At 48.4% G+C, this 288,358-nt stretch overlaps 2 protein-coding genes, 4 long non-coding RNA genes and 1 other non-coding gene across 35 annotated transcripts; 3 read left to right on the top strand and 4 right to left on the bottom strand.

Annotated features, from left to right (window-relative positions):
* Positions 1–3,842: 3,842 nt before the first annotated feature.
* Positions 3,843–5,562, top strand: LOC129138302 (uncharacterized). Its single transcript, XR_008541500.2, has 2 exons — positions 3,843–5,100; positions 5,202–5,562. It is a non-coding gene; the product is annotated as an uncharacterized LOC129138302 (long non-coding RNA).
* Positions 5,563–15,650: 10,088 nt separating this feature from the next.
* LOC104004943 (putative uncharacterized protein encoded by LINC00205) lies at positions 15,651–16,991 on the top strand. Its single transcript, XR_008541499.2, has 2 exons — positions 15,651–15,830; positions 16,394–16,991. It is a non-coding gene; the product is annotated as a putative uncharacterized protein encoded by LINC00205 (long non-coding RNA).
* A 1,680-nt stretch (positions 16,992–18,671) lies between these two features.
* LOC134809233 (uncharacterized) lies at positions 18,672–23,488 on the bottom strand. 2 transcript variants are annotated; one of them, XR_010154433.1, is made up of 4 exons: positions 23,327–23,488; positions 22,054–22,141; positions 20,507–21,014; positions 18,672–19,078 (listed from the first exon to the last, which is right to left on the bottom strand). It is a non-coding gene; the product is annotated as an uncharacterized LOC134809233 (long non-coding RNA). The 2 variants fall into 2 exon arrangements; XR_010154434.1 differs by having other exon boundaries at positions 23,310–23,446.
* An 88-nt stretch (positions 23,489–23,576) lies between these two features.
* POFUT2 (protein O-fucosyltransferase 2) lies at positions 23,577–45,824 on the top strand. 6 transcript variants are annotated; one of them, XR_010154381.1, is made up of 10 exons: positions 23,577–23,751; positions 25,581–25,831; positions 26,177–26,236; positions 28,173–28,317; positions 29,277–29,387; positions 33,497–33,563; positions 34,530–34,655; positions 41,658–41,838; positions 42,110–43,555; positions 44,072–45,824. XR_010154381.1 is itself a non-coding variant. In XM_063803341.1 (10 exons), the coding sequence occupies exons 1-10, from the start codon at positions 23,621–23,623 to the stop codon at positions 44,223–44,225; spliced, it is 1,350 nt and encodes a 449-aa protein (XP_063659411.1). In that variant the 5' UTR covers positions 23,577–23,620; the 3' UTR covers positions 44,226–45,824.
* Positions 45,825–63,027: 17,203 nt separating this feature from the next.
* Positions 63,028–65,582, bottom strand: LOC112206637 (uncharacterized). The gene is made up of 3 exons (XR_010154415.1): positions 65,421–65,582; positions 64,797–64,935; positions 63,028–63,287 (listed from the first exon to the last, which is right to left on the bottom strand). It is a non-coding gene; the product is annotated as an uncharacterized LOC112206637 (long non-coding RNA).
* Positions 65,583–67,728: 2,146 nt separating this feature from the next.
* Positions 67,729–67,914, bottom strand: LOC112206665 (U2 spliceosomal RNA). The gene has a single exon (XR_002941102.1). It is a non-coding gene; the product is annotated as a U2 spliceosomal RNA (small nuclear RNA).
* Positions 67,915–85,388: 17,474 nt separating this feature from the next.
* On the bottom strand, positions 85,389–242,340 carry ADARB1 (adenosine deaminase RNA specific B1). 23 transcript variants are annotated; one of them, XM_063803350.1, is made up of 16 exons: positions 242,130–242,326; positions 198,429–198,484; positions 196,540–196,636; positions 189,558–189,729; positions 183,413–183,530; positions 175,120–175,209; positions 145,159–145,233; positions 140,123–141,057; positions 136,344–136,458; positions 134,033–134,201; positions 133,276–133,424; positions 132,192–132,311; positions 131,694–131,862; positions 111,101–111,282; positions 91,510–91,688; positions 89,920–90,506 (listed from the first exon to the last, which is right to left on the bottom strand). In XM_063803350.1, exons 5-16 carry the CDS (start codon positions 183,447–183,449, stop codon positions 90,327–90,329), a joined length of 2,400 nt encoding a protein of 799 aa, XP_063659420.1. In that variant the 5' UTR covers positions 183,450–183,530; positions 189,558–189,729; positions 196,540–196,636; positions 198,429–198,484; positions 242,130–242,326; the 3' UTR covers positions 89,920–90,326.
* Positions 242,341–288,358: the final 46,018 nt, after the last annotated feature.

Genomic DNA, 288,358 nt, shown 5'->3' with positions numbered 1-288,358 from the left:
TTTCACCATATTGGTCAGGCTGGTCTCGAACACCTGACCTCAGATGATCCGCCCGCCTCAGCCTCCCAAACTGCTGGGATTACAGGCATGAGCCACTGCTCTGTGATGGGCTGGTGGGCAAAGGCCTATCTCGCATCTTCAGGAGACTCTAAGCCTCTAAGGGTGCCTCTGAAGCCCTGGAGGAGCCTTCTCAGAGCCATCTGAGGCTTCCTAAGTCCAAGGGCCAGGGAGCTGACTCATCCCTGCTCCCTGGGAGGAGAGGCAGGTGCCAGGGGGCCAACCAACGGTGACAAGCCTCCCACAACCTCTGCCAGGTGGCGGGTCTGTCTCCCGGAACTGCAAGCCTCTGCCTCCAGAGCAGACCGGGCAGCTGGTGCACACGGATTTACCTGGGCTGACCTGGGCTGAAAGTCATCTTGGGACAGCAGAAGTGGATGAGTCTGTCTAGGCTTCCATCTTTCTGCAGGCTCTGGGACAGGCCAGAGTGCCCAGCCATGCATCGGGGTCTATGGGTCAGCTAAGGAGCAGCCCGGTTCTCCGATGTCCTCACCTGGCTTCTAGGGATTTGGTCCTTAGGGCGGCACCCAGGAAGCAGAGGCCGGGCTGAGCTCGGGCACCGCCATCCTAGAGCTGCCCCCACCCGCCCAGCTCCCCCAGAACACCCTCCCCACCCACCTCCACCTGTGGACATGCTGAGTGTGTGGGGGCTTGTATGTGTGTATATGTGTGTGCACGTGTGGGCACATGACTGCGTGTGCATGTTTTGCATGTGTGTACACGTGTGTGGATTGTGTGCACATGGCTGTGTGCATGTGTGACTGCAGGTGTGTGCACCTGTGTATGGATGTGTGTGGATGTGTGTTCATGTGTATGGATGTGTGTATGGATGTGTGTGTGCACATGGCTGTGTGTGCATGTGTAATTGCATGTGTGTGCATGTGTGTGTAAGCGTGTGCATGTGCACATACGTGTTCCCAGAGTGTCTCCATTACCCAGGATGGTGCCTGGCAGGGAGTGCAGTCCCATCTCTAGCCAGGGCCACCCCTTGCAGTCCAGGCCTAAGGCCAGCGTCACTCACAGGCCCTGCACCTTTCGTCGACAGTATCTGGGGATCCCGGGCTCTCCAGGGCGGGCAGGCTGCCTTGGGGTTGAGAAGCGGCTGGTTTCCCGGGGGCAGCCCTTTGACCTTAGTTTGGTCACTGCCCCCTTCTGGGATTCCGTCTTCTCTCCCATTTAAGGACAAATAGGTCTTTCCCATGTGAGATGAGGTGCCTGGCCAGGGCAGGGATGCAGATATTGACCCTAACTTTGTTCAGAGGCTGGGCTTCCCCGGCCCTGAGCCAAGAGGAAGCCCCGTCCAGAAGCCAGGAAGCAGCAGCAGGGCCAGCCCTGGCACTGCCCAGGTCTCCCCACCTCGGCTCTGCTCAGCGCTGGCCTGGAGAAAACAGAACGGCAGCTGTCGGGGCTGGTCCATGAAGTGTTGTTGTTTTGTTTTTAATTTTCTGATCAGGGTAGAGAGAACTAAAAGTTCAGGAAAAAACAGGTATTTTTGGAAACTGTAAAAGCCGTGACTCATTACTGGTAACTCATCTTCCTACAGATGAGTCAGATGAGCTTTTCTCTGAGCAGCTGGAATGTCCCCTCGTCCTCAGTTTTGTGAAATTTGAATAAAATATGCTCCTTTGGGTCAAGGTGAGAGTCTGCATGTGTCCTGGGGCTGCGGTAACAAAGTGTCATGAGCTTGGTGCTTTCAGCATCAGAAATGTGCTCTCCAGGTCCAAGGCCAGAGTCTGAAAGGAAAGTGTCACGGGGCCACCTCCCTCCAGGGGCACCAGGGGCTGCCGGGCGGATCCTTCCTGCCTCCTCCAGCTCTGGGAAGCCCCGGAGTCCCTTGGTTGGATCATGCCCCGTTCTCTTTTCTCTCCTAAGGACCCTTGAGATGTCATCTAGGCCCCCCTCCAATAGACCAGACCCTCTCCTTGCCTCAAGAGCCTGACCTCGCCTCACCCACAAGACTCCCTCTTAGACAGGGTCCCACCCACAGGCTCCAGAGGTCAAACACGATGTAGGGGCGGCTAGGCTGGAGGAGGGCCAAGGCTGCTGGGGGGCACCAGTGCTGTGGACTTCAGGAAAAGGGTCCCTTGCGGGAAGAGGGATCAGCCGCCACCCTGCCCACGGTGCCACAGGACCCTTTCTGCCCCCCAGCGGCACGAGACAGCAGGCAGGCAGCAGTGGTCTGCAGATGGCAGCCTGGGCTCAGGAAGAACAGAGCGCCAGGCCCAGCCCAGCCTGCCAGGCACTGCCCCAGGTACTCTGGCCCCACCAGAGGCCCCAGCCTACAACTGAACTTCGGCTCCACATTTCAGACCCACGATTTTGCAATCTCCTCCAGTGTTTATCAGAGCCTCTTCCCACTGCCCCAGCACACTGTAAACTCCCAGGGCCCACCCGGCTCTCAACTGTGGTTTTGAGGGCAGTTTCAACAATGCTCCCAGTGCGGGTTTGGGGCCAGGCAGTTCATGGAGCTCCCACCAGCTGCCATTCCTCACACACCAGGACATTCCCTCCTGCTGTGCCCAAATGCATCTTGGGTCCCACTGTGCGAGAAGGACGAGAGTAGGGCACGGGCAGCCTGTGAGTGGGGCAGGTGAGAGATAGACCCTGAAGTCCCACTGCACTGCAAGCCCCTGCTGTCATGAGGCCACAGCTCTGCTGGGGCCGGCCGGCTGGGCTGTGGGCGTGAACATGTGAGTAAATGTCCTTAGGGAATGGGTTGTGTGTCTTCACTGTTCCAAACAGAGCATTTCGTCTTTCTGTGCATTTCTACGTGTGCATTCCTGGTGTGTATTTGCACATCTGCCATCTGTGTGTGTTCTGGAGTGTGTCTGTACACGTATGTTCCTGGTGTATTGTTCATGCATATTCCTGGAGCGTGTCTGTGTATGTGTGTTCCCGGTGTGTATTTGCACATGCATGCATATTCCTGGAGTGTGTCTGTGCACGTGTTACTGGTGTGTATTTGCACAAGTATGCATATTCCTGGAGTGTGTCTGTGCACGTGTGTTCCTGGTGTGTATTTGCACATGCATGCACATTCCTGGAGTGTCTGTGCACATGTGTTCCTGGTGTGTATTTGCACATGCATGCATATTCCTGGAGTGTGTCTGTGCACGTGTGTTCCTGGTGTGTATTTGCACATGCATGCATATTCCTGGAGTGTGTCTGTGCACGTGTGTTCCTGGTGTGTATTTGCACATGCATGCATATTCCTGGAGTGTGTCTGTGCACGTGTTCCTGGTGTGTATTTGCACATGCATGCATGTTCCTGGAGCGTGTCTGTGCATGTGTGTTCCTGATGTGTATTTGCACGTGCACGCATGTGTGTGCCTGTGCACCCCGGCTCCGTCTTCCTCTCGTCCTCTCTGCCCGCCGCCCTCCTGGGCCAGACTCTCCTGCTCTGAGTGGAAGGCAACGAAGGCCGGGGTTGCACAGGCCCGTCTGGGGTCACAGGCATGTCAGGGCCGCCTGCTCCTAAACCTCCTGCACTGAGATGGGAACGGGAGGGGAGGCTGGCGAGGGCTCCTTCGGTTCAGAAGCCTCCTCCCAAATGAACGGCAAATGTCAAATGCAGCCCCAAGGAAAATAGTTCCCACACCTAATCATGTCCGGGAGAGGTCGGTGGGGGGGCGCCGGGAGCACATGCTGGGTGGGAACAAGGGCCCTTTGTGTGCCGTGGGCAGCTGTGGCTGCAGTAGCGAAGCTAAGAGGACCGGCTGTCTGGCCGCCTGGCTGCCCGGAGACAAGCGCTCTCCTTGTTGCGTCAGCGCCCGAGCCCAGCCCCTGCCTGGGCTGCGGGGGAGTCTGGGTCACTGGCTGCAGGGAGGGGCACGTTCTCACTCGTGGAACATTCTCAGGCCAACACAGTCACAAATGGGGTCACTTCTGATGGTGCTCGGCTGCCGCAGCTGCAAGCCATGAATCGCCCACGCTAGCTTTGGTTGGGGCAGAGTCCTAGGGCCTGAGTGAGAGATGAAGCAGGAGGGACAGTGGACCAGCCAGGCTCCCTGCGAGGTCCTCCCAATGGCACCTGAGGATGGGGAAGCAAGGGTGGCCTGAGGGACCCTGCAGCCTCTGTAGGCACCCCTTCCTCTGTTGCCTGGCCTGAGCACAGCTGCCCTAGGACCAGCAGAGCCTACACCTCACCGCTCCCTCCCGCAGAGGGTGCGGCAGAGCGAGGGCCCACCTTCCACCAGAGACTCCACCCTCACTTCGGAGAAAGCTGAATTCAGAAAGACCCACTCCTTCCCACGCAGGCAGGGAGGGTGCCCGGTGGGGGTCTGGGCTCCATGGAGGAGGTATTGGAGCAGGACAGCGGGCAGCTTTAGGGGACGCAGCCTCTAGGCCGGTCTGAGCCCCAAGGGTCAGGAGATCGGTTACGCACAGGAGACCGAGCACGTGAGCGCATGCAGGGAGGCCGGCGGGGCTGACAGGAGGTGCGATGTAGAGAGGACGGCAGCCACAGCGGCGCACACGGTATTAGATTCACCTCGGAAGCACCGGAATGCAGGGTTCCCAATACAAATAGGTAGAAGAATCTGCAGATGAAATGTGTGTGTGCGTGCGTCTGCAAAGTAAGAAAATGCCAGGAAACATGGATGGAAAAGGCACAGATGCCAGCCTGAAGGGTCCCCCGCTGAGACAAACTTAACAACAAAATAAACTAAAGAAGGACAGGAACAGATGATGGCCCATGCATAAAATGAGACTCTGTGGTTCTATATAGATGTCAATATACTTAATTAATAAATGGGGGAAAAAGAAAGCTCACCCACCCCGGTAGAATTCCAGTTGATAAGTGACCGCATGAGGAATTCCCCCCGGCAGCCGTTGCTGTCACAATTAATTCAGGCAACAAGAACATCAGTCAGTGCCAAACCTGGTGGCGAACGTGGAGTGAAGAATGGGGTTTTACATCACCTCTGAGTGTCCCCACGAAATGTGCATGAATGACAGAGAAGGAAGGAATTTCCAGTGGAGACCCCTGCAGACGCCACGTTCCCCAGATGGTCAAGGTCAATGCCCCCTGGAGTGGACACATTGGTACGCCCACCTCCCAATCCAGATGAACCAGCTCCCTCCACCGACAACCTGCGTCTAACCATGAAATAAACCGAAACTGACAGTATTTCTCTTTTCCACAGAGTCAAGGTCTTAGAAGTCAAGGAGAGACTGAGGACTGTTCCAGGTTGAAGATGAGCATGAAGTCTTATAATCCCTGTAATCCCAGCACTTTGGGAGGCCGAGGTGGGCAGATCACCTGAGGTCAGGAGTTCGACACCAGCCTGGCCAACCAACATGGTGAAACCACGTCTCTACTACAAATACAAAAATTAGCCAGATGTGGTGGCACATGTCTGTAGTACCAGTTACTCGAGAGGCTGAGGCAGGAGAATCGCTTGAACCTGGGAGACGGAGCTTGCAGTGAGCCGAGATCGCACCACTGCACTCCAGCCTGGGCGACAGAGTGAGATTCCTTCTCAAAAAAAAAAAAAAAGAAAGAAAGAAAGAAAGAAAGAAAGAAAGAAAGAAAGAAAGAAAGAAGGCATTATTGGGACAGTTGGTAAAACCCAAATAGGTCTCTAGGTGAAGAATACGTACTCTTTGTACTATTCTTGCAACTTTTTGGTGTATTTGAAATTGTTTTGAAATAAAAAGTAAAATTAAAAGCGAGAAGCACCCTGTGTGGCTGGCACCCTGGCTGCTCGCATCTGCAGGAAGCATGGTGGGGCTGGGAGGTCCCAGGCTGCCACGGCCCCTTTGTGCTGCTGTAAGAAGGTACCTGTGACTGGGTGACTCATAAGGAGCAGAAATGTACTGCTCACAGCTCTGGAGTCTGGGAAGTCTAAAACCAGGGCCCCGGCAGGTTTGGTGTTTGGCGAGGACTGCTCTCTGCTTCCAAGATGCCCCTTGTTACCGTGTCCTCTCATAGCAGAAGGCGGGAGGGCAAAAGGGGCCTGGCCAGTCAGACAGCCCTTTTGTAAGGCTCTAATCCTACCCTTGACGGTGGAACCCTCACGGCCTAACCCTCCCGAAGGCCTCACCTCTGAACACTGTTGCACTGGGGATTAAGTTGCAACATGGATTTCGGAGGAACAGACATTGGAACCACAGCAGTGTCATCGCTCCCAGGCTGAGACCCCACCTTGGCTCTCTGCCCCTGGCATCTCCTCCCTGGCCCCTGGAGAGACACAGGAGGAGAGAAGGGCTGTTCTGTCGGAATCACAAGGCCGAGTGGACGCTCACCTGAGGGAGGGCACCTGCAGCCTGGCTGGCCCCAGGGATCTGTGGGCACGGAGCATGTGGCTGGGTGCCTATCACCTTCTTCCCCACTTTACCCTGGGCATCCAGCCCCTGGACCACGACTGCCAGGCACGGAGCAGGTGTGGAGGAGTGTCAGCACGATGAAATTCACCCACACCACGGCTGCCACAGATGGACAGCCTCATGGAGAGGTGTGGCCAGGGGAGCAGGGGAGGGGCCTGTGGGGTCAGGTGGTCCAGAGGAGAGCCTTCTGGCAGGGGGGCTTGTGAGAGCGTTCCAAGAAGGTGGGCAAGCTCAGCCAGGAGGGTGGAAGGGTGAGACGGTCCAGGCCAGAGGACGGCAGCCGCAGTGGGAGGGAAGGTGAGAGGCCCTGTGGTCTGGCTGGAACTGAACAGATGACAGCAGCAGGGGTAAACATGGTGGGAAGGTGGGGGCCCAAGCCGGTCCTTGGAGCTCAGAGAGCGTCTGGCTTTGGTCTGGGCTATGTTTGGTGTGATGGCTGGGGGAGTTGCTGAGGTGGGAACGCCCTTGAGGGCTCTACCTTGAAGGGTGGGATTATGCCTTAGGAAAGGGCTGTCCGAGGGTCCCTGTTTACAGGGAGATGGTTGATGTGGGAGGGAGTTCTGGCTGAACTCACAGTGCCCAAGGGCTGACCAATAACGAGCCCAGCCCAGTGTGGCCCAAACCTTGCTCGGCAGCTGGGACGGAGGACCATGAACGGGGGCTTGGCGTCCCACATCGATTCTCCCACAGTCCTGCAGGGTGGGGCCCACTGTCCAGGTGCTGCAGGGCCAGGGCCTCCGGGACCCCCCTGGCTGGCAGTCAACGGCTCCTCCCACCCTCCCAGGGCCCCTCTGTGCGCTCTGGGTCCTCAACTCCTTCTTGGGAGTCAGACTGGACAGGGCCACCCCAGTGACTCCCTTTTACTGTAATCACCTCCTTAAAGGCCCCACCTCCAAATCCAGTCCCACTCTGAGGTCCTGGGAGTTGAGGATCCAGTATATGGATTTTGGGGGCCCCACTCAGCCCTGACACTGCGCTGGACAGAGCATGCCTCAAATTCCAAGGGTGATGAATTCGCTGTGACCACACTTCTGTCGTTAAACATCATCAATAACCAGGTGCTGACATTTGCTGGACAGGTGCCGCCCACAGCCCCTCGCTGCCCTGGGTCCAGCTGATGCTCAGCTCCATGGTCCGGCCGCTGCTGGTGGCGGTGTTGGCCCAAGGGTGATGCTCTTCTCCCTCTGCCGGGAACACCCCTGGCAAGGACGCTGCCCACCCATCCCCGCACATGGAAAGGAGGTGAGGCAGCTGCGGCATCTTCACAGAACACGTACCCCCGACACGCACCAGGACATGGCTCGAGGCCCGGGCTTCCCACACACCCATGGGCTTCCAGCACGTCCTTCCCACATCAGACACCAGACAGAGCCGGTGCAGGTGGCTTCCGGGTGGCATGTCCCTTCGGATGGGCTCTGCCGTCCCTGTCATGTGCACCAGCTGCTGCGTCCACCTTTAGTGCCAGCTCTGGGGGCCTAAGCAGGAGCTCAGGGACATGGAGACCGTGGAGAGGAGGCATTCACTGTGGGGTGTCCCAGGGCTGGGCACCAAGGCAGGACCTCCGTGTGCCCCGAATGCCGGCTTCCCTGGAGACTGCAGCCAGCCGGGATCTCTCACATCAGCCTCCCAAGACCACCGTGAGGGGGGCGCTTAGGAGCAGAAACACCCAGGCCGAGCAGGATGAGCAGGTGAAGCTGCCCAACGCAGGGGACAGGACACAGAGGCGACTCACGAGCCTGGGGCTCCAGCAGCAGCCAGGCGGATCCCGCCACACCTTTCGCTCTCAGCTACCAGTCTGCCTGCCACCATCACCTTCCCGCGTGTGACTGGGGCCCTGGCTCCCCAAGCAGCCGCTGACTCCCGGACGCCTGCTGGCCAGGCCCCGGTCATGAGTGCATCCGGGGAAGGCTTCGGGCTTACAGGAACGGAAGGAAAAGCCATCCAGCCTCCCCGACCCTCCACACGGAAGCTGAGGGGTTCCCCACACACCGGCTGCCGGGGACTGCCTCAACTCTGGTTTTGGCACAGACAGGCCCTGCTGTGTCCGTCATCTCTGATGGAAGTGACAGCCGTTTCCCCTGCAGACAGGCCAGAGCGGCCCATCCACGCTCCACGGTGTGAGGCCAGTGGTGGCGTCCCCAGGGCCACAGCCCAGTGAGGGTGAGGTGGGGGAGCGTCCTGGCTGAGGGCTGGGCTGCCTCCCGCGTGCTCTGGGGAGCAATGCTTCCGCACCACCCCCGCCCCTTCCTGGCTTCTGTGAAACTGAACATCTCCAAGTAAATATTTTAACTGCTAAGCACAGGCCGTGCTTCGAGGCTTCGTGACGAAGACGTGGAAACCGCAACCCTGACCTCGCCGTCAGAGCCGGGCCTGCATTTCCCAGTCAGCACGTGTGTCCCTTCTCCTCAGCAACCGCCAGCCCTGGGACAAGCCCCACCCCACCCTGGTTACCCTCAGCTGCGAGACGGGAGGTGCCGGGCACAGCCAGGACTGCATCTGGTCCGTGCTGCGGGGATGCGGCCCCGCGTGGGGCCGGGGCTCAGATCAGCCTCCTGTCGGGTTGAGCGGGGAGGCACACACCTGCCCCAGACTGCAGCTCAGAAGAGGCAGAGGCGAGGGTCAAGCGTTCCACACCCCGAGGTCCCCGGGGGCCCCGTCAGAGAAGGTGGGGGTCTCAGGGAGCTTTGGGCTTTGCTCTGCCTCCTGGGCCTGACCCTGGCCAGAGCTGAACCTTCTAGAAGCCAGGAAAAGTCGGGACCAATTCCTGGACTAGACTCCCTGCCGAGCCTGCCCCTGAGTGCCCTGTGGCCTGGGTGTGGGAACCCAGAGGGAGACTGTGCTGGTATCACCGGGGGCCTTCTGGCGGTCAGGATGGCTCACAGGGAGGCACTGGGGGGCTGTGGCCAACCTGTGGGACCTGTCCACCCCCAGGGCTGCTGTGAGGCCTAAACGTGGCAGGGGCTCCCCGATGTGAGTCCTACAACGCTCAGTGTCGGACGGGGGGCAGGACCCACAGGCCCCTCTCAATGAAACCTACAGAGGCCCCTGCAGGTGACCTCGAGGGAGGCCACAGAGAGCACGACCCACGTGGGGGAAGAGAGCACCTGCCCCACAAAAGACAAATCAAGTTGCTGCCAAGGAGCCGGCGAGTTTGGGGCGGATGAAGTCACAGGATCACCCACAGCGAAAACAGGGAGGCGGCCACACCCCCCCCACCTGGGGAGCCTCAGGGGCGGCCGGGGCCACGGGGGTGGCACGAGGCGGGCGACACCGGGCAGCAGGCGGGGGCGGCGCTCCGGGAAGCAGGGTCCGACCGGAGACGTGGGGATCTCGGGGCGGTTTCGGGTTTTACTCTGCTTTGCCTGCGGCTGAGCACTGCTGAAGGGTGGTGTTGAGCTAACGGGATGCTGAGGCGGAGGAGGAGGGAGGAGCAAGTCCTGGGGGAGGCAGCAGGGGAAGAGCAGAGGCCCCCGGAGGGGAGTGGACGGCTGCGGGTGTGGGGGGCTTCTGGGACAGGTGAGGGTGTAGGGCGGCCCTCTGACCCGAGAGCCACCCGAGAGGCCCGAGCGACGGTCCTGGCGTCTTCACCTCCTGCAGGCGGCGCCCAGGACTCACTGGAAGTCAGGAGCTGCCTGAGACCCCGCAGGGGCACCCACTGCGTGCCTTGGGGTGGGACGTTCTGGGTAGGGGGGCTCCGAAAAAGAGCCACAGAAGGGGATGAACCGCATGAGGGTCTGAAGGACGGGCTACGTGGGGCCGAGATCCTCAGCAGAGACAGTTCCCAGGCTCGTCCCCCTCCCCCAGCGCTGTGCAGCGCCTGCCGGTGTTCAAAGCCATTTCCTGACTTTCTCATGGTCTGGGATTCCCAGTTTCATGAGATTAAGATAGAAAGTTGTGGTTTGCGAAACATTGTGCAGTTAGAGGATGAACATTCCATCAATGGGAGCCTCAAGTGGTCTGAAGGGAAGGCCAGCTGTGGGAAACCTCTCCCAGACGACTGTCATTGTGCAGAGGGGCGGGGCCCCAGGGACCCCGGGGTATGGAATGCTTGACCCTCACCTCTCACCTCTCACCTCTGCAGGTCCTGGGCGCAGACTTCACCTTCTGGACCTTCTCCTATCCGGAAAGTACGTGGCCCACACAGTGGTGCGAGGAGCCTTGGGCTGGGCAGCTGCTGGCCTGGATCCGAGTCCTGCCCTGGCGAAAGTGCTGATTACTTTACATACTTCTACATCTGCAGAACCAGGTGATTGATCCTCAAAGCCCAGCCAGCTCCAGCAAGCTCTGGTACCTGCAACCACGGGCCGCCCTGTGCCCGGCCCACCTTCCTTGAACCATGTTCCGCTCACCTGTGGCGCGGCCGCCCCCGGAGCAGCGCGTGCCGTGTGCCGAGGACAGAGGCAGACCCGGACAGAGTATGTGGAAGGGTAGCCAGTATCAGGGGCACCCCCGCTTGTGCCCACTGCCCCACCCACCTGCTTTTGCCTCTGACGTCCAGACATTCTTCTCTTAACCCCAAAGCCCCTGGGGTTCAGTTCCTGCTGTTGCAGCCCAAGGGCTCCACCAAGAGCTGGGGGCAGTGTCCACCTCCTGGGGGTCTCGAGGGGCTCCATAAGAGCCCCTCGTCCTGAGCCCCCACCCAGGCTGAGCACTGGCAGCTGTTCAGTCCCGGCTGGCTTTAATTGTTGTCGTTTAATATTCAATATTTGACATAAACTCTATTTTGATTGCGAAACCACTCAGCATTCCATGTTCTTATTCCTGGATTTTGATTCTAAGCCCCTTTAGGAAATGTCTGCCCCGAAGTGACCGTCTTGTCTGGAAGGTTCCCACAGAGCAGGGTATGATGATAGCCCGACGGGCTTCCTCCCAGTGCAGACACCGCCCCGGTGGCTCCGGCAGGAGCACGTTATCATCCGCAGAGGACAGACGCCGAAACGTGCAGGGGCCTGTAAGCCTGCGCAGTGTCACACACACTCAGCCCCAGCGAGCTGCACGCACACATTACCGTGTTTGAGATTACAGTTTTACAGTGTGTTGATTGTTGATGTCCCCTACTTTTCTGGATTTTCCTCCAGTTTTGTTTTTTGTGGGTTTTTTTTTTTTTTTTTGAGATAGGGTCTTGCTCTGTCATCCAGGCTGGACACTATCTCAAACAAACAAGCAAACAAAAAAAAATTAAAAGTGCAGCCCTCGCCTCCTCGGCTCAAGCCATCCTCCCACTTCAGCCTCCTGAGTAGCTGGGACTACAGTTGTCTGCCACCACCCCTGGCTAATTTAAAAAAATTTTTTTTTGTAAAGACGAGGTCTTGCCATCCTGCCCAGGCTGGTCTCGAACTCCTGGGCTCGAGCAATCCTCCCGCCTTCGCCTCCCAAAGTGCTTGGCTTACAGGCATAAGCCACCACGCCCAGCCATTCCCCAATTTTGAATTGGTATTAGTAGCTGTAATTCTGTTCTGTTTCTCTTACAATAAGCACCTTTCTCAACACATTTCCATCCATTGACAAAATAGGGAGAAAGGGGCATTTCCAGTGATTTAGACGGGTTACTTTAAAAAACATCTGTGTCATCTCTTTAAACTGTTCAGGAACTTCGTGTTGACAGTGTTTTCCTCTGTGCCATCAGACACATTCTCTACTGGTTTATAGAAATCAAGTTAAGAGCCATCTCTGGAATCAAGGTAACCTGGGTAAATGTTGAGACCTGAAGGGATTTGGTGATAGCAACTCTCCTTTCAAATTCTGCAGGAGGAGTGGATGTTAATCTGAGATAGCCACAGAGCTGAGGGTTCCTACAGGGAACGGTAACATGAGGCGTGTTTGTGGACTGGCCCCTGCTCCCCAGTCTCCACACAGAAGTCCTCGGGAAAGACACAGGCAGACACCTGGGACACACAGAGTCCCCGGGTCACAGGGAGAGAGGAACAAAGAACAAACAGGGCAGGTTTTTTCAATGATAAAACCACCATGTTCTGGCTTATACTGACACATTTTAAAAGCCAGGTTAAACAGATGATTTTCTTAGAAAATATAAAGTATGGCTGGGCACAGTAGCTCATGCCTGTAATCTCTGCACTTCGGGAGGCCGAGGCGGGTGGATCACTTGAGGTCAGGAGTTCAAGACCAGCCTGGCCAACATGGTAAAACCCCATCTCTACTAAAAATACAAAAATTAGCTGGGTGTGGTGACACACACCTGTAATCTCAGCTACTCAGAAGGCTGAAGCAGGAGAATTGCTTGAGCCTGAGAGGCTGAGGTTGCAATGAGCAGAGATCACTCCAGCCTGGGCAACAGAGCGAGACTCCATCTCAAAACATAATGTAAAATTTAAAATCAACAACAAAAATGAAAATATAAAGTATAACATTGACTCAGGTAGAAATAGAAAATCTGATTAGCCCTATGGGACATGGGCAGGAAACAGAAAAAAAAAAAAAGTAGTCAAATGATATCCTTTAAAAAAGCACCAAGCTCAGGCAGTTTTTTACAGGAATATGCAGGACTGATCTCTGCAACAGAGAGACAGAATGACCGTTTAGGAACCTGTCCTCTGAAGGCCAACGGCTCAGTTCAAATTCCATCTTCGCCCCCATGGTTGGTGACCTTAGGCAGACTACTTAAACTCTCAGCCTCTTCATCTGTCAGATGGACATGAAAGCAATACCTAGTTCACAGGGATGGCTTCCAGGTTAAAGACTTAACTCATGTAAAATACATAGAATTGTGTTTGTTGCAATAGGAAGAACTTGATACAGGTGAATTTTTACTAAGAATTACTATTATTTCCAGGCACAGACAAAGACAAAAGTATCACAATTCATTCTGTAATATATAGTTGTATGAGTCTATTCTCACATTGCTATAGAGAAATACCTGAGACTGGGTAATTTATAAGGAAAAGAGGTTAAATTGGCTCATGGTTCTGCAGGCTGTATGGGAACCTTCGGGGCGGCCTCAGGAAACCTTCAATCGTGGCAGAAGGTGAAAGGGGAGCTGGTGCGTCTTACATGGCCAGAGCAAAAGCAGGAGGGTCAGGGAGGTGCCACACACATTTAAACGGCCAGATCTCGCGAGAACTCACTATTGCGAGAACAGTACCAAGAGGAAGGTACTAAACCATTCATGAGAAATTCACTCCCATGATCCAACCACCTCCCACCAGGCCACACCTCCAACACTGGGGATTACAATTCAACATCGGATTTGGGTGGGGACACAGATCCAAACCATATCAATAGTTAACCAAAAACCTGAGAAACTAATGGCAAGAATAACACACACACATCTACACACAATGATGCTGACATATTATTTATAATAGGGATGTAATTACCCAAAAATAAAAGTATTAACAAACAGAATCCAATCCATCAGGAGCAAGTAAAGTCTATCTCCAGAAAGCAAAGACGGTTCAACATTAGAGAATCTGTTAGTACAACTCACTACATGAAGAGACTAAAAAAGGGAAACTTCGGGCATCTCAAAAGATAGGCCCCTAACAAGCATCTGGTAAATTTAATATTTAGTCCTAATTTTAAAGCACACACAACCACAAGATATTCAGAAAGCTAAAAATAGTCAGAAACTTCCTTAACCTGTAACAAACATTGTATTTAATGCATGAGAACAGATATTAGCAAACTTTCCCGTAAAAGCTCAGATGGTGAATATTCTAGGTTTTTCAGGCAATACCGCCTCTGTCTGGACTATTTAACACCACTGCTGTGGCGTGACAGTAGCCATCAGACAATATGTAGAAGAAAGGGTGTAACTGTGTTCCAATAAAACTTTATTTACAAGAAGAGACCATTGGCTGGATTTGGCCCCCCGGCCACCAGTTTGGAAACCCCTGCATTAGAATCATTCGCATTAGTCAGAAACAAGAGAAAGACGCTTGAGTCCTGGCCAACATGATAATATATACAAAGTATAAATATTAGAAAGGCAGAGACACAACTATAATTATTTGCATAATTATATGACTGTTTACCTAAAAAGTTCAAAATAATGAACGGACAAACTATTACAAAAGTGACCAAGTGTAACATCAATATACATCAATCAACAGTGTTTACTAAAACAGCAATACAGAATTACAACATTTTATGGGAAAGTGTCCCATTCATTATAACAAAAACTTTGTGGATTTCATAAAAATCCATAAAATACTCAAGAACAAACCAAGAAATGAGCACATCGGACATCAAAGAAATCTTAAAAATTTTGCCAAAGCTCTAAATTCGTTGAGAGCTGGAATCCATTTTCAAGTAGTAGGACTCTAAGTCACATGAATGTCAATTTTCCAAACTGTCCCCATAAACTCCGTGCATCCCTTAAAACTCCCGCAGGACTGCTGTGGGTCTTGACACTGCTTCTAAACTTGACATGGGAGAGGAAACGTGTAGGACCCGCTGAGGAATGCTTCTGAACGGCCTCGGGGAGGGAGCCTGCTGTAAAGCTGTCACAGTTAATGCCAGTGCTACTGTGCAGAAAGAGAACTCAGCCTGTGAGTCAGGACTGAGACAGGAGAGACAGCAAGTATTTACGGGAATTTTATTTACGATGATGGTAGCATTTCATGCCAGTCGGTGGAGAAAAGATTCCTTTTTCAATAAATGATGTGACAACCGGCTATGTATTTGAAAAAGAAAACGTCAGACCCGTATCTCACATAACCCCAAACAAAATTCCCGCAGATTAAAGGGCTAACCATTTGTGATGGAGTGAATGCTGAAGTGTCCCCCCCAAATTCCTGTGTTGAAGCCTCACCCCCAGTGACACGGTATCAGGAGAGGGAGCCTTGGTTATGTTAGCCAGGAATCCCACCCTCACCAGGAACCTGACCGTGCGACACGGTGATCCAAGACTCCCAACCTCCAGAACCGTGGGAAGTAAGTTTCTGCTGTTTAAGCCCCACAGTCTATGTTATTTTGTTCTCAGCCCCGGCTGACGAGAACACCATTAGAACATCAGAAGCCACAGCCATAGAAGGACAGACGAGACGCTGAAGTTTGTTTTAACCGTCTTGCCATAAGAAATACCCTACAAGTCACACCTGAGACTCAGGCGTCCTAAGAAATAGGGGTGTGGACACTGCCCCCAGCACCTCTCGTGGCCGGGCTGGGTGACAGGCACACAGGAACTCATGGCACTCACCTCATAACTATTGTTCACATTAAACATGCACCAAAATTTACAATAGAACACCATCGACAAAGCTAAAAGGCAGGCAATGGATGGAAGAAACCATTTCCAAACTACCAACATGGTGTCCCAACAGGAAAAGACTAACTACTGGGCAAAAGATGCGGTTAAACAAGTCACAGAAGAACCCACAGGTACCGCTCCTGCAGAAGCTGGCGACTCTGCCGACACCGTCAGCATGACGCAGAGGGGTCTCCTCCCCACACCCACAGCTCCGTGCATCCTCCCCTGTGGGCCCGAGGTGGGCGTGTACTGATTCATCCCCACCTCTGTCTGCTCCTGAGAGCAGCGCCCTTCACGTCTGCGTCCTAGGCCCCACTAAACGCCGGACACCGAGGCCCTCGCAAATTTCTCGAATGAATGAACGAATGAAGGTCGTTTTCAAGACCTCTGGCCCTTCCCCTCTTAGAATCTCTAAATCTCACACTTGCACTTGCTCTGGAGGGGATGAAACAGACACTGCCAGGGCCAGGAGGTTTACGATGTTTATGCTGAGGCCCAGGGAGCTATGCGGGCTCAGGATCCATGTGGATTTGTTACCCTGAACTCAGCGGTCAGGGCCTGCGCGTGAATCAGCAAAACCTCCCGCTGTGCTTCATTCCAGGGAGGAAACCCAGCAGCCCCGTCCCCGTCTGCATTTCCGCTGACGCTATCATTGGAGAGGGAGACGAGGAGTCCTTGAAACCAACCCTCCGAACATAAATAAGCAGCCGGGTTCAGTGAAGCACATGACGCCGGCTTCACCTCTGCCAGCGTTTCCATCCCAGAAAGTCCTGCGGGACAGATTCTCACAGTCCCCAGTGAGCCCCATCCGTGACCCCTGCTCGCCCCCCACGTTTCCCAGATGACGGCAGCTGGAGAGCCTTCCTCCGACAGCGGCCCCAGGCCACGGAGAGGCGGCCCCGCAGAGAGCGGATGTTTGTGAAGCTCCTCTTGGAGGGAAAGCTGCCCCCAACGCTGAACACTCCCGTCTCAAGGCACAGACAGGGGAGCGGTCACGAGCCGGCCAGTCCCTTTTACAGCCAAAATCGGGGGCTCAGAACATTCTTTAATGATTTCCGAGCCACCGAGTGCATTGGGCGGCCCCGTCTCTGTTTTCATTCCCTGAGATGTGGTGCTTTCTCTCCTGGAGCCCCGTGTTGGGGACGCTTCAACCGCAGGCCTTGCCTCCCTCCCACAGTGCTGAGGAAGGACAGGCCCTCCCTTCCCCAGGAAAGGTCAGGCTGGAGAAGCCCAGGTGTGGGGGGAAGTTCTGAGCTGGCATTGTCACCCCCGGGTCTAGTATCCCCACAGAGTGGACCCTGGCCCTGAGCCCAGGCTGTGCCTCCCCCATGTGCAGCCACTGGGATGTGTCCAGGGCAGCACACGAGGCAGGTGCCCAGGTGCTCCCCTAGGCAGAAGGCTCGGGTTCTGTTCCAGGGCAGGTAGGCTGGCGTGGCCCTCGGGAGCACAGAGCCCTGACTGCAGCCCCCCAGATCCCCACAGGCGCCGGCCAGTCTCACCCAGGAGGGCAGGCCCTGCTGTGCTGCAGGCCCCCCGGGGCGCTGGTCCCCTCCCCCATGCTGACCACACGTGGCTTCCTTGGGATCAGCGCACCCCCAGGAAACCCTGGGTGCCTTCACGACTTGATCACTTGGTGACCTGGGACCCTCGGGCGCCTGCTCCGTGCACAGAGCTGGCCAGGCTGTCCGTAGGGAAGTGTTGACTGGGGGCCCCAAAGCTCCTGCTAAGAAATCCTTCTGAGCACGGCCTCTGGCTCTGGAGAACCAGAACTCCCTGCCCTGCCACTGACTCACAAAGTTGTCCCCTCCCTGTGCACTTCCAGGCACAAAAGCCAGGATTTGATTACTGGGGAACACGTGAACCTGGTAACTCACCTCGCAAACGGAGGAGCAGGCCTGCACGGGGTCCCTGGCGTTCGCGCTCTCGTCTCCTGGAAGAGTCCTCCTTGGGTCCTGAGCTCAGCGGTCCTCGGCCAGTCCACTCTCTGTCCTTCCCGCTGGCCAGCCCCTTCCGTGAAGGGACAGCTCCCTCGTCTCCATGGCAGGGTGGTCTCGGGGGACAGCGGCAACATCCCCAACTGCCTTTCTCTGCTCTTCACTGCCGACCCTGCTCCCAGGGCCGCCCCCACGGGGCCAGGAGGCTCCGAGGTGGTGACAGGTAGATGCTCCAGCTGTGCTGAGACCTGCCCAGCCTCTCCCCATCTGCACGTCTCTCAGGAGAGGACCCACATCCGGTCCCCACACATCTACCCGCTGTGGGTGTTCTGGCCGGGGGGCCTGTGACCCACAACTACCTCGGGCCCAGGGCTCACTCGGGGGGCTGGCGGCCTGGAGTGCCCAGACCTGACCCTGCTGAGTTCTGTGGGGACGGAGGATACTCAGGGCCCAGCAGGGGTAGAAGGATGGGCTCTAACAGGTGTGGCCCCAGGACCACAAGCTGCACCTGCTGCGTTTGAGCCCAAACAGGGCCTCCTTCCCCTCAGGTGAGGTTTTGCAGGGAGCTGGGCGGGGCACAGAAGATCTGGGAGCAGGTCAGCAGTTGAGGAGTGGCTCCGGGAGGGGCCGCAGAGGCCCAGGGCCTGCTCTCAGGGGTCGCTGGGGACAGGAGAGGCTCCGACAGGGGCCGCCCAGTGTGCTCTTCTCTCATGTGCTGGGGCCTCTCTCTTCATTCCCTGCTGGAAACATCCATGCTGTGCTTGGCGGAGCTGCGTTTTCCCGTGGCACAGAGCTCCAGGGAAGGGCTCTCCTGCCCTCTCGTGGCGGCCTCGGGGCAGTGGCCTGTGGGGGCCGCCAGCCCTTCCTTCGCTGTGTGAGCCGCTGGTCACAGAAGACTGCGGTGCAGGGAACGGGGCCACTTCCTGATACTCAGGGACAGATTTTCTTCTCTTGAGGAAAGGCTCATAAGACCTCTTCCGGGTCATTCCTGATTAGGACTTCCATCCAGGGGTCAACAAAAGACTCCCCAACCTGAAGGAGGCTGCCCAGGCGGGGAGAAGAAAGGTCAGAGCCCACGGAGAGGCAGAGGGGCGCCAGCCTGGAGTGCCCCCTGCTGCGGCGCCCGGCACGTGGCTCACCTGCTCTCCCGCCTCTGTCACCTGGGAAGAAACAGTGGGCAGGAGGAGCGCGCCCGGGGCCTGAAGCAAGGCCGGGCCTTCGCCATGGACAAGTGACTTGGGCCTGCTGGAGACGGGGCATGGACCGTGGCCTCTAGGTGAGCACAGTACTGCCCGTAGGGCCCGGGTCTGTGGGCCCCGGCTGTGAAGGCCACTGAGCCCAGCAGAGCTCCACCCTGAGTCCTCACAATAGAGCCAGTGGGGTCAGGGAGGCCTGGCCCTGAGCGGCCCAGAGGCAGAGGCGTGGCCCGCTCGGTTCCGCTGTGGCCTTGGCTGTTCTGTGGATTTCTGGTTCGGGGTGACCTGTGGCCCCTTCATGAAGAGGGTCGGCTTCTGCTTGGGCGGTCACCTCCCCATCCATTAACCATTGACATCTGCAAGGAGAAGTATCTGTTCACAGAAACAGCAGCAGGCCTGTGTTCGGAGGCGGTGGCCTGGGCGTGGCTGCAGTGCTGTGGGACCCTGGGGGGGGGGCGAGGGCTGCAGTGCTGTGGGTCCCCGGTGGGGGGGGGGCTGCAGTGTTGTGGGTCCCCGGTGGGGGGGGGGCTGCAGTGCTGTGGGTCCCCGGTGGGGGGGCGGGGCTGCAGTGCTGTGGGTCCCTGGGGGGGGGGCTGCAGTGCTGTGGGTCCCCGGTGGGAGGGGGCTGCAGTGTTGTGGGTCCCTGGTGGGGGGCGAGGGCTGCAGTGCTGTGGGTCAACGGTGGGGGGCGAGGGCTGCAGTGCTGTGGGTCAGTGGTGGGGGGCGGGGGGGCTGCAGTGCCGTGGGTCCCTGGAGGGGGGCGAGGGCTGCAGTGCTGTGGGTCCCCGGTGGGGGGGGTCTGCAGTGTTGTGGGTCCCTGGAGGGGGGCGAGGGCTGCAGTGCTGTGGGTCAACGGTGGGGGGCGAGGGCTGCAGTGCTGTGGGTCAGTGGTGGGGGGCGGGGGGGCTGCAGTGCCGTGGGTCCCTGGAGGGGGGCGAGGGCTGCAGTGCTGTGGGTCCCCGGTGGGGGGGGTCTGCAGTGTTGTGGGTCCCTAGAGGGGGGGTGAGGGCTGCAGTGCCGTGGGTCCCCAGTGGGGGGTGGGGGGCTGCATAGGGAAACCCATCTCAAGGGGCTCTGTGCCCACAGGGCCCAGGCAAACCCCTTGGCCTGTCCGTGGGAGTGTCAGGGTCCCCAAGGCTGCACGAGGTCACAGCACCTGTCCAGGAGGACTCATGGGTGTGTAAGAAGTTATGTTCAGCCAAGTGGTGCCATTTCTCCCAGGTAAAGGCGAATGGCTGGATCATACAGCAGGTGTGTCCCCAGCTTCTGGCTTTCTGTGCCCTGACCACTCTGTGGCCCGGCCAGTTGCAGGTTTTCCCTGCAGGCCTGAACTCAAGCTGGGCCTTGAGCATTCCCAGGCACTGATAAAGGTGTTTAGGTCATTGCCCAAAACCCTGAAACAAAGCAGCCCTGGTCCAAATTCCTTAAACTCTCATATCAACTTGCTGCAGACAGACCTGGGTGGAATCCCCGTCTTGCCGTCTGTCCCAAAGATACACTATCTGTCCTATCTGTCCTGAGGATACACTGCAGCCCTCCTTATGCCAGATCCCCTAGTAAGTGCTCTGGACGGATCACCCTGGCAACGAGCGCCTCTCCCTGGAATCCCAACCAGCCCCATCTAGGAATGGTTTGAGGCACTCCCTGGTGGAAACTCCACTGTCACTGTTTTTGGACAGACTCCAGCTGTGGGTTTGGCCAGGACGGAGCACAAACTGTGAAATGATTTCCAAAGGGTGCAGCTCCCATCGACCGTGTATGTGGGTTCCCGCCATTCCACTCACCCACCAATACTTGGTGTCCGTGTTTTTGACTATCCAGTGGTGATAACGGCATCCCCAATGAGATGTTCACGTTCACTTCCCTTCCTGTCCATCGGCCACACGGGTTCCCTTCCTGTCCATCGGCCATACGGGTTCCCTTCCTGTCCATTGGCCATTCGGGTTCCTTTGTGTGTCAGGCTGGCTACCATCTTTATGTCAAATTACTGGATTTTAAAATATCTTTATATATTCTAGATACAGCCCTCCGTCAGATCCATTATTCTGAGTATTTTCCCCATCGATGGCTTGCCTTTTCATTTTAAGTGTCTTTCAAAGACCAGAAACGCTTATTTTTTGGTGAAGTTCAACTTATCTCTTATTTTTTCTTTTAAAGCTCCTGCTTTTGTGTCCGACTGAGGTCTCCTTTTTTTTTTTCCCCCAAGCGTTTGTCCATCACGTGGCATTTCTGGGAGCTCGGGACTCCACTCTGACGGAGGAGAGAGGCCATTTCTTTTACTGTCTCCTGTCTCTGAAGAGAAGGATGAAGTAAAAGTTGAAAAACAACAGGAATGAAGTCAGCGGCAAGACCAGCCGGTGCCACCGATGACCAGGCCTGAGGTTAAAAGATTACCCCCCCCCCCACTCTAACCACATGTGATCTCAATCTATCACGACCCTTTCACGTGGACCCCTTAGAGGTGTAAGCCCTTAAAAGGGCCAGGAACTCTGTTTTCGGGGAGCTCGGTTCTTGAGACGCGAGTCTGCCGAAGCTCCCGGCCAAATAAAGCCAAATCCTTCCTTAACCTGGTGTCTGAGGGGTTTTGTCCGCAGCTCGTCCTGCTACGTGACCTGCCTGTCTATCCTCTTACCCACGGCAACCTGCCTTGATTCCTGCAGCTTTAAAATAACCCTATCAGGGTTACAGTATTTTAATTTCTGCTTCACATAGTGTAAATCAAAAATAAAACTCTAAGCTTCCCCAACCCACTGAATGGACCCCCTCATCTCCACCAGGGGGATTCTGAAGAACCTGAAAAATGAGCTCAGGCCACGAAGGGACGGGGATTGGACATGGCTCATTATACCCACCTCCCTTTGGAGTTCAGGTGCAGCTGACCAGACGGACAGAGCAGACACCATAGCAGCAAGACACCAAGTTCCAATCTGACACTGGTATAGCATCACGTGACAACAGGCCCTCAAAGTATCAGTGTATTTTACCCCAAAATATATCTCTTTGACAAATTTTGAAATGGCCCCGCAAAGCTGTGTCTTGTGGGGAAATTCATATTCTGTAGACTCCCCTTCCCTTTCCAGCTCTTTTTCTGATCCTGAGGAGACTGGCTGAGAGTCTAGTGCCTTGTGAAGGTCTGAATAGGAAACATTTGCCATGTATTGCCTCTGAGGGCGGACACCTATGAGATTTCATCCACATAATAAGGACCTCGGTCTCCACAGCCCCTTCTCTTAACCCAGACACTCCTTTCTATTGATTCCAAGCCTTCAGATAGTAACTTAATTCTTTCAACCAACTGCCAATCAGAAACATCTTTGAATCCACCTATTACCTGGAGACCTTTCCGCTTGGAGTCGTCCTGACTTTCTGGATCAATCCAATGCACACCTCACATGTACTGACTGATGTCTTATGTCTCCCTGAAATGAATAAAACCAAGCAGTAAAACAACCGCCTTGGGCCAAGTTCTCAGGACGTCCTGAGGCTGTGTCATGGGTCATATTTGGCTGAGAATAAATCTCTTCAAGTATTTTACAAAGTTTGGCTTTTTTTGTAAACAATAGACAGATATAAATTCCATTTGCTAATTTTTTTAAATGCTGTGTCTTGGTTCATGAAAGACATTGGTCTGTGGTTCTACTGTCTGGTGATGTCTGACTTTGCTATCAAGGCAATGCTGGCCCATACATCGAGCAGGGAAGTGCCCCTCCTCGTTCATCGTCTGAGTGGCTGGATTCCTATTATTTCTTCTCTAAGTAGGATTCACCAGCTTGGCCCTCTGGGCCTGGAATTTTCTTTGTGAGAAAATTTGATAACAAATTGATCTCAAATTTAACAGATAATAAGCATTAGTATTTTCTTTTTTGGTAACTGGCATCCTTCAAGAAATTCGTCCAATTATACCGTTTTGGGGGCTGCCTGCACTAGAGTCAGCGTGGCGTCCCCTCAGAAGGCCGGGTTTGCCAGCGCCGCGCCCCAAGCCAGGTCGGTCGGCCAGTGCTGGTGCCCTCGGGGAACAGCGGGAGCTGCCTGGAGGCTGCGGGGAGCGGCGGCGGCGGGCACGCACCTGGCTCCCGAAACCAGACCTTTAATAACGCCTCGCAGAAGGGGCGGGGTGGGAGGTTGGCAGCGCAGGGGCGGCAGCCCCGGATCCCCACGGGTCTCCAGATCACCCCATCGAGCCCCGCGCCCTAGCAGCACAGTCCCTCCAGGGCTCCTTGGAGGGCCAGGCCTCAGCCCGGGTGCCCCCTCGCCGGGGCTCCAGGGTTGGGGGCACCCAGGAGGCCGCAGGTGTGGAGCTCGACGGCGCCCCCCGACTAGAAACCCAGGCTCTCATGCGCGGCTCCCGCCCCGACCCCAGCTCCAGAGGGGCGAGAGCACCCGGCGCCGACCCCGTCTACGGACCCCCTCCTCCGCCCCGCCCCCGCCGTCCAGCCCTCCCGCCCCTACCAGCCCCGGGCCTCCTCCCCACGGACCCGCCCCGCGCCACCAGCCGTCAGCCCTCCCGGCCCCCAGTCTCGCGCCCCCTCCCCACTGGCCTGCAGGGTCCACCGACTTCCCGACCCCAGGACCTCCCGACCCCCGGACCTCCCGGCCTCGCGGACCCTCAGGAGCCCCTGCGTGGGCTGCGCCAGGGCGCCCGCGACAGCACCGCCGCGAACCACAGCCACGGCCTCCGGGTCTGCAATGGAACCTCTAGCCGCGGCGGTCAGGAGGGCGGAGACTCTGCGCACGCGCAGTTCCCCTTCCCGCCCCTGCTTGCCGGTGATGGCGCATAACGCATGCGCGGGGAGGGCGGAGCTGGGCGTTGCCGTGGCTACTGGGAACGCATTTCACGGGGGCGGGGCGTGGTTCCGGGGCGGGGCGCGGCCGCCGGAAGTGCGTGGCCGCCCGGGGCCATGGCGACACTCAGCTTCGTCTTCCTGCTGCTGGGGGCAGTGTCCTGGCCTCCGGCTTCTGCCTCCGGCCAGGAGTTCTGGCCCGGACAGTCGGCGGCCGATATTCTGTCGGGGGCGGCTTCCCGCAGACGGTAAACGCGCGTCCACGGTGCCAACGCTGGGGTTCCAGGGCCGGGCAGGGTCAGAGGATGGGATGGGGGCGGGGCGGGGTCAGGGGCCAGGGAGATGGGATGGGGTCAGGGGCAGGCCCACGGGATGGAGGGTGGTCCGGGGCCAGGGAGATGGAATGGAGCGGAGTTATGGGGCAGGGGCCAGGGGGATGGGATGGAGCGGGGTCAGGGGGCAGGGGCCAGGGGAATGGGATGGGGTCAGGGTTTTGGGGCAAGGAATGTGGCGGAGTAAGGGGCCAGGGTGATGGTCTAGGAGCAGGGGGCAGGGGCCAGGAGGGATGGGATGGGGGCGGGGCAGGGATCAGGGCGATGGGATGGGATGGGGGCGGGGCAGGGGCCAGGGTGATGGGATGGGATGGGGGCGGGGCAGGGGCTAGGGCCAGGAGGGGTGGGATGGGATGGGGGCAGGAACGGGGGCCCGAGGGATGGGATGGGGGCGGGGCGGGAGCCGGGGCCAGGAAGGATGGGACGGGGACGGGACAGGGACAGGGGCAGGGGCGGGACAGGGACAGGGGCAGGGGCCGGGGCCGGGCTGGAGTCTGGGGGATGGGATGGGGCGGGGGCTGGGGGCAGGGTCGGGCCAGCGGGTTGGCTGTAGTCGAGGCTGCGTCACTGCGGCCCGGGTCTGCAGGCGGGGTCGTCTGCGAGGCCGGGGGCGCAGCCTCGGGAGCCCAGGAAGGGGGCCGGGTTGCTCAGGCTGAGCGTGGGCGGGCTCCGGAGGCCCCTGCAAGTGACACGGGTCCAGGCCTGGGTGTGCGGAGCCGGGAGTCAGTGCCGGGCGGGCGCTCCGCAGTGAATTCTCAGGGCCAAGACGAGCTTCGCGGCCGCCCTGTGGCTGTGGGGTCTCCAAGCGGACCCCAGGAGGGGCCTGGACGCAGAGGTATGCACGGCCCCTCGTGGCGTTCGCAGGCCTGGGCGCTGCACGCAGCTTCACTCGCGACGATGGGAGTATGGAAAACCAGCGCAGAGCAGGGAAAGGAGAGCGCCAGGGACAGGGTTTCTGTAGCCCTTGGGGACTTGTCTGTGCCTTGGGGACTTGTCTGTGCCTTGGGGCGCTTTGTGTCCTTCCTCTAGGGCAGTGATCTTAAAGTGTGTCCTGGATCTCTGAGCTTTTGTAGCCGTTTTAATAGTAGTACCAGAGTATTATACGCCTTTTTCACTTCTCATGAGTGCACTGTGGAGTTTTCCTAGTTTTCCTTGATCCGTGATGTCACAACAGATTGAATGCAGAAACGGGTATGGGAATCCAGCTGTCACCAGACCCAAAAGAGATTTGCAAAAATTAAGAACATCATCACAGTTCTTCTCACTAATTCATTTTTTAAAATACACTTATTTTTTATTTAAATATGTGGTTTTTGTTAACATGTAATGGCTTCTTATTTTTAGCTGAATTAAATACTTGTAGCTTTAACGTCTAACAGAGGACCTATTAATAGACTTAGTGCACATAACCAGCTGTCAGTCATTGTTTCCAGTGTAAAGGGGTCTTTACACCAAACAGTTTGAGAACCATGTGGGTACTGATTCTTGGGTTCCAGTCACTGGGATTCCTCTGCCTTAGTGTTGAACTATTGCTAATTGTTAAAAGGATGTTAGCATGTCTGCTGCTTCTGCTTACAGGCTCCGTAAGTAACTGGTCATAGAGAAACAGGCCACTCACTGCCTTCACAAACTAGGAACCATTGTAAGTGCCGAGTCGGGCGACGCGCTGAGACTTGTGAGCAGTCGGGTTTTCCGTGCGGAAACCTCAGCATTTGAGACCTGTGGTCCTCCTTCTCCCTGCTCAGGTATCTTCTGTATGACGTCAACCCCCCGGAAGGCTTCAACCTGCGCAGGGATGTCTATATCCGAATCGCCTCTCTCCTGAAGACTCTGCTGAAGACGGAGGAGTGGGTGCTTGTCCTGCCTCCATGGGGCCGCCTCTATCACTGGCAGAGTCCTGACATCCACCAGGTCCGGATTCCCTGGTCTGAGTTTTTTGATCTTCCAAGTCTCAATAAAAACATCCCCGTCATCGAGTATGAGCAGTTCATCGCAGGTGAGGCCGAGCGGCACGCTGGGAGGCCGTGGTTGCTTAACTGGGGCCAGGCAGTCATTTCTAAGGTAGACATCAGGTTGGGCTTACGATTGCATCCAGCCTCACCAGCATCCTCCAGTGCCCAGTGCTGCTGCCTGAGGCCTGTGGCAGCACCTTCTCCGCTCAGGAGCACAGTCCCTTTCCCACGCTGCAGTGAGCTTCCCAAAATGTTTCTCGGAAATGGACCTGAAGTGGATAAGCTTTGTGCCCCCTCAGAGCCGCCCTTACACCCTAAGAAAGCGGCCACCCCTGGGTGTTGTAGTGACAGGACTCGGCTCCCTGTGCGAAAGGCTGTTTTACGTTCAGGAAGACGCACTGCGTGTGGAGTACGCTTCGTGGTGTCTCAGTGCAGCGCCAGGGATAAAGGTCTGTCTTGTTTAATTTTGTGTTGCTTAATCTTTTCATTTAATTTTAAGAGAAGAATTAAAGCTCTTCTTAGAATGAAGGTATTTAGAGCTTTTTGTGTTGCGTTGTTTGGAAGAGATAAAGGTAAGTGATGCTTTGCTGCTGCACTTGAGAGGCCTTAAAGACGAATGAGTTAGTTTTGAGTCAGGCTCCTGCTTTCTAGCATCTGTTGAGTTCTTACTCGACAGCCACTCTCAGGGCTTAGAGACCTTTGCTCCCTGCCAAGGAGTGTGGCTCCCGTGTCATCATTTTTCAAGGATATGGTTCTCGTTGCACCCTAGATCTTGTCACTCTGAAATGTTTTCTGTGTCAGGGTCAGTCTTGTGAGTGCTAGGGGCATGCAACAACAGGGGGTAACCTCCGACATCCTTGTTGATACCAAGTCAGAAAGTCTGCTGCTTGTAAAAAGCATTCCTAGAGTGCGTCCTTTCCTGAGTTGACTTTAAAATTTGCTTGTGAGTCCTGGAAGATGAAAGCTGTGGTTGGGTATTTGGTCTAACTAGCAGCCAGCCCTTGGTCTGAACATTGGGTTATAGGAACCCAGAGATGCTATCCTTACCTCCCTTTGGTACCAGTGGGTTTCCTGACAGGGAAGCGGACAGGTCTGGGCCTTGGGCATCCGAGTGCTTGGGAAGGTCTGGGAAGACAGACGCTGTGTAATGAGCTTCTGAGGCAGATATGCTGGTCTCACGCTTACCTGCCATCCACCAGCCTGGGGCTTTGCTGAGCTGTTTCCTCGCCTGTGAGGTGGGGAAGGAACTGGGTGCCTGTCCTAGGGCGAGGCTGCCAAGAGACTGCACATGGTGAGCTCCTGATGTGGCTGACACAGCGCCCAGCGTGCAGGATCTTCACCACCTCCCACTAGCGTAAAAGGAGTCCCCGCAGCTGTGGCCTCGGGCCCTTAGGCCACGCAGCCCTTAGCCCCCAGTCATGAGTGAGCAAAAAGGATACCAGAACTTCACCTGCGCGATGCTCCCTCCCGCTTTGTTCCTGCCCCAGAACTTCACCTGCGCGGTGCTCCCTCCCGCTTTGTTCCTGCCCCCAGAACTTCACCTGCGCGGTGCTCCCTCCCGCTTTGTTCCTGCCCCCAGAACTTCACCTGCGCGGTGCTCCCTCCCGCTTTGTTCCTGCCCCAGAACTTCACCTGCGCGGTGCTCCCTCCCGCTTTGTTCCTGCCCCAGAACTTCACCTGCGCGGTGCTCCCTCCCGCTTTGTTCCTGCCCCAGAATTTCACCTGCGCGGTGCTCCCTCCCGCTTTGTTCCTGCCCCAGAATTTCACCTGCGCAGTGCTCCCTCCCGCTTTATTCCTGCTGCCTTTGAGCAGATCTTAATTGCTGACCTCTTGGGCGTCACAATGGCACCTTCTTGGTGCGGGTTGGGCCGTGAGTAAGAGGCACGACTCCTGCTCACCTGAGCTTCTGTCCCTGAGGGAGGCAGGACACCAGTGCAGTAGATGGTGGCCGAGGTGGTGAGGAGCGCTGTGGAAAACCAGGGGGATAGGGGACAGTGGCCTCACAGAGGGCCGGAGGGCGAGCCCCCAAGGGGAGTGGTCCTGGCAGGGAACAGCCTGGACCAGAGCGTGAGGGCCGGATGGGCTCATACGGGCCCTTGTGAGGATGGGGCCTGCTGCAGCCAGGCAGGGGTGGGGCCGGGGAATTGGGGACCAGCTCCACACCAGCCCCCGCCGGCTGCTGTTGCCGGCTGCTGTTGCGCGCTGACGGCCATGTGCCCTCAAGGCATGTGCTCTGCCCTGTCTCTGCTTTTGTGAGCCGCCTACAGCCCCTTTGGGAATAGGGTGGTGTACGGTAGTAAGAGTCAGCTGCTGGTGACTGATGCGTGCCCGTAAGTGAGCTTCCGATCGCTGTCACACTGCCTGGCTTTTCTTGGTGTCTTTCAGAGTCTGGTGGGCCCTTTATTGACCAGGTTTACGTCCTACAAAGTTACGCAGAGGGGTGGAAAGAAGGGACCTGGGAAGAGAAGGTGGACGAGCGGCCGTGTATTGATCAGCTCCTGTACTCCCAGGATAAGCACGAGTACTACAGGTGCCTGCTGAGGCTGCTCCCCCTGCCGCAGGTGCCCCCGCCTCCCCCTGCCGCATGCGCCCCCCCCCGCCGCAGGCACCCCCCCCACCCCCTGCCGCAGGCGCTCCCCCTCCGCCTCAGGCGCCCCCCGCCCACTCCTCCCCACCACTGCGGGTGCCCCCCGCCCCCCCTGCAGCACCCCGCCTCCCCCCGCCACGGTGTCCTCACCCCCCACTCCCCCGGCCGCAACCACCTCCCCCGCAGTGCCCTCGCTGCCCATGCTGGTTGCTGATGCAGGGTTCTGGGTGTCCCCTCCTGGGCATCCTGACAGTGTTGCGGCGGCCCTTGTGGTGGTAGCGCTTGTGGCTGCCCACACCGTTCCTCGTCCTTGACAGGCGGGTCCCCTTTGTGCTGAGGCCTGGAGAATGGGCCGTGAGGAACACCTGGCTGAGACCCCGTGCCTTTTTCCCTGTGTCTTTTCATGCATTTGGATGCTGCCACAGGGATGGAGGTCTTGTCAGTCCCAAGTGTCGATTGCCATTAAAGGCTCTGACACTGCCAGGCCTCCTGTGGAAAAGCTGTCAGTTAACAGCCTCCATGTGTCCAGTGCCAGGGCAGCTGGCTCTAAAGCATGGCAGGTGAGCTCTTGGGAAGGGCGCGGTTGACTTGGCTGACGGTCACAGCCAGGCTGGCCCTGAAGGTGCACAGGGCTGCCTCTGTCCGGCTCCCTCTGCCTCCCCGGCCATCCCGCCAGCCCCTATCATGGGGAAAGCCTCAGTGGTCCATCAGCCTGAGAGACACTCGTGGGCCTTTTAAAATTTTACTAGAATGTCACGATCTGCAGTCACAATCAGTAAGTTTTCCTAAAGCAGCCGCGTTTCATCAGGAGCAAGCCACAGTGTGTGCGTGTCTGGACTTGATTTGTTTTCCTCATGAAAGCAAAATAAACTGATAGAGCTGCTGTGGGTTTTGTTTTCCAGAGGATGGTTTTGGGGTTATGAGGAGACCAGGGGTCTAAACGTCTCCTGTCTGTCCGTCCAGGGCTCAGCCTCCATCGTGGCGCCCCTGCTGCTGAGGAACACATCAGCCCGGTGAGTGCCCCGGTCCCCTCGGGAGCAGCCTGGAGGCTGTGGCGTCTGCTCCGTGCGTGCTGGGCTGGGGGCTCTCCGCCCATACTCCCGCATCCCTGGCCCACCCACCTCACAGACAGCGGACCCTGGGGGCCCTGGGGGGTGGTGGTTAGGGAAGTGCTTGCATGTGTCTCTGCGAAACAGCCCAGTGGGTGCAGTGGGTGACGTGGACAGCGGGTGAGGGGCACAGAGGTGAGGGCTCGGCCCGGCCAGGTGCACGGGGAGGGGCTGAGCTGGGCTGGGCTGGGGGCGGTGGGGAGCTCACCATGAGACTGTTCTCGATTTGTAGCACTTGGGCAGCTTTTACCAGTACCTTCCCCCTCCCCACACCCAACACCCACTGTTTGATCTGTTTTCTGCCTCACGGGTCTGGGGAGGATCATGCAGCCACCTTTGGCCATGCGTCTGCCGTAAGTGGCCGCCGGCCTGGTGAGCTGGGCCTCGAGGGTCCACCCAGGAGGCTGGGGTTGCAGACAAGTCAGTACCTGATGATGTCGTAAACTCTGGAGGTAATTGTTGATGGCCACGTTCTTAGAACTTGCTGCAGACTGGGACCCTCTCCGTCACCTCCCTTGGGTCTTCTGAATCCCCCAGCAGGCGCTGTGAACGTCTCCCATAGAGCAGGCATAGCAGGGCATGGGTGCCCCTCGCACTTGCCCACGTTGAGGCTGCCTTGTCTGCTGTCGTGCCCTGTGTGTGCCTCTAGAGGCCATCAGCCACGATCCTGTTGCACATCACAGCTGGCTCGGTATCACCCTGGTCAGTAACAGCTGCCGCTGGCCCCAGCGGGCCGGGACCACATGGTCTCAGCTGCTCTGGGCCTTTGTGAAGGCAGGTGGCTCCAGCACAGGCCCGCGTGTCTGCTGCTCAGCCAGCCCGGCTGTTGCAGACAGAACTCAGAGGTTGTGGAGGGAGCTAGGCTGAATTGTTTTGGTTGTTGAGATGCAGCTTTAATGTTGTCCTGGGACTGGGTTCATTTCATGACAACATCCGGGTTTCGGAAGCCAGTCTGCCTACGTTTGGGGCCTGTGGAACAGTCTTGCCAGTCAGTTTTTTTGACTCACATTTACAGGTTAGAATGGAGCTGAGCCCAGAGGGGGCTTCCAACTAGATGGTCCTGATTTAGGAGAAACGCTTCTGCCGGGGAGCAGGGGGAAAAGGCGCAGTGGAAAAGGAGGCTGATGATGGGCGGTGAGGTCATCTGCCCCCAGCACCCAGGGAAAGTCTCTTCTGGGGGTTAAAGCCCTAATGGGAAGGTGAAGCTATCAAGCCGTCAGGAGAGGAGCCTCACCACCGTGGGGCAGAAAGCTTTCTTCAACAAGATGGGAAAAGCATGCACCAAAAAAGAAAGATTGGTAAAGCCAGTTACTTTAAAATCAAGAACTTTTGTCCATTAGAAAAATGGAGACAGGCCTCAGAGAGGGAGGTCCTGCAGCACATTTGATGAACTAAGGACTCTCTGGGATACAGGAGACGAAACCCAGCGAGTGAGGGACAGGCAGTCTGGGGTGAGGCGAGTCCAAGACGGGATCCGTGCAATTGAGACGAAACTCAGCGAGTGAGGGACAGGCAGCCTGGGGTGAGGTGAGTCCAACACAGGATCCATGCGATTCAGGAGTAAGGACAGCTGCTGTTAATGCGAGCAGGTGCCCCCATTGCTGTCATGCTCGGGAAACCAACCGCCATCGGGAGGACAGGCCCGCAGGGGCTCAAAGCCTGCTCCTGGAGCAAGAATCTGGTAAAACCCTGGGAACCTAGTGCACCCTGAATGCGGGACATGCACCCGCAGACCCCTGCCCAGGAACCTTCATAGCCTCCCCAGACCAGGAAAACACGTGCACCCCTCAGCCACGCACTGGATAGAGTGTGGTAGATCCACAGCTGAAGATGGGCAAACTGCTGCCGTGTTCAACAAAGAGAAATCAAGATATAATGCCCAGTAAAAAAAAGAAAAAGATAAATGTAGTCATGTTCCATGTGCATGAAGGTCAAAGACAGTCCCATGCATCGGAGGGAGAGATGGGAGGATGCCGGGGAGGCCCCTGAGGACGGGGCAGAGCAAGTGTGTGAAGCGCTTTCTTCCTCCTTGTTCCTCCACCCGGGTGGGGGCTGCACCGTGTTCATTTTGGAGCAGTTTGTCTACCTGCGCCCGTGCGGAATGTCCTCTACCCGCGCCCGTGTGGAATGTGCGTCTTGAAGTGCAGTATTGCATTTCATAAAAAGCCCTTAAAACGGCATTAGAAGCAGGGCCGGAGGCACCCACTGAATCCAGCTACGCCCCTCTCTCCAGAAATCGCCTCACATCACCGCCTGTGCATGGGGCCGTCTTTTGAAACACACGTGGAATCACCACACGTGCCCTCTCCATGCGGTTTTCAGTTTGCCCTTTCTTCCCACCCAGCCATTCACCTGGGTATTACGACACATGGACATCACCTCGTTCTTTTGCAGTTGTCTGTGTACAGATGGAAGAAAATGTGGCTTTTGGTTGTTTCCAGGTTTCTGTAGAAGAGTCTTTGTGTGAACCATGAGGGTGTAAAACTGTAGGATGCCACCCAGAAGAGGATGGCTGGGTGTGCCCTTGGTGCAGTCCTCAGAGTCCCCGCAGTGGCCGTGCACGGCTGGTTCCCAGGCAGCCACGAGGGCCGAGAGCTTCCATCTGTGTGGATCCAGTAGCAAAATGTGGAATCCTTGCTCTGTTCGTTTGTGTTTCTTTGATTTCAGAGTAAAACTACACTTTAAAAGCCTTTTGAAATGTTATTCTATAAAATGCCAACTTAGATATGTTGCTCATTTTTTCTCTGTAGAGATTAAATTTTTTTGTTTGTTTGTTTTTTGTTTTTTTTTGAGACTGAGTTTTGCTCTGTTGCCCAGGCTGGAGTGCAGTGGCGCGATCTCGGCTCACTGCAACCTCAGTCTCCTGGGTTCAAGCGATTCTCCTGTCTCAGCCTCCCAAGCAGCTGGGGCTACTTGTGGCATGCACCACCGCGCCCGGCTAATTTTTTTGTATTTTTAGTAGAGACGGGGTTTCACCGTGTTAGCCAGGATGCTCAATTGCCTGACCTCGTGATCCACCCACCTTGGCCTCCCAAAGTGCTGGGATTAGAGGCCTGAGCCACTGCGCCTGGCCAAAATTAAAATTTTTATTTTTCCTTAAAAATTTCTGCGTTTTTGTATTCCAGCCTTTACCACCCCAATATTCAGGTCTATTTGCTCACGGTCCATTTTGTGTGTTTCGTTTTTATTTTGCATCAAGAGCCCTGGGGGGAGTTTGGTGAGACGGTTGGCTCAATGGCTGGAATAGGAGAGGCACTTCCCACGTGGAATTAGGTAACGTGACAGTCACAGGCACCAGGATGACTTGTCAGACCCAAACTGGAGCAAGGAAGGCACTGAGGAGGAGGCACCTGCCTGCGAGTCTGAGATAAAGGCCAGCTGGAGGGCTCTCTGAAATAACCCCAGGACGTTCCTCACGTGCTTCACGCACCTCAACTTTCACAGCCGCTGCTTCAGTCGTATGCCCGTATTCCTGGGACTAGGTTTGCCACCGGACAAGGGTTGCAGTAATTCGGACGAGACGCTGTGGAAAGAATGCCTGCCCAGGAATGGCGTCTCTACCACGGAACAGATGCAGCTCCGGCTTGGAGCTCGAGTCAGTGAATTTGTTTCCAGGCAGCTTATGTGAACCTCTCCTTTTTGTCAAAGAAAACCTTCCCCCACCCTCCCCTCCTCAGGCACGCCTGCAGCTTGCCATAGCCGTCGGTGGATCCTGGATTCCAAGCCTTTTGCCCACTGTCAAATACACTCCTCAAATTAGGAGATACTTTTCTCTGATGTCATTCTCTTAGTTGACAGTAGGCATTAAAGCCCCCTCAGAACCGTGGTGTGGCGGCCAGACGGCAGCCTGCCTGTGTCTCAGCCATAACCACCCAACGCGCCCTGGTTAGTGTCCCTCGGAGACTTGGTCTCTGCTTCCTCGGCCCGGGGTTCTCCCAGTTTGTGCTCTGAGAGTGTGAATGTCATCATCCTTAACTCTTATAACTGTTTATTCTTCTGTTGTTTAAAAACAGGTCCGTGATGTTAGACAGAGCCGAGAACCTACTTCACGACCACTATGGAGGGAAAGAATACTGGGATGTGAGTGTTTCCTCGGGAGCGTTTTTCTCAATTAGTGTATGTTGCCCATTATTTCGCTTTTGAAAATTTAAAACAGTCGACAGCTCTTTTTGAACCTTGCTGATTAAAACCATCATTTTAAGCCATGGATTTGGGCAACTGCGGTGACTCTGCGCCACCCCCAAGCCTCACATGGCTGCAGAGCCAGGTCCTCGGGAGCCCACAGGGCCACCCAGCTCTCCCCTCTGATGCCACAGGCCTTGAAGGCGGTGGCAGCGCCCTGGAGTCAGCCCCCGAGTCAGTGACTCCGTCAGTGGCTGGAACGTAGACCCCTCCTTTCTCCTCTCTTTAGCTTTGAAAGGTGGGACTATTCTCTGCAGCGGGTCTTTTCTGTTGGCGTTGATTTCCGCATTGATGGGGTGACTTTCCATAGCCACCCCTGGTTCTGTGAGTGAGTGGGAGCAGAGGGCGGGAAGCGGCTGCCCCCTCCCGTGGACACAGCAGGCCTGCTGACGTGTTCACCAGGGCAGCAGCTTGTAAAGCCGGAACCTGCCTGCAGGAGACACAGTCCCTGCTCACGTGGGACTTTGTGCAGGTCAGTCCCACCCCGTTTGGCAAAGCAGGATGTGCTAACCGCCTAAGCTAGAAGTCGAGTTGGGGAGAGACTGAGGGGAAGGAGCTGCACACAGTTGTGCCAGCCAGGGGCAACGGCCAGCTGAGCCCAGTGTGTGCCTCAGCTTCCCACGGCAGGGGCTGGCAGAGCCGGCAGGGGTGGGCGGCTTGCCCTGCGTTGGCTTCATGCAGGAGACCCTCCAAGAGCCTCCACCGTGGATGGCGCTGCTTCTCAGGCGACCGTGGATGGAGGACGTGTCTGAGGGGCTTGTTCCAGCTGCGGGGGTGGGTGGTGGCAGCGACAGGAGAACCCGCTCCGGGAGGGCTGCGTGGCGGGCGGGCGTGTTCTCAGCCGAGCCGTCGCCGTTTCCACAGACCCGTCGCAGCATGGTGTTTGCCAGGCACCTGCGGGAGGTGGGAGACGAGTTCAGGAGCAGACACCTCAACTCCACGGACGACGCAGACGGGATCCCCTTCCAGGAGGACTGGACGAAGATGAAGGTAGCCCCCCTCCCTTTTGTTAATTAGAGAAAAGGTAAAGTCTCTCTGGAGATGCCCTACACTCAGGCCTTCCATGTAAAGTCACAGCAGGGTTGGCGTGTCTGTGGGCGTGGATGCCTCGGCGCCTCTCTGGAATGTGAGTCACAGTAATGACCTGCTCTCGGGAGGCGCCGGGACCCTGGGGCCCTCGTCATGTGCAGACTCAGGGAGTCACTCGGACTGGCTTTACCTTTAGTAACACGGGCAGTCATGGCAGGCCCAGCAGACTCAAAGGTGTTCTCAGAGCGCGGCGAGGCCAGGAGCGCGGAAGCAGGAGCTCGAGGTGGTCAGAGGCACGTTCGGCCTTTTTCCATCTTGACTTGATTGATAAAGAGAAAAAAGCAGCGTTCACCTGGACTCACCCAAAAGCACCATCAGTGCTGTTTTGGTCTAGAATCATCCTTTTTTTATTCTTTGTATATATTTTTAAGTGTTTTCTGAAAGTTTGGGTTTTTCTGTGATGTAATTTCAACAAATGTGTTGCTTTTTCAACTTGATACTGTTTTTAAGCATTTTCAGTGTCTGTTTTTAGCGTTTTTTAAACAAAACTTTCATAGAAGTGCCATTTTACTCGCTTGTTCTTTATGGGGTATTTGAGCTATTTCCAAATGGAATAGCATTCATTGTTCCAGCAATAATTAAGTTACTTGGACAGTTTTTACTGGGGAAAAAATATAGAAGATTTTTTTCATTTTTATCCCACTTGTGTTTCTTTTAAGTGTTTTTTATTTTTTTATTCTTTTTAATTTTATTTTTAATTTTATTTAATTAATTTGTTTTTGTTTTTGTTTTGAGACAGAGTCTCACTCTGTCGCCCAGGCCGGAGTGCAGTGACACGATCTCAGCTCACTGCAACCTCTGCCTCCCGGGTTCAAGCAATTCGCCTGCCTCAGCCTCCCGAGTAGCTGGGATCACAGGCGCGTGCCACCGCACCCGGCTAATTTTTGTATTTTGAGTACAGACAGGATTTTCCCATGTTGGCCAGGCTGGTCTCAAACTCCTGACCTCAAGTAATCCACCCGCCTTGGCCTCCCAGAGTGCTGGGATTACAGGCGTGAGCCACTGTGCCTGGCTTATTTTATCATTTTTTTTTTTAGCCTTGATCATTTTTGGGGAGCAGGTGGTGTTTGGTTACATGGATAAAGTGGTAGTTTCTGAGATTTTGGTACACCCATCACCCGAGCAGTGTACACTGTCCCCAATGTGTAGTCTTTTATCCCTCACGCCCTCCACTCTTCCCCTCGAGTCCCCAAAGTCCATTGTGTCATTCTTATGCCTTTACATCCTCATAGCTTAGTTCCCGTGAGAACATACAATATTTGGTTTTCCATTCCTGAGTTACTTCACTTAGAATAATGGTCTCCAGCTCCATCCAGGTTGCTGCAAATGCATTCATTTCGTTCCTCGTTATGGCTAATATACCACATTTTCTTTATCCACTCATTGGTCAGTGGGCATTCAGGCCGGTTCCATGTTTTTGCAGCTGTGGATTGTGCTGCTATAAACATGCATATGCAAGTGTCTTTTTCATATAGTGGCATCTTTTTCTCTGGGTAGATACCCGGCAGTGGGACTGCTGGATCAAATGGTAGTTCTACTTTTAGTTCTTTAAGGAATCTCCACACTGTTTTCCACAGTGGTTGTACTAGTTGACATTCCCACCAGGAGTGTCGCAGTATCCCTTTCACTGCATCCGTGCCGACATCCATTATTTTTGGGTTTTTAAATTATGGCCATTCTTGCAGGAGTAAGGTAGTATCCTGTTGTGGTTTTCATTTGCATTTCCCTGATCATTAGTGAGGTTAAGCATTTTTTCATACGTTTGTTGGCCATTTGTGTATCTTGAGAATTGTCTATTCCTGTCCCTAGCCTATGTTTTGATGGGATTATTTGTTTTTTCATGCTGATTTGTTTCATTTCCTTGTAGATTCTGGATATTAGTCCTTGGTCGGATGCAAAGTGTGCAAGTATTTCCTCCCACTCTGGGAGCTGTTCGCTGATTGTTTCTTTTGCCGTGCAGAAGCTTTTTAGTTTAATTATGCCCTATCTATTAATGTTTGTTTTTGTTGCATTTGCTTTGGGTTCTTGGTCAGGAACTCTTTGCCTAAGCCAATGTCTAGAAGAGTTTTTCTGATGTTATCGTCTAGAATTTTTATGATTTCAGGTCTTAGATTTAAGTCTTTAATCCACCTTGAGTTGATGATCCAGTTTCATTCTTCTACATGTGGGCTGCCAATTATCCCCACACCGTTTTTGAATAGAATGTCCTTTCCCCACTTTATGTTTTTGTTTGCTTTGTCGAAGATCAGTTGGCTGTAAGTATTTGGCTTTATTTCTGGGTTCTCTTCTGCTCCACTGGTCTAGGTACCTATTTTTATAGCAGTACCTTGCTGTTTTGGTAACTATAGCCTTGTAGGATAGTTTGAAGTTGAGTATTGTGTACTTCCAGATTTGTACTTTTTGCTTAGTAGTTTTGCTTTGGCTATGTAGGCACTGTTTTGGTTCCATATGAATTTTAGGTTTTTGTATTTTCTAGTTCTGTGAAGAATGATGATGGCATTTTGATGGGAATTGCACTGATAGATTGCTTTTGTAGTATGGTCATTTTCACAATATTGATTCTACCCATCCATGAGCATGGGATGTATTTCCATTAGTTTTTGTTGTCTATGAATTCTTTCAGCAGTGTTTTGTAATTTTCCTTGTAGAGATCAAGTTTTGTGGGTTTTTTTGGTTGTTTTTGTTTGTTTGTTTGTTTGTTTGCAGCTGTTGTAAAAGGAGTTGAGTTCTTGGTTTGATTCTCAGCTTGGTTGTTGTTGGTGTATAGCAGTGCTACTGAGTTGTGTACATTGATTTTGTGTCCTGAAACTTTACTGATTCATTTATCAAATCTGGGAGCTTTTTGGATGAGTCTTTAGGGTTTCCTAGGTATACAATTATATCATCAGTGAACAGTGACAGTTTGACTTCCTCTTTACTGATTTGGATGCCGTTTCTTTCTTTCTCTTGTCTGATTGCCCTGACTAGGACTTCTAGTACTATGTTGAATAGAAGTGGTGAGAGTGGGCATCCTTGTCTTGCTCCAGTTCTCAGGGTGAATGCTTTCAACTTTTCCCCCTTCAGTATAATGTTGGCTTTGGATTTGTCAGAGATGACTTTTATTATCTTGAGGTATGTCCCTTCTATGCCACCTTTGCTGAGGGTTTTAATCTTAAAGCAATGCCGGATTTTGTCAAATGCCTCTTCTGCATCTATTGAAATGATCATATGATTTTTTTTTTAGTGCTGTTTAGGTGGTGTGTCACATTTGTTGACTTGGATATGTTAAACCATCCCTGCATCCCTGGTATGATACCCATTTGATCATGTTGTGTTATCTTTTTGATATGTTGTTGGATTCGGTTAGCTAGTATTTTGTTAAGGATTTTTGCATCTATGTTCATCAGGGATATTGGTCTGTTGATTTATGGAGGATTCCCTCTTTCTCTGTCTTTTGGAATAGTTTCAGTAGAATTGATACCACTTCTTCTTTCAGTGTCTGATTTCAGCTGTGAATTCATTGGGTCCTGGACTTTTTTTGTTGGCAATTTTTAAATTACTGTCTCAATCTCACTACTTGTTATTGGTCTGTTCAGAGTTTATATTTCTTCCTGGTCTATATCTAGAAGGGTTGTGTATTTCCAGGAATTTATCCTCTTGATTTTCCAGTTTGTGCGCATAAAAGTGTTCATAGTAGCCTTGGATGATTATTTGTGTTTCTATGGTATCGATTGTAATATCTCCCGTTTTGTTTCTAATTGACCTTATTTGGATCTTCTCTCTTCTTCGTTAATCTCACTAATGGTCCATCAATGTTGTTTATCTTTTCAGAGAACCAGCTTATTGTTTCATTTAACTTTTGTATTTTTTTGTCTGTTCATTTCAATTTCATTTAGTTCTGCTCTCATCTTGGTTGTTTTCTTCTGCTGGGTTTGGGTTTGTTCTTGTTTCTCTCATTCCTTGAGGTATGACCTTAGATTGTCTGTGCTCTTTCAGATTTTTTGATGTAAGCATTTAATGCTGTGAATTTTCCTCTTGGCACCACTTTTGCTGTGTCCCAGGGGTTTTGATAAGTTATGTCAGTGTTATTGTTCAGTTCAAAGAATTTTTAAATTTCCGTCTTAATTTCATTGTTGACCCAAAGATCAGGAGCAGATTATTTAATTTCCATGTGTTTGTATAGTTTTGAGGGTTCCTTTTGGATTTAATTTCCAGTTTTACTCCACTGTGGTCTGAGAGGGTACTTGACATAATTTTGATTTTCTTAAATTTATTGAGGCTTGTTTTGTGGCCAATCATATGGTTTATCTTGGATAACGTTCCATATGCTTATGAACAGAATGTATATTCTGCAGCTGTTGCGTAGAATGTTCTGTAAATATTTTAGTCCACTTGTTCCAGGGTATAGTTTGAGTCTATTGTTTCTTTGTTGGCTTTCTGTCTTGATGACCTGTCCAGTGCTGTCAGTGGAGTATTGAAGTCCCCACTTATGTTGTATTGCTGTCTATCTCATTTTTTAGGTCTAGTAGTAATTGTTTTATAAATTTGGTAGCTCCAGTGTTAGGTGCATGTATAATTAGGATTGTGGCATTCTCCCGTTGGACTGATCCTTTTATCATTATATAATGTTCCTCCATCTTTTTTAACTGTTGTTGCTTTAAAGTCTGTTTTGTCTGATATAAGAATACTACTCTACTCGCTTTTGGTGTCCATTTGCATGGAGTATCTTTTTCCACCCCTTTCCCTTAAGTTTGTGTGAGTCCTTATGTGTTAGGTCAGTCTCTTGAAGACTTTTGCCTCACAGCTTTCAGGTGGATTTTTTTCCATTCTGCCATTCTGTTTCTCTTAAGTGGAGTCTCTAAGCCATTTACATTCAACTTTGGTATTGAGGTGTGAGGTACTGTATTCTATTCATCATACTAGTTGCTGCCTGAATACTCTGTTTTCTTTCTTTTTCATTGCGTTGTTTTATATACCCTGTGAGATTTATGCTTTAAGAAGGTTCTATTTTGGCGTATTTTGAGGTTTTGTTTCAAGATTTAGAACTTCTTTAACATTTCTTGTAGAGCTGGCTTTGGGAGTGGTGAATTCTCTCAGCATTTGTTTGTCTGAAAAAGATGATCTCTCCTTCATTTATGAAGCTTAGTTTTGCTGGATATAAAATTCTTGGCTGATAATTACTTTGTTTGTGGAAGCTGAAGATAGGACCCCAGTCCCTTGTAGCTTGTAGGTTTCTGCTGAGAAATCTGCTGTGAATCTGATAGGTTTTCCTTTATAGGTTACCTGGTGCTTTTGGCTCACAGCTCTTAAGATTCTTTCCTTCATCTTGACTTTAGATAACCTGATGACTGTGTGCCTAGGAGATGATCTTTTTGTGATGAATTGCCCAGGTATTCTTTGAGCTTCCTGTATTTGGATGTCTAGATCTCTAGCAAGACCAGGTAAGTTTTCCTCAATTATTCCCTCAAATAAGTTTTCCAAACTTTTAGATTATTCTTCTTCCTCAGGAACACCAATTATCCTTAGGTTTGGTTGTTTAACATAATTCCAAATTTCTTGGAGGCTTTGTTCATTTTTTTTACTATTCTTTTTTCTTGTTTGTTGGAGTGGGCTAATTTGAAAACCTTGTCTTCGAGCTCTGAAGCTCTTTCTTCTCCTGTTCTAGTCTATTATTGAAACTTTCCAGTGTATTTCGTTTCTTTAAGTGTGTCTTTCATTTCCAGAAGTTGCAATTGTTTTTCCTTTATGATACCTATTTATCTGGAGCATTTTTCATCCATATTGTTGTTGTTGTTGTTGTTTTAATTTCTTTAAGTTGGTTTTCACCTTTGTCTGGTATGTCCTTGAGTAGCTTAATAATGAACCTTCGGAATTCTTTATCTGGCAATTCAGAGATTTCTTCCTGGTTTGGATCCATTGCTGGGGAGCTACTATGATCTTTTGGGGGTACTATAGAACCTTGTTTTGTCATATTATCCACAATTCCTTTTCTGCCTGCTTCTCATTTGGGCAGACTACTTCAGTGGAAAGATCTGGAACTCATGGGCTGCTGTTCAGATTCTTTTATCCCACGGGGTTCTCTGTGGCGCTCTTCGCCTTCCCCTAGGGATGGGGCTCCCTGAGAGCTGGGCTGCAGTGATTGTTATTGCTCTTCTGGGTCTAGCCACCCAGTGGGGCTACCAGGCCCTGGGATGCTGCTGGGGAATGTCTGTGGAGAGTCCTGTGATGTGATCCGTCTTCAGGTCTCCCAGCCGTGGGTTCCAGCACCTGCTCTGCTGGAGGTGGCGGGGGAGTGAAGTGGACTCTGCGGGGGTCCTTGGTTGTAGTTTTGTTGAGTGCACTGGCTTTCTCGAATGCTGGTTATGCTGCAGTGAAGTTGTCACGTGGACAGACTCGGGACCTGTGGACAGCCAGGAGGTTGCAGGTGGTGGGATTAGCTGTTGCTTTCTCCTTCCTTGGAGCAGTGTTGTTGGTTAGAATTTGCTGTAGCCGTTTGCGTTGGTGGCCTCCAGCCAGGAGGTGGCACTGTCAAGAGGGCAGCAGAGCATTCTGGCTCCCAGGGAGTTTGCGGCTGTGAGCTGCTTTGTCCACAGGATCCGTGAACTCTTTGTGGCACGTCCCTGCGGTGGTTCTCGGAGCAAAAGTTCACAGCGTGAGCCTCCACATGCTGTTCTCTTTTTAAATATTTTTCTTTACCTCAGATAAAATGATTTCTGGTAATTAATACTGCTTCACTGTCTTCTTAGAAAGACATCTGGTCGCCCCCGAGATTCCACCTGAATCCCTTAGACAGCCCTGGAGCCACCCCGTGGAGGAGGCCACATGGAAAGGGTCATCCCTCTGCGTCTCGAGTCCCACCCGGTGCCCAGGATGAGCCCCGAGCCCACCTGTCAGCTTCTGCATTTCCTTGTGGTTCTTTGCTAGGTCAAGCTGGGCTCCGCGCTAGGGGGCCCCTACCTGGGAGTCCACCTGAGAAGAAAAGATTTCATCTGGGGTCACAGACAGGATGTACCCAGTCTGGAAGGGGCCGTGAGGAAGATCCGCAGCCTCATGAAGACCCACCGGCTGGACAAGGTGTTTGTGGCCACAGATGCCGTCAGAAAGGGTATGGAGCTTCAATGCTCTTGTTTCTTTCCTTTCTTCTTGATCCCTGGTTCCGTTCTGGGTAGACCTGGAACTACCAGATCCATGAAGATCTGCATGATCTTCAACTGTAACTCCTGGGAGGGTAAAGCTGAGTTGTGTGTCTGCACCTTTGGCGCCAGTTCCTAACGAATTAACCAGAAGCCAAGTACGCATGTCTGTCTGCTAAAGAGACACGTATCTGTCCTTACTGGAGGATCCCGGTTCAAAGGGTCTCTCCTTCTACTTTGCAGAATATGAAGAGCTAAAAAAGCTGTTACCCGAGATGGTGAGGTTTGAACCCACGTGGGAGGAGCTGGAGCTCTACAAGGACGGAGGCGTTGCGATTATTGACCAGTGGATCTGCGCACACGCCAGGTGCCTGCCCACGTCACTGTCGGCCGAGAGCGGGTCGGGTGGCTTTCAAAGGTTCTTCTGTCCCAAGTACTCGGTGTCAGAGCAGATGGTTGCCTGTGTTCACAGTGGTCATTTCCATACTGTTTGCCTCCTCGTCTGAGTCTCCTGTAGCATCTGGTTCGGTGTTTCCCTGGGCTGAAGTTAATTGTTCATCTTGCCCCTTTAGTTCTCACGCACAGAATTCCTCCATAGCAGGCTGTTGGCATAGCTGGCCTCGTCTCAGAACCTCTTCTTGTGTCTCATTTTCCCATCATTCCCAGTTTCTGCCCCTGTCTGCCCCCTGCCCTGAGAGTTGCCTGTGCCCTGGACTTGGGCGTGTCCTTGTTGCTATGTGTGTTGTTGAGCATCCGTGAGCGTCCCCGAGGCCAGGAGCGTAGGCCCTCGTGTGATCGTTCTCGTGGGGCTGCCGTGAGCGTCCCAGAGGCCGGGAGCATGGGCCCTGCGTGCAGTCATTCCTCTGGGGTTGCTGTGGGAGGTACGCCTGGGCCTCTGTTCCTCCAAAGACCTGCCTGCCCATCTGCATAGGAGATGAAGGCTGGGGTTAGGGTGAAACAGTTTGAGTTAAATGGAAAATGAAAGTAGAGGGAATGATCTTCCCTGTGGTTAGCACTGTGCCTGCGCGTGCGTCTCTGTGGGTTAGTCTGTCTCTCTCCTGCCCGAGGAATACTGAGCGCCCTGAGCCGGTGCCTCTTCACACCTCTGCTATTTCCTGTGGTGTTCTGGGCATGGTGTATAAGACCCACAGAGGCTCCGGGTGATGCTGTCTGCTGGGTGTGGGTCCCTTTCCCTGTTAAGCAGACAGGATGCAGCGCTGACTTCTTAGGTCGGGGCGGAGGTGTGCAGGAGCCCAGTCACGAGCTCGCCCCTGCTTCTCAGGTGTGGCCTTGGGATTTTGACTGCGACCTTGGTGGTGCTGTCTCCGCAGCCCAGGAAGCCTGCTGTGGGGAGGCTTCACACTGAGCTCTCAGCCTCCTGCCCTCAGCTGCGCGAAGCGCTCGGCCCAGCTCACTGAAGCTGCCCTGCCTCCGGGCCGGCGCGGCCTGCTCTGGCAGGCCCCTGTGTGTGGGGTGGTGAGGGTCTCCCCACCAGTGCTGCACCCCGCAGCAGCATACAGGCCTGTGTGGCCTGCTGGCCCTGTGGCTCCGTGTACAGCGCTGTGCATGTTACATTTGCTCTGGAAACATCTCTGGGGTTTGCTTGTTCACGAAGTTCATGAAGTGCCGCTGGAGAGCCAGAGACCAGCTGCGCAGGAGCCGGAGGAACGGGCAGGCCGCTGACCTGAGGTCTGGAGAAACCCCTGGAGAAGGGTGTCCCCCCCAGCCCATACAGCGTGTGTGTGGAGGGGGGCCTTGACCTCCGTGATGTCTGCTGTGCCTCAGGATAAGGAACCCCCATGCCCTGGCTAGACAGTGTGTGGTTAGTAGGAATCTCTCATTGTTCACCGTGTGACCCCCAGGAGGTATTCGACCTGCACTGGCGTGCCTGGCCTGGGATTTGGTGACGGAGAGGGCTCCCGGGGGGACATGCGGCGGGAGAGGAGCGTGGCGGCTGCTGACTGTGGGGTGTGGATGGGGCTGCAGCACCAGGCAGAGCCCCTCAGGGCGCAGATGTCGAGGGCATCTGAGCGAGGGGTGCCAGCAAGGGGGCGGCCGGCTGGTGGGTGCTCGGGGGGCGGCTGTGTTGGTTCCATGTAACTGTGGAACTCATTTCACTCAGCTGCTCCTCTCAGTTCTCCCTGACTCTGGAACCTCTGTGACCCCAGTTCTCCCTGACTCTGGAACCTCTGTGATCCTTTGCAGGTTTTTTATTGGCACCTCAGTCTCAACATTTTCTTTTCGGATTCATGAGGAAAGAGAAATCCTGGGGTTGGACCCCAAGACGACGTACAACAGGTTCTGCGGAGACCAAGAGAAGGCGTGTGAGCAACCCACCCACTGGAAGATCACCTACTGAGGAGGATCCTCCGGGGCCGCTCCCCGGACCCGACAGGCGCGGGTGGATGCAGGTTCTGTCGCCGTGGAGTCACCGTCTGCCGCCAGCCGGGAGCTGGGCGGACAGGACCGTCCCTCGCAGGGTCCCGGGCCCAGAAGAGGCCCCACGCCTCTAGAGCTGTGCTCCGTCCTCGGCGTTGCCAGCCGCCATGGCTGATGAAGAGGCTCCGCTGCTCTCGGGGGCGGCGGTTGTTTCCAGGCAGCGTCTGTGAACCCACAGCTCGGTTGCCAGCAGTGCCCGCGTGGTGACCCAGAAGCAGGAGTGTTTGTCAGGCTCCCGCTCTGGTCTTTCCAGCCACCTTTCATGTCTTCATATTTTAAGTTCATTGAGGATAGATGCAGGCGGGTGAGCTGCCCTCCGTCAGGCGGACCCGGGCTGACATTTCCCTGGGAGCTGGTGCAAGGAGAAGCGTCATTTTAAATGTCTGCAGAGCGACCAGGGGCCTCATGAATCCCTCCGTTGCCCTCCGCGCAGCAGGAGGCTGCCTGTGTGTTTCCTCCTGGGATGCGTGCAAGGCAGACCTGGTGCTGCAAAGGAAGGGCCTGAGGCCTCAGGGAGCCCCGTGGAGGGATGACAGTTCAGGCCCTACTGCTGGCACGTCAGAGCGCTGGGAAGTTTTTCAGTGATGTCTCTGGGGCACTCAGTGGATTGTCTGTAGGAAACTTGCAGCTCCGCTCCTCACACCAGGCCCGGCTGGCCACCCACCCTCGCCCCCACTGCCCCTCCCTCGCCCCGACTGCCCCGCCCTACCCTCACCCTCACCCCGACTGCCCCGCCCTCGCCCCCACTGCCCCTCCCTCGCCCGGCTGGCCGTCCCTGCCCTCGCCCCGGCTGGCTGTCCCTGCCCTCACCCCGGCTGGCAGGTGCACATGGGGCCTCCGGGTCTACCATTCGCTATTGAGAACTAGAAATGAGGAAGGACAGTTACGCTAACTCCAAAAGGCTGTCTAGGATGAGCTGCTTTATCAGGGAGCTCCTCATACCCATTTTACAGAAATCATTTTTAGGTCTTTGTGCCACCACCACGAGGGGCATCTGCAAAGAGGGCAACGCTAGACACAGAATCCGTGGAAGGTGCAGCAGTGCCTCAGGGGTCCTCAGGGTCAGGGAGCCCCCCTCGCCCTCTTGGCCCGTTACCCTTTGTGACTTTCCACCATGGTGTCGTGTGACCCTCAGTCAGGCTGGTGGGGGCTGAGTCCTCACTGAGCAGCCACTTTCCACATCTGCTAGAGGAACAGTGACATGGACACCTGTGTGACAGAGAGAGGACAGTTAGTGAGGAGGGACAGACAGCTCTTCCCTTCGGAGCCTGGCTAGTCTAGGACATCACCTTGCTGTGTCTTCTCAAGCTTTTAAAATTGACCCTGAACGTGTGACAGGGCCCTATGGTGTTACTCAAAGCTGTGCAGGGTAAATGATGACATATTTATTCTTTTTCCATTTGTTCTAGAAACAGTGCCTTTTTCATCAGTTGCATTTTCCAGGCTGAGAGCTGTATAAAACATTTTGGACTGTGACCATGTACCTTCCTTTTTAAGAAAAATAAACTGCTTTATGGTAGTTGGTAGCTGTGGAGTGTCGACTCATTAGACTCATTTCCTGCCACACAGCGGAAGGTGGAAGAACCTTTTCAGATCTCCCAGAAAGCGGATGGTGACCAGGCATGGAGGAACAGGGTAGGGGCCGCTCCTGCTGGCCTGCGAGTGCTGTGGCATCTACGTCAGGACACCACTTCTGCCAGAGCCCCTGGGCCCCCAGTGTGGCCTGGGTCTGCTCAAGGGGCCCTGCAAGGCCTCGTCATCAACAGCAACCAGCCCTCCTCTGTTCATTAGACTGCTGGGAGGCCTCTTTGGGGAAAGAATCCCTCAGGTGTAAAACTGCCAGGTTTTTAGGCACATAGGAGATGGCAGTATGGCCTTTGTGAGTTTAATTGTGGTGGGAAAAGACCAGCCAGTGAGAAGATTGTGTGGTCGGTGCTGGTAAATGCTGCAGAACTCGCGTGGAGAAAGCCTGGAGGTGGTGGGAGGTTGGGAGGGGCTCAGGAAGGCTGGGAGGGGCTATAACTCGCAATGGCCGGGAACAATGAATACAGAGGCCCCCAGGGCACATACGGCCAAGGCGGAGAGAAGCTGGTGTCCCAGATGGAGCAGCTGGGCCAGTGATGCATCAGGAGGATCTGTGGGTAGGAGGGCCGCTGCGGGGTCTGAGCAGCGTAGGGTGTGATGTGGCCACTGTGCAGGGAATAGCCTGGAAGCCGGAGGCTGGTGAGGAGGCTGTTGCGTGGTCCGGGTGAGACGCAATGGTCAAGAGTGTTGAAAAACTTTATGCTGGACGTGGTGGCTCACACCTGTAATCCCAGCACTTTGGGAGGTCAAGGCAGTTGGATTGCTTTAGGTCAGGAGTTCGAGACCAGCCCAGCCAACGTGAAATCCCGTCTCTACTAAAAAGAAAAAATAAATAAAATAAAAAAATTAAAAAAAAATTAGCCTAGTGGGCGTGGTGGTGCATGTGTGTAATCCCAGCTACTTGGGAGGCTGAGGCAGGAGAATCACTTGAACCCGGGAGGCAGAGGTTGCCATGAGCTGAGATTGTGCCACTGCACTCCAGTCTGGGCAACAGAATGAGACTCTGTCTCAAAAAAAGAAAAACTTTAGAGTTTATTTGAACAAAGAACAGTTCATGAATTGCACTCAAAACCGGGAGAGGTTCAGCGAGCTCCACTCAGCAGCACGGGCAGGCAGCACTTACAGACAGAACACGGAAGTGAGACACGGAAACAGCCTGATTGGCTACGGCTGGGCGTCTGCCACATGTGGGTGTGGTCTGACCCACTGGCAGCTTATGACAGACTCAGCTACTTGTTACAAGAATAGACTCATTAGGTTGAGTTTGTTTACATGCTTCGTTAGGTTGCAATTCACTAGGCAGAAATGCAAAGAATGGAGGCAGCTTTAGGCCAAATTTAATTTAACAAGAGGACCTGAGTGCCCGCGGTATCCCTGGAAGGAGTTGCTGGGTCTGAACATCAGGAAGGTGGGGCTGGGAGCCCAGGTGGACCCCAAGGGGTTGTCTTAGCTGCTGCAAGGATGATGGAACCCGCTCCCTTTTTTAAGCTAATGGTCTTTTGTTGCAGGAAGAAAAGATGGACTTGCAACTTGGAATGGATGTAAATCATAGTGTTTTCAGCACTGTTGGTAGTGCTGAAGTCCACAGCCACAGCCTGTTCTGCCAGCTCCAAGTCATGGTTCCAAAGGTTTTAAAAACAGTCCAAAGATGTTCCCTTGATAAAGGTTTCATTTTTAAAGTTTGTGTGAATGGTGGCAGCCTGACCCTGTTTCACTCCAGTGCAATGCAGATGACACCAAGCCAACATGCAGAGGCACGGCCGGAGTGTTGTCACTGTGAGTTGGGGCGCACACAAGCACAGGGGGCCGTTGTGTGGTGAGTTGGGCCCAGTGGCTCACCCTTCACCCTTTCTCCACACGTCTTCCTGAAGTAGACCAAGTGTGTGTTTTCAGTAAGCAGCTGTGACTATACTAACACATTGAGTTAGAACCATTTGAATAGGTTTTGAATCTGCTTTTTCATTGTTCACTTTTAATACTATTAAGCATTTATTTGGGAAACAAAGGATTGTGATTTGGGTAAACTGAGTCAGGGTGGCCCTGAGTAGTGTCCTAGAAAGCAAACACTGGAGACTTTGGTTTTTCTCTTTGAGACGGAGTCTCTCTCTGTTGCCCAGGCTGGAGTGCAGTGACGTGATCTCAGCTCACTGCAACCTCCATCTCCTGGGTTCAAGCGATTCTCCTGCCTCAGCCTCCTGAGCAGCTGGGACTACACGTGTGCACCACCACACCTGACTAATTTTTGTATTTTTAGTAGAGATGAGGTTTCACCATGTTGGCCAGGCTGGTCTCGAACTTCTGACCTCAGGTGATCCGCCCACCTCAGCCTCCCAAAGTGCTGGGATTATAGGTGTGAGCCACCTCGCCCGGCCTGGAGAGATTTGTTTAGGGGATTTCCACAAAGGGGTTTTGGAGGTAGTTCATTGGCTGGGCAGAAATCCTAAATGAAACCCATTCTGATGGGTTAGTTCTTAAGGGCACTCCCAGCTGGGAGATGTGAAGGCCGTCAGGGGCTGACTTCAGCTGTTGGTCCAAGTCTACGGGCGCGTCCTGTGGACTGGCCGTCAGCCGTGTGAGTGCAGGCCTCCCGCAGCCGCCCAGTCCCACTTAGCCTCAGCTTAGTGACTTCATTTTCTTTCACATTTCCCCCTTTTGACCAAGTTCTTCCTCCAGAAAGTGTCACAGATCAGTTGGTGAATGTGATGTTGTCCCTTGTTGCTGGGAGGGACTTGTCCCAGGGAGTCATGTCCCTCGTTGGGGACGTGACCTCAGTCAAGCTCAACTGTCATCTGCTTCACCTTTGGGTCAGTTTTCATTTCAGGTGATTGTCCGAATTCCAGCAGGGGTAGAGGTTTCTTTAAATGAGAAACCTCAATCCAAGGGTCAACACCTTTTAGTTTGGCAGCACAGGGATGGGTAAGGAGTACCTGATGTGGACTCTTCACTGAGGTTGAAGGAAATCTTTTTGTAAATGTCTTTTCCAATAGAGAAAATGATCAGGCTGAAGGTTGTGATGTCTGGTGCCTTTATCTCCTGGGAACACACTGTGTAAAGATTGTCTGACCAGGGTATGACTTGCGTGGATAGCCTTCGTTATTCCTTTACAATACTGGAGCATGTCTCCTTTAATCAGTGGACTATTAAAAGCAGAAGGGACTCTATGCATTGGCCCTCCAGTGATCATTTCAAAAGGTGACAACTTGCAGTTTCCAAAAGGTGCAGACCTTAGATTCAGAAGGACCAGAGGAAGTGCCTTTGGCCGGGGCAATTTTAGTGCGTCCTGAAATTCTGCCAGTTGATGCCATCTGTGCTTTCCACCAGTCTGCAAGATTGGGGATGGTAGGCACAATGACAGTGCTGTCATGTGGACCAGACTTCACAGATTTGTTTTATGACCTGGCCAGTGGAGCTCCTTGTCACTACCTGTGAAGATATGCCCTTGTCACTTAGGGAGAATCTGTTCTTGTAGAGTTTGCAGCATCTGAGGCAGCGGCACATCAGGAAGGGAATGCTTCTACCCAGGAGAAGAACATGCAAATCATCACGACACATTTATGGTCTTGAGAGGCAGTGGCTGGATGAAGTCCATTTGCCAAACCTCAGAGGGTCCACTTGGCAGGTCAGAATGACCTGGGACTCTCCGAATTGTCTTTGCTGGGTTGAACTTTGGACAAACAGCACAAGGCAGTTGTGCCTCTTCGGCCGCCCTTGAAATGTTTCCCCACCAATACTGTTTTGTAAACGTGTAAGTTCATTAGTTGCCCAATGAGTCGTCTGATGTGTTCATAGATTCTGGTAACACTGGCTCATGGGGTGCTGGGGACAGAGTGTCTTTAATAACATCATTTACATCCTTTTTGGGAAAATTATCTTAGCTGTAAGGTTTTTGGTCTCAGTGAAACTCAAGGCAGCGGCTTTTGCTGTGGAATCAACCAAGTTTTTCTTTAGCCTCATCTGACTCCAATTTTGAATACCCAGAAATTTTGATTATGGCCAGAGGGAAGCCAAATTGAATTTAATAAACTACTGACAAAAGTGTCATTTTTAATTTGGTTCCCTCTGGAGGTTAAAAAGTCTGTTTCCAAAGCACACCAAACTCACGAACAACCCGAACGAGGGGCAGGAGGAGCCCTGGGCCCAGGACTCCACCTTTCAGTGCTTTATCAGCCTCTGTGAGTTCAGACGCTGTGTTTTGGAGAGAGGCAATGTTAGTTCTGATAGCATCCAGCCAGATGCCTCCAAATGCCCATTGAAACAAGCACCCCATCTGGACGTGTGTATTTTAATACACAGCCACGGGCCGTTCTCTCGCTTCCGGAGGAGCTGCACCCAACGCTCCTCGTGCTCAGTATCTTTCCATGAGCACGCCCCCTTCCTAGGGCTCTGTGGCTTCCCACATGCTAAGACCCTTGTTTTGGAACCAAGTTCTTCTAATTTAGTTCAGAGAAAACCTAGGTTAGTGTAGCAAAGGAACCCCAGTTTGGCCAATGTAAAAAGGTCCATTGCTCCAGATAAATGGGGCTGGAGTCCAGAGGGGGCACAACTGTTACGAGGTTTAGACGCACAGAGTCCCATACTTAAGATAATACTACTCACCATTGGGAAAATCTCCAGTAAGCAGGGAAAATGTCCTCCAAGCTGAAAGGCTTTGCCGGCACAGAGGCAGCAACTGCCCCCAGATTCCCAAATAAAGGTATCAGCCTCAGTTGAAGGGAGGTGCTGGCCCCAAAGAAGGGGCGCGCACAGGGGCCTCTGTGTTGTGGGGACTTCACCCGATTCCAGAGAAAGCCGCTCAAAGGAGAGATCTTGCTGGGCCCTGCTCCTGACACCAGCTGTGTTCACGAAGAAAAGATTGACACGGAGGTAGAATGAATGACTGCTTATTTGGGAAACAAAGACTGCAGTTTGGGTACAGAGTCAGCCCTGAGCAGTGTCCTGAAGGCAAGCGCTGGCAAAGCTTTTATAGGGGGTTCCACAAAGGTTGTTTCTGGAGGCCGTTCATTGGCTGGGCAGAAACCCTTAATTGCAAACCCGTGCTGATTGTCAGTTGGTGAGGATGCTCCCCGTGGGATGTGACTTCAGCTGTGTGTCCGAGCCTCTGGGCAGGTCCTGTGGACTGGCCGTTAGCAGGTGTGAGTCCAGTCCCCCCGCGGCCGCCCAGCTCACCTCAGAAAGCCTCAGTGATTTCCTTTTGTCTCTCAGTAGAAATGATGTCCGGCTGTGCGCAATCGTCAGGAGGCATTTGAGAAACCGGCCAGCACGGACGGGGCGTTAATCATTAGCACGTGCAGCTCAGGGCCCTCCAGCGGCTCCTCATCACCCGGAGGACCCAAGTCTGTGGGACACAGCTCAACCTCGCGGGAACAGGACCACCGGCCAGTGTGTGCACACTGTGTGCAGAAGGTGCTTTTGACACTTAGTTTTGCTATATAGAAACAGAATGAATAAATGATCTTTTACTTTTCTGCAAGAGGTAAAAAAAAATTCTGTTTCATTCTTCTTGGGGGTGGGGTCGGGCCAGCTTTGGTCTGTTGAGCTCAGGGGCCGGTTGGACCTGGCCCTGCGGGCTGGGTGGGGCCAGCAGGTGGATGACCCAGGACCGCGGGAGGGGTGGGCCCGGAGGACCGTGGAGAGGGCCCTGGGTGTGCAGCTGCCCCACCTGCCCGTCCTTTGCTGACTGCAAATCTCCCGCCTGCCTCACGGCTCCCTCCCGTCTGAGATGGCAGAAGGTTCTAGAGTCTCAGAGAAGGCCTTGTCATTGCTGCACATCTGGGTTCTTTCAGGACCGATTGAGGCTTTCCCACAGCTATTGAAACGAAGAAAGGCAGGCATCCCGTGGTGCCTGAGACAACAGCCGTGGAGGCTGCTCTGATCCCGCGGGAAGCGCGTGGGCGGCCTCGGCTGTTCCAGGTGGAGCTGCGCCCTCCGCAAACAGTCGGCTTTGCGGACCCTGCAGCCGCCCCACGTGCCCCCGCGGTTTCCCACGAGGACCTGCAGAGGCCGAGGATGGCTCCTGCGCCGGCCAGCATGAGGATCTCATGGGCACTGCGGGCTTGTGCTCCTTGGTTCTGGGCGCGGCGCCCTCTCACCTGGTCTATAACCTGCCCTGTGGCTGCAGGCTGGGGCTCGGAGGCAGGTTCCCACTCTACAAAGCTGTCAACACCAGCCGGCACATGGGGGTGGGGCAGGGAGCTTTGCAGGCGTGAGAACGTGGTCCCCAGATGGCGGTCCAGGGCCAGGACCCACGGCTCCCCTGTCCCAGGACAGGGCTTTCCCCCAAGACCACAGTGGACATGAGGCTGTGTGAGCAAGGCTCCCGCGGGCTCTGCGGTCTGTGGCGGCCCAGAGGCACTCGGCAGGGTTCCCCTGGCTGCCCTGGGGCTGCCGAACTGCTCCGGATGGAGGGGAGGTTCTAAGAGACGGTGGGTCAGGGAAAGAGTCCAGCGTCTCACTGTGGAGATGAGGCCCGGGAATGGGGGCAGCTGTGTCTCCTCAACTGTAGCTTCATGTCGGGGTGGTGTCGCTTTGAGGCTCCTGTCTCAGCTGTCCCTGCCCAGGCCCCTGAGCCCGGCTGCAAGGGCTCTGCTCCCACCCGGCAGGCAGCTGTGCAGGGCAGGGAGGGCGTGTGTGGAATTGTCTTTGAAGCTGGGCTTTGTCCCCTGCTTCTAGCGAGAAATGTGTCTGCAGAGATTATTTTCTTACGATAATCAGTCTGATGCTCTCAGAGCCCAGCCAGGCCTCCGGAGATCTGTGCAGGGCAGATAACCTTTCCTAGAGCTGAAGGGGAAAGAAAGCCACAGCTCTGTGGCTTCGTTACAGCTACAGACTCTCATGGTCACTGGCTTCCTGTGAAGCTGGAGCTTCTGCCACGTTGGCCTGTCAGCCGTGCAGCATCTGGGGGTCCCCCTGTCCCTGGGACGGTGAAGGACGAGGGCTCATGCTCCAGGGTTTCTCCTACTTGGTGGAGGGGGAACGGGAGGGTCAGATCTCACAGCCACTGTCCCGACCTGGAGCCACAAGGACCTGGAGGGGCCCCATGAGGACACGGCCAGGGCCTCCCTGGAGGGGCAGGAGGCCCACGCTCCCAGGCTGCCGGATGAGGCTGGGGTGCCAGGGAGGTGGAGTGGCTCCTGCATCACCCAGCGGTGCGGCCGCAGCACAGGCCAGGCCCAGGCTTCAGGCTCCACAGCCCTTCCTTCAGTTCCCGAGCCCGGGGGCAGCTCTGGGCAGCAGCTGCGCACCTGCTGTGCGCCACCGACCACAGACTCCTCCCCTGCCAGCCAGAGTCAGGGCTGCAGGGAGCCCCTCGGGAGCAGGGGACAGTGTGGAGGGAGAGGGGGATGGGCACAATCAGGGCATCCAGGCCTAAGCAGCCCCTGACCCAGCAGAGCCCCCATCAAGAATTACAGGTGCCCTCACCACAGGCTCTGATGTCCCCAGCCAAGCGCAGGGTGAGGGGAGGCTCTGAGCCTGGTGGGACTGCCAGGCCCCCTGCTCCACCTCGGGGCGGCACCCTGCAGACAGGACCTGCCACACCTCTGTCCCTGCCATCTTTAGTCACTCCCCTCCATCCAGGCAGCAAGGACCACGTGAGATTCGTCCTGCCGAGAGAGGGCCTGGTACCTAGGAAGCTCATGGGGCTTCCACGGCTGCCCCTCCCGTGAGGCGCCAGAACTGCCCCGGCCGCCACAGGCAGCACTGGGCCCTTCCGTCCTGCAGCCCTGGACTCCCCCGTTCTCTTGGAGTCAGGGCCACTTACTTGGTGCTTCCCACCATCCGTGCCAGACCCCTCAACATGGCTCTCCCCGTGGCACCAGGAGGCCTCCCGGGTCAGCACCTCTGGGCCCTGCCCACGAAGCTGTGCCACCTCCTGAGGCACCTGCCACCCACCCACAACCACCCCAGCACGTTTTCAGCCGCAAGAGAACAAAAGCCTGACCCAAGCTGGCTTTGAAGTTCAAGAGCACAACTTCCACCACTCAAAAGGCAGTGGGTGAGGTGGCCTCAGGCACGGCTGGATCCAGGGACACAGGCGGCACTGCTGGGATCGGCTCCGGGTGTGTGTGGGGGGCACTGCTGGGATTGGCTCCGGGTGTGTGGGGGGCACTGCTGGGATCGGCTCCAGGTGTGTGTGGGGGGCACTGCTGGGATCGGCTCCGGGTGTGTGTGGGGGGCACTGCTGGGATCCGCTCCGGGTGTGTGTGGGGGGCACTGCTGGGATCGGCTCCGGGTGTGTGTGGGGGGCACTGCTGGGATCGGCTCCGGGTGTGTGTGGGGGGCACTGCTGGGATCGGCTCCGGGTGTGTGTGGGGGGCACTGCTGGGATCCGCTCCGGGTGTGTGTGGGGGGCACTGCTGGGATCGGCTCCGGGTGTGTGTGGGGGGCACTGCTGGGATCCGCTCCGGGTGTGTGTGGGGGGCACTGCTGGGATCGGCTCCGGGTGTGTGTGGGGGGCACTGCTGGGATCGGCTCCGGGTGTGTGTGGGGGGCACTGCTGGGATCCGCTCCGGGTGTGTGGCGGGGGGGCACTGCTGGGATCTCCTCCAGGCTCCTCTGCCACGGTGACAAGAGGGATGCCCCCACAGCAACAGCCACGTCCTCCCACTCCCACCCCCAAGCCTGGCAGGTGGAAGAGGCCAGCAGGAGTCACGCCTGACCCCACACAATCACGTGGCCCAGAGACACGTGGCCACGGCTGCCACCTGTGGGTGGAGTTACCACCCAGGCAGGCAGGAGAGCTGGGCTGGGAGGCGGGGCCCTGGCCGGCTATGGTTGCAGCTGCTCTCCTGAAGCAGGTGATGCCGCACCTTCGGCTCCATCAGGTGGGGGATCCTGGAAGCCCGTTCACACCCTGCCCCAAATACACTTGTGCAGTGCATGGAATTTTGGAAACTTCGGGACAAAAGCCACGTCTTCCGCCCTGTCTCCTTCCGAGACGGATTTAGTTTTCATCTCACTCTCTCTGCTACTGTGTCTCCTACAGTCAATGGAGCCTCCAAACTGAGGAAACAGCCTCCCCCATTCTCACCCGTCCCCCATCCACCCAAACGCCGAGCACATCCCCTCGGGTACTGAGTCCTATTGCCCCCAAAACCAGAGCTCCTGGCCCCGCCCAGGACCCTCTTCCGTGTCTCTTTCTGTCTCTGTTTCCCCCTTCTGCTCCGTCTCTGTGCCTCTCCCCTCAGTCACTGTCTCTTTGAGTCTCTCTGTCTCTCCCTCTCTCCCCATCACTCCTTCTCTGTCCCTCTCTCTCCCCATGTTTCTCTGTCTCTCCCTCTATGTCTCTCCCTCTGTGTCTCCCTGTCTCTGTGTTTCTCCCCCATCTCTCCCTTTCTTTCTCCCTCTCTCTGTCTCTCCCTTTCTCTCCTGCACTCAGGGAAGAACACAGGCAGCACTACAAAGGGCCGACCCACCCAAGCCCCCAGGCTCCCTCTGCTTTCACAAGGTGGCCCTGCCTGTCCCCTAGCTCCGGGCCGCCAGGCTCCTCCCTGGCCCTCCTACCTGCCTGCCTGCCTCTGTTCACCCTTCCCTGAGTTCCCTCGGCCATTGACTTCCTCTGTCTGCTTTGTGTTTCTACTCATGAGCAGCAGCAATTTTTCCCGCAACGCGGCCAAAGAGAAAGACATTTAATGAAACTAAACTTCGTCTCTATGCTTGGCCTCCCGCTCACATCGTGTTGGCGCCGTCTCTCAACTCCCCGGCTGCGTCCGCTTTCTCAGGCACGAGGCTGTGCTGAGCCCTGGGAATCGCATTCATGGGCTCCAGCCTCGCGCCTCATCACTCACCTAAAGGCCTAACACCAGCTCACTGGGGTGTAAGATTTCAACACGTGAATTCTGGGGGACGCCGACACTCGGACCGCAGCAGCCCCAAGGACTGTGGGCCCAGGAGGTTACAATAAATCTTCACCAGATGTTCTGGGGAGGGAGGAAGGTGCGTGGGGTGGGGAGGCTAACAAAGGGCTGTGTGGGGTTGGGGTCCTGGGGGCCAGGTGGGCACCGTGGGGCCCAGCAGCAGCGAGCAACCCCTCGAGCACTCACCTCAACGTTCTCTACCAGACCAGGGGCTCATCCAGACCGGGGGCTCATCCAGACCGGGGGCTCATCCAGACCAGGGGCTCCACCAGACCGGAGGCTCACCCAGACCTAGGGGCTCCACCAGACCGGAGGCTCATCCAGACCAGGGGCTCCACCAGACCACGGGCTCATCCAGACCGGAGGCTCACCCAGACCGGGGGGCTCCACCAGACCGGAGGCTCATCCAGACCAGGGGCTCCACCAGACCACGGGCTCATCCAGACCGGGGGCTCATCCAGACCGGGGGCTCCACCAGACTGGGGGCTCATCCAGACCAGGGGCTCCACCAGACCACGGGCTCATCCAGACCGGGGGCTCCACCATACCGGGGGCTCATCCAGACCGGGGGCTCATCCAGACCGGGGGCTCCACCAGACCAGAGGCTCATCCAGACCGGGGGGCTCCACCAGACCGGAGGCTCACCCAGACCGGGGGGCTCCACCAGACCGGAGGCTCATCCAGACCAGGGGCTCCACCAGACCACGGGCTCATCCAGACCGGGGGCTCATCCAGACCGGAGGCTCACCCAGACCGGGGGGCTCCACCAGACCGGAGGCTCATCCAGACCAGGGGCTCCACCAGACCACGGGCTCATCCAGACCGGAGGCTCACCCAGACCGGGGGGCTCCACCAGACCGGAGGCTCATCCAGACCAGGGGCTCCACCAGACCACGGGCTCATCCAGACCGGGGGCTCATCCAGACCGGGGGCTCCACCAGACTGGGGGCTCATCCAGACCGGGGGCTCATCCAGACCGGGGGCTCCACCAGACCGGAGGCTCATCCAGACCAGGGGCTCCACCAGACTGAGGGCTCATCCAGACCGGGGGCTCATCCAGACCGGGGGCTCATCCAGACCGGGGGCTCCACCAGACTGGAGGCTCATCCAGACCGGGGGGCTCCACCAGACTGGGGACGCCACCAGACTGGGGGCTCCATCAGACCACAGACTCATCCAGACCGGGGGGCTCCACCAGACTGGAGGCTCATCCAGACCGGGGGCTCATCCAGACCGGGGGCTCCACCAGACCGGAGGCTCATCCAGACCAGAGGCTCATCCAGACCGGGGGCTCATCCAGACCGGGGGCTCATCCAGACCGGGGGGCTCATCCAGACTGGGGGGCTCCACCAGACCGGGGGCTCATCCAGACCGGGGGCTCCACCAGACCGGGGGCTCATCCAGACCGGGGGCTCATCCAGACCGGGGGGCTCCACCAGACCAGGGGCTCCACCAGACCGGAGGCTCACCCAGACCGGGGGGCTCCACCAGACCGGAGGCTCATCCAGACCAGGGGCTCCACCAGACCACGGGTTCATCCAGACCGGGGGGCTCCACCAGACTGGGGGCTCATCCAGACCGGGGGCTCATCCAGACCGGGGGCTCCACCAGACCGGAGGCTCATCCAGACCAGGGGCTCCACCAGACCGGGGGCTCATCCAGACCGGGGGCTCCACCAGACCGGAGGCTCATCCAGACCGGGGGGCTCCACCAGACTGGGGACGCCACCAGACTGGGGGCTCCATCAGACCAGAGACTCATCCAGACTGGGGGGCTCCACCAGACCGGAGGCTCATCCAGACCGGGGGCTCATCCAGACCGGGGGCTCCACCAGACCGGAGGCTCATCCAGACCGGAGGCTCATTCATCCAGACCGGGGGCTCATCCAGACCGGGGGCTCATCCAGACTGGGGGGCTCCACCAGACCGGGGGCTCATCCAGACCGGGGGCTCCACCAGACCGGGGGCTCATCCAGACCGGGGGCTCATCCAGACCGGGGGCTCCACCAGACCGGGGGCTCATCCAGACCGGGGGCTCCACCAGACCGGGGGCTCATCCAGACCGGGGGCTCCACCAGACCGGGGGCTCATCCAGACCGGGGGCTCACCCAGACCGGGGACGCCACCAGACTGGGGGCTTATCCAGACCGGGGACTCCACCAGACTGGGGATGCTTCTTGGGCCCCCACCACGGCAGGGAGAAGCTGGGCCCATAAAGTGCATTTTGCAAGTAGAGCCCTGAGCCCAGACTGCCTGGAACCTTGACCCAGAGGACTGTGGAAGACAATTAAATGAGTGGTTGTTTATGCCATTAAGTTTGAGGGTGATTTGTTCTGAAGCAGCAGCTAATTGGGACACCTCGGGTTATAAAAACGAGAAGCAGGAACTGCTCGGGACCTTGGCGCCCCACACCTCCTGAGGGATTCAAGCCGAGTCACTCATCCCCAGATCCACTTCCAGCAGCACATGAAGCCAGGCTCCCCCTGCACCGATCACCCTCCTGTTTTCAGAAGTGCACGCCCTGCTCCTGGCAGGAATACCCACTTCCTCTCTGCGAGTCTCCGGCCCCAGCCAGGAGATCAGCACAGGCACCCAGCTGTCAGAGCAGGAGCCTGGAAGGGCAGGGAACAGGGGTGCTCAGCCATAGAACCAAGACATGGCCCCAGGAGAGCACAGAGTCATCAGGGACAAACTGCTGTGAGTCACTCAGGGCGGCTGTGAGAAAACACCACAGCCTGGGGGCTTCAGCACCAACACGGAGGGATTCTCCTGGAGGCTGGCTCCGAGGTCAAGGAGGGGCAGGGCTGCTTCCTGAGATGCTCCTGGACTCACAGACGCTGTCTCCTCCCTGTGTCCTCACGGGGCCATCCCTCTGCGTGAGTCTATATCCTCATCCCCTCCTCTTACAGGGACACCAGGCAGACTGGGTCCCAGCCACCCTGCTGATGTCCTTTGCCTTAAACATTTATCTATTAAGGTATTTGGGGCACTGCAAGGTTACGTATTGAAGGTGTACAATTTAATGACTTATGGCCTCCATTTTAACTCAATCCCCATTTTTAAGCCCCTATTTCCTTTTAAGACCTAAGTCACATTCTGAGGTTCTAGGGGTTAGAGCTTCAACATATGAATTTTGGGGGACACAGTTCTGCCCTGACACCCCTCCCATTGCACACACCGCTTCCACCTCAAGAAGAGGCCAGGGCAGGGCTGAGTCAGTTTAGGCTGGATTCGCTGTCCTGCTCCTCAAGGCGGAGGGCAGACCCCCAGCCCACCCAGCCTCCCAGCCCCCAGTGTGGCAAGCAAGGCACGTGTGAGGCAGAGCCTGGACCCGCACGGAGGAGTGTGAGGGAGGCCACGGCGGGTCCAGAGGGGACCCCAAAGATGATGAAGGGAGATGTTTCCAGACCCCCCACTGCTGGGGCCATCTCCTCCCTGCACTCCAGCCCTCTGCCACGGAGTCTTCAGGGAGTGGGGGGCAGCCCAAGCGGGCCTGGGAGTTCAGTGACCCGGCCCCGACAAGTGGGAACGACAGGAGTGAATGGAGGGGCTCACATTTTGGGGGCGCCGTGGAGCCGTGCCTCTCTGCGGGACCATGCGTTCCAGACCCATCAGTCGTCACGGCCACATCAGCTCTGGCCTGTCACACATGGAGCCTCTCGCTCCTATGGAAAGGCCTTTTCAGGACACACCAGAGCAGCTTCACGGGCCCGGGTTCACTGCACTCAGGGTGGCCATGTGAGTGGTACGGAGAGTGGACAGCCCTGGGCCCGCAAGAGGCTGCAAGGCTATCAGTCCCTCCCCTCCCCCCACTGCCAACACGTCCCCACCCGTCACTTTCTAGAAAGGCTTGCACGAACACACATGCTTGCTGACTCCTGAGAAAGGCCGCAATGCTACAGCATGTGAGCTGGTCTGCAGAGAATGCCCCTCAGGAGAACGGGCACATGCCACCTGCACCAGGAGGCAGATGCCACGGTCTCCTGAGCCACCACGTGGCCAGCAGTGGGCCCAGGCTTGGGGTCTGAGTGTGAGTGGGGCCTGCCGCTGCCCTCCCAGGCCCGTCTCCTCAGGGAACATGGAGGATGAATAAACAGGCACATAAGTGGCCACCGGGACAGGGACAGTGAGACCACATCAGGGAAAGCTGTAGAACAAGTGACGTTCTGCATGCAGGGAGCAGGCAGGAGACCCACCGCAGTGCACAGGCCCAGCAGAGGCTGGAGAGCAGAGAGAGAAGATGAACAGGAAGGCCGGGCCACTGTGTCGAGTCCTTCAAATGCTGGCCGCAATGCAGTTCTCTAATCCTGAGGAGGTGGGCCAGGAACACCCCTTCCAGAATACAGCAGAAGAGATGGGGGAGGAGGCCTCCCAACAGACAGCCTCTAAAACCCGAAAATGCCCAATAACATCACATTTGAAAATCTTTTTGGGGAGAAGGTAACTTGAATCCCAAAAGGCCTGAGGCCATGGAGAAGCGTGAGTCCAGCTGGGCACAGCACCGTCTGTCCAGGTCCTGTTGATCCCTGCTGTCCAGGATCCGGAACATTAATGAGCCCCAGGCAAGCACAGAGATGAAGCCTGGGGCCTGTGTGAGGCAGGAACCCAGAGCAGAGCCCTGCAGGAAGCCAGGAGCCCAAAAGAGGGGCCGTCAAGAGTGAGCCAGGGAAACCCGCCAGTCACGGGGAAGTGGCAGGGACGCTTGCTGCGTGAGCCTCAGCTCTGAAAAGAGGAGCAAATAAGAGAAAAAGTCTCGAGAATTTCTACCACCGGCCATCCTCAAGTGGGTTCAAGGTTTAAAGCATCCACACCCACAAAATGTACTTCCAAGTGGGCTGCTCGGGTCCTGGCAAAGGCAAGCACAAAGCCTCTGCGGGGATCCACCCTCGGATGCCTGAGAGTCCCACGCATGCAAATGTGATTTCACAACACAGAGGCACCACACGCACCAGGAAGCCGGCCACCATGGGCAAGTCAGCAGAAACAACCAAATGTACAATCAGACTCATCACAATGCAAATAGTGGAATAATCCAAGGCAGAATATACAGTAATGACGGCTAACATATTTACAGAAATAAGAGAGGGTATGAAGTGTGACAAAGGAACAAGATGTTATCAAAAATGAAATACAATTAGAAATTAAAATATCACTGAAATTAGAAACATGAATAGCAAATTCGACACACTTAAAAGATAATTCATGAATCAAATGATAAATCTGATAATGTTACATAGAATGCAGCGAAGAAAGTAAAGAGATAGAAAATCAAAGAAATATGAAAGGACACAGAAGAGAGAATGTACAGGCTTCATCTTTATGTAAAGAATATTCTAGAAAGAGACAATAAAGCGTGCAGGAGAGGTCACATTCAAGGAGATGTCAGGTGAGGATTTTCCAGACATAAATCCTCACATTCAGAAGGCCCAGTGAATCCCAACAGGCTAAATCAAAAGAAACCCACATTTGGAGAGCGATGGTGAACCTGCAGAAAACAAAGACAGAGGATGCTGAGTCCCAGGAGAGAAAAGGCAGATGACCCATAAAAGAGCAGCAACAAGGCTCAGAGCCAGCTTCCTTACCACACTGGGTGCCGGGAGGCGCCAGTAATATCTCAAAGCACTTGGGGAAAATACTCTCAATCTAGACTTCTGTTATCTGCAAAACTATCTTTCAAAAATAAGAAGAAAATACAGATTACTTCCAGACAAAGAAAAACCAACACAGTTTACCATAAACACATCTCAGCAAAGGACCTTTGAAGATGAAAAATAATCCCAGAAGGAAAGTTGAAGACACAAAAAGAGATACTGAAGCAAGGGAACCATAAACATGAATAAAGTTAAACTCACTGTGTTAATAATCCTAACACCAGTAACAGCAATATCCCTGCTTGCTGGGGTGAGAAAAACAAGGTACGGCAAACTACCTGAGTTTCAGAAACTCTGGATGTTTGAGAAGAATGAAAAGAGACTGAAGACACTGAATAGCCTTAGACTTTTTTTTTTAAGAGATGGGGTCTCGCTCTGTTGCCCAGGCTGCAGTGCAGTGGCATGATCGTAGCTCACCATAGCCTGGAATTCCTGGGCCCAAGCAATCCTCCCACCTCAGCCTCCTGAGTAGCTAGGACTACGGGTACATGCCACCACACTCAGCTAGGTTTTTTTTTCCCCCTCCATATTTTGTAGAGACAGGGTCTCACTATGTTGCCCAGGCTGGTCTCGAAGTGCTGGCTTCAAGTGATCCCCTCACCTCAGCCGCCCAAGGTGCTAGGATTACAGGCGTGCAGCATTGCTCCTGCCACTTTAGACTCTAAGATAAACAGTAGATTAAAGTTTTGAGATTCCCCACCAAAACAACAGGAATAGAGAATATAATTCTCAAAGTAGTGTGAAGGAGTGAAAGTGGGATAAGCAGAAAGAATGAATCAACCAAAAGAAGGGGTAAGAAAGGAGAAAAAAACAACAAAAGGATAAATTAGAAAACACAATATAGAGAGGTATAAACAATCCAAATGTATCAGAAATCACAATAAATCTAAATAGATACAACTTCTGATCAAAGGCACAATTATGAGATTGGGTTTTTGAAGCTGAGTTATGTGCTGCTTACGGGAGGCTCACCGCACAGCCACCGCCAGGGGCGACGAACAGGCGGGCAGGTCCTGCCCTACTGCGGACTGTACGGTTCAACGCAGCATGGGGACTTGAGGATTTTTCAGGCAGGGGCTCCTCATGGCCTCCACAGTGAAGGAGACAATGAAAGTTATCATGTAACTCTGGGGGTGGTGCTTGGATTGTTACAAACCGAAAGGACTGAAACAAGTTTCTGAGGGTGATGACTGGGTTCTCTGCTTGGAGCCTCACCAGGCCAAAGGCAAGGCGATGCCCAGCCTGAGGTCTTGCCTGAGGGTGCTGGGGAGGCAGCAGCGACTGGGCTCCCTCAGGTTGTTGGCAGAAGCCAGCTCCTTCTATGCCAGCAGCAGCAGCAGCCAGTCTCCCTCATGCTTCGAGTCCCCGCCTTCCCCTCCTGCCCCCTCTCCTGCTGTCAGGGACTCACATCGCCCAGAGGATCCAGGCTCATCTACTTTAAGGTCAGCTGATTAGGAATCTTAATGACATTGGCACAGGTCCCTCTTGCCAAGCAACGCAGCATTTTCACGGGCGACCTCACTTCTGGGACGGCATTTGCCGAGGCTGGAATTCTGCTGCCCACACCTAGGAACAGAGCTGGTGGCCCTCCCTCTCAGATTTCCCGAGGGACCAGAGCTGGAGGTGAGCAGAGGTCAGATTCAATTCCAGAAAGGGAGCTTTATTAACCCTTTACTCACAGAGATCAATGAACCAGTGGGGTTTTTGGTTCTAAATATGCAGAAAAATATCATTTCCAAGTATAGTTCCTCTCCTTTTATCACCAAACTGCCCTCTCCTGCATTTATTCTGACATTGGGAGTTAGGCTGAGTCAGGAAGCAAAGGCTGCAGGCGGTGGCGCAGGTAAGCCCGGCACTGCAGGACAGCTTTGTCCTCTCTGTTGTAGGTGTTCATCTGTACCAAGAGGAAAAGTGACTCCTAAGACCTGACTGTCAGGTGTCCTTAATCAATCGATTTTCTGATATTCATCAATAGCTCATTGATCAGTAGCACAGAGTCCTAACACAATTGGATAAAGCCAAAGCACCGGCTCTGGCTTTAGCCCAGCCGACGTGAATCCACGCTCAGCCCTATGCCCCTGTGTGATTTGGGGCTACTTGCTTCTCTAACCCCAGTTTCCAAAGCTGTAAAATAAAATAGGGCTGTTCCGTGGGTTGTCATACAGATTATGTGTGAAAAATTCATGTTAAATGCTTACTATGGTGCCAGGAACATTAAGAGTTCAGTAGATGTCAGCTGCTGAGTATTATTACTAAAAATAACACATCTTCTGAAATTACAGCTTTTTAAACAAGTCAGCTATGGCAAAAATAAGTATCGGGCTGATGAGTGATGTTTTCTGCTCAGCGTCACACAGATTTTCTTTCTTTCTTCTATAAGATCCATAACTTGTTTGCATTAGGGGTGTGGTTTTGGTTTACAAAATTCTGGACGGCCTGAAACTCCTGATTCTCTTGAACCACCTTGAACACAACCTTTTTGCAAACAATCCTTTAAACATTTTTGTGAATTTTGGTAACACAGAGCAAAAGTCATAAAGATGTGCCTGTGCTTTGACCCAGTAATCCTACTCCTGGGGATGCAGCTTAAGAACAAGAATCTCACCTGAAACAAAACCGCCATGGAGATGTTCATTATGACATCACTTAAACGAAAAAACAACTATTTGACTAAATGTGCAATAATGGAGATGTTTTAGTAAATTACTGTACCTCTCCTAAATATACAACTAGGCAGTATTGAAAAGTATAATAAAGTTAGGCATGTAGAAAGGTATCTGACTTGAAGTGAAAGGGAGAACATTAAAATAACACAAATAACACTTTTTTTTTTTTTTTTTGAGATGGAGTTTTGCTCTTGTTGCCCAGGCTGGAGTGCAATGGCACGATCTCGGCTCACTGCAACCTCCGCCTCCCGGGTTCAAGCATTTCTCCTGCCTCAGCCTCCTGAGTAGCTGGAATTACAGGCATGCACCACCATGCCTGGCTAATTTTGTATTTTTAGTAGAGACGGGGTTTCTCCATGTTGGTCAGGCTGGTCTCGAACTCCTGACCTCAGGTGATCCACCTGCCTCGGCCTCCCAAAGTGCTGGAATTACAAGTGTGAGCCACCGCGCCCGGCCACAGATAACACTTGTATAACCATTCGATGACTCCATGGAATGCAAGGCATGTGCAAACCTACACCAGTGTCATGTGGGTGGGTTACAGAGGGCTGCCTTATATTTAGGCTTATCTTTAATATTTTTGGTTGCCTGCTTCAAGAAATTTAAAGAATACTTTCTGATGATTACATTGCCATTGGCATCTATCATGATGTATCCATGAGATAAGACTGCCCTGAGCACTGAGCGGTTGGTTGAGTTGGAGACGCCCTCTAAAGCCGTACACAGTTAGGACTCACTCCGCATGACCCCAAGAGTTCATCCGCAGATGTGTGTGGGCACAAGGTGCCTCCCCTATGCTCCCAGCAGCCCCCTCGATCATCTTCTCCCCACGCGGAACAGAAGACAACTCCGGAAAGGTGAATTGGCAATGTCTGCCTTAAAAAAAGCAGGAAGGCAAAAAACGCTGTCAGGCCCCACAGCATCACAGAATTAACTTCCACAGTGGAGAGAAGTCAGCTGGGGCCGGCTGAGGCTGTCCTCTCCACCCCATTACCCTCACCATTAATGGGGAGGATTCAGACTCAACTGCACATCCAAAGTTTCTGTAGACAACCCATTTCTGCTTGAAGCAGATTCCCCTGCCATTAATTCAGGGAGGGTTCACAGCGTGCTGCAGTTACTTTGCTTTGTGAGTTAATGTCCCATAAGCTCAAACTTGTCACCAGGCTAACACAGAGGATGTTTACCTCGCCTTCTCGACTGGCTGTCCTAAAACACCTGCTCCTGTGGGTGCTGGTGGCTGTTAAGGGTCATTGGGTTGGGGGGCTGAGGAGGCGCTGCTTGCCCCATTTTTCTCCCCCGTCTGCCCCTCCCACACCCTCTTATGGCCACACCAGAATGTCATGCTGCTCTACCAAGACCTGAGGCTCTTCGTGTGGGGAAGGGCACACAATCTGGCTTCTGCTCCCTCAGCTCACGTCCGTGGGAGATGGACTCCATGGTCACACATGACACCAGGTCAGATGAGCCCCTTGTTTCAGGAATTCTTAGAGCCAGTGGGGGCATTATGACTGTCATGTGCAGACAGCCATGTGTATCTGGCCATAGAATTCTTTTCTCCTACTGAACAATGACCAATCTTTTACAGTATTAGTGACAGCATCACAATGAAGAGGACGTCTGTGCACACCTACAAGGCTGGCTGTCCAGGAACCCAGTTCCATACCTTGTATCACTCCTGTGGGGGTTTTGAGGTTCTGCCCTGGAAGGACTTGGGGTACTGACCTCAGTGTCAGAGGGTTGAAATCCAGCAGGGCTCTGATACCCTTGCCTGGAAACAAGTCTGAACCCGCTATCCAAACCAGCCTCCCACTGCCTCCCCACAGCTGAACTTATCCACCCCCGGGGCCTCCCCACCCCATAGGAGCAGAGCCTCTTACCCCCACCACTAGCCCTTAGGCACAGAGCCCTTCACTCCCACCCCATAGGCACAGAGCCCCCACCCCTCACCCCCACCCCATAGGCACAGAGCCCCCCACCCCTCACCCCCACCCCATAGGCACAGAGCCCCTCACCCCTCACCCCCACCCCATAGGCACAGAGCCCCCCACCCCTCACCCCCACCCCATAGGCACAGAGCCCCCCACCCCTCACCCCCACCCCATAGGCACAGAGCCCCTCACCCCTCACCCCCACCCCATAGGCACAGAGCCCCCCACCCCTCACCCCCACCCCATAGGCACAGAGCCCCCCACCCCTCACCCCCACCCCATAGGCACAGAGCCCCCCACCCCTCACCCCCACCCCATAGGCACAGAGCCCCTCACCCCTCACCCCCACCCCATAGGCACAGAGCCCCCCACCCCTCACCCCCACCCCACAGGCACAGAGCCCCCACCCCTCACCCCCACCCCACAGGCACAGAGCCCCTCACCCCCTGACCCCCACTCCATAGGCACAGAGCCCCTCACCCCCTGACCCTCACTCCATAGGCACAGAGCCCCTCACCCCCTGACCCCCACTCCATAGGCACAGAGCCCCTCACCCCCTGACCCCCACTCCATAGGCACAGAGCCCCTCACCCCCACCCCATAGGAGCAGAGCCTCTTACCTCCACCACTAGCCCTTGACCTGCACCCAGAGCTTCACATGACTTTACCCTGAGCTGCCAAGGGCCAGCGCTGGGGATGGAGATGGTGTACAGAGCTAGAAGAAAACGGGTTGGAAACACAGCCAGTCCACCTTGTGATATCTTAACATCACCCAGAAACCTGTGACTTGTAATGACACTGAGAACTCAATTCAGCAGGTGTCGTGGCCCAGAAATGCACAGGGGCCAGTGCATAACTGGGCCATCTTAGACCCGGTGTCAGCAGACATCTCATGTGCCTGCTGGTCTCCCTGGCTCTGCTGTGGTGTGGGCCAAGCAGCCACTCAGGTTCCTGCTGACCTGCCTCGACCAACTCAGTGCAGCCAGGCAGACCAGCCACATGCTCCACCTGCCACTTCTGTGTCCTCATGAGATGCCACTCTGCAGCATGGGGATGTGGTACCCAGAGCAGCTGCTGAGGAGGCTGGGAATGCAACCCAGGGCCCCTGATTCCCTGCGGGGACAGCTTTGACCAGTGGAAAGTAGCCGCCAGAAGAGAGCCAGTAGATACATTCCGTTCCCCTCCTGTGGACTCCCTGGAGCCATCTTCCCATGCAGCTGACCCAGAGGCATCTGCCGAGCCAGGTCACTTCAGCCCCTTATGAAACAGCAGCCAGCACAGTTGAGACTCACATCGCATCACTGCAGGGAGGTCCTTCCTTGCCTCAATCTCTCGCACCTCACTCTCACAGTCCTGGGTTTACACTTCCCAAATAAAGCCCCAGTGCTTTATATCCTTGCCTCAGGCTCTGTTTTCTAGGTTAAGACAGATCCAAACCAAAAGGACATAGAAAGTGAAGAATAGCCTTGGGGATTATAATTCTTATACTATTGCAGATAAGATGCCCTGAACAACCCTCCTGAATAAAGTAAATAGCTGAATTCAAAGAAACTTATAAAACATACCACAGATCATTCATGAAAGCAAATAAACCACAAGGAACAAAGAGAGGGAAATCAAGAACCCCAGGAGACAAGCCATGCCAAATCCAACTTTCAAATCCAGGTTTTCTACAGAACCCTGCAAACACTGAGCAAGTCTGACAATGATAGAGGGCTGAGAGGAGAGGAAATAAGCCTGAGGATCTTCCCAAGGTGGGAAAAATAGAAGAGGACCCTTTGTACAGCAGAAACTTCAAAGGGTAAATGAAAAATTTCATGCAATTGTACATAGACATGCAGGAAATGTTCCTGTCTCAGCCCTAACATTAAACTGATAAGAAAAGATACTCCCCTTGATCTTAGCCAAAAGGCCAAGATACAGTTCAGCAGTAACATTGAGGAAGGAGAAAAAAATACCCCAAGAATTTATAAACTCAAGGCAGACCTCAATGAAGTTGATGATCCAAATTCAGTCTAACTTTGTGTGGTCCAAATTTTAAGTTGATTTATTTACAAAAATAGTCCTATACTGGAGACACCTCTTCCCCCCTCCCATCAAGGTGACAAGTTGAAGGAAATACAAATCTTTCTGGGGAAAATTAAGTCAAAGACTCAAATAATTCCAACTAATATATTTACAAAGCAAATGAACAGTTCACAATCAAGAATAAGAACAAAGGAAACAAATTACTATAAAATTCAATGTCTGAACAACAGATTTAGACACAGACGAAGAGAGAAACAGCGAACTGGAAAACAGATCCAAAGAAATTACATCAGAATGCAGTCCAGAGAAACAAAGAGACAAAACACTTAAAAACAGTTGAAAAACCATGGATGATGGAAACAGAGAACCTAACATACATGTAAAAGAGTTTTTGAAGGAAATAATAGAAATAACACGAGAGGCAATATTTAAAGAGACAATGGCTGAGAATTTTTCAGATACCTTAAAGACACTGGATAGATTCTTCAAAGAGTCAGGAAGCCCAACACATCCAAAGGAGGAGAAATCAAGGAAACAGAAAATCTTTAAAAATAGCCCTAAAGAAAAAAAAACCAGATTATTTACAAGGGAATGACAATTAGATTGTTGACATCTCATTAGTATAACAGAAGCCAGAAAGTGGCATAATAATTACCTAAATGTTTATATCTCTTCCAAGACTCGAGAAATTTTCAGCTATTAGTTCATTGAATAAATTTTCTATGCCTTTCCCCATCTCTTCTCTTTCTGGAATTCCTAAAATTTGAATATTTGTTCACTTGGTGGTGTTCCATATGTCACATAGGATTTTTCTTTTTTTCTTTTGTTTTTTCTTTTTCTTTTCTTTTCTTTTTTTTTTTTTGTTTTTTGAGACGGAGTTTCACTCTTATTGCCCAGGCTGGAGTGCAATGGCACGATCTCGGCTCACCGCAACCTCCAACTCCTGGGTTCAAGCGATTCTTCTGCCTCAGCCTCCTGAGTAGCTGGAATTACAGGCATGCGCCATCACACCCGACTAATTTTGTATTTTTAGTAGAGACGGGGTTTCTTCATGTTGGTCAGGCTGGTCTCGAACTCCTGACCTCAGGTGATCCACCTGCCTTGGCCTCCCAAAGTGCTGAGATTATAGGCATGAGCCACTGCGCCTGGCCGTTATTTCTTTTTGAGATGGAGTTTTGCTTTTGTTGCCCAGGCTGGAGCGCAATGGTGAGATCTTGGCTCACTGCAACCTCCGCCTCCCGGGTTCAAGTGATTATCCTGCCTCAGCCTCCCAAGTAGCTGGGATTACAGGCATGTGCAACCACGCTAATTTTGTATTTTTAGTAGAGTCTGGGTTTCTCCATGTTGGTCAGGGTGGTCTCAAACTCCCCAACTCAGGTGATCTGCCCACCTCAGCCTCCCAAAGTGCTGGGATTACAGGTGTGAGCTACTGCGCCTGATCTTTTCACTGTTTTTTTATTTTTTTCAGTCTGACTGGGTTATTTCAAAAGCTTTGTCTTCAGCCAGGCATGGTGGCTCATGCCTGTAATCGCAGCACTTTGGGAGGTCAAGATGGGAGGATTGCTTGAGCCCAGGGGTTTGAGACTAGCCTTGGCAACATAGTGAGATGCCACCTCTACAAAAAGTTTAAAAACTAGCCACATGTGGCGGGGCACGCCTGTAGTCCCAGCTGCTCAGGAGGCTGAGATGGGAGGATCACTTGAGCCTGGTAGGTTGAGGCGGCAGTGAGCTGTGACCATGCCATGCAGCCTGGGTGACAGAGCAAGATTCTGTCTCAAAAACAAAACAAAACAAACAAAAAGTGCTCGTTGCTCTGTCTTCAAATTCAGAAATTCTTTCTTCTGCTTGATATAATAGATTATTGAAGCTCTTGGTTGTATTTTTGGTTCACTGAATTCTTCAGTTGCAGGATTTCTGTTTGGTTCATTTTATGAAATGTATTTCTTTGTTGAATTTCTCATTCAGATCATCAATTGTTTTCCTGATTTCTTTGTTTTGTCTTTCTGTATATCTTGCTAAGACTTAAGATTATTATTTTGAAATTCTTTTCAGGCATTTCACAGATTTCCTTTTCTTTGGGGTCTGCTGCTGGAGAATTATTGTGTTCCTTTGAAGCTGTCATGTTTCCTTGCTTTTTCATGTTTCCTGTGTCCTTAGGTTGATAACTGTGCATCTGTTGTAATAGTCACTTCTACCAATTTTATGAAGTAGCTTTCTTAGGGAAATACTTCTTTTCCTATAATTGTATCCATAGTGTCAGTTGGGTAGGGTACTTTGGCTTTAATTCTAAGTGGGTGCTGTAATGTAGTCTCCGTATGATTTCTGTGGCTGTAATCAACGTCAGTGGTATCTGCAAGTTCCTCGGTAGCTTAGGCTGTGGCTGTTTCTGGAGGCTGTGGTGATGCTTTGCTGGAGGCTGAAGTGCTGTGTAAGCTAGTCCTCATTACCCTGGGTGGCAGCACAGGCACTGGCTGTGGTGGCAGAAGGCCCTTTGCAGACTGGTCATTGAACCCCTGGGCATCTCACATGGGTGTTGATGATACTAGTGATGGGCTAAGCAGGTGCACCCTCATGCCCCCCGTGCTAGTGGTGGTGGCAGCAGGCAGGGCTGGCTAGCCCTTGGGCCTGTGGATGACGTGTGCAGGCACAGGACTGTGGAAGACATTCTTGACTTACTCTTTTTTAGTATTTATTATTGTCCATTTTTCCAATATTTTGTTGGGGATTCCAATTATGTGTATGTTACATTTCCTTTGCCTGTCACCTCACAGTGTATGAGGGTTCTCTTCTTCACATCCCTGCCAGCATTCATTATTGCCTGCCTTCTGGATAAAAGCCATTTTAACTGAAGTGAAATGCTATCTCATAGTTTTGACTTGCATTTACCTGATGAGCAATGATACTGAGTACCATTTCATATGCCTGTTTTCCATTTGTATGCCTTCTTTTGAGAAATATCTATTCAGATCTTTTGCCCATTTTTAAACTGGATTATTAGATTTCTTTCCTATTAACTTGTTTGACCTCTTTATATATTCTGGTTATTAATTCTTTGTCCAATGGATAGTTTGCAAATATTTTCTCCCTTTCTGTGGGTTGTCTCCTCACTTTGTTGATTGTATCCTTTGCTGTGCAGGAGGTTTTTAACTTGATGTGATCCCATTTGTCCATTTTTGCTTTGGATGCGTGTGGTCGTGGGGTATTACTCAAAAAATTTTGCCCAGTCCAGTGTCCTGGAGAGTTCCTCAGTGTTTTCTTTTAGTAGTTTCATAGTTTTGAGATTTGTCTTTGTCTTTCATCCATATTGATTTGAGTTTTGTATATGGTGAGAGATAGGTGTCCAGTTTCATTCTTCTGTATAAGGATATCCAGTTTTTTCTCAGCACTACTTATTGAAGAGATTGTCCTTTCTTCCAATGTATATTCTTGTCACCTTTGTCAAAAATAAGTTTACTGTATGTAGATGGATGCATTTATTTCTGTGTTCTCTCTTTTTTTTTTTTTAGATGGAGTCTCACCCAGGTTGGAGTGTAGTGGTGCCATCTTTGTTCACTGCAACCTCTGACTCCTAGGTTCAAGCGATTCTCCTGCCTCAGCCTCCCAAGTAGCTGAGATTACAGGCACCCACCCTCACACCTGGCTAATTTTTTGTATTTTTAGTAAAGACGGGGTTTCACTATGTTGGTCAGGCTAGTCTTGAACTCCTGGCCTCAGGTGATCCGCATGCCTTGGCCTCCCAAAGTGCTGGGATTAGAGGCATGAGCCACTGCAACCAGCCCTGGGTTCTCTATTCTGTCCCATTGGTGTGTGTCTGTTTTTATGCTGGTACCATGCTGGTTTGGTTACTACAGCTCTGTAGTGTAAGTTGAAATCAGGTAATGTGATTCCTCCAGTTTTATTTTTTTCTTAGGATAGCTTTGGCTATTTTGGGTCTTGTGTGTTTCCAGATAAATTTTAAGATTTTTTTTCTATTTCTGTGAAGAATGTCATTGGTATTTTGAGAGGGATTGCATTTAGTATGTAGACTGCTTTGGGTTGTATGGGCATTTTAACAATACTGGTTCTTCCAGTCTATGAACATGAGACATCATTCCATTTTTTTGTGTGTTCTCTTCAATTTCTTGCATTGATGTGTTATAGTCTTCACCACAGAGATCTTTCACTTCTTTGGTTAAGTTTCTTCCATTTTATTTGTAGCTATTGTAAATGCGATTATTTTCTTGATTTCATTTCCAGATTGCTCACTGTTGGCATACACGAATGCTACTGACTGTTGTATGTTGATTTTGTATCCTGCAACTTTGCTGAATTTATCAGTTCTAATACTTTTTCAGCACAGTCATTGGGTTTTTCCAAACATAAGATCATATCCTCTGCAAACAATGATAATTTGACTTTCTTTTCTAATCTGGATGCCCTTTATTTATTTATCTTGTCTGATTGCTCTAGCTAGGCCTTCCAGTGCTATGTTGAATAACAGTGGTGAAAGGAGGCATCTTTGTCTTGTTTCAGATCTTAAAGGAGAGGCTTTCAGTTTTTCCCTGTCAGTATAATACCAGCTATGGGTCTGTTGTACATCGCTTTTATTTTTTATTTTTTCTAATCATAAAGGGATGTTGAATTTTATCAGATACTTTTTCAGCATCAATTGAAATTATCATATGGTTTTTGTTCTTATTCAGGAGCACATTGTTTAATTTCCATATGTTTGCATAGTTTCCAAAATTCCTCATTATTGATTTCTAGTTTTATTCCATTGTGGTCAGAGAAGATATTTTATATACTTTCATTTTTTTGGAATTTTTAAAGGCTTGTTTTGTGGCCTAACATACGGTCTTGAGAATGATCCACATGCTGAGAACGATGTGTATTCCACAGCCATTAAATAAAATATTCTGTAAACAGTTATTAGGTCCATTTGGTCTACAGTGCAGATTAAGTCCAATGTTTCTTTGCTGATTTTCTATCTGAATGGTCTGTCCAATGCTGAAGGTGGGGTGTTAAGTCTCCAGCTATTATTGTATTGGGGTCTCTCTCTTTAGTTCTAATAATATTTCATATATCTGGGTGCTTCAGTGTTGGGTGCATATGTACTTAAAATTGTTACATCATCTTGCTGAATTAACCCCTTTATCATTATATAATTACCTACTTTTTCTCTTATTATAGTTTTTGTCTTGAAATTTATTTTCTTTGACGTAAGTATAGGGCCTCCTGCTCTTTTTTGGGTTTTCCATTTGCATGGAATATCTTTTTCCATAACTTTATTTTCAGCCACTGTGTGTCTTTATAGGTGAAGTGTGTTTCTTGCAGGCAACAGATAGGTGGGTCTTGTTTTTCAATCTTTTGTTGGAGAGTTTAGTTCATTTACTTTCATTGTTATTATTGATAAGTTAAAGACTTACTCTTGTCCTTTTATTATTTGTTTTCTGGTTGTTCTGTGCTCTCATCTTCCTTCTTTCCTTCCCTTTTGTCTTTCTTTTAGTGAAGGTGATTTTCTCTTGCGGTACATTTTCAGCTCTTGCTTTTTATTTTTTGTGTATCTGTTGTATGTTTTTTGGTTTGAGGTTACCATGGGGCTTGCAAATAATATCTTATAACTCATTATTTTAAACTGATGACAACTTAACACTGGTGCATAAACAAACAAGCAAAGAGAAAACGAATAAAAACTACATTTTACCTTCATCCTCCCACTTTTTAATGTTTTGATGTTTCTCTTTAAATCTTATTATACTGGCTGAGCACGGTGGCTCATGCCTGTAATCCCAGCACACTGGGAGGCCAAGGTGGGTGGATCACCTGAGGTCAGGAGTTCGAGACCATCCTCGTCAACATGGTGAAATTCCATCTCTACTAAAAATACAAAAAAAATTAGCCAGGTGTGGTGGTGGACACCTACTCGGGTGGCTGAGAAAAGATAATCACTTGAACCCGGGAGGTGGAGGTTGCAGTGAGCCAAGATTGCGCCACTGCACTCCAGCCTGGGCAACAAGAGCAAAACTCCATCTAAAAATCCTCTGTGCTATGCCTATTCACTCCTCCTGCTCTCAAATGCCTGACTCCTGCTAGTCTTTTTACTGTTTCCACAGTTTTGACTTTTTTCAAAATGTCATATAGTTGGAATCATACAATATATAGCCTTTTCAGATAGACTTATTTCACCTAGTAACATGCATTTAAGGTTCCTCTACATCTTTTCATTACTTGATAGCTAATTTCTTTACAGCACTGACTGATATTCCATTGCCCAAATGTGCCACGTTTCATTTATCCATTGACTTACCGAAGGAAGGACATCTTGGTTGCTTCCAAGTTTGGCAATAATGAATAAAGCTGCTATAAACATCCGTGAGCAGGTTTTGTGTGGACCTAAGTTTTCAGCTTCTTTGGAGCGCAATTGCTGGACCATATGGTAAGATTATATTTAGTTTTGTAAGAAACTGTCAAACTGTCCTCCAAAGTGGCTGTACCATTCGCATTCCTACCAGTAATGAATGAGCGTTCCTGTTGCTCCACATCCTCACCAGCATTTGGTGTTGTCAGTGTTCTGGATTTTCCCCATTCTAATAGATGTGTAGTGGTATCTCATTCTTGTTTTAATTTGCACTTCCCTCATAAGATTTGGAGCATCTTTTCATATGCTTATTTACCATCTGTATATCTTCTTGGGTGAGGAATCTGTTAAATTATTTTGCCCATTTAAAAAATCAGATCATTTTCTTATTGTTGAGCTTTAAGAGTCTTTATTGATTTTAGATAATGACCCTTTATGAGATGTGTCTTTTGCAAACATATTCTCCCAGTCTATGACCTGTCTTTTCAGCCTCTTGGCTTTATCTTTTGCAGAGCAGTTTTTAATTTTAATGAAGTCCAGCCTATTGTTTCCTTCATAGATGTTGCCTTTGGTGTTGTACCTAAAAAGTCATCACCAAACCCAAGCCATCTAGGTTTTCTCTAATGTCATTTTCTAGAAATTTTGTAGTTTGTAGTTTCTGTGATCTATTTAGAGTTAGCTGTTGTGAAGGGTTTATGATTTGTGTTTACATGCTTTTTTTTTTTCATGTGAACATCGAGCGCCATTTGTTGAAAACACTATCTTTTGTCCATTTTACTGCCTTTGTACTTTTGGCAAACATCAGTTGACTATATTTATATGGGTCTATTTCTGGGCTCTCTATTCTGCTCCACTGAGCTATTTGTCTGGGAAACAAATAGCTTGCACTAGGCTAGACACTCCAGACCTCCTCATCTGCCATGGCCTCATTCCTGGGAGCCCCACCCCTTGATTCTCAGCAGTTTACATCCAGGGTGGAGAGGTGCTGGGTCACAGGGCCTGACAGCCATGTTCCTCTGGGTGGCAGTCACTCAGCATTTGCTTCTCACTGCCCAGCAGAGCAAACCCAGCTGCACATCGGTCTGACTACCACTTCTACTTTCACTGTACTTCCTTTATCCAGCCCAAACTCCATCCCAGCCAAGACTCAAAGTGTGAGTTCCATCTTGACACCCTGAAGACCAAGCAAGGGGTGGCTGGCCAGGCTTTACTGTCTTTGTTTTGCAGAGGAGGAGGCTGACTGAGGTATATGGGAGCAAAGTTTTAAGCCCAGGTACCTTGATCCCCAGACCAGGGCACTTCCACTGTCACCCGTTTCTCCCTGAGAGGTACATGCAGTGCAGGGTTCCTTGAGATAGCCCCTCCCTTCCCTCCAAATTGTCCCAGTGCCCTGAAGGTCTGCCCACTTTCAGGATTCCTGGGGCTGGATGGGTCTGAGAAGCCAGGCTTCTGTTATGATGTCACTGACCTCATGGTGCATGGCGTGTCCTGTGTGAATCGCAGGGCTCCAGCCCCATCCCTGCTTGCCTGGGCAAGGGCTTGACATGAGGGATGCACAAGGTCACCTGAACCACCAAGGAGCTGGGGTGGGAGAGCCTGCCCTGAGGCAGGGACAACAGGGTGGCCCCTCCTGGCTGCTGCCACACTCACTGGTCACTCCAGGCATGTGCCTGGTTTATAAGCAAATTATCCAGGGCATTTTTCTCTCCAGGGCCCAAACATATTTCTCTACTACTTAAACAGAGGTAAATTGAATCCACTTAAAAGTACCTGCAGCACAGTTCCCCCCACCTATTTTTTCCCTCGGTTTTGTCGCAGAAAGAGGAGGCACCAAGGAGGCAATCGCAGCAAAACTGAGTGACAACAATGAATTCTAAAACAGAGGCTTGTCCCTTCAATGATCAAATCAGATTTGTCCATGACAATGTTCATCTTCAATCTAAACACAGACAGGTCATCCTCAAGAGATTACTTCCACCTCAATTCACATAGGACAGGTGATGGGAAGCGATAAGAAACTGTGTCATATCCCCAAATACACTGCATATTGACCCACAGATGGGTGAAAGGGGTGCGCAGCTCTCTGCTTGGCAAGTGACAATATTCAACGGATAGTCAGCATTTTTGCTCTAGAATAACTACATATAAAGCAATTTGACACATGCCAGGAAGAGGCGATCTTCTGCTTATCCTTTCAATGATTTTTAAAAATAAACTACTTTATAGGATTACGTAGCATGAATTGACGGTTTATGAGGGAAGTTCTAGAATAAATAACAATGTACTCATAAGAAATGGATTTTTTTTTCTTTTATAAAAGGTAAACACCCAAATGAGATGGGTTCGCTATCTCACCGGGACACCCAGGCATCCATGCTAAGCTGATTAGTTCCAGGCAAAAGGAGAAAAACAAATAATAGTTTGAAGGTCGCCCTCCTCTGATTTTGTGTAAAAATATCCCGGCTCTGCATAAGCCCTTCTGTCCTCATTCTCCAGTTCAACTGCTTGAGGTTTGCTTTTCTGAGAAGAAATGTGTTCTCCATATAAATGAGGCTCGGGCGTGGACAGTAAGGACACACACACAGCACAGAGGCTCTGGCCTGGACCCCCAGCCCCAGGAAGGGCCCTGCAGCTCAGACGACATTCAGTGCCCTGCCTGCTGGTTTGCCGCACTGGCTGGTGCCAGGCCTCGGGGGCAGGCAGGCTGGGGTGCACTCTAGTGTCTTGAGAAGCTCAGGATTGGCTGTAAGTCCACCACTGAGTGCTCTGGTTTGGGGTGACTTACCCCTTTGCAGACGAAACCTGAGAAACAGCACCCCGTCCTCAAGGCAGCCCCAGAGTCCTGCAGCCGGGCTGGGCTGGAGAAGAGGCTCACAGGGAAGCGGGCTACAAGTTTTTGGTTTTGCTCCTAATCTCTGAATTTTGAAAACCCGTAACCCCTCATATGCGTTTAGCTCACAATTCAATTTTTAAATTATACAGTTGTTTTGTTTTATACAAAGGTTGTGATTTCTGTCCTAAATATTGATCTTTACTAAAAAAAACCTTTTGGTCCTCCTTTACATGTCCACGTTTGTGGCTCCTTCCACCGTGGCCACACCAACCTCTGCCTCCCCCTTCTGGGCACCCCTCACCACTCATCCCCGACACGGCCCCAAACCCCAGCCCTCTCTCCGCCCCAGCCCCTCCCTGCGCCCGGCATCACCTCAGGCCACCTGGGACCTCTGGCAGTTACCCTCGAGTCCTCGCGGTGACTGAGACCCCCAGGGCAGGATTCGTCTCCAGTTTAGGAAAAGCTCTAGGAACCAGTGGTCACTCTCAAAGGAGAACCCACGACCTGTGTGGCGGGGACTGGGACTCATCCGGATCTGAACACGGTAAAGATGGACGCCTTCCGCTTCCGCCGCCGCTTCCGCCGCCGCTTCCGCCGCCGCTTCCGCCGCCGCTTCCGCCGCCGCTTCCGCCGGCGCCTCCGCAAAAGGCCTAGCTTTTGCCCCTTTGGAAGTTTTGGTCGTTTCTGGACTTGATTCAGCTTCTGTCACAAAATTTGACCCCAGTGCCATCTACTTTGCCTCCTGAAAGTCTTTTGTGCTTACCTCGCGCTACTTCTCTACAACAAAAAGCTTTAAATGGGGTCAAAAATTTAAAATTTATTTTGTGATCAAAAGCTTTTAATATCTCCTGAGTTATTTTCACAAGTAGTATCACTTCAGTTTTTCAGAAAACATATGTATGTTACAAACTGATAGATAACTATTAACACATAAACACATTTGATTGAAACTGCCTTGTTAATAAGAGTGGGACTGTTTTTCCAGCCAATTGGTTCCCACACCCAAGGAACAAGAGGACTCAGCTCCAGTGTGGAAGATTCAGTCTCAAGTATATTTTTCTCTTCATTTCTATAGACCATGTTAGGAAACTTTGTTTGCATGAATATGTAGATAAGGAGGTATAGTATAGCAATGACCTTCAATTGTGTTCAGAACTCTTCTGAGTAATAGTTCCTAAATCGGATGATGATCTGAAATTTTAAAACTGTAAAAATTAGTTTAATGCTTTATCAGCTATCAACTCGGTTTTTCATTCAAGTGTTTTGAAAGCAAAGGATTAGAAACTACTTGACTTGCCAAAGGATGTGTTATCCAGTCAGTCTCAATTTCTGGAACATTTAGTAAGAGGCTGTCCTTGTCTCAGTTTATCAAGGGACTGTCGTTTATCCCTGATTCTCTGTCACCTTATTTAATCTAATATAGTTTGAGGGGGTTGGGAACATTAAAATGTTGTTAATTTCATTGCTTTTTGGGGCCAATTTAATATTTTTGATAAAATGCTTTTATTATACTATTATTTTAAATGTGTTTTCATTGAATCCTTGGAGTTGAAGATGTAGTTCATTCTATTTATGGCAGATGTCCTCCATATACCCTAATCCTCCTTGTCAAACCAGTGAACCAAATTAGACATTTTTCGTCAGGAAAAGTCTGACCTACTTTTTCAATTGAAATAAAAGTGTTAGCACGCTTTTTCAAGGATATTAAAAAAAGAAAACCACTGAGAAATAAATTATAGAGGACATCTTATTAAATTACCAAAAGCAATAAAGTTATGATTTGACGTGTAGAGCTAATATAATTAATTGACCCACTTTATGATATGCCATTACAAGAAAATACATCTATATACCACTTTTCTTAATTTGTAACACTTTAATGAAGCATGTGGGTAAATGTTCAGGTCATGTACTAAGTGAGGACTTGTGTGTATATGTTTATTGAACATTACTTTCAGGAGCAAAACACTAAATAAGAATCAACTATAGGCCAGGTGCAGTGGCTCACACCTGTAATCCTAGCTGTTTGGAAGGCCAAGGTAGGAGGATCACTTGAGCCCAGGAGTTGGAAACTAGTCTGAGAAAGATGGCAAGACTCCTACAAAAAATTAAAAAATTAGCTGGGTGTGGTAGCATGCACCTGTAGTCCCAGCTACTCAAGAGGCTGGGGTGGGAGGAGCCCAGGAGTTTGAGGCTGCAGTGGACTACGGTTGTGCTACTCCACTCCAGCCTGGGTGACAGAGACCCCATCTCTTATTAAAAAATCAAGTATAAAAGTCATTTATAAACCCTCCCCCATTAATTTTGCTACGCATTACAGAAGTTCAGGAGGGGCTGTGCAGAGCTGGACCTCAGCCTCTGAGGCGGAGTGCTGCTGCCCTGCTACTGGCACCTGTGAAGGCAGGCAGTGAGACTCCAAAGCAACCTGCTGATGAGAACCAATGGCAGCTTTGCAGTTGCAGAAGCACTGCGGCTGAGCAGCAATAGCAAGCAAATGGCAGGAAATCACCTTCTCCCTCATCCTGTCTGCCATGGTCCCTCTTGTGCTACCTTTGGCAGAATATAAAGCCAGCAGAGAATGGGAACATCATATTTGCAGGGTCCCAGCCTCAATATTATAAAGCGGAACGTAAATATTGAATTTGGAACTGAGAGATAAAGCTTCATAACTGACCCAAGTGAAAGGTCCAATGTGTCTTCACTCTAAGTCCTAGAAGGGAAGAATCAACATAATGCGGAAAACTAACAAGTCCCGTAGCTGACAAAGTGTAAGGTGTGTCTGCAATATTGTTTATGAGTATCTAAGAGTATTCAACTCATCCATAGAAAATAAGAGAAATGAGCAGACAGGCCAGTAGCCTGTGAGACACATGAGCCAGTAGACTGTGGAGAGGAAATGGGAGCATCAGAGAGGTATTCAGTATTCATAAGGCATTCAGTATTCATAAGACATTCAATATTCATGAGGTATTCAGTATTCATGAAGCATTCAATATTCATGAGGTCAGACAAAATTATCCACCGGTTATTGACTTCTGTTTTGGCCCTGCTGTTTTCTGCCTGGGACAAGCAGATAAAAGCCCTAATTCATTTAATCTATTAGAGTTAGTCAATTTGTCAACGGAGTCAATTTTAACATCTTACCACTTCCCTTATTAACAGATTTTATAAAGATTAACATAAAATCTATGACCTTTGTTCATTAGAAAAATAATGGAGATTCCCATCTGTGCCCCAGTGGGACAGAGACTTAGACGTACTCTCATATACTTGGGTCTCCATGTCGCCCTGGCCTTATCACGTTGATATTACCCAGACTAAATTCTGGGTTATTAAAGATGTGTGTTGTTTTCTTTCACTTTAGCTTTCTTTTTTTTTTTTTTTTTTTTGAGACGGAGTCTCACTCTGTCCCCCAGGCTGGAGTGCAGTGGCGCAATCTCGGCTCACAGTGCAACCTCCGCCTCCCAGGTTCAAGCGATTCTCGTGCCTCAACCTCCCGAGTAGCTGGGATTACAGGTGCATGCCACCATGCCCGGCTAATGTTTTGTATTTTTAGTAGAGACAGGGTTTTGCCATGTTGGCCAGGCTGGTCTCAAACTCCTGAGCTCAGGCAATCCACCCACCTCGGCCTCCCAAAGTGCTAGGATTACAGGCGTGAGGCACCACGTCTGGCCTGACTTTAGCTTTTTAAGAACCACTGCAGGCCGGGCGCGGTGACTCACACCTGTAATCCCAGCACTTTGGGAGGCCGAGGTGGGTGGATTGCCTGAGCTCAGGAGTTTGAGACCAGCCTGGCCAACATGGCAAAACCCTGTCTCTACTAAAAATACAAAACATTAGCCGGGCGAGGTGGCGGGCGCCTGTAGTCCCAGCTACTCGGGAGGCTGAGGCAGGAGAATGGCGTGAACCCGGGAGGCGGAGGTTGCAGTGAGCCGAGATCGCGCCACTGCACTCCAGCCTGGGCGATAGCGAGACTCCATCTCAAAAGAAAAAAAAAAAAACACCACAAACTTACCAAAGTACTGATTTTTACACTGTAAACCTCTTGTAAGATTTCCTAAATTTTGTTTCTCAATTTAAGCATCTCATGCAAACCTGCTTCCCAGGTGGCAAAGCTCTGACACATGGTATGTCTGGGAACTTTTTAAATTAATTCAGAATATATTTATTTAATGTCTGCAGCATAGCAGGCTTGTGCCAAGTGAATAGCCATGAACAAACCAATGCCTCTCACCCCCTGATGTCTGCATTTCATAGTGGGACAGACAAACAAATGCAAATGTCATTAATCAGTGCTAGGAAAGAAAATCGACCAGGGAGAACAACATAAGATTCAGCTGATGTATAAAGCACTTGTTTCCACAAAAATACATTTAAAATGACTCTCTAAGGAAGTAAATGATTGCAATTTTAAAAGCTTCCTGATATTTTTCTTATTTTCTGTAATTTGGACAATTTACATTTTACAGCACTAAAAGTTGTTGCTTTTGTGTGAAAAAAATCCCACGAGTCCTTAGAGTACCAAATAAATGGCATTTAAAAAAATCTATGCTAGCACTTTTTAAATCTTCTTATGAACATTTGCAAACATACAATTACCAACACTTGGCCGGTATTGTTTCATCCGAATCTTCTTGTCTTCTCCATTAATGGAGCTGCCTGTCCCTGTTTTATTTTTTTTTTTTTTTGAGACCGACTCTCGCTCTGTCGCCCAGGCTGGAGTGCAGTGGTGCGATCTTGGCTCACTGCAGGCTCTGCCTCCGGGGTTCACGCCATTCTCCTGCCTCAGCCTCCCGAGTAGCTGGGACTACAGGCGCCCGCCACCATGCCTGGCTAATTTTTTGTATTGTTAGTAGAGACAGGGTTTCACCGTGTTAGCCAGGATGGTCTCAATCTCCTGACCTTGTGATCCACCCACCTTGGCCTCCCAAAGTGCTGGGATTACAGACATGAGCCACCACGCTCAGCTGTCCCAGTTTTGTTTTTTTGTGGTTTTTTTTTTTTTTTTTTTTGAGATGGAGGCTCGCTCAGTCGCCCAGGCTGGAGTACAGTGGTGTGGTCTTGGCTCACTGCAACCTCTGCCTTCTGGGTTCAAGCGATTCTTTTGCCTCAGCCTCCTGAGTAGCTGGGACTACAGGTGCATGCCACCACGCCCGGCTAATTTTTGTATTTTTAGTAGAGACAGAGTTTCACCATACTGGCCAGGCTGGTCTCAAATGCCTGACCTCATGATCTGCCCACCTCAGCCTCCCAAAGTGCTGGGATTACAGGCGTCAGCCACCATGCCCGGCTCCTGTTGCTGTTTTAAGCCCGTCTCAGACACATCCTTTCATCTGTGATGCCTTCAGTCTGTGGGTGTGGCAAAGTCCATGAACATCATATTAGCCAGATGTTAGCACTTCTATCAGCCAAATATTTTAGTATTTCTATATTTTCTTTTTTGTTACCCTCTCCTTTTCCATGTGGTCTTCCAATGGTAAGTTCATTCCATTATTTAGTTCATCTGTTGTGTTCACTTTTTCAAATTCTGCTTGGTTCTGTTTTCTGATCTCTTCCTGGACTGTGTTCTAAAACGCTAGAATCTATTCTAATAGGATCTCTATTCAGTATTACCATTTTGAGCTTTAGATAGTTGTGCTCTGCAGATTTCTCATTTCTCCTTATGAGGTCATTTTCCCCTGGAGGCATTGGCTGCTTGGCCAGAAGGCAGAAGGTGGGACCTCAGTGCCTGAGGGCATAGCGGGAGGTGGGCCAGCAGAAACCCACACTCACTCCTCATCCCTCAGGTCTGGCCTCACACTTTTTTCTCCTGCAGCTGTACCACACAGACCAATCTCACCAGTCCTGGAGGGTGGGATGGGGGAGGCACCTGCCAGAGGCTGATTAGTTCCCACCAACTCTCAGCCCCTCACCAGCACAGGGCCTTTGCACTGCCTTGATCTGTTCCCAAGGACATCTGGGACCCAGTGGTGTGCTAGTAAATGCTAAACAGGCTACCCTGCTCCAGTGTGGGCACATATGTGTGTACATAAGCTTACTGTACATGTTACAGATATAAAAGGAGCAGCATGCAACTTAGAAACATGAATAAAATATACAGTACTGTTGTAAATCCCACAGAGCCAGTTTTTATGGAATGCTTTCATTGAGTCTTGCTGAGCCCTACATCTGAAGCCAACACAGGGTTGCAGCTGATGAATGAGTGTGGTTCTGACAAGAATGCTGGGGATGTTTTCACCGATGAGTCAGATGAAGGCGAAGCAGCAGGACGAATGCCAGAGCTTCACTTGTTCAGTGACTGAGTGACTTCTTTGCTTAAGTAGAAAACAGTTTCCAGAGGCTGTGAGACAGTTTCTTCAATTTTCTGTGCCATTCACAATGTAACAGCTACATTTGCAGTTTGATCTGCATCTTCCTCCATCACTTGCTAGGTCTAGAGACAATCACAACAGTGAGTCAAGCCCTGAGTCACAGTGTCTGTGGGTATCAGTGGTGTGAAACCTCCCACCACAACGGATTCCAAGCTACTGATGTGAGTTCCCAAACGCAGCCTAGGAGGGGCGTGCCCACCATCGCAGAGTATGCACACAGTAAGAACACAGATTACAGTAAAATGCAGCAAAAAGTAGGAAGTGACGAGTTTCGAGTGTTTACCTTTGTTTTTAATATCATTCTGAGTTTATCAAATGTGATGTTAAATAACAGCTGCGTTCACCTACTGGTGGGCCAGGTTCCTGGCACTGCAGCCTCCAGCAGTGGCACACTGATGCCTGGTCCAGTGCTCCGGGCTCGCCAGGCCCCCTCTGGCTGACCATCTACCTTGCAAGCCTTCTCCGTGAGGCCACCCTGATCCCAGTACTTACCATTGCAGCCTGCCCCACTGCACTATCCTCACCTGCTTTTTCTTTCTTCCCAGGCACCATTCCCTGACACTGGCGTCTGGTGTGTTATTTGCTTTCCTGCAGAGCAGCAGCTATTTGGGGGGGAGTCTGTGTTGTGTTCACTGACCTGTTCCAAGCACCTGAAATAGTGCCTTCCGGGTCGGCCTTCATTACGCATGTACTGAATAAAAGCTCGAGAACCTCAACATTTACAGTCAGGCTCTACGAGATTCACTATACAGTATCTCGTAAAAAGCAAAACTTTCATCTTACGTGGTCAAATTCAGGACATTTCCCCAGTTCCATGACAGAATAGCGAGTCCGAGTATTCCATCCGGTGCGGCCCCCGAGGCAGCTCCCGAATCACTGTTCAAAGGATTCACTCATCAGGGAGAGGGTTCCCTTCATTTTTTTCTCTGAAGCTTGTTTTTGCTGCAACATATTTTAACGTTTTTATTGTGGGAAATGAAATAGTTTCAAAATTGATGCAAATGAGAAAATCAAGTTACCTGTCTGTAATAGTGCTTTATTACTTGTATGATGCTTTTGACTTTTCAAAATATTTTCCTATATTTGTTTTTCATTTAATTGTAGAAACATCAGACAAATGGATATGCTTTTTACATAGGAACACAAAATCAAAACCATCTCAAATCCCATGTCCACAGACCACGGCCAGACTCCCGCCTTAGCCAGCCTGGCCCACCTGTGCTTGTACAGTACGTGAAGCATATATACACTGTTACAGCTATGACACGGAAATGCCGCTTTGCTGCCAACTTTCCACTTATTGTGACTGTCCTTCCAGTGTTGTAACTAGAAATAACATAGTTCTATGGTGTCACTTAGCACCTGGTTTTTTTCACTGCACCTCAGCACCCGTGTCACCCTTGCCTCTGATTGAGTGTGTAGGTTCTTCCTGTGTTCTAGCCACAAGTAACGTGAGGGTAACGAGTCACACGGGCATGTGTCAACATCCATTTTATATGCAGGATGGGAGTGGGGCAGCTGCCTACTTTTCCTCTACACCACCTTATATATAGGAGAGGCGCCAACACGCTCTCCAGGAAGACAGTGAAGAAATCAAGAATCTAACAGGGGTGGGGACTGAGGGGAGACTGTCCCAAGGTGGGGAAATTCCAGTAGCACTGGTGCAAGCACAGCAGGTGACAAGACCACGTGGAGGCAGAGCTGCAGCTCTTGGGCGGGACTCAGCCACCTTTTCAGGTTATGCATGTGGGTGTCCATCCCCAGGCCTGCTAGTGGAGCCAAGGGCAGAAATAATTTGAAAGGAAAAGAAAGTCTCAGCAACACCAGAGTAGTGAAACATTTTCTTTTTATTGAGAACATCTCAAATCCTTTGTCTGTATTTGACAGCGTCTCATGCTCAGTTCCAGCTGGTCTTGTGCGAGAGGAAGCTCATGCAGTTGTAACGTGTGGTGTATACACAGATTTACATACAGAGAACACTGAGCATTGCATCTTAGCAACATGTTTCTCAGCCGAATTACATTCATAGAAAGTGTCCAGATTCTAAAATCAAATTAAAAGCATGTAATCCAAAGCCTGAAAAAACAAACAGCTTTAGGGGCTGACTCCATTAGCATTCCATAGACTGTGCTTTTAACCGTTCAGTTCATGTTTAATGGCCCATCGGTTCCTTACATACCATCAGCTTATGCTGTGGCCAAAAGAAGTGTTCTTGTGGCTTGGTACTCGTCCCTTCAAACAGTAAACAAGAAAGTGCAGACGGTGCTGCCAGAGACAGGAGGATTTTCACACGAGACTGAAAAAGCCGACACACCCTTACAACTAAGTCACGGTCGAGTCGGACCTGCCATCCACCTCCACCAGTCCCTGGAACCCGGCAGGTCAGAGTTTTCTCTAATTCTATTCCCCGGCATCAAGTGAACACTAGAACTCACACGGAAGGCCCCGAGCAACCACTGGCCTCAGGGCTGGGTGCACCCACTCCTCACCCAGGGAGATTGTCACAAAACACGCTAGGGGGCAGAGACGCTGTAAACTGGACACACACGGAACACAATGCCCTTTCCACTTACACAGTGTGGGGATGATAAAAAGGAATCTTTTGAGCAAGTCTATAATTTTACAGAATTTAGAGGTGGGAAAGATGGCCAATTTTCCTTCTTTATGCCTGGGGCAGACCACCTGCTTCTGGGGTAAAGTGTTTGAGAAGGAAAAAGAGCCACTGTACATGTGTTTGTTTTGAGACATGGGCAGGTCCGGATGTGCAGTCTCCACAGCTTCGCTAATCCCATCCTCAGATCTGTGCACAATGTGAAGACGGAGCCGTCCCCTCCTCAGTGTACCTGTGTGAGATTACAAGGAGAGACACTGTCTTCACAAAGAAAGTGGCGATTCCACAGCCTGGAGATAAATATGGTTATTTGAATAAAAATAAATTCCACAGAAATCCACGCCTTGTGAGATACTGGCTTGCACATTTTAAAATAATTGCTTTTAATTACAAAAAATTCTCCAAAATAGGAAAAGATGATGAAAAGTTAAATTAAGACTCAGAATAAAAACTGCAGTTCTTTGGCGTCCCTTGCTGGGAAGAGGTGGGCCTGGCCTACGACCAGGTGATGAGAGCTGAGGAAGGTGGTGACGACATCCATCTGGACCTGTCGCTGCCTCATGGCACAGAACACACCGCCCCACCTGAGACCTCCCACTAGCAGGACTCTGTCCCTGGCAGAGCTGTACCTGAGTGGTCCTGAGGGACAGTGTCTTTGTGGAATTAATACTTCAGGTTTAGTTCAAAACAAAACAAAACAGAAGCCCTCTCTTCCCCTACTTGTCAAAATGTCCTCAAAATGTAATATTTTTTCTTAAAAAATCAAGTTCCTGCTTGTGTCGAATTTTCTGCTAAGTCTCTAAAACCCACATCAAGGACACTGGATGCAAAATGACACGTCAATGAATCAGCTATAGTCTAATGCACACCGAGCGCTCAGAAGGGAGGGATTAAAGTGCTAAGTTCCCTGATCTGTCTCAGGGAGGAGTCAGCATTCTGTATTTTATTTATTTTTTTTCTGATTACAGATGAGCTGTCCTAGGAGCAGTGCAGAGCCTCTGGTCCCCTGCACATCACCTTCCTCCTCACAGCCGCCCCGCCCAGGGCTCCCGGAACCCAGTTCCTTCCTACAGCCGCCCCCCGCCCCAGCCCAGGGCTCCCCGAACCCAGTTCCCCCCCACAGCCGCCCCGCCCAGGGCTCCCCGAACACAGTTCCCCCCGACAGCCGCCCCCCTACACCCCCCCGCCCAGGGCTCCCCGAACCCAGTTCCCCCCCACAGCCGCCCCGCCCAGGGCTCCCCGAACCCAGTTCCCCCCCACAGCCGCCCCCGTACACCCCCCCGCCCAGGGCTCCCCAAAACCAGTTCCTCCCCACAGCCGCCCCGCCCAGGGCTCCCTGAACCCAGTTCCCCCCAACAGCCACCCCGCCCAGGGCTCCCTGAACCCAACTCCTTCCTACAGCTGCCCCCCGCCCCGGCCCAGGGCTCCCGGAACCCAGTTCCTTCCTACAGTCGCCCCCCGCCCCGCCCAGGGCTCCCCGAACCCAGTTCCCCCCCACAGCCGCCCCCCTACACCCCCCCGCCCAGGGCTCCCCGAACCCAGTTCCCCCCAACAGCTGCCCCGCCCAGGGCTCCCCGAACCCAGTTCCCCCCCACAGCCGCCCCTGTACAGCCCCCCGCCCAGGGCTCCCCGAAACCAGTTCCTCCCCACAGCCGCCCCGCCCAGGGCTCCCTGAACCCAGTTCCCCCCAACAGCCACCCCGCCCAGGGATCCCTGAACCCAGTTCCTCCCCACAGCCGCCCCGCCCAGGGCTCCCCGAACCCAGTTCCCCCCAACAGCCGCCCCGCCCAGGGCTCCCCGAACCCAGCTCCCCCCAACAGCCACCCCGCCCAGGGCTCCCCGAACCCAGCTCCCCGCAAAAGCCACCCCGCCCAGGGCTCCCCGAACCCAGTTGCCTTGGCTGCCTTCCTCCTGCCTGGACGGCTTGGGATAGGGTGCCCTGTGCCTGTCCTCAAGGCCACACGAGTCCACCCCGGAAAGGTGCCTCCTCACATGGTCTCAAGGCAGCTGCTCAGGCCCCACAAGGTGAGGCACTCACTTATTTGGGGTGGTACAGGGAGCAATCATGCTGACTTTAGCTATTACCTGACAGAAGGGAAAAGCCAGACATACCGGGTAGTTTTGTATGTATATGGAATATATTAACACTAAACTTGGTAACCAAAATCCACGTATTTTTAAAAACTAAGTCCATCTCCCAATCCCCATTAGAAAAAAATACAATTTATCAAGACAATAAAAATGCACAGACTTACAAGGCGTTTTTTCTAGAGTGTGCAAGAGCCTGCTTGGGGGAAGGCCAGCGACAACAGACCCCTCTCCTTCTGCAGCACGATCTGCCTGAACAAAACCCCACTGTGGTGACGGAGCGGCAGAGACGCCTGCTGTGACTGCTTCAGGGAGACAACTACCCTCTTCGGTGGAGGAGGAGGCTGCTGTGGGGCAGATGTTCTAGCCGCTGAACCCGGTCATGTCCCCAACAATGAGCCCTAAGCAGCACCCCTTCCTGCCACGCTGCGACGAGATCTGTGTGGACACACGTGGATGGGGCTCCCGACATCAGGAGGCACACCCCCCACCGAAGCCATGGTGTTTCAGTTTTGGGGTCTGAGCTCCCAGCGTCCGGTGGGAGGATGACGCCCCTCTGCCCCTGCTCTGGTTTCCTAGGCTCATCACGGACACACAGGTGCCAACACCCTGGATTTCGCTGTGGCAGGTGTATGCTGTGGGGTAAGGTCTGCACCAATCTCTCCCCATGGCCCCAGGAGACCCACCTGAACACCCTCTAGAGCCTTGGAGCTGGGCACTGCACTGGCAGGCAGAGCACTTCTCTCAGCTCCTCTTTCATCCTGAGCGGAGGCAACAAGGCACCTGGTGCAAATCTCTGAGCTTGGTGGAGGTGGTCCACACAGGGCCCTCGCCCGCCGCGCTCCTGACCTCCCGGGCTGGTTCCCTCTGTCGTGGGGCCGTCCCGTGCACGCTGGGTGCTGGGCAGCCCTGAGCTCCCCTGTCAGGACTGTCAATGTCTGGCCTACACTACGCCGGCAGCACGTGGTCTCACCAGCTCTCACTTGGATGCTTTTTATTTTTCAAACATGTCTTTGATAAAGCTGGAAACAATAATTTAAAACTATGGCATTTTCCAAGAATGAGTATCTACTGAAATCATTCTACTTCCAGCCTGTGAAGGCCTTCGGCCGGTCACCCACATCCATTCGATGCAGAGGAAGGAACAGAGGGAACTTAGGCCATGTATTGTGCAGTAGCCCTCGTGATTCCTTCTAGTCCATAAAAGTTAAATATCCTTTAAAAAACCTGAATGAATGGCCAGCCTGGGGTTACTGGCCATGTTTTATCTGTGATTACTTAGAAGTAAACTGAGAAAAGCTTTCCATGATCTGATCCTACAAGGAGTACAGAAGCTTCTAGAGGAGGCTGAGGGCTACAGGGGCCTGGGTCACGCCTCTGCAGGACACACAGTCACTGCTGCGGGACCCCATGTGCGTGACAGGGCCACGCTACACCATGCTGGGAGTCTGCTCCTCAGGGAGAGACTGTTACAACCTAGTGTGTGGAACTACCCAGGGAGGTACCTACGGAGAAAAGAGACCTAAGTTTAGACAGACGTGTGGCGATTTCCTTTAGGCTACTATTTCCTACCTCTATTTTCCCACCCTCCTCCATATATAGATGCTTTTTTGCAATTAAAATAATGTGGCATAAAAGTGACCTGACACAATTACTTCCTATTTTATAAACCACATTCCTAGCTCTGAATAAATTATTTATTCAAGAATTTCACACAAAGTAATTTCTATTTTCCTAAACTTAAGGAAGCCCTACTCAGTAGAACTCAATTTCTAAACGTAAACCGAGATTGAAAGCAGTCACTGGACGGTTCAGAAGGGGAAATGCTGCGGCAGAGAGATGCCAGGCGGCGATGCTGGGCCCTGACGCACCCCATCCCCTCCCCACACTGCGCACCTGCCCCAGGTCTGATGTGAGATGCTGGGGACAACCGTGGACACCTGGTGGTCCCCTGTGTCCCCCTACTCCCTCCCCAAGGTATGCACCTGCCCCCAGTTCAGATGTGAGGTTCTGGAGGACGACGCTGGATGCCCACAGCCCCCTGCACCCCCCATCATGTCTGCCCGGGTCAGGGCGTGAGTGAGAACTGGTCCTGCTCGGTGGGCTTCTCCACCCAGGCCCCCAGCCCCGCCTTGATGAAGGCTGTGAACAGACGCGCCTTGGCGGCCTGGTACTCCTTTGCCGCCAGCTTGGACTCATGGTACACGTTGGGCTTGGTAATCTTGGAGCGAAGTAAGTGGGAGGGAACCTGTGAAAGGATAAAAAGACAAATGCAACTGTTGACGCTGTAACTGATGAAAATAACACCTAATAAGACACCAAAACATGGCCTTCAGAACTGCATTGGCTTCTGGGGGGAAAGCAACCCAGAGGAAGGCGCCTTCTGCCAAGGGAACGGCTTCACACAGAACAAGGTGCGGCGTCTCCTAAGGGCTGAGTTATCGCCACATTCCAGTCTTGCTGGTCAAACAGGCAGCTACAGACCCCCGAGTTCTGAAGACATGCTTCTGGGAAACCACCAGTAGTGGATTCAAGTTTCATTTTTAACTCTAAGAAGCACCACGGATGTTATGTGTGTCATCACCCTGATGACCTCGGAGGCCTTCCCTCATGCGGCCAGTAACTCCTTCTGTGTGGACCTTGGACTTGTGGCAGCTGGCCTGGGTGCTGCCCCTGGTGAACAGGACCCTCCCGGGCACTGTCCCTTCTGGCTATACCTCCCATGCCAGTGCACAATGCTGGTCTCAGAATAAATAGATGCCATCTACTTGACTGAAGAATACACACAAACTAGTAATACCCTGACTTACTATATAAAGTTTTATTCTGGGGAAAAAAGGGCCCCACAGCTAATTCAAAAGGTTTAAAAACTCCACTGGAGGGTTATCAGAATCCAAGCAATTTTTATGTTGCTGAGAAGGAGGGGACAGCAGGGTGACTGGCCCTGCGTTTTGCATAATGACTTTCAATATCTGAGAGTAAGAGACGTTTCCACCACACACAGTGGCCTGGCAGTGGGTGTTACCCTGCAGCAGGGAGGAAAAGAGCTGCCTTTCAGATGGCATTAAGGTTTCAGGGACGTGGCCACACTTCTAAGCTAAAACAATCTGAAGGAACAATCATTCCAAGTGATCGTTTTCGGAAGCTGTGCATGATGACATGATGAAACAATTTAAGGAACAGTAGGTGTGAGGACAGACAAGCTATTGGGGAGGTGGAGCCGGCGCATTGCGGTAAGGGCGCCTCAGTACCTTGCCGTGCACACGCATCCAGCGACAGTACAACGCGTGCTTACACAGGCGGGACGCGCGGCCCAGCTCATCCTTCCCAGTCGTGGCGTTGATGACCTCAATAGCGGAGTCGCCTACCGTCCAGTTGACACTGAAGTTGGGGGCCTTCCCTGGCTGCCGTGCTTCTGCATTGCTGATGCCTGAAACGGAAGACACAGGAAGGTGGTGTGAAGCCCGCTTTCACCCCCAGGGAGGGAGCAGCCAGGGGTGGCACACTGTGCTCAGACATGGCCACAGAAGTGCGTGGTGGGGGAATTCTGCCTGCCGAGGAATACACGCAGACTTGAGCGTGCATCTGCCGTGGCAGTGGCCTCACACTCTTCCACGGCCACCAGAATAGGAGCAGTGCTGAGAAAGCAGAACTGACCCACGGGTATGCACTTGTCTGACAGGGCAGGTGGGCAGAAGATTGACAGAAACCTGAAATCATGAGACTTCCTGACAAGTGTGTCTTTTCTCACTCTGGCACTGACGGAGCCAGGAACCTTGGCAGCCTGAGGGTGGATGGGTGGGAGCCACTTCTGAGACTAATGCAGGGTCCCATGAGGTCGTGCAGGTGGGGGTTGCTCCTGTATCACACCACCTCTGGCGCTCATGCCTGCATGTGCTCCCCTGCCACTGAGAGGCCAGGCATGTTCAGGTCACGTGGCTTTGCATGTGTGACATCCATGATGCAATAGGAAACCCTAATTCTTAACAAGTGTCTTGAAATGGTTCACAAGAGTCTTGAAAAAGTTCATAGAAAATGCTTATTATGAAAAAACCTCATGGATTTCAAAATTTTTTGGCACCAAAATAAACTTGTACAAACTTGCTGAAACATGTCTGAATAGGATCTAGTTTGAGGCACTAAGAAGATTAAGACATCTGTTTGAAAAGCGCTCCTATCAGAGCTACATGACTTCTGCTAAAATTGAAGCAAGAACAAACATCAAACAGGAGATAAAAATAGCTTTTACAAAGACAATCCTGAAGAAAATGCATAATCCAAAAAAAAAAAAAAAAAAAAGGCTACCAAGAGGCAGAAGGGGCCCAGTCAAAGCACAGGCTGACTGGCCAAAGCACAGGCCATGGCAGCATTTTGGGGATGCTCAAGGCGTTTTGCTTGTTGGGTTCACGTGGAGGGCCAAAGGATGGTAATATCTGCTTATGATGACAGTGTTTCAAGAAAGTGAGCCAAAGCTTTAGCAGAAACCCCCCTGGGGAAGCTTCGCCAGAGACCTTCACCATGACAAAGCGCCTATTCATTCCCCTCATCAAACAAGGGCAACTGTGTGAGGGTTTCGAGAGGAAATCATGAGCCGTCCACCTTATGGTGGTTGCAAATCCACCTCATTTGGCTCCTTCTGACTTCTTTTTGTTTCCTAATCTCAAAAATTCCTTAAGGGGCACGCTTAAGGAATTTTTCTTCAGTTAATAATGTAAGAAAGACTGCACTGACATGGTTAAACTCCCAAGACATTCAGTTCTTTTTTTCGAGACGGAGTCTCACTCTTGTTGCCAGGCTGGAGTGTGTGGCGCGATCTCGGCTCGCTGCAACCTCCACCTCCCGGGTTCAAGCGATTCTCCTGCCTCTGCCTCCCAAGTAGCTGGGACTACAGGCGCGTGCCACCATGCCCAGCTGGTTTTTGTATTTTTAGTAGAGATGGGGTTTCACCATGTTGGCCAGGATGGTCTCAATCTCCTGACTTCATGATCCTCCCGCCTCGGCCTCCCAAAGTGTTGGGATTACAGGCATGAGCCACCTCACCCAGCCACCATTCAGTTCTTCAGGGACAATCTAAATGGCTAGGATCAGCACTTACAAAAATGTCTTGAATTTGATGGAGCTTATGTTGAGAAATAATGTTTATATCTTTAAACATTTTTTTATCTTTTAACTTTATGAACTTTTTGAAGTACCCTTGTACTTATTTTCTTGCTGTGTTTAAACGATCTCATCTTAACTAATCACAGGCTAATTCTGCAGGGTTGAAAGTTTTTAAAAAGACACTTGCATAACTCGGAATTGAATACATGTATCTGCATTTATATATTGAGCTTGATAATTCATATCACATGGATGTTATAGGCCACCAAAATCAAAACTAATTTGGGATATGAATCTTTAGAACATGCTTAGAACATGGGCAGACTCATATTCTGAACCCAGACACTGAACTGTCAAGCCCACTGGCCAGAAGCAGCACACTGCACTCTCAGATGACTCAGTACAACTCACTTCGTGCCCTGTGGAGGCCACCCCCACCCCGTCACCATGCTCACTTGCTTTCAATGACCATTTATCCCTCCCTTGGAGAGATATCAAAACCCAGATGACAGTTCACTGTTCAGAGTAAGGAACCCAGGCAGAGTGTAGCAGATCCCCTGAATTGAGAGTCAAGGGAAACCAAGTCAGCCAGATTTCATAAGACAGAGTACCGGAAGGAAGAGACATGCAGACAGAGTGAGCCCTGGAGATACGCAGAGGGTGTCCTTGAATATCCTGTGGAGCACTGATCAGAGTAGGCATGTTACTCAATCAAGGCTGGGAAACAGCCTCCTGAGAGAATGGAAAAGTGCCTGACATTCACATATAGAAGATACAGACATAAAGATACAAAAAGGCCTAAGCCAAATTTCTAGAGAGGAAAACTACAATGTATTAGATAAAAAATACACTTGATGGGACTAACCACAGAATAGAAACCACAGAAGAAAAGATTAGTGAACTTAAAGACACAGTAACAGAAACTACCAAAAATGAAACACAAAGAGAGAAAAAAAGAACAGAAAATCAGTGATATGGGGCAGGTTTAGGTAGGGTGAAATATGTGTAATTAGATTTCATGATGGTGAGGAGAGAGAAGGGGGAACGGAAAATATATCTGAAGAAAGATGAATAAAAAATTTCCAAATTTCATGAAACCAACAAACCCATGGATTAAAGAATTTCAATGAATCCCAAGCACAAGAAACATGAATAAAACTATACCAAAGCACAACAGAACAAATTGTTCAACACTAGTATTAAGAGAAAATCTTAAGCAAACCCAGAGCAAAAAACACACAGAGGAATAAAGATAACAACACATTTCTTACTGGAAACAACGCAAACAACAAGTCAGGGAAGCAATGTCTTTAAAGTGCTTAAAGGAGAAAAAGGACCCTGCCATTCCAGCAGAAATATATTTGTACAGCAAAATATACTTCAAAATGAAAGCAAAATACTTTCCCAGACATACCAAAGCTGAAATAATTCATCATCAGAAGACTTGTGCTACAAGGAATGTAAAAGGAAGTCCTCCAGCCAGAAGAAAAAATGATACCAAAATGGAAATCCAGATCTATACAAAGAATGAAGAGCCCTGGAAATGATAGCTACATGGATAAATATACAAGAGGTTTTTTTCTTATTATTTAAATTCCTTTAAAAGATAATTATTAAGATGAAAATAATAATAATAAGATGTGGATTTTTTTAACATATGCAAAAGTGTCTGAAAACAATACCACAAAGGTTGGGAATGGAAAAACGAAAGTATCCTGTTGTAAGGTTCTTTTACTATATGTGAAGTAGTATAATATCACTTGAAGGGAGATCGTGGTAAGAATGCATACTATAAACCCTAAAAACCACCACCAAATTAACAAAAGTTACAGCTCAAAAGTCAAGAAGGAGTCAAAATGGAATCATCAAACACACCCAATTAAGGCAAAAGCAGTAAGAAAATGAGGAAAAAGTGAACAAAGAACATATGAAACACGTAGAAAATAAATAGCAAGATGAAATTTAAACCTAATAATATCAATAATCACAATAAATGTAAATGGTCTAAGTACCTCAGTGAAAAGGCAGAGATTGTCCATGGTGGGAGAGAGAAGCAAGATCCAAACATATAAATATATATAAATATATGTCTATAAGAAACATTTTTAAGATAAAGTACTTTAATATAAAGGGATAGAAGATACACTGTGCTAACACTAATCAAAAGAAAGTTGAGGAGGTTATATTAATCTCAAAACAAATTTCAGAACAAACACTATTACCAGAAATAAAGAGGGTCATCATATAATGGTAAAGGAGGTCAGTTTATTAAGATAAACCAACAATCCTACATTTTTATGCATCTAATCACAGAGCTACAAAATACAGGAAGTAAAAACTCTAAAAAAGGGGAAGAAATAGATAATGTACAATTATAACTAAGAGATTTTCAATCCTGCCTCTCAATAACTGATAGACCAAGTAGAAGATCGGTAAGAATATAAAAGAAAATAAATAGTATAATCAAACAACTTGGCCTAATCAACATTTACAGATCACTCTACCCCAAAGTGGCAGATTCACATTCTTTCAAGTTTTGTGGAACACTTATAAAGATAGATCATATTCTGGTCCATAAAACCAAGTCTAATAAATTTAAAAGGACTGAAGTCATTAAATGAAACTAAAAAACCAACAACAGAAAGATCTCTGTAAAATCCCTAGTATTTTGAAACTAAATAGCAGACTTCTAAATAACCCAAGGGACAAAGTATTTTAATATAAGTGAAAATGAAAACATATCATAATTTTTAAATGCTACAAAAGCAGTAAAAAGGGTCTTAAAACAATGACCTCAACTAGCACCTTAAAAAACTACAAAAAGATGGGCAATTGAAACACCAGGTAAGCAGAAAAAAAAGAAATAATTAAAGTCAGAGTAAAAATTATTGAAATATAAAACAAAAGACAAAAATCACTGAACCTAAAAGTTGGCACTTAGAGATGAACAGAATTGAAAAACTTCCAGCTAGACTGATCATAAAAAAACAAGAGAAGATACAAATCATCAATATAAGGGATAAGACGATATCATTAGAGATATCACAGATATTAAAATGAATATTCTGAATGCTTTTATGCCAATATATTAGACAAATTAGATGAAATGGACAAATTCCCTGAAAGACAAATTACTGAAGCTTACTCAAGAAAAAAGATAAAAACAGATAACATGAATAGCCCTAAATCTATTATAGAAAAATAAATTGTAGTTAGAATTTTCTTACAAAGCAAACTTCAGGCCCAGTGGTTTCACTGGTGAATTTAACCATATATTTAAAGAAATAATACCAAATCCAAACAAACTCTTCCAGAAAACTGAAGAGAAAGAAATGCACCCCAACTCATTTTATGCCTGACAAAGACATTAAACTAAAATGATAGACCAATATCCCTACAGACAAATATAAATACAAAAATTCTAAATGAAATTTTAGCAAACTGAATCCAACAATATATAAAAAGAATAGCACATAATAACCACATAACGTTTATCCCAAGATGCAAAGTTGGTTTAATTTTTTTTTAATGTCACCACTAGCAAACTGAAAAATGAACTAAATGCTCATCTCATTTTTTGTTGTTGTTGTTTCAGATGGGGTCTCACTACATTGCCCAGGATGGCCTCAAACTCCAGGGCTCAAGTGATCCTCCTGCCTTAGTTCCCAAGTAGCTGGGACTATAGGCCCAAGTCACTGCAATGACAACAGTCATCTAAGAGCAGAAAAAAAGCATCTGACAAAATCCAGCATACATTCTTGATTAAAAACGCTGAGTAAGCTATAAATAGAAAAAAAAATGTCTTGAGCTGATAAAGACATCTGTAAAAAACCTACAGCAGCCAGATATGGTGGATCATTCCTATAATCTCAGCACTTTGGGAGACTGAGGCAGGCGGGTTGCTTGAGGCCAGGAGTTCAAGACCAATCTGGGCAACATAGGAAGACACTGTCTCTATAAAAAATTTAAAAATGAACCAGGCATGGTGGCATGCACCTGTAGTCCCAGCTACTCAGGAGGCTGAGACAGGAGGATCACTTGGGCCCAGGAGTTTCAGGTTACAATGAGCTATGATCACGTTACTGCACTCCAGCCTGGGTGAAAGAGTGAGACCTTGTCTCTAAAACAAAAAACAACAATAAAAAATCCTACAGCCAACATCATACCTAATGGTGAAAGACTGAATGTGTTCCCCCAAGATGACATGTAAGAGAAGGATGTCTGCTGTCATCACTTCTACTCAACATTGTACTGGAGGTCCTAACCAGTGCAATAAGGATGTAGAACTGATGAGTGGACTATAAAATTGCTATGGAAATACAAAAAGGACCTAAGCAGCCAAGACAACTTTGAAAAAGTACAAAGTTGGAAGACTAACTCTACCTGACCTCAAAACTTATAATAAAACTATAGTAATCATGACAATGTAATACTGGCCTTTAGACAAAGAGATTAAAGGCAAACAACAGAGTCCAGAAACAGACCCACATGTATATATACATGCCAGCTGATTTTTGACAAGGGCACAAAGGCAATTCCATGAAGAAATGAGGAACCTTTCACTAAATGGTGCTAAATCAACTGGATATCTTACATGCCAAAAAATGAACTTCAGTTCATCCTTCATACCCTACACAAACATGAACTCAAGTGAAATATAGTCTTAAATGTAAAAACTGCAACTGTAAAATTTCCAAGAATATAAGAAGAAATCTTTGTAGTACTGACTTAGGCAAATATTTCTTAGATATAATATCAAAAGCATGATCCATCAAAGAAAATTTCTATAAATTAGATTTTGTCAAAATTAAAATTATGTGGTTTGTGTAAGACACTATGAAGAGAATTAAAAGATAAGCCACTGATTGGGAGAAAGCATTTTTCAAATCATATATCTGATAAAGGATCTGTATCTAGAAAATATAAATAACTCTCAAAACCCAGTAATAAGATGTTAAACAACTCAGTAAAAATGTGCATAAGTTTTGAACAGTTTATTGAAGAAGGCACAGGGATGGCAAATCAGCATGTGAAAGGGCATTCAACTTCATTAGTCATCAGAGCAATGCAAATTAAAACCACAATGGAATATCACTAAACACCTGCTAAAATGTCTAAAACAACCGTTCGTACTACGTGCTGGCATATAAGTGACAGAACTACAACTCTCGTACACTAGTGGTGGTAATGTGAAAATGGTACAACCATTTTGGAAAACAGGTCAATAGTTTTCTAAAAAGTTCAACATACACCTATCTTATGATTCAGCCATTCCACTCCTAGGTATCTACTAAAGAGAAATGGAAGTAAGCGCCCAAAGATTTGTACAGAAATGTTCTCAGCAGCTTTATAATATTAAAAGACTGGAGACAACCTAAATATCCATCAATATTTCAAGGGATAAACAAATTGTGGTTTATCCACACAGTGCAATGCTACTTAGCAATGAAAAGGAATGAACTATGGATAAACCCAACAACATAGATCAATCTCAAAGTGATTAAACTGAGTGAAATAAGCTAGACCAAAACGGTGCAAACCTTATGATGACATTTATGTAAAATCCCAGAAAATGCAAACTCATCTATATAGACAGATGGTACATACTGGAGATGGGAATGGGGATCGGGGAGAGGGAGGGATTATGAAGGAGTACTAAGACAATTTTGAAGTGGATTAAGTATACTCATTATCTTTATTGTGGTGATGGTTGCACAGACCTAAACATAGGCCAAAATCTATCAGATTGTATACTTTAAATATGCAGTTTATCATATGCCAATTATACCTCAATAAAGTTGTGAAAAGACACTAAAGATAATTTAAAAATAAAAAAAATTGTTCTCATTAAAAAAATAACATTTGCTCACTATGGACAATTCCAAAAATTCACACAAACCTTAGAAAAGAAAATTAAAGCTATAAAACCCAGAGACAGCCACTATATATTTTGTAGTTCTTAAGCAGATATGTTCAGTAGAATCAGATATGAGCTTTAAACAATAAGCACATTGAATCCTACCTCTGAGATTCTGATTGGGTAGGTTTTGGGCAGGACCCTGGCCACTGTCTTAAAAAACAAAATGCAAAAAAAAAAAAAAAAAAAAAATCCTTCATGAGTCTTTCCCCCCCCTTTTTTTTTTTTAAGAAAAAGGGTCTTGCTCTGTCATCCAGGCTGGTATGCAGTGGCACGATCATAGCTCACTGCAACCTTGAACTCCTGGGCTCAAGCAATCCTCTCACCGCTACAGGCTCATGCCACCACACTCAGCTAAATTTTTTTTTTTTAACAGATAGGGTCTTGCTATGTTGTCCAGCATGGTCTCCTGGCCTCAAGTGATCCTCCCATCTCAGCCTCCCAAAGCACTGGAATTATAGGTATGAGCCACCATGCCTGGCTGAGTAATTCTTAAAGACGCTATAGATTCTTAAACTCTCCCAAAACAATCCTTCCTTCCTAGATGAGCTTTGCCATTTGAATGCATATTCTTTTCGTGTATACACACACATGCATGTGTGAGCATACATATTCATGAACACATGCTGACTTCTGTAAAGCACTGAGATGATACGGATCCTTTCTGATAACCTTCTCATGGATAAACTATACTAACAGGTATAAAATGAAACTATACTTAGGTTCCTGGGCATATTGCTAAATTTGATTTTATAGTATTTCATTTAGGAGTCTTGCATCTATAGTCATAGGTAATTCTGTGGTTTTTCTTTTTACTTGCGTTTTGTCCAGTTTTGGTATTTGGATTAGGTCAATTGCTCTTTTCTATGGCCTGGAAAGTTTATAGAGAGGCAGAATTACATGTTCTTTGATAGACAGATTAAACCATCTGTGAATTTGTTGGAAGGTAATTTGTGGACAACCTTTTCTTTTTTTTTTTTTTAATTATTATTTTATTTTATTTTTTTATTATACTTTAAGTTTTAGGGTACATGTGCACATTGTGCAGGTTAGTTACATATGTATACATGTGCCATGCTGGTGCGCTGCACCCACTAACTCGTCATCTAGCATTAGGTGTATCTCCCAATGCTATCCCTCCCCCCTCCCCCCACCCCACAACAGTCCCCAGAGTGTGATGTTCCCCTTCCTGTGTCCATGTGATCTCATTGTTCAGTTCCCACCTATGAGTGAGAATATGCGGTGTTTGGTTTTTTGTTCTTGCGATAGTTTACTGAGAATGATGGTTTCCAATTTCATCCTTTTCAATGTCTTCTCTGGAAATTTCCTTTGCTATATATTGTATTTCTTTTTGGGTTAACTTTGATAATTTACATCTTCTTATTTTTTCTTTGTTGCTGTTGACAGTTTCAAATTTATAAGTATCGGTATCGGAGTTGAACAAAGAATTCTTTTGAAATCTTGATACATTCCAGGACCCCCACTGGATGCCTGAAACCACAGATAGTACCAAATCCTAAATAACTATGTTTTCTTTCTATACATATACACCTATGATAAAGTTTAATTTATAAATAGGAATAAGAGATTGACAACAATAAGTAATATTAAAATAGAACAATTACAAGAATATACTGTAGTCAAAATTATGTGAATGTGCTCTTTCTCTCTAAGTGCTATAGTATTTTCCGACCTTGGTTGGCCTCCTGGAGAGGGAAACTGCAATGAGGAGTGGGACTGTACCCTCCTCCACATCTGCAGATATCCCTCAATTTCCACTTCGTTACTTTTGTTTTATCTGATATTAGATTAGATAGCCCTGGCAGTGGTAGATCTGTTTTACTGTTCTTTGAAGTCAATGTCTCTCTTAGTTTTACTTTTTTTTTTTTTCTTTTGAGATGGCAGGCTGAAGTGCAGTGGCACGATCTTGGCTCACTGCAACCTCCCCTCCTGGGTTCAAGCAATTCTCCTGCCTCAGCCTCCTGAGTAGCTGGGATTACAGGCTCCCGCCATCATGCCCAGCTAATTTTTGTATTTTTGGTAGAGATGGGGTTTCACCATGTTGGCCAGGCTGGTCTTGAAATCCTGACCTCAGGTGATCCGCCTGCCTCAGCCCCGCAATGTGCTGGGATTACAGATGTGAGCCACCACGCCTGGCCAGTTTTACTAATCTTAATCTTTTTTCCTCTTTCCTGTATCATTCATTTCCTTCCTCGTCCCCCTCTGTCTCACTTCTATTTCCTTCCTTCTTCCTGTATTTCCTCTTTAGCTTTGTTGTGCTTTCCCTCCCAATTTTGGAAAAGAAAGGCTTAGTTCACTTATTTTTTTCTATTCATTTAAGGCCATGATCTCCTAAGGGTAAGTGGGGCTCCAATTCACCATTTTTGACATGTGTATTCTAAATAGTCAGTACTTTAAGTTCTGGTTTCTTGTCTGATCTAATAATTAGACAAGTTTTTGCTTTTTTAACATTTCAAAAGTGACAGACTTTGCAGGAGAAACAGTGCTGACACCACCACCAAGCCTGTGCTCCTCAGTACACCCCTCCAAGCACAAACTTATACTGGAGTCTCTTTGTTTTGCTTCTCCAGAATTGTTCAAAATCATGCCTTAGTTTTGTTTGCTTCATGTCTGAGCCATTCCTTTCCTGAATAGCTTTTTTATGTTCCCTGGAGTTTCCACTCTCCTTTACCTTCTTTTTTTTTTGTCCACAAAAGAAGTGTTGGCTTTCACCCTACCATTCAGAGCATTCCACTTCTCAGTTAGGCTACTCATTAAAAATAAATTCACCTTCTTCTAAAAACATTCTTTTTAGTGTTGTCTAATATGAATCTCTCTTTTAATTTGGAAATTACTTTTCAGGCTTGCTGTGAATTATCCTTTTCAATTGTACTTTGGATTTATAAGGTATTCTTTCTTAAATTCAAGTTTTCTCTTTCTTAGATGTCTTTTTCATTTTGCTAGAGTATCCTCAAGTCATTTTGTTTCCTCCAAAAGTGTATGTCCTCTGAATCCTTGACTATCTAAAAATTATCACTTTGTCCCAATGCTTGATTAACATTTGGTTGGGTAGGAAATTCTACAATAAAAATATTTTCTCTTTAGAACCAGAAAGTCATCTCATCACTCCGTTCTGACTTCCGGTGTCCTGATAAGGGTTATATGAATCTGTAACGTATTGCAGCTAACTTAGAAGCTTTTAGGATCTTCTCTTTGTCCTTGGTGTTCTGAAACTGCAACGGGATGTGCTGGGCGTAGACTTTTCTCATTAATCCTGCTCAGTACTCAGTGCATACACTTAACTCCAATATTTGTGTTTTCCTCTGTACTGAGGAATTTTCTTCTGTTATTTCCTCCTCCCTACTTCCTATTTTTGAAATGCTATTAAATAAACATTGGGCCTTCTGAATAACTTGCCACATCTCTGAAGGCTTTTCCCATAATTCTGCCTTTCTGTTCCAAGTTATCTGAGACTTATCTGACTTCACCATCCCCCTGCCCTCATCAGAGCAAAAGCTCCATGAGGAAGAGGTTTTGTTTGTCCTGTTCACTGCAAAATCCCAACACCCAGAACCATGCCCACTGCACACTCAAAAAATACTGAATATTTTCTAGACCTTCAAATTAATATTTGATTTCAGCACTTACTAAATAACATACTAATAAGATTTATCATTACTTCTCTTGTTTTCTAAATTGTTTCTTTCTCTCAGTTGTTCTGTTTTCTCATATAGATCTTTCTCTTTTGTGTTATTTTCCTCATAAGTTTGATAATCCAAGTTTGTAAGTAAAATACTTTTATTCAATACAAGTAGCTGGCATGGTTTCTTCTGCTTGTTTCTTTGATGTGCATTCAATTCTGCAGAAGGTCTGAAGGAAAACAATCAGCCAAGATCATGTCCTCATGCCAAGAACTCAGAGCTCCAACACCGTCCTTCCCTGGTTGTCGGGGTGGTCAGGTGTGCCCTAACCACACACAGGGCTGGGCTGGCCTCATCACAGGCACTGGTAGGAGCCTCATGTCTTCCTGAGGTCACTGTTCCTGCATTTACTGATTGCTGCTGGGGTGGTTTTTACCACACGCTCAGGTTTCTCCTGTGGCACAGTTTTGCCAGTGGAACTGAGGTCATCCGTGTTACCAGCACACCTGCCCTACCTCCAGCACCTGCCTGCATGTTCTGAGTTCCTGCAGGTCCCTGAGCTGTCACTCTGTAGAGGCAGCAGCCCCAGGAGCATGTTCAAGGTCACACCCTTCAAGCAGACAGAATCAGGAAGGATTTCTTTTGTGGGGGAATGGCTAGAAGAGAGGGTGTCCATTTAAACTGCTGGGGAATCTCTGACCATAATGGAATTGAATCTTTCATAAACAAATGGATAACGCTTATATTATCTTCCTTTGCAATTCCACTACTTCTCATCAAAATAAAGGATTACTGTTGAATGATACTTAAACCTTAGAATTACAATATTTTTCACTAAAACTAAATGATTAACAAAAAATATAAGATCCCAATAGTACAAAATATTTTTTATATTTTAAGTTAAATCAAGTCCCATCTTGAAACAAAAATGGAGGAAACAAGGCAAAAAGAAAATAGCCCGAGCTTCCAATACTAACCATACGCTTTTTCTGGGGCAGAAAGCCCCTAAATGGTCATAAGTGCATACGTCTACGAGTCCCTGAGGCCAGTGCAGTGTGGGGGCTGACGTGAGTGAGATGCTTATCTTTCCAGCCTGCAAAGAGGGAACTAGGGTAATGAGTTAATCCCAGGCCACGGTACAGAAACCAATAAAAGCAAGAACAACTTGGCTGGTAACGAGAATCCCTCTGTTGTTGTAAATTAAGTGTGCTGAATCAGAACTTTTAAAGCAAAAATACAGAGAAACTGTGAATTGGCCTAATAACTGCTACAATTAAAAAACTCAGAAGAGCTGGCATTGATGTTTTTTCTTATTTCTACCCTAAAGGTATTTTCCAATAGGTTCCTCATATAGTAGGGTAATCAAAAATGAATAATATACATAATGATTAATGGATATTTTAGGGTTATTGTGGGTTCATGTTATAGAAACTATCAGACATTCATTAGTGGATCAAGGAAAATGTGTACTTACAATCTCGACTGAAAGTGGCCTTTATTCTGCAAATAAGAAAGAGTCAAGACCTGGGCATAAGTTACAGTATAAGGAAAACTGTGCACAGCACCCCCAGTGAGGATGATACAGGCCATGCAACAAAGGAGGGAGCCTCTGAGCCCCTCTGGGTCCAATACCAACCTGCCATTTAAGCTGAGAGCAGAGCACCTTTGAGCCTTTCATTGTGATAGTCTTAAGGGCAGCCCTTGAGCTGACAGAGAAATAAACACAAGCCATTAGAATCCGTACAGAGCAAGATGGCTGGGTTCTCCTGACCCTTCCAGCCCACTCCCCAGGGCTGCTCTCAGGCTTTCTCTGCCAGCTCGGAAGTGCCTTGTCCTGGTTGTCCACTAACCCCAGCCAGGTGCTGAGGGCTTTACACAGAGTACCTCTGGCCACATAACAGTCCTTTCTCAAAGGAGACCTCAGGGTTTTAAAACACCAGCTGTGGAAGGAGCCTCAGAGCTGTGGTCCTGAGTGAGGTGGGCTCATGTCCAGAGAGCTACATGGGCAGGAGATGCTAACTGGATGTGGATGAAGGGGAGCAGCCGGGGGAGTGGGGCTGAGAGGCTCACAGTGATCCTGCCAGCTCCTCCTTTTCCTGAAGCAGCTCCTGGGGGAGCCCCAAGGTACTCTCGTGCACTATCTTCGTCCATGGGAGGCAAGGCTTGGGGTGGTGAAAGGTGGGATGTGGGTTCAAGCTGTACTTGTCCTATGGACAGTGGAATATGGCTGTGAGCTGCAAGCCCCGTGGTGTCTGCCGGCTGCGGCTGCTTCCACTGTGAAGGGTGACGGCAGGCCCGGCCCACAGGGCTGCGGCGTGGATTCAGGGAAGCATGTAAGAATCTGGCTCCTGACTTGAGCACATGCATGCCCAGGAGATGGCCTGAGGACGGCAGTCAGTGAAGTATAACTATTATTATTTTTAAAAACCTTCAAAAGTGTCATTGATACAATAGGTAACTGTTCTGTACCATTACAGTCATCTGCACAGAGAATTTAAAAACAAGCAAACTGCACTCCGTAGGATCTCGAGTTTAGAAGACACCTGGAGATCACGTGGGTTAATCCTTTCAGCCAGATCCCCTATCACCGTGTCCATAACAACAGTGTCCATCCAATTCCAACCTGAACACTTCCAGTCAGGGGAGCTCAATTCCTTTCAGGAAACTTTTCTAGACAGTTCCAATCACTAGAAAGTTGTTCTCTCAGTATGCAAAAGGAGAACTGAAAACCCAACAGACATGAGGAACCCCAAATGCAGCCACTGAAAACCCAACAGAGATGACGAGCCCCAAATGGAGTCACTCTCCCAGAAAGGAGAACTAGAGCGAGAGACGGAGCCGTGTGGCGGCCGTGGTGCAGGGAAGTGGGCCAGGCATGAGCTCCCGGGGAGCCTGCTCTGCGGGGAAAACAGTTCACTCCTGAGATGGTGACAGAGAAGTCAGGCATTCTCTTAGAATGCAGTACAGTCAAAAAAGCACATCAGATGAGAGGAGAGACACTGGTCACAGGCCTGTGAGTTCTGCTCAGCAGCATTTTCAGGGACAACAGAGAGGGCAGAGAAGATGCTTCTAGCAGAAGTGACAGGACAGAAGGAAACTTCTCAGAAGTGAAGACTCAACAATCCAGATCAGAGGGTTCAGGGTAGTAAGTAGGAAAGAAACTCAAACAAACTAGCCACACACCTAGGCTTGATCTGTTGAAATTCCTGAATTTTAGGGAAAATAGATAAATGTAACGCTACAGGAGAGAAAACAAGGAGGTACCTTCTAGAAAGGAAAGAAACTCAAACTGGCTCTGTGACAAAGGGTGACCATGGAGGGGTGGCATGGAGGTCTTGACGTGTCCTTGGGGTAGGGCAGAGCCCAGACATCCACAGTCCCCAGCCCACCTGGCGCACAGACAAGGGCCAGGTAACATCAAGATCCAGGGCCCCACCCACACAGGACTTTTCTCCAAAAACCAAACAAAAACAACCAACCAAGAAATCACCCTGTCACCCCAATTAAGGATATATTCCAGCAAAGTGAAAAATAAATCTGGATGTGGAGTTAAGGGCACGGGCACTGGCTACAGAAAACTGGTTAGAAGAGAAACCAGGAGCTCTTACGTCTTCGTCTAAACAATTGTTGATCATGAGGCTATGTGACTCATTACGAAAGGCTTTTAAAAAAAAAGCACGATAAAATGAGTTTCTAAAACTCAAGATGATGTCATCAGAATCTAGGAAGATGAGGATGGGAAGAGTGTGGAATAAAAATGAGCCCAATATTTCAGCTTTTCCCAAGTTTGGATCTTTACAAATATTAATTCTTGATGCCAACATTTTTTCAAAGTGATTTAAACATATTTGTTTTAAAAAATTGGGGTAACCACTGGTCAGAATAGAAATAAGATTTAGAACTTCCCACCAGTCGGAAGAAAGGGGAAAGACAATTTAATCGGTCCAGCAAAAGCAAAGGGGAGGAAAACAGAAAGTAAAATGGAAAGAAAAATTGTCAGATGAAAAGAATGATTCTGTACTTGGAGCCAAGCTTGGTGGTCGTTCTCTTCTACAATGACTCATGGCACGTTCACTCCTCCTAGAAACCAGGGCAAGGAGGAAACTCACATTACTGACATCTCTTTCCCACAACCCCGGTGCCTGCTCTTACCTGGAGAATACGCATACACACACACACACACACACAGGCACACTCTCATACACTCACGTGCACGCACACACATGCACACATACTCATACGCGCACACACGCACTCACACGCACACACTCTCACATGCACTCACACACACACGCACTCACACACTCACACGCACACATACACACACACACTTTCCACACTCTCACAGTGATGTTCCTTCTCTCTCACTCCAGCCAGGGCCTCATTAAACCAGCTTCCCTTGCTCTTCCTGCCCATAATGTCAAATGGTCTCGGGTGGACAGCAGCTCGGCAGGCACCTGCCTTCTTCCTGCCACACACCTGGGCCTGCTGCCAGCCCCCTTGGGTCCCTGTGCTGTCCTCCCAGAGACACCTAAATGCAAGCTCTTCACGAGGACCCTACCCCATCATGTAGCCTTGTTTGTTAACGTTTCGTGCCAACATTCAACATGAAAACCAGCAGGATAGGAAGCCTTGTCCGCCAACCCCGGAGCAGGCTGTCTGTCAACAAGGTCCCCAGAGCCATTGCATGGGGCATTTGGGCACCCTGCTCCTTCTTCTTGGTTTATCTTAGTGAGCCTTGGACAACAAACTGGGCCAGTTGAGGAGCTCACACTCAGGAGATCAATGGACGTAAATAAGAAGCTGGAAATGTCCTGAAACTTGCAAGTGCTGGATGTGAAACTCATTTGAGAGAAAGTCTGAGAAAGCTCGAGAGACTTCCGCTTCCACAGTGCTAAGCAAGGGTACCAAGTGTGTATACCCACAAAGGCAAAAGTGTCACAGCTTGGCACCAAGAACCTTTCTGAAAGTAAAACTAGTGTTCAGGCTGAAATGAAAATTAAATTCTTCTCACTTTAATCCTGACAGCATTATCTTTTTAAAAGAAAGCAACACCCTATCCCTACATTTTTACTTTGATTTGCTCCCAGTTTCAGGTAATCTTTTCTTTGTATTCATTTATGTCCATTTTTGTTCCTCCCTAAAGACACTACAATTCACTAGGCGCCGTCATACCTCGCTCTCTTTTTAACACGGGAATGACCTTTATAATAAAATGTGAGGTGACAAAGTGTAACAAACACGACGTGAGCTGTGAGGCACAGTGCAGATGCACAGCAAGGGGGCCAATGTCCTGGTAGCTCCTCTGTCCAGGTCACTTGTCAAATGTAAGACTTTTCTTTTAATGAAGTTTTGAGAGCTTTGCTTTGGGACCCATTTTTAAAGAGTGTGACCTCCCAAATCTATTAAGACATCAACATTTGCCTCTCCAGATTTTTCTTATTTGGTTCCTTTTGTCTCCAGTAACAGCCACAGCATTACTTGCCTTCGACTTCAATTCTGAAGCAGAAGCCTCTGCCCTCCCGTCCTGCTCCACCCTGTGGCTCACCTAATGTCCTGCTACGCTGGCCTGCTGATTCACAGGAGCTCTCGTCTAAAGGTGTCTTCTCCAAAGCTACTTGCTTTGCTGATCTGAACTCTCTTCAGGGAAACAACAACAAAAACCCATTTCCAAAATAAAGCATTTACCAAAAATAAGATATTTCAAATAGTTTGCATTTTGAAATAGACTTTGGTGCTAGAGTGACATTGTTTATTGGCTCAGATTTGAGTTAAGGTTCTGCCTCCTGGAGCTTGAGTGGTGTCCTTTTATTTTCATAGGACAGTGGCACATTTGTCCAGAAGGATTGCAAGGGGTGCCTGGTCCATCCCTGCCACTGGGCGTATGAAGAACCCGAGACACAGAAGCTTCCAAGGAGGCACAGCTGACGCAGGGGCAGCCTCATGGCTCCAACCCAGGCTCTCTCTGCTGCTGCTGAATCAGCTCGGCACAGCCCCCTGCAGCGGGGACCAGGGGAGGGGTTTGGTAATGTGCTTTAGGCTATCAAGATTAGAGATAACGGAGGCCAGGCACGTTGGCTCATGCCTGTAATCCTAGCACTTTGAGAGGCCGAGGTGGACAGATCACCTGAGGTCAGGAATTCAAGAGCAGCCTGGTCAATATGGTGAAACCCCGTCTCTACTAAAAATACAAAAATTAGCTGGGTGTGGTGGCACATGCCTGTAATCCCAGCTACTTGGGAGGCTGAGGCAGGACAATTGCTTGAACCTGGGAAGTGGAGGCTGCAGTGAGCCAAGATCACGCCACTGCACTCCAGCCTGGGCAATAGAGCAAGACTCTGTCTCAAAAAAAAAAAAAAAAAGACCAGAGAAGATATTGAGGAGGAAAGGATAAACAGCAGCATCAGTAACTTTGAAGTCTCTATCTTGCAGACACTATCTTTCAAGGTCTTTTAACAGATATAGATGCTTTTCACATAAGTGAAATATGATAAAAATACACTGACTTTTATAAATGAGCTCTACTTTCAATATCTTAGAAAATTTCTTTAGCAAAATGATTCTGTCTTTGCAGATTTTAGTTACGGATGAGATATTGCTTAGACAGCACTATTCAACAAGGCCCTAATTAACAACTATTTTTGAGTATCACCTATGTGTCCCATATTCCACACGCAATGTTTTAAGTATCTATGCATTTAAAAGATGAGTGACAGCTAAAATTAAAGCACTCTTTGCTCAAGTACAGAAAATAGAGAGCAAAGAGTGAAATTTTCTGAATCATGAGAAATTCACACACCAATACACAACAAAATACTTCAAAAGACATTGATGCTACAATTTCAACCTACCTACCATCAAGTTTTATCTGTCTATTTTGTTTCTCTTAAAACACAATGGTTAAGTTACGGAGCTGTAAAATTTAATTAAAGACAACTGTTTTTCCCCATCCCTGCCTCCTTCATGTGCTCTGATAGGCATGCTTTCAAATAAAATTCCACACTGCTTTTCCTCAAATTAAAGGCGTGCTAGTTGCCAGGCACTAGAAAACAAGGCAGCACAAACACAAGCACACACACACCCCAAAATAAACGTGTTTCAGGTTAGGATTATGGTTTTAGTTTTGAGCTTTTAAAAAAGTAGTAAAATTATATGTTTAAAAAGATAAAAATACCTTAACTGTGTCCTTTTAAATAAAGGTGAGCTTAGAAGTTAGGACCTTTGAATTCAAAAGCTCCTGTTCACTTTACTGTTAGCCACTGAAATTCTAAAAAAAGAAAAAAGAAAACCAGCAATGAAGGGAATCGAGGGTAGGTGCAGACACCAGGGAGACAGCCTCTGCCTGCCATTGGCACCCCTGGTTCCACCTGTCACCATCTCTCGGAGCCAACAGGGCCTCTCCAGGGAGCCCAGGGCAGGCTCTAGGCAGCTCACCACTGTGGACACCCTGGTGGCTCTAAGACAGCGTAAACGTCCTGGAGACCTGGCTCAGGGTTAGTCTGGGAAAGCCAATGCTGACATAATTTTCAGTGTCTGTTGAGTCTCTGCTGCTGAGACAGGAATGAATACAGTGCCTGAGTGAGAGGAAAACAGACAGGTGCCCAGCCCAGTCATAATTTCATTCTTTTCATTTTTCATTTCTTTCTTTCTTTCTTTTTTTTAAAGACAGGGTCTCACTCTGTTGTCCAGGCTGGAGTGCAGTGGTACAATCTTGGCTCACTGCAACCTTGACCTCCTGGGCTCAGGTGATCCTCCCACCTCAGCCTCCCAAGTAGCTGTGACCACAGGCGTGCCCCATCTCATCTGGCTGATTTTTTTGTATTTTTTGTAGAGATGGGGTTTTGCCATTTTTCTCAGGCTGGTCTTGAACTTCTGGGCTCAAGCAATCCACTAGCCTTGGCCTCCCAAAGTGTTGGGATGACAGGTGTGAACCCATCAATTCTTCTATGAATGGCTAGGTTTGTGATTGGTAAAGGAGATTAATCTTACAGAGAGACTCACTTAAAAGGCCCTAGAGACAAGGCCCGGAGAGCCTCAGAAACATCACCTTGGGTCCCTTTAGAAGGACTCTGATGTTCTTTTGATAGCCACAGAGCAGCTCAGGTGGTGTTTTTTCATTCATGAGGATGAAAACATTGCAAAATCAAGACAGAGATTAAATCAGCACACTCTAGAGATACTTGCCACTGAGCAAAGGCTTGTTGAGGGTGTAGAGAGGTGGCAGGTCCTCTATGTTGGAGATCCGCTGGTACATGGCCCTGGAAAGGTGGTCCCCGTGGTAAAGGCTGCCCAGGATGATGCTCGAGAAGTAAATGGGCTCCACGAAAATGCTGAGCAGGGATCCCTGGATGCCCACCACGTTCCAGCTGGAGGGAGAAGAAAGCACAGTCTTCAGGGAGCTCGGACTCAGTGCCGACGCGGCCCAGCCCAAGCCTGCGTGGTTACAGGGATGCACTGGCAATTCCGCAGGATCCCAACCAACTGACGAAGGAGTGCAACAAAAAGTAACAGACTGATTTAGCGGCTTACGATCACAAAGACAAAAATCTACTTAAAAGTTATTTTACACTGTGTTTGTTTTTACCATTACGTTTTCCCACAATCAATGAGCCACATATGTTTCTTGTGAGAAATCTGTGGGAAATATCAGAAAGGAAATTACATATTTAATTATAGCAGGTCCCCTTATCTGAGGTTTCACTTTCAGAGGTTTCAGTTACTCACTGTCAACCGTGATCTGAAGATATTAAATGAAAAATTCCAGAAATAAACACTTCCAGACTTTCAACTGTATGCCGTTCTGAGGAGTGTGGTGCGATCTTGTGCTGTCCAGCCCAGGATGTGAACCATCCACGTTGCAGATGCCGCTGGCCCATTAGCAGTCGCCTTGGTGATAAGATTGATGGCCACAGCATCACCGTGCTTGTGTTCAAGTCACTCTTATTTTATTATTAGTGACTGTTAATTTCTTACTGTGTCTAATCATAAATTAAACTTTACATGGGAAGGTACTTACAGGAAAAATACCAGCACATACAGGGTTCAGTACTATCTACAGTTTCAGGAGTCTACTGGGGGTCTTGAGACACATCTACGGAGAAGCGGGGACCACTATACTTCTTAAAAAAGGACAGCTCTTCAAGAGGTCCTTCAAAACATTAAACTGCTTATTTCCTGTTCTCTGCAAGTGACAATGGCACTGAATGCACAGGCAGGTAGGGTGTGGGTATTTACAGCGACTGCACGTGTGCAGCTGACATGCATGACACCAATGATGCATGCCAATGGCAACTTAGGTATTCATTATCAGCTCCAACACACACATGCCTTCACAATATGCCTGTTCTCTCTTTCTGAGCCCCACAAAGAGCAGAGATGCTCTGCTCAGCCTTGGAGTTGCTGTGTCTGGAGCACCCTTTGCTGGGCGCTACATACACAGGGTGTGAGGTACTGGGGGGAGATACATCCCAGGAGCTAAACAATAATGCAATAAAAAGACAAATGAAGAACCATAAATTGAGGTAAAATCAATTTGGGAGAAAGGGCGGGGTTCTGTGAAAAAGAAAAAGGGGTGTATGTACTTGAAGGAATGCTCCTGGGGTGACCCTGAAGCTTAGCCCCAAAGGAGGGGGCTGTGAGGCTGAGGGAGGAACGCATGTCCCAGCCTGGGGGGCAGGGGACACAGGACAGCAGCAAGGGCAGCCAGGCAGAGGGGCAGGGCAGAGGGGCAGGGCAGGGGCCCCTAAGCAGCCAGGAGCTTGATGAGGGAGGGGGCGGTATTCAGAGGGCAGAGAGAGGCCTCTGGAGTGGCCCAATCTAATTTCATGGAGTGTCTCAGGGGAGGGGCTGGCGCATGCGCATTTTACGAAGTGGCGTCAGCAGTGTGGCACGTGCTGCAGGGGAAGACGCTCAGCACAGTGTGGCACGCGCTGCAGGGGAAGACGCTCAGCACATGCTGCAGGGTTAGACGCTCAGCACAGTGTGGCACAGGCTGCAGGGGAAGACGCTCAGCACAGTGTGGCACGCGCTGCAGGGTTAGACGCTCAGCACATGCTGCAGGGTTAGACGCTCAGCACAGTGTGGCACAGGCTGCAGGGGAAGACGCTCAGCACAGTGTGGCACAGGCTGCAGGGGAAGACGCTCAGCACAGTGTGGCACAGGCTGCAGGGGAAGACGCTCAGCACAGTGTGGCACAGGCTGCAGGGGAAGACGCTCAGCACAGTGTGGCACAGGCTGCAGGGGAAGACGCTCAGCACAGTGTGGCACAGGCTGCAGGGGAAGACGCTCAGCACAGTGTGGCACAGGCTGCAGGGGAAGACGCTCAGCACAGTGTGGCACAGGCTGCAGGGGAAGACGCTCAGCACAGTGTGGCACAGGCTGCAGGGGAAGACGCTCAGCACAGTGTGGCACAGGCTGCAGGGGAAGACGCTCAGCACAGTGTGGCACAGGCTGCAGGGGAAGACGCTCAGCACACGCTGCAGGGGAAGACGCTCAGCACAGTGTGGCACCCGCTGCAGGGGAAGACGCTCAGCACAGTGTGGCACGCGCTGCAGGGTTAGACGCTCAGCACAGTGTGGCACGCGTTGCAGGGGAAGACGCTCAGCACAGTGTGGCACGCGCTGCAGGGTTAGACGCTCAGCACAGTGTGGCACGCGCTGCAGGGTTAGACGCTCAGCACAGTGTGGCACGCGCTGCAGGGGAAGACGCTCAGCACAGTGTGGCACGCGCTGCAGGGTTAGACGCTCAGCACAGTGTGGCACAGGCTGCAGGGGAAGACGCTCAGCACAGTGTGGCACGCGCTGCAGGGTTAGACGCTCAGCACAGTGTGGCACGCGCTGCAGGGGAAGACGCTCAGCAGTACAGGTCAGAAATGAGGGTCGACTGAGCAGTGTGGGGACAGGGAGGCCAGGGCAGATGAGAAACATTCGGGCTTAGATCTGCGAATGTGGCAGGACTTGAGACTGGAGGAGGCTGACGCCCAGACTGGAACCAGCCTCCATATATCCCCCCTCCGTCACTCACTCCATGGCACAGCCTCTGCCTGACAATGCCCACAGTTGTATTTGGAGGCCTGAAGTCTCAGGGCCACTCCATGCCCCCTCAAGAGCCTAGCAGGGCAGAGCCGGCAAGTGGGGTAGGCAGCACATGACAAACAGCCGCCAACCTCACCTGTTTACGCCTCATTCTGGATATGCTCCAGCACTGACCTCCAGCTGCTCAGTCCCCACTCTGGGGTCACCCTCACCCTGCTCATCCCTGTCACAGCAGTCATCAGCAGATCACCTGGGATCCAGTTTTGGAAGAGATATAGGACCTGACTTCTGGCCACTGCCACTGCTACGCCATGGGTCAAGTCATGCCCCCCTGCCTGTGTCATGACGCCCTCTCCTAAGGGGAACCCGGTGCCTGCCCCAAGCCCTCTCCTCTTGACCCCTGTGAACACGTGGGCCAGCACAGGCCATTCCCTGGCACAAAACAGTCCAGTGGCTCCCAAGAAAATGCCAGCAGTCCTCCGGCCAGATCCCCCAGCCCTGTCACCTCTCACCCTGCACCTGTCCCCAAGCTTCTGGCCACCCTCAGGGACCTCCTTGCTGCTTGCCCAAAGCTTCTGTCCACAGGTCCACCAGCTGGAACACCAATCCCAGAGGCAGCCACTGCTGCCCCCACTTTAGGTCCCTGTACAAAAGCCGTTCTGAGGGAGGCCTCCCTTCCCAGCCACTCAAGCCTTTTGCTTACCTGCTGCCTGAGGTCTCCCTTCCCTGCCGCCCAAGCCCTCCAACCCCATTCTGACTTCCACATAATTTACAGATCCATGTTGGACTCTCTGCTCCCATCCTACCCCAGTGCAGGAAGAGGTTTCTGTCTGCTTTCTTTACTGACCTATCCCAGCACTTACAATATGTACCTGGCACATACAGAAGATCAATAAATATGTGTCGAATGGACAAATCCTCCAATTCCTATGACACATTCCCTCCACCTTCCAAAATGGAAATGAAAATGAAGGTTTCCCTAACTTACAGAAAAAGCATGAAATGATTCAATACCTCTAAGAAACACAGGCCCCTTTTTTCTACAGATTAGAAGCCTCTATGGACTCAGCATCTTTAAGCTGAATTAGGTCTTCTGGGCAAACTTTAAAGCAGTGATCCTGCAGAAACCTTCATTTGTTAGGAGCCATTAATTCTGAACGTATGCTTTGTAAGATAATTCCAAGAGTGTCTACAGCTCTGCAGAGGCCCTGGGTGGGAAATGGTGTGGCACCAGCTTCCACCAATGCACCTCACAAAGGACAGCTGGGACAAACTTCATCAGGATGAAATCGCCTAGCGCCAGTGAGAGGGTGTCAGACACAGTCAGCGTCCATGCAAATAAAACAAGTAAAGCTCTGCCAAGACTGCAGGCAGGACATCTCCTAGAGATACCCACCACATGTCCACAGCCACCTGTCCTGCGGACCCCATGGGAGGTGCCCACTCACAGCGTGCCATGAAGTGTGTTTGGCTGACACCCAAGGAACCTACAGGTGTCCCCACTCTCGCAGCATGGCCTCGGCTCAGTGCACCCGGGTCTAGGCATCTGTGCCTGGCCTTCTTCGTCTTTCATTTTCCTTGTGCCATTTCTTTAGGAACAGAGTCCAGACTGCTATCATCTGATCTGTCCCGATTCGGTAAAGGGCCCGGCCTGAGAGACTGAGCTGCAGACAGACGTCGGCCAGACCACACAGGGCAGGAGAACTACTCTGACCCAAACCACAGCCTCCACAGCACTCGGCCCAGTCAGCCAGGCTTTCAGGAAGGACTACAGCTTCCTAGTGGTTGCCCCACGCCCATTCCTTCCTGCTTTCAACCCAGGACCAGCCAGAGATGCCCCTGGGTTCTTCAAGCAGCTGCACGGGAGGCCACCTTCTGCAGAGCTCATCTTGGCTTCCCCTACCTCCATCAGAACATACCCAAAGCCTCCCCCTTTCCCTACAATAAAGCCATCCCCCTTCCTGTGCCTGCCTTTGAGTCTGCCCAACACAGTGGTCTGGCTCCCTTGCCATAGCCGACTCTGAATAGACAGGCTGCTGGTCCTCCTCTGGATGGTCTTGTTTGTTCCCACAGCTCTGTGCAGCTGAGGACACAGGCCGAGGTCATCTGAACCAAGACTCTCGTTCCTTCCCACGGCTCCCGCGCCAACATAATCACCGTGGGGTGGCCAACCCCATGGGAGCCTCTCACCCCATGGTCTTGTGGACAACTCTCTGGGGCTGCATTCACCGCCAAACTGCCTGCCAGTGGGATGGACACCCTGGTGACCTCCAATGGCAGTGCTGTGGCTCCCACCCCACCCCCAACCTACCATGGCCCTGGGCCCTCTGCCTGCCACTGTGCCCTGTGTAAGGGGAACAGTTCAGCCTCACCCAGCCCCATCCACCTGGCCCTCCAAGGTGGCTGCTCCCCACTCTCCACTCTCCCAGAGCAGGGACACAGCTGCAGCCAACTGGCATCATTTTGGCCACCAGGGCTCTTTCTGGGCAACTTTTCTGGCCATTTGCTATTTCTTGGCCCACGCATGCTAGGTTCTATCAGCTTGTGTTTGTTTCTTCCTTGAGGTAAAGTCTAATTACTATGTAATAAAAGGCTTGGATCTGAAGGGTTCAGGTCCATGAGCCCCGACTCCTGCATTTATGTGTGTGACATCCCCACGCCCCAGCAAGGATCCTCCAAATGGATGGCTTTGTGCTATGCAGGTGCAGGAGTCAGCCTGTAACCAAGTCGAATCCTTTGTTGGTCACATGAGACATCAGAAATCTCTTCCCAATATGTGGCTTTTCTTTTTCAAATATGTGGGTTATAGTAAATAATTCCTGACATTTTAATTTAGTCAAATTTATTCACTTTTCTTTATAATTTGGGTTTTCTGTGCCTTATTGAAGAACCCTGCAACTGCCAGGCACTGCTCTGCATACTCAGGTCCTTAACTGTCCTGGCATGTGCTTTGGATAGTGTATGGCGGGCTGCTTCTCTGCACAGACAGCTTTGGATAGTGTATGGCGGGCTGCCAGCCTGTTTCTCCAGGACTGGTCGTTGGCTACTTTGTCCATGTCTTCTGCGAGCAGCACGTCTAGCACAGACTGCTGGCTGCAGCCCTGCCTTTCTTCCCTTCCTCCTGCATGACAGAGCCCCAGTCCTCTTCCAGGTGGCTGAGTGTGTAAGCCCCGCCACCCCAGCTGCCCCATAGCGAGTGGAGCCCTGTGCCTGAGCTCTGGACGATGAGCTGAGCTGGCTGAAGTGTCCCTGTGCCTGGAATTCAGACTGGGTGCTCAGGGATTTCGTCAGCTCTAGGGATTACGAAGACCCTGAACTCAGAAGAGACCTCTTAGATGGTGCGGGACAAAGAGGGATCAGGCTCCAGACCATGGAGCCACCAGAGCTTCTCTGGGCCACCTATTTTTGGACTTAATTTTCTGTGAGAGAGACAAGCCTCCATCTAGTTTACATTTTCTTTTAAACACGGGCAGGCCTGATCACCAGTGCTGCCCCATGGGTCTGCAGGTCTTTTCAGATTGTATGTTGTGCCACTGTTCTGCTGAAAATTACCACTCACTTTTGATTACTATGGTTTTATATTGTTACTTTTCTATTTCCATGTTGGGATGCAACTTTTAAGTACTATGAAAAAATAAGATTTTTATTAAAATCACATTGAAATGATAGATTTAAGAGGAATTAATGAAGCTTTAAAAAACATAAAATAGAATTTGGCTTGCTAAATTTTTAAAGATAATGTAAGTGTATAAATGTGTATTTCCATGACATGTTGTCGTTTTGTTTTCCTTTACTGTCCTTGTCTGGTGTGGAGATAAAGGTTGTAGTAACCTTTGAGTTATGAGCCACACAATGAGCTGCAGAATTCTTCCCTACTTTTCTATCCTTGGAAAATATTACATAAAATGGGGATCATCATCCCACAAACGATGTCTAGAACTCACTCAATGTTGTCTGGGCCAACCACTTCCCCTCTCTCCACAGACCCTCCTTCCTTCTATTTTCTTAATTTCTTCTCTGTGTGTGTGTATGTGTGTGTGTGTGATTTAATAGGCAGAGTTCTATTCCAATTTTCTGCATATGCTTAAGTCACTTTTAGCAATGTACACTTTTCTAGAAAATGTTCTATTTTGTCTCAGTTTTAAAACCTATCAGTGCTGAAGTGTCTATGACTCTCCACTGTAGCAATCTCTGCTGGACCCTGAAGGATATCCGTGTTTTCATTCCAGATACGTTTTGGAAGTGCCTTCTGTCTTCTTGATCAGCCTCACCGGTTCTGTTGACTTTAATCAACCTGCCTCCTCTAAGTACTGACACCTTAGAGGCTTTGTTACTGCTCACTGCTACATCTTTGTTGCTTACAAAACTAATTTCTGCTCTTAACTTTACTGTTTGCGTCCTTCTAACTTATTTGAATTTTTCTAATTCATATAGTTGCGGTGCTTTCTGTCATTTACTTATCTAAGCATTTTCTCATGTGATTTCTTCCCCTGGAGTTACTGCGGTACAACTGACATACAATAAACTGCACACACTTAAAGGGACACTGTGGTAAGTTTTGACATTTGTATGTACCCATGAGACCTCACTCCCCAAACCTCCTGTCTCCTTACATCTCGTTCTGTCCCCACTAGGCAATAACTGACCTGCTTTCTGCCACTGCAGCTTAGTCCGCATTCTCCCGAGATGTATACAAATGGGACTGTATGGTAATTCCTCTTTTTCATCTGGCTTCTTTCACTCTGCGTAATTATTTTGAGATTTCTCTATGCTGTAGTGTGTATCACTGTTCTTTTTTTCACCCAGTAATACTCCACTGCATGGATATGCCACCGTCTGTTCTATCTATTTACCGGTTGATGGCCGCGTGGATTGCTTCCAGTTTTTGACTATTTTGTCTATTACAAAGAAAGTCCTACAAACATTCATTTACAAGTCTGCGTGGACATACGCTTTCATTTCTCTTTGGTAAACCACTAGGAGTGAAATGGCTAGGCTACATGGCAGGCATATCTGTAACTTTTTTTTTTTTTTTGAGACAGAGTCTCGCTCTGTTGCCCAGGCTGGAGCGCAGTGGCGTGATCTCAGCTCACTGCAACCTCTGCCTCCCAGGTTTAAGCGATACTCCTGCCTCAGCCTCCTGAGTAGCTGGGACTACAGGTGTGTGCCACCATGCCCGGCTACTTTTTGTATTTTTAGTAGAGACAGGGTTTCACCATACTGGCCAGGCTGGTTTCGAACTCCTGACCTTGTGATCCACCCGCTTCAGCCTCCCAAAGAGTTGGGATTACAGGCGTGAGCCACCACGCCTGGCCATATCTGTAACTTTTTAAGGAACTGTCAAACTCTCTGTTTTGTTTTGAGTCTTATTCTGATGCCCAAGCTGGAGTGCAGTGGTGCAATCTCAGCTCACTGCAACCTCCGCCTCCTGGGTTTGAGTGATTCTTCTGCCTCAGCCTCCCGAGTAGATGGGATTCCATGCCTGGCTAATACTTGTATTTTTAGTAGAGATGGGGGTTTCGTCATGTTGGCCAGGCTGGTTTCGAACTCCTGACCTCAAGCGATCCATCTGCCTTGGCCCAAAGTGCTGGAATTAAAAGCATGAGCCACCGTGCCTGGCTGTGTCAAACTGTCTTTAAAAGTGATTGTTCTATTTACATACCTAGCCACAGTGGATGACAGTACCAGTTCCTCCATATCACTGTCAACATTTGGTTTGGCCAGTCTTTTTAATTTCAGCCACTCCAAGAGATGTGTTGTGGCATCTCCTTTGCATTTCATCAGTGACTAATGGTGTTGACCAGCTTTTCATGTGCTTATTTCACATTTGTGTATCTTTTTTTGGTGAAGTGTCCATTCAAACATTTTGCCCATTTTAAAAACTATTTTCCCCTTGTTGCGTTTTGAGAGTACCAGTGGATTGTGGATACCAATCGTTTATTAGATATATGATTTGCAAACATTTTCTCCCTGTTTGTCAGTTTATTTCTCACTGTTTAAACAGTGCCTTTTGAAAGAAGTAATTTTTAAACTTTGACAGTTTTTTTCCTTTTATGGAAAGTCTTTTTTAGTGTAGCTAAAAACTTGCCTAACTCAATGTCACAAACATTATCTCCTGTTTCCAGAATTTTTATGCATTTAGGTCTATGGCCCATTACAAATTCATTTTGTATATGGTGCAAAATATAAGTGAAGTCCATTTGTTTGGTTGCTTGATTTTTTTTGCTTTTTTTTTTTCTGCGCAGGGATATCCACTTATTTCAGCATCACTGTTGAAAAGACTATTCTTTCTCCACTGAATTGCCTTTGTGCCTTGGTCAAAATTTAACTGTGACCAGCAATGAACAGCAGAATTGGAAATTAAAAACACAACATCATTTACATTAACACCCCCAAAACTGAAATATTTAGGTATAAATTTGACAAAGTATGTACAAGATCTGTATAAGTAAAACTATAAAATTCCAAAGAAAGAAATCAAAGAACTAAATAAATGGATATTCCATATTTATGGCTAGGAAGACTCAGTATTGGTTCTGTCCAACTTGACATAGAGATTCAACACAATCCCAATCAATATTTCAACAAGTTATTTTGTAGATATTGATGAACTGTTCCTAAGGCTGATATAAAAAGGGAAATCCAGAAGAGCAAACACAGTATTGAAGGAATATAATGAAGCTGTAATACTAACATTACCTGACTTAAAGACTTACTATACTAGAGTAATCAGGACAGCATGGTATTGGTGAAAGAATACACAAATAGATCAATGGGACACAATAAAAAGTCTAGAAATAGACCTACATAAATACAGTCAACTGATCTTTGACAAAAGAGCAAAGACAATGAAATGGACAAAAGGTAGTATTTTCTACAAACAGTGCTAGAACCAATGGACATAAACATGCAGAAAAAAAAAAAAAAGAATCTAGGCATAGGTTTTACACCCTTCACAAAAATTAACTCAAAGTAGGTCACAACCTAAATGTAAAATGCAAAACTATAAAATTCCTAGAAGATAACACAGAAGAAAATCTAGATGATCTTGGGTTTGGTGATGACTTTTCAGATATAACATCAAAGGCACAATCTATGAAAGAAATAACTGATTTGCTGTACTTTATTAAAATTAAAAAGTTCTATTCTGTGAAAGACAAGGGAGTGAAAAGACAAGCCACAGACTAGGAGAAAATATTTGCAAAAGACATATCTGATAAATCTATGAAGAACTCTTCCAAATATACAAAAAACTCTCTAAACTCAACAATAAGAAAATGAACAACCTGATTAAAAAATGGCCAAAAAAATTTAACAGACACGTCATTCAAGAAGATATACAGATGGCAAATAAACACATGAAAACATGCTCCACATCATATGTCATTAGGAATCTGCAAATTAAAATGAGATACTACCACATGTGTATTAGAATGGCCCAAAACCAGAACTGCTGACAACACTGAATACTGGTGACAATGTGGGACAACATTCATTGCTGGTGGGAATGCAAAACAGTGCAGCCACTTTGAAGGACAGTTTGGCAGTTTCTGACAAAACTCAACACACCCTCACCATACTACCCAGCATTCGTGCTCCTTGGTACTTACCCAAAGGACTTGAAAACTCATGTCCACAAAAAAACCTGCACACAGATATTTATAGCTGCTTTATTTGTAACTGCCAAAGCCTGGAAGCAATGAACCTTCAGCAAGTGAATGAATAAACTGTGGTACATCCAAACTATTATTTAGCACTAAAAAGAAATGAGCTATCAAGCCATGAAAAGGCATCAAAGAATCTTGAATGTAAATTACTATGTGTAAAAAGCCAATCTGAAAAGGCTACATACTGTATGACTCCAACTAGATCACATTCTGGAAAAGGCAAAACTACGAAGACATTAAGAAGATTAGCTGTTGCCAGAGGTTAGGAGGTGAGAGGGGTGAACAAGCAGAGTACAGAGGTTAGGAGGTGAGAGGGGTGAATAGGCAGAGTACAGAGGTTAGGAGGTGAGAGGGGTGAACAGGCAGAGTACAGAGGTTAGGAGGTGAGAGGGGTGAACAGGCAGAGTACAGAGGTTAGGAGGTGAGAGGGGTGAACAGGCAGAGTACAGAGGTTTGGAGGTGAGAGGGGTGAACAGGCAGAGTACAGAGGTTAGGAGGTGAGAGGGGTGAACAGGCAGAGTACAGAGGTTTGGAGGTGAGAGGGGTGAACAGGCAGAGTACAGAGGTTAGGAGGTGAGAGGGGTGAACAGGCAGAGTACAGAGGTTAAGAGGTGAGAGGGGTGAACAGGCAGAGTACAGAGGTTAGGAGGTGAGAGGGGTGAACAGGCAGAGTACAGAGGTTAAGAGGTGAGAGGGGTGAACAGGCAGAGTACAGAGGTTAGGAGGTGAGAGGGGTGAACAGGCAGAATACAGAGGATTTTTAGGGCAGTGAAACTACTCTGGTCTCACACTGTGATGGTGGATACAGGTCATTATACATTTGTCCAAAGCCAGACAATGTGCAACATCAACAGTGAGCCCCATTGTAAACTGTGGGCTTTGGGTGATGATGATGTGTCCATGTAGCTTCTTCAATTGTAACGAATATAGCACTAGAGTGGGAGATGCTGATGATGGGGAGGCTGTGCATACGTGAGGGCACTGGGTATATGGGAAATTCTGTATCTACCACTCAATTTTCCTATAAACCTAAAACCACTCTAAATAATAAGGAATCAGTTGTTTGTATACTTATCTTTATGCCAAAATCATACTTTCTTAATTACTATCTTGAAATCAGGTAGTATTAGCCTTTTACTTTGTTCTTCCTTTTGAAAGTTGTTTAAGCTATTCTATGTCCTTTGCATTTCCATATGGATTTTGGAATCAGTTTGTCAATTTCTCCAAAAAATCCTGTTGAGATTTTGATTAGGATTGCATTGAGTCTATAGATCAATCTGGTGAAAACTGGCATCTTGACAATACTGAGTTTTCCAACCAGTGACCATGATGTATCTCTCCATTTATTTAGTTCTTTAATTTCTCTAGGCAATGTGTTACGGTTTTCAATATACAGCTTTCAGTGTATTGCTTTACACATTTCAATTTCAACTGCTTGTTGCAGGCGTAAAAAATATAACTGATTTTGTATTTTGCATTTTGGATCTTATATTCTGCCACAATGCTAAAATCATTCATTCATTCTCATAGTTTTGTATAATATCAATCTCATTTCCTACATAGACAAGTATGTCTGCAAATAAAGACAGTTTTACTTTTTCCTTTTCAATATGGATACCACTGATTTCTTAGGACCTTATAGCACTGGCTAGAACTTCCAATACAATGTTGAACAGAAGTGGGGAGAGCAGACAATCTTGTTTTGTTCCTGATCTTAGGCAAACACATTCAGTCCTTCCTTGTTAAGAATGACATTACCTGTAGATTTTTCATGTATTTCCTTTATCAGGTTGAGAAGGTTTCCTTCTATTTCTATTTTGCTATGAGTTTTTATGAGGAACACATGTTGGATTTTGCAAAATGCCTTTTCTGTGTCTTTTTAGTTTGTTAATATGGTGAATTATATTGATTTTTCAAATGTTTCATTTATCTTGGAATTCCTGGGATAGCCCCTACTTGGTCATGATGCTGTATTTGGTTTGCTAAAGTTTTGCTAGAACTTTTGGATCTATGTTCATGACACATTTTAACATGTAGTTTTATTTTCTTGTGGTGTCTTCATCTGGTTTTGGAACCAGGGAAATGCTGGCCTCACAGAATGAGTTGGGAAGTATTTCTTTCACTTCAATTTTGGAACATTTTGTGCAAAATGGGTATTTCTTCCTTAAATGTTTGGAATTCAATAGTGAAGCCACCTGAGCTTGGGGTTTTTCTTTTGTTGTCATTTTTGGTGGGAAAGGCTTTAAATTACAAATTCATTTTCTCTAATACATATAGAGAGCCCAAGTTATCTACTTCTTCTTAAGTGAGCTTTGGTAGTATGTGTCTTTCAGGAAATATGTCCATTTCATCTAAATTGTCAATTGGCATAGCCTTGTTTATAATTTCTCTTCACAATCCTTTTAGTATCTGTAGCATCTGTGGTAATTTCACCTCTCCCATTCTGATATTGGTAATTTTGTCTTCTCTCTTCCATTTTCCAGGTGAACTCTTTTCTTACACATTTGGTGCTTCACTGTTTCTTGCCCTCTCTCTGTCTTCAAGTGGCATCTCATCTTCCAGGGCCTCTCTACACGGAGGGGCAGCTTCTTATAGCCTGGTGGTCTCAAGGTAGTCACAACTCTCACATGGTGGCTGCCACCAAGAGGCAAGAAATGGAAGTTGCCAGGCCAATTAAGGCTATGCCAGAACTAGCACTGCATTACTTCCACCACATTCTCTTATTCAAAGCAGCCACATGACAGGCTCAGATTCAGGGGGATGGGACAGAGACATCACCTCTTAATGGGACAGTGGCAAGGTCACATTGTTGGAGAGGATTTTAGATGAGAGGCATTGGGGTGGGGCTATCTTTGTAAAATACAATACATCATAATTTTCAAATGTCCACCTTATTTGGTTACTCCTTCCCATACCTTCTCTTTGAAACCATAACCACAGAAATTATTGTAGCTCTACTATAGTAAAATTCTAGCATTCTTCTTTCTGACTGCATTAGCTGACTCTTTTTTAGCTCTCATTCTCTTACTACCACTACTCTATTCTCTAATTATAGATCCACCTTCTCTGCCTGAATGCCACAATCGACTGGCTTATTTCAAAGCAGCCTCAAACGTTCAAATTCTAGATAAATTTCTAGAATAATATGAAGGCTAAAAATTTGTTCTAGAAGAAACAAAAATTTAAGAAACTAGTAACCAGAAAAGGACCTGAAATTACAACTACAATATCTAGACTGGTCTCCTGCCAAAATGATGAGGATGACCATGAAGATAACTACAAAAAAAAAAAAATATATATATATATATATATGAGGACTGGATGTTTTCACTCTTGGGTTCTATACACTACTGTCTCACAGAAGAGACTTCAGAAAGTAGAACAAGAAGACAAACACACTTTATGAGGCTATATAACCTGGATTCCAAAATCAGATAAGAACAATTAAAAAGTTTAGAAAAAGTATAGGCCTATTTAACTTATAAACAAAAATCCTAAGTAAAATATTAGTCATCCAAATCAAACAGTATGTTAAAACAATGAGTGACTACAATAAAGTAAGGTTTATGTCAAAAATGCAAAAAGGTGGTCAACATCAGGAAATCTATTAATTATTTACCATTATTAAAAATAGACACACATAAAACATTTGATAAAGTTACATACCAATATATGATAATAAAAAGGCTCTAAGACAATAGGAATAGAAGAGAATTTTCCTAGCATGATGAAGGCTACCTACTAAAACCCTGTAGGAAAAACTGTACATCATGGAGAAACTTCACTCACAATCTCTCTGAGATTCAGGAAGAAAACAAGGACAGTGCTGTAACATATCATCCAAGGTCCTGGACAGCAGGAATAAAGAAAAATAACACTGGTATAACAAAAGAAGATATAGAACAGTCAATATCTACAGACTGTGACTTGGTACATTCAAGAACAACCAGGAAAGTATAAATAGAATAAGAAGTGAGTTAAGTTGCTGGCCATAAGGTTAACATTAAAAAATCAATGGTGTTTGGACTATGACTTCAACAAGATGGCAGTCTAGGAAGCTACAGGCCCTCTTTCCCCCATAGAGACCCTGAGTTAACAACAATATACAGACCAGAATGGCTCTGTGAGAACTCTGGAGACCAACTGAGAAGCTAGAGTATCCAGGCCATTGTAAAACTAGGAAGAGATTCCAATGAAAGGGATAGGAAATTTCACGATGTTTGGCATGCCTGTTTGCACCCCTTTCCCTAAATAGCAAGGTGCCCCCTAACTGGGAGGAAGCCTCCATACTGGGGCTCTTCTCTTGGGATGGAAACAAAAGAGTGGATTATTAGTCTGATGTTCTGGCTGTCTGGAGTCTGCCCAAAGGGCTGGTTTCTGTCTTGCCTGAGTCTCATCAGACTCAGTGATGAGACTGGTGCCAGAGTTTGGGAGCCACTAAAAACAGAGGCAAGCAGCACATTAGAGCTACAGTTTTCCAGGAAGACACCAGGAGAAGCAGGAAATCAGAAAAAGCATAAGAGGTCCTAGATTTTTTAGCCAGCTTGTTAGTGAAGAATTTTCTCTGTACACAGCCAGTACACAAAGACTGGGAGAGGTGGTTCTTTTTTCAAATGCCCAAATATTAGCAAAGCACACAAATAAACAAGGCATACAAGAAACAGGAAAACATGGCCCAACCAAAGGACCAAAAGTAAATTTCCAGAAACTGACCCTAAAGAAATGCACATCAGCTGTCTAAAAAAGAATTTAAAATATCTGTCATAAAGATGCCTATGAGCTAGAAGAGAACAAAGACAACTAAACAAAATAAGAACAACTTAGCAAGAACAAAATGAGCATATCAACAAAGAGATATTAGTATAAAAATGAGCCAAACATTCTGGAGCTGAAAAATACAATAACTGAACTGAAAATATCATTAAAGGCATGCAACAGAAGACTTGATGAGGTAGAAAAAATAAGACAGGTCACTGTCTTTTTTTTGAAATCACTGAGTCAGAGGAGCAAAAAGAAAAAAGAATGAAGAAAAGTGAAGCGAGACTAAGGGACTTATGGAACACTATCAAGCAGACTGATACAAGTATTCTAGGAATACCAGAAGGAGAAGAGGGAGAGAAAGGGGCTAAGAGCTTATTTGAAGAAATAATTGCTAACAATTTCCCAAATCTGTGGAAAAAAAGGGACCACACAAATTCAAGCTCAAAGAAATGAAATACAGATGAATCCAAGGAGAACCACACTAAGACACATTTTAATCAAACTGTCTAAAGTGAAGACAGAGAATCTTAAAAGCATCAAGTGAAAAGCCATTTGTCATATACAAGGGAGGATTCATAAGACCTGTGGCTTTCTCAGCAGAAACCCTGCAAGCCAGAAAGGAGTGGAATGATATATTTTAAGTGCTGAAAGAAAAAAAAAAAACCAACCCTGTCAACCAAGAATACTTGATCTGGCAAAACTGTCCTTCAAAAATGAAGAAGAAATTAAGACTTTTCTAGATAAACAAAAGTAGAGGGAGTACATTACCACTAGCCTGCTTTACAAGAAATGCTAAAGTGAGTCCTTCAAGTTCAAATAAAAAGACAGTAAATAGCAACATTAAGCTGTATGGAAAAATAAGGTTCTCCTGTAAAGGGAGGCACATGGACAAATACAGTAACCAATACTATTGTAATTTTGGTGCACAATATTTAAATGACAAAAACATTACAACTACAATGTATATTAATGGATATACAGTATATAAAGATGTAATTTGTGACTTCAATAACAAAGTGTGAAGGGGTGGAAGTAAAGAAGTAAAGTTTTACTACGTAATTGAAGTTTAAGTTAAAATAGAATGCTATAATTTAAAGACGTCTTATGTAATTGCAATGGTAACCACAAAGAAAATACCTGTAGAATATACACAAAAAGAAATGAGATTCTGTACCCCAGGGAGACAAAAGGAAAAAAAAAAAAAAGAAATGAGAATCCTATAGATATGGTTTAGCTATGTCCCCACCAAAATCCCATCTTGAATTGTAGCTCCCACAATTCCCACGTATTGTCGGAGGGACCCAGTGGGAGGTAATCGAATCATAGGGGCAGGTCTTTACCATGCTATTCTTGTGATAGTGAATAAGTATCATGAGATGTGATGATTTTATAAAGGGGAGTTTCCCTGCACAAGCTAGCTCTCTTTTGTCTGCTGTCATGTGAATTGTGCCTTTCACATTCTGCCATGATTGTGAGGCCTCCCCAGCCAGGTGGAACTGTGAGTCCATTAAACCTCTTTCTTTTGTAAATTGCCCAGTCTCAGGTATGTCTTTATCAGCAATGAAAATGGAAATGGACTAATACACCTATCATTAGAAAAAATAATGAAAGAAACACAAAGGAAGGCAGTAAGAGAATAAGGGAAAAACAAGCAAAAAGCTACAAGCATACAGAAAACAGCAAAATGGCAACAGTAAGTCTTCCCTATCAGTGATTACTTTAAGTCAATGAATAAACTCCCCAGTCAAAAGATACAGATTGGGTAAATGGATTTAAAAAAAAAACAGAATTCAACTATGTACTGTCTATAATAGACTAATTTTGGATCTAAGGATACATAGGCCAAAAGTGAAAGGATGGAAAAATATATTCCATGCAGATGGTAACCAAATGATAGCAGGAATAATGAATATGAAAAAGAATTCATTCAAACTATTAATGGATAAGAATATTGGGTCAGTAATAAAAAATTTCCCAATTAAGAAAAGCCCATGGCTGGGGGCAGTGGCTCATGCCTGTAATCCCAGCACTTTGGGAGGCCGAGGCAGGTGAATCACCTGAGGTCAGGAATTCAAGATCAGCCTGACCAACATGGTGAAACTCTATCTCTACTAAAAATACAAAAATTAGCTGGGCATGGTGGTAGGCGCCTGTAATCCCAGCTACTCGGGAGGCTGAAGCAAGAGAATCACTTGAATCCAGGAGGCAGAGGCTGCAGTGAGCCAAGATTGTGCCACTGCACTCTAACCTCGGTGACAGAGCGAGACTCCATCTCAAAAAAAAAAGCCCAGGACCAAATGTTTTCACTAGAGAATTCTACCAAACATTTAAGAATAATTACCACCAATCCTCCTGAGACTCTCCCAAAAAAACTAAAGAGAAGAGAACATTTCCAGGCTCACTCTATGATGCCAGCAGTACCCTGATATCAAAGCCAAAGACATGAAGAAGGGTAAAAAAAGCTACAAACCAGTATCTCTGATGACTACTGATGCAAAAATTCTCAACAAACCAAATTCAATAGCATATTAAAAGGATTATACATTATGATACTCCTGGAATGAAAGGATGGTTCAACATATGAAAATCAATTAATACATTACATTAACAGAATGAAGGGCAAAAGCCACATGATCATCTCAATTGATGCAGAAAAAGCATTTGACAAGATTTAACACCCTTTCTTAATAATAATAAATACATTCAACAAACTAGGAATAGAAAAAAACTAACTCAATGTAATAAAGGACATTTACGAAAAGACCACAGTTAATACTGTACTCAACGGTGAAAGACTGAAAACTGTTCTTCTAAGATCAGGTACAATGCAAGGATGTCCACTTTTGCCACTTCTATTTAACACAGTATTAGAAGTTCTAGCCACAGTAAGTAGGCATGAAAAAGAAATAAAGGGCATCCAAAATGGAAAGGAAGAAGTAAAGTTATATCTGTTTGCAGATGACATAATTTTATATGTAGAAAACCCTAAAGATTCCACAAAACTGTTTAAATAATAAACACATTCAGCAAAATCATAGGATATAAAATCAACACACAAAAATCAGTTGCATTTCCATGCACTAACAATGAATGATCTGAAAAGGGAATTAAGAAAACAATTTTCAATAGCACAAAAAAGAATAAATTACTTAGTAATAAGCCTAACCAAGGGGGTGAATGGCTTGTACAATAAAAATTATAAAACACTGCTGAAAGAAATGAAGATACAAATAAATGGAAATATATCGCATGTTCATGAGTTAGAAGACTTAATATTGTTAAGATGTCCATATTAACCAAAGCAATCTATAGAGTCAACATAATCCCTATCAAAATAACGATGGCATTTTTTGAAAAACTTCATCCAAAAATCTTTATGAAATCTCAGGAGACCCTGGATAGCCAAAACGACTTTGAAAAAAGAAGAATAAAGGTGGAGGATTCAAACTTCCTCATTTCAAAACATATTACAAAGCTACAGTAATCAAAACAGCATGACAATGGCATAAAGAATAGACATATGGAATAGAACAGACAGCACAGTAATAAACCCTTGTGTATATGTACAAATCATCTTCAACAGAGTGCAAGACTACTCAAAGGGGAAAGGACTTGCAGAAGACACTGCATCTTTTCAAAGGGCTAAGGATTACAATATCAACTATAAAAGGAACTCTGAAAATCAAGAGGAAAAAGGCATGAGATTCAAAAGACAAATGAACAAATGATATTAACAGACAACTCAAAGAAGGTGTAAGATGAACAGTTAATATGTAATTGAAGAGATGCCCAACATTCCTAGTGATAAAGAGAAATAAAAATTTAAACTATGAAGATATCAGTTTACAGAATGTGGGAGAAGCTAACTTAATGCACTATTGGTGTAAGTGTCAACTAGTGTGACTGCCCTGGGATGCAATCTGATATTATTCTGTGAAGTTGTATATGTGCATAACTCCTGAATATATGCCCCAAGAAACTCTAGCAAAGTCTATAATATCGTGATGGAGTTTGCATAAGTTGAAGGATATACAGGACTACATGTATAAGGGAGTTAGAAGAAATCTGGGTGTCCCATCATGAAGGAAATGGCCCATGACTATGAAGGAAGATTTGCAAAAGTCAGTAGTGAACTGGCTGTTGGTTAGAGCAACAGAAATAGCTCCAAAAATATAGGTTGAATGAAAATGTAAGAATCAGATAGGATTTATAGCATAGTATCATTTCTGTAAATTAGCAACAAATACTCCAAATAATTCTACTGTGTATTTTTCAAGAGTACACCCCCCTCCCCCACATCACACACACACACAAAGTTGACATATGCAAGTGTGGAGGTGGACTGGAAGGACAAATAATAAGTAAACACATCACAGTGGTCACCTGGGCTGTGGGCAATGGCCCAAAATGTGTGATTAATCCAGCTCCCTGTACTTGAGGTTGCCTGACAAGACCCACTGAAGGAAATCAACACAAAGGGCATGCAAACAATGAAAAGATGTGCATGTGCACATGCGTATGCATCAATTTTGACAGCTTCTGGATGGACAGTCAAAACCCACTCACTATGGGTGCCACAGTAGGGCTCTGAAGAGGGAGGTTTTAAACTTTATCATTGTATGCTTTTTACCATCTGCTTATGTTACTTTTTTTTTTCCAAATAAATATTAGTTTAAAAATGAAAACAAAGAACTACTGGAACTGATACCATCTGAAGAAATGGGTTTTCTATGATCTGCTCTGGATACAGGCTTCTGAAAGATGAATATCTCCCAGGTGCCTGCTGACTACAGAAGTGTGTTTGCAGGGCCCTCCTCTAAGCCTAACCCACACCCAGGCACAGAATGGCTGGGGATGCTCTCTGTGCTTAGAACACAATGCTTGTGACAGGGTTTGCATTACTTTTAAAATGCAAATATCAACTACCTAAAATGTTAACTGAATGATGAAAGTGACCACTGAAGTTGCATCTACTACTAATGAGGAGAAGCCAGTAGTTTTAAGATGTCATGGCCTGTAGCCCATTAAAAACATCAGTTTAACCCAGAAGCCCACGTTAAAAATAAGTGTAAACTCTGAGACGCTTGGATAGGAATGTTAGAAGCGTGGAGCCTCCTGTGTCTAGGTCCTGCTGCTGCCCCTCACGGGGGTCCCAGCACCACCTGTTTAGAACCTCAGTCCTTCAAAGAATACTGTGGAACACCTGAGTGGGAAATGGGGCCAAAATTCAAATGGTTGTGGAAAAGGGAGGTTGGCAAACAGTATGGATGAATCCTGTGTGCAGGGAGGTGGCCACAGGGAGCCCCCGCCCCTTACCGTGCAATCTTGTCACTGCAGGACATGGTGAGCAGCCGCTCCCCTTGCAGCACCCCGTCCCACGTTTGGATGCTCGCATTGGAGCGCACTGGAATCGTCCCCTCACCAGACTCTATTTTGGTCCGTAGCTGTCCTCTTGCTTTACGATTTGGGTGTCTATCTGCTGGTTCTAAGAGAGAAAAAGAGTTAAAACCCCACAGGTAGTAAACCATCTATTTGATTTATTGAAAAGCACATTTAACAATAGCTTATAAATTTAAAATACAGTCTGTGCATATAAATGCATATGTTTATGCCATACATACAAAATACACATACAAAATAAGTATGTGAAGCTGAGAGGCTGGGTATGGTGGCTCACACCTGTAATCTCAGCACTTTGGGAGGCTGAGGCAGGTGGATCGCTTGAGCCCAGGAGTTTAAGACCAGCCTGGGCAACATGGTGAAACCCCATCTCTATAAAAAATATAAAAATTAGCCAGGTATAGTGGTACATGCCTGTAGTCCCAGCTCCTTGGAAGGTTGAGGTGGAAGGATCGCTTAAGAGCCCAGGAGGTCGAGGCTGCAGTGAGCCATGATTGCACCACTGCACTCCAGCCTGGGTGTAAGAGCGAGACCCTGTCTCAAAAAAAAAAAAAAAATTATATGAAATTGAGTAGGAAGGACATAACACAAACAAAATTCACAAAAGTGGTCTCCAAGGGAGTTGGGGAAATGGGGTTTTCACTTTAACTGAAATGATTTATTTCTATCATTAAAAATGCACTGAAGCAAATAGGACAAAATGCTAACATTTGCTAATTCTGGGTGATGGATACTTGGGTGTTTGCCATGTTATTTTCCTCTATATTTTTAAAATTTCCAAAATAAATCTAGACAGATGCAGAAATAAACCCATGGAAAGTATGGTAAAACATCCATAGTGAGTATTTCTGGGTTACAGGAATATGGGTGATTTTAATGTTCTTATATTTTAAAAATAGTTAGCAATTTTCCACAGTGAGTATGCCTGTTGCTTTTATAAACAAGGAAAGTGATGTAATAAGACGTTCTATTTGGAATAAACAATGCCTAAGAGCTTGGGAGAAGGGATGTAGATACAAAACACTAAAAAACAAAAGTGCTAACCTCAAATGTAAAGAAGGATGGAAAAAAATATGATCACAATAGTGGTTTCACTTTTCACTAGTGTTTATCTGCTTCTGAAATATCAGGCAAATAAATACTTTAATTACACATTTAGCAAATTAGAATTTCTCAGAAATATGGAGGATCACATACACCTCTGATTTAGAGATATTTATTACCCAAATTTAAATACTGATACAATTTTAATCTAATATTCTCGCTTCATTCTAATTACTTGGTTAATTACAATCGGCATTTTTCATTCATTAAAGTTTTCTAATTAAGTTATTAATTGGAAAGAAAAAAATCCATGCTTTTATAGAGACTCTTATCAGATCCACATCCAAGTCTAAAAAGAAAAAGAAAAAAAGGAAAAGGGATATTAACATAGGTTAGTTTTTATCTGTTAACATTTTCTTGAGAAACTGGCTTGTTGAAGAATCTCGTCTCATACCTTCCAGGATTGGCTCATGTGGTGAGAAGATTCTGGCATCTCCACAGGGAGAGGTGCTGATGTACAGATGAAACTGGACATTCTCCTTCAGCCTAAACCCCCCTCGCTCTGATTTCTGAAAGATGGATCTTTTTTGATCATCTTTGTTACTGAAAGGAAAAAAGTTGCAAAAGTAACATTTAAAGCTGTATATAGTGAAATTTTAGTCTATCATTTTCAGAGGCTAGTATTTTCCACAAGGGAAAGATAAGTTTGAACTGGAATATTTATTTTACATGTTTAGGGTAATTAATACAGTTCTTGTCAGTCAATAATGGATATGTCATCAGAATGTGAGTAACCTTTCCTTCTTCCAATTTATGACTTCAGAACAGAAAGACCACATACAAAAAATGGCTTTGTAAAGAAAAGGAGTTTGGATACATGACTAGCTCATTCTAGAAACAGTGACTAGAATAAAAATTACCATCTTTACCTGGCAGTTTGGGAACTTCTATTTATACAGCATACAACAAAATCACATGGTCTTAAACACAGACTTGAAATTTATGACCATGTTATGTTATTGTATGTATGTGTGCATATGTGTGTTGAGCATTGTGGAAGAATGGGATCCAGCCTTATTGTTGCTAATTAAAGTTATGATTTTGAGAGATTTTCCATGATTACAGAAACAATGAAAGGTTTTGCAATGTTTTCTAATGGAAGAATATTTTTTAAAAAGAGCTTCCTGTCCTTATTTGTTTACTAAACTTACTTTAAGTAAAGCTCAAGTTGTGTATAAAGAAATCTGAGCAAGGATCTCCGAGATATTATTTCTGCATGGCAGTCATTTAATGCAAGGCCACGATCACTCATGTATTCACCATTAATACATTTTGTTCCTGTAGAAACACTTATCACCTTGGCATCTTTAACATCTGTGCCTGAAAAAAAAAAAAAGAGACACTATTTTCTGTAATTCACAGTAATGTTTGCCTAACTGTGCTCCTGAAGTCTGACTCTTATTCTCAGTGACTTAACTTTTCAGGGGCCAACAGACTTTTCAAGCTCATCTTCATGCATATTCTTACCACCTATTTTTTAAGTGGGCAAATGTATACATGCAAACAACCTCCTATTGAGGACTCACTTTGTGACATTTCTGGAAAGCCAACCATCGTCATTGCTTAGTGTCCAGACACTAAACTCAAGGAAGTCATTTCCTCTGGTATGCAACAGCATCTTTTCTTGAATGCCCACAATTAGAACACAGCTGGGCAACACTATGGAAAGGTGGACTAACTGGTCTGGTAATTAATCTTGACATCAAATATCAAAGTACTGAAGAGATTAGGAAGGAGGGGTTAACGGCACCCAGAGGAATAAGAAGGAAAACAGAATTAACTTGTGATGTTTTCATTAGTAAACTGTCACCATGTAACCACACTGGGAGTGAAATCACAAGTAGTGGTGAACTCCCACAGACACATCACTCCGTCTCAACTTTGTGAGATAAACCACTGACCAGAGGTGTGATGCCAGGACCCTGGAAGTTACCTGCTGGGAAACTCGCATCCACTACAGCTGAACCAATGGTGTGCACACCATGTGGCAGGTATGCACCAGGTCTGTTAGGTAAATTGTCCTCACTGCATTCCCACGATGTCCTCTGAGGCTCATGCTACTAATGTCTCCACTGTATAGACGAGGGAACTGAGGCACAGAGGCCTTGTAACCTGCCCAAGGCCACTCAACCAGCGGGAGCCCCCTGAACCAGCTGTCTGGAGTGCCAAGTGCTCCAGCGTCCTGGCTTCAGATGTAAACTATGGCTCTGAGCAAGTGGTTTCAGGTGAAATATACACTAAGATGTAAGGTGTTCCCAGAAGGTGATCGGCCTCTTCTAAGGTGGTTAAAAACAACAACAACAAAAACAAAACAACAACAACAAAAAAACGATGAAAGAACATGACCAGCTCACTCACCCATGCCGCTGGAAGAGGCAGGGAGTCTTACCTAGGGAACTACTCTATTCAGTCGTTGTGGTGTTCACCTTTGATTAATGTAAAAGATAGCAGTAAGGAGAGAGGTAAAAGGGGGAGAAGATACAGGTACAAAACATTAGAATAGAAGCTGCTGTTCGGGTGCTTCCTCCTCCCTGGACACGGCACAGCAAGGAAACAATGGTCATGAGCAGAGCAGCCAGGTTTCTTAGGGCAGCAAGAGGTGGGTCAGTGAAGAGGGCTGCAGAGTCTGATAGAGGTGACCCCTCAGGGGGAAAGGACAAGAAAGTCACATACCAAGAACTGGGGGTTTCTCCGGGGCTGGTGGATGTAGACAGAGAAACTGTCCCCAGCTTCCTCCCTGACCTCTAGGGCCTGCTTCCTGCATCTGGCTGTCCAGGCTGGGCTGAGCAGATGCTGGGCACAGAGACGGCCCCACATGACAGGGGTCCTCTCCCTGAGTCTTGCTTCACCCTGGGGAGCCAGCCACTGGCCAAGGATGTGGCTTCCCTTCCCAGGAGCTACCCACAGAGAGATGCTGCTGCGTGTTCTCACTCCCGGGATATGGGGAGAGGATCGGGGGTTCCTTTTGCTACTGGGAACTTCTAGACTAATTTAATAGGGTTTCTTCTATTGTTCTAAATTGTGCTTTTTTTCCCCACGGATTTTCTACTCTTGCTAGAGCTTTCTCCCTCCTCAAAGGAAGTTACACCGAAACTTATCTGGCATCGTTAACATTAACTGATACAATAGATAGGCTCTACTTTCAAATAAAGCAAGAATTAGTAAGCCCCTTGCCATCTTCCAGAGCAGATTGAGGCCATTCACAGGATGAAGATGACAGGAATCAAATATTAATATAGTATGCTTTCTCCAGATAAAACAAACTTAGGTTAAAAAGATGAACATTTTGGGAAAAAAGCTTGTAAGTGCAGTTCGTAAACTTGCATATGGCAGACATTTTGAAGAAGAAAAGAAGTAACCATCTCCCGTCGGTGTGGCACAGTGGTTTTTGTCGATTGAGAACATTTCACATTTGTCAGACATGAAAACAGGCAGGGTTACATACAACACCAAGATGGTTACCTGTTGTCATGACGACTCCAGCCAGCACTTTTCTGCGAGCGTGAGGGGAGGAGAAGTTGTCGGTCAGGTCACCAAACTTACCCAGGACCAGGCGTGAGACAGCGTCAGCTAAAACCTGTGTGGGAAGCACAGATGCAGGTTAGGGGCCAGATGCAGCTGGGAGCAGGGCTCACTCTCTCAATGCTGCACGCACTCTCCCTTATGGAGTGACACAGGCTGCTTCTCATCTGGAAAACCACACAGGTAAATCTGGCAAACAAGTATGTGTGTCTGTTTCTTCCAGAACATTCCTTGGAAATAGACACCCCAGGATCCTGCCAGGCTCTGGCTGAGTCCTTTGCCACCCGCGTGGGGCCAGTGTGGAGTGTGGGCACCACACATGAGCATCCCTCCAATCCTCACCGCAGGCCAGCCCGGCCCTCAGGAGGAAACCGAGGCAAACAGGCAAAACTGCCTGCTCAGGGCCACCTGCCCACGCCTACGCCCACCTAGTATGGCCCTCCCACCCCCCTTGCCCTCTCTCACATGCACACACGGTGTGGCTCAGTCAGCTCCAGGGCCACACATAGCTGGGAGCACAGCCCAGGATGATGTGCAAAATCACAGGCAAGAGAAAGGGGCGGCTTGGAGATGCGATCCAGTGAAAGAAGCCACAAGCTGTGCACAGCACCTCCCTCAAAGGCGCCACCGAGAGGCTTCTCAGTCATTCCAGCCTCTCCACACAAATGCACTCTGACTCCGCTCACTCGCCCAGACGGTATGATAGAATCGTGTACCAGAGAACAGCACGGGGAGGGAAAGCGCTTAGACGTTCGGAACACCTGCACAGGTATATGCTCAGGTCAGACAGACATCTGTATTAAAGTGCTTCTGAGAACAGATGTATTTGTTGGATTTTGGACATGGTCTTATGGCTTATGATTTATCTTGGATATAATGAGCCCATGGCATTTTGGGAAATGATGTCTGCTGGGAGGTGGGTGTTAAGAGCCAGTTTCAACTCATGTCCCACCAATTTCACACTTGTCTGGAAAATCAAATGACTACTAGGAAAACCCAGCATCCCCAGGTTGGTCCTTAATAAAATATTTCTGAAATGAGTAGAAAAGATAGTTGTCAGGATGTTTTTCTCTTATCATTGCACCAGCAAGTATCAGTGAGCACCAGAGGACAGTGTTCAAGACAAGTCATGCGGAGAATGGACAGAGGCTTTGGTGGCAGGGATCCATGCACCCGCAGGCAGCGGCATCTGCAATGCAGGGGCGAGCGGACGCGAGGAACTGAGGCTGTGACAGAAACACAGGACGTGGCCAGGGTGCCAGAGGGAAGGGGCGACGCATTCCAATTGGCCAGGGTGCCAGAGGAAAAGGGCGATTCATTCGAGTTTGCAGAGAAGAAAAAGTCATAAGAAGATTAGGGATAAGCCAGAGGAAATAAAAGTTTCCATTTCATATAAGATTAGGCGAATCTCCAAACTTTCAAAGAGAGGCGAAGAACTTTAACTTCAGAGTAAGTTCCGAGAGCCTCACTCTGAGGTCTGGTGCTGGGGCTGATGCTTGTTAACGCAGACATCTGAGGCACGTGGCCAGGGCTCAGCACCCCGTTGAGGGGATTACTGGTCTCATTAACCTGTATGGTTAATGAAGGACTTCCCTCTTAATTTGGGGGACAGATATAAGAACAAAAAAAAATGTTCTTAAGAGTTAAACCCATGCCACACAGTCCCAGGCAGCACCATTTACCTGCAATGACACGCAGGGATGACTGACCTACGTCCTTCAAGGGTTACTCTAGAAAAAGAGTGAGGGTTTTCCACCCATCCTAGAATGCACATTTGGAAATTTCCTGTTGAAAGACAATAGAGCCCACCAACAAAGCCCTAAGGACTGCTTCTGGGAGGGCCACCCGGGTCCTACAAGGAACACATGTCACATTCCGGGGCTATCCTGGGGGCTCCAAAGACACAAGGTGGCAGGTTCCACTCTGGCAGAGACTAGAAGTGCAGCTCCATCCCCTCATGCCCTAGTGGTTCTGGACATGAGGCCTAGAGCCTGGTGTTCAGCACCTACAGAGCCCAGAGGAACATGGCGTCAGGGGGCTGAGACAGCCCTGCCCACCTGCACCCCTCCCCAGGCTGAAGCCCAACAGATGTCCCTCCAGCCTTCCCAAGCCAGGGGCTCTGGTCATGCTCCACACAGAAGTCACTGCAGGCGCACAGCCAAGCCAGGGAGGCAGGGGTGACATCTCTACTGGCACTTCGATCTGCGTCCGCCTAAGGTGCTCCCAGCCTACACACTGAAGGTTCAGACATCTGGGATCCACGGCATTTGATGTCATTTCAATGGTCTTATATGCCACTCTGTCAATATTAAGGGAAGACAAGTCACATCAGACAATATTTTGAACTCAGGCTTTAATATTTTAGCAAAGAGTAACCCTGAAAATAAAAAATCACATGGGATCTAGTAGCACTGATTTGTTAAAGTACAAATGGACTAATAATCCTTATAAACAATGTTGACGAGAGGTTAATAAGGGAAGCAAGTATTTGGTTCGTTAAAAAAATCAGTGAAATACCTTGAATATATTATTTTATATTGATGTTGCATTTGATTCCTTTAGGCAAAATAAAATACATTTCCTTCCTTTAAAACAGAACTCCTGGTCATCTCAGACTACAACTGCACAGAGGTTGTTCTAATTGTAGCCAACAGCAAAAAAGAAACTATAAGACACTTGGATTCTTCCATGGGAACACAAGCCACCTTCAAGTCTTGTGGTCAAGGGTAGTATACATGTTATCTTCAAAGTGAAGAAGACTCTGATACAAAGGAATAAATGAATAGAGGGTCAAAAAAATAATTTTTGCAATAGACCAGAAGAACTTTGGATTTCCAAGAAAAGAAGGAATACATAATCAGAGTTTTAGGATTTAGAGATGGGAACTAAAGGTGATTTTCTTCTTTACTTTTTCTCTTTCACGTAAGCCAATCTAAGCCCACCCTGGAACTTCCCCTTCCTTCATCCTGATTTCACTGGGCTGGGGAGGTCAAATGGAAGCGTGGCTGTCCACCTCCAGCCTGGGCATGCGGGGAGGTCCTCATACAGCCCATGTAGGAAATTCAAAGTAGAGACTCCCAGGCAACTGGCAGGCCCTAGAACAGTTGTTGGAGGCCCCTCCCTCCCTGCGCTCTGATAGGTGCTCACTGCTGTGCTGGCTCATTCGCTGCTTTGATGGGCTCCTCGGCTTAGGAACAGCAAACAGCCACCAGCCAGTCATGTGGGAGCCCAGAGGCTGCCATCCTGACCCAGACTTGGGTTTTCAGCTGCTGACGGGCTGGTGTCACTTATCTTGAATGTGAGATTCTTGGATGAGACCTTTGAAGGAAAATGGTGCTGAACTGGGGGCAAGGTTTCAAAGACTGGGCTCTTCTTCCCTCTCTCCTGCTAAAGGCTTGCTGTGGGATGAGGGTCATCGGGGGGTTGCCTAACGGGAAGGGAGTTATGGATAGCGTTGTAAACACTGCTCTGGTGGACGGGGTCTCAGGTGTCCCTGCCTTGCACTGCGACAGACCCAGCATGCACTAGGATGCAGACGGCTTCTCAGTGGCCACATGGCCATGGAAATCAAGCAGCCAGACTTACCAGTAACTCCTCCTGGTGGGGACAGAGTGATGTCAAGGTGGAAAGTCAACAGTAATGCTGAAACTAAAATGCTGTCTAGAAGCATTACCAAGAGCAATGACCCCGTGTTTTAAAGCAGCAGCATAGTTCCTCACCTGCGGTAAATGCAGCTGAAGACCCTCACTGGGAATAGGCTGGCGAGATGGCGTCTGATCCAAGTGCAAGTTAAAAATGGTGGCCAGGGCAGACTGCGCAGCCCGGGCCTTGGCAAGCTTCTTGTTTCTCCCCGAGCCTTCAAAGAACTGACCATCCACGACCACAGACATGACGAAGCTCTTGGCATGGCTCTCCCCGCTCTCGGAGAGGAAGTCATACTTGAGTCCTGGGCGCAGTTCGTTCAAGATCATCACGGGATTCTTCCCACTCGGGGGTGGGAATGGTGGTAAGACAGGGAGAGGAGGCTGGGCTAGGCTGGCAGGCACCGGGGAAGCAGACAAGCTGAGGTCCCCGCTGGAACTGAAGGAGTCATCCCCATTGGAGCCCACGTAAAAGGGAGGCTCCGCCTTGTCAGGAGTTTCAAAACCATTGAAGAGCGTGTCAGGGAAGTCGGCCTGGTCAGATGTGAAGTCCGTGTTGACAGACAGGGTCCTCCCCATGGCCAGGTGGGCCTCAGAGGCATTAGGAAACTGAACGAAAGACCTCAAGGCCTTCTCAGCAGCATGGAGTTTTGCCTTTTTCTTTGTGGGACCAGAGCCCTCAAAAACCTGGCCATTCACCTCCACAGACATGACAAACAAAGGCGCGTGCACGGGCCCAGTCTGGGACAGGAGTGTGTACTGCAAACCAGGCTTGATCTCATTCAGCTGCATCAGGGCGTTCTTGGGGAGGACGGGCCCTGGTGTTTTCCTCCTTTTCTTCAGGCGGTACTTGGAGTGGCCATTGCTGCCCTCCTCCAGGGGCCGCTTTCTGCCGGGGCCACCACCACCCCCATTGGAGAGCTGAGAGCCCTCGCCAGGCCCAGGTGTGCTGCCATCCTTGGGGGACACGTTGTCCAGATTGCGGTTTTCCTTCACATCAGTGCTGCTGGAACCTGTGGTGCCCAGAAAGAGTAACTTACAATGCCTTCGTTGCAGGATCTTGTAAATGCAAAATTTATAGATTCCTTTAGCTCTCTTTGTAACTGGTTAAGTGATGTGTGCTTATAAATTTTATTCCTTGATGTATACATGAAGAGTTATACATTTAGTTAAAGAACTACCAGCCTCAACTAAACAAGTAATCTGACACTTTGCTTAGTGACTAATACCATTTCTATTTAGTGTCACCAACTGCTTTTGCTTTAAAAAGTAAAATATTTAAATAATTTTTTTTATAATTTAAAAATTTTTTTTAATTTTTTAAATAATTTTCTGAGAATATTATGAAGTACCTAGACTTTTTCAACCTTATCAAAATGTGGGATGATAAATTAATCCAGAAAGACCTTACATTAATAAGTCTAATGAAATGACAATTTAATATCAATATATGGATAAATATATGTTTATTTTAGCATCTTCCTTTCACTGTTGTTTACCCTCATGCTATCTAAGGGTTTTAAATTGCAGCGTCTCTCAGAAGAGAAAACTATTTAAAAACTTGCATTCACAAGATAATTAGTTTTTCAGGTTTAAAATATTCAATCAATAAATACAATTATTTGATTTAGTTTATGAACCAATCTTTAAAAGCTGCTTATGTAATTGTGTAAAGTATTATGGCTTTTTAGTTGTTGTGTTTAGGAGGGTATGGTTTTATTTCTAGTATCTATTTAAAAATGAGAATATTATATATGGGGGCTGATTAAGTCTGAATCCTTAATATCGTTCCATGATAGGAAAAGTGTGTAAGAACAAGACACAAAACTGAAGCTGTAGGCAGGTTACAACTTCCTAACTTCATAAATACACTTTCTGGTGATTTTGTCTTTTTTAAAACAATTATTTGATGAATTTCCAGAATAATTTGTTTATCCTAACTTTTAAAGGTATTTCAGATTTTGAATTAATACAGACAATTTTAGAATTGTAAAATTACATGGCAAAATAAACATAATTTTTAAATTTTATTTATTTATTTATGTGTTTATACATGTATGTATGTATGTATGTATTTATTTACTTTTGAGACTGGAGTGCAGTGGCGTGATCTCGGCTCACTGCAACCTCCACCTCCCGGGTTCAAGTGATTCTCCTGCCTCAGCCTCCCGAGTAGCTGGGACTACAGGCGTGCGCTACCATGCCCGGCTAATTTTTGTATTTTTAGTAGAGACGGGGTTTCATCACGTTGGCCAGGCTGGTCTGGAACTCCTGACCTCAGGTGATCCGCCTGCCTTGGCCTCCCAAAGTGCTGGGATTACAGGTGTGAGCCACCGTGCCCAGCCCTAATTTTTTATTTTAAAAAGAGGAGTATAAAGTGTTCATCAAGCTTTTTAAAAAGGAGAAGAAGAAATAATTCCTTTCCATCATGGCTAGGCAGCTGTCACATGGAGCCCAGGGGTGAGGGCTACAGTGGCCTGCAAGGTTGTAATGTGAATGAAAGTTAAAGACATCTACCACTAGATTTCAAAAATCTGTATTTTTTTAAGTAACCAAAATATTACTAAAATTGTAAACCAATTTACGAGTGCCCCATATGGTGGCTTTAGGGTCTATTTCTACTACATGTGTAAAAAGGTAGATTCTCATTATGTTAAGCAAACTGAAAAGTTGTGAAAATATTCATCAGCTTCATCCATGGGAAGGTTTAAAGGGACCAAGTCCTCGCCCTTGGCTGCCAATTGAGGTTAAAGATCTCTAATTCCAGGGCTGTCATCATTCAGCCAAGACAGCAGAGCATAAACCTGGTTTAGACACAACCCATGGGAAAACTGATGCCACACTGTGGTAGAGGCTAAGAGATTTAAAACTTTCTCTACAGACATTATTTCTCCAAAATAATCCTCACACACACACCACTTCTCCCAGTTGACAAAGCTGATGGAATGGACACTAAATTTTCATTTATAACATCCTCCAGCAAAAGCTCGATAGGTTACTCCTTTCGGTGCTCAAAGGGAACAAAAGGTTAAAAAAAAATAGAGCCAAGATGGAATTCAGAGATTAATAAACTGAGCAAGAACATGACATACTAGATTACTGCTTACATTTTGACTTTGTTGCTAAACAATTATCAATATCAAAAATCAAATCATTATAAATGTATTTGGACATGCATTTAACCAAATATTTATAACCTCTGAAATAACCAAATGCTTTCCTTTCAGAAATAAAAATAATTACTATTGGATTGACAAATAATCTTGAGAAGAATACACTTTCTGTAACACAGATTCCATACATTCTAAATTCTTATTCACCTCAGGAGCACACTGAAATACTACTCTCACTGTCACTGAAAATGCTACTATCATAAAGGAAAATACTAAAACTAGAGAAAGATGCCACTTTCACAGCTTTTCTTCAACAGATGCCTTCTCTTTCTGTATCATGCTACTACACTTCATAAATGTCAATACTGATCATGACAGGGCTTTGCATTGCTTTCAAAATGATACAAATACAGGACCAGAATGTCCACGTTTTAGCACTACAACATCGGCTTCTCTTCACAGAAAAATGTGGGAGGATTCTTTAGCATGTCAAGTGATCACAGGATCAGTTTGGGGATAGTTCCAGAACCTACACGATCACGAAGCCTCTGTCTATGCGAGGTGACTGCAGCTGTAGGCTGTAGGCCACAGTCCTGACACAGAGGCCCTGAGGACCCCTGCACACGCTCCGTTGGTGGGCTACTGCACGGGCCAAGCACAGGTCACATTTTCTCAAATGAGGAGTATGGACGTAACCTCTCTCTTAAAACTTGTCACAAAATTGGAAACAGTGAGTAGAACTGCCCAGTAAAAACATAAAGCTGGGTTTTTAAAAGATCTCAAGAGCAGGATTGATGAGGATAAAAACCTGAAAAAAACAATCACCAGCAGGCAGGCACGGGCTGCGCACACAACAGCGGAAGTGAGGTGAGCACGCTGGTCCCGTGGTTCCTGGGTAGCACTGCAGGAGGTGGTCTTACCCTCACACCCCAGATGGCTGACTTCAACCAAAGCCAACACTTAGCACACAGTCCATAGAGCAGAGGCCCAGCCGCCTCCACAGCATCCACAGCACACCCATGGGGCAGCAATACCACGCAGAAATCAATACCATGCAGAAATCAATACCATGCAGAAATGCTTCACTGGGTCATGGTTTGGGTTCTACATGGTACGCAAGAGTGACTCCAAGACCCCAGATCATCGGTTGTGCGTAAAGTCAAAGGGAAAGTGCTAAGTTCTAATGCTCAATAATCACTCCCAGTGACATGTCACTCATCATTGACAGCTGCATGTTATTCCTTCAGACAAGTAAGAAGGTAAATACGGATATTTATATTAGTTAGAGCAATGATGCCTTTGTTGTAATTTCTCTACTAAACTCTCCCAACTTCCGTGGAAGCATCTAAACCTGTTTTCTGGGACTGAAGATGAACTAGAAGAGATAAGTACCTTCACCGAAACACCAACGTACCCCAGCGGCCTTCCACCACCCCGGCACCAGAGAGAACAGCACGGAAGGAGGAGGCCCACACCAGTCCCAGCTCTCATTAGCACCTTTGCGAACTTTAGATCAACAGACACGTGTGAATCCCCTTCCTTCAAAATGCAGCGAGAACCTGCATTTTGAAGGGAAATATTTCTGTCCTATTATTGCAAAGGACTGGGTATTTAAATCAATCTCAGATGTTATCTTCGATTTGTATGTGTGAATACTCAGAGCATTATTCTGAGAGGCATGCCGTGACAGGACTCCACATGAAAACAGTGGGGCTTCATGAGATATACCCAGAAGCCCATTCCACGGGGCACAGTGATGCCCCACGACGATAAGGAGGAAGGAAAAACCTAGACATACAGCTGCAGGGAAAACGTCTGCAGCAAATTCTGACACCTGTTGCAGAGAACACACCAAAAATTAAAAACATGCCACTGTCAGTAGAAGATGTTACGGGAAAAAACACAATCCCCACACTGCTCTCATGAAATACATTTGCAAAAACACCAAAATGTTAACATAAAATTAGCTATCTGATACTACGTGATAGGCCTAGATCTTACTCATGTTTTCTTCATCTTCTATATCCATGGCAAAATACTTTTGAGGGTTTCTTGACTGGCGGAGACTGTTTCTGTCTGAAAGACAGTAAGAAAATAGCATTTAGTGTGCCTATGACAGGAGTAATATGAAGTAAGTCTACTCTAAGGAAATAATTACAAATTATTACAAATTGAAGGAAAAAAATCATAAAATAAGAACTAGGTCTTGTTAGAGAAGTCAGATCTGCCATCTGGTACAAAATACTCCTCCTTGGCACATTCCAGTCCAGCAAAGGACGTCTCGCGTGGATTCCAGTCTAGCAAAGGACTTCTCGCGTGGATTCCAGTCTAGCAAAGGACTTCTCGCGTGGATTCCAGTCCAGCAAAGGACGTCTCGTGTGGATTCCAGCACAGCAAAGGACTTCTCGCGTGGATTCCAGTCCAGCAAAGGACTTCTCGCGTGGATTCCAGTCCAGCAAAGGACGTCTCGTGTGGATTCCAGCACAGCAAAGGACTTCTCGCGTGGATTCCAGTCCAGCAAAGGACTTCTCGTGTGGATTCCAGTCCAGCAAAGGACGTCTCGCGTGGATTCCAGTCCAGCAAAGGACGTCTCGTGTGGATTCCAGTCCAGCAAAGGACTTCTCGCGTGGATTCCAGCACAGCAAAGGACTTCTCACGTGGATTCCAGCACAGCAAAGGACGTCTCGCGTGGATTCCAGTCCAGCAAAGGACTTCTCGCGTGGATTCCAGTCCAGCAAAGGACTTCTCGCGTGGATTCCAGTCCAGCAAAGGACGTCTCGCGTGGATTCCAGCACAGCAAAGGACGTCTCGCGTGGATTCCAGCACAGCAAAGGACTTCTCGCGTGGATTCCAGTCCAGCAAAGGACTTCTCGTGTGGATTCCAGCACAGCAAAGGACTTCTCGCGTGGATTCCAGTCCAGCAAAGGACTTCTCGCGTGGATTCCAGCACAGCAAAGGACGTCTCGCGTGGATTCCAGTCCAGCAAAGGACGTCTCGCGTGGATTCCAGCACAGCAAAGGATGTCTCGCGTGGATTCCAGCACAGCAAAGGATGTCTCGCGTGGATTCCAGCACAGCAAAGGACGTCTCGCGTGGATTCCAGCACAGCAAAGGACTTCTCGCGTGGATTCCAGCACAGCAAAGGACTTCTCGTGTGGATTCCAGTCCAGCAAAGGACTTCTCGTGTGGATTCCAGTCCAGCAAAGGACGTCTCGCGTGGATTCCAGCACAGCAAAGGACGTCTCGCGTGGATTCCAGTCCAGCAAAGGACGTCTCGCGTGGATTCCAGCACAGCAAAGGATGTCTCGCGTGGATTCCAGCACAGCAAAGGACTTCTCGCGTGGATTCCAGTCCAGCAAAGGACTTCTCGCGTGGATTCCAGCACAGCAAAGGACGTCTCGCGTGGATTCCAGTCCAGCAAAGGACTTCTCGCGTGGATTCCAGTCCAGCAAAGGACTTCTCGCGTGGATTCCAGCACAGCAAAGGACGTCTCGCGTGGATTCCAGCACAGCAAAGGACGTCTCGCGTGGATTCCAGCACAGCAAAGGACGTCTCGCGTGGATTCCAGCACAGCAAAGGACTTATCGCGTGGATTCCAGCACAGCAAAGGACGTCTCGCGTGGATTCCAGTCCAGCAAAGGACTTCTCGCGTGGATTCCAGCACAGCAAAGGATGTCTCGCGTGGATTCCAGCACAGCAAAGGACTTCTCGCGTGGATTCCAGTCCAGCAAAGGACTTCTCGCGTGGATTCCAGCACAGCAAAGGATGTCTCGCGTGGATTCCAGCACAGCAAAGGACGTCTCGCGTGGATTCCAGTCCAGCAAAGGACGTCTCGCGTGGATTCCAGCACAGCAAAGGATGTCTCGCGTGGATTCCAGCACAGCAAAGGACTTCTCGCGTGGATTCTCCCACATGGAGGGATGAGGAGGGTGGGACCAGGTCCCAGCAAGGGAGGTTCAGGGCCAGTGCCCAGGGACCTCACACCACTCTGAAGAGGGTGGGTTTGATTCCAGGCAATGGAGGGCCATGAAGAGCGCTGAACTAGGGACAAAGGCACTGGTATTTGCACTCTGGAAAGACGCCTGCTGCAGGATGGACTAAGGACACAACACGCCATGACAGATGGCGACAGACCTCAGAAGGGCGCTCACATACTTGCCATCTATCTTTACTCTGGGTAGACTTTTGGCTTCCAGCTGTAAACTAAAGCCACACAGCAGAACCAGAACCTACAGCTTCTCACTTAGCTACTTCTCTCTCACCTTGAATAGCTCCTTATGCAGACAAAACTAAAGTGCACATGACTGCTAAAATTCAATCTAATTTCTTAGTTACATATAAGTATTATTTTGTTGGCAGGAGAAACCACAGGAAATCCTCAAAGAACAGGTATTACAATTTCTAGTTACTAACAAATTTAAGAGTTTCCTCTTCTTAAATATTTTAGATATACTTTGTCAGACTGTATTAATACATGTTCTATAATAAAGAATATCATCAAATTGCAATTGAGGAAAAAGAAGATTTGCAAATTTTATAATCACACGTTACTTTGTATACAAATAAAACTTATAAATCACTAAAAGGCAAATTCATTGCTCTTAGAAAATGGTGACTAAAATGTACTAAAACATGCATATATCTTATATATCTATATCAAATATCATATATCTAAAAATAGATATTTTATATATATAGTTTTTCATGAAATCATGTTAATAACTTTCAATCTCACTATATTTCAGGCAAATGTGTTGCTAAAAGTTAAATGAGTTTCTCTTTAGAATCCTTTATTCAAGAAAGTTTTCCAGATAGTTTTAAAAGCATTATTATTTTATAGTCATTAACTATTTCAAGATATATTTTCTGAGAATCTATTACGTGCAAAGCACTTGTGCTAGATACAAGAACCTAAATCAGATTCTGAGAAACTTAAATGTAAATACTGCCTGAACAGCTGATTATATTAAGGAATTATGAAAAATTATTTTAGGTGTAGAAATGGCAGTTCTCTTTTAGTGACATATACTGAAGTATTTACAAATGAAAGGACAATGTCTAGGATTGACTTCAAAATAATTCAGTGTGGTGAGAAAAACACAGATGAGGTGTAGACAAAACCAACAAATGGGCCCTGGTTGGTAATTACTGATGTGGCTGATGGGCATGCAGAGTTCTTGATACAATTGTATATTTGTATATGTTTTAATATTTCCATTACGGAAGGACTGATAAAAAGTAATTGGGTTAAGGTCTAGAATGGGAGGTGAGATGTAGGCACAGAGGGCAAGATCCCTGCAGGCAGGGCAGATGCCCTCAGTAGGCTGTGGGTGCTCCCAGGAGCCTCCTGGCTGGAGGGATCAGGCCAAAAAATGAGGACATGCTCGTTAAACTGAGCTTCAGACAAGGGGTCTGGCTGAGCATATCATGAAGACGGGAAAACAGGTGGCTTGTGTGAGGGCACTGAGGTTATGCAGGCAAAGTGATGGCAAGGCGCTTCTCAGAAGCCCAAACTATAAACTGGAGGAACAACGAATAAGCCTGTCCAAATAGCTCTGTTCTTATTGGCTGAAACTGGTCTTAAATAGGCAAAGGAACTTCCTCAGTGGGAAGACAGAGTTCTTCTCCTTTTTCCTCCCATTAAACACAACTAAAAATCCTGGATATTACACATAAAACACACATAAAAAGACTGAGAGATGTAGAGAAAGCTGACAAGCCAGGGGGGCTCAGGACCTGAGAAGCGACCCTGCATTTTCCTTTTGCTTCATTTTCTCAACATAGAGCTGAGGAAGCCAGAACCCAGAAACATCAGCAGGCACTGGCAGAAACAAAACACACAAAAAGCTGCAACAAAAGCTGCTCTCTCTGGCCAAAGGACCAGGAAAGAGGTAGCCCAGCAAGACAGAAAACTTCTTAGACAAGAATTGCTTTATTCCAGCCAAACACCAAACAAAAAACCTCAACCACGCCCCACCCGTGCCAGGCTGTAAGGACAACCCCAGAGTCCCCTTGTTGGGTGCTGTCAGATAAGGCTGAGTGACAAGCCACAATTTTCATTTCCACCAGGCTCTAACAACCCCTTCCCTTCCCACGCCACAGTGCAGAGTCATGAGAGACTATGTGGGGAAGCTGGGCTCTCTTTCCACCTGGTGGAAACGAGGCTAGCCGGTGCTGCCAGTGAAGGCTCCAGATGGAGCAGTGATGAGGCTCTCTCACAACAGGGAGCTATCCGGGAGCCCCAGTGGGGAACTGGGACTTATCCCCCATCCAGCAGTAATGAGACAGCATCCCCGCTTCCTCTGACACCGTGGTGTATGAGAAAGTCAGCTAAAACAGAAGGCTTCAGTAAGATTTAGAGTCTCATAATATCATATAATCAGGTTCCAATAAAAAATCACTTGTCACATCGAGAAACAGAAGATATCAAACTAAATGAAAAAAGACAATGAACAGATGCCAACACGGAGATGACACAGGTGTTAGAATTCTCTTAGAAAGACTTTAATGTTAACCACCATAAAAAAAAATAAAGTGGGAGCAATCAGTCTAGCTGATCTCAGCATTTACTACAAAGCTACAGTCATCGGTACGGTACAGTGTTGGCAAGGGGCAGACGAGCAGATCACAAGAGGATAGCACAGAGAACCCCGAATACACCACACAAATATGTCCAACTGATTTTGGACAAAGGTGCAAAAGCAATTTCGTGAAGAGGCACAGCCTTATTGGGGCAACTAGAGATCCAAAAAAATGAACCTCAATTCAGGTCTCCTACCTTATTCAAAACTTAACTCAAAATAGATTATGGGCTTACATGCAAAACATAAAACTATAAAACTTTTAGAAAGTTACAGGAGAAAATCCTCAGGATCTAGGGCTAGGCAAAGAGTTTTTAGACTTCACACCAAAAGCACAATCCACAAAAGAAACAACTGATAAACTGGAAGTTAAAAACTTTTTCTCTGCAAACGTCCCTGTTAAAAAGATGAAAAAACAAGCTACAGACTGGGAGAAAATATTTGAAAAATATATATCCAACAAATAGAATATATAAGAAATTCTCAAAGCTCAACAGTAAAATAAACAAATAGTCCAATTAGAAAATGGGCAAAGGACACGAAGAGGATCTACAGATGGAAAATAAACTCATGAAAAGATGCTCAGGATCACGAGTCACTAGGGAAATGCAGCTGAGAACTACCGTGAGATAACTCCGCTGCACGCCTCTGAGAAGGGCTATTCAACATAGTGTTGCTTTAAAGACAGTGACAGCCCCAGGTGAAATGAGGCTGTGGAGAAAAAGGATCTCTCATAGACTGCTGGCAGAAATGTAAAATGGGATAGCTACTCTAGAAAGTAGTTTGGCAGTTTCTTAAAAATAAAATATGCAACTACCACATGACTCAGCAATTGTACTCCTGGGCATTTATCCCAGAGAAATGAAGGCTTATGTTCATCTAAGTATTACTTCTTACAACTACATGTGAATCTATATTATCTCAAAATAAAAAGTATTTTTTATTTTTTATTTTTGAGAATCTCGCTCACCCAGGCTGGAGTGCAGTGGCGCTATCTCGGCTCACTGCAACCTCTACCTCCCAGGTTCAAGCTGCCTGCCTCAGCCTCCCGAGTAGCTGGGATTACAGGGACGTGCCACCATGCCTGGCTAATTTTTGTATTTTTAGTAGAGATGGGGTTTCACCATGTTGGCCAGGCTGGTCTTGAACTCCTGACCTCAGGTGATCTGCCTGCCTTGACCTCCAAAGTGCTGGGATTACAGGCATGAGTCACCGCACCCAGCCTTCAAAATAAAAAGTTTATTAATAATAGGCAGAAGACACACAAATGGCTAATTTAATTCTTATACATAATTAATCAATAATTGGTTTGCCTGAGAAGGCTGACTTCTCTCAGATTTCTGGGACCAGGAAAAACAAACTTTACAACAACAATAAAAGTGCAGAGGCACAGGAGTGAGCCCAGCTCATGTAGTTCACCTAATTCATACAGTTCACCTTGTTTTCCTGCCCTTACATATTAAAATTCTTTTAAAAGGACATGGAAAATGTCTCGCAGTAGAAAATAGTCATGCCGAGTGTGGTGGCAGGTGAGTACCTGCAGGTACCGCCCACATTAAGAATGGGAGCTACAAATCTCTTGCAGAGCAGAAGCCAACGTTTTCAGTTTTGACGAATGCCAACTCTTGTACCAAAGGTTATAAAACAAAGCAAAATAGCACATGCAAGCACTTTAGCACATTTCACAGAGCTATTTTTTCTTCCCTTTTTAAAAGAACCTCTTATGACCTGAACTACAAACAAACAAGAATTAAAACCCTATCAAATATCCCCTATGGAACAAAATTCCAAGAATGGTCAATTTTAAAAAAAAGACTTATTTGATAGCAATATTCAAAACAACCTCTTCATTTCTCAGAATGCCTCCTAATGCAGTAAGAAGACAGAGCTGGGAGGTGGTGAGTGTGGAAGAACATTGAACTTGACTGCAGAAGACCTGAGACTTCAGTTTCACTTGGTTCCAGGTACAAATCCAACTTGTTTTAATGGAACTAGACAAGCTGATTCTAATGTTTACGTGAAAAGGATAAACAGACTCAAATACTCAGGAAAACTCTGAACCAAAGGAGCAGGTGGCTTAGTCCTTCCTATTAGAAATAAAGAGCCTCAGTGCCTAAAGCAACACAGCGTGGCTCACGGACAAAGAGGGTCAATGTGATGGAAGAAAAACCTAGAATCAGACACAACACATCCAGACACAGAATATTTGGTAAAGGTGGCATTTTAAATCAGGGACATATGAACATGCTTTTTATTTTTAATAAACAGGACCAGACACTGGGTGCCGACATGGAAGAAGATCAAGCTGGATCAAACAAGGCCGTTCCCTCACTGTGTCCTGATCATTTCTTCATGAGCTCGCTTTTGATTTCAGCTAACATGGTCAAATTGACAATGTTATACGTTTTGTACTGGGGGTAGGTAAATGATTGTTATATTATTCTTTATACCTTTTTATAGATACATTGCAACCACAAGTATAAACAATATATATAATGTTCTTATCAACTTTGGACAATGAGCATACCTACCCTTTTTCTCCCCTTCCCTTAATGAAAAAACATATCCTGGAATAAAATATTAAAAACATGACTTATTTACATTAAAGATGCATCAGAACTTGAATAGTTTCTATTGTGCTGGTAAAAAATGCCATCTTTAGGAGTCCACTAAAAGTTTATAGATTAAAAACTGTTTAAGACAACTGGTGAACTTGATTAAAATTACTAACATATATTACTGGATTAAATCCATTTTCCCCTCAAAAATGGATAGCTTTGAGAAAACTTTTACATATTCTTTATGACTGCTATGGGTTCCATATTTAATAGCTTTGAACTGCAAACTAAAAAAAAAAAAGAAACAGTATTAAAGTGGAGATTATTCGTGTTCATTCTTTACTATACATCATACATCAAGCAGCATTCCAAAGCTAGATTAACTTTGTAGCAAAAAAATTGAAAGATGATTTGCTTCTTTAACAAAAGCAACTGAAGTATAAACCTCTTACATCATTTGAACAAAAACAATCTGAAACTCAACAAGCGAATCATGCATGTTTAGAGATACACTTCACCTCATAATTTATATTTTGCTTTCAGTATTATCTAAACCAAACAATATCACTAAAGTGTTCCAAAATATTCAATTGATAATATTTTCAGTGAAATATTTTACCTTCTAGGAAACCCTCCCTGCAATCTGCTAAGTGAATCTTTATAGATCTTGTACACAGAGCAAGCAAGATTTGTGCCTAATTTTCAGCAAACGCATTTTTTCTAGTGCAATGCAAAAGGAGATAATTAAAATAAGAATAATAATGTACAATATTCATCATATTAAGTGGGAAATATTGATGAGAATAGGAATCTACTGAAACAGATGAGGAAATTCTAGCAAGGACAAATGACAGAAAGAAACATGCAGAGGTGTCAGTTAGGGCACCTTGCACAGGGCACCAACACCTCAGTGGTCCAGTCAGCAACTTCATCAAACTGCGGCTCTAGTTCCTTCCTCACTAAAAGGGATGCATCACGGGAGAACCACATGCCAGTCACACAGACAGTAGTAGACTGGCCCAGCAAGGCAGCTCTAGGGTGGCTGAGTGGGGGTGGGCCTGGTGACGCCTGGGCGCTCCAGGGGTCCTCAAGTAAGGTGTTTTCAGCTCTGACAAAGGCCAACTCCTTGTTCACCTGGCCACCCCAGGCAACAGGTGTACCAATGCACATGTGTAAATCCTGTCGCCTCGCTGCAGCCATCAGGCCAGACACCTGGAGACTACCTGGTTCTCTCTCCCCTCTCACCCCACACCCCATGTCACCAGCTCTTCTCCCAAAGTTGGGCTAAACACATCAGCCTGTCTGCTTCTGCGCTGCTGTTACCACTCAGCTTGTGCAGGAGCCTCTCTGCCCTCTCTTGACCCTGAGAGCCCCTCTCCTCGCAGCAGCCAGGGTTATGTCCTTATAAATAAAAAACGTCCTCTAACACATGCCCATGTGCTCATTGTCAGCCCTTCACCATGCCCACCAGAGCCTCTCCAACTTCCTGGGGTGCTTCCCTGTTCCCTCCCTGCCATGTCCTCGCGCAAGGCTTCATCAGACCCCACCTCTTACTGCTCAAGAGCACCAGCACCCAGCTCACACAGCACCAACCCACCCCAGCGCGCCCCTCCCTCTCCCTCCACGCACAGTGCAATCCACAATTTGTCTCCCTGTTTGTGGCCTGCCTCTCCCAGCGGGCTGCGAGGCCCACATGGCTGGGGCAGGCTCGGTCTCCTCCACCCCTCCACCCCGGGCGCCATGCCTGCCCCCACAGGCATGCTGTACACTGAGTTCCTCCACCCCCACCTTTTCCTTGGCAGCCCCAGTACTTGTGCCAATGCAGGGGCAAACTTGGGGCTTTCGTGGCCTACTTCAGGCCCTGTGGACACATTCAACAGCTGTCCTCCCCTGTCCAGAGTCTTCACTTGGCTGCTACAGTTGTTTCCTAAAAATAAACCAATCCTCTGAGTGCCGTAACATCCCTGAGACGCCTACACATCCTGGATGGTGCCTGCGACGTGGCAGTGGCTCTGCAGCTTTCTGCTCTTTAAAATAGGGCCATTTGTTGGTCTTCACCAGAAGGAAAAAGCATGAACTTCTATCATTTATTATTAATCTGCAATTTTTACTGAAAGGTGTCAACTGGATGGCAAGTGTTCAAACGTACACTAGTTCTCACCAGTTAAGGGATCCGCAAAAAAAGCACACAGCCCAAGGTGACTGTGCCGAGCGAACTCAGCTATGGCAACATGGGACAGACAGCTACTCTGAGTCTACAAGAGCAGGGCCAATGGCCCCAAACCAAACGCAGCAAGCATGGGGACAAGTGTGGCAGAGCACAGAGGGCCAGATGTCCCTCGAGTTTCCCTTCAGTCACCCCACTCACTGCTGCCTGGTACTCAGCATCCCCCTGAGCAGGCCCAGGGAGCACACCGTCCACACCCCTGACTCCCATAGGCCCCAGCAGCCCCCAGGAGGTCACATGTGTGCTACCATTGTGGTGAAACTGCACAAGGCTCACTGCTGTGGATGGAGCTGTGGATGCCACTGGCCTTAAGGGCCCAGAGTCAGCGTCCCCGGTGGGGGCCCTTGAGGGCCCAGAGTCAGCGCCCCTGGTGCGGGGTGGAGGTGGGGGAGGGGATTCCTGGCTCCTTGTGCAAAGCTGGTTGCCCCTCCCCGCTCACTCCCCCGCTGGCCTGACCACCCTGCTTTTCCCGCCAGGCCCTGAGCTCTGCTAGGACAGACTCAAGCCTCATCCTCAGTGTCCACAGCTCTCAGCCAAGTGCTTCCTGTGAGGAAGAACGTGGATGCTTCCAATTGTGATGTCCTCAACTAACTAATCACAGCCAGGGAATGTTACCTGTGCCCTGTTGCCTTTTGGGACCATGTGGGCTGTATCCACTTTCTCCAAAACACATCTAAACTTGACTGCATACGAACTGACCTCTAAGTCCTTAAATCAGAAATATTTGTAAATGAAAGGGCTTTACATTGGTTACTATTGATGTGAAAGGGATCTACTTAGTACAATCCTCATTAACAACTGTTTTCCCAGGCAGCTATTATCGTCCTCTTCTAAGGAACAGAAACACCTCATGGGTCACTCTGGATGGGAAGCCTCTGACCAGCCTGCCGTCTGCAAAACGACAGTTGGCCGAGCGGGCAAGGGAGCACTGGGTGAGAGTCTGGGACTGAGCCTGTTTCAGGCCCTCGAGCTCTCCGACCTGGGTCTGAAGTGTCTGGTGCTGTGAGTTAAGATTCACATCTGGGTCTGAAGTGTCTGGTGCTGTGAGTTCAGACTCACATCTTCTTGGAGCCTGTTTCAGGCCTTCGAGCTCTCCAACCTGGGTCTGAAGTGTCTGGTGCTGTGAGCTGAGAGTCTCTCCCATCTTCTTGGTTGTGGTTCTATAGGCGGAGCAAGCCCTGGTGATTCAGTGACAGTACAGCACCTGCATGAAGGAGCACTCATGGGCATCAGCTACTGTCCCTAAAGCAAGGAGTGGGGCTTTCGTGGACAGACCTGCATGCCCCTGCTTCCCCATGTCCCTGGTCAGGTGTTGCTCTTTTTGGTAAATCAGAACCCAGTGTCACAGGATCCTCAGGGTATCATTTTTCTGGCCAGAAACCTCCATCACTGGTGGCGCCTTTACCCGAGTTTTGCTTGGGCCTGCTGGGCTCATTCTGCCCACGCAGCCTGGCAGGCTGCGCTCGGCTCACACTTCCGCCTGGATCCCATGCCTGCCAAGGGGGAGCCAAGTGTGGAGAGGCAAGGGGTGTGTGAGTGAGTGGGAGTGGGGTCCAGCCATTGTGTACAGCCAGGCAGGCGAGACGGGCAGACCTAGGCACTCGCATGGACACTGGCTCCCTGCAAGGCTGCAGCTGAACCAGGCATACTACACACAGCTTCCATGGCTGAAACCAGGGAATACGGTAGTGCCCAGAAGCTTGGAAACACCAGGAACCGCAGGGCCCCAAAGGGGGCGTCACTGCCCTGGCTCAGGGAGCTCCTAGGTCTGGGCTCCCTGAAAGGCTGCAGCTCTTCTCTCCTTCTCTCCTGCTCTCCTCATTGCCTGCAACGTGGCAAGCAATGGGTGTGTTTCAGCCCTGTTTGTGTTACAGCTCTTTCAGACCTGCCATTCAGCAGGTCCTGAGTTCTTCTCCCATGTCCAGGAAGAATGAGGTGTGTGGACAAGTGGAAGGTGAGCAATGTGAAGAGGTGCTTCACTGAGTGACAGAACAGCTCAGAGAGACCCACAGTGGGCAGCTATTCTCCATAAGCAGGTCGTCCTGTCTTCTGCCCGAGTCTGGCTAAGTCCGGGGGTTTTTATGGGCTTCAGAGCAAAGTGTGTGCTGATTGGTGCATGGGCAGTCATGGGTGAGCCCTGAAAAAGCACCGTAAGTTCTCACTCCGGTCTGTGGAACTGACAGCCTGGGCCCCAGGCCTTAAGCCCTCTGTAAGCTGAAGGTGGAGTTTCACCAGGGACCCTCCCCTTTCTTCCCAGGAGCTTGTCTGCCTCCAGCCACCATTATCCTGCCCTCCACAGTGTGCATGGCATCCAGAGTGTTCCTGCCGAGGGGCGGCTGCAAGGCCTGCGCTGTGCTTCCCTCAGCCCCGCGTTGGCCTCCCTCTCATGCTCGTCAGCACCCAAAGTCTGGGGGTGCCGAGGCAGCAGGGTGCTGGCATGTCAGCACTGCCCTGAGCAAACACGCACCCAGCCAGGTTGTGACAGTGCCCCAGCTCGGCCACAACTTTGATCTGAAACTGGAGCAGGTACTGGGAGTGGGGAGAGACCAAGCAGTGGGAGCAGGCACTTCTGTCTGTCGGGGCAGGGGGGCTTCCTGGGCCCCGGTGAGTGCAGGGATGCCTGGGTCCACAGCTGCTAATGGACGGCTGCAGCTGTGCCCAGGATGGCGGGGCTCCTGCCTCTCCAACTTGGAAGGGGGTGGGGTTTCCACCTGTTCCCGGCTCCCACCAACTCTGCAGAGCACAGAGCCCTAGCCTCCCCCGCTGCAGCTGACACCATGGCAGCAGCAACTCCAGACAGGCTGCAGCTGCCATCACCAGCCTCATCCACACTACAAAAACTGATATTGACTAAAACACTAGATGGTACTGACTACAGCAAGCAAATGCAGGCCAATTAATCCTGCCAAGTTATTTGCAGTATAAATCCTATAAAGCAGATCTTTAAAACCCTGGCTATTTATACTCTCAGAAGAATTACAGTAATTCTTACAGAAATATATTTTCAGTCATGTTTTAACTTGTTTTCTGTTAACCTTCTAGGTGCACACCTTCTATATAAGTCGATTACTTAACAACACAATGACCCTAACAGAAAATAGGATAATAACACAGAGTTCAACTTGTGGAAATGAACAAAAAAGGAGTAAAACCCAAATTCAGTATACGCTCTGTAAGGAGGACACTCACCATAATGAAATGATTAGAAGGCAAATAAAATTCTACCTTGTTTACAATAAAAATCCATAACGTTATGACTGCAAGTCATATCCAGGAAGATTTTTAGTAAGAATTCCAGACACATAAAATCTAGAACATGCTGCTTATATTTAATTAATTAACAATATTTAGCACTGAGATAACTAAACAGAAGCAAGCAACTGGAAGTATTTTAAAAACACAATCATCATGGCAAAGCAGTGCTGGGGCAACGCTAAGGGAACAAAGCTGAATCAGAGAGCATGGTGAGCGTTACAAATGTGCATGGAACATGTGAACACACATACGTCACAAGACAGTAAGCAAGAAGGCTGAAAGCCACTCCTTTTAATGGGAGTTAAAACAACCAAACAGAAAGAGACTATGCGAACGTCTGTAAGCCCTCCCACTGCAGCGGCTCCCGGCAGGGATCTCCCACCTCCTTCGGTCCAGCTCTACGAGGATCTGTGAAAATGATGGAGGTTAATTCCTTCAGTTACCTGCACCCTGAGTCCACTGGATAAAGACCATGTGTTTTCCTTCCATCTAAGGGACCTGGAGCATGTGCCTTGACAGAAGGCAGCCCCTACCCGATGGGCCTGAATGGAGGCAGACATGGTGACCTCCCTGAAAGAGAACCAGGTTTCTGTGGTCAACCTTCCAGCAGCCTACTATGATCGATAATTGTCTTTAGACAAACACCCAATTAAAAAATGTGAGCAAAATTCATAAAAGAATAAATGCAAACAGGCTTTAATACGTTGACTTTTGAAAGTTTCATTTTGCAGAAAGCAAAGATAGTTTTCAAAGTGACACACAGCGCATGGAAGTGACAGGTTGGCTCAGGAACAGGGAAAAGGGTCACTTTCTATGGTGAGCAGCACCCATCTGGCCTCTTGGAAGCCAACACGGCCAGGCCTCCCATGGGGAGCAGCCCCCTTGGCCTGACATACCTTGTTCACACTGCTGTCCAGAGGGTAAAACAATCCCAAAAGTCAGAAGAGGCTGGCAATGGGAGAGGACTATGGTGGTTAAGAGGTGCAAAGGGGCCTATTCGCCTCCCATTGGACACCAGGAATGAAGCTAGAGGGATGCCGCCATCCCTCTTGTATGCTCACATCATCCTCCAAGGCAGAAGTGAGGCATTACTGAGCTCCTGGTCATAGTAAGACAAAAATATAAAGCCTTAAACACTTCTAAATCTAATTCTAGTACTACGAATTGGAAGAAAATTATTATGGTTTTGCTCCCATTCAAAGATTTAGCTTCAAGGATGATGATATAGTTTGGCTGTGTCCCCACCCAAATCTCGTCTTGAATTGTAGCTCCCATAATTCCCACGAGTGTGGGAGGGACCCAGTGGGAGATAATTGAATCACAGGTGCAGTTTCCCCCATACTGTTCTCGTGGTAGTGAAGAAGTCTCATGAGATCTGACTTTTTAAAAGGAGTTTCCCTTTTCGCTTGGTTCTCATTTCTCTCTTTGCTGGCTGCCATATAAGACGTCCCTTTGTTCCTCCTGCATCTTCCGTCATGATTGAGAGGCCTCTGCAGTCATGTGGAACGGTGAGTCAATTAAACCTCTTACTTTATAAATTATTCAGTCTTTATTAGCAGTGTGAAAACAGACTAATGCAGATGATCACCTTTGCTTTTTTGTAAAGTTTATTTTGTATCTATGTTTCCTAATTCTTACAATGAACATGTACTGCTTCCATAAGAAAAAAAATAAATTTTATTCTAAGCCTCCCTCCCACATACACGAATATGCCTTACTCTATACAGAATTCCACATGCAGTCTGGAAGGGGAGCAGACCCACGGGAGACTGAGTCACACTCCAACCCACCACAAGCTGTCTCTGCAGTCTTATCTGCAACCACCATCAACGAAAGAATGGCACACTTTTCCATGATATTACACAAAATATTGTATGCCCTGTACATTCTAGCATACTGTCAGGTCTCAGACAGCCTGTGCAGTTGGCCCAAATACAGGCAGAATAAATAGCTGCTAAGCAGAGGGACACCCGCGGGGTGTGGGGATGTGAGGAAGGTAGGACAGCTCAGGGTGCTTTGGTGGAGGAAACACATATGGGACCTGTGAGCCCTGGGCATGAGGCTGCTGCACAGTGGCCTCGGGGAAGTCCCTCCCCAAATCCCCAAGAGCCACAAAATGATGTCACTGGTACAGGACCAAAGATCCCTAAACTCTCTGACCCAATTTTGCAAATCTAAGGCATTTATTCCATACTATTATCACTACTACACATACTATATATTTTACACCTAACAAATTATGTGTTTTATAAGGCCTAGAGCAAAACTTCCAGATGGTCCCGTTTGCTTCCACATTCTGCCTCACTGTGTTCTACACTGACACCCTCTTCAGATGGGACTCTGGAGGCAATGATCAGAAAGAACCCCCAAAGGATGAAGCCAGTGGCTGAGAGAACAATCAATGGACAAGGGAGTTCCCCCCTCCCGCCCCAACCTGAGAAGAATCAGGGTCTGGAGAATGAGGATGCTCCCTGCTGTGCAGGGTGCAGGAAGCTGGCCAGACAGGGCCAGGCTGGACCCTTCCACCTCCTCTCCTGCATAATTGTATTTTATCGCAGTTACCCTGTCCCTGTGTGGCTCCCAGGCTGCTGGCCCACGAAGAGCCACGGCCAGACCAACGAAACAGCAATCAGGGATCACCCCGAGGTCTGGACACCAGTTGGAAAGAGGTGATGGGCAAGGACACAGGCTCGCCTCCCGTGGGGGTGCTGTGCAATTTGTGGTGTGTGCCACTGCATCTGGGCCAACTCACACAGCTTCCTGCGTGCTTCTCTGTATTCTTTCTCACCTTTCTATTGCTGGACTAGAAGCAACTGCCAGGGTGACTTCTGTTAGAGAACAGAGCTTAATGATGGAAGAAACCTAGGTCCCTGAGTGACTTCGAGGGCCAGCTGTGCCACAGAGGATCACCCAGCTGTGCCACAGAGCATCACCCTTGCTTCTGATGTGGTCACAAGCCCTGGCCCTTCTTGTCCCTCTCCCTCGTTACCCCCACCCTATGCACATATGTCCATACATGTTCACACCTACAGAGCCACACTGATCCACACGCTTGTTTCCCGCCTCAGTCCGGCATGCCTAAGCAACGGCAAGCTTTAGAAAGCCACATGAACTGCTGAAGGAGACATCCAGCAACAAAATCACAGGTCAGAGCCGGTGCGCGAGAGCACAAACCTTCACAGGGCCCTGCCTTCGTGAAGGTGCTCTGTCCTTCACAGTGCAAACGCAGCAGCAATGCATTTGAAAGACTGTCCACTTTGCTCTACTTAACACAACCTAAGTAAGTTCCTGCTTACTTGAAAATTGTAGTTAATTTTCTGGAATCAAAGGGAAAAAAAAGACAACGATGTAAACTTTATTTTCAATATTAACACTTATAACTGCACTAAGAATTGGCACTGTTCAATCTGCTTTGGATCCAATTTCCATGGTATTTCAAGTGCAATTTCGCAAATCTACTTCTACATGCTTACTTTAGAATTTCAACTGTTAACCTAGAGTGTATGCACCTGTGCTTGAAATGCACCCTGTAGCTGAGAGGAGCTCCTGCCCAGGCAGCAGAGTCTTTCTTGTGCTGTGAGGCCCATCAGCACAGATACAGTGAAAGGTACACACATAGCCATTAAAACAGGTTCTAGGAGATCTGGGCCTTCTATCCATAACGCTGCTGTCCACTGGGGGTTCAACTTTCCTTACTTGGGCCCCTCTCCTGGCAGACACTGCTAGAGAATGGTGTCTTCCTTTCTCACCAGATACTGGAGAATATCCCTCCCCACTACTACACATATAGTGCAGCAGTGACAAATCACATAAATCCATCCTCTTCATGCACCTAGTGGGATTTCAGGTGGCCCATTCCAGAACAAACCTCAAGCCTGAAAGCTGTGGCTGCCCCCTGCCACTGCCATCCCATTACCCCCATCTTCCCTAAGCATGTTCAAACCCCTGGTGCCAGCATGCAGAAGGGTGTAATGAGTACTTGTTGGATGAACGGAACAATGGAACAACTGATGGAGAAGTGGGTGGGTGGGGGGGTGGATGGATGAATGGATGACAGATGATGGCTGATGGGTGATGGGTGGGTGGGTGGGTGGATGGATGGATGATGGATGATGGGTAATGGGTGATGATGGGTGAGTGGATGGATGGAAGACAGATGATGGATGATGATGAGTGGGTGCATGGGTGGATGGATGGATGAATGGATGATGGGTGATGGGTGATGATGGGTGGGTGGGTGGGTGGGTGCGTGGGTGGATGGATGGATGGATGAATGGATGATGGATGATGGGTGATGATGGGTGGGTGGATGGATGGATGAATGGATGATGGATGATGGGTGATAATGGGCGGGTGGATGGATGGATGATGGGTGATGGGTGATGATGGGTGGGTGGATGGATAGATGGATGATGGGTGATGGGTGATGATGGGTGGGTGGATGGATGGATGGATGATGGGTGATGGGTGATGATGGGTGGGTGGATGGATGGATGGATAGATGATGGGTGATAGGTGATGATGGGTGGGTGGGTGGATGGATGGATGGATGACAGATGATGGATGATGATGGGTAGGTGGATGGATGGATGGATGAATGGATGATGGATGATAGGTGATGATGGGTGGGTGGATGGATGGACGAATGGATGATGGGTGGGTGGGCAGATGGATGGATGAATGGATGATGGATGATGGGTGATGGTGGGTGGTTGGGTGGGTGGATGATGGGTGATGGTGGGTGGGTGAGTGGATGATGGATGATGGGTAATGGGTGATGGTGGGTGGGTGGGTGGATGGATGGATGATGGATGATGGGGGATGATGGGTGGGTGGGTGGATGATGGATGATGGGTAATGGGTGATGAGGGTGGGTGGGTGGATGAATGAATGGTTGGATGAATGGATGATGGGTGGGTGGGTGGGTGGATGGATGGATGATGGATAATGGGTAATGGGTGATGATGGGTGGGTGGGTGGATGGATGGATGGATGAATGGATGATGGATGATAGGTGATGACGGGTGGGTGGGTGGGTGGATGGATGAATAGATGGGTGATGGGTAGATGCGCAGATAGATGGATGACTAGAGGGAGAGATGGATGATGGATGCGTGGGTAGATGGGTGGATGGATGGGTGAGTGGATGGATGATGGATGGGTGGGTAGATGGGTAAATGAGTGAACAGATGGATGATAGGTTGATGGACAGATGGATGGACTACAATGAGTAGATGGACTGGTATATGGATGGGTGGATAAATGCCATCCCGTCCTATACCTCCAGGTGCTACCATGCTCTGCATCTCACAAAGGGTTGCTCTCTTTGTAAGGTGAGAGTCATGGCTGGCACCAGAGAAGGAGGCTGGCACGACAGCCGCCTGCTTCCTCCCCTTGGCCAACTGGCTCTGCTCACTCTGTGAAGGATGAAGGTCAGGAGTTCCAGGGCTTCTCCTCCAGAAGTACTCAGGGGGAGCAGGCCTCTCTACGTCTGGACCTCCAGCTCCACAGAGGTCCCCACACCCTGTTCACCTCTATCCTGGAAACATGGGGGAGCCCAGCCTCAGACTAAAACACAGTTCAGAACTGCTGCCAGAGGACAGTGGTCTTCACATGTGCATACACGACTAAGCACAGATAAGGATGTTATCACATAGGGGACAAACAAAACACTCAGTGAGAAATACATCTGGAAATATAGGATGCTATTCAGACAGCAGTAGGGTGGGGACTGAAGGACTGCCTCTGTGTTCCCATCTCTCTCCCCTCCCACTGGTCATGAACTTAGCAGCAGTGCTGTGAGTGAATGAGGCTACAGCAGCAGCCACTGGGCACTGGCTGGGTGCAGGAAGCGCTCCATATATGGGCACTAACTGCTCCTCAGAATCCTGCCCTGTGGCTCCCAGACCTCTCCCAGGTCTCGTGCTGGCAGCATCTGCCAGGGTGGCAGTGTCTGCTTGATGGGGGCTCTGGCCACTATTTAAATGGTACATTATTCTTTAGCCCTATTTTCCTGATGATTAAGCTAATCCATCTGAGGCTCACACACAGTCAACAGTCAATTATTTGCCCTGTGGAAGGGAGTAACTGCATGTATAACTCAGGAGTGATGAAAAAAATCACTGAAATTATATTGCCACTGAAGCCAACTAAAACCCGTAACTTGCTACTACATTGTTTTCATCAAAGAATTACATTTTAAAAGGCGTACATTATACCAGTCTTAGGAAAAAAACCATGCAATACACATGATTTACAGTACCTTAGAAATATACAGTATAAAAGACTATTTTACATCTTATAAAACTTTGCCAGTTTGGTATAAATGTGATGGCCAATCTTAATAATATCCATAATTTCAAAGGTATTTTTATTAGTTTCAAAGATAATGCTTATTATAAAATATCAACAGCGAGAACTAACACATAACATGATACTGTTTAATAACACTCACAATGAACTTACATAGGAATGACCAAGGAACACAAGCCATTTAATATGTGGGCCTCATTGTTACATCTTATAACCCTCTCAATTTCTTATAACCTTGGTCTGAAAATGCAACATATTTGAGAGTGGTTTTCCCACTGCAGAATGCGATTATGGAATGCATGAAAAAGACATTTTAAGCTTGAATCACAGTAAATTCCAAAAGAATGACGACAGAATTATTCTTGTACTTCTCAATATTTTTCCCAACTTAAATAATTAGTGATGAGTGTCCATGGGAAAAGTGGTGGTAATTCTAAATTGAGGGTATGTGGTAAAAATGTCCTTTAGTTTTTGCCTGTGCCTTTGTTTTACTCCCTATTGCCTGTCTTAGTGACATCTCAATTTCTAAAGCTTAACTGAGGAAACAAAAACAGGCCAATGCTGTGACCTCTTGAGGTGAGGGCAGAGGGGGCCGCACAGATCGGCTGTCCTGAGACCGCCCGTCAGTCCAGGAAAGCATCGAGGGTGTGGCATCCCCAGCCCTGGACACAAGCACCTGGCAGCATGGTGCGCAGAGGGCCCAGGGTCAGGGGTTCCCCACTCCCAGACACAGACTTTCATTAGGTGCTGTCACCTTTGTTATATTACAAGGTACTATTACAAGATTGCTGACTTTGAGATTCATCTTTTCTTCTTCTTAGGAAGCCACACCAAAACACCGAGGTTAATTTTATTTCCTGAAGAAACAGCCATCTCCTGCCACAGCATGTCCCAAGGGCCCTGTGGCGGTGAAGCGCTGTACTCCAGTCCTGTCGGGTGGGGGACACTAAGGGGGCGCCCAGAAGACACAGAGGCAGAGGCACTGATCACGCCTGTGTTCAGCTGTTCTCCGGGCTAGACACATGTTTTCACTAAGGCATTTTCTATTAATTATTTCATATTATACAAAGAGAAAAAAAAAACATCAACAGCTTTTAAAGCAGCAATTTAGGTCCAAAAACCAGTAGCTTGTGATATGTATAGTCATGGACAACTTTTGAATCTGGTTTTGAGAAAAAAAATCTAGATTTTAATGACTTAAAACATTAAGTTGAATTAAAAACTGGTATTAACCTGGAGTGCAGAATGTAAGGAATTTGCTCTCCATTCTTTTAAAGGGGAAATATTTTCACAATGGTTGCTCAGCCTTGCTTTCTGCAGCATGAACAGTTTTAATGTAGAAAAGTCATTAATGAAGAGTGCGGCAAAGGAAATCTCATATAAGCATCTGTCTCTGGGAGAAAAACCTTTTCTATAGCTCAAAGCTACAAACTTTAAAGTTTTATAAATATCTTTCCAAAGACATACTCCAGACTCTGAAGCTAAATGATTTCTATTCATGTTTACAGACGTGTTTTTGAATCTTCCTTTTTAAGTGCCCCTATCTAAAATTCTATAAAATGCCAACAACAAAAAAGGCACTCAAAAAGGGAAAATAGGAAGTAACTGGCATCAGCAAGATTAATTCACAAAGCCGTCTATCCCAGAAAACACTTCTATATTGCATTAAAGACAAATGCTTCACACTGAAGAATAAAAACTAAATGAATTACCTTTCCTCTCAGAGCGCTTCTTGCGCCTCCTTTTATACCGACGCCCCATGACGCTGAAAAAGGTCCCCATGTGCAAAGGCCCAGTGGTGGACGACGCCATGCAGACACACCAATGCCAGCCCGGCCGGCCCCAGCCTCATTCTGTCCCTCAGTCACTCGGGGCAGCAGCACAGCGACTCACTTCCGTATGCCGGCAGCTGCGACAACAGCAGCCCCTACCGACGAGGGAGCCTCCTTCTCTGCCTCGGGCCCATTCATCACACCGCAGTTAGGCAGAACTAGGCTGAAGGGGCCCAAACACCACAATGACTTCAGAGCACACCACCCAGAGAATGACATGTGACAGCTAACCGTTCAGTGCAGTCACAGATAAAACACCACGAGCAGAGGGGAGAGAACGATAGCCGTGAATCTTCTAGGGAAACCTCCCACAGCAGACGTACCAAAGTCCTGTTTAAATGGAAATCCTAATACAAAAAATCTACCAATAAAAGAGTACAGTTTAGAAAATAAAACTGCAAAAAGTAACAGGCTACCACACAACGCAATGCAGAGGCTCAGCAGACACCAGCTGATGAAAACAGCTCCATATAAAGTGCAGGTGAGTGGTCAGGATGTCACCAGTGAAATCCCTGGGACAGGAAACTGCAGGCCACTGACAAATGGATCCCCCCGCCCCCAGAGAGCGCTCTTCCTCCTCTCTTAACTCACGTGTCTCGGACCAATGCTGACCTGCCTTGTTCATTACTGCAGAGCAGGGGCACAGCTCATGCCCCAGGTGAATGACACACAGCCAAGGGAGGGGCAAACGCCAACATCTTCCCATTTTCCACTGTGCCTGGTTTGATCAGCACAGCCAGTCTGTGACTAGCACAGTACCATGGCCAGCCTGGGGCGAGCAGGGACACACATCACACACATGTACATGCACACACATCACATACACACATCATAGAGCACTTGGTGCCTCTGCCACTCGGGATCCAGCATTCAGGGCTGGCACAGCAGAACCCACAGCCCTCAGCCTCCTCTTGTCTAGAAAAACGCTGTTCAGGCCCCAGGGAGATACCTCCCCTGAGATGGCCTGTGTCTCTGGAACAAAGGCAGCTGCATCCAAATGCCCTGAAGATTAGGCTGTCTTGGAAGGAGTCCGATTATGGGGAGGAGTCAAGCAGAAGAAGCACTCATAGGCAAAAGAAAAAAAAGACAAATTAATTAGTCAGATTCTTTCTCTTGGCACAATGCAATTACTGTCTCGCGTAACAAAGTACCTTTTCCTAATAATGACCAACATCCACTTTCTAATTCATTATTCCAATTAGTGCAATGCTTGTGACAACTGCACATGGCACCTAAGGAAATTATGCCATATTAAGCAATTCTTATTACTCTTAAATTTGTGTGTGTCCAGACACACTCTGCGTAAGCATAGTGAATTCTTTTCATTTTCTATTGCCTCAGCATCTATCTGGAATATGAGCTGCACTTTCTCCTAGTAGCGGCAGAGTTCAGCCACCCCTGACACTTTGTAGTTCTACACCACACCCAGTGGCTCAAGCCAGTACCAGAGATGAGAACCTAGAGGCATCTTTCACTCAGGCACCTGCCCACACACTTCAAGTGACCCCACCCTACTCCCTTATTTGTTCTGCTGGTTGGCTGCAGTGCTCTCTCTCTCTGCCTGACCCTTTGTTCCTGCTTGCATGACCCAGGGACAGAGGACTGCCCTCCTGACTCATGGCACCCTCCCTGCTCAGGACCTGTAAGTAAAAATCTTTGAACATGTTTCCCCCATTGTGTGGTGTACTGAATTTGTGCCTGAATTTGTGTTGGGCTCCTGGCACGAGTGACGGTCAGGCAGGAATAACCTGGACATGGATCAGACAAGAGCCGCCAGGGCATGTGTCAGTACACACACATTTCCAGAGGGACCCCTTGGTCACAGGTGGAACAACGAGACATCAGGCCCGACCACCAGGCAAAGCAGCATCTCATGAAAGCACTGGAAACAGCATGCCCAGCCCCTTCACTTCTCGTTAGGGTGGGGCTGCCAGCCACTCTGGCACTGGAACCCCAATGTAGCTGGAGGCCCTCAAAACACCGTAAGACTCAGGATCCATGTCAGCAATCAGACAGATGTCAGACATCAGAATTATCAATAGTTTTATTTCTTATAAAATTATTAATATGATTTAACTAAATTTTCAAAGTATTAAATTTAAAACTCAGCTTTAAACAATTTTGATTTAAACATTTCACATTAACTACTTTATATCTTATAACTTAATAATTTAGAAAAAATAATTTTTTGAAAACACAAAAAATTATAATTTTTGCTTTGTTATTTCCTTAAAATTCAAATTTTTGATAGAAAGATATTCAAATTTTGTATACTTCAAATTCAATGACATTTTTGTTTGTTTGTTTGTCTGAGACAGAGTTTTGCTCTGTTGCCCAGGCTGGAATGCAGCGGCAGGATCTCAGCTCACTGCAACCTCCACCTCCTGGATTCAAGCGATTCTCCTGCCTTGGCCTCCCAAGTAGCGTGCGCCACCACGTCTGGCTAATTTCTTTTGTATTTTTAGTAGAGACGGGGTTTCACCATGTTGGTCAGGCTGGTCTCGAACTCCCGACCTCAGGTGAACCGCCCTCCTTGGCCTCCCAAAATGCTGGGACTACAGACGTGAGCCACCGCATCTGGCCCAATGACATGTTTTATTTTTTAATCCTTTAGATCAAGTGGTAGCAAACATTTTCTGTAAAGGTGCAAAGAGTAAGTACTTTAGACTTCGTGGCCATGTCTCTGTTGCACTATTTTATTTTTTAACAACTCTTTAAAAAATGTAAACACTGCACAAAAACAGGATGTAGGCCGCTGTGCGCTAGCCCTGCATTAGGCCGTGAGCACCAACAGAACAAGCATTATCCGAAAATGCTTAATATAAAACATGATTAGTCATTTGCAGAAATAAAAACAAAATAATCAATGTTATGGGAGATATATGCACTTATTGATAAATCATGTCTCGATCCTGTTACTCATTCAAACATGAGTGGCCTCTGAACAGAACACCTAGATAACAGTTAAATTAACAGTAACAGTTAAATTCAGTGGTCTTTGATATTTTGCCAACATTAATTCATATAAAAACCATAGGTCCCCATATATTTTTTCCATTTTGAAGATGTATTTGTCAAAGAAGAAGACACAACATATTGTATCAATAGTGCACTGGCTTGACTTAAAACTCTGGAAGATTTAGACAAGATATGCGGCCCCCATTTGAACTCTGGTGCCCCAACCCCGGCCAGTGTCAGGGACAGGCCCAGGGACAGCAGGGCCACCTGAGTGCCCCCAGATGCTGTGCACAAGGAGGTAGCCAGCCACTCATCAGCATGCATGGATCAGCAGCCGTGATGGATTTCTGCTCCATGTTCCCAGTACAGAGGACAGAGCTGGTGTCAGGATGAACTTCTGAGATAGAGTAAGGCAAGTGGGGAGCCTGCCGAGAGGAATAGGGGCCTAAGACAGGAACAGAGGCCACATCAGGAGCCAGCAGAGGCTGATGCATCATGGGAAGCTGCCCTGGGGCCCATGTTGTTGCACCCAGGAACATGCGGGTGTCAGGGTTGTGCCGGGCCAGACCTGAAAGGGCCTTTCACACTGAGGTGATGTCTTTGAACTCCATCCTGAAAGCCATGGAGACTCAGCAGGTTTGCATCCAGCAGTAAGGAAGGTGGACTGATTATGTGGGGATAGGTGAGGAAGACAGGAGAGAGGGAAAAGGAGACAGTCACAGCCCTACTTCAGGCCAGTCAGGGACGAGACAGCCTAAACTCTCCCATGGCGGCATGGGTGGAGAGAGAAGCTGGGGAGAAGAAATGATGCAGAGATCTCGCCAGGCCAGGGAGCTGGGCTGGGCAGCCAGGGAGAGAGAAACAACGCTCCCAGAGGAGGGGCGGATGTTAGAGCAAAGCCGAGCCCAGCTGCTGGCGAATGCATCTGTGATGCCCATGAGCAGCCGGGATTTCAGCTCTGCTCTACTTCTTGACTGCTGCAGAACTCAGCACCAGCTCCAGTGCCCTCAGAGCCCTGATTTTTCACAAACCGACTCCTCCAAGCTTCCCCTGTGGGCGGGACACACAAGCCAGAGTCGCCTTGTCACATCTCTTCTCTCTCCACCAGGTCATGGGCAAACCTTCCTGACATACTTTACGGCATTACAGCAAAGGGGAGCCCAGGCCCTGGTGCTAAGGCAGGAGCCTCGGTGTCATCAGGTGGGAGCCTCCGCTGCCTGTCCGGATTCTTTCCTTCAATGCTGACAATACTGGGGCTGTCCCAGGACAGTGAACTAGCAATGGGGCACCTAGGGCCAGCCTGACACCCATGGGCAATCAGCCACTGGTAGCTGTGACTCCACCTTAATTCCTTTTACCCAGCTCACACCCTCACGGAGGCTGCCATGGCCCTGAGGGCTTGGGAACTGGTGGGCAGGTCCGTGAGGGCATAAAGGAGTGAAAACCAAGGAGGAGGTGAGTGGGACAGAAGCTGTCTGCAAAGGCTGCCCCCACGTCTGGGGCAGGATCCTCGGGGAAGCAGAGCCTCCGTTCTCACAGATGCTTAGCTTGTGACGGGGGCTGGGAGGGGAGAACGCCTGTTTCTGACAGTGATGCCGACAGGCCTCTGGTGGGGTGAGTTCGAGAGGGCTGTACCACAAGGCCCCGAACATCACTTGACGGAGCCTCACCAGGCAGTTGGCACAGGCACGGCAGCCTCTTGGTCTCTCTCGGTGACAGAGGAGAAGTGGTGCTGGTAAAGCAGGAACCGCTGCGTGGGGCTCAGAAGAGAAGCTGAGAGGATGCTGGGAGCAGAAACAGAGAGAGGTGCCGGGGGCAGCGTGGGAGCCAGGAAGGCTCACAGTTGCTGACCTGCATGGCTATCACAGCGAGATGGGGGACTAAAGCCAGGGCAACTGCAGAACGCGCTGAGCAACACGCGGGGCACGACCCACCGCTCTGGGGCCGGCCCGGCTGCAGGAGCCCCTCCTTCACTGCAGCTGTGCTGTTCCTGTGCCCCCCGGGGGCCTGGCCTGAGACAGATAAGATGACCCATTTTGGTAAAAGAGGCGTGTGGAAAACATCAGACCACCCCCTTCTCTCTCCAGTCCAAGGTAGCACATTTTACAGTTTCATATTACAAGTCACCTTGCACAAAATCCTTACCTAAGCACGCATCTGTGCACACATCTGTGCTTAGCTCCCTGCTGGGAGTTCGGGATCTCCTGTTAAATACGGATGCACAGTGTATCCCCAACAGAGGACGTCAAAAGCAACCCACAGGATTAGAACCAAGAAACCACAAAAGGGAAACATAAATGTTCTTTAATTATTTCAAATAAGAAACAATAAAACCTCTTTGGACCTATTTTATAGTAGAAATTCACTTACTGTATTTGAAAACTGTAAGGGGGAATTTCTGTAGGTTTATTAATTTAATTATTCCCTTGCCATGCATCAAACAAGTGAGGTGCACAGTTATGAAAAATGACTCCACACTGTGATTAACCAGGTCTGAGAAACTGAGGACTAGCCAGAAGCTCAAAAACACCAGAGCACATGAACTGATCTGGCTGAGAAGACCTAGTCACCAGGTGAGCAGTGCCGTGACCCCTGAGGAGGGGCTGGCCAGGCCCAAGCACAGTGGCTGCTGAGACTAGCTGCACTGTGTCTCCAGCCGAAGCCCCAGGGGTCTCCTAACAGGGACAGAAACAATTTGAGAAGTGGAGCCAGAATTTCTAGAAAAGAAGCCAGAATTTTTACCCAGGAGAAAGCACTTAATATTGTCATGGTTTTAGGCAGTCCAGATCAAGCCAAACACAGGGTAAGAAAAAAGGAAAAGACAGATGGTAAAGAGCTGTCTGAGCTCTGGATTCTTTATGATGAAATTATTCTGGAGAAATAGAGTGCTTATAGAACTTCGATAACAACAAGGACTGTTGCTGCCTGGTTGCTGGACACACTCACGTTTTCAAAAGTCCAACTCTCTGCCTTCTCCCTCTGGGTCAGGGTTTTCATCTGATTTGATTTCTACAGGAAGCTGAGCTCAATAGTGGGCTTTAGTCTCTCTAGTTTACCCCCACATCCACCACATCCGTGGAAAGAGGTGGCCAAGATGCCAAGCCACTCCCAGGGAGGCTGCTGGTGGTATTCTGTGTCCTGCCGGCTCTAGCAGGACGCAGCCCCGGGAGAGTCCCGGTCCGGCTGAAACCAGGTTGCCTTGCAACTTCCTATCATCCCGTTTCCCAACTGATACATAACTCATGACTGTTGTTTTCCTTGAAATGAGAAAAGTATAATTTCCCCATCTCCATTGTAACTCTTACCTTAAAAGACCAAAACTTGTATAGCAAGCCATAATTCAGAAAAGTATATTCAAGAAACAACTTGCAAAGTATGCCTAAACTCCCATACTTTAAAATCCCGGCAGAACGGATCAGGTGAGTCCGAAACCATAACCCCACCACAGGCAGTGACAACAGCCATCTGGCCATAGGTAAAGGCTCCTAGTGAGGAGTCCACAGCTCGGTGAGAACATGGTCAACATGACTGGCAAAGGTCATGTCAGCTGGCTTGTGTGTAACTTTTCCGGAATCTGGCAGGTCTACTAAATGAGATATGACTTTAAGTGAAAATACGCTAAAAGCACAATCTTCAGAGATATGCTGTCATTAAAAGTTAATCTGGGATGACAGTTAACATTGTGAAAGATACCACGGTAAGCTTGTTGAGGGATCCTGCCGGCATCCTCCTGCTGTGTGCCTGTCTTGAGCTCTGGGCACCATCTTGTCAATGAAGGCAGTTGTTCTGTGCTTTCTCAGATTCTGTATGTGGCAGTTAGGCATCCAGTCCTCACAGGATCAATTCTATTATGTCCATTTTCTTATTCCTAATGCTTTGGCATTTGTGGGCCTTACAGACACAGGGAGAGACTGGCCCTCCCAGGGCTTATAGCCAGCACAGGGTTCCAGGCAGGTGGTCGGCTCTACCCACCTCCCTTATCTAACTGCCCGCCTGCCCTAAATCACCCCAGGGCCTGGTAGCAGGCAGCTAGTGATCTCTCCTACAGCCCAGGGCCCACTGGAACTGTTCACACTAGCCATTCCTACACGGGTGCCCTGCCCTGCCTTTCCCACAGAAACCCCACTCAGGCTCTGTCCTGGGCTTTCCTGTGGCTCCTTTCTGCCCCTTGACTGACACCAGTGTGCCCCGTGGGCCTGCTTGGTGCGAGTGCCCCCCCTCTAGGAAACGCAAGTAATAAAAATCTCCTTTCAGTGGCAGAGGCCTCTTGGGATCTGGTTCCTTGGTCACCTCCACAGGCTACAATTCTATGGGCACAAGGGAGACAGAATAGTTCTCAAGACCTCCTTGGTTTAACAATACCAAGTCTACTGGGGCTCCTTTTAGACTAGTCTATAAAACACAAAAGCATGCTACTTTCCTGACTATCACACTGTATAATCCTGTTTGATATTTGTTCTACATTCATATAAAAAGTTAGATTAAAATGGCATTTACATATATTTTACCTTCATTTTCATAAAGAGATCATTTGGTTTTTTCCTCATCAAATGACACAGCCCAATGCACAGTAAATCTTCCTAACATCAAAAATGCATATTTTTGGTTTCTTGAAAGTCAGAGTAATTTAGACTCTCCCGGCATGACAGGACAAGCGGTACCCTAATTGTGGTAAATCTGTGTGCCAGCAAGTGGAAAGGTGCCCTGGTGGGGCACTGGCTCTCTTACTGCATATTAATTCATTTTGTAGTCATTTCACATGAAGTTACCAGAGTTGAAGTAATGCCCTCACAACGTAGCTATGGTTCTCTTCCTTTTTCTTCCCATTTCTTTCTTCTACCTTTAGGATTATTGAAGAGAAACATAAAAATAGAATGTCTGATTCATGAGAATCCAGAAATTCAAAGCAGAATAGCAACGATTTACTGTATCAGGTATGGTTTCTATGATGATTAAACTGACAGTTTACAATTTTAATAAGATACCTTAAAGCTCTTTTTTTCCCAACTTTAAAAGTTCATCAATTTCTGACTTCAGCTGCCATGTCTTTGCAAGTTAATAACTGTTTAATTCTAGGAGAATGTCACAAATAGCCATACACCATTTAGCATCTGACATTCCTGGTATCTAATTAATTTTATTTTTATCTATGTCCTCAGAGTAAAGTTCTAAAATTTAATGTTCCCAGAATATTAATTTAGGAAAACTCTTAAAAGCATTTTTCTACTCTTATAAGAAGGGGAAATATGAGTTTATTAGAATTCTAAAATCTCTATGAGAGTAATTTACTCATTATTTACATAAAATCAACACGTGGGAAATTGTAACATTACTTAACGTAATATTAAAGTACCTCAGAAATGTCTGTCAATAAGAAAAGTAGCAAATATTCATTCATCTAACTATTTACTGAGCATCTACTATGTTACCAGTACTGTCCTAAATGCCTGAGATACATCAGTGAACAAAGACGTTAACATCTGCTTTCCTGGAGCTTATGTTCTAATAAGGAAAAAAAAAGACAACTGACAATGGGGACAATGGGGGTCATAAAAGATGAACTGCCATCAAGTGTCAGGGGACAACAGTGGCTGTTATTCTAGGACGATGGCTGGATGTGGGAGGGCAGTAGTGGCGATGCCATTGTGGAAAAGACTGCAACGAGGTGGTGAGGAAGCTGGCCGTAAGACAGCTGGGAAGAGTGTTCTCTTCTGGGAAGAGTGAAGAAAGGAAGATGGAAGGTTCTAGGTAGCCGCAGCACCTGAAACCGCCCAGGAACAGCCAGGCAGCCAGACTGACAGCAGCACAGTTAACAGAGAGTGAGAGGAGACGGAGGTCCAGCGGCTCTGCACATGGGACCTCCCGGGCCACAGTGAGGACATGGCAGTCATATGGGGGCAAGAGACTATGGCAGCATCTTAGACACGGGCTTTAATCTAGTTCTGACCTAGTTTTAAAAGGAACACTCAGGCCAGAGTAGGGGACAGGGGCACAAGAGGCACGTCCTGAAGGCACCGCCCACAGGCCTCCTGGCTGCCATGTGGGATAGAAAAGAAAGGATAGGCCACCTTCAGCCTGAGAGCCTGGAAGGAAGGAGCTGCTGAGATGGGAAGATTATGGCAAGGCAAGGGAATGAGAATTTGGATGTCTTAAGTTGTGGAGGTCTATAGATGCCTGAGAGAAGATGCTGCTGGACTTGGGGTCTGAGTTTGGAGAGCAGGGGGAAGGTGTGGGACTCACCTGCAGAGGTGATGCTGGGTGCAATTCCTGAGTGAGGAGCACAGTGCCAGGAGGTTAGGAGAGGAAGAAGCAGGGAGCCAGGAAGGGCACCTGCCAAAGCAGAGGGCACAGGAAAAGTCGGTTGAGCGATGGCCACCTGCCAATCACTACACATGCATTTGCTCATTTAAACGTCATCAAATCTCAGTAAAGGAGACTGAGGTTTCAGAGCAGCAGCCTGGACACGGCTGCTACTTGTTTTACAAGCATCACAGATGCCATTGGAGCTTTGGCCTTTGTGGGTGGAGGCTGCACAGCTGTGCAGCATGGCCATGGTGTTGGTAAAGCAGTAACCAGCACAGAGTCATGAGCTGGTCCCCCTGGTCAAAGCCCTGCTCCCTCTTCTATCAGCCAAGGGCCTTAGGCAATTTCTTACCTTCTGGGCCCCTCAGATCCCCCTGCAAAACACATGACGGAGCCAGGCCACACCCCTGAGTTCATGGGGGGACCAAGCAAGGACGCCGCTTAGGCCGCAGCAGCTGCACACCCAGTAGGCAGATCCCACATGGCTCCCACCACCTCATGGGGAGCAGCCTGGCAGCCAGCTGGGCTGAGTCACTGCCCAAGGTCACATGGTGGCCATGTGCTAGGATCCACTCCAAATCCAGAGCTCTCCAACCTGGGGACCCACACTCCACCCCGCTACAATGCTGCCCAGTTAAAGAAAAAACACAACTACTTATTTTCTCAATTAAGATTCCTTACAATATTAAGTCAAGTAACATATTTCTTTACATAAACACATTTCTGTTTTCTGAATGAGAATGGTTTCAAACAGAACAGACTAAGTATAACTTTCAGTCTACTTGCAACATTCCTCTACTTCTTCAAACAAATGAATTCAATTAAGCTTTTTCCATTGGCTTTAAAGGTGACTTTACCAGGCAACTTAGGGTTAAAAATCAAAGTCTACACTTCTCAAATGAGTATGGCGGGTGTTCGATTTGAAAAACAAAAAGAAGGCAGGAGCCCAAAAAAAGGAGACACTTGAATTGAGCGACCTTAATTAGCTGCAGTAGCATAATGTGGCTTAAAGCAGGCAAGCACCCACAGACAGTGACCAAGGGTGGCTCAGGTAACCCAGGGGTAGACAAGGTGACCCAGAGTGGCCAAGGTGGCCCGGGGGTGGCTAAGGACACCCAGAGGTGGCTACAGTGGCCCAGGGGTGGCTAAGTGACCCACAAACAGCTAAGCTGACCATGAGTGACTAAGGTGAAAGGGTGGCTAAGGTGACCCACAAATGGCTAAGGTGATCCTGGGGTAGCTAAGGTGACTCACTGGTGGCTGAGGTAACCCACAGGTGGCTAAGGTGGCCCTGGGATGGCTAAGGAGACCCTGGGGTGGCTAAGGCGACCCAGGGATGCTAAGGTGTCCCTGGGGTGGCTGAAGGGACCCACGGGTGGTGAAGGTGGCCCACAGGTAGCTCAGGTGGTACTATGCTAGCAGCAGAGGACAACTCAAACCTAGGAGGACTATCACCCTTGAAGGACAGCTCCATCCCCATTTACAGACTCTGGGAAACTTTTTAAATTCTTATGAGCTCTGAATATAAATTTGATACTAAACTGGAACATACATTGACAGGTATTTCTTTAAAGATTCTTAGGCATTATTTAAAAATAATGCTTTCTATAACTGGCTACTAAAAATAAAACAGAATGGCAATCCTTTGAAATATATTCTGTAAAACCGCTACTACATATTTAGATCATGAGAGTATAGGCTAATTTTTTGCATTTTAACATAATTATTATCTATTTGGAATATTAAGCTTAAAACAATAGAATCATAAAATTATGTTACACAAAGACTACACAGCAAAGTAACAACTTTTTTTTTGAGACAGGGTCTTGCTCTGTCGCCCAGGCTGGAGTGCAGTGGCACAATCTTGGCTCATTGCCACCCGTCTCCTGGGATCAAGCAATTCTCCCACCTCAGCCTCTCGAGTAGCTGGAACTACAGGCATGCGCCACCATGCCTGGCTAATTTATTTTTACTTTTATTTTTTGTACAGACAGGGTTTCACCATGTTACCCACACTGGTCTCAAACTCCTGGGCTTAAGCAATCCTCCTGTCTCAGCCTCCCAAAGTTCTAGGATTATAGGCTTGAGCCACCACACCCGGCCACAATTTTTAGAATTGCAAAAGATGTACAAAACCTCTCATTCCATAACACAATCAGCCCCTTCCGCAGACTTAATTTATTATATCAAATTTATAAATTACTTGATAAAATTTTATTTACAATTCAGATCACTCACTGAATTAAACCAGCTATAAGTATTCCATCTCATTGCTTCACAGGTCCTCTAAATGGTAAAAATAAAGCCAGGGAACAGAAAGTTTTCTGAAGGAAACTGGCTTCTGGACGCACACTGGAATGCACACACACATACACTCACGCACACACGCACAGATGGTGTAAAGACAAGGGGTCTGTCCTGGTGGCCACCGCTCAGAACGCCACTGAGCCTCCTCCACTGAGTCTTAGAAGCGGCCCTCAGCACCATCTGCTGTTCTGCAGAGGTCACTCAACGCTCCACACCACAGCAACCAAGCCAGGAGCCACCCAGAAGCCACAAGGCATGGGCTGCCAGGGGCGCCACACCACAGCAACCAAGCCAGGAGCCATCCAGAAGCCACAAGGCATGGGCTGCCAGGGGCGGACCTGTACCTCACAGCCTGGTCTAGGTGCTCTGCTGAATACAAACCATCTGATGGGACATCAACATCAGACAAGGTCGCCCTGGGCCCTGATGGGTAGGACATCTGCACGGGGTAAGAGGAAACTTTTTGGGGTAAGAGTATTCTCTACCTCAGCTGCTTGGTGGTGTGGCACTGGCATACATTTGTCAGAATATATTAGAGTGCACACTTTAGAAGAATGATTTTTGGCTGGGTTGAGGTGGGTGGATCACCCGAGGTCAGGAGTTTGAGACTAGCCTGGCCAACATGGCAACACCCCGTCTCTACTAAAAATACAAAATTAGCCGGGCGTGGTGGCGGGCGCCTGTAATCCCAGCTACTAGGGAGGCTGAGGCAGGAGAATCGCTTGAGCCTGGAAGGCAGAGGTTGCAGTGAGTAGAGATCATGCCATTGCACTCCAGCCTGGGTGACAAGAACGAAACTCTGTGTCAAAAAAAAAAAAAAAGAGTTTTATTGTCTGTACATTTTACCTCAGTAAATCCAATTTTAAAAAAATCAAAAGATCCCAGAAAAAAACAAATTCTATAAGAAAGGTAAGTCTCAATTTGAAATAAAATAGAAAATACACATATTTCAAGAAGAATGAATTAAATGGGTTCCAATAAACAGAATGAATAAGCTGGAAAAGGCTGGCGATAGCGTAAGAAAGGCAGTGGTCCCTCTCAACAAGAGGACACGGAGAGGCAGAAGTGCTGATGCTCAGGGCCCACGGGCGCACGCGGCCCCACACTACCACTCACCACGCTCGCTGCGCCCGACAGGCACCTTCCCTGCCCCACGTGACAGAGGAAGAAGCTGAGCATGGGAGTTGAGACACTTGCTCGACCGCTGGATCCAAACTCAACTCCATTCCCCACTCTGCTCTACCACTCCATGCCAGGCAAGAATATGGGAAAAAGAGAAAACGGAGCCAAAAAAATCAAGGAAACCAGGAGAAAGAGAAAACGGAACCAAAAAAATCAAGGAAATCAGGAAAAAGAGAAAACCGAACCAAAAAATCAAGTATACCAAATCCAAGTATAAAGCAAATTAAACTGTGGCATGACTTTCAGCAATCGTCATAATAATATAAGTGCCATTTATGAATTTGGAACTTTGATTGAACCAAGGTTACAGAACAGAAGAAGTTTTCTACTTTGGTAACACAAAAGACAAACAAGGCTGGAAGCGGTGACTCACGCCTGTAATCCCAGTACAGTGGGAGGCTGAGGTGGGTGGATCACCTGAGCCCAGGAGTTCAAGACCAGCCTGGGCAACACAGCAAAACCCCGTCTCTACAAAAACTACAAAAATTAGCCAGGCATGGTGGCATGCGCCTGTAGTCTCAGCTACTCAGGAGGCTGAGGCAGGAGAATCGCTTGAACCCGAGAGGCGGAGCTTGCAGTGAGCCAAGATTGTGCCACTGCACTCCAGCCTAGGCAACAGAGCGAGACTCTGTCTTAAAAAAAAAAAAAGAAGAAGACAACAAACTGACAGAGGTCAGACAAACTGACACCACCGAGGAGGTGAGGGCCAGGTAAGTGCTTCTGCTGCCTTCCACGCAGGAAACTGAGAGGCCGCCCAGCGCCCACAGGCCACGAGCACGTGGGCCACTCAGTCTCTAGGATGACCAGCAGGGGGCGTGGCTTCAGGCTTGGTAAGCTGATCCAGTGCTCGTCCTGGAGCCCTTTCCCCTACCCCTCTACCAAGGGTGCCACAAAAATGAAAGGTTCATTTTCTGTCTCTTTTGTGACTAAAGCTGGCCACAAAACACACTTCTGGCCAAGGAGAAAGACACAGTTCTGGTGAAAGACAGGTGAAAATATGCTGAGGGCTTCCACAATGTCTCTGACAAAAGGAATAGACAAGAGCTCCACGGCCTGCTCCTTCTCAGTTGTTCCTGCCTTAAACACAGAAGTGATGTCTAAAGCTGCTGCTGCTGTACTGCAGCGATACTCACCCAGAGCCCTAAGATGGCTGAACTCTGGACTAGCTCTAGCAAACTCCTCCCTCTGGATTACTTAACGACATAAGAAGTGCATATATACATCCAAGGTGTGTAAGATACTGTGAGTCATGCTGTGACCTTCACCCAGAATCAATCCTAAATGATACAGGAAAAGAAGGTTGGAGAAACGTCACGGAGCTAAATCCTCCTCCACGTGAACTAACAGTGCACAGTTAATGTCTAAAGTTCATAAATCAAACAATAGCAAGTGCAGGATGCAGCCCTTTCTCTTGGTTAAGCTCCTATTATGTTGCATCTCTGTCACTTATAGCCAATCCTAATACTAATTAATATAGAAATACAAATATCTAAAATGCATTTTAAAAAATCAGTGATGCCACTGAGGAGGGCAAGAGCTATACTCTATCGCTTCTCATCAAAAGCCCTTCTAAGTTTGAGGGCATCACTCCCACAGAAATTGAAATTAAGCACAGGTCTGCCCTTTTCCTGCCCCCAGCAGGCCCAGCCTCTCCCTCCCCTCCAGCCCACCAGGCTTCTGGAGTCATATCCAGAGCCCCTCCTGCCTGGGGTGCCCACCTCCCATGCCATCTGCCTGGAAAACACACCCAGCTTTCCAGACTCGCTGCAACCCTACATCCATGAACTCTCCTGCCCTGCCTCCTGGGCACACCTCCTTCCATCCCCATTTTCCTCACAGTGCCACCATCATCACAGGCTTCCTCCCCTCCACACCCACCAGGCTGTTCACATGCAGTGGGCAGAGACTGTATCTGAACCCTCAGTGCCTCAACCAGGGGCAAAGCAGAGGCCAAGCTCCATCACTGAACACAGACATCCTCACACCGTCCTCTGAAGAGACTTCAAATGTTTTATTTTAAATCGGATTGATGGGCCTTCACACATCAGGGGACTGTTGGTCACTAAAGCACAAAGCTCCTGGCACACCCGAAGGGCCACCCACGTACCCTCAGACCAAGGAAGGGCAGCCAAGGGGCAGGAATGGCCAAGAGCCCCATCCCCACCACCAGCATGGCGATGGCGTAGGTTAAGAAGGGGGTCAGCAGTCATCAGTCTTCCAGAACTCTCCACATATCAGGATCACAAGCGGCTGCAGGCTGGAACCTCAGCCTCCAGCACCTTACACGGGGGAATCTGCCCACAAGAGGGAGCTGCTGTGTCACTCCGAGTCCCTCCATGTAGAAAAAGCCTTTGGGAAATACTGAACAGAAGTAAATTCAGATTGTCCTGGATCTACACATGAATCTTCTCACTTCTTGCCTTTTACACACACACCAGTCTTCAAGGTCTGGATTCATTACTTTTAGTTTAGTCATACTCAGAGCACAGCAAAGCTAAAAGAAAATTACCAATTTCTAAGAACTTCAGATATTTATGATTTTACACCCAACAGTGTGTATTTTGTTAAATTCTTATCTATTCAAGTCATACTTCTGTGGTTAATTGTGTACTTCTTCAGAACCTTAAAGCCACATATAAACTGGGAATCCAACCACTTCTTAGGAATTTTTTTAACTTGATGCTGTTTAAACCAAGCTTTACTCAGATTATTTTTTAAGTAGAAAACAATCCCAAGTCACAAACTCCCTTGTTCCACACCTACCTACCAGTGTCCCTGGCCCCTGTGGACACCAGCTGGGGGCGGGCTTCTCCCTGCAGTGCACACACCAAGCAACCTGGGGGAGAGCGGCAGGGTGCCTCCTCTGGGTGCGGGAACACCCCTGCTCTCCCAGCAGCCGCTGGCTGGTGGGGCAGCTCTACTGTTTTCTACCCCCGCCAGCTGTCACCACAGGACTGGTCTGTCCCCACATTTGTCCCCAGGCCTCGGTCAGTGCCTCCCCACAGGGGCTCAGTACATGTTTGTTGTTAAAGGAATGATTCTCTCTTGAGTGCTGCTACAGGTTCTGAAACATGGTGCCGGGCGTAGCAAACATCACGACTCCACAGCCCACTTCACAAGCAGCAGTTCCACTTGTCTGCACCACTTGACGTTATTTTCCTAAATCTGGTGTATCTGTAGTTCTTCCCTGTCATCTCAGCTTAGGCTGAGGCCCCAGGTCTGAGGAAGAAGAATGCTAAGGGTCCACATGTTTTTAAGAGCAGGGTCTCCCCGCCCATCATGTAGAGCTTGCTGGAAGCCTGGAAAGCCTGCCCTGCTGTCCCTCACTCATTCCCGCACGAGGGCACCTGACAGGAGGCCAGAACCAGAGCTCAGAGACAGTGGACCTGTCCTAAGAGAGCGAGTCCTCACAGCAGCTGGCCACCAAGAAGGGGAGGGAGTTCGTGGTCCTCCACTCCTTCCCCTGGTTTTACCCCCCTCCCTCCGATCCCTCTGATCCCTCCCACCCCCATGGGCCCAGGGACACCACAGGACGAACACAGGCGCATATGACTCACATTGTGTCCCTGCTCTGATGCTGCCTAGTCCCGTGGCTGCTGGCGGCCTCTAAAATTAGAAGGGTCTTTGGAAAGGGGCTGTGCATGGTCAGATTTTCAGGACAGCACTCAGCTTCACCCACCCCCATCACAGAGGACCCACCGGGGAGGGTGAGGGGCAGCACAGTCTCCACTGGGCCCACCTGCAGTCCAGGACCACAGGACCCACGGAGGGCCCTCTTGACTGTGGCCACACCTTTCTGCTGACATTCTACACTTCGTATGTTTTTTTTCCAATTTCTCTAATACATTTCGAATTGTGGATGGCAGACTTGTCAGTTCCAGAAAGCCTTTCTCGCACTCTGCCTTCATCTTCTGAGGCCTCACTTTGCTTTTCGACCTAAATTAGGTCCTGTCTCTTCTAGTCTTTCTGCTTCATTAGGGGCTACTCTGTCCATCTACCGCTCACGGTTTTGAGGTCACCAACTCAGGACCCCGTATCTGCATGCACTGACAGGCAGGTAGCACACAGTGGTCCTGCTGAAAGCAGCAGTTAGGTCTTTTCCTCTTAAATCACTGAGTCCTCTGAGATTCCCTGGAAGGAGATATTCTCCACCTGTTTACGGTTTTAACTCCCCTCAGTATGCAGCCACACTAAGGGGTGCCGGGAGGATGCAGACAGCTGACAGTTGTTGTCATTCTGGCAGGCCGGTCAGCACACGGAGTGTGGAGGCCTCTGCCAAGGAACAGGGCGGAGGGCTCTCTCTGCCCTGTGGGTTTGAATGCAGCCAAAGCATCTTGGGATCTGGAAATCCTACCCAGCACACAGTCCTCCATGAGACCTTCCAATTCTAGAATTAGTAGAACTGGCAATCCAGACAAGGCCCCACCAGCAAGCAGGCCCCTTAGAGCAGGTCTGCCCATTTCTATAAACCTTTGGCTTTGCAGACCACTCATGGTCTCTGTTGCAGATTCTTCCTTTTCTGTTTGTTTTATAACTCCTTAAAAATGTAAAAACCATCCTTAGCTTTCAGGTCCCAGAATCTGCTCACAGGCTACAGCCTGCCAGTCCCTGCCCCAGGAGACCCACCTGGGCATCTGCAGAGGTGGCTCTGTCCAGGCAGCAGGGGACTCACCCAGCTGTCAACGGCAGCCAGGGGTGTGGTGCTGGGTGCCCCTGACCACAAATGCCATCACCCACTGACCTGGCTGGCAAGGCGTCTTCATCCTCGGGATCTTCATCACTCATGGGCCTGGCCTCTAGGGGGTCCTCAATGCTCGCTGGATGAATGAGCGTGTGCTCATTGGCCATTTCAATTTCATCTTGTGTAAAAAAAAAAAAAAAAATCTGTGCAAGTCTTTTGCCCCAAATTCTACTGTACTGCCTTGTCCATAGGGATCTGTAGGATTCTTCATGTACTATGGACCCTGAACACTAAGCCACGCCTCTGTCAGGCATATGCCTCTGCTGGGCACACACACCTCTGCCAGGTGCACACACCCATGTCAGACACACACACACGTCAGGCACACACCCCCCGAGTGTACGTACCCCTGCCGGGCGCTCACACACCCATGTCAGACACACCCCTGTCGGGCGCACACACCCATTGGGCACACACACCACTGTCGGGCACACACACCCGTCGGGCGCACACACCACTGTCGGGCGCACACCACTGTCGGGCGCACACACCCCCGTCGGGCGCACACCCCCGTCGGGCGCGCACACCCCCGTCGGGCGCACACACCCCCGTCGGGCGCACACCCCCGTCGGGCGCACACACCCCCGTCGGGCGCACACCCCCGTCGGGCGCACACACCACTGTCGGGCGCACACCCCCGTCGGGCGCACACACCACTGTCGGGCGCACACCCCCGTCGGGCGCACACCCCCGTTGGGCGCACACACCACTGTCGGGTGCACACCCCCGTCGGGCGCACACACCACTGTCGGGCGCACACCCCCGTCGGGCGCACACACCACTGTCGGGCGCACACCCGGTGGACGCACACACCACTGTCGGGCACACACCCCTGTTGGGCGCACACACCACTGTCGGGCACACACACCCGTCGGGCGCACACACCACTGTCGGGCACACACCCATCGGGCGCACACACCACTGTCAGGCACACACCACTGTCGGGCACACACCCGGCGGGCGCACACACCACTGTCGGGCACACACCCGGCGGGCACACACACCACTGTCGGGCATACACCCATCGGTCGCACACACCGTCGGGCACACACCTCTTTCAGGTACACACCTGTCAGGTACAGGTAAGACAAATTCTTTTCTCAGTCAGTGCAGTGTTAGCATCCTGCCCCTGGGGTACACACCTTGTACACTCCCCTGCCTTGCAGGCGGGAGGAACTGTGAACATGATGGGATATAGTGTTACATAAGGCAAAGGTGAAGGGATTTTACAGATGCAATTAAGGCATCTCATCAGCTGACTGAGTTCATCAAAAGGGAGATTTTCCTGGGTGGGCCTGGCCTGATCAGGTAAACCCCTGAAGGATGAGAGAAGTCAGAGAGGAAAGGAAGAGGGGAGACCCTGCCTATACGCCTTGAGAGGCAAACTGCCATGCTGGGAAGAGGGCCACAGGGCAGGGGCTATGAGCAGTCTCCAGGAGCCAAGCGCCACAGGCCTATGGCCACAAGAACTGAGCTCTGCCAAGAGCCAGTGGGCCTGAAGAGGACCCTCAGTCAGAAGCAACGGCAGCCCCTGCTCAATACAGGCACCTTAACTACTGACACTTCAAGGAACAGAATCAGGAGCTCAGGCTTCTGAACAGAGGCTGACACCCCTTCGACAACCGTCCGATTCCACCAGGGAAACGAGCCGGGCTCACCAGGGCTTTGCGCCCAGAAGCACATGACTGTGAAAACTTGACAGATGAGCCACCACCCAGCAGACAGGAAGGAAGGAAGACTGGAGGAGCTGGCAGGGAAACGCTGACTGTGGCTTTGGAAGATTGTCGGTATTCTCTTTTATGGTGTATTTTCTAATGTGCGCTCAAAGAAGCCCCTTCTCTTTCTTCTTCGTCTATCTCTAGCCCTAAATCCAGTAGACTCTGCTTTCAAAGCTGAAATAAAACGCTGTCTAGGTAACATGTTACTCTCCTGAACTTTCAGAATTCAGGGGCACTCACGCTAAGACACTTTCCTCTTCCTGACAACGGAGTCTACTGCACAGGCTCAGTAAGAATCTGTCCTCCTTTTTACTTGCATGTAACTGGACAAAAAAAATGTGCCACCAACCCCACATCTGGAGTGTCACATCTGAAAGTGAATCCCTCACATCCCCTAAGCCCACCCACAGGAAGGATCTGTGCCCTGGGGAGCCAGTGCCCACCCAGCCCCCACAACGTAGCAGGCCTGGTCCCTGTTCTATAACTTACGGGGGCCCAGAAAATTGTGAGGGCCTCAAGTTAAAGAAATTCAACATTTTTAAAAACTATGGGCAAAACCTGGTGTGGATACATTTCTTGGGTCTGGCTTCCTAGTTCCAGGGTAGAGAACAAATAAAAGCAATCTTAAAACTCTCTGGAATGACAGAGGCTACTGGAAAAGCCATCTTAGTTCCTCACAAAGCTTCAGACAGAAATGAATCCTCTGACCTGGCCAGCTGCTCTCCCACTGCCGACCTTCCAATAGGATGCCACATGCCTGAGCACCCCTGAGCTGATGCGAATCAATCAGGCCCAACACCACACTGACAGCTTCCTGGTGACAGGGGTCATGCCAGAAAAGCACATTCAGAGACTTCTCGTTCTTGGCCAAATTTTTACTTTAAAATTTCAGTAATCTTTTGGAATATTTAGATACTAAAACATCACCTTTGCTCAGTTGGTTATTTTAGTCAATAAATTACTTTGAAGGAAGAAAACTGTCAAGTTTTTGTCACAATATCTGAGGATCCAGAATTAGCATCCTTACAATAATGTGCTTCATTCGAAGGCCCTCATTGGCCTGACCATCCACCCGGACTGCCCATCTCGAGAACCTCCACACAGAGAAGAGCCCCGCAGAGGCTTGCGGAGCTCTGCGCCAGGACACCGCCAGGCACCAGGACAGAGGTCAGCACACAGGACACCCCAGGGAGGGCACCTCCACGCTGTGTAAGCCTTGAATGACAGCTCTTTCCTTCTGGCCCCAAGAGCCCCTCTGAAAAGTGCCAGCCCCTAAAGACGCAGCTGCCTCTTGGCACTGGGCTCCATGCCCCTCCTCACTTCTCCTTTCAGTCAAGGCTTCGAGAGAACTTTAGTTCCTGACCAGTCGGTCAGGTGGCCACACCACACTGTGCACAGAGCAGGAGGCGGCAGCGATGCCCAGTGGTAGCAACAGGTAGCAACATGAGAAGTGGCTTAGGCATCATAGTGATATGGGCACTCCTAAACCTCCTGGAGGGAGCAGGGCCACCCCGGAAACAAAGAACTGTCCTGCACAAAAGGACTTCCATGCAGGTGGAAAGGCTGCTCATAATTCTCTAAGCCCAGCCCAGCTGAGTTTTGGATTGACACAATGCATTTTTCTATACTTTTAACATACACTCAATGTTCCAGAAATACAGAGACTACCTAGAGACAGGGAAGACTGAACACTGCTTCCTTCAGGGTTGACCATTTCAGAAAGTAATGCCACTCAGCTCTATTGCTTATGGTTTTCAGGTCACCAGCTCAGTACCTACCCCACATCTGCCTGCACTGACAGGCCCACACCACTCAGTGATCCGAGTGAAAGCAGCAGTGCCTAAATGTCCATACAGTGGCATAGAAAACTATTTTATTATGTATCTTCAGTTTCTCTTTATATTACATTTCAGCATGACACTGCTTTTTAACATTATATGGCTATAATTATATAAGGTAATATCTTCTGTGAACTTCATTTTAAAATAAAAAGATGAGTTAATAAATATTTGTTACAAAAAGAAGATGTGGTGTGGGGTGGCAATGAGAAAGACTGAGAAAGCTTTCCAGGCTTCAACAAGAGTCAAGGTTTCCCGAAGCCCTCCTCAGCAATTCCTCTTGTGCAGGGGAATTACTATAGGAATTCTATCTATTGTATCCCCCCAAGATGTTCCAGCCTCAGAAGATAATCTCATGTATAAAAACACAAGAAATAACTTCAGTCTTTTAAAGCAAAAAGAAAGGCAAAAACAGTGAGTCTGCCTGAAACTAAGAATAACTCCCCACACCCCTGCAGTGTGACCTGTGGCTACACGGCACAGACAGCACTAAGGCAGGACCCGGGCGGGAGGCGCAGAGGGAAACCAGACGGTGCAGTGAGGCTGAGGACGGCCGTGCTTCCAAAGATGTTCCAGCCAAAATCTTTCATGTTTATTTATTTTTATTTAAACCACCCTGAAAAGGGAAAAGAATAACATGCCAAACTGTTTGCTGCCGAAATTAGCTCTTATTTTATGAAAGAAAGGAAATACATGATTTCTATTCGCAGCTAACATTTAGTAACACAGAATCAGGAGGAGGAGATATGACTCATCATGTCGTAATATTTTATAATTTCCAGCTCTTCAGTTTTGCTTTCTCAGCATATGCTTTAGATATCTCCTTCTGGCCTGATTATTTTTTCTATGCTTTTAAGAACAATTTATTGGTGCAAAGGATTATAAATAATTCATTTCTCCAATGCACAGCTATATTATATAAAAATACTTGCTATTTCACATGTATGGCATAATTAATGCAATGTTTTACTTCTGTGGCATGTTAAAAATAGGTAGTCACAAATCGACACTTAACTTAGCAATATTAAACCACAACATCTCTTTCAGACTCATTCCAACTCTGGGATCCTCATTCTTTCAATAACCTCTGGTTACAGAGAAGCTGATTTCCTATCACTAATTAAGCTAGAAGAAGCGCTGTGGCTGAAAATAAAATTCCATCCCACAGCACAAGCCATGATAAAGGTGACCTGATTTTGACCTTCTCGTACTTGGACGGCCTGTGTACCCCCCAACAAAAAGCATCGCTTGAAGATAAAGCCTCCTTTAAAGGTCTCGCTAGGGAACCAGTTACCTGAAATTCCTGACATTTACAGACAGAAATGGCAAACAGGACCTTTGCGGGCACAAATTCAAAACCCAGTAGTCAGACATGGGCGTGTCTCTACTCCCCAAAGACGGTGTCCCCCCTAGGCTCCCAGCCACTCTCATCCATCCACGCTCACGCCCTGGTGACTGCCCCCTACCCATGGCTCTGCACCAGCCACTCCCATCTGTCCACACTCACGCCCCGGTGACCGCTCCCTCCCCACAGCTCTGCATGCCATCCCGAACTCCCAGGTGGGAGCACGGCTGTGTCCAGTGAGCGGCTCACATGAGAGCTGCCAAGCGAGCGCCTGGTCCCTGCCATGCCCAGAGGGCAACTGAGGCCCAGTGGGCGCTCGTCAGTATCCACAGAGCAAATGGACACAGGAGCACACCCGCGTTCCTCCAGCCAGCAGCAGCCCTCTGACACCTTCTCTTTCCCCTCATCTCATCTGAACCCATGAAAAAGCTTCCCTGGAAATGTACAACTGGACTTCCTGAGTTAGTCACTCAGCTGCTCATAAGTAAATTAATCTGACACCATACTAATTTTACTGGGATTTTAGTATTTGTCACAACTTCTCTCAAAAGCAGACGCTGAATCATGAGATAGTCGCCAAAAATAAGTACTAAAGAAATGTTCTTCTTTTTTTTTTTTTGAGAAAGAGTCTTGCTCTGTCACCCAGTCTGGAATGCAACGGCATGATCTCAGCTCACTGCAGCCTCTGCCTCCCGGGTTCAAGCGATTCTCCTGCCTCAGTCTCCCGAGGCTGGGACTACAAGCGTGCACCATCACACCTGGCTAATTTTTGTATTTTTGGTAGAGATGGGGTTTTGTCACATTGGCCAGGCTGGTCTCAAACTCCTGGCCTCAAGTAATCTGCCTGCCTCAGCCTCCGAATGTGCTGGGATTACAGGAAAATTTTCTTTTAATTACTCCTAAGAAAATAATAATTGATGGTAAAAGCTTTCACCAAGTCTAGTGCCTGGCATGAAGCACTGACTCAATAAATGGTGAACTGACCCCAAAGAGGGCAGCAAGTGCCACACATGCCACTGGAGGGCAGCAGGCACCACCCCAGAACCAGCAGGAGGGACTCATGGGTGAGCTAAGGCTGCAGTAAGATTAGAAATCAACCAACAGTAACAGATCATCTGTGCCGGGAAGTATTCAACAAAGCATCTTTCAAAGGCAAGCCAAAAGGCTTAATTAAGCAGTTTATATCAAGAAAAAGGCATTTCTACCAGTCAGATTTGATCAGATCTTTACAGGTTTTTACTCACCTTGAAATTTTTCTAGCTTTATGTCTGCTCTGATCCCAAGGCAGCTTCCTTCGGTGCGAGCGGACTGAGAGAGTATCTCAGCAGGACTGAAGTAAGCAGAACTCCGCGCTCAGCCAGTGTGTCTCCTTCAGTCGCCCCTTAAGCTCTCCATGCCAGCCTGAAAGGCTCCACTCTGTGTAACAGAGAGATTCGGTAACTTCACACTTGTTTGATTCAGTATCAAAAGCTTTGTCACCATTTCAGAAGTGAACTCTATAACAATAAATACTCTCCATGAAAAGTCTTCTAAATACAAATTTAAGTTATTTTAAATGTACTCTTCCTAATCTGTAAACGGGATATGCGCAATCCATCACGTCTCCGTCCGTCTGCCTGCAGCAGGTAGAGGCACCTGCGACAGACGGAGGCAGATCGCTGCCGGTCCAACATCTCGGCATCAGCGGCACCAGGCCACACACTGAGGACTGGAGTCTCAGGCAGAATCTCACACGTACTCATCTTTTTTACAATTCAATATGCACACACCCCTACACATGCACACATGTGAATGTGAGTCCAGATACAGAGATGCACCATCCCTGCACGTGCTCTGCCCGGATTTGGAAGCTACAGGCCACCTCTGCTTCTGAAGCAGAGGTTGTGAAACAGTATCTCCATCTCGTTTCTGCTCTGTGTGAAAGCGTTTTCAACCAGCAAGCCATTAGAGAAAATGTTTCAACATGCTAATACAATTATAAAACCTCAATATGAAGTATTAAAATTTTCTTCCTGAAAAGCAAACTGATATCCAAAAGAAGGGGAAGTCTGCAATGGGTTTCTCCATTGCAGAGTTCCAAAGAGAAGTCTCTGGGAGGTGTGTCCAGGGGAGAGCGGGTTTCTGAGTGGGAACCTGGAGGAAGGAGGTGAAGTGTGGGATAAGGTGCACGTGAAAGTGGCTCGACTCTCGCTATGCAGACTTGGCCAGGCCATCACAATGCATTCCTGCTGCCCCGGTCGCTGCTGCAGTCCTCAGAGGAGATTGGAGGCTACCTTCCAAACCTCCCACCTGTGACCAGCTGACATTCATCTAGAACACACGTCAGCTCGTCTGCTGGGACAGACCTAAGACACAGAGACAAGCTCACCTGTGTCCTGCACTAGCACCATCAAGTCAAATGGGCTGTCACTGAAAATGCTCTATCAGCCTGGAATTACAGGTCACAGAGTCATCTTGTCCAGCACAGAGAATGAGGGCCACATGTCCAGAACTGTCCCCACTATCAATGACCCCCATCATCACCACAACAGATTCAAGCTCCCAAATCACCCTCCCCAGCGGTCCCAATCACCACGCCTGGGTGGAGAGTGTCAAGAAGTGCAAGGACGTTGGCCTCTGACCTTCAGCGTTGCCTCCACTCAGTCCGAATCCAGCTCCACCACAGCCCCTCCCCAGTGGGCAGACAGCAAGGGCCCCGAGTGAGCATGAGCTGAACAAGCTTCTCTGGAGATGGCACCTAGCCCCTCCCTCAATCCAAAGAGCCACAAAGAAGTAAAATCCATTCTAGAAGCTTTACACACCAAAAAGTCCACCGCCTAAACAGAGAAAGAAAAACACAGCAGAAAGGACATGAAACCAAGATTTACAGAACTGGGTTCTAGTGCCCACATCATGTCCCACCAACTCTGCAAGCCTGGCCAAGAAATCTGACCTCCCTGGGCCGTCTGCAGGATGGGAAACTGCATGGGAAGCCCAGCCACTTTGAGGAGGGAGCAGGTGATATGCAGGGTGGGTTTTGGAAGCTGCGAAGTCTAAACATCAAGTGTGAGAATGGTTGCCTCCCATTTGAGGACACTCATACCAACTGAGGTAAAACTGCCATACTTGCCAGGAGTATTGCAAGGGGTTTCAGGAAAAGCATGGCTTCCAGGAAAGAGGGGTCCAGGCCACCACCCTAGACCGCAGCCTTGCAGCCGTGTGACTTGAACAGTGACTCAGCCCCTTCCAGGCTTGCTCCTATGAGGACAGGACGAGGACACAAAGAACACCCGCCGCAGATGGTGCCGTGAGGATTAAATGGAGGAACAGATGTAGAGTGCTTGGCCCCGTGACTAAGATCACAGTAGGGGCGCAATGAAAGATGGTCAAAAACACCGGAGTCTTTTTGTCATGGAGGGAGTGGAGAGGAGCAGGTGACAGAGACAGCAGACAGCGGCTGAAAAAACAAAACAGTGGAGAGATGGAAGATCTGCACAACACGGTTAACAAGCTGCACGGCGGTCACATGCAAGACGCTGCTCCTAACAGTGCATCATACATCAGCTCCTCAAGGACACATGAGCCACTTCTAAAAATAGACCATATCCCAGCCGTAAAGAAAATCTCAACATATTTCAGGTGGCTGAAATCAGACAGAGCTCATCCTCTGATAGTAATACAATGAGCCTAGAAATTAATAAGCCAAGTATAACTAGAAAGTCCCCATGTTTGAGAGTTAAGCAGTACACTTCTAAATCATCCATAGACAAAAGAAAATAATCACAGGAGAAAACAGAAAATACTTAGAACTTAAAACTAGAAAAGATTATGTACAGAATTGTGTGGCACACAGATAAAGCAGTACATCAGAGGGACCTTTATAGCTCGGTGCTCAAGCTAGAATAGGAGTAAAAAAATTAAAGAGTGCCTACCTGAACAAGTCAGGGAGAGAAGAACAAAGTAAGCTCAAAGAAAACAGAAAAAGGGAACTAGTAAGAGATTCAACCTGTATTAATTACATATAACGGCAGGGACACAAAGATAAACATTGGTTCTTTGAAAAGACAATGCAGTGAACCAGTGATCTCTGGCAAGACTCATGGAAACACAGAAAGGGAACACAAGAGAAAAAGCCCAAATTAAACAGCCTTGGAATTGAATTGGAGGGCAGGAAGGCCTGATGGCCACAATGTGACTCTCCTGTCCTTGTGTGGGAAGATCTTACTTCCCCCAATGAGTCCCGGCAGGCGGGTGACTGCTCTGGCCCATTGAACGCAGCAGGTGTGGTACTGCCAGGTCCAGACCAGCACCTGAAGAGGATGCCAGCTTCCACCTCCTATTTCTGGGAACACTGTCTCTGGGGAGCCAACTCAGATGCTCTGAAGAGATCACAGGGGCTACATGCAGAGAAGGATGTCTGGTCAGCCCCAGGCGGGAGCCAGCCACCTCACTGAAGAAGCCTTCTCATACAGGACATTGAGAAGAACCAAGAAAGCCACAGCTGACAGCCAGAAGCAGAGCTCCAGACACTCAGGCTACCTGGCTGAGCATTAATAAAGTGATTGTTGTTTATGTCACTAAGTTGGGAATGGGTCATCAGGCGGCAAGAGAAACCAAAATGGAATTATCACTTAAACTCTGACAACACTAAAAATATAGTAAGAGGCTTTATAAACTTTATTCCAAAAAGCTTGTAAGCTTAGGTTAAATGAAGAAACTCCAAGAGAAATACAACTTATTAGGCTGGGTGCAGTAGCTCACGTCTGTCATCCCAGCACTCTGGGAGGCTGAGGCAGGTGGATCACTTGAGCCCAGGAGTTCAAGACAAGCCTGAGCAACATAGCAAAACCATCTGTACTAAAAATACAAAAATTAGCCAGGCGTAGTAACACACGCCTGTCATCCCAGCTACTTCGGACGCTGAGGTGTGAGAAATCACCTGAGCCTGAATGGTCGAGGCTGCAGTGAGCTGAGATTGCACCAGTGCACTCCGGCCTAGGCAACCAGAGTGAGACCCTGTCACACACACACACACACACACACACACACACACACACACACACACATCACCATTTAAAAAGAAAAGAAATACAACTTATTAACACTAACTCAGGAGGAAACAGAAAATCTGACAAAACTACAAACATTAAAGAATTAGAAGCCAGATGCAGTAGCTCATGCATGCAATCCCAGCACTTTGGGAGGCCGAGGCAGGCAGACTGCTTGAGCCCAGGAATTCAAGATCAGTCCTGGCAACATAGTGAGACCTTGTCTCTACAAAAAAAAATAAAGAAAATTAGCCAGGAGTGGTGGCTCACGTCTGTAATCCCAACTGCTCTGGAAGCTGCAGTGGGAGGATCACCTATGCCTAGGAAGTTGAGACTGCAGAGAACTGTGATCACACCACTGCATTCTGGCCTGGGCCACAGAGCAAAACATTGTCTCAAAATAATAATAATTATAATTAATTATACACACACACACACGTAGTATATATTAGATGTGTCATATGGATGAGGGGGAGTTATCATCAGGGAGGAGCATGAAGGAAACTGTGAGGTACACAGTGTCTATTTAACCTGGGTGAGAGTTACATGGACATGCAATTAAAATTATTCTCTTATATATGTGTCCATGTTCATGAAAGGTATCTCACAATAAAAATGTATTAGAAAACAAATAATCAGGCAACAGAACAAAAAAAAATACCAGCAATGACAACTGATTTTATACAGTACTATCAATAACAATGGGACCAAGTAGCTGCTGTATGATCAACCATATGAAACAACTAACCAACCAGTGCAACCAGCTGTCTGCCTGCCACGGTCTCAGATAAGAGCTAAGGAACCACAGGTGCAGAAGAGTTATGAGATTATGCGAAAAGGCAACTAGAAACTTTATCTTCCTCACACAAAAAAGAGAGACTGAGGAGACTACGTTCAAGGAGATCGTGGTTGGAGGTGCTAAGAGGCAAGCTCGCAAGCTACGGCCAAGAGTATCAACCTGCGCCGTTTTCTCCATTTGCCTTGAGCCATCCTGCGAAACTGGTGGGGAGTGAGCCACCCGAAAGGGTGGATGGGGAAAGGGAAGTACTGTGGGATAGGCAGCTCTGCACGTCTCCCACCTCCGCCCACTGACATGCCAGGGGCCAGCAGCTCAGCTTCAACCCCAGCACCACCACCTTTCCAGAGCTTTCTCTGGGTGACTGCTCCTAGTCGCAGGAAATCCTCTTCTGAAAATAGCATGACTCCAAATTCGTCAAGCTGAAGGGGTTTCCACAATGGGTTTATACCCCACTATCTCCTAACAAAGGGAAATGCCAGTGACACAGCAATGCTATGAAAAGAGGGACCACTGAGGATTTAACATGCCTTGTACCAACAGCAAGTACACTGCAAGTTGTATTAAAACACATTTATCATTCACAGCACTTGATGGATTTGCTGTGCCAGTAATAATCATATTGATTAAATGAAGCAATTGTTTCCTTTTAAAGTGATATTTATCATTATAATTTAATTAGACTGTGGAAATTGGGGCTCTGCTCTGCCAAAAACTAAGTACTCTCATTTTCTACCTTGCATAAAGCCAAGACTATGCATGGGTGTGCAGTTAAACAAATATGGGCAACTGATGAGATTTCACTATTTCGAGACAGTAATTACTTCAGTAAGTACAGAGGCATGATATGCTCGTGGCAAGTAAAGTACAGGTCAAGAGAAAGTAATCAACTGGAGGCTGCTACGGCAAAGAAGCCTTCTTCCTAACTTTTGACAGTAGCTGCCATTTGAAGTGCTTTATTAGTCCTAAGAATTAGTAGCAACAATGGGGAACAAAAAGTTGATGGCCCAAGAAGAGGGGATACAGCTGGGAAAACAGCCTTGAACATGCTGGAAAAGTCAAACACACCATATACGAACAGAAAACAACGGCTAAAGGAGATACAAACAGTTAGTAAACAGGTAAACTAAGAATGACCAATTGGACTTGGCAGGACAGGGAAGCAGAGAGACCCTCCAGAAATAATAGCTATAATGACTAATGCTAAAAGCTCAGTGGACAGGTTTTAGCAGCATATTAGACACAGTTAAAGAGAAAATGGCCAAACTGGGCAGTAGAACCGAAGCAATAACCCAGAAAGCAGTGCAGAGACACACGAGAGACAGAAAGTACCAAAAGCATGGGAGCTCTCACAGAAACAGATTCGGCCAACTAACCCGCAGCAGAATAAATACAAATAAGAATGAACCCAGACACAGCACAGAGAAATGACGTGGGAGCACAGGGGGTCAGGCTGAGAGCGGATGCCCAGGGCCCAGGGAAGAGACCAGTAGTGGAGCAGGATGAGATCTTCAATGTGCAGACGGGAAAGTAAACTCCCCACCTAACAACAGTCTTTCCACAATAAGAATAAAGATGTTTTCACACAAATCACACCTGAGATAGTTAATCCTAAGGGACACATTCCAGAAGAACTGTGCTCTTGTAGAGAAAGAATATGTAGCAAAAAAGAGTGGCTATAAAAGGAAGCAGCATGTGAAAGCACTGGCTGAATAAAGGAAAAGCACAAAGCTTACACATACCGTTCCAGCGAACAAAAAACAGGGAACATCCCCAACTTGTTTTACGAGACCAGTATAATCTCGGTAGTAAAATCTGTCAAGAATGTGCCAGACATGAACTATCAGCGGCTTTTACAAATGTAGACACAAAAATCATAACAAAATTAGCACATTTAAATCCAGGGACATATAAAAGACAGTAGGTCACACCTGAGTTGAATACACACATACCAAGAATACACAGCTGGCTTCAGATGTGAGAATCGATCAACGCACTGAACAGCGACATTTCTATTCAAGGGTTCTTTAACTTAGATTTCTCAATCATTCAAACTGGTATTTTTGTAAATTTCCATTAGTAGAATAAACCTCACACTGTTCTCAAAATATACATTACCTGTGGAAAATAAAAAAACGGAGGATAAAGAAAGCTGATAAAATGAAAACAAACATTGTCGCCAATAATGAAAGTAAAGGCCCAGCACACACAGCTTCTCCACATTCCTGCCCTTGCTGGAGGAAGACAATAAACTTGGAAGTTGCCCCCAGAGCAATGCGGTGGCAGGGGTGGTGTCCTCAGAGGGTCCTAGTGTGTCCGTGATAAGGCCATCATGAACAGAACCAAAGAAGGCAAAAGGGAGACATCTGGCCTTCGCAGGCTTCCTTAGCGTGTTTTCCACACCTGTGAGGATCCTGAGCGAGTGCCAGGAGGAGACGGAAGAAGTGCGGCTTCACACTCCTCTCCAGAGCAGGCATTCAATCGACAGTTCACGAATGGGCTTCAGGAAGACAATGAGAAGTGTGAAATCATATATGAAATGATGTGTTCATATGCACAGATGAATTTTTCTAATGAAAATGTAAATGGATTTAATCAGATATTCAAAAGAACCCAATACCCCACAAGCGTGCCAACATCTGACATGCAAACTTGTCCGTGCGGTAGAGGCCAAAGACAGCCCTCACCATGGGCTGTGAGATGACCCAAAACCCAATCCTTTCTTTGGCACTTCACCAACAAAATTTCATAGCCTTTCTTTTCTCAGTGCAACTAAGGGCTAGTCCATGGTAACCTACCAAGTGAATTATTACGGGGCACTAAAATTTAAGATTTATAACCTAAACCTGAGGTGTTACTAGGCTTTATAGAGGTCTAGTTCAGTATCAAGAAGGGAGGCTCCTGTGCAGAGCTGCAAAGCTTGGTAATGCGCCCACGTGGGGGACACAAAGTCCTCATCCTCAGAAACAGCATTTCGTGCGTTACCAATGACAGCTTTATTTATAATGGATTTCAATTACCAACATTCTTGCTTTTATAATCTCAATGTCCGTTTTCTCATTTTCACAGCAGTTTAATGTGGGCTGTCTGGGTATATACCACCATGACAATTCATAGTTTCAGGAGCCATGATTTTTCAACAACTTATAAGTATCCTAAGTCATCTCCGTCTTTATTTCAAAACAGATGTATAGAACCTCCCCTAAATTCTGATGCAGTAGTAACATTTTATTTGTTGGTGATGTGCTGATTAAGAGTATATGAAATTTAACTAACTTGCAACACACCATCAAGGCAAGTGTAACAAAGTTACCCAGCTATTTTTAAGTTTATGGCCACACTCTTACATAATAAAGAACAACACGTCTCATAAGAACTTCTGTATCAAAAGTACCTAAACTGGTTCATTTAATTTCATCCCGATTCTTTGATAATGTTGAGTGATATTTCCACTGGAGAGCAAGAACAGCTACTGGTAAAGGTGACCAAGGCACTAATTTTGCCACTGAGAGTGATCTAAAAAGGCTTTTAGGCTAGGCACAGTGGTGTGCTCAGCACTTTGGGAGGCCAAGGTGGGAGGATGGCTTGAGCCTAGGAGTTCGAGACCAGTCTGGGCAACACGGCAAGACCCCACCTCTACAAAAAATTTAAAAATTAATCAGTCAGTGTGGCACGTGACTGTGGTCCAAGCTCCTCAAGAGGCTGATAACAGGAGTATTGCTTGAGCCCAGAAGGTGGAGGCTGCAGTGAGCCACGATCACACTACTGCACTTCACCCTGGGTGACAGAGCGAGACCCTGCCTCTAAATTAATTAATTAAAAGGGCTTTTAATTAAAAATGGTGATAAAGTACACCATATCTTCTCTCCATTCTTCCCAGAGCTCTGTTAAAATGTCAGAAAAGGTACTTTTTGGTGGTGAATGAACCATAATAGTGCACGGTGCTAAAAATTTACAGAGGGATTTAGCAGAACACAAGAAAGCCTGCCAGGGCTTTTAGGGCATAAGGCAGACGAAAGCAGGTTGATGCGAGAGAGCAGAGGAAACTGCAGAGCAAGACAACAGAGGTGAGGGGTCTTCCCAAGAAGCAGGAGCCATAGGGAACGCTTTTATTCCTGGGCTAAAACCTGAGAATCGCTCTCCAAAGAAAGCCTGAGGTTTTCTAAGGGGTGATCCCAATATGGGCATGCGGGCTGGAAGAGAAGCAGATCCGGGTTTAGGGTAACGAAAAATCAAACCGTCAGGACATGAAGCCCAGGGAGGGAGAGAAGGAGAGAGTAGAAGATGTTTACCTGCAGTAGAACAAGGATCAAACGGATATCCAACTTCTCATTAACAACACTAGACTCTGCAAAATAATAGAGAATATTTTCTGATTTCAAAAGGAAAATTATACGATCCTAGAATTCTAGACCCTACCAAATTATCAATAAGTATGAGAACAAAGTAATTGCATGTTTGAACATTACGTGCAAAAACCCAAGAAGTCTGTCAGCCATCCATTCTATAAGGAAGTGAATTAAGAAGTCTGTCAGCCATCCATTCTATAAGGAAGTGGATTAAGAAGTCTGTCAGCCATCCATTCTATAAGGAAGTGGATTAAGGAGGTGCTCCAGCAAAACAAAAATAGAATCCAAGAAACCAACACCATGGGATAGGAGAAACCATGGCAACTGAGGCAGCTAGAAACAGCAGACGCCTAAAGAGAAACTGGGAGTTCCATCTGAATATTCTCCTTTTATTGGCAAATGTTTGGTGAGGCAGAATTACATTTCATACCACTTGGTTCTATGGCAAAATATACTATCATAATACTATAAATGTTACTTTTCTTATATTAAAATGTTTAGACTACACTTGCAGGAAAAGCACAGGGAGCCTAATGATAGATGGGAAACACTACAAATGTTTTAAGCCTTGTCAATATAAATCTCATCAAAACTCAAGAGTGTGAAGGCACTGTTGACTTCCACATGAACTCACAAACAGAAAAGTTAAAGCTATAATGGTGACTACAAGAAGAACTTAAGAGAAGACAACACAAACTGTACATTGTTTACCTCTGGAAACCGGGCATGGGGTGGGGAGGGAGAAAGAGGAAATCTCCAACTTAATTTATACCCATTCATGAGCTGCAATGTGTTTTTTACCATGTGCTGGTATTACTTCCATTTTTTAAAATAGTTACACTAAAAGGGCCCCCTTATCAATAGGCGACCCATTAAATAACTGCAGTACATCTATAGGACAGAATAATATGTTCTTGTAACAAGTGAAGTAGCATGAGCATTGTGTTAGTTACATAAAGTCAGAATTTTAAAGAAGCTTTTTTTTTTAACTGTGAAAGAACAAAGATAAAGTGTCACAGTCCTACGAAGAGAATGGCACTACCTGTACTGACATGCAGGATGTGACGGGACAGCTGCGTTATAGAGAGATGTGCACAGAAAACCCCTGTGTATCTCAGCAATCCCATATACATAACAGAAACTCCTCATCTATTATTTATGCCAGAATCCAGTGCTGATACAAACTAGTGGGTACGTACCCTTCCATATTTTTCCCATGTACACACACACAACATTTTGTAAGCCTAAAAAGCTGGCACAAAAAGCAAACCAACGTCACAAGGACAAGCCAGAGAGTCCTTGGGGGATGTCCTCCCAGGAAACTCAAAACAGCAGCAGCTAGGTCTCCCTGGAGAAGGAGGCTGGGAAGAGCATCTGATAGAACTGCTCCCTTCATCCTTCGAGGGAGCAATCCAGGAAATGCAAGGCTGTCTACTTCACATGGTTTCCTGAGGATATGGGTAGAAAACATTTCCAGTAAAAGCTTTACTAAAATGTTATACAGTGAAAATTAAATACAAACCATTCCTCCATGTGCCAGTGTCATCTGCTAATTTGTACAACATCTTGTTTCAATGACCTGAGAGGCCTACACAAATAGGTAGAGTAACCACAGTATATCAATTATGCCGAGAAAAGAAAAAAAAAAAACATATACATGAAAAAAGACACAGATATTGTTTGGCCATGTCCCCACTCAAATCTCATCTTCAATTGTAGTTCCCATAATCCCCACGTGCTGTGGGAGGGACCCAGTGGGAGGTAATTGTATCATGGGGGCAGTTACCCTCATGCTGTTTTTGTGATAGTGAGTGAGTTCTCATGGGATCTGACGGCTTTGTAAGGGGCTTTTCCCCATTTTGCTGGACACTTCTCCTTGCTGTTGCCATGTGAAGAATGATGTGTTTGCTTCCCCTTCCGCCATGATTGTAAGTTTCCTGAGGCCTTCTCAGTCATGCTGAACTGTGAGTCTGTTAAACCTTTTTCCTTCATAAATCACCCAGTCTTTGGTATGTCTTTATTAGCAGTATGAGAACACACTAATACAGATACAAAGGAAACATACAAAATAATAACAAAAGTTGCTTCTATGCAAAGGGACTAATATGTCTCTTCCTAGTTTTGCATTTCTGCAAAGTATGCACAGTCTGTAATAAGCATACTGTTTCTAAATAAAAAATTAAATCTTTCAGAAGAAGCTTGGCAATGTAGAGTTTTCTCCAAAGACTTAGCAGCCGAGGCAAGGGAAGGCACGCAGGGGTGCTGCTGCGCAGCAAGCACAGGCGCAGGCCCTGCCCAGGCCAGCCCCACCCTGGGGCTGAAGATGGAGAAAAGGCCAATTCCAAGACTGATCCTGTTCAGAAGACAAAAATGAGCTCAAGCAGCTGTTCCTGCCACTGTAACCTGAGGAATTCCGCCCTGGGGACACTGAGAGATGCATAGCGGATACCACCTTAATCAGCATCCCCGAAAGCACTTACCTTTTCACCCCAGGATGACCCAACTTTGCACAAAGGACTTAGTCTGCACTCAGCAAGAATGCAACACACAGTTCCTTAAGGAAAGAGGATGGATGACAAGGGTGAAATCAGTTAATTAACAAATATGTATCTCTTCAGCATTTTGCTTTGCAGGGGGAAAAAATACCCTTAAAAGATGAGCAAGCATCCCTACTATTTAATGTGGTGACATCATGGCCCCAGATTTTAGGTGAGACACTAAATCCCCTTGACCCACAATACCACGTGTTATGTAACAGCACCAGAAACTCACACATTTGAACTTTAGAGCAAGTGAATAATTCCTTACATGCATTATAGATGAAAGAAGAAAAACCATACGACTTCTGCAAGAGTCCTTGGGTTTAATGGACACAAATTTTAAAAGCTACCTCAACTATTAAGTTTAAATAGTAAACATGTTAAACATTTACATAGTAAACATCCTTTAAAACCCAAGGATGCAGAAAAAGGGGAAGAGATTATGCTGAAGTCAAAAGATGTACACCTATAAGAAATCAGTGATCTGTCTGCTAATTTGACTGGGATGTAAATGGCATCTGATGATACAGACAATCTAACTGGGTTTCTTATTCCTTGCTCTGTCAGGGACAAGTTGAGTGATCCAGAGACATCGCCCTGACCGGCTAATGCCCCGTGAGGAAGCGGGTGCACTGCTGAACCAATTCAGCAGACAGCTTTCCCATCACAGCGGCCCAGCATTCACTCACTCTGTGACTCAGACTGAACCAACTCAGCAGAGAGCTTTCCCATCACAGCGGCCCAGCATTCACTCACTCTGTGACTCAGACTGAACCAACTCAGCAGAGAGCTTTCCCATCACAGCGGCTCAGCATTCACTCACTCTGTGACTCACAGACGGTCATTGGCACCAAAGCAGACCACCTCCTCATGCCCACCAACCAATGAGGTCAAACATCCAAAACCATGTATTTCTGCATTTCTGGGGTAAAGTAATAGACTAATTTCAAATATTGTTTGTCACTGGAAGTTTGGTCGCCTTAAATCTTCCCTGGGCCCTTAACAAGGCAAGAGGCTCACAAAGCCTGTCTGTGAGTGGATACATGACTTGAAAAAGTGTATTCCCAAAAGATCATGCCACTTTGCTGTTGTTTCAAATAAAAGCTCTCCAATCCATTCCCCATATGCAGCTCTCTACAGGTCAGTGCGACCCCATGACCAGGATTATGAACACAGAGTTGGCAGTTTGCCTGCTTGAAGATCCAGCAATGCAGCCCCCTGGCTCTGAGGCTACTGTCACCCTGCAGCGTCTCAAGCGTTCCCTCTGGTAGGAGAAGGTTAGTAACAGTGCCTGCTGCAGATGGCTGCAGCAAAGGCTGAATAAAATAATGCAGGCAAAGAACTCAGCACAGTTCCTGCATGGAGGAAGAACTCAGTAAATGTTAGCTATTACTGGAGGTGATGATGACAATGCTAAGGTGACGATGACAACCTCAACAATGTTATTAATAGCAACCAAATTACTGGGCCAATGGGAGAGCCCAGATAAGCTCTTAAGCAATAAAAATTAAGTGATGTTGAATATTTTTTAATGTTTGTTTCAGTATAGTCGGACCTTTAAAAACACATTCAGCCTAAGCCTCGAGACTCTGCAAAAGCAAAGCCCTCCCCTGACCCTGGCATCCACCACACAGGCTACGCACCTGCCCGGGATGACGGATGGGCTTGAGCATCAAGGCTTTATGAACAAAAACACCAAGGCACCACTCTGAGAGGGTGCTGGGGTTATCTGCGGTGTCTGTGGACAAGTATGTCACAATGGTGCTTGGATATCTTCCTGAGTTCAGCAATGTGAATGGGGATGCATGTGTCCTGACTTGACACAGCTGATAAGCCACGCTTCCTTTCTGTTACTATCCATGTCTTTTCTATGACTCCATCTAAAAGCTGGTAAGCCTTTTAAAGGGTAGGAGCCAAAACAACCTCCAAGCCTTCCCTGGTGTAAGCCACCGCCTAATATCAGAACGTGCTGGATATGTAGTTTTGGTTTAGGACGGCAACCTCTGACTGGTATGTAGAGTATGTCTACTAAGCATAATATTTATTAAAAGAACACTTAATGCCGCATATGTGTTAGATGGCATGGCTTTCCTCAATTTATAAAAGAATTCTGGTGCTTTAACAGGTGCTCAAAAATATTTTTAACTAACTGAATTATAAATTTTCTTATACGTGCTATTCATAACAGCAGACTGCTTGCAAAAGTAAAAGCTACTTGTGACTTTCAGTTTGAAATATCTGAAACATTTAGAAAGCAGCTGAGCTAAAACTGATCTCCGCACTTGTCCAAGAGGGGTCACTGGGCTGCAGCTGTGCTCATTCACTGTAAGGGCTCCCTAAACACCGACCAATACTGAAGAACCCTCACATGCTGCACAGGCTCCTCTGGGCAGGACTGCTCAAGTATCAGAGAGCTCGGCCAGGTCCAACTCTCAGGGCAGCTTCCTAGTGGCTGTTAACAGGTGACGCTGTACAGACAATCCCCTTCAGGATGCTTTAAAAAACAGACAAAGAAAGAGTTCAGAGTAAACTGAAAAATTCACATGTCAACATATATATATATATATATACACACACACACACACACACACACATACACATACACACACACACACACACACACACATATATATTGTTTTGTTTTGTTTTTGAGACAGAGTCTTGCTCTGTCGCCCAGGCTGGAGTGCAGTGGCACGATCTCAGCTCACTGCAACCTCCACCTCCTGTGTTCAAGCAATTCTCCTGCCTCAGCCTCCCGAGTAGCTGGGACTACAGGTGTGCAACACCACGCCTGGCTAATTTTTGTATTATTAGTAGAGATGGGTTTTCACCATGTTGGCCAGGCTGGTCTCGAACTCCTGACCTTGTGATCCACCCACCTCGGCCTCCCAAAGTGCTGGAATTACAGGCGTGAGCCACCGAGCCTGGCCATTTCAACCAATATTTTAAAATTCACTGTCACATTTTAGTCCCCAAAATATCCCTAGGAAAGGCATGCAAGCAAGGCAAGTAGATTTCCCTTTTCACAGACAAATAAAACTCAACTAAGTTTAGTCAATGAGTGAAATACTTAAACATTCTGCCTCCAACTCCAGCCATCTTCCTATGACTACCCACATGGCCCCAGCACCCCTTAGGGCCTGTGTACACAGGACACACGTGGCCCCTCACAACTCACAGAGGGGCATCCTCCCTATGACACTCTCCATCTTTGAGATCATAACTCTGGGGATCATGACCTGATCTCCCCAGAACTTCCTCGTTATCACATGTCATCTTGGGGTCATTAATAATCGCAGGCCCTTTCACTCTCAAAAGTGTCCCTGTTCAAGCAGTAAATCACATGGTCACCTATTTATAACACAAGCCTACATCCCCCAAATGGGAAGTGGGACCAAAGGTCTGCAGAGGCTGCCAGCTCCTCACACCAGGGCAGACTGACCAAGAGGAATGTGGGTGACTCAGGACCATCCCTGCTTTATTTCCACCCAACTGCATTTAGAACAGAAGCCGAATCTCACCATGCAACTCTACACAGAGATACACACCGAGAGGAAGGCTCACCCCCGACCCAAGCCCTGGCCCCAGTCCAGAAAGTCCAGGGAAGAGAAGAGGGAAGGGTTATGAGGAGCCCCAGGGATGGGGGAAGTCCACCAAGGGCCTTGTGTGCATGTCTAGGCAACCTTCACTCATCTATAGCAGATATGAAGTCCCTGTGCCTCTTTACACCGAATAAAAAAGGCAATTCCAGAAAAGACACCTGAGCTAGACTCAAAAATCATGAGTCAATTTCTATCATTTTCAGGGAGAAAACCAGTATTTTCTTGAAGAAGGATGTAGGCAAGACATGAGGTGTGCAGAGACACCATTCCCATACCTGCTCCTTGCCTGATGACAGAGGCTGTAGCTGGGCACTTTGGGAGGTATCTCAGAGAGTCCAGATGACCATGAAATGTAACAAAAGCTCAATCTCACTAGTAAGCAGGTCCATGAGAATCAAAACTACAGAAAAATACCACAAACACCTGCCCAGAATGGTAAAAATTAAGAAGACAGAAACTTCCAAAGCAGTTGATGCCACATGGGGAGTGTGGTGAAAGCAGGCAGTTGAGTGCCCAACCAGGCACCATGCCAGCATCACCCACTCACGCTGAAGTGCGTGTGCTCACAGCCAGCCCATCCACCCCAGCAACACCTGTGCTTCTTTACCAAAACACATGTATCAGTATGGTCAGAGCAGTTTTGCTTATAATGGCCCCAAACTGGAAACCGTCTAACTATCCATCGTCAGCAGAATGAATATATGATATGGTCAAACAGCAGACTACTATGTACAGCAGTAAAAACGAACAGGCAACAACACAGGCAAGTCTCATCACACATGTAATACTGAACAAAAGAAAACACACAAAAACACATCCTTTGACTGCATTTATATAGTTAAAAAATAGGCTAAGCATAGGACTTTAAGGGCAATGAAACAATTCTGCATACTGTAAGGATGGATCCATATCGTCATAAATGTGTACAAACCCATAGAACGTCCAACACTAAGAGTGCACCCTCATGGAAACCATGAACTCTGGGTAATGAGGTGTCAACATGGGGTCATCAACTGTAACAAATACACGGCTCCGGATACAGATGTTGATAATGGGGGAGGCTGTGCCTGTGTGGGGGCAGGGGGCATACCGGAAATCTTTGTAACCTGTCCCTCAATTTTGCTGTAAATATAAAACTGCTCTAAAAAATAAAGTTTATTAAAAAGTTAAAAACAAACAAACAGGCACGCCTAAACAAACAGGTTGCAGGATACGAGCTCAAGTGACAAACCTGTCACCCACAGAGGTCAGTGGCAGGCACCCACGCTAACAGGAGGAGCCTGAGGAAGCCTTCAGGGACTGCAGCGCTGCGTGTGCTGGCCTGGGTGGAAGGCACAGCCCGGCGGGCTCTGCGATGCTTCACTCAGCTGCGCCTTCCTCTTGTGCGCTTTCCTGCTTGTGTAACGCTTCTCAACAACACAGGTAGACCCTGATTGTCTTCCAAGTCACTGCTGATGAGCTGAGAGACGAAGGAGCACCCCAGCCCTCTCGACCTGAGCTCTCACTAGCACCATCCCCTCACAGAGCAGAGTATGGGAAAGGGATGAGTGTCCAAAGAGGATGGACAGATGGGCAGAGCTCAGCACAGCACTCAGGAGTACCTTCCAGCAGGTAAAAACTGACAGAGATGCGCCCACTGCATTTAGGAAGCAGCACAAGAATCTTGGCTTTCTGTCCATGAGATCTGATTAAAATGTTTATTACTTTTTAAAATAATGGTAAGAAACTAATTACCCAATCAAAATAAATGAATCCTGACAGCAACTATAACTAGAAATATTTAAAGAGCCATAAATGCTAGCAACTCCTTGAATATTACAATTTCCAAAAGGATTGACACATGCTTAAATAGATTAGGCTTATTAATCAAACTGTTCTAGGTGAGGAGTTCAATCTCCTAGGAATTAAAATACATCATTGTCAGTAGCAATTGTTTAGTTCAATTCCTGCAGAAAAAGGTAAGTGAAAAACAAAGGGCAAACAAATTCTCCACACCCCCGCCTCACTGGCTCTTTGACAACGCGGTCCCCAAGTCACCACACCCAGGTAGAGACTTGCCGGATGGTCGAGAAAACACAGCCATTACTTGGCACAGAAATGTACTGGTTTTCAAATTCGTGGGAAATAAGAAACTAATTATTTCATAGAATAAACAGATGAACATTTTAAGGTTTGTTTCGTGAATGGAAAACGCTAAACATGCTACCCTGAGGTTATCTCCACCTCTTTCCAAGCATGACTGAAAATGGTTTCTCCTCAAGGAAGAAAATTATGCAGAGGAAAGAGTCTCACATTTTCTTCTCAAAATGTGGAAGTGAAAAGGTCAAGTAAAAATAAATACAAAGTAAACTGACTAATTTGAGCTTCTTTCCTCCCTGCACCCAGCTAATAGAGCAGAACGTTAAAAATAAAAGTGGTCAGAATTTTTCAGAGCGAGGACTGTGAGGTAAAAATAGATGCTCACACCGCACTTGCAGCTGAAGCGTGACTAGAGGCAGCCCCCACGCTACTTGTGGCTTTCCACTAATGTCTATAGCGACAAAAAGAGAGAGAAAGGCGCCTCCCAGTGTGGCTGAAAACCACATACTGATGTACAACCGCATACAGAAAAGTTTTCAAAGGAAAATTTCAGGAGCAAATACATGATTTTTGCTTAAAACCAGCGTGATTTGGCTTCTCTATCACCAAAAGCATCCAAAAAGAGGGGCATCAAGACGTTAGTTTTAATAGTAAACCTGGAAACAACCAAAAGGTGCATTGCTAGGTTATAAAATACCAAAGCCCGTCCATTTATTCTTCAACAAGTATTTGAGGGCCTTCTACATGCCAGGAGGATGGGACAAAAACAAAAGTCTCCATCTACACGGAGCCTCCAGTCCTGGGGGGCGCAGAGCCCCGTGCGCCGACATCAGGAAGTGGTGACGCAGGCGACGCAGAAAAAACAAACCAGCCTCCAGACTGATAGGAAAGGTGGATACTTTTCCACCTTTCGACCAAGCCATTAAAATCCAGGTCACAGAAAAACAGCCTACAAAATGGGAAACTGCTCTTGACTAGTTAAACGAAAGCGTTCATGACAACTCGGTGGTGCCACAGGACTCATGGGCACACACACGTGCACACACATATACGCACACGCGCACGCACACACACATATACGCACACGCGCGCGCACACACGCACACACATATACGCACACGCGCGCGCACACACGTGCACACACATATACGCACACGCGCACACACACACGCATACAGGAGGAGGCAGCAGCGCAGACTGGTGATTCCCGCATGAACCCCAGAGCCTGGTCTGGTCCTAGCTCTGTAGCTGAGAGCTGTGCCATCCTCAGCAAGGACTTACTCAAAGTCCTTTTGCCTCTGCTGATTCAGCCCCAAAAGTAGAGTCCTAGCAATGCCACCTCCTTCAGGTGTGTTTGCAGGGCCCTGCTCAAGTGACCCAACTTCTGGCTGGCTTGGCCTGGGCTGCAATCACATAGCCTTCAAAGACAGAATGCTATCCTAACTAAATTCTGTGTTTAATCTGTATCAGGTACCTTCCAGCCATGTGACTTATGAAATCCATAACGAATACAGAGCCATCCTAAGAAAAAAGGTCGAAGTGTGGAAACTACCTAAATTTAACAACCCCTAGGTGTGCTACCTAAATTTAAACCCCTAGATTTAGGGATGTGGGTGTGGTGGTTGGAAGGAAGGAGAAACAGCCTAGAATAATCCACAGTAGAGCGGGGGCATCCTGGCAGCCTGTGCATGCAGGTGCATGAGAATTTGGTACCTGCTTCCTAGGAAATCTAGGGAGAGTTAGTGCTGCTTTTGTTATAAAGTCTATTTCAAAGCACACTCAGAATAAATTTAGAAGTTAACAGTCATAAACTTTAATGCTCTTTCAAGCTGAAAAGGCAACTGCCTCTTCACCTTTATTTAACACACCATTTCCAATTAAGCATGTACATGAGAAATAGAAACATTATTAGAAATAGCTATCAAGTGAGACTTGATTATTTGCACATCTGTAAGAAATGGTATCTTGGTAAAGTGTATGGGCCATGTTTATGTACGTGTATATGTGCATATGTGTCTGTTCATACCTTTTTCCCATTTTCCTAGGATTTCGGGTTTCTTCTCCCTCAACTTTTAAAACATTTATGATATGCTACAAAGGTTTTCACACAATTGGTATTTTTGTCTTTTGACCTTATTGTGTTTTTCTGTTTTGTTTTTGGTCAGGCAAAAGTTGTTACTTTTTTTTTGAGACAGAGTCTCGCTCTGTCACCGAGGCTGGAGTGGCACCATCATGGCTCATTGCAGCCTTAACCTCCTGGGCTCAAGTGATCCTCCCACCTCAGCCTCCCAAGTAGCTGGGACTACAGGTGTGTGCCACCACACCCAAATTATTTTTGTATTTTTTGTAAAAATAGGTTTTGCCATGTTGCCCAGGCTGGTCGCAGTATTTTGGAATGCAGTCAAATTCATCCATCTTTTCTTTGTTGAAGCTGAATTTTGAGTTACGCCTTTAAAAAAGCCTTTCCCAACACATAGGTAATATTCAACCATGTTTGTGTCTAACACTGGAACAGTTGCCTTTTTCACACTGAGTTCTCTGACCCACTTGCAGCCTATTTTTGCATGTGGTGTAAGCTATAAATCCTAATTATGTATTTTACAAAATGGAGTCCAATTGTCCCAAGAACATTGACTCTAACAATCTATCTTTGACCCAACAATCTGAGATACTATCTTTATCATATACTAGATTTCCATCTATATATGGGCTTATTTCCTCCATTGGTCTGTCTGGCTCTTCATGCAACCTTGCCACACTATTTTCCACATAGCCTTTGTAGTATGTTTTAATATCTAGTAGAGCTATTCTCCTTTTCTTGGCTCTTTCTTTTCTAAGTTTTCTAGGTATTCACGCTATTTCAATTTTAGAATCGACATGTCCAGCCCAAGAAAAAAAAGCTGAGTCTTTTTGCTTTCCAATATTAGCATCACATTAAATTTGAAAATTACCTGACAACTGACATCTTAATGAGCCAAGCCATCTTAACCAAGAACAAGGTGTCTTCACCTGCTCAAGGTGACTTCTGTGTCTTTCTCAACTTATTGTTTTCTTCACTTAGCTTTTGAACAGTTCTCATTACATTTATTCCTAAATATTTTCTCGTTGTTGCTATTGTTAATGGGGTTGTCTCTTCCATAATATCTTCTGATTATTTTTGTATATATGAATAACATTGATGTTTGCATATTAATTTTGTATTTCTACTGGACAGGACTGCTCTAGGGTTTTCCAGATACTCCCAAAAGAGGTAGTTTTATTTCTTCTTTTCCACTTGGTATGCCTTTGTTTTTTCTTTCCTTTACTCAACATAGCCAGTGGGTGCATTAGGATTCCTCCATATTGACTAATGAAACTGCACATCTGTGCTTTGTGCAGCCTCTTCCTGCCTTGCCACAAGCCCTGCTCTGACGCACTCAACTCCAGCACCTATTCCTTGCTTTGGGGAGATACAACTGACACAGAGAAGAGACAAATTTGCATCCCAAAAGTGCATCCGGCTGTATTTATTCTCAACAATATCTTCTTTACCTTTCTGGCTCTTGTTTAACTACAGTTAAGTTAAATTTGTGTACCTCCCACTGGAAGGACCCTATCATAGATAGCACTAAAAATGGTTTATTAAAGTAAAGTGAGCTAAATATTTTAAGTTGCTCGGAAGTTCCCAAGTCACTCATTATCCGGAGAGTAAGAGAAAAGGGGGACAACTAAAAGCCCCAAGGCCTGTGGCTCCCCAGAGTTCTCATGGGTTTCCAAGCGCAGACTCACGGCTAAGAAACGGAGTGCAGGCATCCCAGCACTTGGCCTAGCCACCCCCTCTCTCTCCAGGTCACGTATTTAGGATGGCCTTAGAGACATGATGATAAACACACTGAGAGCAAGGCTAAGTTAAGTGACAGATGATATCTGTACTTAATACACGAGTCTAGGTTGAAACATTAAACACAACCACAACCCACGCTGAACACAGAGGGCTTTGTTAAATATCATAAAAAGGCTTTAAACTCAGCAGGCAACATAGCCAAGTAGAGAAAGGACCTATAAAAAAAAAGCCTCCCACGGGATTTAACAAGCCTGCTCAAGATACAATTGCATTAAAGGCAAAGAACGGAATACTGCTGTGGATGAGAAAAGAAAGCAAACAGCTAAGAACAACTTCATCAGGTTGAGAAGCAAACAGTCCTAAAACACGACATGACATCAGGGTAGCTTGTTCTTACAAAAGAATTTCTGCACTAGATTGTTGGTATTCCTTTACAGTTGTTTTACAGAACAAAGACAACACTATCACTAGCAAAAAGCCTAAAAAAGCAAAGAAGCTGATTTCAGCCAAAATTCCTAGACATGGGTACACTATAAAAAAAGAACTCACTCAACAAGTTCATAAGCATAAAGACTGGACAGTGGTGAGTTTCTTGGAACTTCACCTCTACAGACAGACGAATCATGTTTCCAGTCCCCTATCTTCTTGCAACCAACAATACATTTTCACGAAGGAAGCCAGTCCTTGAAATCATCTGCATACTGAGAAATATACTCATATATGTGTGTGTGTGCATGAAGCAAATTTAGTAAAGAACATAAAAGCAACACAATGTTAGAATGCTTTTAGCTTTAGTGTTCAAAATAATTCCTTATTTCCTTAGGGCACTTAGGAGTTTTCTCTTTTAAAATATATTCAGTTAATTGTGATCTGAGAAGGAACAGATGAGGACCAGTCAGGAGCAGCTGAAGGAAACAGAGAAACCAGCCTTCCACCTCTTGTATCATACTCAGGCCAAAATGAAACCAATGCTTCTCTAGAAAATCATAAAATACACAAATATTAAAATACAAAGAAGCAGGCCGGGTGCAGTGGCTCATGCCTATAATCCCAGCACTTTAAGAGGCCAAGGCAGGCAGATCATCTGAGGGTCAGCAGTTCAAGACCAGCCTAGCCAACATGGTGAAACCTCATCTCTACTAAAAATACAAAAATTAGCCAGGTGTGGTGGCGGGCACCTGTAATCCCAGCTACTTGGGAGGCTGAGGCAGGAGAACTGCTTGACCCCAGGAGGTGGAGGTTTTGGTGAGCCAAGATCGTGCCACTGCTCTCCAGCCTGGGTGACAGTGCCAGACTCCATCTAAAAAAAAAAAAAAAAAACAACGAAGCAGCAATGATGCATGCTAAGCATAACAGAAAAATCACCTGGGAAGTAAAGCCAAAGCTTCACATGCCATCCTTGTCTCCACTTTAACCCTGTTAGGTAAGTTTCTCCAACTCAACCTTTTTATCCAACTCTGTTCTCAGAACCTGGGTGCTTCATACTTGGGAGCATTTCCCCAAGGGAAACACAGAGACTTTATATCAGTGTCATAAACATCTAGACCCCTTGTAGCCAGCGGGCACCCCAAGAAAACTTCAAAGAGCAGCTGTGGAGCTGCTCTGTGTGAGGCCACCCAGGACAGCAGGAAACATCTATGGCAGCATGGGCTGCCTGCCAGCGCCAGGGAAATTCCCTACTCCCCAGAGGGCACGCTTGCCACTGCTGACATTTCCCTGCTTCCAGCCCTTCACAGGGGGCCCAGCAATGCCATGTCCGTTTTATTTAGCCAAAACAGACCACCTCAACTTTGCTAGAGGTTATTGCTAGTAAGTATGACGGGAGTTTCATCTCAACCTTTGAAGATTCTGTTCTTGAGAAACACCTCCAGTTCTGGGTTCGTCCCTCATTCTTTGTATCTCCAAGCTGCAGCATGGCCTGTCCATGCCCTGACCCCCACTGTGTCTCCACTGACCCAATTCTTCCCTGCTCTTTCTTGGAACTCACTCTATCCCAGGAGTCCCCAGTCAAATGGGTACAGTAGCAACAGCGTCTCTTCCCTGACAATGCTCCTTTACAGCCTCCACTGCACAGGACAACTCCAGAATCCAAGCTGACAGCACCCGGACAGCACCTAACTCTTCACAGAAGTGACTGCAGCACATAAATATACCCCACTGCACCAAAACTAACCACAGCCATATCACAGATACCCAAGGCTGCCAGGCACAAGGAGACAGATGAGAAAGGGGAAGCCCAAGTGGAAGGAGAGGGCGGCAGGCCTACCCCGCTGAAGGGAACAGAACACACTTGTGAAAAAGTATACGAGCTAGCTGAATGCACTGCTCCAGGAGGGACCCCCCTCCCCAAAAGTGAACCCCTTGGAGATCAACCGTCACTGACCCCTGGGGCCTGGTTCGATAAGTGTGCCCTGACTACTCGGTTTTCAAAACCAAAGGATATACTGTGTAAGGGTAACAGATAGAGTTAAGAAATCAAAGAAAACTAGTGGAACCACTTACACAAAAGTCAGGATAATTATTTATTTGGAGCAGAAGATAAGGACACAAAAAAGTGTTTTTGAAAAAACACTTATTTTTAAAGTAAACGTTATTTTTAGAACAATTTTAGATTTGAAGAAAAATCGAGCAGATGTGACAGAAAGGCCCCACAGACCCCACACCCATTTTCTATTATTAAGATCTTACATGAGCACGGTTTAATACAGGAGTCCCAACCCCTGGGCCATGGACAACTAACAGTCCATGACCTGTTAGGAACCGGGCTGCAGAGAATCAGTTCCTGCACTGATTCTGTCAGATCAGTGGCAGCATTAGATTCTCACAGGACTGGAACCCTATTGTGAACTGCGCATGTGAGGGGTCTAGGTTGCACATTCCTTATGAGAATCTAATGCCTGATGATCTGCCACTGTCTCCCCTTACCCCCTGATGGGACCATCTAGTTGCAGGAAAACAAGCTCAGGGCTCCCACTGATTCTACATGATGCTGAGTTGTATAATTATTTCATTATATATTACAATGTAATCATGGAAATAAAATGTACAATAAATGTAATGCGCTTGAATCATCCCCAAACCATTCTCCCAGCCCCCACCTTGGCCCATGGAAAAATTGTCACCAGTCCCTGGTGCCAAAAAGGTTGGGGACTGCTGGTTTAACGGGCCAGTATTAATTAACACATTGTTATTAACTGAAATCCACACTTTCGTCAGATTCAGTTGTCCAGGATCCCACGTGACATTGAGATGTCATGGCTCCCTAGGCCCCTCTTGGCTGTGAGTTTCTCAGACTCTTCTTGGTTTTTGACTGTTCTGAGGAAGCTGTCCCTCAGCTGGGATCTGTCTGATGTTTTTCTCATGGTACAGGAAGGGACTGAGTTTGGGGATGAAGCCCCCAGAGGTGAAGGCCCACTGTCACTCCACTGTATCAGGCACACCCTGTCACCGTGACTGACCACTGTGAGGCTGACCTGACCCCTGCTGGGTTGAGCACCCCTCCCCACTACCATGCTGTCCTCTCTGGAAGGAAGTTGCTCTGCACAGCGCTTGCCTTGAGGTAAGGGTTGTGCTCCACCTCCTGGAAGACACAGCAGATACAGCAGATACAGAGATGATCTGGAATTGTGCTGGAAATGGAGCTTTGTCTCTTCTCCTCATTTATCAGTCATTTATTTATGTCAGTCTGGACTCATGGATATTTATTTATCTCTGGGCTATAATCCAATACTACTTTGTTTTGTTGTAGAAATTGTTCCAGCTTTGGCCACTGGGAGCTCTTTCAGTTGGCTCCTGGGTCCCTTTGACACCACCCATTGATGTGGGTGTGGTTATGTTTGTTTCTCGGCATTTCCTTGCCATTTCCTTGGCATTCCTGGCACTTGTGTTATTTCCTGCCCAGTCCTAGAATCAGCTATTTCTCCAATAAAGAATGCTCACTCTATTTTTTATATGCTCTTTTATGGAACATGCAGCTACATGTTTAAAAAATATAGTTGTGGTAACGGCTGGTTTTGCTGCCTTGAATCCATCCCCTTCTTTCTGATAACAGCACCCCAAATGTGCTGAGGAAATTGCCTTCTCCCATTGAACTGCCTGCGTAATTACTTCCAAGAAATCAAAAATTATTTTAAACCCTTGTGCTGATAACAGGCAGACACCAAGGTAAGGAAGATAATTATAGAAATTCTGATTTAGAATTAAAATAAGCACATTGGCCAGGCATGGTGGCTAACATCTGTAATCCCAGCAATTTGGGAGGCTGAAGAGGGAGGATCGCTTGACCCCAGGAGTTCAAGACTAGCCTGGGCAACATAGCAAGACTCCGTCTCTACAAAAAATAAAAAAAGTTAGCTGGGTGTGGTAGTGCGCCTGTAGCCCCACAGTCCCAGCTACTCAGGAGGCTGAGGTGGGAGGATCACTTGAGCCTGGAAGTTGAGGCTGCAGTGAACCATGATTACCACTGCACTCCAGCCTGAGTAACAGAGTGAGACCCTGTCCCAAATAAATAAATAAGCACAAAATATGTTCACTTTAAAATAAACCATGTCTGGCAAAAGTATGTCCACCACTGTAACTACTGATCCCTTACACAATTTTAAGCAGCACTCATCTCCCACGTAACAGTCAGCAAGACTGGTGTGCTAACATACCCAGCATTCAAAAACTCCAAAAGCTTGCGTATTAAGTATACACTATCCAGAAAATTTCACAGGCTTTCTGCTTCGGGAAAGAAATATTAAAGCTCTAAGATGGTGAAGTTCATTACGATTTCCAAAAGCAAAAGGATCACTGATTACTTCAGAAGCAACGCTTCCTTTAAACTCCAGTACAGGAGGTAAATGTTAAACACTAGCAAAACTTTTGAGAAGCATTAAAAAAGGTTTTCGTTACATCACAGGTATACTTAATCATAACGTCAAAGCCTCTAAAACAAAAACTCTGTGCACGCACTTCAGGAGTTTTTCCCACGTGCCGCGAAAGAAGGGAGCCTAGGTGTCTGGAGAGATCCTCTGCACCCAGCACTCGGCGACTGGCAGCGGGCATTTCAGCACCTGCTAAAGCCCGCTGGGCAGCTTGGCAGCGCCAGGCGCGGGGCTGCGGGGACACGGCCCGCCCGCGCGCAGGGCACAGCGAGCACGTGAGCGCAGAGCCAGCTCCGGAGCGCTACGGCGCGCGTGGCGGCACACCTGCTCCCCGAGGCTGATCGTTAACAGCCGTGGGCAGGGGTTGGGCCAGGGTACAGCTGTCAGGACCTCACTGGACAGGACCGGAGAGGACCCCGCGTAACCGCGGAACAGACACTCCCGGCAGTGGCTGCCGCCGCGGCACTGCTACGGGACGAGCCGGAGCGCTTGGCCATGGCGGCCCGATCCGCACTGGCGCTGCTGCTGCTGCTGCTGCCAGTCCTGCTCCTGCCGGTGCAGAGCCGCTCAGAGCCCGAGACCACCGCACCCACCCCTACCCCAATCCCGGGTGGCAACTCATCAGTGAGCAGGCCCCTGCCCAGCATCGAGCTCCACGCCTGCGGCCCATACCCCAAACCAGGCCTGCTCATCCTGCTGGCCCCGCTGGCCCTGTGGCCCATTCTCCTGTAGGGACGCCCAACCAGCCACCTCTAGGCGGCCGCTGGGACTGGCCTGCCCCATTGAGCAACAGAGACGCTTGAGAGCCGCCCGCCTCCATTCCTTGACTTCACTCAGAAATGGGTCCAGAAAACTGAATCCCACCAGGACTGGTTTGGAGCAACCAGAGACCGAGGTTTCACCTCCAGGGATTCCATGAAGAGCCTCAATGGAGATGCCACATCCTACTGAGTTAAAGATGGGCTGAGGAACTTGGGTACCCACAAGTCTGCCTTGGGAATCAAAAGAAAATATTTACCTTTAGTTTGGTTCATTAAATGCATGAAGTCAAAATATGACCAGGTAGTGTGCGAGGCCTCCTTGTTCTGGGTAGAGCTGGGAAGGGCAGGGATGGCAAGCACTCCCTAAGTCTGCCACCTGTAGCCTTGCAGAGTTCTCTAGGAAACGCACTGCTGCTCTGGTGTTCAGTGCAATGCAGTATTTGACTTGGGAACAGTGACTGACGGGGGCCAGTGCAAGCCTAGTTAGTAAGCCCAGCCTGTCTACTCCACTCTCACCCACACATTCCCCATTCTTCCAAAGAACCTTGTAGCTATCATTTCAACCTAGTTCCAAAGAGCAGACATACATAATCTCACATAACCTGCAATGCTGCTTTTTAAATTTCTGTATATGTTGAATAATTTTTACAAGTTAAAAGTGACCTTTTCAAACATATATTTTTAAATCTTTAACACGGGGGGAGAAAAAGGAAAGTTTTGGAAAGGGAAGACTGGAAGCTTGGCTGGTTCAGTTCACACAAGTTTTACACTATTTCTATACATGTGTTATCTTTATAAATCCAGATTTGGAATACTTCCCATATAAATATCTTTAGATAGAAGCTGAGACTAAGCCTTGAGTAGCTTCTGGAAAGTAACCCCAACACCACCACCAAGTTGCACACACACCAATGTCCAGCATCTAGGAGGGCTTCAGGGCCCCCACAGCCCAAGACGTGCCAGCCCAAGAGAGCACTCCCAGAAACTCCAGATCCAGCCAGCCTCAGAACAGCATGTGAACACTTCACACGGGCTTACTGTGCATGTTTTGGATTGAGCCTTGTGTTCAGTAATTATGCTTGGATTTACATAACTTAAAATGACATATTTTAACATAAATTGTAAATTTTTGTTTTTTATTTTTTTGAGACAGAGTCTCACTCTGTCACCCAGGCTGGAGTGGTCCCCTCCCAAGATTCAAGTGATTCTCATGTATCAGCCTCCTGCTCGCTGGGATCACAGGTGTGCGCCACCACACCCAGCTAATTTTTTTTGTATTTTTAGTAGAGATAGGGTTTCACCATGTTGGCCAGGCTGGTCTCAAACTCCTGACCTCAAGTGATCCACCCGCCTCGGCCTCCCAAAGCGCTGGGATTACAGGCGTGAGCCACCCACCGCGCCCGGCCTGTAAATTATTTTTTTAAAAAGGCTTGCAGAGCAATCCGAAGACCCTAATTTAACAGGCTGTATACTAGGCACTGAAGGATGATCAACTATAGCTTCATTAAAGGAATAATGAAATTGCTGCTCTCCCACAGGAAATTACAGTTCCCCGGTCACCAGCCCTACCACCACCCCCTCCTCAAGGAGAAAAGTGGAATCAACAACCCTTAAGAGAAATCCTGAGAGGGAAGACATGCGTGAAAATCCCATTCAGGCTATGATCCACGGCTAAATTTCAGTCCCAAGCATCTATCACATGTCACCTCTAAAGCGCCATCTGTCTGCTGGTAACACTACTACTGAAGCATTTGCTCCGCTGAGGGAAAACAATATGCTCCTATATTAGGGGTCATTTCTGCTCTACAGGGAAGAAGGACTCTGTCTGGCCTTATAAACCTAGAATACTAAGAATAACCTGACCCCCAATTCTGAGGCAGAGGCAGTGAGCTCAGGTCAAGGATAAGCTCTGACAGTTGTCCAGTCAATGCCAGAGAAGTCTCTGTCCTAAAAGAGAAACACGCACAAATATACACAAGATTGAAGGCCGAGGAAAGTGCTCGAAAGGAGGCTAAGAGCATATGTGTGCAAATAGCCCAATGAGAACAGCCTCCAGCTCCTGCCTAGCACTCGCCATCCCCCACACTGCCACGAACACTTTACCTAATCATGTAATCCTCACGGGAATGAGGCAGGTTTGAGTGTCCCCATTTTGCACATAGGGAAACTGAGGCCCAGCACTGCAGCTAGGAAGAGGCAGGGTGGGGATGATTCAAACTCAACAGTTTTGTTCCAGGGGCCAGGCACCCTCCACTGAGAACCTAGAGGATGCCTCCATAAACAGGCAGGTCAGGACGGGATGGGAGACAACAGTCATATAATGAGCTGGGGCAGAAGGGGCCGTCAGCAGAGGAAGAGCACACATGGAAAGCCACCAGCTGGGAATAAGCAAAGCCCAGGCAAGAAACTTCTAGGAAGCTGTGAGCAGCCCCTAGACAGAGACGGGGAGAGTGGTCCAAGGGAGGAGGCCATGGGCCTGCAGCAGACCTGGGAGAGTGCTCCAAGGGATCTGGAGACAGATGGGAGCCGGGTCAAGAACAGCTGTGGGGTGAGGAGGAAGTCACAGTTGTATTCCAGATGCCCTGGTGGGTCCGTGGGGCCTGCAAGCACAGGGCAGGAATGACTTGCCAGCTGCTGGACAGCAGGGAGACGTGGAAAGGCAAGCACCCGGGAGGGAAGCAAACGCAGGGACAGCAGGCACAAATGTTCGAGGGGACTGGGTGTGACGGTGAGGGAAAGCGAGGTGGCTAGGATGACTGCCAGGTTTCCAGCAGCTGGGTGGGTGTTGGTGACGTTCGCTGTAATGAGAAAGGCTAGGAAATTTAGGAAAATGAAGCTCTGGTTTCAGATGTTCATTTTGTGACACCTGTGTGACATCAGTGGGGAGCAGGGGGAGGCTGCCTAGCAGGCTGGGCCAGAGGACCACATGGAGCTCAGGTTGAAAGGCAAAGGCACTCTCCTTTTCCTTTAGGGAGCAGCGGTTTGTCTCTGGAATTGCTTCCACCCAATGGCCTCCCTGACAGCTCCCCTTGAGTGCCCCCAAGTCAGCATACCCAAACAGACCTGCTAGTCTACCCTCCCCATCACCACAGTGGGCTCCCTCCCAGCTGTCCAGTCATAGGCACTGCCTTCCACCTTGCCACATGGCCAGCACCCAGGCATCCTCAGAACCTTGCACATGTGTCTGAAGTCCCCACCAGCCATGCTCCATCACTCCTGCCTGGACAGCGGCCCCTCGGCGTCTGCTCTCCACCTGTTCTCCTGCCACAGGGACCCTTCCACGGCACAACTCTGAGTTCATGCCCCCAACCACAATGGCTTCCCACCTCCAGAAAAAAAAAAAAAAAATCATGATTCTCTACCATGGCCAACGCCTTATACTTTGTACCACATCACACAGGGCCCCGGTATCTCCTGACTAGTTTTCAAATTGGGAGGGAGCACCAATCCATTAGCCCGAAAATCATGTTAGCCTCCCTCATTTGCACACCAGGCTTCCCCAAAGCTCATAAGCTTAGTTTTCCCAGCATTTGCTCTTTTGTCCTGCTACCAAAGAGAAGGTATGTGACCATCTCACAGTGGAAAATACTCTCCTTAAAGAATGGAAAGGGCCAACCCCACCCGTCTCGTACCTAAAGGGTGCTGCTGAGGAAGGAGGGGAACTACATCTAGTTCCCAGCAGAAAACAGGAAAAAGAAACCGGACTTGAAGAGGAAGCTATTTGAGAACATTTAAAAAGAGGAGAAAGGCCGGGCGCAGTGGCTCACACCTGTAATCCTAGCACTTTGGGAGGCCAAGGTGGGTGGATCACAAGGTCAGGAGATCGAGACCATCCTGACTAACACGGTGAAACCCCGTCTCTACTAAAAATACAAAAAATTAGCCGGGCGTGGTGGCAGGCGCCTGTGGTTCCAGCTACTCAGGAGGCTGAGGCAGGAGAATGGCGTGAACCCGGGAGGCAGAGCTGGCAGTGCCACTGCACAGCCTGGGCGACAGAGACAGACTCTGTCTCAAAAAAATAAAATAAAAATAAAGAGAGGAGAAAATTCCTCCGAAGCCCAAGCTGGCTTCCCCAGAGGTTCCCTCATCTCTCAGGAGCACTTCTGGGTGACAATGATGGGTTCTTTCTATAGCATGATCGCCCCTAGGAACGACCAGGGAGGCCTCGAGGAAGTACACGGGGACAAGAGCAGTTCTTTCTGGAGGGAAGGCTCACCAGAAACAAATCCAGAGACAGAAACCCTAAAGGGAAAGGAGAGTGGATGATGAGGGGGAGCATTGGGGCTGCCCCTCCAACAGCCTCAGGGCAGGGCGGTGTGAGGACACAGGCCCGCAGCAGCCAGCCCAGACCTGCAGGAAGACAGGCAGGGCCGGCACAGCTGGTGCAGGGAGCGAGACTGCCCAGCTTCCAGACTTCCAACAGGAGACATGCAAAACCCTTCCTCAGAGCAGAGGGGGCACTTGTCCCTTGCGCTTCTGTTCCCTGTGGACAGACTCCAACTCACGCACTCTCTCCTGCAGAAGGAGGCATCTAGAAGGAGGAAATGGGCAGCTTAGCCCAGCCGCTCCTCCTCTCCTCTTGGGCTAGGCGCACCCACACCAAAGTGCTAGGGTTTCTTCTCCTGCCACGTGGAGGGGGCTTGCCCCCAGCCATGCTCGTTACTAGGTGGGAAGTTTGTCTAATTTGGGATAAAGGATTAGCAAACCCGCTTGGCCAGTCAGCCACTTTCTCCAGTTGCTTTTATCTAAAACAGAGCCTGTATCTGATCTCCACTTGCCTATCTACAGTGTGTGCTGCTCTCTCAACTGGTCTGGAATTTGAGAGGGTAAAAAATGGGTGCTAAATATAAAGCCCCAACAGCCCCACTTTTTAAGCCTCCCTCAGTCAGGAACCAGACTTACAGCCTACAGCTCCTTGTTGATCTGGCTGTGGGAGACCCTTACTCACAGAGCCTGATTTTCTCAAGCACAGACCCTGCCCCAGGCATCTGGGCAACCAGAGGTAGCCGTGTAATACTCTTCCAGCCAATGAGAGACACTGGGTTTCCTGAACTCCTTATCGCTTTCCTGATGCAGAGACACCCCTTCCTGCCTCACCACCTCTCAGCTGGAACGTCAGGCTGGAGACATGACCCAAGGAGCCAAGCCCAAGAAGGAAACGTGCACCCTGAAACAGCGGGATGCAGAACTCTGAAACAGCGGGATGGAGAGACAGAAGCCTCGGGAAACGCGGATGACAATGTGAGACCCCTGTCCCAGCCCCACACCACTGGGGGAAGAGCTAACAGAAAAAGAGGGCAGAGAAAAAACACCGGGTTGAGTTCCAGGCAATGGTCACTGCGGGAAGCTGAAAGGGGGCAGGATGGACAGGAGCCTGGGGAAGGGATCCAGAGCTTAAGCAGGTCTGTGCTGCACTGTGTCAGAGCTCACGGCAAAGGCCGGGGCATCACACACAGAGCAAGCAGGGAGCGCAGCCTGGGCTGGGGGCAGGTAGGCTGCACCTGCAGGGCTCCTGGTGACTGGGGGACCTGCACAGAAGACTGAGCCAGAAGGATGCCAGGGTGGCACTGCCCACGGAATCCAAGAGGTTGGCTAGTTCTGTACAGTCCTGTTGAGACACTGATTAAGACCAGGACAAAATACAGGCCACTGACCTTAACAAGAGACAGATCATTAGTGACTAGCAAGACCCATTTCAGAGGGATGGAAGGCCAAAACTTGAACAGAACAGACTGAAATGTCAAGGAAGTCGTGATAGTGGAGAAGGTGCCCAGCACATGGGCTGCAGAATGAGGCTGCCACTTTTGGGCAAGGAGACTGAGTGCAAACCTCGCCTCTCAGTGAGCGTCCAGGCCCCTCGGCTGATGGAGGTCTTCAATTTGTCTTCCTTCATCACAGTTATGACTTTACATCTGTTTGTGTGATTACGTGATATACAGACATCTGCATCACTAGAAATTTCCATGAAAGCAAGGACCATGTCTCATTTGCCCCCCCTCTCCCCTCAACATGATGCGAGAGGTTGGATGGGAGGACAGGAAGGGGAGCTGTGTGGACAGGAAGCCCACCAGGTCAGCTGTGTGAGGAAGCAGTCTGGGGCCTCAGCAGGGCCCACATGCAGGGCAGTAGAAACCTTGAGAGCAGAAACACAAGCAGACATAGTGCTCGGGGCTGCTTCCATGTACAGAGGATGTTCCCTGATCTGGCGGGGCGCCTGGCAGCACGTGAGTGAGGCTGATGGTAGTGGTGCCAAAACAACCAAATGTATCTCCCCCAAACCTATCATTCAAAAGTATCCTAGGGGATTAATCAAAAACTCTCAAAAATTTTACTTGAAGATTTTCCAGTTTAAAGGTAATTTCAGGCAATAAACTAGTATTGGGTCCAAAATGAGCTGACAGTACCTGGGAAGCCACACTACTGCTCGATAAAGACACGGACCAACAGCCTCACAGAGGTTATCAGTGAGGGATCTTGAACAGAGCTCTAATTGGGTACACACTAATTGCTTTAACAGACAACTGCTTGCAGAGTTGGAAAAAATGCTTTTGAATGTTTCTGAACAAATAATTTGATATATTCTATTTCTCAAAAGACCCTCACTTTTTAAACACAAAGTCATCAAAAAACCATCTTATGAAAGAGAACGTTAAATATAACATTAAGATCAAGAAACTATCTTTTAAAATTCTGTAAATAAAAAAAGTTACAATCAGGATGGGCAGACAAATAATTGGATCAATCACAATCACCTCAATCAATGACTAACAAATCACCAGTAAAAACGAAGTGCTAAAAAGCGAGTTATTTAATTTTATTTTATCAGACACTTCTCTGAGGAGCCCCCATGTGCTGTGCAGGGTCGAAAAACCCAATCCTAATGTACTTAAAAGGGCAGATGAGAGACATTTGCCTGAAATTAAAACATAAAGTAATTCTGTTCTGGGACTTTATTTGAAAATCCAGAAGAAGCCCTTGGCCGGAAGCATCAGCCTCCAGGGCCTCTTCACCCTGACATTCCTGAGGCTGCAGCACAGTCACCCCATACCCCCGGTGAGGAGCCCCCTGGAGAAAAGATGCACCCATGCCTCCTCCGGGCACACAGTCAAAGGGCCTCTTCCTGAGAGAAGAGGACAGAACTTCCCAACACCCCGAACCTTCACTCCAAACAGGGTAAGACCTAGTTCCAGAGTCACAGCATGAAACGCAAGAGGCGGCAGAAAAACCCACAAGTCAGAGAACAGCAGCTGTGTGGCCCAGAGGGCTCGGCACCCACAGAAAGCCGGGTCCTCTCTTCCTCTTGTCAAGGACGTCAGGCAGATGCCTGTGGACACCTGCCAATGGGAGCAGTCGCCAGACCTAGAAGAGCCAAGCCCGGTGCGCCCTCGCCTGGAGTTGTGAGAAAAGTCCCTGTAGCCCCAGATCTAGGGCCTGCAACACTCTCCTACCCGAGACTCCTACCCGAGGCTGCCCTGGGAACTGGTGAGAAAAGCCAAAGTGCACCCCAGCAAAGTGCCTGGATCAGTCCAGGTTCCTGAAGCCAAGTGCCGGTGGGGCGAGGTCCAGGCACAGAATGGGCAGTGGCCATGCTGCTTCCTTCCTGGGGAGGCTGCTTATTTCAGAGACTAATTTCCTGGTTTTCACTGTGCCTATTGTGTGAATATTTGGGGGTGGGGTGGGGTATAAGCTGAGACTCATCAGAAGGGTTTCAGGGCCTAGTAACAGATTACCCTGTTGGCTATAGAAATGGGACTGAGATAGCCTCGACTTTAGAAAATGGAACATGATACTAGTTTTGACATCTTTGAGACTTGGGCTCCATCAAGAAAAAAAAAATTAAAGGTACAAAAATGTGTGATAATGAATTACTCCTATTTTACAGGAATGGGAGGCTTGATTTATAAAATAGTTTTTAAAATTATTATTCAGGTAAAGGGTTAGATTTAAGCTATAAAGAGCTTGACTGGTTTTCCTCTGCCTTGTCTGCTCTGTTTTGGAGTAATCCCTAATATTGTTCATTACTTCAAAATTTACAGAAAGATGTTTTTGTTTTTCCTGTGTCATACTATTAGTATCAGTCTAGTCAAGTGACTTGTAAATACCAATAAATAGAATGTATCCATTTTTAAAAATCCAACAGGAGCACAATAATAGGGAAAAAGTTAACTTTTGACTAAAGCTGAATTCCTGATTCTAAGATTTAAAGGTCACCTACCAGGATTAAGATTTGGTCCTCACAACTGTTACCTGAAGGTAAGAGTAAATTCCAATGGTATAACTATATAAAAAAAAATAGATAACAGATATTTCCATAAAAATTGTTTATGTTCATTTTTAAAATCTCTCTCATCAAACAGTTGTAATGCAGTAGAGAGAATGAGAAGAGAGAGAGGTCAGAAAGTCACCCAGTAAACAAAAGGACCACAGATTTTTCTCCATCCTCAACAGAGATTCCAGTTGATGAAGAAGGCTGCCATGCAGGCTCAGGGCAAGGAAAGGGAATGTGCTGCTAGCACTGGACCTCAGCTCCGGGCAAGGCTGCACCTTCTGAACCGACGGCCCAGAAGCAAAGTGACCCATACTTCCTCCAAAGCATCACTCTCCAGACATGGTAATCCAGGCCCAGAAGCAAAGGTCAGTCCCACTGTGCCTGTCACACCTGTCACACACTCTGCTCCTCTACACCCTCCTCTAGGAAATGAAAGAGGAAGGATGTTGATCTCTAGGGTCTTTTAAATTGTTCCAAATAAATAAAATAGAATTATTTTCTCTTACTAAAAATAAAACACTGATTTTCATATTAAAGACAAATTAATTTTGCAAAGGACTAAAAAAGCAGAAATCCAAATCAGTTTAGCAGAAAGATGAACAGATGGATTTCTGAGGTCCACTGGCCTGCATCCAAATTTCGCAGCCTAGCCCACGGTTAAACTCGATCTGGAGTCTTCCAGCTCCTCCTCCTACAGGGAAACCCCCACTCTCCCTGGACTGTGGTCCACAGGAGAACAAGGAGCTCTACTCCACAGGACACCAGAGCATGAGCAAACATGTGGCAATGCTGTAGGATGCTGGTGACCAGGATCCTGCCCCTGGGAGCCACTAAGCTGCCAGAAGACACAGTCACCCAGGCAAGGCTGTGAATAGCACCCCATATCCCTATTGCTCTCCCTCTGAGCCATAGACAGAGATCATGCTGGTGGGGAATAAGGTCTCATGATGTCCAGAACTATAGCAGAAAACTGTAAGCTGATCTCCTGCTCCTCATTAAGTGATGACAGTTCACACAACACAAAAAGTGCCATTTCACCAAACTGTAGTATTACAACACTTTCATCATTAACCTTTCTAAAGTAAAAATCATCAGATTCAAGTCTTCTGTTTTTTCATCATAAGAATTCAATAAAAGCAGAAATAATTATATAAGCAGTTAAGCCAAACGTCAACTAGCATTGAAGCAGTGGAAGAAATCGGATTGATTTAGAGTTGATTTAAGATAATACCAGGGGCAAAGACAAGTGGATGTCTGAGTTAGGGGAAAATTGGCAAGGACGGTCAAATAGAAAAAACACGTGACTTAAAGACATAGCAGAACATATGCTCTGTGAAGAAAGGGACTGAGTTATTTCATTCATTGCTAAACCTTTGGTATCCAAAGTGCTCAAAAAATATTTATTCAATGACTGCATAAACACATGAATGAAAAACGTCAGTTTATATGAAGTTGATGAACTTCATGAATATAACATGGCAGCAATGCCCAACATTTAAGAAAAGTTATCACAGAACCTACATTGTTTAATAAAGCCAGTGCCACAATAATAATCAGATGCTCAATTTTTCAATAAAAATCATTACAAACCCTGCATTTCGCTATCTACAAATGAGGTGGCCAAGGTAGTTCTTGGGGGGAAAACGTAGAGCTGCATGTGCACAGAAGAGAAAACAAGGATGACGTGAAAATAAACAAGGTATTCAATCCCCAAGTGAGAACAAAGGTGGAGAGAGGTCAGAACCGGGGTCCTCCTGGGGAGGGTAGGAGTGCTGAGCTGCACAGGTACCAGGAAGCCTCCGGGTTGATCCCAGTGATGGTTGTGTGAGTGCACACAGATATGAGAGTCACCAGGCTGCATACTCAGGCCCCACTGGTATACTTATACCTGTTCATGAGAGAAGACTGTCACATTTTCAGGAATTTTGTAAACCAGTTGACAGCTCATTGGTAGCTTGAAATAGGGCATGGTAGGGACATTTATAACTTGGAAATTGGCAAATGCTACAAATCAGGGGTTTCCATACACTCCCACTCCTCCTTCCCACCAAAAGCCAGGTGTTAAGCACTTATACCACTATGTAGCTACTACAGCATGTAAACTACATGAGAAAAATGAAAAGACTAGGGGTAGGGCTGGGGAGAGACTCATTTTGAAAAAATAGAAGGTATTAAAATAAATAGCAATTTTAATTTTGCACTGTGTTAAAAACATGATTTTCCCCAGAATGCAGGAATGTTTAATATCAGGAAATCTATTAATGAAATTTGCTATATTAACAGACTGGAGGGAAAACCACGTGATCATTTCAACAGATGCACGTATGGTAAAATTCTACTGCCACTCATGATAAAGATTATTTTGGACAAACCAGGAAGAGAAGGTAACATGCTAGACAAGATAAAGGGTATGTACAAAACAACTAGAGTAATGTCACACTTAAGGATGAAATACTGGAAGCATTCACGTCAAAGACAACAACGAGATGCAGCCTGCTAGCCATCACTATGATCCAAACACTACACTCAGCACAGTACCAGAAGTCCTAGCCAATTAATACAGGGGAAGTACAAAGCTTAGAAAGGAAGACGCATGTTCCCAAAAGGATCCTCCATCTAGAAAACATGAGACACAAATGACAAGCTGTGGACACAACATACAAAAACCAATCACTTTATCACACAAGAATAATAAGCAATTTGAAATATCATTGAAAGAAAACATTTAGTAGTGATAAAGGTGGTATTTCTGATAACTGGGCAAAGGGCAGACTACTCAATGACAAAGGCAAATGATTAGACAATTGAAAAAATATCCCAACTTCAAACTGTACAAAAACAAATTTCATATAGATCAATATGCTAAATGTGAAAAACAAAATATAAAACTATTAGAAGAAATTAAAGAAAAATATGAGTATTGTAGTAGGGAAAGTACTCTTAGGATTCAAAACCCAAAAGCCATAAAGGAAAAAAACTGATAAATCTGACTATATTTAAAATTTCTTTTTAGAAAAAAAAAATTGACCAAATCCAAAGACCAAGATAAACCAGGTAAACACCTTCACATGGGAAGAAACAGAGACAGGGGCTGGTCCTGCCATTTCTGCCATTCTCCCATCATATTCTGCCATGGGTTTCTTTTTCAACTTTTTATGTTGAAATTTTAGGCTTATGGGAAGGCTGAAAAATAGTACAGATAATTCCCCTATGTCCTTCTCCCAGCTTCCTCTAAAATCATAGATTTGTAAGTTGTGAGCATGAGGAGAAGTATGTATCAATCACAGACCTGTATGTTGTGAGCTGGGAGAAGGATATATCGAAATCAGAAAATAAACACTGGCACAATACAATTGGCTACACCACAGACCTCATATGAATTTCGGTGGTTTCTCCACCAATACCGGCTTCTGTTCCAGGATTCTGCCCAGAATCACAGGCCACAGTTAGTCATCAGGTCTCTAAGCTTAGACCAATCCTCGGTGTTTCCAGTGTTCATGACCTGGACACTTCTGAGGAACACTGATGAGGTATTTTGCAGGACTTCCCTCTACTGGAGCGTCTGACATTTCTCCATGACTAGACTGTGATTGTGCATTTGTGGCAGGAGTCCCTGACAGAGCACATGCCATGTGGTGTGGGGCGGCATATGATGCAACTTGTCTCGTCAGGTGATGCTGATCTTGATTGCCCAGGTGACGTGGTGTCTGCTGGCTTCCTCCATTCTAAAGTTACTATTTTTCCCTTTTTAATAAATAAATAACTTGAGGAAGAGATACTTCGAGACTAGGCAAATATCCTGTTTCTCTCCAAACTCTGGCCCACTAATCAGCATCCTCCCGCAGAACTCACCTGAAGTAACTATTTCCATAGTGCTGCCTGAAGGCGATTTTCTATTTTCTCACTGCTCCTACACCAATTAATTGGAATGTTTCTGTCAGGAAGAGATGTCCCTTCTCCTTATTTTTTCAATTTCTTCTTATATCAATAGGTAGTGATACTGACTTTGTTTTATAGATTATACACCTATACTATCATTACTCATTTCCTTGCTCAAATTGACCCGCTTTGGCCATGGGGCCCCTCCAGGTTGCTTATGTGCCCTCTGACACACCCCATCCTTTCTGGCCACTTCCTTATTTCCAGCATCATCAGAGGTTCCAGACTCATCTTCTGCAAGGAGCCCTGCTTATTTTTATCAGCAACTGATATTTAGGTGTGCTCCCTGTTGCTGGAGGTCATTGCTTCTAGGTCTTCCCAACGGACAAGGCTAGGAGATGCATATGTAGGTGTATCACTAACCCATGCATGTAACGCATACACCTATGTTTACTCCTGCGCTGTACATGCATCTATTAAAGACCACAGAGTCACATTGACACCTATCCCAATCCAACAGCACGGCCTCCCTCTGCCATCTTCCTTTTGTTATTTGTAACTTCTTCCTGGGACAGTGAGAAACCTGGCTCTCATTATCCACTACGATTCTGCTTATTTGTTCAATCCCCACATACACATAAAGTCGTTTCACATTGCTCACCATTAACACTGAGAAAAAAATTTACTACTATTTTGTACAGTTCTCTTCAGCCTCACAGAATCCAGTCAACATATCATTTTCCCAAATAAGGTTAACACTTTCCTTTCCACCCCCTTTGCTGTGGCCCTGCCGCTTTGTACTACAGTGAGATGTGTGTTTTCTGCTTATATTTCATTTTGGGTCCCCCACATCCTGGCTGATATTAACCATCTATTTTACTTTGGAGTATATGAAGTATTGCTGTGGTTTCAAGAGCTGGGCCGCACTAAAAGGTGTACTGAGAGCAGCACTGCACCCCACCTATGACCTGGCACCCACTCCACTTCCCCGCCCCCTCGCCCTCTGCACCCCACCTATGACCTGGCACCCACTCCACTTCCCCGCCCCCTCACCCTCTGCACCCCACCTATGACCTGGCACCCACTCCACTTCCCCGCCCCCTCGCCCTCTGCACCCCACCTATGACCTGGCACCCACTCCTCCTCCGTCCCCTCGCCCTCTGCAGTCACCATCTCTTTTGTTTCTGGCTCTGCCCTCCTGTATCTCCTCTGCACAAGTGTGCAGGGAGCGTGTGTCTTCCTGCATCCCCTTCTTCTCACATCAAGGGCAGCATTTAGATGTTCTTTGGTACTTGCCTCATTCACATCCACGTGCCCTGGAAACCACCTCAAACCAATTCACAGAGTTCATCTTCAACAGTGGATGTGGTTGTGTGGCTGTACTAGAGTTTACTCAACCCTCTCCTGCATATGGATATTTAGGTTATTCCGAATGTATTTTCACATTGTTGGAGGTCTATCTTCTGGAAGGATTCCTAGAAGCAGAATTGCTGGGTCAAAGGGTAAGTGTTTCTGGGCTGTTGTAGGCTGAATGCGGTTTTAATATGCCCAACCGTACTTCACCGACTTCCTCTTCTGATAAGTGGGGGGAAAACATCAAACACCCGGTAAGAACTCATCTGCTGAGGACCTAATAGTGTGCACAACACAGGTGGTCAGCTTAAGAAATGCTAATAGCTTCTGCTCGACATTATAACCATATTTCATCCTATAATAGGCTCATACAATTCAAGAAGCACAATGCACATCACAGAGACAGACTTCAAGAGCAAGCCAAATAAATGGCCCTTGCTAGCATTATCAGTATCAAACAAAGGCTTCTGTCTTAAACTCCATTTCGAAGCTCCTACGAACTCCTAGGAATCTACCTATGAGAAATGAAAATACACATCCACACGCAGACATGCTTGCTAATGTTCAAAGTCACATGATTCATAATAGCCAGAATGCAGAAACAACCCAAGGTCCATCGCTGGAGCGGAATAAACGAACATGCTACGCCAATACGACTAAAAGGAGCAAACTACTGATATGTTCTACAACACATGGATGAACCTGAAAAACATGTTAAGTGAAAGCCTGATGCAAACGATGACACAGGACATGAGCTGCTTCCCATGAAATATCTGCAAGGCACATGTGGAAACAGCAGGCAGGCTGCCTGAGCGGTTGCCTGAGGCTGGGCTGGGTGCGCGAATCAACTGCAGACAAGCGCAGGGAACATTTGGGGTGACAGGAGTGTTCAAGAACTAGACGGTGGTGATGTCTGCACAACTCAGACATTCAGAAAATCACTGAATTGTCCTCCTAGAGAGGGTGCATTTCATGGCAGCTGTTTAAAACAAAACAAAACCGCCTCAAAATGCCTTTCCTATGGTTTATTTTCTCCCCGTATTTTCCCAGAGCATTCTAAAAAGGTGAACACTCAAAGCATTATTTGATCATAACTTGCAATTTGCGTTGTTTCCTTCAACAATCAATAAGCCCAGGAAATCATCTAGACAAATTCTCAGTGCAGTGTGAAAAGGCACACAGGGCAGGTCTTCTGTCCAACAGCACCGCCCTATCCCGGCTTCACACATAGCAAGCAGCGTCTGGTAAATCAAAGCCTGCCTTTTCCAGTCTACACCGTAGCTCAAAATCATTGTCCAGGAAAGGAAAAAACCTTCCTTTTCCTACAGCGAGGGCTTCCAGCAATAAACAGAACTAAAATCTATCAGGCACTTCTTGCCTGTGCCACACATAACACGTGCCTATGGCTGATTCGTGCATGGAGAATTCAAGGTGAGCTGCACGGGAGGCTCTATGTCAGTTCTGCGTGAGAGGCACATGATCAATGACGTCCTTTAGGTTCATGTGACACCAGCCTTTTCTGTGTCAACAGAATCAATTCCTCACAGTTTCATTAGAGGGATAAAATTAAAGAATTGAAAGCTTCACTATGTAACAAGATAAATATGTCACTCATTCACCTGCATGTGGGTGAAAACATCTACTACATGACACCAAAAAGTGCAGAGGGAAAAAATTCCAGAGTAGAAGTTAGAAGATGTCATTTTAACCCTGCTCTGCTCCTGGGTACATACATACATAGTATGTAAAGGACTCAAATTCAAAATGACCAAGACTAATAAATATGCATTTGATGTGACTACTTTCATTCATATCTAGAATGGAGTAGACGTAAAGAGTCCAATCATTGCTGTTTAACTGCAGCCACGGCGCTGAAGTTTCTGGAAACTGTAACCTCTGTTTAAATCGACTTCACACTATTTATGCTTAGGTCTAAACCGAGTGAAATGTGTAGATTAACACTAAGTAGTAAGTGTTTTCCACCATTCTTCATGTAGAGGTCAGAGGTCACGTCTGTAGCTCCCCAGCATCTTTTGAATCTCCTCTCTCTACCTGGGGATATCCCTAAGACAAAAGCCAGAATTCGATTTCCTATTCTCACAGCCAGGGTGCACTCGGCCAGTCAGACGAACCAACACGAAACCTCACCTCAAATGATAGAAATTTGAGGGAGCAGGTCCCTAGTGGAAACTATTCCTGAAAAGGGAAAACAATGAGACAAGAGAGGGCTTGGGGATGCAGCAGCTGGCAGAGGGCCCACCAGCGGCATCCGGCAGCCCAGGCTCACTGCACATGATCCCAGGGTAACCCAGTATTGTGTCTGACTCCAGAGCCTCACGAAGACTACGAGAAGCCACTTTACATTCTTGAAAAGATTCCTTTTTTCAATGAAATCAACTCACTCTAAGTGACTTAACACTGGGTGGGTTGGATACCTTGTGCCCAACTGTTACTAATCAAAGAAAAAGAAACAAAACTGGGCTTATGTGCACTGCCATAAGTAAACACACAGGAATAAAATGCAACTTTCCAACTTACTCTCCAGCCTGACTGATATATATGTTAAAGACCTCCACTTCTAACTTTGTAATTTTAGAAGTGAGGGTTAATGAAATATTAACTACTACTGAATTACCTCTGGTGGCTTATGATAAACTCTGGACTTACAGAAGTGAAAAACAACCCCTGCTCAATTTAATTCAAGACAACTAACACAGTCTAGTCCCCCTAAGACTGAGGAAACAGAGAAAGGGATCAATTCTAATCCCCTGGAGTTTCACGTTTTCTCTTGGACTCTGAATCCATCATTCCACCTCTCTCAATCCTGCCTCCTAAGCCCGCTTAACCCCTAAGGCCTAGGCCCTCCCTTCCTATACCTCACCTCTTTCCACAGTTACTGAGTCAAGAGAAGGGACAGGACTCTCTGCCAAGTGCCAGCCTCACGTGAGCCTCGGCAGCCATGGCAGGAAGTGACGTAGCACCACCTACCATTAGACAGGACTACACATAGGTTCTATGATGAGTATTTATTGGACAACTGAATGAATGATTATTTGACTCTGACTTACAATAGTCTTCCAGAAATGGAGAGAACCTCGGCAACAAGCAATTCAACTGCCCTCATTCTACATCCAAGGAGCCTGCAGCAGAACCATGAAGAGAATGCACCATCCTGTTCAGAAGCAGGGCTGGGATTACAATCCTGATCTCCCAAATTCTGGGACACTTTCCTGTTTGCTCCTTGGCCAAAAACAGCTTATAAGAGATGCTTTTTTGGCCAGGTGCAATGGCTCCGCCTGTAATCCCAGCATTTTGGGAGGCCGAGGCAATTGGATCCCTTGAGTCCAGGAGCTCGAGACCAGCCTGGGCAACACGGTAAAACCCTGTCTCTACAAAAAATACAAAAATTAGCCGGGTGTGGTGGCATCCACCTGTAGCCCCAGCTACCTGGGAGGCTGAGACTGAGGCGGGAGGATCGCTTGAACCCAGGAGGTTGTGGCTACAGTGAGCTATGATTGTACCACTGTACTCTAGCCTGAGCAACAAAGCAAGACGCTGTCGCAAAAAAACAAAAAAGATGTGTAATTCCTTTAAGCCTCCACAGTTGAATCAAATGTATTTTTTCACATTTTATTTGGCTGCCTTTTCCTGAATCCTCCCAGAATTATTTGAAATATTCTTGTTTCTGTCAAGATGTAGTTATAAGTATTATTTCAGAGAATGCATTTCAACTGTATCTTGTCCAAAAGGGGTTAAAATGATGCTGGCAGGACAGAGCTACTTTTTCAGGATGTGGCCTCCTTGTTTCCAACAGATAATTTACTATGTCACACTTTATGGTTTTATAACAATTTTGAATGTTTTATAAATGTTTCTATTCTACACAGAAAAGTGTGGAAATCTGGAGATAACACAGACATATGGGGCATAAATATATGACTGATTCACCAAGTACAATAGGATGGGGGGGCAGTGTAGGGAGGCAGCAAAAGCATACGTTTTCAGAAGCAGATAAACTTAATGCAGGTTCTACTACTTACTGCCTACAGAAAAAGTAAGTCAAAGTTATTCTCTCCTTCAGCAAAGGCTTACAAGTGTCTATCTGCCAGGCATTGCTCCGAGCCCTCAGGACAGATTCAGAGCAATAGCCCTGCCTTCCTGAGGCTTTCATTCTGGCCAGGCAGGCTGTGTGGGGAGGAAGGGAGTGGTGGGTACAGATGGCAGAAATAAACAGAACAGTGAGCAGGGCACGCAGCACACAATGGTGCATGAACACTGAAGTGAGGGCTAGCTATAGGTCCCAAGACAGCTGGAGCCAGGGCTCTGAGTGGCAGGAAGGGACAGCAGGAAAGAAGGCCGCAGGGGGACTCTGAGCAGGAGAATGATGTGATGTCTTCCATGTACAGGCTCAGATCCGACTGCTGGTCAAGAACAGACTGAAGGAGACCAGGAGTGGAAGAAGAGATCTGTTAGGAGGCTACTCAGGTAAGCCAGGCCAGTGTTATCAGTAAAAAGGGATGATGACAGTGACCCTTAATAGCAACATCCTAAGATCATCATGAGGATTAAACTAGATTAAACTCATTTTACCATGTCTGACACATGGTAAGAGCTTAATAAATGTTAAACATTATCCAGCTTTCCTAGGAAGTCACTGAGCCCCTTAGCATCAGTTTCCTGATCTGATAAATAGGGGTAATGGACCTCCTACAAGAATGTCATAAGAGGAATAACTGACTTAATTACAAGGACCCTGAAGAAGAGCCAGTTCTACCTAATAAAAGTTTAAATGCACGTGTCTGTGTTTTACAAACAATGCATTACAAATTTTGTAGGCCGTGGGAAGGTATAGACAGACGCTGGCTTACAACAGTCTGACTTATGATTTTTTTACTTTATGATGGTGTGAAAGTGATACATATTTAATAGAAAGTGTACTTTGAATTTTGAAGGTTAGGTGTATTAAATGCATTTTCAACTGACAATATATTCAAGTTATGAACCTCATCGTAAGTTGAGAGATATCTATACAAACAAATATTCTGCTAGTCACATATTAGGTGACAACTGCTTTGCAGACTCAAACAGAACCCAATACAAAATGAGGTCTCTAGTTGAAGACTCCTGACCTGAGATCCTCTGGAACGTGGCATCATCACATCATCACCATCCAAAGAGCTCCAAGAGCCCTTCTTGGTCCCTCCACTTCCCTTGTCTCCAAGACCTGATCTATTGCCCACAACCAAGAATTCACACCTGCTCTCTTTTCTCCAGTTCTGCCACCTCTGCCCCGCTAAATCATGGCAACAGTGCCAACCCAGGCCTCCATTCTTCCTGTTGCACTCTTGAGAGTCTGCAGGACCTGGCCCCTGTGTCTCTGCAGCCTCACCTCCTAGCCCCTGACTGGACAATGGTTCTGGTCCTATCCTGGCCACTCTAGGCAGGCTCTCTGGCAGGCTATCCTTCTAGCCAGAAGGCTGCTGTCCCCCCTCCTGACATGAGCTCATGCTTTCCCTCTGGGCCTCAGCGTACCACATCGCACTCAGAGAGGCCTTCCCAGAACATCATACCTCCACCAGGAGCCACCCTCTTGATGCCACCTACCTCAGCCGTGTCTCCTCGGTCATGCCGATAAAGACAGCACAGGTGCTCCTTGACTGACGGTGGAGTTCCGATCCTATGAACCCATCGCAAGTTGAAGACATCCTAACCTGAAAAAGCATTCAATACACCTACCCTACCAAACATCAAAGCTTAGCCTAGCCTACCTAAAAGGTGCTCAGAACACTCACATTAGCCTACAATTGAACAAAATCATCTAATACAAAGCCTATTTTATAATAAAGTACTTAATATCGCATGCAATTTATTGAATGCTATGCCGAAAGTGAAAAACAGAATGACTGTATGGGTACCACAGTCAAGTCAAAAATTGTTACTGGAACCATCATAAGCCGGGTCCGTGTGTAGTTGCGAGGCATGGTGTCTGCCTCTGTGATCTGTTTAGTTTCCCCACCAGAATGTCAGTTCAAAGAAGCACAGACCTCCTCCCTGTCCTTCTCCACCGCATCCTCCCACGATGACTCACACAGAGCAGGCACTCAGGAAAGCCTGCCCTGAGAGTAAAGAGCAAAGGGAAAATGTTTCCACAGCAGTGGGAACTACTCTCCACTGCACAGATGATGGAGAGAATGCAAGGAAGCTGGGGAAGGCTTCTTCACATTTCATCGCATTGGCTGAACTACTGAGAAGATGGGTGTTCTGAAACTCCAAACCTGAAAAAATCAAATAATCACAAAAACAAATCAAAACTCATGCAATTAAGATATTTTACCAAGTTAACAGGCAACTGTGTTTCACTGAATGCTGCTGACCCAGTGGAACATAAACATATACATGCAACAGGCCCAAAGCAACAATACCTGCTTTCCTCTGGGGGTAGGGTTGGTGAGGGAGTCATCTTAAATGCAAAACTGAAATTCCCAGCTAGGCAAATCAAGCACAAATCAGGCACCAAGTCTTCTAGTCCTCTGAGTACTGAATTTGGTGAATAAAGGTGCCAACCTCCAGGTAACAATACTTTTAGAGAAAAGTGAATTTTTTAAATAAATAAAAAATTCCATTTCCACATGTATATTTCCGTAAGTACGCCCCATGGCATGTTCAGCACAAGCTGGTAAGAAGCTGGATCCTGAGTCCCAGGGTGAGATTCCGAACTTTTTAGGACTGAGGACAAAACCATGATTTATTTCCTATCCTCCTTTCAAAAGGGCAGCATGTCTTGAGGAATATTTCTGAGTCCAGGCTCCCACGTGCAGAAGTCCCGCCTCCCTCCTGAAGTCCCGCCTCCCTTCTAGAGCTGAGCATCCCTGCTCTTCCTGCCTCCCTCTCACCTTCTCAAGGACTTGGCTCCAACATTATCCTCTTTCCTGGCATATTATAAATGTTTCCCTCTACTGGATCATTCCTATTAGCTCATAACATGCTATCATCGCTCTCATTTAAAAATACAACTAAAAACTTCCTGTACCCATGTCCCCTCCAGCCACCATCCCACGACTCTTCCCTTTTAACAGAACTCCTCTAGAGAGTCGTCTACACTGATGTTCCCACCTCTACTCTATTTGTTTCCTCTCCCCACCACTCCAAACCTATCAAGGTCACTCACAACCACCTCTTATCAAAGCCAATAGGAAACTCTCCAGCCCACGAAGAATAAGAAGAAAAGAACCCCTCGGTGTCCTGGTTTCCAGGCCACTAGACTCTCACTAGTTTCTTCCTTCTTCAAACAGAGTCCTTTTCAATGGCGTTGCTAGACCCTCCCTCCCAATGTGGACCCCTTGCCGAAAGCTCCCAGGCCATTCCTCATCTCCTGCTCCTCTGTATCCATACGGTATGCCTCATAGATCAGCAATATGCAAATGACTCCCAAATTTACATATTTGGCCCCAACCTCTTCTTGAACCTGACCTTGAATTTCCATCCATATTCACCTTTCTCTACTCAGATAACTAATCATAAAGATAATAAGCAAAGTAAGCCCCATTAAATACTGTTAGTCAGGTACTATTTTAGGTACTTTACATTAGCAACTCAACAACCCTGACAAGTTGCTTTTATTCTTCCTAATTTATAGATGAGAAAACTGAAGCACAGAAAGATTAGACTGCTTGCTCAAGATCATCTAGGAAGTAGCTGCACAATGACCCAACCCTCGTCCTCCAGATCTGGCCCTTGAGTGGAGCTGCTGAGCTGGGCTGCCTTCCAGTCACAAGCTCCACATGTTCAAATCCTAACACTGGCTCTTCCCAGACTTCCCTATCTCATACCTGGCACCAACGCCAAGTCAAAAGCTGAGTTGGAAGAATCAGATTCTAGATGTGAAGAAATTTCAGAATTACTTTATTTTACTTGTTTTTTCCTTTTTTATGAAAGTGCATGAATTATATGATTTTAAAAGTCAATGCTTAGTCTAAGCTCTTTCAATGAGTATAAATGAATGCTGGGTAACAAGAAAGCATTGTGTCACAATCTAGTTGGCTACATTTTCCCTTTGTTAGCAGCATAAAAAATGATGATGCAACTTAAAAATGATGGCATCTTACAAATGCTGAAATTCAGTAGGCTGAATCTGATCTCACCACTTCCGCCCTGGTCTGAGGTGCCGGTACAGTCACCCAGCTTTCACAAAAGTCTAACTGATCTCCTTGCTGATATTCCTCCTCCAGTCTGCAGTAGTGGAGGTGCAAAAAGCAAGCTGCAGTAAGGAGGTAAGGGTACATCCTGCCATTGCCACTTCCTGTGTGACCTTGGGTAAATCACTTAACCACTCTGTGCCTAGGTATTCCCCCCTGTAACATGGGAATAATGATAATAATGCCTACTTTTTGGACTGTCATAAGAATAAATGAATTAATATATGTAAAGCTCTTAAAACAGCCTGGCATATTGTAAGCCCAACAGCCAGAGTGGTACTTTTTAAAGATAAATCAGATCATGTCATTCTCAAGGAAGGAAGAAAGGCTCTCTTAAGGCTTCCCATCACACTTAAAATCTAAATTCCTTACCACAGCCTGTGTGCTCCAAGATGCAGCTCTCCTCCACTCCCATCTCACTTCCTACCACTCGCCCAGCCTCTCTGGCAGCAATGGCCTCCCTGAGGTGACCACCATACTACAAGGAGGCTCAGGGACTTTCACCCGAGAGTTCCCTGTGCCTGAGAGGCTGCTGCTGCGGTGACCTCAGCCCAGCTCACTCCATCCTCACCACCTATTTGACCTTCTCTCACCTACCCTGCCTCATTTGCCCTTTGAAGCAGTTAGGACACCAAATGCTTGTTTACTGCTCTCCTCCTTCCCAAGAAAATGAACCGCTTGAGGGCAGGAACTCTCCTCATCAGGCTCATCCTGAATCTCCAATACCTAGAACAGTACCTGGGCCAGGATGCATGGGTGAATGCCTGTTGGATGAACAAGCAAATGAAATGGAACCAGGTTCCAAAATCACCAAACTAGAAGCAAGTAGAGCTTCCATTTCACTGTACTTCCAATAAAAATACAAGGTATCTCAGAGTTACTTTCATCCCCCTTCCTGTTTCATCACAAAGACGTTAAACCTAAAACCAAAGTCACTTTTCTTTGTGTACACCTAGGACATCTTATAGGCATACAGGTGGAAAAGTGCAGCAAGCAGTACTAATCAAACTACCAAAAAAAAAAATGTGATAATTTGATATTAATGGCCCTAGCCCAACAGCTGTCAAGCTATGGATGAAGCAAAACTCTGCACATGGAAGGTGCGGTAAGCCCTGCCACGAAGACCTCTGTGGGCTACCGCGCTGTCCCTGTCCACACCCCAGATAAAAAGCTGTCACCTTGGAAAGAAAAGTCACTCAAGGAATAAGGAAGGAATCTTAATGATTTCGCTGGACAATTTTTAATTTTCCCATTTGCTTTTCCTACCTCACATATTATGAACATACAAAATAATATGGGGTTTTTTTTTAACACCACCATTTCCATCACACCAAATTACAGATTTAGAAATTCCTATTTTAGAAAGTTGACACAGAAAACCACTGAGTTTTCTTTTTTTTTTTTTTTTTAGACTGAGTCTCGCTCTGTTGCCCAGGCTGGAGTGCAATGGCACGGTCTCAGCTCATTGCAAGCTCCGCCTCCTGGGTTCACGCCATTTTCCTGCCTCAGCCTCCCAAGTAGCTGGGACTACAGGCGCCCATCACCATGCCCGGCTGATTTTTTATATATTTTTAGTAGAGACGGGTTTTCACCGTGTTAGCCAGGATGGTCTCGATCTCCTGACCTCGTGATCTACCCGCCTCGGCCTCCCAAAGTGCTGGGATTACAGGCGTGAGCCACCGCACCCGGCCACCATTGAGTTTTCTAATAAAATTGGACCTCTCTGAGCTTTTTGGTTTCAAACTAAGCTTGATAACTTTGCTAAACTTTTTTATAGGCTGGTAAATGTGTAACTTCATCTATTTCTTTCCAAAGTTAACTACCTCCTGTCTATTTGAATTATATTGTTTGATCACAGAGCTAATCACAGCATTCAAGGGAATAAAACCCAGTTCTTAAGTAAAACTTACAGCTAAGAAATTTTGATAATAACTAATTAGTAGGCTTTGCTTGTACCCACGTGTAAGAATATGCACTATAGCAAGGTTTGTCATATATTAAAACATATACAATACACACTTTGACTCCTGCTAGGACAATACACAATTGGGTGCAGCCTTTGAACCAAGTGCCCAGGGATGGAGTGGAATGAGGCTTTACCTTTCTGTAGGTACTGTGTGCTTGCTTATCTTTTTAAATCTATCAATACAAATGTACTGCTTTATGCCAGAAGCATTTTTGATCTCTACCTATCTTGTTAAGTACTGTATCTCCTAGGGCCTAAAACAGGGAAGGCCTAGCACATAACAGGCCACAGACAAGTATTTGTCAAATGGATTAAGTTTGTTTTATGCATTCACTGGACAAATAGAAGTTAAAAAAATTCTTATTCCAAAAATCTAAAAGAATTCAAATGTTTTACAATACATAAATTCACGAGGAAGTGAAATTAGCCTCTGAGCCAAGATGTTTTTTGTGGAAGATGTTATCACTTCATAGCTAATCCTTCCCCCTTGGCCTCCCAGTAACAACTGCATGAGCACATCACACCAGAGACACATGTGTCATCAATTTCTCAGAGCTGGATCGATTATTTTTAAGCCCCTGTCCCTGCAGGAGGGCCTCCTTTTTTCCTTTCCAACTACAGCTTCAAATTTGATGTAGATGTAGTGGGATATACCCAGTCTTAGGAACCCTCAGACATCTAACAGGGCTTCACTCACAGACAATGCATTCCTTTCAGAGTCTGTGTGAGTTCATCCTCTCCACCGCAGGCAAAATATAGGCACCCAGCTCAGCCTGTCTCATCAAATATTTATCGAGCCCCTGTTGTGGCTGTCCATGCATACTGGACCCTGTCCTCTGGAGGAACCGCGCAATGAGAGACAGTTAATTCTCTTATCCAAGAAGGAACTGTATCAGCCAAGCTTTTATCCTTTCTTCCTTCTCCCTTTCCCCTCTGGGAAACCCTCAGCAGGCAAAAAGGATACAGCAGTCTCAACCCCAAGGAAAAGATGGTCATCAAAAGACAATTAGCTTTTCTATCTCCTAGAAACAACTGCTCTTAAGACAACCTAGCGTTTTGGAAAATGCAGCTCTGGGTGGCACCTTTCGAAGCAATAAAACATACGGCAAAATTTAAGAGGAAACAAAGAGGATTAAATACATATTTGTATTCTCAATTTAAAAAACTACGGTTCTATCATCTTAATTATGGAGCTAAACGTTAAAGAAACAAGTTTGATACCACGCCACTTTTCGTTATACTTCGAGAACGGAATGCAATAATGGTTAGTAAGAAGGAAATAAAATGCCTGTATCAGAAGTAACAGCCCAAACCTGCTGACCAAAAATATTAACTGGGAACTAAACACCACGGTGCAGATCTCCGACATAGAAACCTGGACAGGAACACGTTTTAGGTTAGGTTTTCCAGCGTGTAAATCAGGACTCCAACACGTTTCAGCGTCCACAGCCCAATCTGACACCTTCCCTCGCACCCATCCACCACGCAATAATTCTCCTTCTCACGTGAACACGTCAAAAGTCACCTCAGGCCCCCAACTGCCCCAGATTGCTCCCGATCGCTGCAGACGCCCGGCACCCGCAGGAACTTCCCTGGCCCGGGCCGCCCGCGGCGCAGAGCATCCCGCGCGGACACTGCGCCCTCGGAAGGAGACGCAGGACCGTCCAGGGCGCAGACTCGTCCCCAACGCAGTCTCCACTCCCGTGGCACAGCGTCCCCTCCCAAGGCAGCCTCCCCTGCCCGGGCCCAGCCTATCCCGGGCGCAGCCTGCCGTCCCCCGGAGCAGCGTCCCATGCCGGGCGCAGCGTCTCCCCAGGGACATAGCCTCCCGTCCCCAGGCGCAGCCTTGTTGCCAACGCAGCCTCCCGTCCCCCGGCGCAACCTTGTACCCGGGGCAGCCTCCGGTCCCCGGGCGCAGCCTCGTCCCCAGCGCAGCCTCCGATCTCCAGGGCACACCGTCCCCTCCCCAAAACGCAGTCTCGGTCCCCAGGGCGCAGCCTCGTCCCGGCGCACCTGCCCTCCCCGCGGCGCGGCGCATCCCACGCGGACTCGGCGCCCTCGGGAGGGGACGCGGGGCCGCCCGGGCGCAGCCTCTCCGGGGGCCGAGCGCCGGAGCAGACGGGCGCCCCAGGAGGGTGGATGCGAGGCGGTGCCGCGGCACCCTCGCTTCTCCGCGGGCGCCCTCCGCTCCCGGGACGGCCCGCAGCCCCGGCCCCACCACCAGTCCCTGCCCGGCGCTTACATAAACGCCGCCACCGCGGGGTCCGGAGCCCGCGCCCGCCCGAGCCGCCGCGGCCCCGCGCCGCCCTCACCTCAGCCGCAGCCGCGCCGCGCCTGGTCCTCCGCACGCGCGCCCCACGCTTCGGCCGCAGTCTCGCGCCGGGCGGCGCTCTGCCTCGTTGGTTGTGCGCAGCGGCGCGGCGTGGCCGTGGCCTCGCGCGGCCCGGAGCCCCGGCCGCCAACCTGGCCGCTTGGCCGCCGCTGCCGCCGCCGCCGCCGCCACGGCCGCCTCAGCGCCTCAGCCCCGCCGCCGGCGGCTCCGCCCCCTCCCCGCCCCCGCCGGCCCGCCGGGCGCGCGCACGCCGAGGGGGCGGGGCCGGCGCAGCGACGCCGGACGTGCACGCGCTGGGGCGTCTGTGTCTGTGGTGGGCAGCCGGGGCTGTGGCGCCTCCCTCACGACCACCTGCGGCGGACGGGCGCGGGGCCGTTGGGGCTGGAGCGCGGCCGGAGCTGAGAGACCGCAGCTGGGCGGCTCCGGAGCGTGGGGCAAGAGCGCGGGACCGGCCTGGCGTCGCGGCGCCGCCCGCCCGAGCGCGGCTGAGGAGACCCTGCCCGCCTTCGTGTCTTCCTCTGGATGCGCGGCTGCTGCGTTTTGGGGACGGGGTCTCACTGTCGCCCAGACTGGAGCGCGGTGGACGTCCGAGCTCACGCGATCCTGCCGCCTCAGCCTCCCTGGTAGCTGGGACCACAGGCGCCCGGCGTTTGCGTTTTGCGGAGGTGGCGTCTCGCGGTGCTGCCCAGGCTCCCGGGCCCATGCGCTCCTATCTGCAGCGGGCGCTGCCCCGCCAGGCCCCCGCCGGGCCCCCGCCGGGCCCCCGCCGGGCCCCCGCCGGGCCCCCGCCGAGCCCCCGCCGAGCCCCCGCCGAGCCCCCGCCGAGCCGCCCCTGCTTCTCCCTCTCCCGGAGTTGCCTGGGACACGCGGGTCCCGCCGGCCCCCTCTCCCCGTCCGTCATCCTCACTGTAGACTCTGGGAGAAGCAGGTCGCGGCCCAGGACCCTGGCTGGACACGGTTCCCGCCGTCTCCCGTTTAGTCCGCACTGACACTAGCAGCTGCTCCAGTTACCAACGTTTAGGTGATGGTGGTTTTGTTTGATTTTTTTTGTTTTAGGTTGATAGTAAAAGCATTTTTTTATAGCATATGCAATAGACTTACTCTTCGATTTATCTATATTTACTGACTGTTCCACAGTTATACCAAGAAATGTTTACACAGATGATGATAAGCATATGTAGAAATGCAACGTTTTCACTGACCGGAATAACCAGCTCCAGGCTGCAGTTCTCTGCACGAAGATAAAGTTTGATAGGCAAACTTGGCAGCTCTTGACCGCGGCGACCTGAGCCCAGAGGAGCAGCCGGGGGCGGTGGGCAGAGCCAGGTGTGGACAAGCGGGTGGGTCCTGCACCTGGGTAGGGGAAGCGGCAGGTTCCAGGGTCAAATTGAGGTTGTACTAGCCCTGGCCTCCAAACCTCAGGCGGCCCACTCTGCCCTCGGCCTCTTTCCTCCCTTGTAAAGTGAGGAGTAAGAGACCATCACAAGCCAGGGATGGGGTGGCGCACACTGTGATCTCAGCCACTCTGGAGGCTGGGGCTGGGCGGGGGGCGGTGCGGGTCGCTTGTGTCTCAGAGCTGGAGCTGTGGTGTGCGAGGCCGAGGTCCGTGCCTATAAATGGCCGCTGCGCTCTGGCCTGGGCAACACTGAGACTCCGACTCTGGAAAACAGCAAAACTTAAAAGACGAACACAGATGGAAGTTTGGGAGCCTGGTATGCGGTAAGCACTCCGCAGGTGTCAGCCGCCAGCCCGCAGTCCCGGACAGGTCAGGGGAAGGCCCGCGGTCTGCAGCAGGCTGCCGGCTTCAGTCACTGCCTGGTGGAAAACAAGCCTGTCTTTGGGGCCAGCCAGCTAACAAGTGAGCCCTTCACCCCATCTGAAGGCGAAGCACCCAAAGGGGCAACCGTGGACGGCTAAATAAAAATCAAGACTCCTGGGACACCTTCTCGGGACACATTCTTAAAGAGATACGTGCCTGAGGATGTTGTGTGTATTTCTGTGTAACAGGCCACCCCAAACCTCAGAGGGCGAAAACCTCTCTTCACTGCTCATGACTCTGTGGGCCTGCAGCTTAAGCCGGTTCAGCTGGGACGGCTTGCCTCGGCTCCATGGGGTGTCTGCTGGGCCCACTTACGGGCAGGTGCCCCGGGCAGATCCGGGCCACATGTCACCCACCCACCGCAGGCTGGCCGGGCCTCCCTCCCGTGGTGGCTGGGCTCCGTCGGCAGCAAGAAAAAGCAAATCCCCATGGTGCTTCCCTCCATCTCCCCAGGAGGGTGAGATGGCCGGGGCCTGAGTGGACGTGAGGCACCGCACAGGGGACGGGCACGGCAAGCATGGTTCATCGGGGCTGTCACTGCAGCAGTCTTCCACAGGCCTTCGCTGAGGTGCGGGTTGGTGTGGGGAATACAAGGGAACTCCCCAGAATGGAGGCTGCTTGTGCAAGTTTCAACTTGTCCTTTTTCTCCCTCCAGAGCAGCAGAGAGCAGATGGCGCCCAAGGCCGGGACCCTCTGCTGCTCCCACAGGCCTCTCAGGCGGCTCTGCAGGACCAGCCAGCAGCCTCTGATGCTCCCTTCCTATTCCATGGCTTCAGGTGCCATCCTCTCCACAGAGACGGTTTCTATTGTGACGCTCTCCCTGACTTGGAAGAATGGCACTGGGAACATTCCCCTTGGTGCTGATGTTGGGGAGGAAAGCAGTTTCCAGTCGCCTGGGGCCAGGACATGGCGTTCCCAGCTGTTGTGGAGCATGAAGCACCAGGATGCCCATTCAGGTGCCTGCTGAGATCAGGCTCTTTGAGAAGGAATCCTGTGGTCACCTGAGGAAGTCCAAAAAAATTTCGAGGACATCTCAGCCATCCATCCCCTGTTCACTGTGGAGGTTGAACACCGGGGCTCCTGGAGGGGGGGCCCTGGGTCTCCACAGAAGTGCTGGCAGCCACCATCCACTTCCTGGCCTTCCGTGCCCGCTCCACCTCTGTTCTGTTGTTTACCGTCTCCTTTGTGGGAATTATGGAATAAACAATCACTCTGGTGTCCTGGAAAATAAACCTGATGCTGGAGGGCTTGAGTGTAGGAATCCAGCTGGGCTCCCGCTGTCTGCCCCAGGGTGCGGAGTTAGGCTTTGCATAAGCATGTGAGATGCCACCCGCTATGAAATGTGGTCTACACAGCACCAAAAATCCATTTCCCACGTTTTCCCTTCAGTGCAGTTAAATGGCATGACCCTGTGACTGTCTCCCACGAGAAGAACTAAAAATTACGCCGGTCCTGCCAATGCCTACAGGATACGGTGGCACAAAATGATTTCCACGGTCTTAGGATATAGACCCAGGCCGACTCGAGAGATTAAGTGGATTTCAAACTGTGGTCTTGAGCCTTCTGGGAACTGCCCGAAAGGAGGGGAAGGCGCCAGCCTCGGAGTGGTCCAGCTGCCCGGCCTGTTCACACACTGGCCTTTCAGTTGAAGACAGTGTTCAAAGCTTACCCGTGTAAATGCCACTGATCTGTGAACCCCCTTCCTGTCATGCCCAGGGCCTGGCAGACTGTGGCTAGAAGGGTGGGATCAGAGCAGTGTGTCACGTGACCTGCGCACGGGTGTGCTGGCCTCCCTGGGCCGCAGTGGCCAGGACAGCCTTCCTTTCCCTTTCCAGCCACACAGGGCAATCCGTGTGCTCAGATTTCTGTCTCATCAATTACAGAGCGAGCTGCCAACCTGCTGTGCTGAGACTGTGGCCTGGTCTTGGTCCTGGTGTCCTAGGGCTGATGACTGACCACAGCCTTTGTGCTTTTGAAGCCTATTTGACTATAGTCCTTGTGTGCAACTAAAAATGTAGCTTTAAACAATCTTGCTTTGTTTTAATTCTGCCCAATCTATTTGAGAAAGGACACTTACAGGTACTTTTTAGATTGTAGCCTAAAATGGATTATTGATTTCCTTGTTTCTCAAACGTCAGGAGGAGCATAAAACTGCTAATAAGAGGTGACCAATATTCGGTGATACTGTGATTTGAGGCATAATATTTTTTGCCCTATATTTTAAAAATAAAATAAGAAGACATGAGACTGGAGTGGCAAAAACCAGATGTTGCCAAACCATTCGGTCAGCAGCTGCCATGGTGGTGGATACCATGTGTGAGACCTGCCCAGCTCACAATGTGCCACTGTCTCTAGGACAACTCCCAACTCCCACAGTGACACAGCAGGAACAGTCTGTCTGTGCTCTGTGACAGGCACACAGCACACCCCCCCACAACCCACTCCAGGACCTCAGGCAGGATTCTGACTCCCAGGATGGCCCTGGGTGCTTAGAGCTAGCATTGAGACAATCGTGAGTCTCTCTTTGTGCCTAGGCCTGAAGGGTTCAAATCCAGCACAATTAGGATGGTCTCCATCACTGGCCAGCCTGAAGAGAGAAAACTGGGGTAGACACACAGGGGCAGGAGAGAGAGGACGAACTGATGGCCTTTCAGCGCCGTAGGCAGTGTCACGTGCATAGGTCAACACGTGGCCAGGAAGATGTCTTTGCTTCAGGGCGTTCATGTTCTAGTGGGGAGATGGTGTCAGGGAGCAGTGCAGTGTGTTACCTGAGACACCGTCCAGGGCAGGAACAGAGGCGTGACAGTCAGTGCAGACCTGGCTGTGCCATGCAGCACTGGCCAAGTTGTTTGGCCTGTCTGAGCCTGTTCTGCATCCAGAAGAGGGAGACGATGGGTGGAAAAGCTCCAGTGGTGATGTACAAATGCAGGCTCCTAATGAAGAGGAGTGTGAATGGTTGCAGGAGTCCAGGGCACTGCAGCTGCACCGCTCAGGAGTGTCAGAGCAAGCTGCAGGAAGCTGCACTGAGCCTTGGAGGATGAGAAGGCATTGACAGCAGGAGTGCCTGTGGCAGAGGAAAAAGCACTTCCATGGCACATGAAGTCAGAGAAGAGAGGAGGCTTCTGCCACCATTGGTCAGAAGAGTCCTCCTGGTCAGGCCACTTTGCACTCTGTAGAGACCAGAGAAAGGGAATGTGCTGCGTGGTTAAGTCAGAGGTGGGCAGGCTGAGCCTGGGCCCAGTGGTGTCCAGTCAACAGCTAAGAATGAACATTAAACATGTAAAGTGTTGGGGTGGGTGGGGGCTTATGAAGAATAGATGCAGTGGGCTTATGTGGCCGGTAGAGCCATAGATCTTTGCCATCTGGCCCTTTGCAGAGAAGGGCAATCCCTGGTTTAGCCAAGTAGGGCCTAGCTCTGGAACTGGGAGGTGGAGCAGCTGCCATCGAAGTGCATAGACTGTCTGGGGGTGGGAGAAACACAACCCAAATCAGCACCCCGGTGAGGGGACGGAGGCTCTGACTTACCCGGCGGTGTCTGCCTAGAGCTCAGGCATGCCCGCAGCTTCCATGCAGAAGACCTTCATCAGGTGTTGACAGTGGAAGTGGAAAGAGTTAAGAGGCTTTTGGAATTAGACTCAACAGGGCTTAGTGATAGAGTCACTAGAGGGGCCTGGGGAGGAGAAGCATCAGGGCTTACCCAGGATCCTGGCTTGCACATATTGGCGGGTGATGGTGCTCTGGGATGACACGGGGGATGGGGGGACGAAACCAGGCATTCCTTTTGGGTGCGTTAAGTTTGCGATGCCTACAGGATGTCTGAGTGGCTGTGTTGGGAAGATAGCTACGTACAAAAGACTGATGTCCGGAGAGGAGAGCCGTGCTGGAGACGGACACTTGAAACCCTTGAAAATGGAAGACGTCACCGATCCCCTAAAGAGAGAATGGAGAAAGGAAAGAAGAGACCTGAAGAGCCTCAGCCTAGCATTAGAGGTGAGCGTAGAAAGAGAAGGGAGTGTGGGAGGCGGGAAGGCCCAGCGAGGCAGGAGAGAAAAGACGGAAGCGTGTTTCTCTGGAGGCCGAGGCAGGGGGACTGCTTGAGGCCAGGGGTTGGAGGCTTCAGTGAGCTAATACCTCACACAGGTTGTATTCTTTTGTGTCTTGATTATTTCACTTGATCATGTATAAAGAGAGGAAAGGGAGACATAAATATGGTTATATAGGCAGATAATTTTAAATCTACAGCCAAAGTCTTAGATCTAATTAAAATTCAGCAAGATTATTGAGTATAAAATTGGCACACATGCACACACCCCCAAAATGATTTCTATATATTGGCAGCAAACAACGTGTAATTTGGAAGATGATACTGTACAACAGTAACAAAAGTATGAACTAAAAATAGATTTAAAAAAAAGTACATGATCCTTGAGGAGAAACTCATTTTTAAAAATTATTAAAAGAGCAAGCGAATATAGAGACACACCAAACACCTCAAATTCTTTGTGGGATGAGTATAAATATATAAATCAAACAAAATTAGCAGCTTCACCAACTTCTTTTGAATGATACTAGATTTTTAAAATAAATCAGATGCAAAAACAGTATGGCTCCTGGTAACATACTACTCTAAAATAATGGACTAGAGCCAGGAAAAGGAGATTTTTTTTTCTATTTTGCTGAGTTATGTCTTAATTATTATGTTAGCAGTCTTTCCTGAGAAGCTAAAAGGTAATTAGCAACTGAAGCCAGGCAAGGGGGGAGGAGGGAGGGCGTGGGCAGGCCGCGCTCTGCTGAATCTCCAGGAGCTGTTCTGGAGGGGATGGAGGCTGGAGGCTGAGCCTAAGTACAGTTGGGTTAGTGACAAATTAGATGGCTCATGTGGTTATTTAAAGCCTTCTCTCTAGGGAACTTTCAACTACCATATATTCAAGATCTTGCAGTTGATAGTTTTAAACTGGAATCTCAGGGACTCGGGCTGACTGTTACCTATACAAGCCACTCAGGGATACAGCAGCTGTGAACGGTGGTGTGAAAAGTGGCCATCATCATGTATTTTCAAACTTTTTTGAGATATAGTACATACACCAAAAAGTATCCATATCGTAAGTGTACATCTCAACACATTAGCCCAAAGTGGACACAGCTGTGAAACCTCCACCAGGGTGAGCAGCGGAACGTGACCAACTCGGAGTGTCTGGCGTGCCCCTCCGTAGCCACAGCTGCCTCTGGGCCTTAAAGATAAGCTCTACCCTGACTCCTACCTCCACAGATCGGTTATGCCTATTTTTGCTTCACATAAGTGACATCACACAGAATGTATTCTTTCGTGTCTTGATTCTTCCACTTGATGCTGTGTTCATGAGATCCATCAACCTGTGCCTCTGTGAACCTTCTCTTACACCTCTCTCAGTGCACATGTGTGTTTGTTTCTGTTGGGTTGTGTACCAGGTCACAAGAGACACATAGGCCCACTCCAGAGGGGACACTGATTTTCCAACGTGTTGAGCCACTTTATACTCCTACCAGCAGGCGAGGAGCTTTCTGGCTGCTTCTTGTCCACATCAACAGTTGGTGTTGACACTTTGTCCACCCTGGAGGGTGGTGGTGGTTCCTCACAGTGGCTTTAATCTGTAGTTCACTAATGACCAGTGAGGTTGAGCATCTTTACATGTTCTTGTTTTCCGCATGCACATCCTTTCTGGTGAAGAAGCCACAAGTTTTCTTTATTATTTATTTGTAGAAGTTATTTATATATTCCAGACCCAAACTATTGGCAGCTATATGTGTTGCAAATACCTTCTCTCACCCTGTGTCTTGCATTTCCATAATCACAGTGGAGTCTTTTGTTATACAGGAGTTCTTAATTTCAATGTGATCCAATTTATCTACCGTTTTTTCTACGGTTAGGGTTTTTTTGTGTCCTGTTTAGAAAACTCAGCTACTCCATGGTCATGAAGGAATGCTTCTGTTATCTTCTGGAAGGTTTATTGTTTCAATTTTCAAATTTAGAGGACAATTCACCAGGAATTGTTTTTCTGTACCATGTGAGGTAGGGGTTCAGAGTCAGTCCATAACTGTTGTCTGTGTTTGGTGCCCAGTTGACCTAGCACCATTTACTGACATGATTTCCCTTCTCCCTGCTGCTCTGCTGCAGTAGCTTTGTTGTGAATTAAGCATCCATATAGGCATGGGTTGTTGCTTTTTTCTGAACTATTTTGTTAGGTGCTGAGGACTGGCCTTGAACTGCTGTTTCCTGTCCTAATTACTGAAGCTTTCTCATGAGTCTTCTTTTGACACCCTAGAATCACCTTGCAGTTTTTTTGTTTTTCAAAATTTTCTTGGTTATACTTGGTATTTTGCATTTCCATTTAAATCTTTGAATTGGCTTATAAATTTCCTCAAAATATTCTGCTAGAATTTTTAGTAGAATTTCATTGAAGCTATAGATCAATTTGGCGAGAACGGATATTCTCACACTATTGAGTGCTCCAGTTCACGTTTAGCCCTACATTGATTTAAATATTCTCCAGTTGCTCTCATTATCTTCCAGTCTTCTGTGTAGATATTACACACATAGTCCATTAGATTTATTCGCAGACATTTGGTGCATTGGATGATCATTTAAAATGTTCCCTATTTTTATTTTGTGACCACTGGCTTCTGGTTTATTTAGAATGCAATTGATCTTTGTGTATTGACCTTGTACCAGCAGTCTTTCCAGATTCACTTAATAATTTCAATAGTTATCTGTAGATTCTATAGGGTTTCTTATATACATATCATTTTGTTTGTGAATAATGACTTTGTCATTTTTTCCTTTCTGATCATTTTATCCTTTATTGCTTTCTTCTTGGCTTACCTCACCAGCCGCTGCTGAAAAGAAGTGTTAGTGGTGAGCATCCTTATTTTTTTCCTGACCTCAGGGGGGACGCTTTCAGTATTTCACTAATAAGTGTGAGATCTGTGGTAGGATTTTAAAATATAGATCCCCCCGATGAGATCAAGGAAGCTCACTTCTATCTCCACTTTGCTAAGAGTTTCTTTTCCTGAATGCATGCTGAGTTTTATCACATTCTTTCTTCTGCATTTATTGAGATGATAGTATGATTTTTCTGCTTCATTATATTAATATGGTGAATTAAGTTGATTAAAGTTTAAATGTTATACCAACCTTGCATTTCTAGAAAAAGCCCAACTTGGAAAAAGCCGGGGAGATACCCCAGGATCCTTCTAGCAAATCCCCCTCTCTGCTTGCCCACCCGCCTTGCTTCAAGGGCAAGAAGTGGAAGAAACAAGGAAAATGGTGAAGAAGCCCAGACCTCAGGGCTCCACCTGGCCCTGCTGTGGCCTAAGGCATGGTGGGGGGTACTTTTGTGGCTTGACTTGGGGGTAGTGGGGGTCTGCTGTGGCCTGGGTGGTTGGGAGTCTGTGGCCTGGGTACGGGGCATTGCTGACTGCTGTGACCTGGCCCCCTCCCCAACTGCGTCCTGGCCATGGGGGGCTGCTGTGGCCTGGCCCTGCCTAGCAGATGAGAGGCTTCGGGCCTCGTTTTCTATTGAGTGCATGGAGGCAGCTCTGGTTGATGTAAGACCAGGTCACTTACTGGACATGGGTCCCTTCCTTGGGCTTCAGTCTCATCAGAGAGGTTATCTGTAAAGTCATGAGTCAACAAAATATGCCTCAAGCAAAAACTGTGTAAAAAGAAAGTATAAACTAAGCATTAAATATTCCATCAGCCACAGAAATGTGAGGCACTGTTCCCGCCCGCACTGAGGTTCAGAGTCTCGCCCCTCCCCAGCACCGTCCACCGTGCGGTGCAGTGCTCAGTGTTTGCCAGCAGCCTAGGGTCTTCGAGGAGAAAAGTCTCTGCCGTCCTGTGCGGGCCACCGTGGAGACTGGTGATGGAGCTATTCATCAGTTCTTCGGTCAGTCTCTTTTCAGGGGCAAGGGTCTCCCGTCGGTCATCAACGCCTCAGGGGATGGAGGGGAGGGAGAGCACATCTGGAGGGGTGCAACCCCAGATGGCCCCACGAGAACCAGGAGGGACCCTGGTGGCCGCAGGAGTTCAGGCCCAGGAACAGGTCCCAGGCTCCCTCTTGTCCTGGCTCCTTCCCCGACCTCCTGGGAACACAGCACACATTCCAGAGAGATGAGAGCAGTCATAGTCTATGAGGGTTTGCTTGAATGGCATACAAGTATAAGCCCACCTATTTTTGTTTTCTAGAATTCCACTTCTATTTTTGGTGGAATATGAAAGTTTGACTATTTCCCAAAGTGGAAAAACACATTTTTCCTTGACTGTCTGGTAATATCTTTGTTGCTCATTAAATAAGTGCATGCAGTCTCCGTGGGTGCTTGGTGAACCCCCTTCCCGATCCCCTGAGCATGAGCTGGTTGTGTGCACCATACACAGAGCCTTTCTCAAGCCCTCCTGCGTTTTATTTATTAAAGCTTCAGCACTTCACACATATCGCAGTGGGTAGATCTGAATAAGGGCATCAGATATGCCCACCACTCTGCAGCTAAGGACTCCAGGGAAGCCTCTCCATGAGGATTCCAGTGCTTAGGTCCCAGGCCCCACCCCTCATGTATCTGTAAAACACAACAGGAGGAGGAGGAGGGAGAGGAAGAAGAAGGGTGGGAGGGTAGGAGGAAGGGGAGGGGCGCTTCCACCCCTTCCACCCCTTCCACTGCCTGGAGGATGTGTGCGGTGGACACTGGGGTGACTATGGAAGGAGCGCGCTCACCTGAGCTCACTCCCACCAGCGTATTAGCCTCCGTTACAACAACTAATTCCTTCGGTATTTGGTGACAGGGTTTCACTCCGTTGCCCAGGCTGGAGTGCAGTGGCACAACCATGGCTCACTGGGGCCTCCACCTCCCCACTCAAGCAATCCTCCCACCCCGGCCTCTGCAGTAGCTTGAGACCACAGGTGTGCAACACCACACCCAGCTAATTTTTTCATTTTTACTTTTTGTAGAGACAGGGTCTCCCTGTGTTGCCCAGGCTGGTGTCAAACTCCTGGGTTTAAGTGATCTTCCCACCTTGGCCTCCCAAGGTATTGGGATTACAGGTGTGAGCCACTGCACCAGGGCTTAGTGGGTCTATTTCTTGACTCTTTATTCTGTTCCATTGATCTATTTGCTTTGCTTCCCACAGACACCACATTGTCTTGAATCCTATAGCTTAAGGAAAAGAAGCTGGTGTCATTCCTGTAGGCTGTGTGCAGGATTGTTTGCCCCCTTCCAAGTTCTTTGCCTTTCCATTAAACTTTTAGGATCAGCTGGTCAATTTCTACAACAAAGCCTGCTGGAATTTCTATTAGAATAATATTGATATTTCAGGAAGGATGGACAGCTTCCTAATACTGAATCTTCCAATCCATGATCATGTTATGCCTCTCTGTCTCGGTCCATTCTGGTAGCTATAACAAAGCATCTTTGGCTGGATGGCTTATAAACAACAGAAATCTATTTCTTACAGTTCTGGAGGTTGGAAAGTCCAAGGTCAAGGTGTCTGGTGAAGGCTCAGGCTCCCCAGCCTCTGGCTGCAGAACTTATACCCTTTGCCTGGTGTTCTCAGGCCTTTGGTTTGACTGAGGGTTTTATCATTGGTTTCCCTGGTTCGGGGGCTTTTGGACTTGGACTGAGCAACACTGCCAGCATCCCTGGCTCTCCAGCTTGTGGACAGCTTGTAGTGGGACTCCTCAGCCTCCACAATTGACGGTGCCTTCTTGCTATGGCCTCATGTAACAGAAGGAACTAGATAGCTCTCTGCAGTGTCTTTTTTTTTTTCCTTTGAGATGGAGTCTTGCTCTGTTACCCGGGCTGGAGTGCAGTGGTGCGATCTCGGCTCACTGCAACCTCTGCCTCCAAGGTTCAAGTGATTCTCTTGCCTCAGCCTCCCAAGTAGCTGGGATTACAGGTGCCCACCAACACGCCCAGCTAATTTTTTGTATTTTTAGTAGAGACGGGGTTTCACTATGTTGGCCAGGCTGGTCTCAAACTCCTGACCTTGTGATCTGCCCGCCTCGGCCTCCCAAAGTGCTGGGATTACAGATGTGAGCCACTGCGCCCAGCCTAGTGTCTTTTATAAGGAAATTAATCCCATCATGAGGACTCCACCCTTATGACCACACCACCTCCCAAAAGGCCTCACCTCCAAAAACCGTCACCTTGGGAGTCAGAACTTCAACATATTGAGTTTTAAGGGGACAGAAACATTTAGACCATAACACTCACAATTTGTTTAGCTTGTCTTTAATTTCTCCCAGCTGTGTTTTGCAGTTTTCAGGGTAAAGGTCCTGCACATCTGTGTTAGGTTTCTCCAGAGAAACGGAACCAATAGGATGGGTGGATAGATGGGTAGATGGAGAGAGGGAGAGACAGAGAGACAGACAGGCAGACAGGTAGATAGACAGTTGAGAGGGGATTTATTAGGGGAATTGATTCACATGACTGTGGGGCCTGAGGAGTCCCACTACAGGCCATCTGCAAGCTAGAGACCCTAGGGTGCTGGGAGTGTGGCTCGGTCCAAGTCTAAAAGCCCCAGAGCCAGGCAAGCTGATGGTAGAAGTCTCAGTTCAAGGTCAAAGGCCTGGGAACCCAGAGGCAGGGGATGAAAGCCCTGGCACCAAAGGCTAGGGAGGCTGGCCTTGTTGTCCAAGGGCAGGAGAGGATGAGTGTGTCCCAGCTCCAGCAGGGAGCTCCATACATTCACCTTTTCTCTGTCTCTGTTCTCTCCAGGGCCCCAACAACTGGATGGTGCTGTCCACACTGAGGGCGAATCTCACCCACTAGTCCACTCAGACTCACACTGATCTCCTCTGGAAACACCTCACAGACACACCCCAAAATAACGCTTTATCAAGTTCCTAGGTATTTCTTAATCCAGTCAAGTTGACACCTAAAATGAACCATCACAAAAACTTTCCGTTAAATTCATTCCTAAATATTGTGTTTTTTATTGCTAGTCTGAGTGGTATTTTAAATTTTAATTTTCCAGTTGTTTCTTGCTAATGTATAGGAAAGCAATGGATCTGGTAATTGATTGTATACCCTTTGGCCTTGCTGTATTCACTTACTAATTCTAGTGCTTTTTTGTAGCTTCTTTGGGATTTTCTGCATCTACATTTATAATCATATTGGTTATGAATCTACACAGATTTGCTTTTTCCTCTTCAATCTGTATGTCATTTGTTTCTTCTTCTTGCCTTATTGCATTGGCTGGGAACTGTGATACAGTTTTATAGACAGCACTTGCTGTGCCCACATGGCAGAGTACATAGAAGGGTGACACCAGGAGGTAAGTTCAGAGGTCCCAAAAACTAAGCATAGTACAGTCATCCCCTCTTATCTGTGGGGAATATGTTTCAAGACACCTACTTGGTGCCTGAAGCTGCAGACAGACAGATAGATAGATGGATAGATTATAGACAGACAGACAGACAGACAGACAGACAGACAGATAAAGAGGGGATTTATTAGGGGAATTGGTTCACATGATTGTGGGGCCTGAGAAGTCCCACACAGGCCATCTGCAAGCTAGAGACACTAGGGTGCTGGTAGTGTGGCTCAGTATAAGTCCAAAAGCCCCAAACCAGGGAAGCCAATGGTAGAACTCTCTCCCCAAGGTCAAAGACCTTGGGAACCCAGAGGCAGGGGGAGAAACCCAGGTTGTACAGAACACTATATGTACCATGTCTCTTTTATCTGACTGCCAAGAGGGCTGCTAAGTGACTAACAGCGGGTAGCGTAGACAGCGTGAATATGCTGAACAAAGGGACAATTCACATCCTGTGCAGGACAGAGCAGGACGTGCAAGATTTCCGTGTGCTCCTCACAGGGTGTGCAATTTAAAACATGTGAATGGTTTATTTCTGGACCCTTCCGGTTTATAATTTTAAAATGCAATTGACTGTGGGTAGTTGAAATCACAGACAGTGAAACTGAGGATGGTGGAGGCTACTGTACATGATTTTCAGGTCCTGCCGACTTCTCTAGTTTCATTAAAGAGCAAACTCTGGCAGGATATGTCATGTTTGTATAATACTTGAGAGCTGGGCTGGCTACATAATTTGCAGGGTGCACTGAAAAATGAAAATGAGACTGCTTCTTCATGAAACATGAAAAACGTTCTTTCCTTTTTTCCAAAGTCTGTCTCTGTCTGTGCTCCTCCATCGCCCTCCCCTGCCCTCTCAATCTGTCACAGTGATTTTTACGTGCCATTTACTGCCGTGCTCCCTTGAGCATGGGAATACCTGCAAGACAAGGAGGGGCCTTCACAGGCAGAGGCGTCAGGGTCAGAACCGTGGAGTGGCCTCGGGTGAGTCAAGGCTGCGAGCCCCATTACTCCATTGCCCCACAGGGCTTCACACATTCAATAATAAAATTGTTAAAATATCAAGATAACAACTGCAGAGCACTCAAAATGCAAACACCGTCCTCCCGAGCATGGAACCCTCTTGAGAATAAGTCCTCCTGAGCACCGAGTCCTCCTGAGCACCGAGCCCTCCTGAGCACCAAGCCCTCCTGAGCAGAGAGTCCTCCCAAGCATGGAACCCTCTTGAGAACAAGTCCTCCTGAGCACTGAGTCCTCCTGAGCACCGAGCCCTCCAGAGCAGAGAGTCCTCCTGAGCATGGGGTCCTCTTGGGGGTCTCCTGAGTGGCTCCCAATCATACACCTGCCTCGCACACACCAGTGCCAAGGGCCTGTGTGCTTGGTGCCCTGCCAGGTGTCTGGGGCCCGGCTGCTATCTTGCACTCACAGCCTCACATTCACTTATGATGGGCCAGGCGTTTAGCAGGTGAAACTGCGGCTCTGAGAGCTCAGAGAGCTTCTTTCACAGTAGCAGCTGCTCCCACAAGGGGTGGATTCTTCCCTCTGTAAGAGGGCAGCGGAGATTGTAAATTCTAACAATGGTGGGGTGGTTAGCAGTCGTTGCTTTAGTAATGGACACATGTATTCTGTATTCACTTTCATGGTCAGATGTTTTCTTAAGCTAATCTTAAACTGATTAAGAATGGTAAGGTGTGGCCAGGGGTGGTGGCTCACACCTGTAATTCCAGCACTTTGGGAGACCGAGGTGGGTAGATCACGAGGTCAGGAGATTGAGACCATCCTGGCTAACACAGTGAAACGCTGTCTCCACTAAAAATACCAAAAAAAAAAAAAAAATTAGCCTGGCATGGTGGCGGGCGCCTGTAGTCCCAGCTACTCAGGAGGCTGAGGCAGAAGAATGGCGTGAACCCAGGAGGTGGAGCTTGCAGTGAGCCAAGATCGCGCCACTGCACTCCAGCCTGGGCGACAGAGCGAGACTCCATCTCAAAAAAAAGAATGGTAAGGTGTGGGTCACACCCTAGGGAGAGACAGTGGGCCCGGTGGCTGGGACAGCAGCTGGGACAAGCCATTCAATCACCCAGGGTGGCAGATTCGTCGCAGACGTGAGAGGTGCTGTGGTCAGGCAAGACTTCTGCTTGGCCAAGTCAGGGAGGACTTCCTGAAGGAGACGACATTCTTACAGGACCAGTAGTCATTCCCCAGGTCCAGAAGAGGCCTGGGGGAGAGGCTGTGCCCAGCGGGCAGGAAAGTGATGTGGACCCCAGCCAGGAGAGCCCAGGGAGCCAGTGCCTGTCACTCAGGTGCCTCAGGGGGCAGGAAAGTGATGTGGACCCCAGCCAGGAGAGCCCAGGGAGCCAGTGCCTGTCACTCGGGTGCCTCAGGGGGCAGGAAAGTGATGTGGACCCCAGCCAGGAGAGCCCAGGGAGCCAGTGCCTGTCACTCGGGTGCCTCAGCGGGCAGGAAAGTGATGTGGACCCCAGCCAGGAGAGAGAGCCCAGGGAGCCAGTGCCTGTCACTCGGGTGCCTCAGGGCTTCCTGGAAGGGAGGGCCTGGCATGGCAGGGGCCAGGGGCCAGTGAGGGCAGGGGAGGGACTGGGGAGGAGAGCAGAGGAAGACAGGTGCAGCCAGATGGGAGGGTCCTGAATGCCACTTCTGATCCTGCCTCCCTCCCACCACTTACCAACCTGCAAAATCCTCCATGATCTTTTCTTTCCTTTTTTTTTGAGACAGGATCTCACTCTGTTGCCCAGGCTGGTGTACAGTGGCGCCATTTCGGCTCACTGCAACCTCCGCCTCCCAGGTTCGAGTGACTCTCCCACCTCAGCCTCCTGAGTAGCTGGGACTACAGGTTCGCACCACCACGCCCGGCTAATTTTTGGATTTTTTTGGTAGAGACAGGGTTTCACCATGTTGGCCAGGCTGGTCTCAAACTCCTGATCTCAAGTGATCCGCCCATCTTGGCTTCCCAAAGTGCTGAGATTACAAGTGTGAGCCACCGCACCCGGCCAATCTTCTGTGTTCTAATCAACCCTGATTAAAAGCCCACTCCCTTGTCCCCCTCCTCACTAGCCGCCACTGCCCCAGCACCCCTCCCCATTCCATGTCCCCATCCCCCACACCCTTCCCCCTCCCTGCCTCCCACTCCCCCACACCTCTCCCCTTCCCTGCCCCTCACTCTCCACACCATTCCTCCAACTCCCTCCCTCCACTTCCCCCACACTCCCCCCTCTCCCTATCCCCACTCCTCCACACCCCTCCCCCTTCTGCCCCCACTGCCCACACACCTCCCCTCCCTGCCCCCACTCCCCTCCCCCTCCGCGACCCCCTCCTCCACACCCCTCCCCCTCCCTGAGCCCCACTCCCCCCACCACCCTCCTTCCTCCACGCCACTGCCCCACACCCCTCCCCCTCCCTGCCCCTCATGGCCATCTTCCTGAAGGGCAGCACCCTCTAGACTTTCTGGAACTTTGCTTTGTCCACCTGCCTGTGTGTCCAAAAACCTCTCAGACCGGTGGACACCCCCAGCTCATCCAACCCCCTCCTATATGTGGATGCTCAGATTGTCACTCGTGTTTTGCAATTACAAACAGCGCTGCAGAGGAAGGATGTCAACCACGGGTGTCTTCGTTTTGGAAATTGGAGACATCTTCCTGGGGTCAAAGGTAAGTGTGCATGTCATTTTGTTCCGTGTTGCCAACGCCCCTCTGGGAGAGCTGTACCCAGTGGCATCCCCGCCAGGGACTGGGACCTGCTTCCCACAGCCCAGCGGACGGATGCACGGTCTTCTCGTGGATGAGAGGTATTGCCTGGCCGTGGTTGAAGTTTGCGTTCTCTAAGGATGAGTGAGTGGACAGGTTTCAAGTGTTTAAGGCTCATTTTAATCTTTTTGGGGAACTGTCTCTTTATGTCCTTTTTCTGTTTGTCTCTCTGATTTATGGTCCTTTGTCCTCAATTTGTACGAGTTCTTCATTTATTAAGGATGTTGGGGCTGGGCACGGTGGCTCATGCCTGTAATCCCAGCACTTTGGGAGGCCGAGGTGGGCGGATTGCTTGAGGTCAGGAGTTCGAGACCAGCCTGACCAACATGGTGAAACTCCGTCTCTACTAAAAATACAAAAAAAATTAGCCGGACATGGTGGCACACGCCTGTAATCCTGTAATCCCAGCTACTCAGGAGGCTGAGGCAGGAGAATCACTTGAACCTGGGAGGCAGATGTTGTAGTGAGCCGAGATCGCGCCACTGCACTCCAGCTTGTGTGATGGAGCGAGACTTTGTCTCAAAAAAAAAAAAAAAGAAAGAAAGAAAAGAAAAAAGGACATTGGTCCTTCATCTGTGGCTTATGTTGCAAATATTTTCTCCTAGTTTTTCAGTTGTCTTTGTGGTGTTTTCTTTTGGCTGTGCAATATATTTTTCCTTTTTTATACCCATATTTACCAATCTTTTCTTTTCTTTGAGTCATGGTTAGAGAGTCTATCCCTGCACCCAGATGACAGAAGAATGCACTCATGTCCTCTTCCAGGACTTGTCTGAGCTCCCGTTTCACATGTGGGTTCCCGAGCCACTGGAAGTGTATTTTTGTGTGTGGCGTGAGGCAGACTTCTCATCTTTTCTCCAAGCCTATCTGGCGTGCCCCCCACCCTGTTATTCAGAGTCCACTTGTGCTCCAGAGGTTTGAGGCACCCCCTTTATCTCATGCTGACCTCCCAGGTGCACGGGCCTCCTTCTGGGCTTCCTGTCCACCCTGTATCTGTCTGTCCGGCACAACCCGCTGGAGGACGCCATACTGTCAGCAGGGCTGAGGCTGTCAGGAAAGGGGTACAGGTGGCGGAACTAGGCTTTCTTTTTCAGGGGTTCCTGGCTATCCTTGAGGGATAAGTGTTTCTTGGGATAAGATTCATTTATGTGAAGTTTAGCAGTCCTTCAGTTTTACTCCATTTCTTTTTCTTCTGTTAAATTCAAGGAAAATCCTAAACTTTGCATCTCCTCAATGATCAGCTTGCGTGTTCTGTCCATGTCTTGCACAGGGCCCGGCCTCACCCAACATGAATGAGGGGCGTTTCTGGGCAAGGGGTCTGGCAGTGACATTCGTGGTTTGTTGTTGCTTTCTTTTTTGTAACTCTGGGTATTGTTTGCCTCTTGACAGTATGCATGCATTCTTCCTGTGAGGAAACCAAGTCATTATTCCAGAGCGGAATTTTTCCAGGAAGGAGCCAAGCGCTCAGGTGGCTCTGGCTAGGGGAGGGGATGAAGTAAATCACAGTCTGCAAATTAGAGCTCAGTGCATTAATATTTCCTAAAAATATCTCTCATTTGCATCTCCTACGAGCAAATGTTTTGCGGAAAAACCGTCTTTATTTCGGGATCTCTGGAGTGGCGGCGGCGCCACTCCGCCGCCGGCGAGTGGCCTACATCTTCTCCTTCTGTTTCAGCTCATTCTCTCCTTCCACGAATACAAGACGCTGGAAGGTGCAGGAAGAGAGAGGAATGGTGACGAACGGAGCAGTCTCTGTCCCACGTGTCAGCTTTGGGGTTTTGTCTCCCTTTTTATCATAAAGAGATGTTTTTGTGTGTTTCTTTCTCATGGCTAATTTGAGATTCTGGTTATTTAAGGAGCCCAGAGATGGAAGCCAGATGACTCAACTCCGGATTGGGGAGGGATTTCCTTAAAAGACCTCTCAGTTTGTGGGAGCACAGACCAACATGACCGTGTACCGTACATGCTCATCACGCCTGGCTACCCTGATGTTCTCAGACTCCCAGCCGCTCTGCAGAAAGTGGAGGCTAAACAAAATCATCTTCCCTCCCACCGTGGCTCTTGTTCAATAAAACCAACAGAAGCCACAGGCTGACAGCATCTGGTTAAGGGAGGGAGGGACCTGAACGGCTGCGGCGTGGTGACCGCTGCACCCGTAACACGGGTTGCTGGCTGCGCCTGCGGAGCGTGGCCGTGTCTGGCCCCATCCTTGCGCTTGTAACCTGAAGTCAGGCCTCTATGCTCTGGGACTCTTCTTCTTTTTTTTTTTTTTTTAATCATTATACTTTAAGTTCTAGGGTACATGTGCACACAACGTGCAGGTTTGTTACCTATGTATACATGTGCCATGTTGGTGTGCTGCACCCATTAACTCGTCATTTAGCACTAGGTATATCTCCTAATGCTATCCCTCCCCCCTCCCCCCACCCCACAACAGTCCCCGGTGTGTGATGTTCCCCTTCCTGTGTCCACGTGTTCTCATTGTTCAATTCCCACCTATGAGTGAGAACATGCGGTGCTCTGGGACTCTTCTTAAGATGAGCTCTTCAACTCTGCGGCAGCTGCCTTTTCTGGCGCTGCGGGCCCCGCCACACTGGCCGGTCCCTCCACATCACGCCTCCTCCTGGATCTTTGAGAGGCTCCGGACGCCCATGACAGTCACCTGCTGTGGTTGGGAGGGGCATTCTCAGGAGCAGTCCTGAGAGTTCCTGAGAGTTCCGGGTGGGCCTGAAGGCGCGGGGGCTCAGAGCTGCGCTTTCCTTGCCGGCGTGGTCCTTCCGTGCACTCCCCGGCGCCAGCTGACTGCGTGGGTGTGGAAGGGAGGCCTGTGGTGGCCTTTGGAGGCTGGTGCTTCCCTGCCGGACTCCCTGGCAAGTCTGTTCTTGGAATTGTCCATCCCGAAGCCTCCTGCGTGGACTGCACCCTCAGCAGAACCCGCAGGCTGCGGCGTGGCGTCCAGGCTCTCTCCACCCCAGCGCCCGGGCTCACAGTGCCCTGCTGTGTGCTCCAGCTCTCCCCGGCCACATTACATGAAGTGGGAAGGTGGGCTCCAGCTCTCCCCGGCCACATTACATGAAGTGGGAAGGTGGGCTCCAGCTCTCCCCGGCCACATTACATGAAGTGGGAAGGTGGGCTCCAGCTCTCCCCCGGCCACATTACATGAAGTGGGAAGGTGGGCTCCAGCTCTCCCCCGGCCACATTACATGAAGTGGGAAGGTGGGCTCCAGCTCTCTCCTGGCCACATTACATGAAGTGGGAAGGTGGGCTCCAGCTCTCCCCTGGCCACATTACATGAAGTCTCAGACCCTCCCGCCGGGCCACCCTGGGCTCCGACACGCCAGGGCTGAGTTCCACGCTGCTGCCAAGCACTCAGCCTGCGGGCGCTGTGTCAGCCGGTGTTTTGAGGAGGCTCACACGGCTTCATTTCTGAGAGTGTGTTATGTTCTACTCATAAAAGGCAACGCAGTGGGGGCAAAATCCTGGGGCCATGGCTGTTTCCCTCCCAGCGGGAGTGGGGCCCTGTGTTCCAGAAGGTCGTTTTCTTAGGAGCTCAAGGTCGGCCTATGAATGGACTTCCTAGGCTTCCCCTCCCTGCTCCGCCGCCTTTGACACTCCAGATGGTCGGCTGGGGCAGCTCAGGGCGCCCCGTCCATCTCCTGTGGCTCGGGCAGAGCTGTCCCTCGTTGTCTGATGCTGGCATCTTGACACCTCTTGTTTCATGTGGTTTTTCTCTTTTGATTTGTTTGGTTTTTCAAGCAGAAGGTAAACATGGTTCCTGTTACTCCACCTTGGCTGGAAGCAAGTCTCCTGTTCAGATTGTCTTAGTTCCTTATTCTCTACTGTGAACAATCTCCTCAGACCCAGAGAGTTCCAAAAACCGAGGATACAGGCTCTCCTTGGCCTCCCCATGTCCCCATGGATACTAGGGTAACGTCCTTCTCTGCCTTAGAGCAGAGCATGGCCTGACGGGCTCAGTATAGGACCTGACATCTCCTGGACTGAGGCTGGCTTCCAGCTTAGACGACCTCCCACTAAATGGCCCCTGGGGCAGCCCGTCGCAAATTCTCATCCAAATAGCTCTGAAGACAGAGGAAAAAAAGGTGAAAATTCATTCCAACAGGAGGAGATCTGGCTGGCAACGTCTGGGGGCAAGTGTAGCACAAAGGAGTGCTAGTTGACTAAGTGGGTGAGTGTGCTGAGTCCGAAGGGTGAGCTCTCTCCAGCATGATTTCCACCTCCTAGGTGTGGCATTCAGTACTGTTTACAAGCTGGGCAGAGACAAGCCCTGCAAGGCCCTGCCCCAACGCCTGCTCCCACCCAGCTCCCTGACCCCTGCTCCCACCCAGCTCTCTAGTGGCTGCTGCTCTCCACGCTCCCATGCACTGCCCAGTGTACCTGCCCAGCCCATCACCCTCTCCTCCCTGTACCCAGCCCAGGCCACCTTGTTTTCTTGGGGCTGTCTGCCTCTCTGACTTGAGCCACAGAGCTGCCGTCCTAGGAGTCTGTGGTAAGGAGACCAGGCATGTGCCACCAGGTGGAAATGTCACAGCCTGACCCAGAGGCTGGCCCCAGAGTTTCACTTGGTGTCCGTCAGCTGCAGGCTGATCCCCTGGAGCCTCTTTCACTGACCACATGGCTCCGACCTGGCCAGGGCAGACTGTGGAAGGGAGGCCAGAGCGCTAAGCATCTGAAAATTCAGCCTGGGGAGGACCCTGTCTGTGTGGTCACCAGCCCAACCTCATGCCCCTTCTCAGCACCTCCCTCAGGCCCCAAGGTGCCCGCTGGACAGTTTTCAGTGCAGAAACTCCTTAGAGAGTGGGGGGCATTTCTTAGGAAATGCCTACTCCAAACATTTGGATTGTGGGCGGGCTTATCTGTTTAGAAATTCTGAATAGGTTATAGTTGGCTCAAACATCAAAAAGTATAAAGAGACATACAGTGTCCAGTGTCCCTCCCCCAAGCTCCTCCTGCCTGGTTACTTTCTCATGTAAACCTATGTGCAAAACTGCAGCTGTGAGCAATCTTCTATTTTTGGAAAGTGGTAGCAAGTTGATACCCACTGATCCTCACCTTGAATTTTTTAGCGCACAGCGTGTTCACGCAGATAGAACCAGCAAAACGTGATGCTAGACTGGCGTGGGGGCATGGGAGAAAGGCCCAGAGATGGTCCAAGGACCCGCCTGTGTGATGGCCAGCAGGTCTGTCCTGTCCTCTGATGAGCTTGGGAGAGAGAGCAGATGTCTGTTTCTAACTACGTTGGGGTGCCTGTTAGCCAGCGAGGTGGAGGAGTCCTTGTAGGTGGCTCGGTGTTGTGATGGTTACTTTCATGTGTCACCTGGACAGGGCCAGAGGGTGCCTAGATATTTGGTCAAACATCACTTTGGGTATTTCCGTGAGGGTGTTTTTGGAAGAGATTAGCATTCAAATTGGCAGACTGAGGAAAGCAAGATGACCCTCCCCGTTGTGGTGGGCCACATCCAGTTGAGGACCTGAATTCAATTGAGGGTCCCCTGAGGACCCTGATGAAAGCAGAACTCATTCCTGCCAGCTCTGTGTGAGTGGAGCTCATGTTTATTTTTAAGAGACAGGATCTCGCTCTGTCACCGAGGCTGGAGTGCAATGGTGCCATCATGGTTCACTGCAGCCTCCAACTTCTGGGCTCAAGTGATCCTCCCACCTCAGCCTCCTGACCAGCTAGGACTACAGACATATGCTACCACGCCCAGCTATTTTTTTTTTTTTTTTGTAGAGATGGGATCTCGCTATGTTGCCCAGGCTGGTCTCAAACTCCCAGGCTCAAGTGATCCTCCCGCCTCAGCCTCCCAAAGTGCTGGGATTACAGACGTGAGCCACTGTGCCCGGTGAAACCTAATGGCTTTTAAAGATGCCTGTGCTTACCTCAGCCAAGGGCCGTGGTTGCACTGGAGTTCCTGGACACAGCCCTATCTGGTTACATGGCGGCTGCTTCAGGCTCCGGTCTGTTCCTGTGCTGGCTGCAGGGCCAAGCTGGCGTCTGAAGGACATTTCTCCATCGAATGGGCAGTCTCTGGAGGGTCCAATTTTCCTTCTAGGTTTTCCTTTCTCAGGACACTGTCCTTGCCAACCGTTTCCTGCCACGGCTGGTGGTGGCCAAGTCCTCAGGGCCTCTCTGAATGCCCGGCTCCTGTTCCACTCACAATCCCCGGTGCAGGCCTTGCCCGGGAGCAGCGGCTTCTCAGAACATAAACCCCAGGGACGCTCTCAGGTGCCAGCTGTGTCTAGTGTGGCCTGTTTGGACCCCATGACTTGGAAAATTTTAAGAAGCACTTATAAACTATTAACCTGTGATTGTAGGTAATGAAGCAACCAGAGGGCTTTATAAAATTAAGATCAAATTCTACCACAGAAGCATTTGAATTGGGCTCACTGCATGCCAGGCGCTGCTGTAAGCACTCTACCTGCATGTTCTCATTTGATCCTCAGCAACCCCAGGAGGCTGGCACGGTCACAGCTGCACTCATGGGCGAGCAGGTCTGTGAGCCAAGAGGTGGCGCCCCTCCCATGACCACGCAGCGGTCGGGGGCCACACTGGTGGTTCCAGCCTGTCCCTGCTGCACCAGCAGGCACACTCGAGCCACAGGCCCACTGCCCCTCACATGCAGAGGGTAGCTGGTCTCCCCCAAGTCGGCTTGGCTTCTGACGATCGCTCTCGTGCTCCCTCCGGCCCTACCGTGGGGGCTTCATCTCACACAACGTCCAGAGTAAGGACCCAATGTTTACAGAGATGCGTGTGGAAAGCATGTCACAGTCAGAGTCCCAGGTACCCTCACGTCATTCCTGAGGGTACAGGCAGGAATCAGAACAAGGAGAAAAACCAACAGAAACAAAACAGTAACAACAAGCAAGCTACAAACCAAAGGCATATGCAGTGCACAAAGGGTTAACACCTTGACTGGTTCAAGAGCCAGAGATTAACATCACAAATAAAACTGCAAATTTAAAAAGATAACAAGATGCCATGTTTCATTATTGGATTAGCAAATACTAAAAAGAAAGCTATGCCCGGGGTGGGGGACGCTGGAGGACGTGGGGCCGGTCACTCACTCCTGCAGGATGCCCTGACGATGCCTGTCAGAAATCTTAAAAATGTGTGCAATGTCTTAAAATTTATCCTGTGGAGATAATAAGGGATACGCCCCCAGATAGATTCACAGCCTTTTTATAATAGCTGAGATCTGGACAACCTAAATGGCCAACACTACAGTATTACTCAATGACGTGTTTATTCAAACCATGGCATTCTACGCAGTATTAAAATGATCCAGCTCTTCACTTCCTGACCTTAAGAACTGCTAATGATATAATTGTTACATGAAAAAAACGTGCACAGTGCCTCGCGTGTCACGGGGTCAGACGTGCACAGCACAACGTGCGTGCGTAGTTTGGTCTGTCCACGTAGGTACAGGCATGAGTCATCACCTGTGCGATGGGGCTACGAGTGGCTTTTTCTTCTTTTTGCTTATTTTTCTTCTTTATATTTTTCTACAATGAATATGAGTAACCTATAGCAAAGTGTAAAACAGTGTGAGCAGTCTGTGTGCCATTTCCTCGACCTCTGCCCACTGGGAGCTGGGTCTGCAGCCTGGCTCCCGCCCCGTCCCCTGCCGAGCTCTGCTGAAGAGCAAAGCAGAATGTCCCTGAGGAGGGGGCCTCGCCAGCTCCTGCACTGGAGGAGCCTCTGAGTACATCGAACTGGAGTCTGAGCTGGTCACGCAAGCCCCTGCTGAGCACCTGCCATGGGCTGGGACATCCTGGGGACGGAATGTTCTGGAACCACAGCAGTAGGTCAGATGGGAACTCTGGCACAGACGCCCCCTTTCCAGATTCTTGTCCAGATCCCAAGATGGATACAAAACATGGCAAGTATGAGCTGAGGCTTAGCAAAGCCACATAAATCCATCGCTGCTGCGAAAACAACTCGAATGACATGGTGTTGGGAACAAAAACCATACAAGAATTCCGCGTCTGGGAAGGGCCTTTCTAAAGTAGTTCTGGTTACAAAACAGAAGTGAGTATCATGAGGTGAACAGAAAAGGCAGAAATGTTAGTGAAATTTCAGGATACAGGAGTGAAAGGAAGTCCTGTAACTTACTGAGTGGTTTAGGGAGGCCACCATTATGACAGATAGATACGAACGTGTGTCACAGCCCAAGTGTAAGAGAAGTGTGTTCATTTTTGGTGAGAGCAGGACAAGCAGGGCCTGGGTGGTGGAGCGGAGCTTGGGGACATGGGAGGTTTGGGTGGGGGGAGTCTCTCCCCATGTGGCACCAAGGGGCCCAGGCTGAGGGAGCCTTCGCCATCTTCCTTCACAGGTGACTTTGAGGTCACCGGGGCTGCTCCCTGGCCCAGCCGGGGAGAGGCTGTGAGCCTCTCTGGAAGCGGGGGGAGCATCCCTCCTGCTCACGGTCCACTGGCTGGAGCCCAGCCAGGGCCCACCCAGCTGCAGCAGAGCCTAGATGGATCAAGGCGTGCCCAGGAACAAGAGAAGGGACACGTGTTCAAAGCAGAGAGCAGCATCGACCTGTGTTTATAGTTAATAGTTGACTATTTTGACACTTGAGAATGTTTTCTAGAATAAAAATGAGTAAGAAAAGGTTGAATTTGGCAAAGACATAAGGCATACATTCATGAGAGGTGCTCTCCTATGGACACAGCAGGTCACTTTAACTGCTTTAGAAATCTGGAAACAAGGAAATTCTGAGACCCACAAATCTGGCATTTATCAACCATCTTTTCTTTCAATGACAAATGTAGGTAGTATAATGATTTTATGAGCATACAGAGAAACATAACTTTAGACTCACAAATGACTGAAAAGTATTGATCTACATGGTTCTTTTCAACCAAAATTAATGTAAATAATGTAAAAAAAAGTTGAATTAAAGATTTATTTTCCAAAAAGAACTTTTGTAGCCGACATGGTGTATCTTTGGATGGCTTTTAATTTTTTAAACAAAATTTCCTCTTTTTCTTCCAATGTGTTTTTTCTATTTTTTAAATGTTTTGATCCTCGTACAACTTGCTCTCACCACGCTTATTTTTCTAAGTTCTTGTGAAATCAAATGCTGTGTTTTCATTTTGTGCCCAAACAATGCAAACATTACCTTGACCAAGAAGTCTGCAGACTAATGTTCACCAGATGGGCTGGTGTCTGGCATTCTCTGCAGAACGTGTCCAAATCCTGCCCAGTTGGTCATGATACTTCCTAGAAACGGACTGGGTGGGGGCGAGGTAGGGGAACCATCTGCCTCATGGTCCTTAACGTCTAGAACTGGAGGGGATTCAAAGGAAGAAGAAAGCATCCCCCTCATCTGAGTTGCTTTCAAGTTGAAGGACATTAGATGCGAAATCCTAATCAGAAGGTGGTCAATTTAGCTTGCAAGCATGATAATTACTTTATTCGTTGATAATACTTTTCACCCAATATATGTTTAGTATGGAAAACCCCAAATAAGTTTTTAAACTGCGGCTATTGAATATGGAAATTCCCCTGCAAGTGACTTCTCAGCAAATGAATATATGGTCTAGAGATGGGATATTTTACGGGGTTACTTTCTTTAGATAGTGGAGTGCCTGGAGACCACAACCAGATCTGAGAACATCGCATCTTGGTTTTCGTGTAGCAGACAGCCAGTTTCTCAGACTTAGGACTTAAAAAATGTTGAAACGTATTCCACAGAAAAATCTTAAAAGTTGACTACTCAACCTCACATCGGCCTAAGAAACATTTTTAACGAAGACATAAAAGCAACTCTAAAATTCTATTTTACTGAGCTCTTCTGAGAATACGATTATGCAATCACTAAATGGAAGTGGCTTTTTGCTATGGTTTCTGGCTACCCTGTCTTACCACTGTAGCTTTTGGATACAAAATTAAAAAGACCAGCCTGGAAGGGATAATGTCTATACTGGCAATATTTCTTACTGTCATCACGTTTTGTGTAAAACAAATACCTACTATTTTGAGAACAACTTTGGATATGTTTATTTTGGTTACAAAATTTAAACGATCGTTTTCTGAGTTTGATGCTGTTTTTTTCTCCTATTTATTGAGCCCCATCGTGAGCGGAGCTGGGGGAGTGATATGGGAACCCAGCCTCTGCCGCTCCTCAGTCACCCTCAGCTTTCTTAGTTCTTACCTGTCACTGTGAAGTCACCTGCTTCACCAATTTTAAATAATATCTCTTAGCCCTGGCTGTAAAGATGAGGAAGTCAGCACCCTTTTCCTCCCCACCTACTTTCTTTCTTTTTGAGACGGAGTTTTGCCCTTGTTCCCCAGGCTGGAGCGCAGTAGCACAGTCTCAGCTCACTGCAACCTCTGCCTCCTGGGTTCAAGCGATTCTCCTGCCTCAGCCTCCTGAGTAGCTGGGATTACAGGTGCCCACCACCACGCCCAGCTAATTTTTGTACTTTTTAATAGAGCTGTGGTTTCGCCATGTTGGCCAGGCTGGTCTTGAACTCCTGACCTCAGGTAATCTGCTCGCCTCAGCCTCCCAAAGTGCTGGGATTACAGGCGTGAGCCACCACACCCAGCTTCTCCCCACCTACTTTCTGCCTTTCACTCCAAACCATGGTTAGCTTTATGATTTCTCTATGCTCAGAAATTTATCACTTTACATTCTTATAAATTCTTCCAGACACATTTATTCTAGCCTTAGTCCTATAGTTAGATTCAAAACTTACTGCTAGTGCTTCCAATAATGTTTTAAAATTCATTTCTTAGTTGGCTACAGTTTATCCTCTATCCCATAGGAATAATGTCACTGAGTTTTGCATGTCTGAAATGTTTGTCAGTTGCCTTCCATGTCTGTGACAGTTTAGCTGGTTATAATACTGGTGTTCACACTGTCTTTCACTAAGGATCTCCTAGGATGCTCCACGACCCTCTAGTACCATTGTCATTGTAAAGAAATCTGAGCCAGACTGACTTTTCTCTTTACAACTGACATGATATTCAGTCATGCACATGTTTAATCTCTTTTGATGGTCTTCCCTTTTGAGCATTTTCTCTTCAATTGCTCTTATAAAGAAAGGTCTTTGTTATGAAAGATATCAAAATATACGAGTACACAGAAATACACATGACACTTGCATGTATCCACCACCCAGCCACCATGCTTAGTCACATTCCTCCACTCTTGCATTTTTTTGTTTGTTTGTTTTTGAGATGGAGTCTCCTGTATCACCCAGGCTGGAGTGCAGTGGCAGGATCTTGGCTCACCACAACCTCTGCCTCCTGGATTCAAGCAATTCTCCTGCCTCAGCCTCCCGAGTAGCTGGGATTACAGGCACACGTCACCATGCCTGGCTAATTTTTGTGTTTTTAGTAGAGACAGGGTTTCACCATGTTGGCCAGGCTGTTCTTGAACTCCTGACCTCAGACAACCTGCCCGCCTCAGCCCCCCAACATGCTGGGATTACAAGTGTGAGCCACCATGCCCAGGCACTGTTGCATAATCTATGCCTTCACTTACTCCTCACCCCTCACTCAATTATTACTTTGTCTTTTATGCAGATTTATATACATTGACATGCACAAATCTTAGCTGTACAATTTTGAAAATAGATTTTTTAGAGCAGTTTTGGTTTTGCAGCAAAATTGAGCAGAAGGTACAGAGTTCCCATGCACTCCCTGACCCCACACGTGTAGCCTTCCCCACTACCAACACCCCCTGCAGAGGGGGACGTTTGTTGCAACTGATGAGCCTATGTTGACATGTCACTATCACCCAGAGGGCACAGTTTACATTAAGGTTCACTCTTGGTATTGTATATTTCATACATTTTGACAGATGTGCAGTGGCAGGGACTCACAATTATAGTATCACACAGAAGAGTTTCACAGCCCTAAAGACCCTCTATGCTCTTCCTGTTCATCCCTCCCTCCCCTCATCCCCTGGAAACCACTGATCTTTCTACTGTTTCCATCATTTTGCCTTTTCCAGAATATCATATAGTTGGAATCACATGGTATGAAGCCTTTTCTGATTGGCTTCTTTTACTTAGTAATATGCATTTCAGGTTTTTCTGTGTCTTTTCATGGTGCTAGGGACTGAAAGTTTGTGTGCTCCCAAAATTCATATGTTGAAATCCTAACCCCTGAGGTGGTAGTATTAGGAGGTGGGGTCTTCGGAGAGGTGATGAGATCATGAGGACTACGCCCTCATGCATGAAAGCAGTGCGCTTACAAAAGCCACCCCAGAGAGCTGCCTTGCTTCTCCTACTATGTCAGAACACAGCAGGAAGGTCCTGTCTACCAACCAAGAGTTGGGCCCTGGACAGACACCAAATCTTCCAGGACCTTGGTCTTGGACTTCCCAACCTCTGGAACTGTGAGGAGTAGAGCTTGGTTGTTTATAAGCTATCCGGTTTATTTTGTTTTGTTATAGCAGCCTGAACAGAATAAGACACATGGCTTGAGAGCTCATTTCTTTTTAGTGCTGAATAATGTTCCATAGTCTGGATGTGCCCCAGTTTACCCAGTCACCCACTGAAGAATATCTTGCTTGCTTCCAAGTTTTGGCAACTATAAATAAAGCTGCAATAAATGTTAGTGTCAACATACGTGTTCAGCTCATCTGGGTAAATGCCAAGGAGTGTGATTGCTGGATCCTATGGTAAGAGAGTGTTTAGTTTCATAAGAAGCTGCCAAACGGTCTTGCAAAGTGGCTGCACCATTTCCAGTAGCAATGATGAGCGTTCCTGTTGCTTCACACCCTGGCCAGCATTTGGTGGTGTTGGTGGCCACGTTTTGGCCATTCTAATAGGTGTGTAGTGGTATCTATTGTTGTTTAATTTGCATTTCCCTAATGATGTATAATGGTGAGCATCTCTTCATGGCTTATTTGCCATCTGTGTGTCTTCTTTGATGAGGCATCTTTCAGGTCTTTTGCCTGTTTCTGTAATTGGGCTGTTCCTTTTCTTACTGCAGGGCTCGGAGAGTTCTTTGTGTGTTTTGGATAACGGTCCTTTAACAGATATCTCTTTTGCAGTTATTTGGTCCCAGTCTGTGGCTTGTCTTCTCATTCTCTGGACAGTGTCTTCAGAGAGCAAAAGTTTTTAACTTTAATATTCTGCTGATCTATGATTTCTTTCATGGGTCAGCCTTTGGTGTTGTATTTTTACAAATCACCACCAAATCCTGGGTGATCTTGATTTTTTTCCTGTGTTACCTTATAGGAGTTTTACAGTTTTCATTTTACATGTAGGTCTGTGATCCATTTTGGGTTAATTTTTGTGAAGGTGCAGGGTGTGTGTCTGCACTCGCTTTTCTGCCTGTGGATGTCCAGGTGTTCCAGCACCCTCTGTCTTTGCCCCATTTTTTTGCCTTTGCTCCTTTGGCAAACATCGATTGGCTACATATATGCAAGTCTATTTCTGGGCTCTCTATTCTGTTCCATTCACCCGTTTGTCTCTTCTTCCCCCAGTACCACACTGTCTTGATTACTGTAGCTTTATAGTCAGCCTTGAAGCCGGGGAGTGTCAGTCTTCAAGTTCATTCTTCTCAATCAGCGGTACCATTTTGACAAATGGACACATGCTATAACTCACAAACCTTTCATGACATGGGACATTATTATCTCCCTAGAAAGGTCCCTCACGTCACTCCCCAGTCAATCCTATGCCCAGAAGAAACCACCGTTCTGAATATTTCACCTTAGATGAACGTTTCCTGTTTGAAACATCATATAAATGGAATCACCCCGAATGCACTCTTGGGTGCTCGGCGTGTCTGCAAGCAGCGTCCACACCATTGCTTGTATCAGCGGTCAGGGTCACTCCAGGTTTCACTGCACGCACACTTCACCCCACGGTCTATGCAGAGCCAATATCGTGCCACTTTTGGAAAACGTGAGACCTTGGCCTGCCTATAAGCCAATTCACCCCTCTGCCTACTGCACTGTGTGTACTGTATCGACACGTGTAAACAGCACTTCAGTGCAATGTTATCATTTTTATTTTCAAAAGGCTTGGGACGAGGAGGAAAATTGTCTGTTATGCTAACCTCCCCCACCTCTTGGTGTTCTCACTGCTCTTCCATCCTCCCAGAAGGCCCATCTCCTGCTCGGCATCTTCTCCCTTCAGCCTGCAGTTTCCCTAGCATTTTACGTCATGAAGCTCTACTGTGAACAAATTCTGTCCATTTTCTTTGATCTGAAAATAGCTTTATTTCTGGAAGGATAGGCATAGAATTATGGGATGGCAGGTTGTTTTTATTCTTGTAGTCTCTTCAAGATGTTTTGCACCATCTCCGGGCCTCCGTTCCTTGTAGCTGGTTATTAGAGTGGTGGCCCAGGGCACCCCGTTCTTCGGGCGGCCGTCCTGGTTTCTGCTTGTCTTTTGGTTTTCTGACCATTGACGGATGTGCTTGGGTGTGGGGGGTTGGGTATTGATGCCGCCTGGGGGCCGCTGGACTTTGCTGAAGTCCATGTTGTCACTGCTCTTGGAGACCTGCCTCCCAGACTCCTGGACAGTCCAAAGTGTTCTGTTGGAGGAAACACAAAGGTGCTCAGGTCCCGGACAGAAAGCGCAGCTGAGAAGCCATGGAGCTGGGCCCCCAGGTCTCGGAGGGAGAAGGGACGTCCTGCCCGCCCTGTTCCCCCAGGTCTCAGAGGGAGAAGGGACATCCTGCCCGCCCTGTTCCCCCAGGTCTCAGAGGGAGAAGGGACATCCTGCCCGCCCCGCTCACATCGGGCCCTGGAGGAAGGGGGTGTCTTCGTGCCTCTTCATCCACAGGTATTTTTCAGTCGGGAATGGAAACTTTCTTTTCTTTTTTAAAACTAGGGTATTAGAATCACATAAATAAAAATATAGCCTCGTTTATGGATTTCTTAAAACTAAATTTTCTACTTTGAAAAATTTCAAGCTCACAGGAAAGTTGAGCAAATGGTACAATGAACAGCTGTGTGCCCTGCACCCAGATTCACCCATTTTAAACACCTTTGCATATTTTGCTGTCTATAAACACACACACACATGCGCTTTAGGTTTTTTTGCTGAGCCACTTAAAGTAAGGTGCAGACATCAGGACACTCCCTCTCACACTCTCAACATGCATCCCCCAAGAAAGCGATGTCCCACAGCACAGCCACAGCCGCCAGCCCAGGCCTGATGCTTCACACCCACCCAGTGCAGCCCCATCGGCATGCCCCGCCCTGCAGTGCCCAGCATTGCGGCCGCGTTTGTGTGACTCGTGCATGCCGTGATGTGTTACCTGTGTGCGCTGTGGGGTTTGTGCAAGAGCCTCAGACCTGCGTTTGTGGCCACCTGGAGCGGGGCCTTCCCCTCCTCCAGGCTGCCCTTGGGCAGCCTCGGGGAGCACCCACAGGTTGTCCCCACTCTGTAGCCCTGGGGGGTGGGATGGGGAGGGCCGGCAGATACCTGGGGCCAAGCAAGCCCACCCGTTTGTCTCCACACCCAGAGGGACCGTGCTGGGACTCCCAAGGCCAGGACCCTGCGCTGAGGGCAATGTGGAAGCAGGCAGAACTCACATGGCTTCTCCTACACCGCCTTCTCACACTCCAACCTTCAGCCAGGCTGTAGCCACCACACACACACCACACACACACAACACACACTACACACACACCACACACACCACACACACACACCACACACACACTACACACACATTACACACAGTACACACACACATCACACACAACCACACACACAACACACACACAACACACACTACACACCCCCCCACACACACTACACACACATTACACACACTACATACACACATCACACACACCACACACACTACACACACATTACACACACTACATACACACATCACACACCACACACATACACCACACACACAACACACACTACACACACCCCACATACACACTACACACATTACACACACTACATACACACATCACACACACACCACACACACAACACACACTACACACACCCCACACATACACTACATACACATTACACACACTACATACACACATCACACACATCACACACACACCACACACACTACACACCCCCCACACACACACATTACACACACTACTTACACACATCACACACACCACACACCACACACACTACACACACTACATACACACATCACACACGCACCACACACACACCACACACATACACCACACACACACAACACACACTACACACACCCCCACACACACACACACTGCACACACATTACACACACTACATACACACATCACACATACACACCACACACATATATAAACCACACACGTCACACACATACACACATATATAAACTACACACATCATACACACACATATAAACCACACACCCCACACATACATACGTAAATCACACACGTATAAACCACACACATTACACACATACACACATATATAAATCACACACATATAACCCACACACGTTACACACACACCATACATCTCCACAGCACACACACACACCACGTACACACCCATATGACAAACGCACACACACACCCACAGACACATGCACACCACACATACATACAACATGCCACATAAACACACACAAGCACACCACACACTACACATATGCTCACACACACACAGATACTGTACTCCTGCCTTCTGACCCACCAGGGCCTGGATAGGGCTTAGGTGAGTGTGACAGTCCCCTCAGGTACAAAAGGCATGGAAAAATTCAGGAATCAAGATAAGTCATATTTTAATGCAAGATTTTGCAGAATCTAAGTGAATGCAAAACGTCCACATCGAACAAAACATCAGAATGGTGGGGCAAAGGCAGGATCAGCCTTCCAGGCCTCCTCCAGCCTCAGGCCCCTCCGCACAGGCACCGCAGGGCTCCTCCACCCCCGGAGGATCCGGTGTCCTCGTGGGAGTCCCTTGGGGCTGGGACAGGGGCTGGCCAGGCACGGTCAGGTCTCGGCAGGGCAGGGAGCCTGGGCTGCACCGGCTCCCGTCTTCTTCTGTCTTCTGAGTGTTTGGGAAGGGAGTGTCATTCCCTCTGTGCCCCCACCGCGTCCGTCCCGGGTTGTGTAACCCTCCAGAAAGGGCACGGCACACACACCACAAAACTTTCCACACAGGGAGCTCCGGACACTGGGGAGCTTCCACACCCGCCACAGCCAAGTGATTTCCCAATCACAAATAATTCTGTCATTTTTTTCTTCTTCTTCCCAGAAACCCTGGGGGGTTGGTGGGGGGGGGCGGGCACTCAGAGAAGACCAGAAAATGAAAATTTTCAACATTTGTGTCTCTGCTGTTTTTGATTTCTCTGAGAGCAAAATAACAAAGCCCTTGGAGAAGCCTCGAAAGTGGCAGGCATGGAGATCACTGCTGTATGTAAATGTAAAAATGAATGAAAGTAACTCAGTGAAACTGCAAAATGTGAATTTAGACAGAAAACCTCAGGCTGCAAATGAATACGTGTAGAGCCTTAAAATAACAGGAGCTGCCGTGGGGGCTGTTTCCACCTTCATCACCACGCAGACATCCAGGAGGAGAGAGACCCCCGTGCTGGGGCGGGACGCCAGCCTCAGATGCACTTTCTAGACGCCCCGTGAAGCAGAAGCAAGGGACTCCTCAGCACCCAGGCCTGGCCACTGGTGCCCAGGTGGCTCAGCCGGCCCTCAGCCTGCCTGTGTGCCCCCACAGCTCAGGCGGTTCCTGGAAGCGCCAGCCTCCCACCCCGACATCAGCCCGTGTCCTGCTCTCCACCCCTCCAGCTTCAGCACGTTCACCCTTTTAACATTTAGCCATAAAAACTTTTTTTTCTCAAACAAAACCTTACCCCAACATATACATCTGGTAAAGGTGGAGCTGCTGGGGCAGGTCCCCCAAGCCAGCCTCCCCCACCACCTTGAAGGGACCCTGGGGAGCCTATCCCCAGCAGCACATGGGCCTTGGGCTCCTTCTGCGAAGGACAGAGGGCTCCCAGGAGGTGGCAGCCCTGAAGGGTCCTGATGCTGTGGGGTGGAGGGGAGTCATCCCTGGGCCCTGGCCTATCAGGTGCCCTCACAGGCACCAGGTAGGGGCCATGGGCCCAGGACAGGGGGCCAGGGGAACTCCACACAGAAGGGGACAGTGCCCAGGGACAGGCGGGCCTGCAGCCAGAGAGGTCAACAGGTGACCTGCCCGGCAAACAGAGCAGTGAGCTGAAGGGAAGGATGTGCATTGCCTGGAGGGGACTCAGTGCCCTGCTGTCAACCCTGGTGGGCTTCACCCCACAGCAGCAGCAGCAGCAGCAGCAGCAGCAGCAGCATGGCTGGCACTGAAGGGTCCACAGAGGACGGTGGCCCCCCCGCCACCCTCTCTCCTGCCTGTAGCCATAGCCCCATGCCTGTGCCTGACCCTGGCCTAGGGGGGCCCTCAGGGGCACTCCAGGAACTCCCAGCGGGAGCAACCTCCAGATGCCCCCAGGAGCGTCTCTGGGAGCACCCCTCTCAAGAGAACCCCACAGAGTGTCCTCCCATCATCCCCCAAGAGCATCCCCCACTCATGGCCTTCCCTGTGCAGAGCCCAGCATCGCCCAGGGACCCCCCAGGCCCCCAGGACACTGCCCCCAGCACACCCAGGGCTACAGGGCTCCTGCATGAGGTGGGCCATCCTGGGGCACAGAAGGTCCCTTCCCAGTCACCAAGGCCCCATGAACCCTTCAGGGGCACAGGCATCCCTGGGGGCTTCCCCCAGCCCCTGATAACGACGGACCCTCTGCCCACCCGCCAGTCCTAGGGCTGCCCCACAGCTTGCCAGGTGCCCCTAGATGGCTGGGGTGCAGGGTGCGATTGTGTTGCTGGGAAGAGGCTGCCTGTGAGGCCCCCACATGGGCCTGGTCTCCCTTTTTTATTTTATCCTTTTTTAAATTAAAAACATACCTGTGATTTTAAACAGTAGCAATAATTTTAAAATAAGCAGGTATTCATTTTCTTTCCTTTTTTTCCTTTTGGTAAATTGTAAATGCTTTTCCCTCCTCGCTTTGGCCTCTCCGCTATGAATAATAAAATGTTGGCACTTTTACACCACTCACTCCTCCTTCCCCTCCTCAGTCTCAGGAATTTTTAAATGTCAGCCCTTATTTTCAGTTCCTCTATTAATCAGAAATACATTTCAGATACTGTTCTTTTTTTCTATTTTTCTTTTTTTGAGACAAGGTCTTGTTCTGTTGCCCAGGCTGGAGTGCAGTGGTGTAATCACAGCTCACTGCAGCCTCAGCCTCCTGATTCAAGCAAGCCTCCTATCTCAGCCTCCCAAAGAGGTGGGATTACAGGCGTGAACCACCGTGTCCCGCCCCTACTCTTTTTCTTTTTTTGAGACAGGGTCTCACTCTGTCCCCCAAACTGGAGTGCAGTGGCACAATCTTGGCTCACCACAACCTCTGCCTGCCAGGCTCAAGGTGTTCTCCTGTCTCAGCCTCCCGAGTAGCTGGGATTACAGGCACGTGCCACCACATGCAGCTAATTTTTGTACTTTTAGTAGAGACGGGGGTTTCACCATGTTGGCCAGGGCGGTCTCGAACTCCTGACCTCAGGTGATCCTCCCGCCTCCGCCTCCCAAAGTGCTGGGATTACTGGTGTGAGCCACCACACCCGGCCCCCGACCCTATTCTTAAGTCTCTGTTCTCGAATGCAACTTTATTTCCACTTCATTTAGTTCTACCCCATTTACTTTTTTAAATTACAAAATTACAAACATAAGAGCCAAAATGAGATTTTAAAGAATAAAAGTAATCACAAATACTCAAACTATAAAAATAAAAGTACAGAAAATTGAAAGCAGTCCTCATCCTGTGTCCCATCTGCCTCAGTTCCACTTCCCGGGGGTGCCCAGGACTCTCTCTAAATGAGCGCTTTGGACCTCTATTTCTTTACTTTTCTTTTCTTTCTTTCTTTCTTTTTTTTGAGACGGACTCTCGTTGTGTCACCCAGGCTGGAGTGCAGTGGCGCGATCTCGGCTCACTGCAAGCTCCGCTTCCTGGGTTCACGCCATTCTCCTGCCTCAGCCTCCCGAGTGGCTGGGACTACAGGCTCCCGCCACCATGCCCGGCTAATTTTTAGTAGAGACGGGGTTTCACCGTACTAGCCAGGATGGTCTGGATCTCCTGACCTCGTGATTCACCCGCCTCGGCCTCCCAAAGTGCTGGGATTACAGGCATGAGCCACCACGCCCAGCCTATTTCTTTTTAAGAAATGAATTTTAAAGTAGATAATACCTTTACACAGGTTCACAAACAAAAGGCTTGGGGGTTTCCCTACCCCCTCCGCCAGCATCTGCACGCTGCAGGCCGTCATAGTTTCAGGATTTTGTCTGTCTTCCCAGGGGAACTGTGTGCACGCGTCTCTTCCCTCTTTTCTTGGGTGCTGGCCCTGGGCATTTGGCGGTTTCCAGCCAGCCTCGCAGGCACATCTGGTGGGCTCTGCAGCAAAGACCCTTAGAAGGCCACACTCGAGGTCCAGGGTTCTGTGTTGGGGGATGTCGGTGTCTTCCATGGGGCAGATGTGTCCCTGTCATTCTCTTTCTCCCTCTTCCCATTGGTCGCTTTTCCTTCCTGAGTTCCAGGAGCTCTTTCTACATGAGGGGAGCCAGGCTCTTGCCTGTGAGATGAGGTGCCCACCTTAGTTTGTCTCCTCAATACAGTTCCAACAGCTTTTGCAGAAACTGTTTTATTTTTCTGTGGTCAAATTTATTAGCCTCTCAGAGCTTCTGCGTTTCACATCACTGTTTAAAAAGACTTTTTCTGGCCAGGCATGGTGGCTCACGCCTGTAAGCCCAGCACCTTAGGAGTTAGAGGTGGGAGAATCGTTTCAGCCTAGGAGCTCAAGACCAGCCTGGGCAAGATGGTGAGACCCTCCCCCACCGGCCCACCATTTCTAACTTTAAATGTAAAAATTAAAAAAAAAAAGTAAAAAGACTTTCCCAGCTAAAGTTTTAAAGGACACTCCCATTCTTAGAAAACGCCTTTGAGATATTATCTTTTAACTATTACCTACATGAATCACTGGAATCCACCCTGCTGTACGACAATGAGTAAAGTCAACCAACAGTTTTCTCCAGGTGCCCAGCCCACCACTCATTCCCCCTGGAGCACAGACGGGGCTCCGTGTGGATCTGGGCAGCGTCTGCACCATCTGCTCTGTTGCCCCAGCTACTGTCTTCATCCAGCCTCCCGAGCTGCTTCGATACAGAGGCTTCATAACATGTTTCAGATGCACCCCCTTAAAAAACCATCCTGGCCACTCCTGTGTGTCCATTTCTCCTCTGGCCCTTCTTCCCTGACTCAGAGCCATGGCCACTGCATGTGGGTCCTTGTTTGCAGCCTCCCCACTCTTCCCCCTCAATGGCCCCACCCTTGAGAAATACCCCTATGGGACCCTCTCTCTCTGTGTTAGTCTCTCCCTCCTGCCCTTCCTTCCCACCACCTGGAGGCCTGGGCAATTCCCAGTTTCTCGGTTTCTGGATAAGGGAGTCTGTATATGTGTTTCTCCTTCGTACTGCTGGTGGGTGCTTTCCAGGAAGACAAAAGGGCAATGATGACTCGAGCAGTCCTGGCCCATCTGCAATTACATCCAAGCCAATTTCCAAATTCCAGCCTGGGAAACAGGGCAAGACCCTATCTCAAAAAAAAATTTTTTTTAACCCAGGAAGTACATGTTCTGAGTTCTTGCACGTCTGAATCTGTTTCAACTTCACTGTCAGTTTTGATGGACTGTTTAGCTGGGTATAGAATTCTCAGCTGTAAATCATCATTTTTCAGAAGCTTACAGGCCCCTTGTATAGACACCTAACATCAGCAACACCAATGAGAAGCCAAATGCCAGTGTGGTTCTCATGCCTCTGTAGTAGCTTGTTCTTCTAACATCAGCAACAAGAAGCCAAATGCCAGTGTGATCCTCATGCCTCTGTGGTAGCTCGTTCTTTCTCTTGCTGGGCTTTTAGGATTTTCTCTTTATGTTTGATAGTCTGACATTTTAGCAGGTGTGCCAGGTACGGTGCCCTGTCCTTCATCCTGTTTAGGACACTTTGGGTCTTTCAGACTGACTGCAATTCTTCAACCCTGGGAAATTTTCTCTTATTCTTTTTTTTTTTAATTTTTATTTATTTATTTATTTATTTTTAAGAGACTGGGTCTGGGTCTGTCACCCAGGCTGGAGTGCAGTGGTGCAATCATAGCTCACTGCAACCTCAAACTCCTGGGCTCAAGCTATCCTCCCACGTTGGACTCCCAAAGTGGTGGGACTACAGACATGAGCCACTGTGCCCAGACTTCTACTAATTATTTTAGTAGTTCCTCACTCAAGTTTTCTATTTTATCATCTTGGAACTTTTATTAGGTGGTGTCTGGAGTGCCTGGATTAAGCCCCTGTACTTCTTAAGTTTTCTTTCATATGCCCATGCATTTGTCTATTTTCTCTGCATTTTAGAAAATTTCTTCCTCTTTATCTTCCAGGGTGCCCATTGAATTCCAGGCTTCCCATTGAATTTGAAAATCACATTTCAAATCTCAGACTCTTTCTTGCTCTCCAGTTGCTCCTTTTCTTTGGAAAACTCCCTTCTTGTGACATAAATCTGGTATCTCCATGGACCTCTTCAAAATTCAGTTAACTATAATTTTTGAAAAATCTTCCAGCTCTAAAGCATTAAGTATCTGGGAGAACCCAGTCCCCATTCCCAACAGTGCCTGAGAGGCAATTTAGAATCGTTTAGTAGAAAAATCATGGTTTAAATTCCAACTCTGCCACTAAATAGCCTCAAACAATTCACCCCCCACCCCCAGATAACAGTTTTATTCCATGAACTTCCGAGGGGGCCACACTCATTTTTAAAAATTCAACTGCACAAGCATGTATCAAGGGCCTCTCATGCACCTGCCTCAGGGCTGGCTGCTGGGACATGAAGACGCTGAACTCGGAGGCCCAGGGCTGAGGACATCAATCAAAGGGGTAGACGTGTCACTGATAGACGACAGGGTTGGGGAGTGTAGGACCCGCATGCCACAGGTAAGGTGTTTTAAGAATGTGCAAAACGTATCAGGGCTGAAGGGCTCAGGAGGCCTCCCAGGGAAGAGCTGCCTTGGGTACCAAGGTTGCAATGACCGGGGTATGGCCCAGCAACTCCACCGACCTCACAAGTAGTCCCTGCTGGCCACAGGACACAGGTAAATTCTCCTTCCCACAGCAAGGGCAGCAGCTTGGGGAGGCTTTTCCCTCTGAAATCCAGGAAGATGTCCCACAGCCCCTGTCTCCACGCTTCCCTCCCAGCATGGATGCCCACAGATCCTCCTGTAGCCCAGGCTCGCCCTTGAACTTCAGAAGCATGCTCAGCACCCAGGGGCTCTTCCATGGAACAGCAAACCCCTCCAGGTCACCTGCCTGTGGAGGGTGGGGCAGGGCTGCTCCCATGATGAGGATCGTGACCGGGAGGGCCCCTGAGGACCCTGTGGTTGAGTTGACCCCTCCATGCTCTCTTTCCCCTTTCCCAAAGCTCTGCTCTTTGGATGTGGTCCTGGGGTTTCCAGGGGAGACATCAAGGCGGAGGAGGCCTGGCCCTGAGGTAAGAGGAGCAGGGCTGCCCGGCAGCCTGGAGCAGCCACTCAGACGTCCACCTCCTCGGAGCCACTGTGTTGCTGTTGGACTGTTAGAGACACCTTGAGCCCCCCGACCCATATGTCAGGGCTGTCTCCTGTGGGCTTGGGGCTCAGCTGATGCCACCCCGGCCTCCTGTGGCTCAGGCCAGAGTCTGGAGCCCTTCCTGACCCCTATCTTTATCTTGCACCACCTCTAATCTCCAATAAGCCCTCCCACCTCCACTTTCTGCACACCCTAGAACGCACGTCCTCCACACCGCCTGTCCCTGAGCCACCCTGGGCCAGCCAGGCACCTGCCAGGACCCCTGCGGCCCCTCCCCGCTGGTCCCTTCCCTGCCTCCCAGCTACTCAGGCCCTGAGAGTGAGAGGATGTGCGACCGTGACTCCCACCCTGGCAGGACAGAGCAGGACAGGACAGAGCAGGATAGAGCAGGACAGGACAGGACAGGACAGAGCAGGACAGGACAGGACAGGACAGAGCAGGACAGGACAGGACAGGACAGGACAGAGCAGGATAGAGCAGGACAGGACAGAGCAGGATAGAGCAGGACAGAGCAGGGCAGGACAGGACAGGACAGGACAGAGCAGGACAGGACAGAGCAGGACAGGACAGGACAGGACAGGACAGAGCAGGACAGGACAGAGCAGGACAGGACAGGACAGGACAGAGCAGGACAGGACAGAGCAGGACAGGACAGGACAGGACAGAGCAGGACAGGACAGGACAGAGCAGGACAGGACAGGACAGAGCAGGACAGGACAGAGCAGGACAGAGCAGGACAGGACAGGACAGGACAGAGCAGGACAGGACAGGACAGAGCAGGACAGGACAGAGCAGGACAGGACAGGACAGAGCAGGACAGGACAGAGCAGGACAGGACAGGACAGGACAGGACAGAGCAGGACAGGACAGGACAGAGCAGGATAGAGCAGGACAGGACAGAGCAGGATAGAGCAGGACAGCTTGCATCTTCCAATGTGGAACTGTCACCTTCGCTTTTAGGCAAGAGTGTTCCAGGATTGGCCCTCTCAAAAACCCAAATAATATCAAGTGTCACATTCCTGAAGCTAAAAATAAACGTGCAACCCAACATTTCCTAAGACACAAGCATCTTAGCCAAGAACTTTTGCGGCTGCAAATCCCACTGCGAAGCACTGCTCAGACAGGAAAACAGACACTGCTCCCGAACAGGGCTGTGCGAGCCAGGCTCTTGGCCACCCCGATCGCTCGTGCTAAACTTTCCTCTTCCCCGCACCGAGCCCCGCACACCCAGGGCAGTGAGTACTCAGAGGCCCGTGGCATCAGCAGAACCAGCATGGTGGGCATGACCCCGTGTCCCCGCCATGCCGGCCAAGGTGCCCTCACACCCTGGGAACACGAATGTCCCTCCCAGTGGCCACGGGCCTCGTGGGTGCTGGAGCCTGCAGGTCTCGTGGCAACAGCCCGAAAATGAAACGGAAACTTTGGTTTCTGGTGGTGAACTCGGGAATTTGAGAAGTTCATAAATCTTCCTGGGACGCAAAATGGAAAAATGTAAAGTGATGAATGCAAAAGGCCAGCCAAGAGACCTGGAAGCCAGGGCCAGGGCCAGGTTAGCGGGGCCACTGAGGGCCACGTGGGAGAGGACGGACAGGGAAGGACAGAAGTCAAAAAGAGAAGCAGGGGGCTTGTCTCTAAGTGACAGAGCATCTCAAGGCTCCAGATCAAAAGGGCTTCTGAGAGCAGAAAAGTTGATAATGAGAGAGAGAAAGACGGAGGGAGAGAGACAGAGATTTTTACTTTAAAGGATTTAAAATAAAGAACAAACCCGAGGAGCATGGAACGGGTGCCAGGAGCTTTATCTGCAAAGAGCAAAGCCCAGCTGCTCCGGCAGACAGGGCCGGCGGACTCGAGGGACGCCTGCAGGGATCTGAGGGGCCACCCAGGGCTCCTGCCCCAAACTCAGAATTGGCCGCTGCACAGACGAGAATAAGTCACTGGAGACAAGCTTCGGAAGCCAGGGGTGCGCGGGCCGGCCCCTCTCTGCAAGCGAGGGTCCATGGCCAGGAGAGAGGGAGGGAACCCGCGTCAGCTCTGCCACTGATGTTCCCCTCATCTGCCCCTGACGTTCCCCTGCATCTATTCAACCTTCTGCCCTGGAGAAATTCTAAGTTCCTATAAATTCAGGCCCCACTTGTTTTGCAACCACTGGCCTTGGTGACAAACAGTCCTGAAAGCTGCCCCGGGGGCAGGGCGCGGCGGCGGTGAAGCGTGTTGGGGGGCGGCCCCCCAGGAGGCAGGGTCCATGGGCTGCGGCTAGCCCATCCTGAAGGGCACCCCTGACTCTGAGCAGGGCCGGGAGGTGTGGCTGCCATCACCACAGGGCTCCCAGGGACTGCCCGGCACACTCAGGGGCACGGGGCTCAAAGAGGAATGGGCGTGGGGGGCCTTGGGGAGGGCAAAGTGCCCCAGACAACCCCTGGAGACTGGGCGGGGGTGGGCGGTGGGGGGCCCCCACACACGAGATTGGTGCCCAGAGCCACCCCCAGTCTCAGTGGGGGCCGTGTCTCGGGTCTTGGGCTCAGACATGGGAGAGACACTGGCCGGCTTGAGCCAGGCACCCGCTCTGTTCTCTGCCTGCAACTGGCCCAGAACCCACGGTGGGAAGGAGCTGAGACCTGGTGCACCAGGCCCCAGGCTCCCGGACACATGGGGCCCATGTGCTACCCATGTCCATCACCCTGGGCACCAGGCATCCTCCTGCACTGCCTTGGTTTGCCAGGACTCGGGGTGTGGAGGGACACACAGTGACACAGTGACTGAGGCTGGTGCTCTGCCCAGGACACGTGGCGGAACCCCCTCGGCCTGGCCCCACGTGTTCCAAAGGTAGGGGTCCACACCAGCCATCGCGCCTGGCTGTGTGCACAGAAGCCATGTCCTCACCCGCCCGGCCCCGCCCCGCCCCTGCCTGCCCGGCCCGTTTCCCAGCAGTTTTGTGTGCCTCCTTTCGAGCTGGAGCCCGCCTCCCCAAGACCAGCAGCAAGGGAGGCTCCAGGTGTGATTGGACAGCAGCACCTGGCACCTCGATGTCCTCCAGAGCAATTTCTGTGCGAGGTTGCAGCAGCCTTTGTGCCAGGTTGTGGATTTCACAGTCTTTCCGTTCTTGTTATCAGGCATTCGTGCGTGAGAACCCCCTTCGTGGCCACCTCCGGCTCCGTTGCCAGGGTTTTAACACAAGTGTCTCCATTTTGGTTCTGACAACTTTCACTCGGGGAAAAGCCAGCCCCCGTCTGTCATTGCAGAGGCCTGGGGCAAGGACAGGCAGTGAGGCGACGTTCCCCCAGAGCTGTGTGCACAGTGGCCGGGTTGCTCCAGCTCCTGGCAGGAGGGAGCCCGTCCTTGGAGCATCTCTCTTCTGCTATAAATACGTATTTGAGTCAGAAAGTAAAACGCTTCCAACTGGGCGGCTGACCCTTCTGAGCTCAGAGCAGCCGCGTGGGGGTCCAGGCCTCCCCACCCCCCGCAGCCTGGCCGTGGCCTACTTTCCAAGCCAAAACGAAGTTCTGATGGAAAATGATTAACAAAGGAAGGATTTCTGCTTCTCTACTCCGGCTCCTGCTGGGTGGGGACGGTAATTGTGTGCCCTGTAAACTGTGGGGGAGCTCCGGGCAGGGGCCAATGAGCCCCCGCCCTGGCTGGAGCTGAGGGCACAGGTGGGTCACAGGGCTGGAGCCCTGCCTGCTGGGAAGGGCTCAGGTGCTTCTCTCCCTCCCTCTCTCCGTTCCTTCAGGTTCCACAGAGACCCTGGCCCCCAGCCTCTGACCCTGTCCTCTGAGGCTGTTCGGTTTGAGGTGGGAGAAGCCTGGTCTCATGCACCCCAACCTTCAGAGTCTCAGGCACCAGGAGCCCCAGATTCTTGGGTTCTTGCCCCTGGTGCTCAAGCGAGCTCCTTGCATACTTTAGAGAGTACTGAGGAGCCTGTGTGTCGGGGGCCCGGGCCCCAGAGGTTTAGGGGAACTGCTATTTTCCTGTCTATCAGAAGTCTGGGGTCAGCCCCTCTTTACTCGGTACGCTCAGCCCCCATCTGGCGTCTCAGATATGTCTGCCTTATAGACAATTTCAAATAAGTTGTCCAATTTTAAATAAATGAGAGTGTTCGTGGCTTCCTTTTGCGTCTTTATGGATTTCCCGTGTTTTCCACCATGAGCGTGGATTGTGTTCCACTGAAGGAGAAGGCAGTTTCCTGGCCCAGCACAGTCGCCTCCCCTGGGATCTCCCTGCAGGCCAGGCTGCCCCGGTGAGGTCTGCAGTTCCCTGGGAATGGCTTTGCACCCTGAGACCCTCGCAGCTGCCCCTGGTCTGTAGCACCCCGCCCTGCCCCCCCCACCCCTGGAACCCAGGACTTCCTTCTCCTCTCTCCAAACCTTCACGAACAGGAGGGGCTTCCAGGACACAAAGGGCTTTCAGGATCAGCGCGCCTATGCTGGGCATGGTGTGGCTGCACCAGCACCCCTGTGAGACGCTCAGAGACACACGGTCCCTCCAGGCCAGAATCCGATTCTGCATTTTCACAGGACTCAGTGACTCACACTCGCTGGAGCAGGAGAAGCAATGCCCTAAAAAGTTTCGGCAATTCACACATCAAAACTCTAGAGAGTTGTTGGAAGTGGGAAATGAACATTTGGGGAGAGGCTGAGATTTCAGCAAGACCTCTTGGGAACTGCCCTTTGTAATTCTAAAGCGGCTTTGCTGGCTTCTGAATGTAAACTTGAATCGAGTGAGTTCTGATCCACTCATAACATTACCGTGCTTTATGTACTAAATGAAAGTACAATTTGTTTGTACACTGATTACAGTTTTACCCGCTGAGTTGGCTCTTAGCTCATTTAAGCTGTTTCAAATGGAACAGCAGCTGCCAAACCTGCAGAAATCCACCACTGATTAGCTATTGCCAATTGATGAGGAAGACAAAGACCCAGGAGGCCGACCTGCCGTGAGGGAGTTGCCCGTTTGAGTCCAGGCCGGGGCTCTGCGGCCCCTGGAACCTCGGACTTCAGACGCCGGCCTGGGCTCCCACAGCGTCTGGTTTTCTCCATCAAAACTGCGCCTGGAGGGGTGAGGTGACCAGATGCAGGGGGTGGGGCAGGCGAGGAGGCGCCTGGCTAAACCCAGGTTGGGAGGGGCCTCTGCACAGCAAAGCCGGGGCTTCAGGACCCTTTGCTGGGACAGGTCCAGGAACCATCTGTGATCAGAGGGGCCCGTTGGGGAGTCGGGGGCCGAGGCCAAAAGGACGCCCTGAATGCCACCTTTGTCCAGCAACAAGGTCTCATTAGTTCCATCTTCTGAGCTGTCACGCCGGCACCTTCCGCCTTTCCCAGCGCCTCATTAGCCCCGAACAAAACCCACTGGTGGTGGGCTCAGCGGAGGCAGGGAGGCCACGGCCAGCTCTGCTCCACTCACTCAAGAGAGGGAGGAGGAGGCCTTGAGGCAGGGTCACGCTCGGTGACAAGGGGCTGCCTGTAGGCTTGTGCTTGAAGGATGAGAACTGCATCCTCCATCAGGGACCAGACCCAGCCTGGTCTGAACCCAGCAGGCAGCAGGCAGAAGTGCTGTGCTGATTGGCTGTGGACGCTGGCTTAAGTCACTGACAGCGGAAATCAGCGCAGCCCCGGAGCATAGCTGAGCACAGCTGCGGAAGAGCAGGGAAGCTCC

Source organism: Pan troglodytes, chromosome 22, assembly GCF_028858775.2.
Source record: "Pan troglodytes isolate AG18354 chromosome 22, NHGRI_mPanTro3-v2.0_pri, whole genome shotgun sequence".
NCBI lineage: Eukaryota > Metazoa > Chordata > Mammalia > Primates > Hominidae > Pan > Pan troglodytes.
Note: the sequence above shows the minus strand (reverse complement) of the source record. Positions and strands in the feature narration are given on the sequence as shown.

Coding starts and splice junctions, on each gene's coding strand:
- POFUT2 (XM_063803341.1), top strand. CDS start 23,621: ATGGCGACACTCAGCTTCGTCTTCCTGCTGCTGGGGGCAGTGTCCTGG. Junction 26,237..28,172: donor GTGCAGCGCCAGGGATAAAG/GTCTGTCTTGTT, acceptor GGTGTCTTTCAG/AGTCTGGTGGGCCCTTTATT. Junction 41,839..42,109: donor CACAGATGCCGTCAGAAAGG/GTATGGAGCTTC, acceptor TCTACTTTGCAG/AATATGAAGAGCTAAAAAAG.
- ADARB1 (XM_063803354.1), bottom strand. CDS start 183,449: ATGAAGATCCCGAGGATGAAGACGCCTTGCCAGCCAG. Junction 131,863..132,191: donor CCAAGGAGCTGGGACTACAG/GCATGTACCACT, acceptor TTTCTCTCTTAG/AACCAGCAGATAGACACCCA. Junction 111,283..131,693: donor TGCAGTGACAAGATTGCACG/GTAAGGGGCGGG, acceptor TTCTCCCTCCAG/CTGGAACGTGGTGGGCATCC.